This window comes from Ammospiza caudacuta, chromosome 4, assembly GCF_027887145.1.
Source record: "Ammospiza caudacuta isolate bAmmCau1 chromosome 4, bAmmCau1.pri, whole genome shotgun sequence".
Lineage (NCBI taxonomy): Eukaryota > Metazoa > Chordata > Aves > Passeriformes > Passerellidae > Ammospiza > Ammospiza caudacuta.
Genome location: NC_080596.1, coordinates 3,792,784 through 4,081,141, shown reverse-complemented (window position 1 = coordinate 4,081,141; position 288,358 = coordinate 3,792,784). Strand labels below are relative to the sequence as shown.

Below are 288,358 nucleotides of genomic sequence, written 5' to 3'. Positions count from 1 at the left end.
GTAGTGGGGGATGGTCTGGGGTTTTTTTTACATTATATTACTAAGAGCATTATTTCCTAACCTTTACTATCTGAATGTTAGTTAATACATTCATGAATCTAAAAATTTAAGACTTTGGATTTACCATTTGAGTACTCTAACCAATAGGAATTTACATTAAATTTAGTTTCATTAAGTAAAACAGAAAAAGTAGGAATTTTTAGATCAAAATCTCAACTTCTCTTTAAACCCTGACAACCCATCAGTTTGCTACTTCCCATATCAGTCTATGAACTATTTGCCCCGAAACCATCATCAATAAAGGATTCATGTTACTCAGCCTGCAACGAACCTCTTGCTGCTTTCAGTTCAAAGGGCTTTGTGGATGTGTGGGTACCTTTAGGTAACAAAAGATTTGTGAGGAAACCATCAAAGTCATTATGGTACATAACAAGGAACAGGAATTGTAACCTTAAAAGAAAAGCAATGGCTATTTTACTTAGATTTTTTTTTTTTTACACTGTGTCATTCTCTCATAACTGATGCAAATATTCATTTGGTGGGTTTTGATTCAGAAAAGTTCCTGGTGGTCATCATCAGATCAATAATTTATTTTCAAATTTAAAAATTTAGTCTCTAAATATTGGCCACTTGAATTCTGCACTGATGAGCAGAGAAATAAATTTTCCCTAAATGGGGCCAATGGGCTTGTGACAAATCATTTTCACCACGCTCAGCAACCAGCTTCCCTGTTACCTAATGGCATCTTGTCAGTGTAATGAGAACAGTAGTTCAGTGGAAAAAAAAGGAAAATATCACCTGTGGGTCCACAAATAAAGGAGATAAGAGGGAAGAAGGCAGTAGGTTGGACATGCAGATATTACTGTCCTTACTGACGCACTGCACACACAGTAGCCAGGGAAACAAAGGAGATGAAGGACAGGTTACATTTATTTATTTTAGTAACTGACAGTCGTGATTCTATAAATAATCACTTAAGTCTAAGCAGAAAGTAATACCATAAAAATATGCACTTTCCTCAATTTAACTAAATTATACATTCTTTATAGCTGTTCTTTTTGAGTGCTGATTATAGCATTACTGTGGCATCTAAATGCCTTCCAGCAGCTCACTGTCAATGTGGTTACTAATTGCTATGTTATATTTTATTAGAGCTTGATCTTGCAAAATTTTGTAAGAGTTGCATTTGGAACAAAGACAAATCACCATTTGTCAGCATCAAAATTTCAGGAATGGACTGAAAAGTCCATATTTTCTTCAGTCTGTTACATTTCATTCCACACACGTATACATATTCAGCATAGTCTGGTTCTCTCTCTCCATTAAAAAAATTAAGGAAGAGCTTCTAGTATAGTAAAATTGAGGATTTATGTCACCTGTTGGAATGAGCCACAATGTTCATAATGCTTAATCTAGGGGCTTTCTTTTCAGCTGACATACAGAAATTAAATTGTTAGTAATACAAAAGGAATTTGTTATCTCCCAGCTACTTTTGATTACCTCTAGCGCTTTTGACTAAACTGTTCAATTTGTAGCAGCCACAGAAATTTGTTCCTACAAAATCAACAGGAGGGCTCACATGTACAACAAAGAACAACTCTGCTGTGGCAGAGGGCTTGAATGGCATCTCAGGTAGTCTCTTCTAGTATTGTATGTCCCCAAAAGAGCCAAAAGGAAAGCACAACAGCTTGGGAAGCTGCATTTTTAGCAATCTTATACTGCAGTTTTTTTCAGTGTTTAACAAATATAAATGCTAGCAATAGGTATGGTCAAATTTAAATGACATGCAGTAAGCTAGCTTTGGATCTGAAGTGCATTTAGTTTCCTAAAAGAATAAGTGATAAGGAATTGTTATGGTTCAAAAATCAATCTTGGGAAATTTTTACAGTGGCAGTGTAATCAATCAGAGAGCATCTGTATACAGCATTGCTTTACAGGGTTATGCATGGTTATGCATTCATAGTTATCAATGTAAAAGAAAACAAGAAAAATTCTCCTATAACATTGTGTGTGTGTGTATCTGTCTATATCTCTATCTGATCTCTGCCTAAATCCACACATTCATACATATGCATATATGGAGATACATAAAATCACAATCACCTTTATTTTTCTGACGACTGATTGATACTCTTGTCCCACTACAAATTCATTATCACTATAGCTCAGGTTTAAAGACAGAACATGCATGTTTTGTATACATCCTGTCAGCTGCTTTCATCCAACTGAATACTTTATTAAATAGCTGAAGGCTTACCAGTAGTCCTATGAAGAGCCCAAACAGACTGTCCCAGCTTTCAGTAGATGAGTTATGACACTCAGTCATATGCCTGAAACTAAGCCATGAGTAGAAAAGTGCATTTAATTTCTGCAAAGTGAAGTCAGTTGTTAAGTATCTGCTGAAAAAATTTAATTTAAAGCTTATACAAAGATAAAAGTAGTATTGTCAGGAAAGGCTGATAAAGTATTATGAATTTATTCTCTCATTCCTTCCTCTCATTTTTTTCTCTTGCCCTTCTGTTTCAGTTTTTCTTCATTTTCCAGCACCCCAGGATCTGTGCATGGAGCTTGATGTAGTTAGAACAATTGGACTGTAAATCAACAGTCACTTGTTCCTTCATTGTTTGTATGTTACATCTGATAAAAAATGGGGAAAAACAGAAAAACTGAATTTTAAAACCTTACATTGGTACATGGTGATTTAAGTTCATTGCCATAGTGACTACTGCTTATTTCTCAAGCTTAGTCTTTCTACAATAACAAAGCTATCACCCACACATCTCTCTGCTTATTCTTCCTCAAATAAACACTCTAATACACATAGTACCAGAGAATAAGTATAGTAGATACTGTACTTTGGTGGTTTTGTGAAAAATTTCAGGAAAGAATGTGACCTCTCTGTGTGTGGTGAGAACTAATGTGGAAAAACGTACAAAGACAGGAGTTAACTTACTGAAAAGAGAAATATCAGTTGCAAGGGATGAATTAATTTCTCTAGTATTCATCTTATGTTTTTAAAAAGTAAAGATATACGACTTCTTTTCTGTTTTTTCCGAAGTCATACAGATCTTAGGCAATTTGCAAACTTACTTTTTAAAGCAAGAAGCATTATTACAGTTTCTAAAATGAATCTGGTCTACAAGTTATGTTCCCAAGCTTCCCTACTATTTTTCCTTTGCAGTGCCTCCAGTTATGCAGTTTTTCACTTGTGTTACTACCTCTTTAGGAAGAGAAGGTAAAAAGTTGTTATATACACTCCATATCCTTTTCTAATCCTCCAGTCCCATTCTCTATAGAATTATTGTAAAGAGACCTTAGAAAGTTATGGAAGAAGACAAATGGTTTTCAATTACATTAAAAGGGTTGTAATTTATTGTGAAGTCACATGTAACATCTAGGATGTTATGAGAGGGTGTAAGAACTGGAGTTTTTCTATCAGTGGTACTTTACCAAGTAACAAAAACCCCAAAAATGTCATTTATTTGGAATCATGTAGTTAAAGAAATTTGGCTTCTTTCCGCCAACATGGGTTTTTTTCCAGAGAGGAGGAGAGGATTTTAGATGCCTCTTAGTGCTTAATTTCATAGTCTTATCAAAATGTTACATTTTATTAGAAGAAAAAGCTGAATCAAATAATTTTGAACATTTAATGGCAGTATGTAATTTTCTTATCTCACAATAGAATTTCACAGCTAATTTTATCAAGATTATGAGAAGAAATATTTTAAAACTTTTTATAAATTTGAACAGTATACTTTTTTTTTGCGAAGTCCAAAACTGGCATTCACATATAACACAAACCATGTATTTCCTTGAATTAACTTTTTTATCTTAAAAAAAAAAGAAAAAATGCTATTACTTCAGCTCCAATTTCAGTGTTCAGTGAAGCTATTACACATTTTCCTGATCCATTCACCAGACTGGAACTTTACCAAAGCATTTGCAAGCTTTGTTGCCTCTCTTAGCAATCTGGTGCCTGGAAGGGAGATAGCTGCAAATGTTGTTTCTCTCTCTAACCCATAGTCAAAAAGAACATTGGCACTAAATCAGTAACTTTGTTGCCAAAGATACTTTTTTTATCCCCAGTTCTCTACCAGCTTCTTACTGTTTTTCACCTTTACTGACTTTTGATTTTCTTTTGCCTTCTTTTGGACAGAACTGTTGTAATGTGACTTCATTACAAGCACTTGCCCTAGCAGATTGACGTTACTTGCATATAGAAGTATTTGTTTCAGGTTCATGAAGAAAGATTTTCATGTTCATGAAGAAAGATTTTCTTTCAAAGGCAGGCTGTCTGTGTAGATACCCTGTCCCTTGGAGAACAGTCCACAACATTCTGTCCATTACATCACACACACACACATATATATATATAAGATTCTTCAAGTTAGTAAGACCTATAAGTCTCTTAAGCAGCTTTTTAATCAGCTGGAATATCTCTTGTATTTCTCAGCAGATTAATCCCTCCCAGCTTCCCACTTCTGTCTAGGGGAAGGCAGCTGAAGATTTTTTCCAAAACCCTGAATCCAGGAATCTGCAGAGCTGTGTGCTAATTGTCATTGAAAAGGGGTAGCAAAAATCTGAGCAAACTTTCTGAAATAATCAGGACACAAGAAAATGCATAGCTCATATGCAGCAACTCCATGAATGTTCAATGCAGTAAAGAATGCACATATTATATTGCAATGAAAGTTTTTTCCTATGGATTTCTGTAGGCTTCACAGCAGGGCCCTGATATTTAATACTGAGTCGATCAAATGTAACCTTGTATTACATTTAAAACTCCCAGCATCACAAATTACAAAATCAAAGCAATTCTAAGAAGTTGCTAAAGGAGATCAGCAGGGAAAAACCTAAGACTGTGATATGAATGGCTAGTGATGACAATCAATTTCTACTGTTAAAAAGTTATGTTATGTTATAGTATGTTGGGTTTATTTCATCAAATTCTTTTCATGTTTTAAGTGAGAGAGCTAATAAGATCATCTGAAAGGCTGGGCAGAAAGAGTAATATATTTTTTTTAAAGGAACAGAGCAGAAGGAAAATCATGAAACAAAACTCCACAGAATAAAATGAGAACACCCAGGAGTATGCCAGTGTTAGCAAAATACCAACAGGCCTGGAACACAGAGGAAAATCAGCACCTCCTACTACCCTTTCCTCTGGCAAACTTCATAGTGAACCCAGAGAGGAACTCCATCCTTATCTCCCAGATTTTATATCCATATTATGAAAGCAAACTTACTGAGGAAAAGGCTGAGTTGTCAGGTCACATGTGGGTGGAGAGGCAGAGGAAACACAAACCACTCATCCCAAAGTCTGTATGGCTCAGAGAGCTTTTCCTTCCCCAGCCCTCCCTTATATAGGGCATTTGAAAGACCCGGTCTGGATGCTTTCATTGGCTTGAACCCCACAGCCCTCCAGGTCCTGGCCAGTGAGGTGGCTGCAGCTTTGGGAGATATTTGGTTGGCCAACACCCTTGTCAATCACTGTAACAATTAGTGAAAATACCAGGCTGTGGCCGTTTCTTTTTAGAAATGTGACAGAATACACTATATCAAAGTCCAGTTATATTTAACTGTGGAAGTTTGGAAAACTCAAGAAGTTACTGTATTCTAAAAACCTCTAGATTTTTAATTCAGTCACTTAATTCAAAGTAATCTTTCCGGTATGTCTAACAATAGGTTTATATGCTTTTATGTCACATTTATATGCAAATGTTGTAATGTGGAAACCAGATATATGTTTGCTAATACATTCAGTTAAAAGATCTCCAGACTGGATATTAATATAAAGTGCACATCAATACCTTAGGGAGTCAGTTAAAACCTTAGTTAAAACAATTTCACATTTCAGATCTTAGTTATTATTTCTTTCTTTCAAAAAACGGTGCTATTCAAATTTAAATATTTGATGCAAATGAGCTTCGGTGAACACAGTAAATAAGCTCTCTCATTTTATGAGTATCAAATATCAGCCTCTGAGCTCTTTACAGGGAGCATGCAGGCTGTCATATATGATTTCGTAAGTCAAGCTTAGCTGAATGAAGGCAATTCCTTCTAAGTTCTGACTTTGAAAGTGAGTTGAAAATTAAAGTTCACAGTGATTCAACACAGTAATTGCTGGTAAAAGTGATTGATTTTAGCAAGACAGGTAGAACCTACTGGCATGCCAGAATATGCTTGGAGAAAGCTCATATATAAGGGCTACCGACATTGCTTAGCCTAGTTATAGAAACATAGAATCAATGGAATCTTGACCACAGCAGTTTCTTGAATTCAGTTTTCACTCAATTACACAAACCTTTCTTTTCTCATTGGATGTAGCCCTGCAACAATCTGTCTCTTCCACACAGTTTCCAGGTGAAGAAAACCAAAAAAGGAATCCCACAGAAATACCAGGTTTTGGAATCCAGACTCTCGTGCCACAAATCACTGCACTTGGTTCTAGAGTTTACTAGAAAATGCATACTTCCATGATTATTATATTTCTTGCAAAAGAGCTAACAGCTTCTACAGCACAGTGTGCATTAAAGGTGTTTCTATATGGAAAAGCAAAAATGGTTGTCAGAATGCAAAGCTTAAATCCTAAGACAAGAGAAGGCTCCTTTAAACAGCAAGTACTCAGGATCTAGACAAAGTCCAACCAAGCATTTTTGTTTGGCAGGACCAGCAGCTCACACAATGGGGGCCACCCAAAATAGTTGACCTCATGGCAAGTCAGAGCTAACACTGATGGATTAAGAAGTATTTTCCTTATTAAAAAGTTAGGATGCAGTTTGAATATATTTACATGGCCATGCCAGCCCAAGCACTGTGCATTCCCATCTTTAGACATTCACTCATTCCTCCCACCAACCTCTGCCTTCACACCAGAACAAGTGTTTGTGTAACCAGCTGACAAATGGGACCGCTTCCCCCATTCAAATCCCTTCTTTATTGTTAGGTTTATTGTTCTTAAGCTGGATCTATGCCACAGCTCAGTTTACCTTTTAGTCTGACAAGTGCTGGTGATGCGTAGGTGTGGAAGAGAGAAAGGTGTGGAGAGGGATTGCCTAATGCTGTACCATACCTACAGGAGGTCAGTGTCATTGCCACTCCAGTGGTCCCAGCAGTGGCTCCTTGCAATGAGAATACAGAGGGTCAGTGTGAAGAGCTGCAAACAGAGCACTTAAAGGAGGCAGAGATTGAGCTTCTCAAACCCAGGCTCGCTTGGAACTTGTCTTCCTGTTGTTCTGGAAACAGCACTGTATAAAAGGTGTTTTTAAATAGCATTGCATAAAGAATATGTTTATCTCAGCTTCTGTATAATCAAAGCAGCTTCATATGATCTTGAATTCTGGCTAACTGTAGGGCACAGTAGCAGAATACTCTGAAGTATAATTAAATACTCCTCTTAGCAGGGATGTGCTTCCAGAGAGCACTGAAAAATCAGCATAGCTTTCAGATTGGGTCAGTAATGGCAGAAGTCTTCAGTGAGATTTTTAAGGCATCAAAACTCTCTCTGTGCTACCCTGAACTAAAAATACCGGTTGGAGTGGTGTTTGAAGGAGAGAGGATATGGTTTAAGAAATCATATAAAAATGCATGTTCTGAGCAGAGAGGTTTTGTTTGGTTCTTTTTTTTTTTTTTTTTGCCTAACTGTAATCATGGTCATTGTACAAACAGCACTGCATTTCTAAGAAAGCCATCCAAGAAATCAAAGGGTAATATCCTGTGTGCCAGGGCTAGCACCAATTTTTAATTAAAATGTATGATTAACACTTGTGTCTTTAATTTAAAACTAGTAACATGGCATAAATCATCATCAAAATCATTGCTTCATCTGTAGCTTTTTTAAAAAAATGTATCATACCCATATTTTGTAAGCAAAATATTTTAGAGCAATCAGAACTCTTTCAGATTCATCCAGCTCTAGAATAAAAAAAAATAATTTGTACTATCAGCACTTTCAATAACAAGTTGTCTGTCTAATACAGGAACCATGCTAAACTGGATTTTACTATTTGAAAAATATAAAAAATATATTTTTTATTTAAAAAATATAAATGCCCCAAACACAAACTTTGACAAACACATGTACTAAAGCTTAGTCTAGGACCTGATAATTGCCCTACATTTCCTACTACAGGTTATTCAAAATACCAAAATTATTAACATTCAGTTTCCATGTCTCCATGGCCTGTTCTTGGCCACCAACTTTGCCTCAACTCTCCCCTCATATTTCCATAGAGACTAAAAGTGCATTACCACAACTCTTGGTTGTGCTCCATGCCTGTTGAGCCATGCTGCGCTGCCTAGCTCAGACATAAGAGCACACTTGATGCCCTGTCTGTTCATAACGTGGCTGGGTGGCTGCTGCCAAAGGTAGCAGGCAAGTGTGGCTCTTTCATTATTTTCCCTACTTGAGTAGTGGTAAAAATGCTTTTACCTGCATAGATCCCAATCACCCCCGAACTTGTAAGAGTACAACTGCACCAAGCTACTGCTACATTCAGTGCTTTTCTAACAGTATAACTCAAATACAGATTAAAAGGTCTGTCTAAAAGCTTAGTACACCAAATTTGGGTAATAGAGTGAAGGCCATTGAAGCTCTTTATTGAGGTTGTGTTTGCCTTCACTCACACCATCTAGGCCCTCTGCTAGACAGCTCTGTCCCTCACTCCCTCTCAGGGTGCTGGCAATGGTCTTCATTTCACATCCCTCCCTTAGGAAGTCAGAGACCCTGCTGGCAAATTTACTTTTGCCTCACTTAGTGGGTTATATCCCATGTCTCCCATGCAGGTGCTGATCCGCAGGCAGGGTCCCAGGGGCAGAGAAACCAAAACCCTCTTGCCAAAACAAATTCCACAGTCAGCACTGCTTAGTTTGTTTATTCTACCAACATGGTCTAAACATAAGAACTGCTAAAGGTTAAAGGTTTTATGTAAAATGATAAAATTCACTTGAAGTCAGAATTTTAATGTGCTTCTATAAATTATATTAAACATATATATCTATATTCTACTGTGTAGAATTTAAGACTTCAGATACTGACACCTATAATGTGTATGTCCTGCTTAAAAGAACAACCTTATTTAAATAACAGGTACTCAGCTTATCCAATACCATTTCACTCTCAGAAAGCTTCAGCAAATCTGTCAGGACTGAGTGAAAATCATTAAGGAATTCAAAAGCCAAGTTATTTCATTTCCTTATGTTTCCCTAAACCTAGGCAAGATAAAATCTATGAGTTTAAAAAACAATCTGTAGCTTCAGAGACTGATCTCATCTATCTGCCTCATCTATACCATAAACTTCTGAACAATATCAGCGATATTTCTGCAATATTTGACTAATATGAATGAAACCAGGCTCAGTCTTTATAATTTCATGAAGTCACTTGGTTATCTGAATGTATGAATTCCACTACAAAAATAATTAATATTTGAATTCAAGTTTCTGTGTGTTGACTTAAATGTGCCCTTGTCTAATTCTGAAGATATTTGTTTATAAGCAATGTCTTGCAGTGGTTTTATTCATGACTGCTTATGTTCCTGCTTAAGGTGCACCTCTACCAGGTAAATTCACAGCCTGTGCTGCAGGCTGAAATTCCTTACTGCCTGAAGTGAATTCCAAATTTAAAATAACCTATGCTGTCTGGCTGTCAGTGATTTTTTTGGTTTCTTTTTTTTTTATATTAAGTGAAAAAATAGTAAAAAAACCAGCAGTAGTAGTAATCATCATCATCATCATCATCATCATAATCATCATCATCATTGAAAAAAAAGCCCACACTTTTGCTAGTGATGAATTGCTAGTACCCTCTTCAATTTTCTGTGAAGCAAATTGGTTTAAATCAGTAAGCCAGGCAGCCCAGTGGACACATTTAACTTGTAATTGTGTCAAGAAAATACATCAGAGTAAAACTCACAGAAGAACTTAAGAGGATAACAATACTGTCAGAAGCAGCTGAAGACGACTTTATAATTTGTCCCTTGGAAAAATGCAGATGTTCAGACATGCATTGCACCTTAGTATCACTTAAAAGTACTTCACCCAGAGCTGATTTAAGTCAATGGGAGGCTTTTCATTAACCCTCCAGTCAATGGGAGGCTTTTCATTAACCCTCCATTTTAAGGCTTTTACTTCAGCACCTGCCTAACCGCAGGCATATCAGCATGGTGACTGACATCCAGGTGACAACCACTGTGCCCAAACTGATAATAAGTCAAAGCTTAATTGAAGAGCCTTGAACTTTACAGTCATAATAATAATGGAAATAAAAATCAGAGAAGGTAATCCAGTCCCGTCTCTTAAATCTCTTAATTATACAACTTCTATTAGTCTTCAAGGGAAAGAAGTGAAGACTTTGCCATATATATCTTGCAGTGTAGTACAAATAATGAGAAGCTTATAGGCAAGTGAGAGGCTGTAAGGCTAAGTAAGGATACAAAGTGTGTTACCCAGTGTCTCCTCTTGCTGAATGTCTGTGGTGGCTGATCACCAAGAGAAAGTTTCCTCTAGATGCGTAAGCTAAGCTGACATTTAGATTGCATGAATTAAAATTATAAAAACAGCTTTAAATGAAAAATAACAGTATGTAACAACTATATTTTCAACTTCTCTATTGCCTGAAACATCTTCACGTTGCCAGTCACACTTCTACAAGCTCTGTATGGCCTCTCACCCATATGTTCAAGCACACATTGAGTAGGATCTTTCAAGGACATGTTTACACAGACAGCTTTTATTAAGAAACAACATAAACAGCATAATAAAAACTTGGGAGAGTTTCATAGCTTGGGAGAGGCTGGGGCAGGGGGGAAGATTACAAAGGGAAAAGCAGCAGCACAGTATCAGTTTGAATATGAGCCAAGAGAGACAAGGAGGGCTTTGTTGATCAGGTTACTCCTCCTGCCATAAACAAACCTTCTCCATCTTGTGCAGAAGAAGAAGCAAATGGATTCATGTGCAGTAGGTGGGTACAATGAAAAGCTGATATTTTTCAATTGAAATTTCATTTAATTTCCTTTTTTTCAAAAAGCTATTTAGATTAATCCAAGCTAAAGAGTATTAAAAAATATATTTTCAGAGTCATTTATAAAGGTCCATATTCTTTTTCTGGAAGTGGGAGCAGAGAACCTGTTTGTTCTATAACAGAGAACCTGTTATACTTCTTTGACCACCACTTTGCTCAAAAAACCACATTTACCTGTCAGTCTGTTGGCCCCCCAAAATAAATAAATATTTTATTCTCCCTTTGTGTCTTTTTGTGCTTGACAGAAGGCATCAAGACTTCATCTAGATGTTCTGCTTTTTGTCTCTCTTCCAAACTCTATTTCCATGTATATCTGAAATGTTGCATAATTTGTAGCAAGCCAGTTAACCATGCAGAGCATCTCCTGTGCAGCACTTTCAAACCTCCTTTCACCTGGGGCAAATTCTTGCAACTAAGCCTGACCTATGATAAATAACCAGATCATCAATTCAGCTGCTTGGAAAACACAAGACAGTGTCTGCTGGCAGTTTTGCTTCAATGAGCTGGATGTTCTGTATGGACATACTTCCTACACAGGCTTTGTAAATTATACACTTCTAAATTTTGAGAAACTTGCCTATGAAACACTTGCCGGAAGATAATTTTAATGAAAGAAACTATTTAAAGCCCCGTACTGAATAGAACTGAATTTTATCACATACTCAGGCGCTTTACAAAATCAGAGTACAAATTTCTACTTCCTCAGAAAGCAGCTAGCAAGGGGATGAAGCACAAAGTGAGAGCAGAAGCTCCATGGAAGGTGGAGGAAGGGAGGCAGCAGTCACCAGGCCCAGTGCTGCCCTGGAAGATGGCAGTCCTGCCACTCAGCAGCTGTGTGGACAGCTGAGGGAAACACAGTTTGGTAATGCATAGCACCAGAGTAGTGTAGGTGTGATCGCCTCAGGGACTAGGAAATAAAGCTGAAGTTAGTCCTGGTGAATGCACTCCCGAATATTTGAAATATCGACTTCAATCAGACCATTAACACTGTTTGCTATGCATGGGCAGAAATACTGAATAGAAGTGATTTCTGACCACAGGTCAATTAAAGTGTAAGAGCCAAAGCTGATCACATTTTTTCATCTTGTATGTTGTATTCAAGCATTTGAAATTCTGCAAAACCTGTGGAGAAGAATTTTCTTTCACATCAACTTTAGTAATGATTCAGCTAATTAGTAATAACTCAGGGAAGCAGATACCACATATTAAAGAACACAAAAATGAAGAGGGCATGGTAGATCTTGGAGCTGTATATATCCTTCAACTGATAAATGACTGTCAACAAAAAATTATCATTTGGTTATAATTACTATTCCTCTTCCCTTTCCACTCAACTGAATTAATTTAATCTGTTGCAGACAGAGATGTTATTTAAGCTCATGTTTCCTAATGTTTTGTATGCTTTAAAGAAGAGGAGATAGAAAATCTCCTTATTGTCTTCATTCTCTATGTACTGCTTTGGTAAGTTCTTTGATACAAAGAAGTAGGAAGGAAAGCATTAAACTGAAGCATTATGAGGCCCAGAAAAAAGAAAAAGGAGAAGGATACAGAAAAAAAAAAAACAAACAAGCAAACAAACAAACAACTATATGTCATTCCCTTATTTCTGTAAGAAGCTAATATCCAAAAATCCTATTTTTAGGAAAGAGTGCAAGCTTCCAGCCAGCAATGCAGTATTATTTAGTAGTTACCATTTAGGCAAATGGTTAACTTTTAAGTTCTCAATTTCATTGATCTGAAAATATTACTCTGACGTCAAAATGAGAATTTGATATGCAGGCCTGAATGGAAACATGTACTGATTTACAGTCTGAATATGAATCAGCATAAAATTTTCCCTTAAGGATCCATTAATAATAGCTGGTACTGTAGTGCAAGACCACAGAGTCAGAATATATGAGCCCTTAGCCATTCACACCTTCATCAGTGATGAGATGCAGTCAGCATCAGCTCAAGTCCCTTGGGGGTTCTGTCATGTTGATTTCTTTTCCTAGTTTAAATCTTTTCTCTTTATGCGGTCATAATGACAGGGTAGATTATATACATATAGATTTTTAACTTTCCAGTCCTCTCTTAGCCTAGCAAAGGCAGGTTTTATTGTCAACTAATCACTTCCTTTATTATCCTTTTTTAATGTTGATGTGAAAGTCGTGAATTACTGTACATAGTAACAATGACAACCATTTTTTTGGGAAAAAAGCAAATTGGGAGCACAGACATATTTATTATCATGGTATACAAATATGCTGGTTTATTTAGATTATGCAGAAATGTTTGTGGTCGATCAAAGTGACGTTTAAGATGCTAAAATAACTGACAAGTGAAGCAAATACTGATGCTTATTAAATAGTTACATTTGTCATTTAAGGCTGGAAATTTGACATGAAATGTATGACACATAAATAATAAGATACATTATAGATCACTCACTGTTCTGTTTTTCTGTCAGTAAAACTTTTCTACAAGTCTGAAAGAATAAAAGGGATCTTCAGGCTTTTGAGACAGGAATCAACACGTGCTGAAGTGTGGGACGTTTGACAAAACAGCACAGAGAAGAAATAAATACCAATCCAGAATGATTGAAAAATTATAGTGAAACATAAAACCTGTCACCTTATCCTGTAAAGAAATTCAGCATATAGAGGAGAAGCCATGCTGGAGCTCTGAAACTGAAAAAGAGGATCAGTATTGTAGCTGGCTGTTGGCAGGGGAAAGCTGTGGAGAACTCTAGCATCAAGTCATGAAACCAAAGACAAAAATACTGCTCTCAGTAGATCTGAGCTACACCCTGCAGATGTTAGGTCAGCACCTCAGAGAGGTACTTTCATCTCTGTCCTCATAACAAATTCTTCAGAAGAGCCATGATTTTGCCTCTGAAATTCTCCAACTGCATTTTCCTGCAGAACAGTCCTCACATTGTGTTCATTTCCACTGTCATTACAGGCAGTGTGCCCTGTGCTATTTGTGTGACAAAGCACTAACCTGTGTGTTCAGAAGAGGCTCAGAAAGGCTTCTTGCAGGGAAGTCAGGAAACATAAGAAGCCTGATCCCAGGACAGAGGTGCACAGGGAAAATGACTCCTGAGCTCAGCAAGGATGAGCAGGAAGAATGCTCCCATTTACAGTTCACCCTGTTGATCAGGTGCTGGGGCAAAAAACACCTGACATGCATTCTCAGGAGATGGTATGGCACACTGCCAGATGGGCTGCATGATTTAAGGCTGTACCTCAAGCAGGACAAATGTTGACATAGGAAGAATTAGGTTGCTATCCCAGTGGAGACCTCCAAATCTTAGGACACACACACCTGGTTCAAAGCAGGTGAAGCAGAGAGCGCCAGCAGGCTCCTCTGAAGTTCCTCTACACCTACTCTGTATAAGCACCTAATTCAGCTTGGTCAAAAATTTGCAGCAAAGTAACTGAAAAGTTTCTCAACTGAGTGAATTTTCTTTTTGCACTACATTGAAGGAAAGGGCTTTAAAAAAAAAAAAAAAAAAAGGAGGAAAAAAGCCATAAAATTCACAGGGAGTTTTTGTGATGGGAAAAACGCACTGTGACAATCTTAATAAAAAAAAAAAACCCCATGGCTGTTGTTGTACATTGTATCTCATTGTAAAATACACACCCTTTGAAATATGAAAATTGTTGCAACGTGAAAGAGAAATAATTTCGGGAAACCCCTGTCAAGTTATTAACAACACATTCCATGGAGAAGCACAAAAAAAAAAAAAAAGGAAATCTCATAAAATACAAAAGGCCAAAGCTCTGAAAGAACCTTCTGTCTTATAATTAATTTTCTACATTCTGCCTCTGTTCTCAAGCACAGAAAACTCCTTCTAAATTAAATTATCTTCCAGTAGACAAATACATGGAATTATAATGCACAAGAACACATTGCTACTTTAATATTCTACACTATTTATAAGACAGCACAAGGCACAGTGTTTCACTTTTAAATACTGGCAACCCAAATAATTTTAATTTCTTAGGCATTTATCTATGTCAAATTTAGAACATATGAAATTCACCATAACATCCTGAGATATTTTTGCTTAGAAATGTATCACATCAGATTTCCATTTATGTTGCATTTACATTTATATCCATTTTAAAGACCCTCTTGTCCACCAGAATGATTTAAATTGACCTTGCTGAAGGAAAGTAGGGTCTATATTGTATTTTTAAAAGCCAATTATTCAAAAAGACATTGATAACATAGCGAAGTACACTGTATGACACAGAACCTCAGCTGGCTGATATTGTTGTAATTTCATTTACAGCAGTCCAGTTATATGGTTTCCCTCAACTGGGATCTAGCCATGAATATTTAGTTTAATTAGAGGATATATATTTTAAGCAGTAACAGAGGTCTATTGTGTATATTTGGCAAATGTTTCCACACTCCAACCAACTGTGAGTTTGGAAGCTAAACATACCAATTATACCCAACCTATATTCATACCCTTCTTTTAAATTTTGCAGGTCTTGATTAAACCATCCTTTGTCTTTGGAGATTGTCCAGGTTTATGTAATTGCACCTGAACACAAAGTATTATGAGGCTGTAAATAATTTATAGAGATCAACACTAATTACTATGAAAATATTCAGGTGGCTCAATCTTACTTTTTTAATACCAGACCTGAATTTTTCTGTCACCTGTGAGGATGGAATTGCACCTTGCCCAGACAGCAAGCAGTGCTATCTCCCTCTAGATTCTGGACATAGGTCTCAAGGAGGATTTACATGGTTCACAGGCTCGGAACAGATGGTGCATTTCATCCCAGTAACAGTAACTCCTCTCACTGATGCCAGATAAAAATGGGTTTTGGATTTTTTAAATTAAAAAGCCTGCATTATTAAAACCAGCTGTAATCATTTGGGACTGAAGCCCCATTTATGTTTTCATTTGCTGTGCTGAAGCATCAGTTATCCCGTTGTGCTCTGTGGAATTACTGTAGGGTTTGATTCTTGTAAATGAGAGCAGAATTTCTTTCTTAATCCTGTTTTTGAAACTAAGTGATTACAGCCCAAATTGCCTCTTTGAATGAGATAACTATATGCCCCATTTAAACATACTCTATAGGTTTCACACTATTCTTTTTTTGCAAACCTACACTGATTTTACAGGATTTTAATGTTAATCAAAGATGCACTTAAAAAAAAAAAAAAGTCCTCTTCAAATCAGAATTTCCTAATTTTATTCTTTGGTGGATATTGTCTGTAATGACTGTGCCCCTGTGGTTCATATTGTTTCTAATGGTCTTAAATGGACACTCCTCAAAACTACTTCTTTGGAAAAAAATCAATAAGTAAACCTTTGTGCTGAAGCACAGAACTGTACAAAGGAAACAGAACAAAAACAGCTGATGAAAACCATAGGTAGTAGCAGGTCTGACTATGTCTTAAAATAAAATTCAGATATAACTTTTGTGAACATTAAAGCTGTAAAGGGGGCAAAATTCACAGCTCATAATTTCAAAGTGACAACAATCAAAGTTCCTTGGAAAAGAAAGAAAAACATTACTCTTTTTGTTCTTGTTATGTAATTGTGCTTGTCCTTGGACACACTTCACCTGCAATGGCACTTCTAGCGGTTTGGTGTAGAATTTCTATTACTTCTTCATATTTTTTCATCGTCATCACTATTTATTTTCTTAAATGTGATGGGGCTTGCCTGCCTTAAAGAGGTTTTTGAAACATCAGTGTGCATGGTGGACATGGCTATAGTCTCATAGTCCTCCTCACGGGAGTGGAAGTGACACAAATGAAAAAAAAACTGCAGGTCCCTTTGGAAGTTCTTATTGAGAAACCCGTAGAAGATGGGATTCACACAGGTGGAGATCATGGCAGTGAGGTGGCAAATCAGGAACAACAGGTTGTGGCTGCAGGTAGCAACAGGCAGAATTTCATGATTCCAATCAAACACGATATTGAAGATGGTGAGAGGCAGCCAGCAAACTGCAAATGCGACCACTATTGATATCAGCATGATGTTGATCCTTTTGGTTTCAGAGGATCTGTATTTACTGTCTCTCATCTTGTCCATCATGTTGTTCCTTTTTTTTAACCGTATGTATATCTGCAGGAAATTCAACAAAGAGAAACACATGGGGTAAATTAACCTACCACTGTCATCTTTGCAAGAATAAACAAACATCAGGTAGAATGAAGTACATATTGCAAGAGCATTCTATCTTACCTTCAGGTAGCAAATAAATATAAAACAAAGCGGTCCAAAGTACTGAATCACCAAAAGCGTTGTGGTATAAGAAAGCCTGGCAGTGTCCCAGGGGAACAAGTCCAAGCACACATATTTGTCCTTATATTCATCAAATGTTACATTTCTGAAGGGCTCATCTGTCAATACGTGGTAGATCAGGAAAGGCAAGGAGGAAGCTGTGGCTAAAATCCATATGGCAGCAATCCCCATGTAGGCATGTCTGTTGTTGGGCCTCCAGCCGCGGGGATTGATGATCAGCTGATGGCGCTCAACGGCAATGAGGACTAAAGAAAAGACTGAGACTGTGATGGAGGCGCATTGCACAAAAGGGTTCAGCTTGCACATGGCCTCCCCAAAAATCCAGTGGTCCATTAAAGTGTACACGAAGGTAAAGGGAAGACACATGATGGTCACTAGGAGATCAGAAAACGACAGGTTGACAATGAGGATGTTGGTAACATTGCGCATCTCCTTTTGCTTTAAAATAATGACAATCAAGGCCAGATTCCCAGAGACCCCCAGAATTATCACCGTCCCATAAGCCAAGGCCAAAGTGAAGACCATGGCCAAAGGCACATGGCAATCTTCGTCCTCAAACTGCAAGATCTGCGAGTTCATCTCCGAAAAATTCAGGTGACCGGAAATATTTCCCAGTGGGGCGAGAACCGAGGTATTCATGTTGTTCCCAACTCGCCGCCGACCTTCGCCTCCGCCGCGTTCATCCAGAGCGTTCCGAGCTCAGGACGCGCCCGCCGGCCCCGCAGCGGAGCCCGGGCCGAGCCCGCTCCTCAGTCTCAGCGCCGCATCTCCCTCGCCGCACCTGGGGACAAGGGAAGCAGCGGGGCCGGTCACGGCCGGGCGCAGCGCCTGCCCCGGGCGGGGAGCGGCGCGCCCGTGTCCCGCGGCAGCCGAGCCGCCCGCGCCCGCCGCTCCCCGCCGGGCTCCCGCCGCTCCGCTCCCCGCCGGGCTCCCGCCGCTCCGCTCCCTCCGCTCCGCTCCCCGCCGGGCTCCCTCCGCTCCGCTCCCTCCGCTCCGCTCCCCACCGGGCTCCCGCCGCTCCGCTCCCTCCGTTTCGCTCCCTCCGCTCCGCTCCCCACCGGGCTCCCGCCGCTCCGCTCCCCCCGTTTCGCTCCCTCCGCTCCGCTCCCCACCGCGCTCCCGCCGCTCCGCTCCCCACCGGGCTCCCGCCGCTCCGCTCCACGGGGCCGCGCAGAGGCAGCGGGCAGGACCCAGGCGCAGGACGGCAGCGGGGACACGCGTCCTGCCCGGCCCGTTCCCGCCGGCACAAGTCGCACGGAATAGCGAGACGGGAAGCGATTTCAGCCTTCCCACCAGCGCAGCCTCCACTTAATGTTTTACATCTCCTTTTCACAAATTTGATCTGCAAACGTCTGCTTTCTTAAACTGCTCTACATGAAATTATATCCAGGCGTCACATGAGGAGGAGGGGAAAGCCCATCTGACTAATGTGACGGGTGGGAAAATTACTCAATTGCTGCTTTTCTTTTTTTTCCAAAACGCATACACTTGATGTTGAGCGGCCAAGTGCCCTCAGCAGCGCTGGCACTAAATCAAAGGTAAATCAGGAACTCTGAACATCTTAATCTTAGCTAGCAGGGCTGTGCAGCAAAGAAAGAAGAATACAGGACAAAAGACAAAACTCGGCAAATTTTAAACACCCCAGAAAATTTCTTTAGCCATGCAAAGGAAATTGGCATGCTTAAATAACCACCCCTTTGCAAGGCCTTGGTTTTTAAAAATCTGAAAATCAAGCATATGTGTTCAGAAGGCAAATAAAAAATAAAATCAAATTAATTGATACCCAATTAAAAATCAATTAATTGATAACCTGACACACCTTTACTTCAACTTGCTATTAGTGCCACTGAATCTGGGCATCATTAGTGGCTCTGCATTCCACACTGAGTCTGGAACTTTCTCTCTGCCCACTCCTGTGAGCTAAATTTATTGCTCACTTAACCTTATGGTAATGGAAGTAATGCCACTTAAAATTCACACAAGTGGGTTTCAAATGCGACTTCGTATGGCATTTATCAGAAAAGCTGTAAAAACATTGCCCACTAAAACGTACTTCAATAGAAGTTACCCTGAATAGGTGAGCTCTTGTTCTTAAATGATACTCGATATAAATCTCTGTGCTATGTAAATCTCTGGAGAAGAATTGTCTTTGTCTCTTAGTGGTGGCAGACACCCTTTTAGCAGCCTCACGCTGGGCACCCAGAGCTGGGGCAGTGTGTGAGGGCTGGGCTTGCAGCTGCAGCTCCTCCCGAGGGTCAGCCAAAGGGTGACCGAGCCAATGCCGTGCCTGTCGCTGCTGTCAGCAGCTGGCCCCTGCTGGCTCTTCTGGCTCTTTCAGTCAGCACAAGGCTACATGAAACTGCGACAGGCAGTGGAGCTCGCCTCTGAGTGGCATTTTACTCTGAGAGTTAACAGCAGCGATTTCAGACAAAAGGCTTCTCTGTCTGTGTGATTACTCTGATTTTCAAGCTATCTAGGTATGCCCCTGAGTATTACCTCTCAGACCTTCTGCTAACTTAATTTATCAGATCTCCTAGTCCAACAAATCTGTTTTAAGGTCTAATAAAGAAATTTCTACCCTAAGATTCCTTGAAGCATTACTTCTGTCACAGTCAGAAGTGCTTTACCCAAATGTAAAGTGTGTGGCTGATGTGGAGGGCCAGGGCTCCTCAATTCCCACAGTGTAACTTTATCAGAGTCTGAAAATCAACACCTGGATTTAATCATGAACCCCACCACCACTTGTGTGGCACAAGGTGGGCACTCCAGCCCTGTGACTTGATAGAAAGATGGCAAGAGCAGGCAAGGAGCTGTGTCCTGCAAGGAGGGAACCGGGCAGGTTCCTTCACCAGCCGGGACAAAACTGCCCACAGCGATAAGATGTCTTGGTTTTTCTACTCCCTTAGCCAAGCTGTGCTCTTGCTTATTTATTAAATATCAAACTCAAAACCAGAATATGCTACTGCTCCTTCACCCCCCCCCCCTCCCCGTCTTTCCCTTAGCAGAGATGCAACCTTTCTGATGTGTGCAAGAGTGTATCCAGCAGCCAGCCCACCACTGCCAAGTGAAGGGGAGTCCTTCTCTCCTTCCTTCTGCAAAATGGACCAGACAACAGAGGGACATAAAGTTCAGTCTCCTAGACAGCTGCACTGCTCCTTGTCTCCTAAGTCAGGAAGGAGATCCCTCCCCACTCTGAGTGATGGCTTGATGTGGGGAAAACCCATAGCCCTTCAAATCCCTCTGGGTGATTGCAGTGACACACAAGCACACCGTCCTGACTCTCCATGAGAGATTTTGGGCAAAAGTTTAGCACCAGCAGACAAAAAGGGTGAAATAATGCTCTGCGAGGTGAATGGAAATGTACAGTTAAACTATCGGAGCCGTTCAAAAGCAAAATGCAAAAAGAGCAAAATGCTGTCAGCCCAAGGTGAAGGTTCACCAGGCTGCTCAGAAGTTCTACCTGGAACCTAATCCTCCCTTGGATTTTGTCACTTGCACCTAAGACAGCAAGCAAACACCAGCCTCACTGGCACACAAGCACCCAGAGTCATGGAAAAGCAACCACGGGGGAAACTCACCTTGCAACTGCTCTGCCCGTCTTTGGTCTGCTCAGGGGCTGGCCCAGGAGGCTGGATGGAGAAGGAGCTGGGAAAGGAGAAGGATCCTTTGGTATTTCTCCAGTCAGATCCTAAAGATTGGTGAGGAAGGCTGGAGACTCCCCCTTAAAGCTGAACTCCACCTTACCCCGGTATCACATGATGGTGCTCTACGGAGCAGATCCTGAAAACCACATTGCAAGCGCATCACCTTTAAACTGCACATCTGGGGGTGGGTTGCCTAGTAATTCCGAAAGAAATGCAATTAAATATTGAAACAAAAGAGGGGGGCTGGGGGCAGAGCGCTGGGAAAAGCTCAGGAAGGGAGACAGTTTCAAATCGGTCTGCCTGTTTCGTTTTGTCTGCAAGTTATTGCCATCTTGTGGCCAATCTAAAGATGGAAATAGAAACTCCTATTAGAAGTCCTGTTAGAAAAGGACACGAGGAAGAGATTTTCAGCATAAGGAGCAAGTTGCAAAGTTTAGGTTTGGTTTTTTAAACCAGTACAGCTAGCTTCTGCTCTTCATTTATCATGAATAGCGATGACTGGACCAATAAGAAATGTCAAGTTCCTGAAACATCTTGCTGTCTCACTCAGAAAAAGCACTGCCCCGATCCTCTTCAATGGGCATAAAAGACACAGTAAATTGGGAAGTCTGTGAGAAGTTACCCAGACAAATGTTAGAAACACTTTGAAAATGCCTTGACAAAAGCTGCAGATTGTAATAGCAGTTTTTATTTATTGGAAAACAGAAGTTCCCTAATTTGTCCAAGGTCCCAGATTGAACTTTCCTGTGTAAGGAGTTGCATGATCTCACATTCTTACCCACAGCCATGCACCTATTATATGACACCACTGTTGTGGAATGAATAACTCTCAACTGAGAAACCAGCCTAATTATAGCAAAACAAAATTAGTTGCACAGAATCAATGATCGTGACATTTTTTTGTAGAAGAAGCCACACGGGAAGATTTCAGAACCCAGCATAAGGCTGATGTTTGCACTGTATTTACAGGCACTCGGCTCAACTGCATTGTAATTGCAGTCCTTGATGTAAGAAAGACAACTGCAGGCATGCTGCAAGGCTGCTGTAAGCCAGTAGCCGTGGTGCTGCTGACATTTTAAGAGCAGCAGCCAGAAGGAAAGTGCAGGCTGTATACAATGCCTCTCAAGAACTCCAGTCCTATGTAGGTCATTAGCATGTGTGCCTTTGAGTGAGCAAAAGTGATCCCGCTCAGGCAGGGATCCGAGCTGAAGGTCTCATAAAAAGCACATTTCTGTCTGAAGCAGTGACACTCTTGAACATGTACAGCTGAGACTTCTCATTGCTTTGGATGTGGAATGATATATCCACACTGTCCCTATTTTTAAGGGCAATAGATGTATTGCTAGGCAGAGTAAAATCTTTGTTGGTTTTTTGTTGTTTTTTTTTAATGCCAGAATGTTCCCACTACTTCCTTGTTATGTTCTTACCCATATGGTCAAGACGGCTATTTAAAAATTAAAATAAGCATTCTGTGATACAAAATTGTTATACTCTGCTAACAGGTATCCAAGGCAGAGATACGTTTTTAAGATCAGTTCAGAATAAGAGACCTGAGTTTACGTGGCAAACTGGGGAGCTGCAGGGGTGGCTTTTATAAGAGTACACCCACATTGACCAGAACCATTTTCATCTGACTCCAAAATGCACCCACAGCTGGCCAGAGCAGAGATTCCTCCCCCTACAGCCTGTGGTGAGAATCATGGTGACAAAATCTCCCCGGCAGCTCATGCAAGACCATGACAGGAGCAGATATCCGTGCTGTGGTCCACAGAGAACAGTCTGTTCCTGAAGGACTGAAATCCGTGGGAAGGACCTGTGCTGGAGCAGGGGAACACCATGAGGAGGGAGGAGCAGCAGAGAAAAAGGCTGATGAACTGACCAGAACTCTCATTCCCTGTCCCTCTGCGCCACTCAGAGGGATGGGAATGTAGAGCAGGTGGGAGACAAGTGTGATGTTGAGCCTGGGAAGACAGGGATGTAGGGAGTTGTGAATTTTGCCTGTTTCTCACCATCCTATTCTAGGTATAGATTTAAATGACGTACCACGAGTTATTCATTTACAAAATATCAATTTTTCAGAAATGTCTGAATTTTCAGATACATATGATCTGCTTTCTCCTCCATTTCGTCATTAGTCATGAGGAACTCCATTTCAGCAGCAAATTAAGTGATACATAATACTTCACTTTTTAATGGTTAATAAATTCAGGAATTTCAAACATTGCATAAACATGGGCAAAGCAAACTTCAAAATGCCCCTGTTATACCATGCAAATATAATAATTACCTATGAAAGATCAAAAATAGAGCCAACATGTCACTCAGTGTCCTGAACTCACAGTGATAACTACAAATATCCATGGGATTATTGACACTGCAGACAGATGCAAGGCCAGGCATCGAACAGTGTGTGTGTAGAGCAATGGAAAGCACTGCTTGGTCCCTGACATGTTCTACATATAAGTGTATGTACATAAGTACACACATACACATATACATACACATATTTATATATGTATTTATATGTACACACATGAGCCCAGCCTTGCTAAAAGCTTTCTGTTTCACCATGGTGTTGTGTGTCCACCTCAGATGACTAAATCAGTCTTCTCTGAAGCATTTCACATACATGTGAGCACTAATACATGTGAGCACTAAAAAATAATCACTCTAAATTAATAAACAGATGCTGATTCTTTTCAAACTTTCCATTATAGCTGTATAAAATACATTTTGTGCATCGGATATGCTCCGTAGGAAAATCTGGCATGAGCAGATCCTGGCTATCCTGTGCATCTCCAGTCTCAACACCAAGCTGATGGTCTCCATCTGGAGCTCCAAGCTCACAAAGATGTCAAATAATTCCTCATAACTCTTATTTTATTGATGAAGACTGTCAGGACATGAGAACACTGGAGTAGCAAGATAACCATTGTGTTAAAGATTATCCTCTTCCAGGGAATACATTTTTCAGTACATCAAAGGCACCCTGGATTGGATGACTTTGTTTGTACACGTGTTTGTTTGTGTGAAGGCATGACATTGCAAAAAGAGAGTAAGTACAATAAACAGAACACAAGAATTTCAATTAAGGAAATAGAACAACTTGAGTAAAAGAATACAGAAATTCTTTGAAGCAAAACCTTTGAGAAGGGAATGAGATGTGTTTTAAAAAACATATAGAAAAAATAGACTAAGATTTAAATCCATTAATTTTTTTCTCACTGCAAAACTCAGAAAACATTTCATAAAATGAGGCTGTTGTTTTTTATTGTAATGTATCTTCGTGTGTTCAGGCAATGCAATCCCTCCCTAAAATTTAAAATCCAGTAAGTGAAAGAACACCAGGAGGGTCACTTGTCTCTTCTGTTCTGTATAAAACAAAGTGAAGTCACCACTACGGATATAAATGGAAACACTCTCTGAAGGGGTTTTTAAACTTTATTTTTTATTGGTTTTATATTTTAGTAATGAAGATCAGTGCCATTGAAATAATTGCATTTCACACTACTCTGTTCAAAGATAAGGGAACTCATAGTCCTTGGGGCAAAAGTCTGTCATCAGTAGACTAAATAGGCCTTTTGCTATTGAGTGTAATTTGAATTGCAGCAAATTCTCTTTGGCTAAGAACATGTTTATTCTGACATAACTGCATCTGACACCAAACATAACAATACTTCATTTGACTGCTAATGTCACAAACCCAAAAAAGCTGCATGAATGATTATGTGGTTCATCTCTGCTGTCATTCTTGCTGCTACAGTTCAATTTTCAACAAAACAGCCAAGCTGACTAATGAAAATCTATCTTGATCACATGAAGTATTGCTTAAAGGCTGCTTGAGCTATAACCTAAATTATGTCCACCTGACTAAGAAACTAAGCCATGTTTTCTGCTATGGGCACCCCACTGTCTATTTAGAATTCAAACTCCTATACACTCATACAAAAGCTCTCATCTGGCTTCAGATGAAGCAGAAATAGGCCCCACACATGAACATTCAGACAGGTCAATGTGTATAACACCAGCCAAAAAATGAGATGGCACGTTAGGAAGCAAAACTTATTAATTACAGGCTCAGTCTTGGAAGTATTTTATTAGCTAGCCCTCAGGTGTGCTGCCTTTCCTTCTCAGAAGTCCAAGGCTTGCTGCTTTATGCAAGCTAAGAATCTGTGGAAGGGATGGACCACACAGAAGCCAGACATTGGTGGTATTTTTCATAGTGTTTTATTAGAATTTTTCTGGGCATGAAGTGGTTGGGTGAAGAATTTTAACCAACACAAATGCTTTATATGTATCTCACAAAATCTCTCAAATTCTGTAGCAGCTATGTCCTACCGCTTAAACTGTTTTGCCCATGGATTGGTAGCAGACTTTACAATAACACTAGACTTTGTCTCATGACAAAGTCTGACTTTGATGATTGACTGCATGCTGAGGAACTGGATATTAGGTGCTTTAGACCTTTGGTTTTGTGGCATTTATCAGTTCTCACAGATTTCCATTAGGGATTTTAGTCTTCATATCTTCCACAGTTTGCCTTTAGAGGCAAAATTTTCTAGGATATTGGAATGATTCTCCCAAAAGAAAGATACATTTGGGACTGCAGTAAGAAACATGACAAAACTAATTTGAATTCATATAGACACAGAGTTTTCTCTTGTATTTTCTGTTGTATGCTTCTGACTCAGGAATCCCAGCCTTCTCTCTCTGATGCACCATTTTTCCCCAGCTCCCCCAGAGGAGGTGCCTTTCATCATCACCGTCTCTTACTTCCTCGAGGACTCCTTTGTGGTCTCAACAATCATACGGTAGCTGGTCTCTAGGGAACCTGTGCTGTGATCTGCTGTCACTCCTGACATTTGGTATCTCTAATGGCCATACCTTTTCTATCTCTAGATTATTGATTTCATTATTCAGTAGTGTTACTGGCAAGACAGAGGTACACAAACAGTGGAAAGGAAAAAATTATAGTGGTCTGAATAGCAGTTGTCTCTGATGTGTGCAAGTATCAGGGATGAAATGTACAGACACAGTTGAGGAAAATGTGGTGTTATTTACAGGTCTGTGGGGAATAAAACAAAAAATCTCACACCTGCCAATACATTACTGGCTGATGAACCCTTTTAAAATATGACAACAACAACAACAACAAAGTAGAATATTTTACTCTTAGAGAGAATTGCTTTGAGGAAGGATTACTTGTCTTACTGGCTACTCCTGCTAAGAACACATATTTTCTGGAGGCTCCTTGGGAAGCTATACTTGGTGACCTTAGAAATGGCTTAACATGATGTTAGGCTGTTTGTACTTTCATGAAGGTACAATGGCATCCCACATAAATCACACTTGTGCAATATAAGAAAGTTTAATTTCCCACTGGGCTCTGCCAGCAAATTTAGACTACTTGTAAAACACACTACCAGTCTGCTGTAGCCAGCAGTTTCCATAGAAAGATGTAGTGTCTTTAAAACTACACTTTTTCCAGAAGAGACCTTCCACTTCAAGCAGTGGGGCCAGCAATGTGGGAAGCTCTCCTGGAACAAGAGAAGTAGGGAAAGTGTTCATCGTGCCCATCATGTGTTAGAGCCATAGTGGGTTTCTATCTATAGGTCAAAAATTTGCGTGAAAGGCTTCAAAGCCATCAGTGTTAGGTGGGAAGATGGTCAAAAATGCTAAGAACAGCTACTCAGGCCTAAAAAGGATTAATTCTGTTCTCCGTTGTGACTAACAGGAGAGCTGTGTTAATACCATGAGATGGATTGGCACGTCACTTCCACCTGGCAGCTCCCTGTGCTCCACTTGCACATGCAGTGATTCACCAGCAGTGGGTGGTGAATTATGCAGAAGCAGGCAAAAGAAGATGGGATGAAATCTTCAAAAGAAGATAGGATGAAATCTTTACCATCCTGAGCTCATCTGCTGAAGATGAAGATGATTTGTTCCTGGATGGCTCAATGAGTATTTTCACAATACCCAAGTTAAATAAGGAACCTACCTGGACTTTTCAAAGGTTATTTTACAATATGATTGATCCAGTTGTTTTGTCTTTGTGTGGTACAGTCTTTCACAGGCTAATTATAGGGACGGCTTTTCTGCAGTGCTGTGTTAATATCAACTGTCAAAGTAGCACCTTAGCAAATGGGAAAGTCATTACATTTCTGTGTCAGATTCTGCCCCTTGCGCTCCCAGGGACCCGCATGTCACTGAGTTCTGCTGTAGCTCTGTAATAGGACTATGATCAATGATTCTTCTTGTGCTAGAAGATAACAGCTGCTGAGAGTAGCAGAGTTTGTCTTTTCATGCTTTGTACTATGACATACCCAACAGCTTTTAGCTTTTAAAATATTGCTCATATAAGAAAATGCCCTGCTTTCTCACTGATTGTTCAGATAAAATTAAAACCACCCTTCAGATATTTTGCTCTGTAAGAACCGAACTCAGCTCAGCGAGGAAAACTGTTTGGGGGGAAAACCATTGCCTTCCACCTTTCTAAAATAAACATTAAAGGGTATTTGAGCAGGAGGGATAAAAACCTGCGGAGCCCTGCTCCAGCCGAAGAGAGGGGAGCTCTGCCCAGCGTTCTGTGATTGCCTGTCTGTGTTCGCGCCTCGCTGCGTCCCGAGACTCGCGGCGCGTTTCACCCTGGCAAAACGCCGCGCCCCGAGTGCCGGGTGAGGCGCTGAGAGCATCCCCTCGGCCCCGGCGAGCGCGAGGTGTATTTACCGTCTCGCTGTATTTCCATGGAAACTCTGATTGTCACACCGCGCGGCGCTGAAGTACCGGGCTCCAGGGCTGCCTGGAGCGGCCTCCCGAAGTGCCCCCCCGCTGCAGCCCCAGCCCCAACCCCAGCTCTGCCGAGCGGGCGGCGGGCGCGGCCGCGGGCGAGCCCCGGCGCCGCCGCAGCACCCCCGTAAGATGCCACCAGCCCTGGGAGCTGCGCGCCTCCCTCCGCTTCCTCGGAGCCGCGCTCCACCCGCCCGGGCCGGAGCCCTGAGTGCGGATCAGAGCCGTGAGCGCAAACCGGAGCCGTGAGTGCGGATCAGAGCCGTGAGCGCAAACCGGAGCCGTGAGTGCGGATCAGAGCCGTGAGCGCAAACCGGAGCCGTGAGTGCGGATCAGAGCCGTGAGCGCAAACCGGAGCCCTGAGCGCGGACCGGAGCCGCCGCCTCGCCCTGCCCGCGCCGCCCCCGCTGCCCCTCCCCGCCGCGGGGCGCCCGCAGCGGGACACGCGCGCAGGTAACGCGGAGCTCGGCTCGGCTCAGGTCGGTTCAGCTCAGCTCGGCGCAGCTCAGCTCCCCTCCCCTCGCGGGGCGGCCGCGCAAGTTTGCGCGGGGCCCCGCCCTGGCACCAAGTGCGCGGGGATGAGGGAGCGCAGCAGCCCCGCCGCGGGTGGCGGTGTCGCGGGGATGGGATGAGGGACCCACCAGCCCCGCCGCGGGTGGCGGTGTCGCGGGGATGGGATGAGGGACCCACCAGCCCCGCCGCGGGTGGCGGTGTCGCGGGGATGGGATGGGATGAGGGACCCACCAGCCCTGCCGCGGGTGGCGGTGTCGCGGGGATGGGATGGGATGAGGGACCCACCAGCCCCGCCGCGGGTGGCGGTGTCGCGGGGATGGGATGGGATGAGGGAGCGCAGCAGCCCTGCTGAGGGTGGCGGTGTCGCGGGGATGGGATGAGGGACCCACCAGCCCCGCCGCGGGTGGCGGTGTCGCGGCAGCCGCGGGGCGCCCGGGGCTCCGGCTGAGAACGGGAGCGCGGTTTCGGACGCGGAGCGGCGCAGAGTGGCTCCCAAGGGAGGCGTGGAAGGGCACAAATATCACTCGTTCCCGTTTTGGGGTGGTTTGGTGCTTTTGCGAGCCAGGAGTTGCTGTGCTCCCTGGAAAAAAAAATGTAGCCAGGCGTTTCAAGTTTTCTGTTCTGGCCAGCGAATAGCCCATTATGTTCCATAGCATTTCCTTGGAGCTGGACATACAATCTTATTCTTTGGGTTCGGCATAATTTGGGAAGTTGTCTTCTTATTTTCTCGGATAATGTTGTAGCTCTTTTGGTGATTCAGAGAAATAGGCAGACCATTAATGTGTACCAAAATCGGGCTTTTTTTTGACTTCTGAAGTAATTTCAATCTGTTGAATTCTTCCAGATTTTTACACTAGTTTTTGCTGTTGCACATTAGGAACAAGAACATGACAATCAGCAGCTTTTTATCCTTAGCTTGTGTAGTGAATGCAACACTTGAGTGGTTTCAGATTTTGTCTCGCATGTTATCTCAGTCGGTATTGATGTGAGGGTATTATTTCTTAGGTTGTAACAACACAGCTCAGTGCTATCCTAAAGCCTTGCTGGTCGTGCAGTAACGGCTACTCATATTAACTATTTACATCTGTGTGGATGCTTAAAAACCTTCACTGACTTACTCTGTGCAGTCTTGATATTTCTCCAGTCTTATGAGGGCAGGAAGGTTGTACTTATAAATTTACACAATGTGCTTTCTCCCTGTATGTTTTCATCATGGGGTTCAGGGGGGTTTTGTTTCTGAGATTTTTTTTTGTGGGTTTTTTGGTTGTTTTTTTTCTTCTTTTAACATAGAGAAAGGTCATCCAAGACTGTAAATTGTTCACAGCTATAAAGGTTAATTGCCCTGTTGCAAGGATTAAACTGACTGGACTGTACAAGGACCAGCCAGTCAGAGATAACTTAATAGGTATTAATATTGTGGGATATAATCTCTTATCCATGAATAAACCTTAATATAAGTATCTCATCTAATTGAAGGAACATTTCCGGAGAAAACAATTGCCTTTAGAGGATGATGGTTGCCTGCCTAACTTTTGTGCTCTTGAAAATTTCCATTTAAATATATGGAGAAATAGAAATATCCAGCCTATTAACTTTCCTAAATTATGATTTAGGGAATTTGTAATTTAAGCAACAGCTTTAAGTGAAAAAATGATGTTAAGTATAAGATGTTAAGCACGTTAAATTAGCACAGGTTTTCTGGTGCCTCTAACTCAGCTAAATGCTAACTGCAATCATTTGACTCTTACAGTAAATATTCGAATCTACCTTGGATCCTGCCACAAAACTGCAGTTTCTATTGCCTTGAGCAGCCTAGCCTCCAGCCTCAAGCATTCCAGTGAAACTACAGGAGACCTGGGCAAGGCCACACAGAGCTCCCACAGGTGTAGCTGAGCACAGTCAGGAATGTGCCATGTCCAGACCAGCATTACAGAACGGGCACCTCGTTTGCTTGACTGGTAGATGCAGGAGGTGAAAGTGATCCAACGTTTGGAGCTGACAGCTAGAAAACCTCCAGCAGGTACCTTCAGATTAACTAAATTTCAGCTTTGAAAACAGGTGGAAGCCACCCTGGCGCCATCGCGCATTTAGTTTAGAAATACACTTCAAATATGAGGTGAAGATTTTGAAAAGGGCTGTATTACTTAATTCTGTTTTCCACAATGGGATTTCGAGGAATTTCCATTTCCCTGAAAGTTACAGCCACGTGCTGCACTGGGATTGACCAACCAACATAAGGGAGGGTGAGCCAATCTCTGAGAACAGGAACAGCTGTTAAAACAAAGCAGGAAGATAAATGCCAATAAGTGCACACAGCCCTGTGAAATCAGTGGCATGCTAAGATGAGTTTGGGGACTAGAGATCAACGATATGGGAGGAAAACTTCTGTTTGCATCTTTACTGCTGCTGGCACTCAGACTGACAACAACTGGTTTCTTTTTGAGCAGGAGAAAAACCCCAGAGAGCAAGAGATCTACTTAGCATATTTTGAAATTAGGGGGAAAGCCTGATTTCTTTTTACACATCCAAAATTAAAATTCTCTTTGGGCATTTTGCAAAGGGAACCTGTGTCAGCACAGCAGTTGTCTGTTGAAATCAGTAGATTATACTGTTATTCCTTCCCTCTCTGTCTTGCTGTCACTCTGAAACTGTGACTACAGGAAGATGGTGTATAAGGGTTTTCTATGCTCCACAGACATTTTTGGTGCCCTAGGTGTCCAGCCAGGGTTTGAAGAGATCATGTTGTGACTTCTTCCAGTGCTCCTTCCTCATGGAAACGAGGACACGTGGTAGGGAAGAGTTTGCCTGTCACCTGAGTTAGAGGGCAGCCGTAGCACAGAAGGAACAGAGCTGGTAAGCCCATGCTGGACTTCAGAGGCACTCCTGCTAAACTTCCTCAGTACTGATGCATCCCAACAAAATATGTCTGCTTCAGAAAACCAGCATGTTTTCTTTTTGTTTTTAAAGACACAATTTGAATTAAAAACACAATGAACCCTTCTGCTAAATCCACACTGCAAGAGCTTTATGGGGAGGTGTAAAAATCCACAGAAACTGGCAACAATCTTTCACTTAAACCTTCAAGAAGAATTTAGTAAACATTAATTTATTAAACATGTTACAACATAACACTACATAAAATTTTGTTCCTCGGTCTTATTCATAGCATTATTTTACCTTATCCAGGGCAGAAAAAGTTATGTAGTAGAAATTTCAGCAGATTTGGAAAGTCACTGTGGTGCACATACCAATTTCAGTTGGTTACTAGCAACTCAGAAATTAGCTCAGAAAAATTAAATAAAAAACTATTTACTTCATGAGCTCAGAGTTGTATAAAGAGAAATCAAAATGAAAACTTCTGATTGTATCAATGTAGAGACAGAGATTAGATCACTTACCAAATCTCTAGTCTGCTCCTTTCAAGTTGGTCTAGAGGCAAATGTAGACTCAGATATCATTACTTGTCTGTTATATGGTTTTCCACCATTTCATTAAAGACTAGAAGAAACTGAACAGAAATAATATGCATTAATGCCTCTCTGCTCATATACACACAATTGTAATATTTCGGTTATCTAATTTCGTGTATTCAGTTTATAATTCAGTTTTAGCTGTTAAAAAGCACTTTAATGTTGAGGCAAATTGGGAAGGCTGACTTTTTTTCACCTCTTTCCAACATTTTACCTGCAAGATCTTTTCATATATATATTTCTACTCTTACTTGGAGGATCTTCACATCACAATACAGTGAGTGAACATTCTCAGGTTGTTTTATGGTTTGAGCTTCCCTTTGGCTCAAATCATAATCATAGGAACACACATGATGTGAAGGAAGGAGCACATCTGCATGTGTGAAGGGAGCCAAATAATATTATTGCACTTTGAAAATGTCAGCATGGTACAGCTCACTGAGGATCGCTACAGTCTCAAAGAGCCCTGCCTTTTTAGGTGACAGATATAGCCTTCTGCTGTGTTGACATAAGCTTTGGGTTTGTAGATCTTTTTTGTTTTCTCTTATGCAAGATTTCTAAACACTAAGCAGTTTTGTACAGGACGTTGGCACTCTGGGGAATTTTGACTTTGAAATTCTAGTACATGCAAGTGTTTAAGATAAATGGAGGTTTGAACTGAAGTTTCATGTCTTTCTGTTTGTTCTAAAATGAAGACTAATATATGAAGATTCAGTAGGCAGAATAACTTTGTGCTGAGCTAGGTTTAACACTAGATGATTCTGTGCTGAATAAGTAGCAGTTCACTGAATTTTCTAATGGCTGTGTGGAGTTTGCCTCCAGTTAACACTGTCCTCTCTATATTACATCCAATTACTTTAGATGTTTTTTAGTTTTCCTTTCTGCTTGAGCACAGTTAAACTATATTCAGCACTCAGTGGAAGATGTTTTCTATGCACACATCAGGAATTCCATCTTGGATTACTGACAATGGATTTCCTGATCCTTTTTGAAAGCTCTCACCTGTTTTTTGTTAGTTGTCTACTGGCAAGGTAAGAAACATTACTGCAGTTGTTAGCATATGCATTTTCAGGTGCCTTCTTTATAATTTGCAATGATATAATGATTAGCCATCTGCCCAGATGGTGACTGTCATTTCCTTACTCATATCAATGGGCTGTTATTCACATGAGTAATCTCACCAACTCGAGGTGTATTGCTTTTGTAGCTAACTGTTCCCTCATGGAAAGCCTGACAATATGTTCTGCAGCAGAACACAGTTAAAAGGCAGCATCATAATGGAGACCTGTAAATTGCCATTCTCCCATGTGAGCATCTAGGTAGGAGTCCTAGGACGGCTGAACACTAAATGATAAAATCTACTTAGCTAATTCACATTGACCTGAAGTTATCTGCCTCACAGTAGAGTAACATCAATAGTAATTTATTTGCATTGAGGTAAAAGGTAAATTTAGGTATTTTTACATTCTGATTAACAGCAATATCATAATTTTTTCAGATGCTAATTAACGACTTTCTCGTTCTAAGCAGGACTGTAAAATGGATTTAGAATTTAAAGACCGTACCAACAGCACACATACCAAGAACACCTCTGCTGCAACAAAGAATTTTTCTGCCTGGGAAGACTATAAGAGTAGTGTTGATGACATGCAGTACTTTCTCATTGGGCTGTACACACTTATAAGTCTGGCTGGCTTTGTGGGAAATCTACTTATACTAATGGCCCTACTAAAGTGCAAGCAGAAGACAGTAATAAACATTCTCATTGGAAACTTGGCCTTTTCTGACATCTTGGTTGTGCTGTTTTGTTCACCTTTCACGCTGACATCCGTCCTGCTTGACCAATGGATGTTTGGCACCGTCATGTGCCATGTAATGCCCTTCCTCCAGTGCGCCTCAGTCCTAGTTTCAACTTTGATGTTAATATCTATTGCTGCAGTCAGGTACCGTATGATAAAGTATCCCCTCTCCAGCAATCTCACAGCAAAGCAAGGCTATTTCTTAATAGTGAGCGTTTGGGCCTTTGGCTTCACAATTTGCTCCCCTCTGCCAGTTTTCCATAAAACCGTGGACCTCAGCAAAACTCTGAATTTGGAGGGACTGGAGAACAGGCTGCTGTGCATCGAGTCCTGGCCCTCTGATTCCTACAGGATCGCCTTCACGATAGCCTTGCTGTTCATGCAGTACATCCTGCCGCTGGCGTGCCTCACCGCCAGCCACACCAGCGTCTGCAGGAGCATAGGTGCTAGGCTGTCAAACAAGGAAAACAAGTTTGAAGAAAAGGAGATGATAAACCTAACTCTTCATCCCTCTAAGAGCGCTGGCACACAGGTTCAACCCTCCAGATATTCCAGGTGGAGCTGTGCCTTTGGCAGAAGGCACCACAGAAGATACAGTAGAAAGACTTCAAGTGTGATGCCAGCTATTTCAAGGCATCATCAGGATACTCATTCCAGAGATCTCCCAGAAACCTCTGACACAGAAAAAAGCCAGCTCTTTTCCTCCAGTAAATTCATCCCTGGGATCCCTATCTGTTTTGAAATGAAACCAGAAGAAAACACAGAGATCCAGAATATGATTACAGTATCCCAGTCCATCATAAGAATTAAGACAAGATCAAGGAGGGTTTTTTGCAGACTGACAGTGCTAATACTAGTTTTTGGCTTCAGTTGGATGCCTCTTCACCTTTTCCACATTGTCACAGATTTTAATGCCACTCTCATTTCCAACAGGCACTTTAAATTAGTATATTGCATATGCCATTTGTTGGGTATGATGTCCTGCTGCTTGAATCCCATCCTCTATGGGTTTCTTAACAACAGCATAAAAGCTGATTTAATGTCCCTTATTCCATGCTGCCAAATACCATGATTTTATGTGCCCCAAGATAAAGTAAAACAAACAAGTATGGCTTTCAAGCCTAGTGGTGTGTATAGCTGTAAAAGCTCAATTAGTTTAGTTTAGTTAGTGTGAGTTGGTTGTGTTTGGTAGCATTTTTTTGTGGATGGATAGTTCTATTGTTGCATGTATTTCTTGCATTGGGCAGAAATATATGCATATGTTATAATATTCTTTTATCTGTTACATGCAGGAAATCATGCTCAGTGTACAAAACCACAACACCATTTTCATTACCCAAATTGTTGGCAACCTGTACTTTGGAATTATACAGAATATATAATGAGTAATAAATGTGAGACAGACTGCTTAGACATGTCAGTATTAATTGTCATAAAACTACAATAAAATACATATAATTTACTAAATAATTATTGTTGAGATTATTTCAGTGCCAGCTTTGACTGTTTTCTAATATAATTAAATCTCTCTGGATGTTATTAGGAAAATATTTTTCCTTAGTTCTTTGACTCATAGTTTGCAATATCTTTGCAAGATACTTTGCTGCTTATTCCTTGGTTGCCTTATTCCCTGAAAGGGGTTTGAGGGTCATTGTTCTTGCCTTGATTGTTTCCATCCCACTGTACTTATCCAATACAACCTACCTCTGATTTCCTCAGACAATTTTCACTCTGGCTTGTCATTTTATGTCATTTTCGTCCAGCCTGAATTTATCTATAGTTATGTCTTTATTCTCACAGTGATGACACCCCTGAACCCACAACACATTTCTGATCAGAGTAAGCCTTCATTATCTAAGCAAATGATAATGGAAAGAAAATGGAAAGACATCAGGAATTTTTCTCTTCCTTTACCAAAATGTAAAAACTCACTTCACTTCATTATAACTGACCGACTTGCTTTGCAAAGTTATAACAGCTTTCAAATAAACATGTGCATGTGTGCCTTGGCAGATGGACGGGGAGGGGCAGAGTGGATTACTTTTAAATTCAACAAAGGCACAGGGTCCTGCCCCTGGGGAGGAATAACCTGTCCCTGCACCAGGACAGGCTGGGGGTGACCTGCTGAAAGATGCCCTGCAGAGAAGGGCCTGGGGGTCCTGGTGGACACCCAGCTGTCCATGAGCCAGCAGGGGCCATGTGGCCAAGAGGCCAATGGTGTCCTGGGGTGCATTAGGAAGAACATTCCAGCTGCCCCTCTGCTCAGCTCTGGTGAGGGCACATCTGGAGTGCTGTGTCCAGTTCTGGGCTCCTCAGGACAAAAGAGAGACGGAGCTTGTGAAATGGATCTAGTGGAGCACAACAAAATTGATGACCAGACTGGAGCATCTTTGTTACAATGACAGGCTGAGGGAGCTGGGCCTGTTCAGACTCAAAAAGAGACAGCTGAGATAGGAGCTCATCAATGTCTGTCAGTGCCTAAAAGGAGGGTGCTGCAGGGATGTTTCCAGGCTCTGCTTGGTGGTCCAGAACAATAGCACAGGAGCAATGGGCAGAAAGTGATGCACAGAAAGTTCTACCTGAACATGAGGAAGAACTTTACTGTGTGGGTGAGCACACCCTGGAACAGATTGCCCAGAGTGAGTGTGGAGTCTCCCTCACTAGAGATACTCAAGAACTGTCTAGATGCAATCCTGTTCCTTGTGCTCTGGGATAACCCAGCTTGAGCAGGGAGGTTGGATCAGATGTGACCCACTGTGGTCCCTTCCAACCTGACCCATACCCATTCTGTCATTCCATGTGTACAAACACACAAATACACACATACACACACACATTTTCTGCATTTCCTCTCTCCCCTTGTCTCCTTTTAACCAGACTAGTATGCTTGCTTCCAAATTTGAATCACAGGTATCTTCCTTAAGTCATATTATATTTCACAGCACAAATGCAAAGTGTATATTTATATATACTTACCTGCCCCAGATTAATTTAATAATCCATCTCTGCCCTGAGGATTCAGTAAATATACAAAGCCTTTGCTTTGAGTTTTAAACTGTAAAATTATAGCTGGTGATTATTTTCTTTTCTCCACTAAGATTTTTTATCCAATAGGCTTTTGTATATTTCTTCTACAGACTGAGAAACAAAGTTATTATTTTTATAAATGGGTGGTTGGAAACAGTCATTGTGCAATTTTTTCCCTCAAGATATGTCCTTTCCAGACAGTCTTTAAAGTGAAAGCAGTCCTTCTGTTTTGAAGAATCATCAGCTTATTTTTTATCACAGTGTTATAACTCTGAGACCTTTCCTCCCCAAGCCATTGTCTGCTAAGGAGTTTATTACATGCCAGTGGGTAATAGCTTCTCTCCTTAAAGAATTTTTCTAACCTCTAGTTCCCATTAACCCATTGTTCTTTGTTTTCAGTAGTGATATACTTTAATAGTTTTTTCCTTGACTATTGCATTTTGCAGATTATTATCTTCTAAAACCCTATAATATGTCACTTAATAGAGTACAAAATGGTACAGAATAGATACTGCTGGAACAATAGATTATTAAAATAGCTTTTTAAATTTTTAAAATACTTTAAAAATATAGAAAAAAGTTAAATCTACAGTCAACACAATTATGTCATCCTAAAGAAGTTACTGCAGCTTTTGCCCTCTTTCTGTCCACAAATTTTTGCATCATAGTAATATTTAATTTTATTTATATGTGATATAGCCAAATAGTATAAAAGGAAAAGAGAGAAGTCACATTGTTTCAGTTTGAAATATTCCTTCTGACTTAATTTTTTTTCAATTTATTGTTATCTTCTTTCCTACTTGCTGTTTATTTTCTATTCCTTCCATTCTTTCAGAATTTTAACTATAACTCCTACATTGCCAATTGTTGTTTATATATAAATTAAATGTTTATTCAGTAATTATTCTTTCCAGAGCAAATTGTACTCACTCGGTATGGCAAACAGAATCATGCTAGGACTGTAACAAGGCCTAGTTTCTGAGTTGCACAAAGATTAGTCTGTACACTGGAGATTTTAGATTTATATCTATTTGCCTGGATGAAGTCAATAATTGTGCTCCCTGCTCTTTACACTGATCAAGCACAACAAATTGTAATTTGGCAATAGCGAATTAAATCAAGACAGCTATTGAACTTCTTTAGTCCTGTGCCATATAAGTCTGTCATTTTTTACAAAGCAATAGTGGGAGAATGCGTGTTTTCTTTTTATTTATAAAGCAATCGTTAGCATTCTATTTGGAGATTTCCAAAATATTCCTGTCTTTCCTCTGAAATGCTAAATAAAAATAAAACAACTTTTCTACCTTCTACTTTACTTCAGCAGCCAGTGTAGCTGGATCCCCTAGCAGCAAGGAATACCTACGAAGCAGACAGGAGCAGCAGCAAGTGAAACCAGGCATTAGGCAACTCCCAAAGGAGTGACTTCTATGAAAGGGATAAGAAACAACTGAACCATCCATTTAATATTTTCCCAGTCTTGAACATTAAAAAAAAAATATTCTAAACACAAGGATATTTCCCCCTTGCTTCTTTACTAGGCCTCACCTGGTCTGAGCTGCAGTCAATGCTCCTGTAGCTTCACACCCAGCAGTGACTGGCAGTGTGCTGTTGTTTCCAATAAGTGCTGGGAAAATGTTATCTCATCACAATATCCAATGACATTTTATCATTCTTATACGTAGACAGGTACATGTGCAGGTACAGATGTAGATAATGCACACTTCCTAGAAAACAAAGCACATTAAAATGGATTTTCAAGTAGCACATATAACCAAGTCCTTTGGTTAGCTAAAGTCTACCCCTTCTGCAACTAAAAAATCTAAATAAATGGGAAGATAGAACTTCTGTTTTGATAGCATCCACTAAATGCAATCAGGAAACAGCAGCTGCAGAGCCATGTATCCATTGGAGTTAGAAGAATGGATTGTAATGGTAGAGTAATTCCTCTCTATTAATTAAAAAAAAAAAAAGGCCTTCAGGCAGATGGTCTTTGTGTATGATGAATGTTAAAATTCTTAGGAAGACTCACATAACATAAATTAGTTTTTCTATTTCTACAAAATATCATTTACAAAGTTGACTTTTTGCAAAAGTCAAAGGTTAAAACAACTCACCGTTACCCCTTCTCTTTCAGTGGAGAAGAACCAGATGCCCTGGCATGTCCAGGTCAGCCCTGAGCCAGCCAGGGCAGTGGCCAGGGCTGAGAGGAGGTCTGCCCGGGCTGGTACTGAGTGTATTTAGTGAGGCTGTGGTGAAGGGGTTGGGGCCCCTGTGGTTGCCCACAGGGCCATGGCAGCAGAGTCTGGGGAGCTGGGCACGGCTGCCAAGGGCCCAGAGCAGCTGCAGCCCCAGCAGGCAGCACAGAATCCTTCTGGGGGCAACTCTGTCCCAGGCAGGTCAGTGGCACAGGAAAACCACGGCAGCTGGTTGTCCTGTTCCTGGAAGCTCTCATGACCAAATGTTTCCTTCTCTGAAATATGAACACCTGGGAAAAGGGGAAAAATAATCCATTGATCTGCAGATGTGTAAGAACCAAGGAGAAGAGCATAGTCAGGAAGCAAAGTGCACACTTCCAATCATGCTGAGTTAGGATCCAGTTCTGCTGTGCAAAAGTAATAACAAATTAAAAAAACCTTCTGCTATCCACTATCCATAGGAGTCTGTCAGCTACTATTGCACTTTTGGAAAAAAGCATATATATCAATAGATTTTCACAGTAGTCCCAATATCCCTCTGCAGCATACACGACAAACAGTATTTAACATCACAGTCTCCAGAAAGTTGGCTTTCATAAATACTGTTGGGTTCAGGAATTTAACCTTTTATTCTGCTGAAAGCTAAATTATATATATATATATATATATACTATTTGCATTTATAAGTCCTTGCCAGAAAATACATTAGTACAGACTGGAACTGCCTTACAGCAGCGGCAGGACTCTTGTCCTAGACATGTCACTTCCTTTTTTTCCCCCTACATGCCTGGAATAAAAGTGTAAAATCACAAACCTCATGATTTTAAAGACAATTAAGTAAACTTTTGAACCGTTTTTGACCATATGTAGTCTCTGAGGTCAGGTTCCTTGTTCTTTTATTTCATATACAGTTAAATACAAACCTCTCATATTCTTTTTTTCCTAGAGCCTTTTACATGCAACATGTTATGAAGACTCCTGCAGTTGTTCTGTTTTGATCCAAAAATATATACACCTTTTTGAAGGTATATTGCTTGAAGTTTGCCCTTACGCTGTGAGTAGGTAGAGCTGTTGCTAATGTTCATATTCAATTGAAGTAACTTTTCCAGGAAGAGAAAGAAAAGAGAGAAAGAGAACAAAAAGCAGATCCACACTAACACTACTTACCCACATTCTGCCAATACCAAAGGAATGCATCAAAGCCAGACCCTTCTCAAGCACCTACCATGAACAGTTAGTGTGTGGCAGTAGCACTGAACATTCCTAATCCCACAGGTGCCCAGAAGCCTATTGAAAATTTTTGAGTCTCAGGAAGTAACACCTAATAAGTGAGTATGGGTTTAAATGCCTTCAAAATTACCCCTCTTAAAATTTTCCTTTAACACAAAAAGCATTTTCTTCCCAACCATTTGATAAAGGTAGGTTTGCTGAGATCACTCAGAGTGCATCATGCTGTGCCATTAAGACAATCTGTGTCATCATACTAGAGCGTACACTTGGGCCAGTGAATCTCACCACAGCATCTATTTTTAAATCTCTCAAGCCCAGGGATACTAGAAATATGTGCTCTACCAGGTTATCATGATTTCCTGTCCCCTTAATAAACTCCATCCCAGTTAAAAGAAAAAAAAAAAAAAAAAAAAGAAAAAAAAAAAGCCTGATAGCCTGATACAGCTTGTTCTTGGTAAAAAATCCCAAATCCTGATTTCCTCAGAAAGACTATAACTGCAGGCATGAAGATGTGGTCACATTGTGTTTTTAAGAGCTGAGCAATGAATTAAGATCACAAGTGGCACCATTGTGATGAAACTAATAGAATTATAAAAGTCAGACTTTTATTAATATTGTTTCCTTTTGAAGAGAAAATATTGTAAACATTTTTAAAGTAATTAAATTACTTCATTACATGCTAATCTTAGGATATATTGTAAAACAAAATATTGCTACAATCCAAATTCAGCTCATTTGAACAAGTATGAATGCTTCATTTTGCCCTTGTAGTCACATTAAGATGATCATTTTAATAATAAGACTTGAAAATAATCCTCTGGGAAGTTTTTAGAATAGAGATTTGACATTTGAGACTAAAGTAGGTTGGCCCTGCTCTTACATCCAGTTCATCAAATACTTCCTTTGTCTTAGCAGGAAAAGGATCATATCTGTATCACTTGGAGATTAATTGGACATTTTTTTGAGCAGGAAACATTTATTACTGTCCCCGTGAGCAAAATTATTTTAAAGACAATTCTGGGGAAAAATTTCTCCAGAAAAGTAACTTTGTGATACTCAAGCAGTTGTTCATCTCTTCAGACTCAGCTGGAACAACAAAGACACAAAACCCATTTTATGACAGGCCACAAGACATTAATTATAAGTTTAACTATACATCTATTTGTTTTTGTTTTTTTTTTGAGAGAAAAATGTATAAACTAGGCGATAAATAAAACCATCCCTACTACAAGTAATTTTAGTGCCTCTTTCTACCAGAGTTTCATCTGATTTTCATCCAGATTTTCTTATGTTGAAGAAGGTGGTAATCATACTCTATTTTAACTCCTAGTAATTTCCTTGGATGTATGAGGATTTCCACCAAATGGGGGTTCATAAGGATTTTGACTTCTTGGCCAAAGGATTAAGAAGCTGCACAAGAGGTCAGAATATAAGCTAAACTTTTACTTTCTGCTGGTTTTGTGTTGTTTTTTCTTTTGTTTTTCCTTTTCTTTTTTGTGATGTTAGCACAACTGGGAGAAGAGCAAGTTGTTTACTGCAGGAAAATTAAACTTATTTTTATGTAACTACTGGGACCAAAACCAGGCAAAACAATTATGTATTTTTTAAGACTCCATCAGTTCCAAGGCACATCTCATAAAGGTAATTGTCTGAAGCCTCGATGATACATTCTCTCAATTAATATCTTGGAGTATGAGAACACATTTCAGACAGCATAGCCTCATCTGATCTGCTCTGCACATCACAATGGGTGAAATTCAGAACCTCATTCCTTCTGCAATATGCTCTGAGATTGCTCCTTAAGACCATTCAGGGACCGAAGCTTATTCAGGGCACAGCTTGTATCTTGCTGGTTTTGTGGGGTTCTGTTCTCCAGAAACGCTGCTGCAAGGCCCTTTATGTCAGAAAAATTAGTTATTTCCCAGGAGCTCTCAGGAGCACGTAACACCAATCTCCCCCTCGCACACCATCACACCTGCAGTCAGCAGGGGCCCTCAAATGTTGTTCCTTTCACAGGAGAGATGGATGAAAAAAGCAGTGAATGAGACTGAAAACTCTGCGGTACTTGTTTTTCCTCTTGATCTGAAATAGTCTAAAATTGGAGACCTTCCAGAAAGTTGTGGAAGACACCTGTGTGAGACTGCTAGAAAGGGAACAAGGAAGGAATGACTTCACAGAGATGAAGTAGAATAAAGAAATCTGTATGCAGGACTAGATAATTACTTCAGCACATCCAGGATCCTAGAGTCTTACTAATTGCATGGGAAAATAATAATAAAAAGTAGATATTTGAATATGCAGTTTTGATTATTTTAAGACAAATTTATAAGTCCTTGGAGTCTTATATATCATACATACCTGATATGTGCTCTGACCAAAGAAACTTCACCTTGTAACACAGCTCCAGCACCAAAACACCCTTTGCTTTTAAACTATTCACCCCATTTTTATTGTTCCCTGTAGAGGAAGGGCAACTTATTGGCACTTGTTCAAATACCTGAAAGGTAAAGGTTTGTTTTCCATACTTTGGTGGTTGGTTTTGCTGAAATACAACTTCCAGCCTGTGCCCTTATGTAGGAACAGTGACAAAAGACAAGGTTATACTAAGAACTTAATGACCAACCAGAACAAGACACAAAACCCCCCAAAACCCAGAAAAAAAAGCATCAAACAAGCAACAACAAAAGAAACAAGAAAAACCCCAAACAACCCAGAATGGAAAAGGTTTTCATGTAAAGAACACAAAATAAATTGATAATGGTTTATTTTCTTTCGTTATAGTACTCACTTCAAGCAATATAGCAAACCGATTTCTCCTTTCCATGCCTGGATTTCATGAAATAATGTTTACAGTAAATCCATAATTTATGATGGTAAACAAGAACTAAATAGCAGAGTTCATTCAACTATTGCTAGAAATGCAAATAACCTTGCTGTTGATTGTTTACAACAGAAATAAAGATAGCATCTGTGTTACTCTGTTTATGCAATAGCATTCAAATAAAGATTTTATACATTCATTTTTTTAAAATAAGAGGTATAGTAAGAGGAGAGACAGCCAGACTGATTCTATGTTTGTATCACTATAAATTTACTCTTCATGATAAATAATGTTATTTGAAGGATGGCAAAAAAGTAACAAGCAATATGAAAAAAAAAAAAAATCCTTTTTCCTCTCTGAAACATTAACTTCTATTTTCATAACAGCATTTAAACCACACAGGAGGGGCATTCACACATCTGTGGGATTTCCTTGGCAAAGCCAACAGTAGTGTTAGCTGCATGTTGGTGGTGCTGTACAAAAAATTGATTTCTAGAATATTTTAGTGCTGTTTAACAACAGCCATATTAAGGAAAAAATAGAGCTTAGCTGCAACAGTATTGTTATTTTTCTTTTTTTAAGCATGAGTAAAATTTGCCTTATTCATTTAAAATTAACATTTATAGTATCTACAGCACACTGGTGGACATAACCTGATTTAGGCAGGTCTTGCATGACTTTTTCTGAAGCTTCACCTTCCGGTCTTTCTGCTCCCAAGTTCAATAATAACAGAAGACTGTGAGAGCCCTCTCCTGGTGAACAAAGTTCATCTCTAGCTGCTGCTTGCCAACCAGAGATTCTGAGACAGATACTCCAGCTGTAAAAGAAGATAACACTTATAATGTACTCTTAAGGTTTTTATTTATTAATAGTTTTCCTAAATTAAAAAAGTCACAAAACAAAGGCTTTATTTTCCAAACACCTCCTTATAAAGTTAAGCAGAAAGTCAAGGAAAATACTTCTCAAAACACTTCTATCTGCAAAGAAATACTACCTTCAATATACTTTCACACCAGTACAAATTTTGCATGGCTAAGGCTGACACCTATCTGGAATGTTTTAAATAAAACTTTAAAGATTTGTTTGTTAGTGGTAGGTTTTGAGAAGGTTGCGTGCACAGAGTCACTCCCCAGACCGGGAATGAACGAGTGAGCAAAGTCTGAGGACCCTGAGGCAGCTAATGGGAGCCCTGGGATGCTCTGAGATGGGAGTGGAGAGGAAGGCTCTAGGCAAGAGCACATTCCTTTTCTCCTGTGTAATCAACCAGAGACAGCCCCTGCTGGGTGCACAAGTTATTCTTTCATGCTACCAAAACTGAATATTTCCCTAGGCACTCCCCTTCACTCCTAGCACATATATGAGGTAGCCTGCCCACATTATTCAGAAAAGGGAGGAACATATATTAAACACAATATCTTTTCCATGTCTGTAGTTGCTGGTATTAAATTTTGCACTTTCCTTGATACCTATACTTGTAACATGAATTTGGCTTATTTGCCTGCTGTGCCCTCCCCTTTCCCTGTAGCAAGAGCTCAATTTAGGTTTAAATACTGTCTCTTTCACTTGCACTTCTGCTTATCATCTTAGTCTGATTTACTGTATCAATTTTAAGGACATTGTATCTCTATTCCCATGACTTTTGAGGCCTGAGAAGAATTTTAAGATCAAAATATTATAAATTCAATCAGACTAAGTCGAGGAACTACCAGACCATGCTTGGGTCCAGCTTACTGTCTAGAGATCATCTCAGTAGGCTGCAAAAGCAGTTGAAGTAATGTTGACACAATAAGAATGCATACATACTTAAAGCAAAGCTTAGTAGCTTTGAGACCTTTGAGCTTTAGAACACACAGAGGCAACAAACACCCTTCCATTGCTGTGGGAGCGAAGCATGTGAGCTGTGATCACACCCCTGTGCCTTGGGGAGCAGAGGACTCCACACAGCAGTTTCACAAGGGGTTTTCTGGGGAGCAATGATGGCCCAGGCAGCCTAAAATGAACTCAATGATCATTTGCATCAAAGTCATCTCAGCTGAAAGCCGAGCTTTATCCAGATTGAAAGCAACCCAGAGAGGTTTATGGACCTGTTTTTCAGTGCACTAGTATAAATTGTGTTGCCTTATCTGAAGAGTTTGCATGGAGATGGCAGAGGCTGGCTGTGTAGCAACTGCTAGTGGAAGGAATGTTCAGAAAACAAGGAGTTTAATACATGTACTTTGCTCTTAATGTTGACACATGGCTGGTTAAGGTGTGGTGTGTAGTCAGTGTAGCGAGTCAGAAAAGCTGTATACACTGAAACTGTTACACACCGGATAACTTTTATGAGAGGCAATTTTCAATCAGTTATAAAAACAAGTGTTTCACAACGTAAATTTTTCTGCTCAAAAAGGGAAGTTCTAATTTTTAGCTAGCACACAGTTGTTTTCCTCAGCAAGAAGGAAAACATGGGCAGTGAGTTATTATGTGGAAGAGCCTTCCACGATTTCAGAGACAAACACTACCAGTTCAGCATGCACTAGAACTGATATCTCTTGTAGATGTCAAGGAGCTGAAATACAGTAAAGCCTCCTTATTAAAAGGACATACTTTATATAAATATGTAGCTAGGATTCCCATTTCAGATGATCTAATACAAGATCTCATCTCCTCTGTTTCTTTTAGAGCAACAAAGCACATTAACCCTGCTATTTCTAGCTTCAGCTATAAGCTAGAATCCACTGTAGCAAAATGACATAAGTGTCAACTGGGAGAAGTAATGTTTGGAGGCAGAGTAGTGCTGGCCAATTTGATTCCTAGGCTGCTATGGCTGAAATGTGCTGTAAAGATTCAAACTGACAGCTAGGAAATCACTTTTGTATGAAATGACTTCAAGATGACTTTTTTTGTTTCCTTTTTCAATGTCCTTTTTTCTTTTTTTTTTTTTCTACCCTAGTCTTCTCCTTAAATAAATAAATATATTTTGGTCTCTGAAATTCTGTGTTAAGGGTAAGCTCAAATGACAACAGTAGGTAGAGGGCTCATTGCTTGTCTGGAACTGACTAATTACAGTGAAATGCTGTACAAAGCAAACCACCTCAGAGCATTTGTACTCTAAAATGGAAACTGGGACATGTACTTTGCAAATCTAAAAAGATCAGTCTGAGGACTTACATCACTAAGTGAGAGAACTCAAGAACTTGCTCTCAGCCATTGACCAACCTCGCTGTATCAAAAAAGTAACAGATCACTGATAACACTGAATAATTCCCAGATTATCACAGCAGCCCTGAGGACCCTAAATAAATACACCTAAGTTGGGGCAAGTTTTCAGAAGTGCTAAATGCTCTGCAGACACCCCTGTAATCAGGGGCAAAAGAAACCACAGCAAAACCTCAAAGAGTGAACCTGTTTCTTGCTGGCCTCCATTCAGGAGTTGAGAAGAAAGAGGAGGGCTCTGCTGGCTGCCACTTGCTTTTTTGGAGCTGCTCTTACACTCTTGACTCACATGCTTCACAAGCAGGTAAAGCATATGTTAACTTCCATTTTTCCACTTTTTTGAGGCCCTGGAGAAGTTTTGCCCCTCTTTCTCTCTGTTGCTGTACCACATCCAAGCAGAAATAGCGGGGAGCACTTCCCAGGTATGAGCTCACCTCCTTGTCATGTCCCACACCAGACCACAAGAGCAAGGCACGGAATGTGATACAGGGTAACAGGAGAACAAGACACAAGATATGACTCCTCAGATACCTAATGTAAAATTTCTAAGTACAGCCAAGAAACCTAGTTCCATTCCAGTTTATTTAATCTAGTAAAATCATTTTGGGTAAGCCAGTGGAAGTACCAAGACAGCAATAAAAACAAAAAAAAAGAAAAAGTGTCTTCGTTCCTTCTCTAATTCAGTAAACTCATAACTGTCTCATTCAGTAAACTAATGAGGTGTGCTATTTTAGAAGGGATTATTTGAGATGATTATTTTTAATCAATTAAGGTGTGGCAAATATTGTGCCAAATGGTCCTTTAAATTAATGTACGCTTTCATCTACAGTCACACGGATCATGCTGATCATCTGTATTTACACACAGCAGAAAAGAAGACCATCTCTAATAAATACATTTCTAGCAAAAAAAAAGGTAAGTTAGTGAACTGCATAAAAAGAGTGTTAATGAAAAGTTAGTAGAAACCCCTAGTTATCCCTTTGAATGTTACCTACAGAAAATGGGCTCTTACAGAAACTGCAGACTGTAAAGGGACACTATTAATACAATGCATAATTAATCTGTAAATTTATTGTCAAAAGCATTGCAAAGGTCAAAACCTTTGTGAACTGCATCACTTAATGACAACACAAAAACACTTTTACACAAACCCCTTTTTATACCTGCTAAGTGATAAAAGTACTTAATCATGAGATCACAGGTTCAGTTGTAAATTAGTTGAAAAAAAAACAATGCATGAATAAAATATTTTCTGACTGCCACTTGGAGGTTCTATGCTACACCAGTCCCTTGTCTGATCCATTTATAAATGATTACAAAATTCCACCTGAAACAGCTGAAGTTTTAAGACAACACATGTTACAAAAATCCCCCACCAAGTCTAATACTTTTTGATACAATGTTTACAGAAAGCTAATGACAAATGATCAAAACAAAATCTGTAGTGGTGATAAAGAATTATATCTGTGTGCATTTACCAGTTCAGTTCCTCTGAACCAATTAACTGAAGATAACAATTAGGCAGATACTATCATAAACAAACAGCTATGCTGCTTGTGGTACTTGCCTAACAAGGTCTCCCCCAGGATTTAAAATTTAACTCACTAAATTCTTGTTCTAGAGTAAAAATACGGCACAAAAGCATATCATTAAGTGCATCTTTTTCTTGTAGAAACCAGAAAAACTGGATAACCAGATGCCAATGCAAGAACTGGCTAAAGGAATTTATTAAAAATTCTCATTTCTATCATCAATCTATTTCTGGATTAGATTGAGGTATTGCCCTTCTAATATAAAACATTTGAAGTTTGATGTCCAGTAATTCTATTTTAGGAAGCATTAGGCACTGTAACCCAGACTTTCAAATAGGGATAACATGAATATATCCCTTGGATATCTTCAAAGAAGTTTAAGATTTTTAATGGTTAGTGACAGATCTAAAACAACTTAAAGCTACATGGAAGCAGAGAGAAAAAAAATCCTTATCAAAGATCCTGCTAAAACATAGTTTTGAAAGTTCACACAAAAGCAATCAAGTGTGTATGAGACAAGACAGCTCAATGTTTCTACAAAATTGCTTCATTATAGAAGAAAAATAGCACAAACAGTTTTTCAGAGTGAGCCTCTTGCAGGAGATGAGGTTTTTCTTTATACCAAGACCTTCACTTCTCAGTGGACAGGCATTTCAAACTGATTCTTCCAATTACTGTACCCCAGTGAAAAGCATCAAGTAACATCAGAGAGAGCTTCAGCTTGTCTTCCCATTCCCCTCAGTGAAATGCATCTACCTGGTTAGCAATGCATTAATTGCTCAACAGAGCATCAAGAACCAAGCTGAGGCATGTCATAGTGGGCATGGAAATGCCTTTTCATTTAAAATTTATTGTGACAGGTATTCATTAGTGATTTAAGGAAGCCATAAACCTCTCCTGCCTCCTTGCACTCACCTGTATGTGGCAATGCCAACCTTGGCCCAAATGCCCATTCAGGCTACATATGGCAATGCTACCCCCCTCTCATGTTCCTAGATAGGCCAGTACTCATTTTAAAAACCCACTTTATTATGGACTTGCAGACTTCTCCTCTACCACCTCTGATTTTTGCCATATTCTAATTGCTCAAAATCTGTTTGCCATTAGTTCACAAAAATTGCAACCGTAAAATGCGGCTCATAGCATGCTTTAAAGCTTTTCTTTTAAAGTGTCTACTTTTGCCCCATCCTTAGGTAACCCTTCTTAAATTTTTCTTTTGCAATAGCAGACGGTAATAGCTGTGGATAAATGGGTTATTATTTGAAGTGTCAGATGAATGGGAAGAAAAATTTCTAAGTGAAAGCAGCAAATGCCCACAAAGTAGAAAACTTCTTTTCAAAACATCAGACTTTTCCAAATTAAACCAGTTCTTCTTGATAGAAATTGTCACATTTAGGAAGAGACTTTCTTTGTGGAGTCTGAAAATAAAAACATTGTGATCTATCAAAGATGATAAAACCAACATCTTCCCAAATATCCTTATTTTTGCACTGTAGATTTTTGAAAGAAGACAGAACATGAAAAACCAAAAAACTATTAGGCAATTATTGAACTTGCATAACATTGTGTGAAACATTATAGAAATTCTTTTCTAAGATGGTAAAGTTATGTTTTCTCTCTATTTAGAGTAAAACACCTGCAATACTTTTATGCTCATTATTATCAGCAGAAACTCCTGAAATTATGTTGATAAGTTGTTTCAGCAGGATTTTATTTAACAAATAAACAAAATATGACCAGCTTCCCCTGCCAAATAGGGTAAAACTTCGCTTTTGTCCATCTCCTTCTAACAGCTCTTCCTGCAGAGATGTCACCTCCCTGTTTTCTAAGAAACATGGTTCTCATGATGTAAGAAAATGCTTCTCCTGACCACCTGCTAGAGAAATGTACACGTAAATACCTTTTCAGTAATATAAATGCAAAATCTAATGATCACTATGACCATGGGAGCTAAATGCAGAGAAAAGCCTCTCTGAGCACTTGCTATTGGCTGTTGTGACTCTTCAAAAGCCAGGAGCCACACAAAGTCACAAAGCTCACAAGACAAGTGTACAACAAACAGTTATGTCCATGCACTTCACCGTGAGTCCTCTCTATTGACTATTTTTACTCAGCAGCTGCTAAGTTAGGAGTAGCTGAAGGTGACAGCAGAATCAAGTGAAAGCCTCACAAAGAGAACGAATCCCTTGGTGAAGCCATGCTGGATGCCTCCAATCACCTCCCTGTCTTCCATGGGCATAAGCAGAGCTTCTAGAAGGATCTGTTCCATGACCTTCTCAGGCACAGAAAAGTAAAATGCATGCAATAGGATTTAACACTGAAGCCTCAAAAAGCAAAGAAATGCTCCTCTTGAAGTCACTCAAATTCTATTGTGTTGCAATGTTTTAAAAAATCTTTAGAAACAAGAATAGCAAGTTAATTTAGCTCCTAAATTTCACATGATGCCATGCAATAAAACTGTATCTTCCTGCTCTGGCATTGTTTCACTATAAACTAATTGAGACTGCAGAATGGCACATGTCATTTTGAAACTCTTCCAATTATCTCTGGGGGAAAAAAAATTGAAAAAAAAAAAATCAGATTAACTGTTTTTTTCTTCTTGTTTTTTGTGATACCAAATGTACAGTCTGACTAATTTATCTGGTTTGCTTTTCGGCCTATACAAATGAAATAATTTCCAGAAGCTCATTAGGAGTAATAGCTCCTAATGCAATAGTAAAAGGAGGGAAGGGTCAGCCAAGGTAACTGGCCATACTAATCAGGGCAAAAAAAAAAAAAAAAAAAAAAGTGAAATTCAAATTAATCTATGTATGTCTATACTTGCCCACACAATTCATTATTTAACAACAATATTTAATAATTAGTGTGACTTGAGTAGATTGTGCACTTCATATACCTAAGTAGACACGGAACACTGAGTCAAACTATCAGATCTGGTTGTTTTATTGAAAAATCACCAAGAATTATACAATTAATATGGTTCAAAACAAACTTCTTTTTGGGAGACATTCAGACACACAAGGCAGATTTCACAATAAATGCTTCTATTTCTCAGGAGCTCTGAATTTTATTCTGAACTTGGTGTAAACTGATGCTGTGAATAATTAATTGAAGACTACTGCCTCTCTTCATTTGCCAGTAAAGCAAATAAAATTATGATGCCCAGCATGATGAAGTACTTCAGGATTTCTTTGGGACAAGAGTATAGCTAAGAGACTATACACCTCAGTCATTCAATGGAGGGCACTCCAAGATGGGTATGTTGCTCACAACCTTGGGATGAATTTCAAAGCTGACAAAGTTTCAAGCCAGACTTGTGCTAGAGCTTTAACTTACATAATTGTTATGCATAACAGCCCAGCTAAATTTATGAGAGTCAAGGTTATATTTCTTCCCTATATGTGAAAAATAGAAAGCAAATATAGCTTGAAGATATGTGGTCTTCTGTTTTCTTGACACCCCAGGAAAGAAGTAGACAATGTAGTTTCAAATAAGTGACTGTTGTAAACAAATAACAAATTTCAGCTACAAGTTTCTAGGCATGAATTTAATTGCAAGACTCAAACATCATTTTCAGAGAGGTACAAGATTATTTGCAAAACTGCTGGCAAATTTACTGTAGGGCCTTTCTGTGGATTGTTTGTGGTCCCTTTCCTATGGTTTATATCTCAACCTCATGAAGACACACGGCCACATCTAAAATAGATTACAGGTTATCTATCACCATGGGGGGCATTAAGATCTCTGAATGGGATAAACACATCTCTTTCAGTTCCCCATAGCCCTCTATTTGCTGCCATCTTATTGCAAAAGTTCCATACCTTCTTGGTGATTTATCATGGGCAGCTCTTCACAGCACTGACTCTTTCTTCCTCACAACACAACCAACAAACTCCAGCCCTCTTCTCCACCAGCTACCCCACTCTTTTGTAGCACTCGTCTTCTTATTGGGCACAGCTGTGGCCTGTTAAGGGCAGGGCTGTTCCTAATCTTTGGTGATTGGTACAGCTGCAACTCCTCAGGTGTGAGACTGCCTTCTGCACTATTCTCTAGAGAGATACATTCTATCTCTCCACAATCTATTTCCATATATGTTGTTACTGGACAGCATTCTGTCAGCCATACAAACCAACTCTCTGTGATCCAAACACTAGGAAACACCTACGCATGAATGGGTTTTAAATATCTTGGGGGCAGGATGTTTTGTATGGGGAGGAGTAAGAGTTTTGTCAAAGGTGGTTCCAGATTCAGCTCTACATAATCGCTTGTAACTTCCACTTGTATCACACCATGATACAATGCAGCAATTGTCAGTAACATTTTTGCACAGCTCCAAAAGACATCATTCAATTGCCAAAATTCACGTCACAGTGACCCAGAAGAAAAATGAATTTTGGTGCAACTGCACAAGCATAGCAAGGTTGGAACCAGAACTGGCTTCAGCATGCAACAATCCACCACCACACACCAGCTTTTCTGCCCGGAGATACTGTAATGGAGGATTGAATTCAAAGTTATGGACTGAACAAAGTCAATAAACTTTTATAGGGATGCTCCATAGACTAAGGGCATGATATCTGTATATATTTATATATATGTAGAGATAGAGAGATAGATAGAGAGATAGAGATAGATAGATAGATAGATAGATAGATAGATAGATAGATAGATAGATAGATGATAGATAGATAGATAGATAGATAGATAGATAGATAGATAGATAGATAGATAATCTCAAATGACCAGAAAGATGATGGTGGTTAACTGGGATGTATTGGGAAGTGTGGGATATAGGCATGATGTAAATGGTTTGGAATAAGGAGTAGATACTGTCCTGGATTTGTCAAGGATAGAATTCACTTTCTTCCTAGTTGCTAGTATAGTCTGTGTTTTATATTTCATATGAGAAGAATATTGAGGACACACTGGTGTTTTAGCTGCTGCTAAGTAGTGCTTACTTTAGGTCAAGGACTTTTCAGTTTCCTGTGCTCTACCAGTGACTATGACATGCAAAAATGGTTCTGTACTCTAGACATATATAAGTGCCTATCATACTATTTCAGTTTTGGTCACTGCAGTTAATGTTGTTTTAGTTGTTTCTTAACCCCAGTTTTCATTATTTTCCCCCCTCCTCTCATTCAAAAGCAAAAGCCAAGGTAGAGAAACTAGCATCTTGAAACCATAATTATATTTCCTCAGGAAATACTGTCACCAGTAGCTGCCTTTAGTTTGTTTAAAACTCAAGACATTTTGGATTACTAGAAAATGCAGAAATTATTTAGTTATTTCTGTACAGTTTTATGCAGAGGTACTTAATTTTTAAAATAATGGTGCTTTTCATTTTGCTTTAGCCCAAGCAGCAGAATTATGTTTCCCATGGATGCCATATTAGGTGACAAATAATAAAGACCTGAATCCTCAAGAGCTGTAACTTGAAATACTGGCTTGAATGAATGCTGTCCCTCAGGAAAAGTAATGTTAAATCTTATTTCAAACAGGGAAGTGCCAGCTTATAAAAGCTGAAAGTCTGGCTGGAGAGCTTTTTGGAATAGACTTTTTGTAGCAATGTTTTGCCTTTCTGCCACCAGTGACAAACCAAGAGCTTCTGGATTCCTGGCCTGGCCATACAGATTACAATTGGTATACTGAGGAATTCAATATCGATGCGAATGCATTCCAGAAACTTTTTGTTTTGGTTTGAGATTCATAATTTCACAGGGAAGGGAACTAATGATTAATAACAACATCAAAGATCAGAGCCACAGCCTATTAGGCATATCATTTAGTACAGCTGTCTTGTAATAATTTGAAAGTTTATACTCAAATATAATTTCTTCTTATCCTGTTTTAAATACCAGAATACACAACAATTTTAAGTCCACTGAGGGGTTTTTTCCAAAGTAATTCTTAATATCCAAAGAGTACAGTACCCACCTTGCAAGAGACGTCATTACATTTGCTGTGTCAGGTCATAGCCAGTGGGAAAATTGCCCTTGGTGGATGGGTGCAGTTATACCACTTCAGAACTACTCAGGAACAGCTCTGAACACGGAAGCAGAGTTTTACAGGACTTCATCACCATGATTCTGTGCCATTAAATTACACAGAGGTCACTGAAGGTCTTTGCCTTGAGACAATTTCAGTTTCACACAACAGAATTTCATTACACAGCAGTCACTATAGCACACAGTGATGGCTTTTACACTAATAACATTCAGTAATGATTTATATCACACTAATTGTTAAGTCTGTGCTCCCAGTGTTTCTTACAATATAATCAATCATAATATGATATTTTTTATTTTCTAAATATTATTAATAAGAAGCTACTAATCCCCCATTTACATAATTGAGGCTCCTCTGCCAAAAGAAATGTTACTATTCAGTAGGGTATGATTTTTTTAAGGAACAAACACACTATTGAATATGGGTTGAGGTACTTCTCAGTCTAAGTGGTTTTAGAGATTTTTTACAGATTGCAGGGGATGAAATGATCCAAACTCTAGCAATTACATACACCAAAAGCTGAAAACAATCCAAGCTCATCTTTATTTTCGTCTTTTTCCTAAAGGTTAATTCCTTTAAATAGGCACTAATGAAATCATGGGAAGAAAAATAGAAAACATTAAAGAGACTAAGGAGATAATCAGAATTATTAGGATTGTAAAAGGTTTACAACGAGAAGTTATATTTATTTAATGAGGAAAGCTAGGCAATCGGCCAAAAAAGTCAAACCAAATCTAAAATAATGTAGTTTCAGATACAGGTATATAGCAGTAAGCTTGAACATGTTTATCTAGACTATGCCCAGATCACTCTTGCAGACTTGGTTTGAAACTCAGAAGTATGCAGAATATCTACAGAAAAAAGACCAAAAACATTGTAGGAGAGGCAAAATGTGCTATGCTGCTGCAGAATTTATGGCGATTGCATGCTTTTAAACTGAATATATCAGAGAGTTGAATTCACGTACATTTAAAGTTTGCATAACACTGCGACATGTTTTGCCAACAGTAATGAGAGAGTCTATTCCGAGTTTGAAATAAACAGGAATTAAAAATTAGTATGAACAACATAAGCAGAAATTATTTGTAGCCTCGCCTGATTATTTGCAGGCACCTGACAACACAATATGCCTGCTAGAGGAGCTGAGGAAAACCTCCTGAGACCTGATGAAATCCCAGACAAGATTGAATTTCTGGAGTCAGCTCATCTAAAATATTACACAACATGTTCATGTAATAGCCTCAACTGCTGCAGCCACAGGGCCTGAAGATTGAAAAGGACAAGAAGGAAAGAGACCACTCAAATGAGACAGATAGATTAAAAAATTATATGCTGTCACTCAAATTTTAATGAAAGCACTGAGATTTCAATCTTTTCATGTTTTTCTGTTACACACAGTACCAGGATTTTTTTTCAGGCTAACTCAGTAACCATCTTTGTATTGTCAGACAATTTCATCCTTATTTTTCCATTCTTAGTGTATGCATAATGAAAATATCCTGATATATCAAGGACGGGTCTGATGAATTTACCAGAGATTACATTCAATTCACTATCGAAGAAAAAAGTTGCAATAAAGTCTCACAAGAATAAAATTGTGAATTTTGGTTACAACTTCACAAATGGGTATATTTGAATGGTTATAAGGAGGAATTCTTCAAATGGATGTCCAGAGAGGATAAACAAAAGTCTAGGCAGGGACAGAAAAGTTTATTCTCTAAGCTTCAGGCATGTTGCCCAGACAGAGCCACCCCACACTGAACTTTTGATCATTTTATCTGAGCATTAACCACTGGGCAAACCACGGGCTCAAGAAAACTGTGGGTTCCAGAGAATCTGTTGAAAATTTTTGTGTATTGACACACTTGCATGCACCCTGACTGGAATAATTTGGTCCAGAAAGGTGTCTGCAAAACCGAGCATTTAATGGATCTAGTACAAAAGATTTTCTTTTCTTTGCTGAAGCTGCCATGCTATACAGTGACAGCATGTTACACTGCTACTCTGTAGGCCCATTTCTGGTTCTTTTCTCCAGAAATTTTTAAAGGTAGATACTTCTACAGTTGATATCTTGAAGCTGGAAACTTGCAGAGTATGCTACACAGCTCCCGTGTTACCATGGACTTGCAAAAGGTGAAGCATTGTAAGAGAGCCCCTGCAAAATCTAAACAAATGAAGCAGCCAGAGCTGTCATTTTAAAAGGTTAAAAAGATGGATAAAAGAGGCTCTGTCAAAAATACTAAGTGGTCTTCTGATGTTCTGATTAGCAGCAGGAATCCATTAGGAAGAGCTTAAGTGTAATTAGAATGGAGGGATTAAAAGAAATACAATAATAGAAGCATTTAGAAAAAAAAGAAAGTGCAGAAATGGGCGACCTGCGACATAAGCAGAGGAGTACATAGTAGGTGTTTTTAGTAGTTTCTTGTGCAATATAGATTAGAAATTATTGTAAACCATGTAGGAAAGAGTGAGTTATATAAATAGGTACTTCTATCACACCTTTTCTTAGTTTGTCAGCAGAAAAATTAAGATATCAGTGCAAAAGGCATCAGTATCAATGGCATAAGTAAACCCAAATCTACTGAATATAAGAAATGTAAAGAAGATTTCAGACAAATGCTAGAATGTCTGGAGCACAGGTTTTAAAACTTGACTTTATTTAAAGCTTTCTTGAGTAATTTGAGTTTGTAGAAATATTACCTCAGCCACTCCTGTTCACAGTCTGTAAACTGTGGGCATCAACAATGGCATTGAATTGACAAGAATTTAATGTCAGAGCATAAGCCTGACTAAATTAAAAGCAAATGGCATTCTACTTATGAACTCAGGATACAGAAAATATTAAGGTCTGTCTTTAAACCAATGAATGCATTCCCAGATTTGCTGAAGCTCAGGCAGTCACCTAATTGTGACAACTATGAGCTCAATTACCAGCTTTATTCTTCCAAAGGCTGATTTAAAAATAACACAGGTCATGTACAATTTTCAGTACTTTATAATTCTTATCAAATTTATTTATATTTAAACAATACCGTTTCCTTCATGCCACCACTACTTGAGAAGATCTGACCTCTGAATATGTAGAAAGAGACTAGAATTCCTAGGAATATATAATTAATGAGGAAGTTTGCAATAAATATACATTAGGTGAACCAGGGAGCTATATCCTTTATTCATTAAGATAATAGCACATGCAAAAGTCACCTATTTAAGAGATATTAGCTTAAAAAATACACTAAACAACTGCAAGCATAACTGCAATTTTCTATTTCTACTCTACTGCTAGGTCTTATTGCTAACATGTAGTATACTCAAGAAACTCTACATATGTCTCTCCACTAAAGCCCTACTGCAAATGCATTCAGACTTTGGCAGATTGTGAGACTGACTGCCCACTGTTCCCTCACTGATACAGTTTTCCTTGCTCATTACTTGTTTTTTCTTGTTTCTAAATGCAGCTGTTAATTGCTTTAACCTTTAGCTGATTCCCTTGAACTCAGGAAATTTGTATTTTATTACAACCAAGCTAAACACAATTTTAAATTCCATTCTTATTAATGCAGTTATAGCAGTGTAAATGAGATTTTTAAGAATATTCAGAAATCAGTCTAAGTCCTATGCCAATTGGTCCAATTCACGCCATGAAAATGTCAGAATTTCTGAAAAACTGACACATGCTATTGTCATTATGATGGAGCCTCCTTCTTAGAATTGTGTCTGCTGTATCCTAAGTACCATACTCTAGTCACTGCTTTATATTGTTTAACATAACATTTAGTAGTAACTAGAATTTAATAGCAAATCAGTTCAAGGGTGAAAGAATTAAACTGTATTTGATAAACCCACTTTATTTTGCTACTTTATTGTTTATTACTGAACACTGTAAGAAAGATTGTCACAGCCAGATATCCCTTTATTTTAATTAATGCATTTGTAATAGCATGAGTAAACTTAACGCAAAAAATGCAAATTAAGATCCAGCTATTAACATGCCAAATTTGGATTCTTGTGTCTGTATCTACTGCCTCCCCCACAGGATAAATACATGAGTTAGGAGAACTTACACAGTAATTACTCCACAGAGCTGTCAAGACATTTTGCAAAAGATCCTTTGTAGATGGATTCAGTGAAGTACAAAAAAGCAAGGAGAAGAGTTTCCAGATTATTTAAAGAACAAGACCAGACTAGAAAGCAATGCACATTTATATGGAACACTTTTTGGTTTGTAGCTAGGTGATCAGATTAAATGCATCATCACCCTGAGGTCTCATTACAGTCAGTGGCAGAAGACCAGCTGAAAGGCACTGCGGAGCTGCCCATTAAATTTAAGTGTCTACAGAGCCTGTGTGTCTTCCTTACAGCTCCTGTGGGAACTCAGCACATCACTCCTGATGTCCAGAGTTGCCGAGGTAACCCTTGGGGGCTCAGAAATCCTGGAATGTTGCCAGAAGTGCTTGGTGGTTGGATTTTGACCCTGCACGGGATGTGCCACCTGTATGAGGACGAGAGGATCACTTGGGGATAAATGGTGAAGGAATTGATTATTCACAGGGTGAAAACACAGGTTTTGGGATCTTGGTACAGGGGGGTTATGGAGACAAGATGGAGGTATTAGGGCGTGCCTTGTTCTTCTCTTCTTCTTCTTGTTATCCATCTTTGATGGTGATGCTGGCACTTTGGGATTGGTTCACACTAAATCTGCACTTGTTAATAAGGGTAAAAGGTATTGGAAGGTAAGGGTAAATATCTTATACGTAGTTTTTAGTATAAAAATAGACGACTGCCCAGTGGGAGGTCAGTGTGCCCACGGCTGTCTTGCTGGGCAGACCTCTGTCAGGCTGGGAGACAACTTTGTAGATAAGAATTAATAAACAATACTGAAGACTGAAAAATCTGAAGAGTGCTTTCGTCCTTTGGATCGCGGGCTGCCTCAAGGCCATCCTACGCCTAACCAGGCAGAGACAACAGGCCGAGATCAGAGAAGTTCCCATTAAAAACTTACTGTGGGTGTCTTTCAGCTCTAACTTCTGCCCCAACCATGTCCTGCAGCTCAGAAGTGAAGCCAGTTGTACATCTGCTTCCCGCCCAGCATTTCTCTGTAAAATGAAAACTAGATGGAGACCACAGCAGTTTCTCTGTGGGATTTTGATGGGAAGGCCATACCTATTGACATTCCCTGGCATGCATGCTCCAAAGCCTCCAAGCTGTTCATCCAAATGAAGAAAGAATCTACAAGTTACTTTTTTAATCTTCCATTTGTATTCATGATCCCATAGTCAAATTGTTTTCACAGCCATTTTACCTTATTGCCTGACTTCCTTTGGCACCCCTCAGTTAAATGTGAGCTGCTGGTCCCCAGCAGATTTGAACAGTATTAAAACAGAGCTATTCCCAAGTTTGCTGCTATGGTTCCTGTGCTGTTTGACAGCATAACTCTAAACCTATTTACTTGAATGGACTATTTAAAATTCCATGCTCAGTTTCCTGTCTGTGACTGCTACATCCTAAATTATTAGATTAAAATCCAAAATTGCTAATCTCACTGCCATCTGTAGCACTCCTGTAAATCTGTGAAACAGTTTTAATGCAAGTGCACAAATAGCCAACGTTCCAATGCAAGCTGAATGAAGACTTTGCTTTAGATAATCCCACTTTCCTTATATATATTTTAGTAAAATATTTGTTGGCTTGCTGTTTAGGATGATCTTTAAAATTAATATGTTTCTTTATATGGTATAAGATTTATCAGCATCTGAAGAGCAAGAAGTACGAAGACCTAAAGATGGTGTCTCCTTTGAGCCTGGGATGCTGGAGCTGAACAGTCACAAGAGCTTTTCCACAGGCCCTGGTGCAGGTGCTGATCTGCTTGGAGGTGCCACAGGAGCATTGCTGACAGAGATGAGGGGTTTTTCTGTTTTGGTGATGTCTGTGAGTTACACTGTCTGGTAACTTTAAGTTTTGATTTTGGACATTCCAGAGGTTGTTTCTTTCCCTTACCAAGGGAAAGCCTGGTTTCCTCACATGGGACGTTCACTTTGTTCCGTCTTCTTCAGCTCAGCAAGGCTCCTTCTTTGCATTGGCAAAGTTGTGGAATTCCAGTTCTGGAATTTCTCCATCATAATGATCACCAGGTTCTTGGACTGCTTCTACTTTTCCTTTTATCTCAACCTCACGGATAGCACCAGCAGCCCCATTGATTTCAGCCACCGAGCAGCCGCGGAACGCCCGCCGCGCCGGCCGCGCGCCCGCCCGGAGCGCTGAGGCCGCTGCACCGCGGCGCCGGAAGAAGGCTCGCTCGCCATGGTGCGTGTGCCGGGCAGGGGTTGGCGATGGGGATGGGGTCGGGAACGGGGACAGTGATAGGAATAGGGGTAGGGGTGCGGCTCCCGCAGCCTGCGCTTATGGGGACGCGGGGTTCCTGGCCCCTTCACTGCCTCCGGGAGCGGCCCCACCGCGTCTCTGGGGAAGCGAGCCCGCTGGTGTGCTGGCCCTGTGGGCCGGTACCGGCGGTGAGCCCCCTCTGCACATAAAAACCGCTGCATTGCCTCCGGGGGTGGGGTTCGCGTCCTTGTGGGCCGGCACCGGCGGTGAGCCCCCTCTGCACATAAAAACCGCTGCATTGCCGCCAGGGGAGTTCGCGTCTTTCTGGGCCCCTGGCAGGCCGGGGCCAGGCGCGGTCCGCCTGTGGAGCAGGTGGGAGGTGCCGCGGCCTGAGAATTCCCGAGGTGTTCAAAGTGTGTCTTTAGCCATGTTTTTGACACCATCTCTTTCTTTTTTTTTTTCGCAGCCCTAAGCACTGATGTTATCATAGAGAATTGGATGTACTGCTATTGGAGACTACTAGTCTCCGTTTACTGATGGCCATTTATTGTGATGCAAGAAAAAGCCCCCTTGCTTTAAGGTGTTTCTTTTGGGTGCAGTTAACTAGCACGTTATTTATAAAGCCATTGGGTTCTGTTCAAACATTTTCTTACCAGAAAGTAGCATAACTTAGAGCATGGTAATACTCTGGAAAGTATTAGAGTATGGTAATACTCAGGAAATTTGTGAGCTGTATTCCCTCTGTGCAGTATGAAGGGGTACAGAAGGGAAGCCTCCGGCTGCTTCCTGGTGTGAAGCATTCCAATGATCTCTGGGGAGGAACAAGAAAATAGCTTTTATTACATTGTACAAATTACACGAGGCTCTTGTCAGAAACTCAGATAAGAGCTTGAATGGGGACATTTTTCTGCAAGAGTACAGAGAGCTAATATTGGTTTCCTAGCTGCAGAGTTCTACAAAGTAGGTATTGTGACAGTAGTCACTAGGTAAGATTTCTTACAGCATTTCCTGTGCTCCAGTGGTTTTGTTACAGCATGTACTGGCTTCAAGTAATTTTGTTATTAAAGTAGGTGAAATTGATAACATGTTACTGAAAGTTAAGGGCCTTCTTAGATATCAGTGCATGACCTTTTCAGTCTTTACCATGGTGTATACTTCTTCCCTTTGATGTTTTACTCAGCTTTGTTAGTGGATAGTATCTTTGATGTCTTTTCAGCCAAAGTTAAGAAAACCTCAAGGAGGGAAGCAAGAGAAAAAAGTTATCCATCCCTACAGCAGAAAAGCTGCACAGCTTGCAAGGGAAGTACACAAGCAGGAAAAGAAAGAAAAGTAAGTTTACTGCAAAACCTCTGTACAGATCAAAGAATAACATCACCAATTATACTTTTAATTGTGGTAGTGGACACGGACTGTTAGGCTGATATAACCACAAGAAAACAGAAAGGCCTGTATAACTTGACACTGCTGCTGGGCCTTGTGAAGTGACAGGTTTACATGCATTGAATCAGGTTATACAAAGTGTGTAGTTGTGCTGCTTTACTTTGGGTGTTGTCCTTACAAGTTAGATTTCTTGCCTTTGATAATCTGAATAGCATGATGCTGGTGATTTCAGATGAAGTTGAGTCCCCTAGTTTGGCTTTACTTCAAGTTCAGTGAGGATCCTTAGGGTCTTGCTGCTTGCTTAGGGTCTTGCTGCTTCTGCTAAAATGCTGAGTTAATAGAAAAGAGAACCCAGAAACCTTCCTGCAGAAGACAGACTTCTGAATAAAACTGTATAGTTAACTCCTCTTTGGTGGTTTTGTGCTGTTTCATGGCAAGTTTGTTTTTCTGCTTTCAAGCTTTACCTCCCCCTCCCACAGAGAGAAAAGACAGCTGGTGAAGGCTGGCCTTTAAATTACATTGTCTCAGCTTGCTTGTTGTTAAGCATAAATGTGTTTATTTAGGAAGTCACTAAAGCTAGCTTAAAGCATTTTCAGTCTAAGTATAGTATAGCAGTACATAAACTAGATAATGCTGTATAAATTTTAGTGTCTGGATGGACTATGTGAGCTGAGCCCAAACACTCATTTGTCTGAAGCTGTTAAATGGGAAACTCCTGGCCCAGAGACTATGCAGTTTTATTGTTGGGATTGATGCACAACCTTATCCACAGCAGTTGCACTGTTGCTTTCCCTAGAAGGGGGACCTTTGCTGCCACAGTGGGGTCATGTAGCCTCCAGCAGGGCTGCTGCAAGCATTCACAAGCAGCAGATGTTGATTGGGCAGATTCTTAATGTGAGAGAGGTTTTCCCTGCTGTTTTGTATTTTTTTCTGTGCTCTCTGACTATTGAGAGTAATTTTTTATTGCAGATTATTTTCCTACTGCTAAATTGACCACTTTGTCCCTTAGCTCTCTCACCTTGTGTCATAAAAATCGCTCACAGTTCTTAGTCACAAAAGATGACTTCATCTTACTTGATTCTTAGTGCTTGCATTTGTGACTTCACCATACAGAAAAACATGCACAAGAAAACTTAGTGAGGGAGCAATACTTACTGGTTATTCATTGTGGCATGGCACACTCAAAGCTTTTAGTGACAGTCTGGTGTGGTTACCCTGATATGGACAACAATGCTGATGTTTCTTCTTGGAGTGCTACTTTTTCTTCCTCCTTCCTGTTGCAATAGCAAAATGTTCAAAGGCCCTGCTGAAATTGAGATAGACAATACCCACTGCTTTCCCCTCATCCATCCAGGCAGTTGTTTCATCACAGAAGGCTATCAGGTTAGTCAAACATGACTTACCTTTAGTAAATCCATGCTGACTACTCCTGATCACCTCCCTGTCGTGCATGTGGATAGAGATGGCCTCCAGAATGAGTTGCTCTGTTGCCTTTGCAGTGGTTTGGGTGGGGCTGACTGGCCAGTAGTTCCCTGGGTTCTCTTCTTGCCATCTTGGAAGACATTTGGGTGACATTTGTTTTCTTCCAGTCCTCAGGCTCCTCTCCTCATCTCCACAACCTTTCAAAGATAATTGGGAGTGGTTTAGCCGTGGTGTCTGCCGGCTTCCTTGGCACTCACGGATGCATCCCTCAGGGCCCATGGCTTTGTGGATGTCAAGCTTGCCTGGATGTTCTCTAGCCCAGTCCTCCTTGGCCAAGGGAAAGTCTTCCCCTCTGACATTCCTTAGCCCTGGTCAGAGATTCCTGAGGGCTGCTCTTGGCAGTGAAGGCCCGTGCAAAGAAGGCGTTTGGTATTTCTGCCTCATCTCTCCTCTGTTGCCAGGTGCCTCTCAATTCAGTAAGAGCCCTACATTAGCCTTAGTTTTCCTTCGGTCACTGATGTGTTTGAAGAAGCCCTATCCTTGCTATTTCAATCTAGGCTGATTGTAAAAAATGTAACTTTTCACTTTGCATAGGGAAACCATTCCACCAAGAATAGTGTGTCAGTTTTCACCATCCACAGCATATTGTGATAGCAAAATGATCTTATATTTTGTGTCTTTCTATCTTATTTATAAGATTTCTACATCTTACACTTCTGGGGTCTGAACAGTTAACTAACATTCTGTACTTTGTAGATAGATCACTTTTGTTGTGGTGTTCTACAAATCAGTTGCACTAAAAACATCCTCCAATTCTCTATGTTCTATTTTCTGTGTTGTCTTGGCTTAAAGAGCAATTTAATTTGAAAGACATGAAAATTATTTTTTTCCCCCTTAGTGTTTTTAAAAGACTTATTAAGGCTTCCAATTTCTTTTGAATCTCTATTTTTCTATCAGCTTGGTAAGTTCTCAGGATATTTTTCTAAATATTGGGAATTAAACATGTGTTGAACTTTTTTGTTGTAATTTCTTAGCTTTCAGTTTCTGCAATATAATGTTGAGGCTTGGATTCATTTTGCATAGCTCTGAAAAAGACAAGATAAATTTCTGATGTTGTGAATGGCAGAAAGCTTTCCACTCCTACACTCTTGGGAAAAAGAAATAGCTCACACCAGTTTTCTTCTTCTGCATTGCTTCTGCAGGTCTATTAAATGTCTTTAAACAATTTTCCAAATTGCTTCTATTGAATGACAGCCCTGTTCTCTGGTGGAAGGTTAGTACATCATTTGGTGGTAAATAGAAGCTGCCTTGTAATCTCTACAGAATTTTCTTCCTTAATCCCGTCTACAAATCTGGCATTTTTTTGACCATGCTTGTTATTGTGTAGAAGTTGTCTGAAGTATGAATAGGACACAAAACTAGAAATGGAATTCTCAATGGGATCTCACTAGGTCTGAGTAAAGAGGATAATTGCTCTGTACAGGCTGGTGCACTTCTGCAGAATGGAAAAACTGGATTAGAGTACTCAGTGAATGTAGGAAATCCATAGAGGTCATCTGTACTATTTTATTAAGCTGTAGATTTCCTTGCCAGAGGATGCTTTAATTGTGGCTGGCTAAATTTGTGCAGTAAGATCTTTTTGAACATACATACATTTTATCTGTTAATTACTATTTAACACAAAGGTGTAGGGTGTAGGAATGTAGGAAACCTTTGAATGGTATGTTACTGGAGGGTGAGAATATCTTTTATAGAAGCCAATGTTTTTGGGTTTGTGTTTTGGGTTTGTTTCTTTTGTTTTGCTTGTTTTGCTCAGGTTTTGTTGGTTTTTTTTTCCCTTTGGTGCTTGTCTGGAGACAGAATTTAGGACTGGAGACAGTTTAGGCTTCTATTTCCTTATTAACTTTCCTATAGGATGGAGGGAAGGAAGTAACTACTGTGACTGTTCCTGTTTATGTTATACAGAAAGGAAAATTGCATTAAATTGTGGGATGCATATTGCAGTATCTTTTGCCCAAATGAGATAGTAAAAAAGGGTAGACATTATCCACAAGGAATTTGAATATTTAAAAGGCAGCACTGGGAAAAATGAGGGAGAAATTCTGCATTAAGTTGCAGAAGTCTTTTGTGGGCTCAATTGTCCACTCTTCACTGCAAGCATTTGAAACAAGATATGACAGCAGTTATAAGTTTACTGTCCAGAAGCTGTGACTGCACTACAAAAGACCAGTCTTAACCATGATAAGAGGAGACAAACCAATTGCTTTTAGAAAATTGGCTACAATCTTATATCATCTTGTTCACTTCAATTACACTTTTTTCTTGCCTGCGTCCGTCTCGTCTCAATTCTCTTCAAGGTCTAATGAGCAGCAACAACTTCCAGTGTACTACTGCCAGTTTATTCTCTTAATCTACATGTGAATTCTTATTCCTTTAGGCAGCTTGTTTGCTCTGTTAAATAATTACATGGATGTTTTTATGAGACAGCAATAGCTGCTTCACTGGCAGTAGTAGAACACTGACTTTTCTACACTTTAGGAAACCTGACCATAGTGAGAAGTTAATGAAACTTCTGTAGTAGTGATGTACTAACACCAGTCATGTTTTCCTGCAACTGCAGAAATACCTATCTGGTTTTGGTAGCTACAGCTAATGTAGCTGTGCTTTTTTTTTCCCTGTTGTTTTCCCTCCTGAGTCAAAATAGACCCTTTCTATTGTGCATGCACAATAAATTTCTTAGTAGTCAGTGCATTTTCATTACAGATAAGCCAGTCTGACATGCTCTGAAATATGACATTTAAGGAGTTTTTACAGTACTGGGGTGTGAAGCAACCCTTTGGGAGTAAGCAATCTTAAAATGTTTCCTGGTAGAACTCTGGGTGTGTTTTTCTGAGGTTTTCCCCTGTCTAACCTCTTATCTCTCTTGACCCACCGTGCTTCTACTTGCATTGCTTATGGCAGTGATGCTTTGTGACATACTGTTGCAGATTCTTCATGAGGATCTGACAGACTCTTAGGCTTTTAAAATTATTTATTTTGAAAAGCCTGTCTTTTTTTTTCAGAGCCATAGATGGCATTTGTATTTGCGGATGTTATCAGGCAAAAATACTGAGTTCGTAATCTGATTTGGAAAATACTTATTCATTGTTAGTATTTAGAGAAGAACAGTTGAATACAATATTTGAGATAAAGAGCTGCTAAAGGAACATGTAGAATTTACTTTTAAAGTACTTAGTAAACATCAAGAAAACTACTAATCATTCTTACTAATAATCATTGCCTAAGTAGAGGATTTCTGGAAGGCGGGTGAAGATGAAAATCATCAAGAAACAACAGCCTGCCACAAGACTGTGTCCCTGGCCTTACCTCTCCTTCCTAAGCAAAAGTCATTAGTCATTGTGTGGAGGGAGAGGAGAGGAAATTTCTTTGACTCACCTGATTTGATTAGCCTCCCTGCTAATGCTATTGTCTTCTAGCAGTCACTGAGGTGAGGTTTTTATAAAAAGTACAATAAGGCAACATCCAAGCTGATCATTCATTATTTCTCATACTGAAATTACTTGCGTGCACCAGGAGACTGAAGGTTTTTCATCCAGAAGAAAATGCTGGTTCTGTACTTCGCTGCTTTGATAAATAAATGATTTAGTGGCACTTAGCAGGTGCAGATGGCAGTTTGAAGTGTTTTAGAATGTAGATGTGTAAAATGATCCTGTTTAGGCAGCTTTCCTAGATGCCATCATCATCATTTTCTCCATTTTCTCTGGCAAAGCTCAGCAGACAGGCTCATCTGGCAGCATTGCCTTGCAGGGCTCCCAGCAGGGATTGTTGGTGTGGAGTTCCACTAAGGGAAGTGTGTGTCCTTTTCTTGGATGCTGTTACCATCCAAAGCTCCCTGCTGTAAGTCCTCTGAGGATAAAAGCCTGGCCAGCTTTTATTAATGGCTTCTTCTACATATGCTGGGGGTATCCATAGAAGTAAAAACTTCTTTAATGCATTAGCATGCTGTCTCCCTATCATAAAAGTTTCATACCTTCTTGGTGTTCTCATGGGCTGTTCCTCAGAGCACTGACTCTTTCCTCTTCACAAAGCAACCAACTGAATCCAGTTCCCTTCTCAACCAGCCACCCCACTCTTTTAAATCACTCTTCTTCTCACTGGTTACAGCTGTGGCCTGTTAAAGTTAGGCCTGATCCTAATCTTTGATAATTGGCCCAGCTGCAACTCCTTAGGGGTAAAACTTTCTACACTATCTTTATTTTCTTATATTCTATCCCACTACATTAGTGGAATTCTTAGCAGTTCAAGCATGCTGTGCATTTGCTTGTACATGGCTTTTAGGGAATCTTCAGAGGATGAAATACTTCTTGAAAAATCAAATAGTTATTTAATAATGTAGGTTTGTGGACAAGTGACACAAGTATGTTTGTCTCTGGAAAAGTAAGGGTTTATCTTTTGATCCCAGTTTTTGTGGTAGATGATAGACTTCTGTTAGCTCTTACTTCAGTTAGCTCTAAAATGCTCATTTAATTTTACAGAATAAAAGAAATTTAATAAAAGAGCACAATAGCTTTGAACTATGATGAATTTTAGCATTATTCGTTATTTGTCAATTATAGCCTTTATGATTTACTTAATCCATTACCAATTTTTCTATTTAATAATAATAAGAAGAAAAAGTCAATTTTATCAGATGTCCTTGAATATACACTGAATATTCATGGCTAGGATATATTTTCCAGTGAAAAATTTCATACTTACCCCAATAATGTCTTGTTTTCCTTTCTGGATACAATAGAACATTACAGCATCCTTTGATGCAGATTGAATCTGACACCTTCAGGACAAAAGAGTATGAGGCTTGAGATTTCCTGCTAGAGAACTTCTCTTTTATGGGAAGTCCTAATTAGGATGGAAATTAATCCCAAATAGCACTGTATACCCACATCTCATAGAGCACAGAAGGCTTTTGAGTATCCTGCCAGAGATTCAAGTGGACTTAAAAGTACTGTGAGACAGAGTTGGGGAGTTCTTTAATAAAGTTGTTAATTTTGGTTTCTTAACATGTTAACTTACTGTTCACTAAGCACAAACTTTAATTATTACAAGCTTTAAGGTAACAGAATGATATATTTCACACTGCATGCTGGATTTGCGAGAATGCAGTGCAGTGAAATCTCCCAACTCATTAAACATACCACAAGAATATCAGAAATACTTCAGGAAATTGTGACAGTGCAGCTCTTTGGTGTAATTCCTTTTGTTGTGCTCTGAGAAAAATGATGCATCTTTTTTTCTTCCAAGAAACTTTTAAGCTTAACAGGTAAACTGGACAAATTTCAGCTAGTAGTTTTACCAGAAAGTAGATCTTTTGGATGAAACAGAAAAAGTTTTACATTATTTGGAATTTGTCTAATATTTCTATTTGAATTTATACCTTGACTTTCATTGTGACTGAAAAAAACCTCAACTTTTTGAGACTAAAATTAAAGTCATTGTTTATGGTGCACATTCCTGGCTAACACATCTGTTTTTTCTCTGCTAGGTTGAAGACTGACAAAGCTTTGCGTTTAAGTATTATTGGTAAGCAGAAACTTCTATTACTGAGTACAGTTTTCAGTTTCTTAGTACAGATTCTAAGTTTTACCAGCTTTTTAGATGTACACTTAGAGCTTCTTTTTCTATAATCTGATTCTGCAATCTTCAAATAGACTTGGTTGAAAAACTGAAATACCTGACATGTCCACTTAATATATACAGGATTGAATTTGGGGCTGAGCATAGCTAATCTTTAGTCAGTGTACACAACAGCAGGGCAGTATAGACCAAATGAGTGTTTTGTCCATCTGTACACATATTTATTGTATTTGGTCTCCAAGCTGTTTATAATTGCTTGTAAAAGAAGATGATATATGTAGCTTAAAAGACACATTGTGTTAGCAAGTAAATTCAAAACTTTGAGACACATCCTGGAATATTTTTCTCTTTCATATGATTGATCCTGCAGCTTTTCAGTTTAATCTGTTTAAAAACAGATATGACAACCAGAACTCTTAGCCACTGTGTTGGTTTTTTCCCCCTTTCTAAGTTTCTTTCCTAAGTAATTGATATAGTGATATTTTAGGTAATTTCCAGTAAAACAAAGCCTAACTTTTTTTTTCATGTAAGGAAGGTATAAAATAATTCTGAAATTATGTGGAAATTTCTATTACAGCTGCCTTCATACTTGGTACCCACAATATAAGAGTCTGTGATACCATTCAAAATCTTGAAAAATGGGGAGGGGGCCTTTAAAAACTTTGAGAAACTTTAATGTGTGTTGATGCTATAGTGGTGATATAACCATTAATATTCAGTTTATTCTTGTAGGAGAAAAACTTCAATGGTTTCAAAGTCACCTTGATCCCAGTAAAATCGAGTACACAAAGAAGGAAGCTGGTGAACTAATTGAAAAGTAAGACTGGTGTTTAAAACAAGATTAGAAAGCTTGACTTGTCTTTAAAAATAATGTGATGATGACTCAGAGGAGGACTTTTATATATTTTTAATTAAAATATCAAGTAGTTATTTTGTTGCCAGTGACAAATATTGAGAGATGTATATAGTCATACTAGAATTATTGAAATAAGTAGTTTTGTAGTTTCTTTTTTTAAAATTATTGAAGTATATGCCTAGTTTTTTAGTGTGTAGAGGACTTTAAATTATTTGGACAGTAGTAATCGCATGCATTTGCTTGTTGGGTGATTCTGTGACAGCTGAACACACAAATTTCATACTACTTAGTCCTTGAGTCTCCAATAAGTAAAATAAATCAGAAAATAAATACAATTAGTAAAATAATTTATCAGACTAATTCTGTTTTGCAATTTTTTTTGTATGACTGCACCTAGCTTTTATGCATTTTATTTCTTTCAGTTATATGTGTCGATTCAATGCTGAATTGGAGCAGATTGAATTACAAAACAGTATTAAAGGCAGACAAGGAAGACAGCATGGTTCACGGGAAACTGTCATCAAGCAGACAATAGAACGTGAAAGACAACTCTATGAGGGCTATGGAATGGGTATGTAAAAGTATCAGAAAGAATTCAGTCCTCACACCGGCTCACAAGGCCAGAATCTAAGCAAACTTTATAGGCATTGTCCTTATTTTTCTCTTTAAAGAAATTACCTAAGTGCTAGGTGCTTGTGCCTTGCAGAGTTATTTGGGAGGATGGCCACAGTGAAGAAAAGGAGAAAAAAAGATGGTGGAGATCTGACTCATACATTCTGCTTTTGCCTTTCTTTGTGCATCTCTGCTAGTACTGTCTTTTCAGTGCAGGCATATATAACCTATTTTTTAAACTTTTAATGCACCTGCCTTGAATTCTGTACAGCAGCTGATTGGACCTTCATTAGATGGCTGGAACTAGGCTGAAGGGAAGCAGCAGTAGTTTGGTGAAATAAGAAAGAAAAAGAGATCATGAAAGTCCAAAAAGCAAAGAGTTGTTTGGGGATAGTCAAGATAAGCAGTGAAGTGTTTGTATTTTGCCAATAATGTACAGGTTGAAGCTGAGTGGTAAACTTGGCTTTAATGCTAAATTATTATCCAGACATAATTGATCCTTCTAATAGTAAAATATGTTGTGGAAAACATGAGAAATCTACCTTATTCTGTAGTTAGGATTCAAAGCACGGCAAGGTTTGGGTTGTGTGTCATATTCCCTGGTCAGCTGTCCCAGCTGTGCTCCCTCCCAGCTCCTTGTGCACCCTCAGCCTCCTCACTGGTGGGCTGGGGTGAGGAGCAGAAAGAGTCTTATCTGTGCAAGCCCAGCTCAGGAATAATGAAAACATCCTGTTTTCATCAACACCATTTCCAGCTAATCTAAAATGCCCTGTGCTAACTACTGTGAAAAAAAATAACTCTACCCCAGCCAAAATCAGCACACCCTGGTATGTATTCTACAAATAATGAAAATTAATGACTTTAAAATTTTGCCAGTGCAGCTGGCAGAGGAATTTAAGAATATCTGTATGACTTCATGCATCATCTTTGATGTCTAAGAAGGACAGGGAAAAAGTAATAGGAAAATAGATTTTGTGGTTGTCATCAAAGAGCTTAATTGTAGAATGTGTTATTTTTGTTTTTTGCTTTTAAATTTTAGTTCTTTTTGTCCTTACTGCTTTGTGGAAAGCTGACAGAAAAAAGCAGTAAGGCTAGAGAAAAAGATGTCAAATACACAAGCACAACATAAAAATCATGAAGAAGCTAGAAATATTGTAGGCAAAATTTGAGGTTATTAGAGAATTAGTAAGTAAAGCATTCACAGAGCACAGTGCAACTTCACATATTAAATACACTTTCAATTCATTCATTATTTGTTATCACAGCTGCTGCAGGTTTTGCTCTCTGTCTAGGACAGTGTTCATTCAGAGAAAATAGTTGCTGCTAAGTACTATAGCAACTAAATACTGTAATTAGAGATTGGGCATAAATGGAAATCAGCTGGAAACAGTGCTTTTATTCCTCTAGCTCATTATTAATCCTAGAGGCTTTAGTGAGTGGAGCTTTATAACTGACTTAGATTTGTTGGGTTTTTTCCCCCGCCCCGTTCTTGAACTCTGTGATTTCTTGTATGCATGTGCATTTGCTATGAAGAGACTGCATAGTATATTTTCTTTTCATTTAGGGAAGTCTGCTAAACTTTGATGCAGTCTATTTATATCATAGAATCAATTAAGTTGGAAAAGACTTCCAAGATCGTTAAATCCAACCTTTGACCAAACACTACCATGTCAACCAGACCATAGCACTAAATGTCACATCCAGTCATTTCTTGAACACTTCCCGGGCTGCTGATTCCTCCATCACTTCCTTGGGCAGCTCATTCCAATGCCTGACCACCCTTTAAGTGAAAAAACATCTGTCCTGACATCCAACATGAATCTTTCCTGGGTGTAGCTTGAAAGGTTCATCCAACATGAACCTTTCCTCTTGTCCTGTCAACGATATGTGTAAACGAAAAACTAGCCCTTTACAAATGTAAGAATTTGTTTTAAAAAGTGGTAGACATCCCAAAATATAGTAAATTTTAGTATTTTTTAAACAAACAGTAGCTATACAGGGAACATTATCAGTGATGTTGTTGAGGTTTAGTAGCTCCTTGTTACTTACTTCTTAAATACATCTACAGTAGTTTTACTGCAGTTTTCTTCCTCTTGTTTTCATTTTTGTGTATTTGGATTTTTGTTTAATCTGGTATTACATGTTTATAGCAAAGCTATTGAAAGGCAATGCTAGATACTCATTTATTTATTTGTAACCCAGAGTTAGTATGCTTCCAGTGGAAAAGCATCATAATTATTTCGTTCTAACACCATCCATTTTTGATAATTTGCTTCTAATTACCTTACATGTTCTCTCAGATGCATAATACTAATCTTGGGGGAAAGTGGCTTTTAAAACTAAATACACTAGTTTTATTAATTAGTTCTGCAGGCTTCAGATTACAGGGAAATCAATTTAATTCAGATGAAGGCTGTATCATTTCCATTTATCTGCTAATGTAACTTCTGTACTATTTGTTAGCTGCTGTTTTCTGTAGTGATTATTATTGTATAACTGAATTAACTTTTTGCCTAAAGAGCATCTACAGTTTCCTTCTTTTTAACAGGCTGTTTGTTCATCCTCAAAAAAAGAAAAGTAAAACTATCTGAAAGGGTCAGAAACATTAAAAAATGTTTGCTTACCATCTTTCACTATTGTTTTGCTAAATGCATAAATTGTTGAATACTTTGTCTTAGAAATGCCAGACAATCATATACTCCCTAAAATACTGTCTTCATTTCTTTCCCACTAACTCTCGTTCTATATTTCTTTCTTACATTTTTTCTGTCTTTAGTTCAGAAAAACATGCTCCTATGACTTAACATTCCAAAGCAAATTAAGGAGTTCACAAGCAGCAGCAAAAACCATGACATTGGTGCATGCTAAGGAGATGCAGCTGAGTTAGACAAGTGTTACTAATCCAGCATAATTTAGAAAATCAGTTACTGTGCAGTATATAATTATTTATACACACAGCTCTATTCTTAATCTTGCAGCTCAGTAGTTTTTATTGTGTAACATACTGTAAACACACATGTAACCATGGCTTAAAAATTTTGCCACTGCCAAAGCACTAAAGATGAATTCAGTGCCAAATCTTGGTTTGTCACAGAATTTCCTCTCAGAGTGCCTGCTTTCTCATGATGTTGGTGAGCCCTGAATGATAGGCTAGATAAAACTGTTAGAATATTCTCTTTGGAAAAGGTCTGCATAACTTAAACCACTTCTTAAAAAAAAAAAAAAAAGGAAAACAAATGAAAGGACTTAAGTTGAAAGTCTTATCATGTAGTCTTGGTTTATCTGACAAGAACACTGAAATGTATGTTGAATCGGTGTTTTTAGCAAAGGAAAAAATACAAATCTCAGCATGGTGCCACTTCTACCAGACTCACTGTTTACATCAATACATGCCCTACTAGGGGCAAATGGAGTAGCACTGATTGCTCCTTGTAAAATACCTGGGAGAAGGGAAGAACTTCTTGCCCTTGTAGGAGCTGGGATGTTCCAGCGTTTGGCACTGTGCTACCATGAGTGCAGTTCAAAAAAGCACTAGGTAAATGTTTCTTTGTCTTGGCTTGCTCAGCTGTGAGCAGTATCACCTCATCTGTTTACTGAGGAGCAGTCTGCAGAGATCAGTGTAATTGTTATTAAAACATTTCACATATATTATTGTTCTTCAGTTGGTAACTTCATAACCAAGTGTGAAAGGAAGGAAAAGTTTTCTGAATAGTAAGGACTGTCTGGCCACAAAGATAAATGGCACAGGTATAATCATCCTATGTTTTGTAGTAGCAAAACCATCCATAGTGCTGCATTGATAGAATGATTTTATTTATTACTCTAAAACTTGAGGAAATTGATTGATGAACAAAAGTAAAACTGTTTGCTCAAGGACAATATAAAATGTGCTTATATGTCACAATTTTAAGAGCTAAAATAAAGTGGATTTAATGTTAGAAAAGTAGAAAACATCTGTCTTGTTGAGAAGCCCTGCTGGCAGTGAAATCTGTACAATTCATAGACAGTAATGAGGTGTTTTATACTGTGGGAAGATGTCAAGGCTCCTAAGGTATAAATCTCCATAAATTAGTGGTGATGTTAAACACAGGCTGCTTGTAACACTGCAGGACTGACCAAGAAAAGAATGACACAGAAGGGGAGGCAAAACAGCTTTGGCATCCTATGTAAAAATCTGTCTAAATTTATAAATTACACTTTATTAGGAAGATTTTGGCTATTCCAGAAGGAAAAAAGCAAAATGGTCAGTTCCACGTGTCTCAATACAAAATATTTCCCTTCCTTTTTACTAGAAAAAGTAATACAGATATGTATTATTGTTTTAATTATTTGTCTTATTATTTTGATTGGGTTTTTTATTTGTATACATGTATGGCAGGTTTCTTTTAGAACAGTTTGGTTGCAGTGGAGTAGCCATTTTGGTTAGAGGCCATTTAGCTCACATTTCTTCCTTTGCAATGAGACTCACTTGAATAATGTAACACATCTAACAGAATTTAATTTCTTTCCTATTAGAAATCCCAGACATTATGAACAGAAAGCATCTTAAATTTTTCAGGTAGGTTTTTTATTATCACTAATAATCCGTTTATGCAAAATACTGTTTCTGAAGTTCACCTGTTGTACGTCTTTTTTCATAAAAAAAGGAACTTACACAAAACTGTCAAGGAATTTTTCATTTGAAAGAGCAGAGTAAGTATGGCACTGCTATTTTGGCATTTCTTAGTTGTTACAAGCTGAACATCTGTGCCAGTTATTAATTAGAATATTGGAAGATTTAGACTTGACAGTTAGAATGCCATTTCTCTAAATTAAGTAACTTTTTTTCTCAATGTTATTAGATAATATTTGACCTAAAATTCTGACTTCAGCTGTTCACAGTAGTGTTGGTATGTGTGTATATACTAGTTGAAAATCTTAAATGAATTTACAATTTGCATCCAGTTAAAAGATCTGGGAGCTGTGAAACTTGCTGCTGGCTCATCTGGGCCAGCATGTTGGTATGTCCTGGTAGTAGATTGAGTGAGCATTTTTGCTGACAGCTCTATCAAGTGAAATACCTTAAAGGAATCAAAAAAAAAACAACTTAGGAATGCTTATGTTACAAGGACTACTATATCACTGACTTGCAGGGATGTTATGTAGTCAGAAGTCATATTTAGAGGATGTTGGAATAAAGCCAGAAATTTCAAAGAGAGACTGCTGTATTTATAAATATGCAATTGGCTTCTTAAACGGGGACATCAGGTAGAAGTATTGTTGTATTGCCTTGGTAAAGGAAAAACATATCTTATAATTGGCATATACTGTCTTTGCCCTTGAGAAAAATTATCCTTGAAGTGCACTTACTGTAATCAAGAAAGCATTCTATTAAGTGAGTACTGGGTTTGACTTATATCTAAAACAACCCTTTCTCCTTCATGCAGCCTTTTGCAATAATACACCCACCATGTGATTTAATGTTTACTAACCTTTTGTGTTCTCTTGAAGTCAGACATACAACAAGTTAACATTTACCATAAATCACCAGGGATTTATGTACATGTGAGGTCACATATGCAAATCAAGCCTCCAGATGAAGAATCTCTTCTGACCTGTTTTTCTGTTGCTTACCAGACTGCAAATTGAATGAGACAAACCTAAAAGCAGGTGGCCAAAAGTGACCGAGGGTAGAATTAATCTGTGGGAATAAAGTGAATTGTATATTTTTGTTTCAGAGTATCACATCTGAAAGTACTTATTTCTTCACAGAGAAATTACAGCTTCTGTAGTGTACAAAATCAGGTGAAATCTTTGTTGCTCATTCATATCACAGTGGGACAGAGGATAACTTAGAAAAGCAGCCTCACTTGAGTTAGCATCTTCTGAGGAAATGTGAATTAACTCTGCCATTCCTTCCTTTCTGTTGGTAACTAGTTTTCATTACTTATTTTTTCTCTTTAAGAGAATGGGATGGTGATCTGAGGAAACTGCCAAACATCAAAATGAAAAAGCTCTCTGCTAGGGATGCTACCTGCAGTCTCCCTGAGGTGACAGATGCAGAAGCAAAAGAAGACTTGAATGAAGAAGAAGAGGTGGGCCCTGATGAGCACCAGCTGATCCAAGAGCAGAAATAGTGAAGGGAATTGTAAGAAATCTATTTTAATTTTCACTGGAAACAAAAATAAATTTTAACTATATTTCTAAAGGCTTTTTAGTTGCTTTTTTATTATCTGTTTTCCTGCAGTGAAGAGTAAACAATGTTACTGGGCAAAGCTTTATATTACTGGATAAAATTTTTTGACTATAAATAAATACTTATAACCTTAATCATGCAAGTTTATGTCTTGAAATTCCCCAACTAGCCAAGTACCTCTTCTGTCTAGGTTCAGACTGGAATACTTGGTGGTCAGAAATTGTTACCTTTTTGTGGTAATTGCAGTAATCTGTTAAACGTGAGGAACCTCTTCTCTTTGTACCTTTTCTTTGAGAATCTCTGTCAGGATCATAGAGATCTGGAAATGCTTCAATAAGATATTGAGTATTTTATGTTTTGTCAAGAGAATTTTAAAGAGTCACTGTCCTCAGCAATCTGTATTGCAGAATTCAGATAAAAAGCCAAAGTCCCTGCAGTCTGTATTTAAATATATCTTAATCCATATTTTTTTCTCTAACCCTTTTGTTGAGAGTTGAATTGAAGCTGCTCAGGACTTTTCAACAGTCGGCTTGCTTTATGAAGCAACTCTTTAGATGCTTTTAAATGTGTCTTTCAGGAAAGTTCTTAGCAGATTATCACTTTAAAAGCTGTAAAATGAATAAAAGAAGGAAAAAGGGCCAGGGCAGAACTAGGGATAATTTCACAGCAGGCATTAAGTAGGACATCTCAGTGCATGTTAGGTTGTCTGGGCACAGAAGTCACAGTTCAGCTGAACTGTTTGCACACATGGTAGTAGGCACAGCTTAAAAGCCTGTTAATTATGTGGAAATAATTATTCCTGGTGGATGATCTTTCTAGTACATGATCCCTAGTACTCTTCTGTGTGCTAAACAATCAAGTGTTTGTCATAGTAAATAGTTATATGGGTTTCCTGTAGTTCTTTTACAGACATCCAGGTGTGTATTTTCATAGCTATGCAGCAAGAGTTACTGATGAGTGTTAAATCTGTTAATGTGTATATGAAGTTCTTCCCTCTTTACAAATAGTCTTGTGCTATCCTTTCATGTTATAGGAAACCAATCTGTTTATGTTATATAGAACTAACAGCTGTCCTCCTTAAATGATTCTAAAGAAGAAACCCAAATAACTTTTAACAGACCTGGAGCACGGGTGGGTAATGTAATTCATCTTCAGGTGAACTGCAAGTCTTAAACCTGCCTAGAGGTCTTGGCCTCTGACACCAGCCACATCTCAAGGCTATCACATCACTGCTTTGTGTTTGAGAGATCAGTGTGCTGAAGTTCATGGCAGGCCTTTGGTATTTTTTATATCTTTGTTAAATTGAGCTGTGGAATTTATCTTGTTTTGATTTATAAAACTTGAGGTGGTAAACTGTGGTAGAAGCTGAGTCAGAGTAATTAAACTAAACTTGTGTATATAGCTGTTTCAGTACTTGGACAGATTTTGCCTTTTGGAAATTCATTTTGAATTTTTGCTTGTATACAAAGTCTGAGGTTTGAAATTGCAAGTAGAAACATTGAGTCACTTTCCCATGACACTGTAAAATATGGAAGGAAAATGAGCAGATAACTTGATTACTGGGAGGTGTCATAGTAATTACAGTATATTAGGCTGCCATCCTGGTGAGTGCTTCAAAAAGACTGTCATGCAGTTATGAAGAACGAGATGTTCTACATTTCTTGAAACAATTCAGTAATAAGATATTATAAAAATCTGGTTAATGTGTGAAATTAAGTCTTTTTTAAACATTTTTCATTTAGACTAGAATATGATTATAGTTCAGATTTTATTGACTTTCTTAATTTTCTTCCTTGAACTCCATGTAGTCATTGCTTGTTTAGCTGGCTTTTAAACTGTCTTGTTAAACTACTGCACAAGAAGTGAAAAAAGAACAGTGTCTGCATGTGAACTTTTACATTGAATTATCAGAAAAAATCATATGCAGCTGTCAGGTATTCATATTTGAATTTAAAATAATCTAGGCCTAAGCTGATGATGTGCAAGACCAATTTATCACATGAGTTGTCGCTGAATATTAACTGGGCAGTGGGACAAACAACAACAAAAACCCCCAAAGCCATGTATTTATTTATTTATAATTTTTGTGCTGAGTTTTTTACCTCACATGTGTTACTGAGATAAGCTGCTGGAATCTCTTCAGGTAATTTCATAATCCAATCATGCTTTATAACCAGCTATTAGAGTGTTGTATGTTAATGAGTTTCTTTCCTACGGGTGAAAAAAAGACTAATTCTCTCAGGAGTTCTGAATTGTTATTCTTTTTCTTTAAAATTTAGAAAGCAGATCCTGGTTACACTGATATTCTCTGTTCTTACAAACTTACTGTGGAGAAATTGTTCTTTTGTAACCAAGGATTTCAGATTTTAATACTAAATCCTCTGTTAATTCTCTGTAATTTACTGGGCGTTTCTCTGGTAAAGGATTAATTTTAGGGAAGATTTCTTTCATTCTAATTTGTCGAGTAGTTTTGCAATGTTCCTGTGTTTTTTTTAGTTTTCAACTCAAAGCTGTAATAGTTAAAATTATTATTTCATTAATTATCATGGCTTAAAGATACAACGTTTCAAACAAAAAAGTAATATTTTTATACATAAAGCCACTTTCATATAAGAACTTTGGGGTTTTTTAGTGTACTTTCCAGTTTGTTGCAATGTTCTTACTACGTTATACTTTTACTTCATCCAGCATTGGGGAGCTGTGGCTTCTCTGAGGAAGTGGCTGAATTACATTCAGACTGTGAGTAGCAGCTGACTTGTTAGTTGTGAAACATACCTTATTGATGGTCTCAGCTGGGAAGAACCAGCTGACTTTAACCAGCTGACTATTTCTACTTAAATAGTAGAAATAATGATTTTTTTTTTCTTTCATGTTAACAAAGCAAATGTGATTTTAAAAAAACCAAAACTAAACAGAAAATAGTGACATTCTCAAAGCGGCTTGTATACAGTAAATGTAAATTAATTTACAATTCCTTACTATTGGAAACAAATTAAGCCATTTGTAAGGGGATATACTTATAGAGTGTAACGATTGTTTGTTAGTCTGTCTTTTAATGCAGTAACATATTTACTCATCTCTGTGATGACCTCTGCCACATGTGAGGACAAAGTCTAGGACCAAAAATGTGTATATTGGATTAAAACTGGAGTTTGCTACACACCTGGCAGATATGAAAGGGTAGTACAAAAATCTCTTTCTTTTTCTCAGCAAAAAAAGTTCTGTGCTTAAGGGACCTTCCAGGTTAGTTTTCCAATGAAGGGCAATAAAATGCTTGCAGTGCAGAATTATATCAAATTGGCTTGTTTGGTCAGTCTCAGCATGATGCAATGCATAAATTATCTTTCTATCTTCTAGCTCTTTCAAGAGCAATAATTCATTATAGCTGATTTCCAGACTTCCCCAAAAGAAGTAAGTTTCATGAAGGTCAGAGACTTTGCTAATGAGGTGTTGTGATTTATGCTCTGCAGCTTAAGCTGATGTCTTAAAATCACCTGCCAAGGTCCTGTGCAGAGTTCCTCTAATGAAACTGAAAATAAGCTGATGGTGAGACACTTACCATAATGGTGCTATAATCAAGTTCCCTAAGCCTTGACTGTCCACTTTTATTAAAATGGAGGGTTTAATATGTAACTAGTTACCTGTTGCAAAGGAAAAATAAAATGAATCATGTTATTAGACTAAAATGACAGCATTACTTTAAAAACAGAATTGCTAAATAATAAATTTAGCAATAACAATATTGCTAAAAAAAAAATTGAAGCATCCTACTAATATCAGCTCTTATTCATGTTAACACAACTAACCAAGAGAGTACCATGCTGATTTGGGAACTGATAAAGGGATGATGTCCATTGCTAAGATACAAAGTGCTCAAAAAAATCTCCTCTACACTTTTTAATGAAATATTCTTTTTCCCCAGCTCTCAAAATTTGGTAGCAAACCTAGAGGTAAGTGGCACTTGAAGATTCATTAAAGCCTTTGCCTGAACTTCCAGACTGATTTGTTCTTTTGACTGTATCTTCTGGGTTCCTGTAAGTAGCAGTCTTTCTTCTGTGAGCCATTAACACTTGGGTTTGTCCTTATCTGATTTATGACCTCATCTTAATCCTGCTATTTCACTTTTCACTTCTATGCTGTTTGTGAGCCATTTTTAAAATCTGTTGACTGTGTTGTTCACCACGTTCCCAGGCATGTGCATACACATAGATGTAATGGTCCATGTTTCATTATAGAAGTATCTCCTCAAAATATTAGTGATTTACTTAGGTCACAGTAATTTTTAAGTGTGTTATCTTCTTTATTTGGAATACTGCTGATTACTTTATTTTCATATATATTATCTTCTATGTGTTAAAAAAAGTCCTGTAATTCAGTTAATATCAATTACTGGTATTTGTAACTAGCAAAAGTGCAAGTTTGTCCCAGGGTCCACATTCTCCAGCAGTTTGGCATCATTCTCCTTATCAGTCAAGGTTGTTTTCTGAGCTCTGTGTCATAGGCAGTGGAAATGTGTATACCAGTGTTTTTGGCAAGTTCTTTAACAATTTCTTTTACTTTTAGGAATGCTCATGCAGAACAGCCTTAATATTTTATTGGCTGGGAGGTGTGTATACGGACATCAAACTAAACAGAACCCTGCTTCATGTTCTAACAGTGCCCTCATCAAGGGATTCAAACTCTTGTGCAAAGCAAAAAGGCTTGGGGACCCACACCTCTGGTCTCTTAATTATGATACTAAAATTGGTTCCACTTTTCTGTATGCTAATAAATGGAAATTAATATAGCTTTACTACAGTAACTTCTTTTTTATGCTGTTTCTTCTGTATCTTGCAGGGATTTGTGAATCCATTTGCATTTACATAGTGAGCCTAGTTAGGGCAGCTTTAAGAAAATGCAAAAGTGGCTAGCCTTGAATGTACAGAATGAAATTTGTTAGAACATTACTTCTGTGTTTTGAACATATATGCTTACCAATCATCAGCCATATGATTCCAGCTAGAATTGTGGTATTTTGAAACTTAGCTCACTCCCCAGCTGACCATCTACGAGAAAGATATGGAGTAGGTGGAGCTGTAGAAAACTAAATTTGGACCTTGGTTGGAACATTCTGTTTTAATGAAGGTAAGATTTTTTTTTTGTTTTGTTTTACACTTCACAAAATGCACAGGCTTTTTTTTATAAAGCAAACATGCAATAATCCTTTTCATTAAGAAATGTCTTTAGGATTTTCAAAAAGGAGAAAACCTCACCAAATCAAAGTATAAAATAGTACAAAAAAGGAACGGGATCCATGCTGACAATCTGAGCTGGGATTAGCTTTAAAGTATTTAACTTTCCAGTCCATATTTAACGTTTTTATGTGTTGGACATTACAAAATCATTGTAGCAGTTTGTACCAAGGCATTGCTTTCCTTAGGTAGCTTTCATCCTCTTACCTCCCTGGAGTTGAAACCCAGTACTAGTCATCCATTATTCTATGGATGCAAAACCAGTTGCTTTCTAGGCTTCTTTATAGAGTTGAAGCCTGCAAGTTCAGCAACTATAAGTATTTTCAAGTGTTTTTGTACTATGAAGTATTTTCCTGAGCATTCTGCCAAGGCAGGGTACCCAGAAGTAGCCCCTTGCATCTTAGCAGGTTTATCAGTATTAAGTAAGCAACTGAGTTATATCGTTCATCTTTCTTGCAAGAGGGTGGTCTTGCCAATCCACGTTCAGCATGTGATGCTCTAGGTAACAAGGTGACAAATGTAGAATATTGCAGTACTTAGAGTAATTTGTTTAATACAAATACATTTTTTCACAACATTAAGCAGATACATTACTTTTGTTTCCCTTACCTTCTGTCTTCCAGTACACATTCACCCACAAAAACATACACTTTTTCTTTTGCAAAAGAGAGGGATTTAAACAAATAACACAAACTTGTAGTTTTGAATATTATACACAGTAAAATACTTTCATCAGAGTAAGTTTCATTGCATTATTGGACATTATAAACTGTTTGTTCTGGAGATGGGAAATTATTTTTTCTACACAACAAAAATAAACACTACCTTCAGACAGAGCAGTGTGTGAATGGCACAGTTGGACAAGTCAAGAATCATTGTAATGCTACTGATAGTCAAAAGTGGTATGTTTATGCCAGTTTGAAATAAACATTATAATGCTTGTAACTTAAACACAGGAAAAGAAATGTGCATGTTCACAGGAGTGAATACAGGAGTATCTTGATCAAACTTCCAGATCTGACCTGACACCAAATTATTTCTACCTACCCTTATTAAAACTTAGGTTGAACAAGCTGTTCTTGCTAATGGCAGCTCAGAGCCAGGTTCTGCCCTTGTGGGTTTAGCCAGGCCAAATTCTGTTGTCAGCATATTTGCCAGAGCTGCACTGTGGTTACACAGGAGTTTGATATGGTTCGTTATTTGAGATGGTATCTTCATTAAAAAGTCTTTAGACTTCATCTTAAAACCTTCAGTATACTGTTCTGTTTAGTTGTGTGGTTTTGGTGGGTTTTTTTTCCAGGACAGAATACTGTGGTCAATAAATTAATACAGAAAATTGTACTTTAGGAATGAAAAAGTATTGGTTGATAAGGATCTGTCTAGTTTCTCTATCCATGTACTTTCCTTATTACTGAAGACCAGAATCCAAGGCATGGTGGTGTGAATAGCTCCTTGCCCTCTTGAAGAGGTTGCACCCTGCTTCAGAAACTAATTCCAATCCTCCATGAAATTCCTAAAAGCTCTAGAAAATCCAGTGCATCTAAGAAGAGAAAGGGATGCACAGGTTAACACTGTAATGCTTTAAAAGGTTAAAGGCTGCTTCAAGCCAGCTGAAATCTCTCTTGCTGGTGACTTGTCTCAGTGTCCCATTTTACTCCTTTTGCTGCTGTCCCCATTCAGTATTTCCAAGGGAGAGGAGGAATTTCAACTGAAGTCTTTCTGCTTTCTTTTATTTAATTAACTGTAAACTCAGTTGCATATATGGTTGAGTGCCAGAACAGTGTTGAAGTTGAAGGCATTAGTATAAAAGTTTTCACATTGTCTTTTCTGTTGCTGACTCTTCAGTGTGTTTTTAAAAAATGTAAAATCTTGTTGGATGCTACAGTTCTGCTTTCAGAATCTTCAGGTATTTTCTTCTTCTAGGTGAATTTTATAGTTCTTCAAGGAAAAAACCCCAATGCAAATTACTCTCCAGTAAGCTGACAAAATAGGGGATAAAGTACTTTCAATGGGTCATGATGCTACTGCAGTGAAAGAACAAGCTGGCTAAAGAAGCAGGGTTACTTTCACTTAATAAGAAACTATTATTTCAGAAAGCTCTTAGTTATCTTTCATAATAATGTTCCTTGTCAGTAAATTTTGCCGAGGTTTATTGTAAACATCCTTCCAAACATTCAGATGCAGTTGGTAATTTTATGTGTCTGACATCAGATATCATGAGAGTTACCTTTTAACGAGTAGCTTTTGAAAACCATGCCATTGCAGACTATCTTAAGCATGTGCAGTTACTAGACATTCCTTAGTCATGTCATCATGCTCTGAAGACCTTCTGAAATCTCCTTTACAATTTCAAATGGAGAAATGATTTGGTTCTCTTGTATGTAGTTTCAAATAAGAAGCTGCTACAATTGGAAGTTGCAGTTGTATAGTTGGGAAATTATTTTATATAAAAAGTGTGTGCCATTACATGAAAAAACTTCAACATTAATCCAACTCACCTGGAGTAACTGACAGCAAATATTGACATATATTAAGGACCCATTAAAGCACCAAGATTTTGTGTCCTGTCTAGCCAGATAACCATCACTTAGTCACAGCCAAATTACAAGAGCAATTCCAGTACAAAAGAATATAATGATCTGATTAAAGACACATTTCTTGCTAACACTGCTAGTATTCCCTGAGCCTTAAGCCAGTAAACATTCACAAAGGAATACCTAGTATATAAATTCCAATACATCTTAGCCCCTAAAGCCTGCGTATTTGCAAGGATGGGATGAACCTGTTATTTCACGGTAAATATTTGAGTGTATAAAGAGAAAATTTACCAGTAGAAACTTCAAGGCTTCTGTAGAACTCCAGTTCTCTTATAATTGTGGCAGATACCCCTCCTTTAAGTGAATCTCTACTCTCCTGTCCTCATTACTCTGGTTCTTTATATACTTTTTTGCTTTTCCTCCTTTATTAAATACAAGATTAAAAAAAGAACTTCCAACTTCTTTTTAAAATACACATTATGTTCAGGCCCCAGACTTGTGCACACCAGTACATAACTACTCCGAGTCAATACTTGCTCTTCTGTCCTTATAGTAAACACCACAGTTTTGCAAAGTGAATCACAAAATTGGTTCCTTATACATAATTCACCCTGTTGGACACAGGATTATATCTACATTCATTTATCTATTGCACCTTTTAATGCTATTCACACTTCATTTTTATATGCCAGTGCTCAAAACACGAAATTAACAACTGAACTGTCGAATTTCTAACACCTTAAGTTTACATGTACAGAAGGAAACCATTGATCTGTTTTTTTCAGTCAGGAAGAGAAAAACGAGCTTTTTAGAACAAGGAGATAAAAACTAATGTTTTCTTAAGATATGTAGGTAGGTATGTTCTATTACATCTACCTTTCTGTATCATGAATCTTAAAAAATAAAACCAAAAGTTGCTTCCATCTTCAGTATGTCATCCTTTTCCAGACTTTTGATAACAGACAATTTACTTCTGTGTAATTCTGCAGTAAACTGCTTTTTTTTTTCATTTAAAATTCTGCCTCAATACCTTGTGGATCCAATTTATGCCTAATTCACTCCTATAAAGTAAAATAAACAGCGGAGCTGCTCTTCTAAATGCATATCTATATATTGTCTCCTTCCTTACTTCCCTGACATTTATAAAAAACTATCTGCAGCTTATGGAAATGTGAGTTTATACTGGTTGGAACTGCTTACTTTTCAAAAATCCAGCCATAGTTAAAAACAACTGGTTCAAATATCCATAGCTGACACAGCTGCCCAGACATTCAGGCTCCTCTACAGTCACATGAAGGCGTTACCATACGAGGCATAGAGAGGAAGTGCTGCAGTACAGCTCTCTGTACTTTGATTCTGTTAATGCATATTACTTGGATTGGTACCCTTTGAAGTGTATCTCTGAAAAGGTAAATAGCAAATACAACTTCTAGTAGTAAACAGATGAAAGGTTTTGAGTCTTCTGTAAACAAAATCATTGTGTCACTTCTGTTTTCTACTTTCCCAGCCAGCCCAGTTAGGAAAAAAAAAAGTACATTGTTACATAGGTTTGGCATTGTCTGTTAAACCTGTTCTCTATTGCACTTTCTACACTTCCACTTTCACTACACTTGCTGACTAGTTGCGAAATTACATCACGAACGGTCACATTCCTTACAGTAACAAATTGCTTTGCTGGATCCATTTTCCTTGTACTGTTTTGGTTTTTGTATGGGGTATTTTTTTTTTTGTCGTTTAGTTGGGGTCTTCTTAAACTGAAAAAAAGCACAGTCATTTCTACTTTCTTGTAGCATTTGTAGTGTAGCAGACACTACGGCTTACTCTGCGAGGGAGAAGCAGCGCTGTCCGTGTCAAACTGGCATGACCTCCGACGTCGCCTCTTCCGCCGCCGGCTGAGAGTTTGTACCTGTCTGTGCTACTGGCACCACCACCGCGTCCTTCAGCTCCGAGGGCTGAGTGCACGGAGAGCTTTTCTCCTCCAGTTTTTTGATGGTGTCTGGGCAGTTCTGAACAAAGATCACTCTGTTGTAGGCTTTCAACCTGCGCCACAGCTGGACGTAAACCTTACACTGCACGTACATGAAGACCAGGCCTCCTGTGAATCCAATGGCCACCACAACGAGCTTTGTCCAGAACGGCCATTCGAGGACACCTTTGAAATAGAAAGTTTATGTTATACATTGAATATCAAGCACTGTTTCAGTAATGTATACTGAAAAAAAGCCACTGGCTAAGAATGCCTGGGTATGTGCACGCTATTGGGGCACTTGTGGCTATGGAAAATTGATGGGGTTTCCTATTCCACAGGCTGGCCAAGAAACCGCCCATGGAATAGGAAACTGCTTCCTACTTTTAACTGATTGGACCACCATATGGTCAAATAAATCAATCAAAAAATCAATGCCACTCTCAAAGTGTTTCTTTCAGGATTTCTTCCACTTTTTAACATTAAAGATAGGCTGCTGCTGCTGCTTCTGCAGTAATACAGGGAGCATCTTTTTACATTAACTGCTATGGGACAGAGAGCATATCATCTTGTATATCTTTTTTTCCAGGATTGCCATGTTTTCAGACTTGAGCTTTACTAGTAGAAAGGTCAGCTGAACCTAGACCTGTTTATTCAAGCAGAGTAAATTTTCAGAGTAAATTTATGTGAATTATTCAGAGTAAATTTATGTGAAACTTGATTCCCTACCACTGGTACTATATAAATTCTAGAATATTTAAAATATATTTTAAATCTGCTTTTCTATAAACCAGTGTCAGGTTGGCAATTAAAGTGTTTGCATCATACTTCCCTAAAGAGAAAAAAAACCTGCAACCCCTAAATAATTTGAGATATCCATTTAAAATGGGATTTTTAAACTAGAACATTAACAAACAATAATAGTATTATTCAGGGTTTCAATTTTTCTCCTTCTCAAGATATGTTTATAAAGTGTTTTTCCTCCAGTGCTTTTTTATCTTTATCTTGGCAATTCCCATTTAAAGCGTGAAAATGGGGAAGAAAGCAAACTACATATATGTCCTTATTCCCCACAAATACGTGTTCACTTTTGTAAAAGTACTCTACCCTGCAACAAGCAAATTTTGGACCAAAAGTATGCTTCTCACACTTCTGCATATTTCAAGTAGCTCCAGGGCATATCTTTGTCCATTTTTTAGTGCAAAGAATCAACCATTACATTTGGCAAATACTGAATGCTATACAAATCATAAATACTTTTTGAGCCTACCAGGAATAATTAACATGATTCTTATGCATTGTGTGTAACAACAAAAATCCCTGTTAACTGTTTTGATATGTAAATTCAGCTAGTCTACAGAAATAGCTTCCCCCTTGTAATGAGTAGGGTGATGGAGTTGTACTCATAAATAGAAATTCAAAGCCATCCCTAGTCCTGTCCTCTGGGCCAGGTTTTTTGAGATAAAAAGCAAGGTTACCCATTTCAATAGAATGCAAAACAAGACTTTGTAGTGTGTATTCATCTGTGACTTACTGAGGCTTGTTGCTTATTTTCCTCTCTAAGGCAAGAAAGGCAAGCATCAGGAGTATCATCAAATATTTATCTAACTAGCAAGGCACAAAGCTCCACCTGTTTTGTTTTCCGTGTTAACTTTGGAATATAACACAAACCTAAAGACCTTTGTTCCTCTAGGGTGCTTAAATTCAATTCAGATCAAAACTAAAAAGCTTTTTATCATTTAAGACTGAATTTAAGAGCAAACTTAGATTTGAAATGGAAAACAGTAGTTAAATTTAGGATATATTTTCCACATATGCTAAGTATTGCTCCTACTGACATTAAGCATGCGTTTTGTTACACATGTCCAGTTGTATTTTCAGTATCTCTGCAGATGAGACTCCATGACTTCTCTGTTCCAGTGCATAACCAATAAATAGAGCTGGAACATGGACATTAACAGTGAAATTCTATTTGAAAGGACACAAGAATGGTTTTCCATGCTGCTCAAATCCCACATGAAGGACTAACACAACTGGAAATCAGTCTCTTGGAAGTTCGTATTAGGGAAGGTTGTTAATGAAGAGGCTCTATCGTACTTCCTATCAAGGTTCAGGGGATTAATATATATAAATTGCAATTTAAGGACCTGAACTTGCACTGAGCTGTTTGAACTTGACTCATCTTTTTGCCTGAGCTTTAGAATTACCTAGATAATGGGAGATTAACCCAGAAGAACCGGCAGGCTGGTTAAGCTGTTGTCATGATTACACAAAGTAGAGTTCTCTCTGCTGGGACATAAGGTAAGATTTTCATACTGATGCATTCAGAACTTCTGCATTAAAGCCTCTGGTGTAGGCATGTGAGCTGTTATTTAAGAACAGAATGTGACGGGTTACAGAGCTGCCTTTCAAAGGCAGGCACTGCATTATCAGCAGCACTGAAGAAGATAAAAGATACTTACCATTATCATTGCCTTGTTTAATTTCTTCAGCAGTTCTGTCAATTAAAACATACAATGACCAAACAACACAGGTAATTGCAATTATATGGAATGTGACTGAGCACACAATTTTTCGCCTCTCACTTGTTGTCATCTGCAATTTCTCCCACTAAAAATAAAAAAAAAAAAAGTAATTAAAAAAATCTGACTTGTAAAATTTTACATCAAACTGATTAGGCCATTGTGGCTCTTTCTACCAAAACCACAAGCAGTAATAAAATGAACAAATCCTTTAGTTTTGGTAATATGCATTACAGGAGTGTGTGCATTGTCCCTGTTAAATTCACAATGATCTCATTTTCATAGATTCAGAAAAATGAAGAATACTGTTCTGTTTCTGCCTGCTTGTGAATGATATCTTAAGTCATTTCATTACAGTACAGCCATAACATGTTAACAGACAGATAAAAAGATTAATATTTACTTTAAATTTGCATTTCTGGTGGTGAGAGAAGAAAAAGCCCAAACATCTGTTTGTAATATGTATTAAAATTATAGGAAGGCAGCTATGTAACAGTCTTTCCATAAAATAAAAGCACAGGATATACAACTTCATTGAGGATTAAATTCAATAAACTTGAAAAGATGATTACGTGGAGATGACCATATACGATAGCAGCCAAACAACCTCAGTAATGCAAGGAGGATCTTCCAGGCACATGTTTCTGAATTATGGTGCTAAATCCTGGCTTAAGTTAAGGCTATTTTAAGATGAAATAGGCTATTCTCTGCAACTGAACAATGCCGCTCTTGAGGCGATTTTTTTTAATCTCACTTGTGACATGGGTTTTTTTCACAGCACTTCTTCAAAACAAAACCTTCTCTCCTAAAACATTTGCCTTTGAAAAGAGATGAAAGAACAGAGCACTTGAAAGCAAAATGCCTCAATTCTGATGGATAATCTTGGAGCCAGTACAGGCAGCTGGGGAAGGAAAGCAGTACAAAGCATGAGATGCGAGTGCCACCTCCCTGTGGCTCTGTGAACACCACACTGAGCTGCACTCAGCTCGGTGCCACAGCGCTGCTGCCACCTGCTACAGCTAGGACAGCAACCACAGCCTCTGCAGAGCACTGCCATGCTACACATTTACTGCCAAGCTGTGAGTTTGTCTTGGTTTTCCTCATTTAGGTTTTTGGATTGTTTTGGTTTTTTAGCTGTTTTCACTATTTGGGATTTTTTAAAATTTTGTTTCCAGGCAATTACAAATTTTTCTAAATTCCTTAAGGCTAGAGCTGGAGATGCCATCCAAGCTAGATGTTTAGCCTTTAACTTGAACCAACATTGCCGTTCTACTGTGAACACTCTCTGCAGTCACATTATGTTTTGAAGGAGCACAACTGCAGTAAAACCTGATGAGGGTAAGTGCTGTGGCACCAAGGGGAATAACTCTCAAAAATACTTCTTCCTGCTTGTAAAGCAGAACATACCAGGCCAAACAAACCTCAGTCTTTAATGGCAGTTAAATCTTGCATGTTTCAGAGCTGCTGCCTCAAAACACAATCTCTGGAACATTTTCTAGCCCTCGTCACCATTCTATGAATCACAGAATGCTTTGGGTTGGAAGGGACCTTAAGGCTCATCCTGTCCTGTTCAACCCCCCTGCAAGGAGCAGGCACATCTGCAATTAGACCAGCCTGCTCAGAGCCCCATCCAACCCGACCATATGGTTTCCCAGGACGGGGCACCTACCACTTCCCTAGGCAACCTGTTCCACTGTTTCACCATTCTCATCATAAGAAGTTTCATCTAAATGTAGTCCAGATACTGCTTTTTTTTTTGTTGTTTTGCTTAAAATCCTTTTCCCTTGTACTACTGTAACAAGCCCTGCTAAAAAGTTTGCTCCATCTTTCTTACAGGCTCCATTTAGGTACTGGAAGGCCACAGTAAGGTCTCAAAGCCTTTTCTCCAGGCTGAACAACCTCAACTGTTAGCTATTCCTCATAGGAGAGGTGCTCCAGCTCTCTGATAATTTTTTGTGGCCTCTTCTGGACTCTCTCCAACATGACCTCAGTGGGCACCCTCTAGGAATCCATCCTAGAGCTGGATGCAGCAGTCCTGCTGGGGTCTCTCAAGAATCACTTCTCCCGCACTTCATGAACACAAAGCATAAATAATTATTTAGAAAAATGTAAATATTTCCTGAGTAATATACAAAGAGTCAGAGCCATCAGCTTATTTATTAGCTGAGACCTCATTTCAGTTTCTGATATATCTACTTTTAAGTGAAAACTAAGCTTGCTGGGTTTTGTATGGCAGTTTGGAAAAATGGGAGGATTTAAAAAAGGCTTGTTTTAATTTTCTTTTAAGTAACAACCCCCAAACTTTATATTCATTATAGTTCGTGTAGCTAATATTCAGTGGTCAGACCAGAGAGTATGTGGCATTATCACAGTCTTATTTCCTTAGAGCCACTAGGTTACACAGCCTTTGACCAGGAGGTTTTAATTTTTTTGCAGTGAAAATTCAAGTCTTGTAACAGACTTTCTTTCCAAAGAAAGAAACCTTGTCTTTGTCCAGATGGAAGAAAGGGTTTCAGCTTAACACTTCACTTACCTGGGGGCGCTTTGTGAGAGATAACAAAGAACATAACGAAGAATGATTTGTTCTTAAACAGATTTTGTCTGTTATCTCAACTTTGATGCTACACCATTTGGTCTGTTGGAGAGAAGACTCTGCAAAATTTTCAGTGCCATGTATACGTGCAGTCTCTTTATAGCCATTTAACTCTCTAATATACTTAAAATGCTTTGTGTTCATCTGAACGCCCAGTCAAAGACAAATGCTGGTCCCCTTAGTCTAAATGTAAACATTTTGTAGGTGGGAAAAACCCAGACAAAATCAACCAACCAACAGGCAGGATATGTAAATAAAGGTTCCAGCTCACAGAATTCTGCTGAGATTTACAAGAAAGGTATCTCAGGAGAGGAAGCCAGCAGAAATTGGCTGAAGCAGGCCTTTTTGGTAACATCTCATCAAATCCAGCCAGAAGGCAAGCCAAGGTCTACTGGACTCTGCTTCCTCCAGCTGCCCCCTTTTCTTCTCCCACAAGGCAGCCTGCCTTGCCTGCCCTGTCTGTCCATTCTATCCACACACGTTACCACACCAGACAGAAGGTGGCTGCCAAGACACTGGGAGAGGTCACCAGGGCATGGGTGATTATGTGACTGGGACACTGCAGAATATCTCATACTCCCAGTTTGGGATACAGGAAAGGAATAAGGTCCAAGGAGAGACTCTGTCTGTCACAGACAGCTACCTGGTTTACAGTTCTTAGTGTGCTCCAAAGCTGCTATTTTGTTTTGCCCTGCCCTTGCTGCAGTCATAATTCTCCCAACTATGGTGATGATGAGCTGAACTCAGAAGAAAAAAAGCAATTAAACTTTGTGCTGTACTTCTGGTGATCCCAGTGGCAGCTGATGTAACTTCCCCATCCTACTCACATATTTTAGGTTGGCTGAACAGAGAGTACTTTGTGACTAGATGAGTCATGCTCTACTAGATGAGTGATGTTAGTAGATGAGCCAGCAATTTATGTCGTCCTGGAGCAGAAAAGTGCAATTCCCTATTTTAGGATTTTTGCAATAGGCTTGTATCAAAAAATTAACTGTTAGTTTTAGCACAGAGTTGCTTGGACAAAAGCACAGTTATGCGATATAAAAATTGCTTGAAAATCCATAACAAAGGATGAGACAACAATGTAATGAGCAATAAAAAGCATTAGCCCCCTTTACTTCTGCTTTATAGTCCGGGACTTGATACAGCCTAAAGTCGTGTGGGGAATTTTGGCAGGCGTTACCTTTCATGTCACACAGAGCATTAATGTCTCCTTAACCTCTGATAAATTCATCCCTGCTGTGTTTTGAAGCTCCTGCAGTTTTCATGGCTTTCCACATTCATAATAGAAAGATAAAAATAAATTGTGTCATATTTTATTATCTTCATCAGTGATCTCCAAGAAAATACAGCAATCAGGTTGATGACACTGTGACATGCCATGGATAGAAGATCAGATGCTACCAAGAACAGGAAAACAGCACAAAATTAAGTACACAGATGCAGTTTTCTTTGGAAATTTAGATCTTAATGCTCCTCAGGTGCTTTAGATGATATAATGACAGAAATAAATGGTAGCAGCCAGAGGAGACATTTATAATGACTTGCAAATTATTGAGTCACTAAATTAATAGAAAAAACTGTAGCTTCTGCCCAGCCCCACACAAAACAACCCTTCACTGTTATACAGCCAATTGTCACATTCACAGATTCTGTAATCCTGGCAGCAATACAAACACAGACTGGAAACCATCACAAATGCAGATGGTTTAATGTCCTGCAAATGCAAGCAATACCATAATGCTTCACAGAACAGGTGTGCTAGAACACTTTGTAACATCTAACCGGAACCAAAAGCTCTTTTAAACAAGTCACCAAATAAATCCAAAGTGTAACAAAAATCCAAATGCGTCCCCAGCAGAAAGCTTGGAATATCCCCAGCCCCCTTTTTATTTTCTGAATAAGCTTTCCGAGCGTGTCGCTTGCAGTGTGCTCTGAAAGCCACTGGAGGGTGGTAGGACACTGCCTGACTCAAGGTTCCCACCAAGAACGGAAAGAAGCCGGATTGTGAATGTGATCAGAAACATTCGTCCCACCCCAGCTACTACTTACAGCTGCCTCGAAGTCACAACGTGCATCTCAGTTGGAATTCCTGTGCTTTACTGCCTGAGAAGTTCGGAATAATCTTTAAAGTGGCAGCTGTAAAACTGTACCCTGTTCTAGGTTTCTACCTCATATTTTGCTTTTGTTTCCTAAAGAAAATTTCACTCAGAAACTTCAAGAAAGTGGTTACTGATTTCAAATCCCACTCTTGTAACTACAAAATGTAGTCATGAGTCTTCCGGGGAAATAAAAAAAAAAAAAAAAATTAAAACCCCACCAAACCCTAAAACACACAGGGAACTTTAAATCATGTGTAGCCAACCACTTCCCTTTCCTGTAAAGCAGTTTGAGAAAATCTCTCACATTTATTTTAAAGTGCAAAAAATCTGCCTCCCTGCATGCCACTTCTAATACAAGCTTGATTAATCAATATGCAACAAGGAATTACAGATATTTTCTTTAGTATCTTCTGAAAACACTCCTTGTGAGTGTGGGGATGCTGCTTCATGTCCTACGCACCAACAGAGCCTCTCTGCTTAAGAGAAGCAAATCTGCAATGTTAATTCCCTCCCGTACATTTCGCTTTCTGCAAAGTGGTTTCACGATGGCCAATGCAGAACCGAAAGCTCCAGGCTGCCCACACAAAAGCTGCCTCCACCTCCCAATGGCACTGAGCAAACTCTGCAGCCTGGCTTTCCTTCCCCCACCTCTGCATTGTGGATTTGCTGCCTGCCTGCTCCCACCCACCACTCCGTGCCCACGTGTTGCCTCCTGTCCAGGGCAATATTCTGTCACACTGGCTACGGAGTTTTGTCTGCACCGATGTCCTGAGGCAGCTGCAGCTCTACTGCAGGTCTGCAGACTCACACCTCTACAGCTGAAGGTCTCTCTGCTGCAGGGGCTCAGACTAAGGATGCCAAATATTGAAGGTGAAGTTAATGGGCTGCTTTGCAACATATAATGAATGCCTGGACTTTTTAACCCCTGGGTATTTTCAAGAACCCTGTTTTAAAAATTGCATGTAAGAAGGTCTGACAGGGGAAGCTGGTATGGGGGGAATTCTGCTAATATTAAACATTTTTTTGTGACATTTTTCTCCCTATCCATTATTTAGCAGGAAAAAATGTCTATGTATAATGTAAACAACAACCACAGCTGGAAGGATTTCTGCTCTCACCTAGAGCTAAAGTAATGATGCAATATTTTCTGAATTCTTTCTACAGTCTGAAGAAATACTTCCAGCCAACCTTTATCTTAAAGTAATTATGCCTGCAAAACAGAGGCTAAAATTACTTACTAGAGCTGTTGTAGAAACTGCACTCTGCACACAGACTAAAAAACATACAGAAAGAGGTCTTTCCTATCTGAAACTCAACCCAAAGGATTTAGCCAGCACTTTTGGAAAAGAACTGGTGTGGTGTATGCTGAAGTGAGCTGAGCAGTGAAGATATGTCAACAGTGTGAACATGTAGCTCCAAGTTATTTATGTTAGGGAGGGTTTTCTGGTCACTTGCTGCAGTACTAATTGGCTCAGGCTCCACAGTGAGCTGTTCACTGCTATCAACCTACCAGCTGGAGGAAAGCAGCTGCCATGGCAGTTTGTGGAATGGAATCTGTGCAGTGGGTGGAAGAGGAAGAAATAATAGTAATAAAGGACAACAGGGCTCCACTCACGTTGGGAGAACAAAATAGCCCCAGAGAAATTGGAAGTGTTCGTAAGAGATGAGACTTCAAACCTTGTTATTTGAATAAAAGCATTCTGGGCCTCTCTGTGCCACCTAAACAAAATGTGGTTACAGCCTGTACCGTGGGGATGGTGTCTTAAAGGACAAGGCATGTGTCCCCACATCCTGCTCCAACATGCGAAGTGCCCCTCAGACAGTCCAAGAGAATGAGCCAGGTCTGACAGCTGACAGGAGAAGGGTTTGGGCCATGAAAACACCTACACTGTGTTCTTTTCCCCAAACACATCCAGAGAGTAGGAAGAACTGAGCAGGATCACAGAAAATACAGAAAACATATTTGTCATTGCCTTTTTTCAAAAGCTGTATCCAGAGAAGAAACTCTAGTAAGGATAAAGACTAGAAGACCATAATTAGACCCCTGCTATGTTAATTGCTGAACAGGGAAATGAATTTTTAAAATCCCATGTCACCTGGTGGATCATATGCCCCTGTCTATGCACAACTTTACCTCCATCTAGTTATCTCATTAAATGTTCCAGCAGAGATCATTGTCTGGCAAATCTGTCTGAATTTTGCTCAAAATCTATTTCTGTCCCTAAGAGATACTAAACAAACCTGTCTGGAATTCAAAAGAATGTCTGTAGTGTATATAGAACACCTATTAAAAATTTTAAACTGAACCAGAAATGGGTACATTTCTAAAAACAAACATACTTACTTCACTCTTGTATGATATGCATAACTAGAGTAATAAAAGAAATACCTAATGAAAAACCTCACTTTGATGAACACCTTAAGATTATCATCTGCAAAGAACTATTAATTCAGTTTTATCATAACCAAGATGGCACCTTATTTCTTTTTTGTGACAATTAGAACAGACTTAAGTGATATAATCAGTATGCACTCTTCACAAGCTTATGCAATGTTTTGCTGTGTACGACATCAATTAGCAAACCCTTAAAAAATGTAAAAAAAAAGTATAGAAGTTAAGTAATTTGAGAATATAGTTTCTAAAATGAAGTAGCTGTTTTTGCAATATGAAAGTGGTATTGAGAATGCTTGTCATTAACCTGCTAAAAGAACTTCAGTACCTGCATCCTAAACATCCCAACACAGACTAACAATAAAAAAAAAAAAAACCAATAAAAACCCCAACAAAAAAAAAAAAAAAAAAACCAAAAACACAACACAACACCTATGCTTTGGAAATACAGGACCTCATGTCCCTCTCATCCAGTGCTCTGTTTCAGATAGAGGCCAACACCAGATGCTTTGGAGAGATGTGCAAGGAATCCCGTGGGAAGTAATTACAGAATAATCTCTCCATACTGGGAGCCCCTTTCTAGCTCCCATCTGCTGGAATTTACTTTACATCAATATATAGAATGCAGAAGCATGTGACCAAGTGTTTATTCTCCAAGCACCTTCTTCAAATTCTGAAAAGACATTAACCCATCTTTTGTTCAACAGAGCCTTCAGTGCTATCATGAACTCCTCATTCACAATTACTTTTTCTTTTCTTGCTTTGTAAGGTCTTTAATAAAAAGATCACTATCTCCAAGCACAGTACACTTCAGCTACCTTATCTAAAAAATAATCCTGGCAGAGAAACTGCAGGTAAAACATTAACCCACTGATCAGGAGTGAACTATCACTCTAGTGTAAAACTATGAGGAGTTTCTGGTACTACAAACAAGAGGCACACATCTACAACTCTAGAAAATATTTACTTCAGGTATCTGGGCTTTAACATACTCAAAAAACAAAAAAGAAGCTACATGTTGGTAACCCATAAAGAAACAGGGATAAAAGGGGTAGAGTCTATGTCTCCGTTAACTTTTATCACGGTTAGTCAAGAACAGAAACAGATGCTACTGTTGTGTGCTCTCCCCACAGTATTTCCATGATCATTCCATCAAAGGATCTAGTCTGTCACTTTTGCTCTCTCTGCAGTTGTTGACTCCTGCCTCTGCCTACTCTGTATTTCCAAAAGAGCAGCATATCTAATTGAAGGCATAACATTTGCCCCAGCCACTAAGTAGCAAATACCTTTAAATCACAGTCCTGCCCTCAAACAACTTAGACACATACACATACAAAGAAAACCATAAAAAAATCAGTGAAACTGCCACACTACAAGAGCACAGACCATAATTTTCCTGCAACACCAGTTATGCTGAAATTTCCCTTTCTGACCAAAGCTGGTAGGGCTGCTGCATTTTGTGGTATGTTGTAAGTTTTCTGTGCTGTTTAGGTGGCCTGGAAAGGCCCAGGGATGGCCTTGAAGAGCCCGGCGCTTCAAAGGACGAGGAGAGACTTCTGATCTTGTCTCGGTCTTGGTGTTTATTAATTGTTTATCTAAAAGATTTTCTTTCAGCCCGACAGAGGTCTGCACAGCAGTCAGCCATGGGCACACTGCGAGCCCCCGGGGCGGTCACTTATCTTTATACCCTAAGTTACGTGTACAATATTTATCATTTTTCCCCAATACCTTCTACCCTTATTAACCGGTGCACTTTTAGTAATAACCAATCCCAAAGTGCCACCACCACCACAGAAGATGGAGGCCAAGAAGAAGAAGAAGAAGGACAGGACACGCCCCAATTCCTCCATCTTACTTCTTTAGACCCCCCTGTACAGAAATCCTAAACCCTGTGTCTTACACTCTAATTAACTTATCCCTTCACCATTCACCCAGTGAAACCTTCCCAGTCCTCATACAGGCGTCGTCTCCTGTGTCGGATCAAAGTGCAGCCACCAGACACTTCTGGCAACATTCCAGGACTCCCGAGCCCCCCAAGGGTGTTCTCGGCCACTCTGCACCTCCATCCTGAGGTGCTGAGATCCCACAGTATGTATTTTAGAGGCAATATAAAAGCATGACATAGGCTCAGTGGTGGATTTGAGATGTATTCTGCTGGGGTCAAAGCAGCCACAAGTCCTTTCTCCACTATAGGAGCCACAACAAACCATCTCCCAGCAGTCTGTGCCTGAGTCTCTGTCTTTGAATATCAAGTAGGATTTCCCTTTGCACATTTGAGTGCTTATAGTGGGATGGACATGGACAGAAGGCTCTAATAGCATGGTAGAAATTGGAAAAGGAGAGAAATTAGAAAAACTTATATAGCAACATGGTGAGACCAGGATCCTATTACATGGTTTTGTAACCCTCTCCACTTCCTTCAGTTCTTCAGTCATGTCCAGTTGCAGAAAATTTCTCTAAAAATTTGTTGCTTTAGGGACCTAAAACAAATTGTAGAATACAATTACAGTTTTGCTGGTCTTTACTTCAATTGCCTTCTCTCCAGTAGTCATCACAGTGCCTTATTTCCTCTATTTCAAATTGTCCAGAATCAGTACAAGTTGTTACCAAGGTGTAGTTTGGTTTAAATGTCTTTGTTTGCCAAAACCCTGGTATTTTTAAATACATTGTTGTTTAAACATACCTGGACATATCCTTTTTTTGGAGGTATCTACACACATGTCTGAATTTCCACCTAACAAAGATTAAAAAAAGGAGGTCATGCTTTTAAATATCTATAAACATGGCTTTAGGAAGAATACTGACTTTCCAATTAATAACTACAGTTGTCTTCTCTGTCCTTTATTTCCCACAAGAGAGATTCTTTTGATCCAATTAAATAAAAATAAAATGGAGGAAAGTAGTGCTGGGGAAAGATATAGTAATTAAAATAAAACTACAGCCTACTGCTCTAGTAAAGAGCTGAGGGGAGCTATTCATTCTGGAAAAAACAGGAAATTCTAATTTTTTCCCCAATAATTTTAATAAAATGCTACAGGAATAAAATTTAATTAACAAAAACCACCAAACCTGAGTAAAGTAAAAGTTATCCCATTTGGTCATAATTTAGATCCACTACTGAAATTTCTGTGTTCAAAAGAACATCATATCATAATTTTTCAAAAGAAAATCCATTTTTAGCACGCATTCCACCATGCAAGCATCAACCTGTGAACAGATCATTCTCACATCAATAGGTCCCAGGCAAAATAAATTTGAGGCAGGTAACAACTGTAAAATTGTACGTGTTAATTACGCGACAGATAATTACCTGCATTAATCAGATCACGAATAGCAGCCCTCTCCCATGGGAGCTGGTAAAGTTCCTAACTTCAAAATTAAACAGCAAAAATGGCATTTTTAAAGAACTCCATGAATCACAATGACTGGTTTAGGTGAATGCTTGGGTTGATTATGCTCTTTAATTTCATATTACTAGCTATACATTTTGTGTTAGCATTCCATTTACACTTTATTTCTAGAGCCAGAGACTCTCTTAATTATTTTCAGTGCTTCAGCCTCCCAGTCCTTCCTTGGTTATAACTATTGATGAGGTCAAGCTGCAAAACAAAACAAAACACTGAAAGGCCTGAAATAAAAAAATGAAAGGGAGACCCCAAGTTCTTAAAAAATAAGAGAGAGGCTGATGAACTGCAGGATTGAGTAGGGCTCTCTAACTAAAATGGGAATTGAATCTTTTGATGCAAGTTGCATCTGTAAAACAACTCAGATCAAACTGCCTCAGAAAGCACAGAAGATTTGTACCCCCCAGAGCTCACGCTCATGCAATAGTGGATAACACCACTAACACCCAGAGCTGAACAATCTCCCAAATTCCCTTTGCTTTTGCAAATGCTGCTGAGCAGCAAAGCAGCCAATTTGGTTACAGGCATTTAATTAGCAGAGGACACTGTTTTCATTTAATTTTTTAGTGCAATATTTTTCATTTGCTTCTTAAAAGAATGCAAGTTCAAAGAACAAACTGTACAAACATCTTGCTCTACCTCCACATGGGGGTGTCTCAGCAAAGTATCACAGAAAGATGGCTTTCAGCAAGCCTAGGGGTATGTTATGATGGTTTCAAGGCAAGAGGCACAAGAATCTTTTGTCAGAAGTCTGTGGGAACTGGGATAGCTCTGTGAATAAAGCTGTGTTCTGAATGGAAGAGAAAGACATATGGAAATGGCAGGCTAGCACAAATTCTACCATCATAAGAAAGCTCAGCTCTAGTTTGTTCTTGTGGCAGAAAATGCAAGACAGCATTATTCTGTGAACTGCAGCATGCTGTCTATATACAGATAAATTAGCAGTAATGCTCTATTATCCTCAAAAATTAGGAATACAACTGTCTGAACAAAGTAGTCCCTTGCATCCCCAAGGCATCACAATAGGATATAAGTGCTATAGAATAATTTTTACTTTACAAGCTTTAATATACACATTGTCCCTTGAGCCCAAAGTTATTTGCTATAATGACATGATAGCCAACAAGAAAGTAATAGCTTTGTGCCTTTGTGCATACTGGTGAAGTGTCTGACCCCACATATTGCAGGCAATTATTTGAGGCTGCTGATGTTTTGAGACAGTTCACTGGAAGAAAGATAACAGAGGAGCAGGTTGCCTTGGTGACACTATGTAGCTGCACCAGAAATCAAAGCAAAATGCAGGAGCTCCTTCTGTGTTGAGGACTGCAAAATACTCATCCAATTGGGTGAAAAGGGAACTAACTAGTCCCACAGCAAGTCCCGTGCAATATTTGATACCACTTCTTATCACGGGCATTATTAGAAAGCCACGGGCAAAGGCAGGTGGTTCACACCTCACAGCCCAGGGCAGTAGGAATTGAACAGCAAGCAGTGGGGTAATGACTGCCCAACAGTTCGGGGCTTTTTCTTGTGAGACTCTTCTGGTCACACCTGGATCTGAGAGTTTACTCTGGCTAAAGCAGTTTCTAATGGCCAGCACTTTTGATTTCAGAGCAGAACACCACAGAAATTTCACTGCAGGTCCTATGACTTTTGGCAGTTATCACCATACTCTTAATAAAGAAATGTAAATATGAATTCCCAAGCTACTATTGAATCAAAAGTAAAAAACATCCTTAACATATTTTGCCATCAGTGAATGTTTTAGGCATACTATGAGGATTTTTTATATGAGCATATAACCAAATACAGCATACAAGAGGCATAAACACTTAGAAGATAAATATACACATTCAAATTAAATAAGACTTCGTTTATTTCATGATCAGCATTCTCTTTGCTTCTGTTTAATTTAATAGAAACATATCACGCTATACTAAAAGAACATTCTCAGTCCTCTATTTTTAAAAAAAGGCATAAATTCAGATACTCTTTCTATCAGAAAGAAAATTAACCTCAAGTGCTACATAATGCTTCTGTAAACAAACAAAGTGACTTGCACTTCCTTAATGACCAAGAGCAACCACATGGTAACAATGAGCAATATTGCTCATGCCTCACATAAATAAGACTTTATTTGTAAATCATTTCAAAAATAGAGCTGGGAGAGAAAACAGACATCTCTGACACCACACAATAATCTGTTTGGATGATGCATCAAAGTAAGACATCTCATCAGATACTAGACGTCTTAAATAGATAGCAAAATTTAAATATGAAAAGTATTTTGAAGTATAGCAAGGCACTGCTGAGAATCTCCATTTAAAGACTTTTTTTGTTGAGCTTTCTTTTAATTTGACACTTTAATCCATTTCATTATAACTGTATTTTCATTCAATTCCTGTTTCGACTAGTCTTCAAACACAAAATTCAAGAGATATGAAATGCAGGTGTTACTATCTAGGAGTGCATCTTTTTTAAAGAAGAAGTGTTTTTCTCAGGTTTAAGCTATTTCCTGATAGAGCTCAATAAGGAACTCACACAAGCTTCCTACCACTTCCTAATTCCTTCTGTGATAAAGTCACCTTTTAAATTCTGCATCATGGATTGCAGATGCTGAGAGGCAAAGCTACAAATGTAACTGTATTATTTATAATGACAGACAGATGTAACAGAGACCATGAGAAATAAATCAAAAACACTAAGCAATGCTTAATATTTAATCTCTGTATTTATCTTGAGCTGAAGTAATTAGACCTGTCCAAATATACGAAATGCTTGCAATGTCTGTTGATCAATGCTTAAAAGGATTACCTCAATGCAAAGACTCACTAAAATGATTAAACTCAGTTTTATTTGATGTCTGGTGCTTTCAGGGATTCTCTAATTAAATAACTGTCACACATTGGCACAAACCTATTGATTTAATACTGATTATCTTAATTTATGTTAGCTTTCTATGTTCTACATTGTCACTTATGGGTGTTAACAGATATGGCAAGATATTCCAAAATGATTGTGGTATAAAACCTTAGACTTTGACAAAAAAATCTGTTATGAAACATTGAAGGTGCATGAAGGGCTGAGGTATAAATAAAGATGGTAATTCATTTTTGAATAAATAATTTATTTTATATTTAAATCATGCTTTTGTGATTCTGCAAAATGCAAAACTATAGATTGCTGTAATTAAGTTTGATAGTCTGTAATTTTTTTCCCTTCAGGAGGCCAGCAGTAGGAATTTTACAAAGACATAATGACAAAATTAATCGTAATGAAACAATGCACAGATAGGAACCAAATTTTAGAATGTTGTATAATAAGTGATGAGAGAGATTAAAAACAAAAAATCAGAACTGGTAAAGAGATGTGACCCTTCCACTTGTAGAATGTCACTTCAAATCCAGGTCTAATGGCCACGGAAATTGCATCATCTGAAGCTGGACAGAAACTCACTTTAGGGAAAATAATTTCCTTTGTTTTTTTAAATAAATTAGTCTCTTATGGAATTGAATAGGCACTCCTTTCTTGAAACAAAACATATGGTCTTCAGTTTAGGATGCATGGAAAAGTAATCTGTTTTCAGAATTCCTCGAAGCTTATTAGCAAAATTAATAACTTTTTTGGGGTCAATTTTGCTGTTCCAATTGGCATCCAACAAAGCTGACAAGAACTGTGTTGTCTTCAGATACATAATGTCCCTGACATCATGCCAAGGGGATTCCAGAAGTTCAGAAATTTTGACTGACTGCTGACAGCCCAGACTTAGGGGACTGAAGGCTCCTGAGGTCTAGTACAGAACCAAGCTTTAGCAAAACCCAAAGCTTTCAAGGTCTGGAAATTCCAGAGCCAATAGTGTTTTTCAGATCCTGCATCAAGGAGACAGGATTGTGGGGAGCTGGTGTTAGGAGCTGCCTGTCCCACAGTATTTTGGCCACCACGCTTTGTGCCAGTCTTTTGAAAACATGCGCTCCCAAGGAACACCCCAAAACTGAGATTCTGGGCTTCATAAAAGCTGCCAAGAAATTTGACAGTGTTTCATTGGCACTTTCCACTTCTGCAAAATATATAAGTTCTGACAAAAAAATCCTAAACAAAACAGTTTCAGTGATTTTTATAACGGATGTTTGGGTGGAAATTTGCAAGTCAGCTCTACTCATATGTCAGGTCTCATGATCACTTTTTCCTCCCTTACCTTGGCTTTGCTACAGCTGTCAAAATACTTGGTTTGCAAAACAGCTTCTCATAAACTGTTAAGTGTTTCATAAATTTGTGAACAATGGTGATGATAGTGCTCACACTTAGTAAGGAACACGTTTAATTAAATGTAACACATGAAGCGTGTCACAGCTGAATGCTGTAAATGCCAAAAGACAACTAATTTTAACTTTGAAATATTTGGGAGCTTTGGTTTCTGAAATGGGTGTGACTTATAAGAAAGGATTTATAGTTAGTGCTGGGTCCATTCTACACAAACAAATATTTGTTAGCATTGCATTTAAAGGGAGGAATGTTGCCAGCACAGACTGCCAGGCAGATAAACTTCTTTTGAGTAGTGCTTCGAGCAGAAACAAAAATATCCTGCCTGAAAGAAGAGGTGAATCTTTTTATATGCAGAAATCTAAACCATACCTGAGAACCAATGATAAGCTGAATAAGGTGGCAATCATTCAATTAAGAAATTGCAGACTTGTAGGAATTACACTACCACTCTAAAAGGGGGAGGAGATGTGACACTGACTACACACAGTTAAAAGTGCCTACTTCTGATATCAAATGATGCACATTTTTCACTCCTTTTCTCCTTGGTTGCTATAAATTTTGTTTCCCTTTTATAAAAGATGCTATATTATCTAACGAAACCAGCAAAAAGCTTTTGTTAAAAATACCAATATCTGTATATTCTCTTGAGAAAAGTAACTGTTGTGAGAGTACTTGTTAGATGTTAAAGCAATTTGGTTTGAAAATAGAAACATATAAACTAAAAAAAAAAATCCCAAAGAGATGCAACAGGCAGGGGTTTTTATACAATAATCTCATCCTGTCACATTAGCTAAAGTCTATATGCAATTACCAAAACTGAAATCAATATAATTGAGTTTTTAGCCATCTTTTTTTTTTTTTCAATTTCTAGCGTATATGGCCAGATCTACGTGGCATTTGAGAACTTTGTCTTTCCCTGTAACAAGCTTTGCTTTCCAAATTAGTCCGAATTCTCTCTTCAGAAGTGGTTTATCACCATGGACTTAACAGAAAATTCCTCTGAATGGGAAGTGTGAAGAAATTCCATTGATTCCCCTTTCTCTGAACTACTGCTACCTGTGTAAGGCCAACAAAAACAAAATGTCTTTTGCCTTTAGAACACTATATAAAGGCATATGTTGGTCCAAAGCAATAGCTTTGGTATATGTTTTTCATGTAGAAATTTATTTTAAATCAAAACTTGCCCAGCTCCAGATTGACTCAAACTTCAAAGATTCAGCAAGACTCCAGAAGGATAAGAGCATTTTAAAATAAAAATTCAAAGAGAAGCTATCCACTCCAAAGAAAACAGGACCCACACGTGTTTAATAAACTCTTCACCTTCCCTATACTGACAATCTGTGTAGCGTTTTATTGATTTATCGTAGAAAACAGATGAGGGCAGATAACACACATTTGACATTCAGGATGCAAAGTCACCCTGTCTTTTCAATTCCATTAACTAATTTTAAAGCAGAAGTGATTAATTTGCCCATGAGTGTCACAGCTACAACAGATGCAGCTAAATTGACTGTGTTACTTTATAACTGCTGTGTCCACATGAGTACAAGCATCATTCTCAACCAGAAGTTATGGGCTTCGTGTAAAAATTGCTGGGTGAACTGGACTGTGTCACTCAGGAGCAAAACATGAAAAGATTTCTTTCTGGCTTAAAAATATGCAGATGAACTTGTAACAAAAAGCTGAAGATAGAAAGTCTAAACCAAAAGACTATTATTTGTGCATTTATATTGCATGTGTGAAGAAAGTGAGTCTTCAGTCAAATCCTCTGCTGCTGAAAATTAACCAGCTTATATGTAAGAATAAAATCACCGTGACCGATTACCAACAGCAAACACAAAGCCATTCTGGACAGATGTTTCTTTAACTGTGCTGGCAATTTGCACAGCCATCCTGGAGCGCTGAGCCCTGAGGATAATCAAACTCCAGAGCAGCCTACCTTGCGGAGGGGCTTGAGCTTGGTCTCCATGATGAAGTCGTACTTGCAGAGCTCGCAGCAGCGCGTGTCCGAGCTCTTGATCCACTGGTGCAGGCAGGCCTGGTGCACAAAGCGCAGGGTGCCTGTGCAGCGGCACGGCGTGATGAGGGGGCTCTCATCATCTCCCTCACAGTGACAGATCCTGACAGGAAGGACAGCAAGAGCGAGTCAGCCAACCTGCCAACCAGCAGTGCACAGGCACTGGCTTATTTACACTGCTTTCTCATCTTCTGGCTTGACATTCAAAAGGTGCCAGGTATATGACCTTTCAGATGGAGGCCCAGGAACACACTCCTTGCTCCTTTCTGCCATTTAGCAGCCTCTCTTCATTTAGTTATTATTTCTCTTTGAATTTGCTACGTGGTCTGAGGGTGAATCAATAGAAATAACAGCTTTTCCCTTTTATGCATGGCAAAACCTTTAAGACAAATACCAGAGCAGAATAGTCCTTGGTCTGTAAGTAATGCCAATAAATCCCTCAAAGGTAGAGAAATCTAACCCAAGCTGAAAATATCCAGCATGTGAAGTACAAAAAGTTTCTAGGATATTTCTCTGGAGGTACACAGTTAAAGAATCAGAGAACTGTTTTGAGTACTCTGGAGTCATGCATATGGCACAGCGCGTACATACATGCACACTTTTTAGGAGGCAGGTATTGAAAATTTATTCCTCACTGTCCCTTTTAGGCAGACAGCTGCATTATTTGAGAAAACAAAAACTACTCTGTAAGCAGGCCCTAAGACAGAGGCTGGTCCTAGAACTGTTTTACCTTACAATGGGATACAGAGCTTTTCATGTTTTGGTTTTGCATAAAGTGATCTGTGCTCTAATATCATCATCTAAAGGGCTTCTTCTGTGACACATGGCCAAGTGTCCTGCTGATTTTCCCCTCTTCTAAACAATCTCATGATCATATCAGGAAAATATTCACCCATCAAAAACAATGTCAGATTTATTGGCAACCATTTCTTTGAAGGCAGAGAAAGCTTTACAGAGAGCAGAAGGCTTAACCAAACACCTGAGGCTAAGGAGGTTCACCTCAATGAAGACTAATTCCCTCCCATCCCCAGCCTAGAAAAACATAACAAAGCACCCAAGGTCTAATGAGTGCATTAAGTGTCAAGCTGGCACGCAAGTGAAAAAAACAAAAAAGAAGAAAAAAGAAGTAAAAAATAAAAATCTGAAGCCTGAGAAATGCTATTTCAAAATAAAGAAGTAGCAGTAACAGCACAGATCCTGTTGGCACACAAATAAAGCTTAATACTTAGGAATGGCACCCTCAGATGGTGCAGATGCAGAAGTGTCTGAACACATCTGAGGAATAACTCACACTTTTACAGAGAAAACAGTGACTGCACCACCTCTGGGGTAGCAGAGCTTCAGGATAAGGTTGTCTTCCTACTGGGAAGATGGGTGACCTTTCTAAAGCAGGAGGTCCTGAGGCATGTCAGGAGGCAACCTGACAAAGATATCCCAGGAAAGACTGGCTGCTGCACAGCTCTGAGGCTGCCAAGCCTATAGGAGGGGAGCAGGAAATCCAATGTCTCTACATGAAAGATCTACAGATCAAATCTGGCAGCTCCACTATTCTTCTGCAGTGTAGCCCAGAGCCCTGAGAAAAATCGATGATAATGGGAAATCATAACAAAGCTGCTTTGCTGGACATACAAAAATAAAGAGACCAAAAATTCCAACAGATAAATGAAGCTCTGAATACCTGTCCACAAAAGCCAGGTTTCAATTTCTGCAGTGGCACTTGCATAGGATTTCATGCCTCACAGCAGTGAAGAGGAGAACAAATCACCCACAACTTCCTTCTTGCACATGTTGATTTTTTGAGACACATTTTACAGAAACTCAATTTACAGTCTTGTCTTTACTAATCCAGCTGAGTTAGGTGCATCAGTATCTTAGTTCTTAGATGGGAATTGCCTTTATGGTGATTTCTTACTGAGCCTCTAGCTTAAACAGAACTATATTTTCAAATAGTTATTTTTCTAACAAATGCATTCCCAACTGAGAGTTACATAAAAAACATAATTCTCTTTTTAAATTAAAACTATTCCCAAAAGGAAGACCAACATTCTTTGTTCATTTAAATTCAAGCCATACATAATTTATTTTACAGCCTTAGCATTTAAACTATTTAGAAATTAGACAACTATGCTATGGACCCAATAGCTTTTTTTCTACTACTGCCAAGATTGTTTAAAATTATTTTCAGAGCTAAAATACAAACCTAAAATTCCACTGAGATCTTCAAATAAAGTGACATTGCAAATTTGAAATGAATACAAATAATCCTTAGTGGAAATACTTCTATAGAAAAACTCTATATGCATTATACATTCTATTTGGGCTTTCCTTGTACATAAGTCACAAGCCAATTGTATACACAACAGGGTGACACTAAGAACTTACAGTATGAATAAGCTCAAACTAAATATTCTAATGGCCTCTTCTAGCTTTATAACCATGAAATATGTAATGAGAATTAAAACAAACTTCACTAGGAATTAAAGTCCAGAGAAAATGACCAAAGGCATGGCTTTCATTAGCTTGCATGCTCTTTGGTGCAATTTAACTCTTTGTTATTTGCTTACCCAGAAGAAATTGGCTTAAAAGATGATTGTGTACCTAAACTCATAGTGACAGTCTAAAAATTTTTGATGCCCAACACCTGTGGTAACAGACTGTTGGCTAAATGCTGAAACATCTTTTAAAGACTTGGAGCAGGCAACTTGCTCTGTCTTCCTCAGCCATTAGAATTAAACCACATTTTTGTGTGTCTTTGCTCTTTGATGTGTTCATCCATAATGTACATAATAATTGTCACAAATCAGACAAAGCAAATTGTTAATGATGGTTTTGAGAAGTTTGTTGTGCAAACAGAATGGAGGTAGGGATATAAAGCACAGACATACCTGAACCATGTCTGAACCAAGCTGGAGGTGGAGAACTTTCATTCTAGTTTCCTGTTGTCAATGATCACAACTGTTTGAAACATTCATGCATTAAATTGATTATTTAGCTCACTGAACTTGTTCTGAGAATAAAATTTGTTCACATACTTTAGAAATTAACTGAATGGAAAAAACCCAAAACCACTCTCTATGATAAAGATAAATATATATAATTTGCTAAATCTATACTGATTTATTTACATTTTGTTGCACAGCACTGATCATTGTTAATAGCTTCAGTTTTAGCTGCTCAGACACACCTACAGAATTTACATACTCAACTTTTCTCAAAATTTTAGTCCTTTAGTAGATAAATGGCCTTTATTATAGAGAAATACCTTTGACTGTTTTTTTTTTCTGACAGCTTAGAGCTTTAAGGATTCCTGTCTATGAACAGGACCTTTCTTTTCCAGGGGAAAAACGAGCACAAGAGTCCAAAGGAGCTTTTGCTCTATGAATCATGTGTATACCAGAGATATATAAGCCATTAGATGATCTTCTGATTGTGATACACAAAATTTTGTGTGTGTATTTGTATGCACCTACAAACATATCTCTACACACTGAGATCACAGAATATCTGTATTTCTTTCAATAAAACTCACCGTGAATCCTTATGAAACAATACTCTGACAGTGCTGTCATCCTTATGCATAAGTTTTTGGTTTATATGTCATTATTTTCATTATCCAGCATATATTTTTCTAGCACAAAATTGTTTCTATTAGCTTCAGCAAACAGATGTACTAAACACAGAAATTAATGCTAACACTGTGCATACATGAGATGAAAAACAAAAAGCAAGAAAAATCTCTGAAGGATGTTCTTAAACAGCAGGTTCACATATATAATGCAACAAATTAGGAAAAATATTTTTCAGGGGAAAAAACCCCCATAATGTTAAAACTGAAAACATCAGTATTTGTGATTTTTCATAATTCATATAAAAACTGTTGCAGAGCTCTTCTATGTTCCTTACAAAACATATTGCCACTACATATATATATATAAACAAAAGGAATTTCTTATCAAATCAAAATGATGAGATGCAGCTAAAGAAAGCACTCCAAAGTGAGGCATCTTCAGAATATAGTGTTGTCATACTGTCTTAAATTCCATGACTATTCATTTCTTTCCCATGTTTTCCATGGCCCTGTTCCTTGCAAAAGATAAAATGCAGAAAGGTAAGTATGAAACCAGTCTACAACTTGCAGGCATTCCTAAAATCATTGGATTTTGGCTGATTTTCAGAAAATCAGCTAGAGTTATCTTGGATGCCCAACCATCACTTCTCACCAAATTAAGACTTGTTGTCTTCCATACAGAAAAACATTTCCATTTTCCCTACAGACAAACATAATCTCAGTTTGAAAAGTCTAAAATCAGTATGGAACAAGGAGATCACTTGGAAAGCTTTCATGTTTTCCCAACAGTTATTTATTCTGGCAAAATCATGGCAATTGAAATTGCAATCTAGATGGTTAGCATCTAAGCAGCTTATTGCAGGAGATACAGGCAGATTCTGACAGATTTGCAGCTTTTTCTTCACGTGCAGTTAACAGTTTTACTCTCATCAAAGAGAATAGCTGCTAATCTCCATCGTCACTGGAAACCCAGCCGTTTCCCTAACCTGTCATCCAGTAATCCACCTGAGCCTTTGGAAATTAAGCAAATAGGCTGATCCCTGTGCCTCTGTAGTGAAGTGGAAAGCACACTTATTCTGCAGGAGTCCTGTGGGATTTAGTGCTCCACCGCTTCCCTGCCAGCAAGTGCTCCTCTGGGACAGCATCTACCCAGCTGATTCCCATGGATGACGACTGCCAAAGGAAAGGGATGAAGAATAACAACCATCAAGCAGGTCCTTGCTTCTGCTGCAAGCCACATTGAGCACCCTGTCACCAGGAGCAGTGCTGGAGGGAAAGTGTTTGCAGTAATTCTGCATCACCAGAACTCTCTGTGGATCCCTCACTTGCAATTGCCCTCCCTATCTCAGTACCTGGTAAAACTGTTGAGGGTTTTTTGGCCATTACACATAGACCAAAGGTTTAGTACAGAAGCTTTTATAGACTTCCTTGAAAATACACAAAGTCAAATTTTACCCTCATTAACAAATGAAAAATGTAGGGGAATGCCTCTGAGACTTTAAAAAATAGAAATGCATATGGGGGCATGGGCATACTGATAATGATGTGCAATAATGTTTAAGGGCTAAAAATTATGTAATTATGTAAAACCTGTATTGTTCCATAATTTTCTGGGAGCTGTACAGCTATATCCATGCTAACAAGCATTACAGTGAAATTGTAACAAATCTCTTGAAAAAAACCAGCTAGTGCTGAAACCTGGGGTATCTACACCAGACCCATTCTGGTGGTGTTTATTTGATTTGAAACTGATTTTAGACTGGACCAGGAATACACTCTGAGATAAATTCCCAGTGTGGTCTAAGCCATGGCAAAAGTAAGGTTGATCAGATGTGCCTCAAAAGCAGGCTCCTTATCTGAACTAATGGAGGCCCCCTCACTCACCAAATTAGGAGGAGCTACAGCCTTGTGACTGTGGCATGTTTACACCAACTGTGATGCAATTTATAGGCAAACTGAACTAAATTAACACAGATGCCTAATAACCACACTGTCATTTTCTTGAAGATGGAAGAACACCAGTACAAAAGAAATACTTTGGAACTTTTAACAGATTTCCTTAATAAAAGAGATAAATATTTTCTCCATATAAATATGCTCAAGAAAGATAATACCATACCTATTCCAGAAATATTTTTTGGTGAGATATTATTGAAAATCTTGCCCTTCACTGGAAAGCACATATGAACTCATAATGGTTAGGCAAAGAAAAATTTTTACTGTTTGATGGCTACATCTCATCACTGTATCTCATTGTTGCTAAAGGGAGCTTAGTCAGGAAGAAACAGCAGAGCTGAAAAATGTTGGAGCAAGTGAATCCCTGGATTTGATTTTTGGCTGTGGGGATTATTAGCTGCCAGCATGAAATGCCATGAGCTTCTAGGTTATCTTAATTGGACCAAAAGGATCCAATTTCCCAGAATTGCAAAAGGATGCACAAAATTGCTGTCACTACTGTTCAATTTTTTCTTAGGAAAACTATTCTGTCCAAAAAAGGTCATTTTCTCCTTTGCCAATTTATAAATTCCTTACAGTACTTTTAGATAGTTAGAATCTTAAATAAAACAGCTTTATGAAGAATTCACAGCAAGTAATCGTCATTCACAAAAAGAATTCACAAAAATATGGAACTCTGCTCATGCATGGTTCATCACTTGGGAAAAAAAAAGGTTAAATTCACGGAATATGTTCACCTTGCAATAGCCTATAGAGTGCCATGTTTCTCTTACTTTCATTCTACAGGCTTTTCTTTTTTTAAATCTAATTTCCATTCCTTCCACTTTTAAATCACAAAGTAATCTAAATGACAAATTGGTCTTCCTCTCCATTTAAACATGGTGCGAATGAGGCACATTAATTCTCCACACCAAATGTAATCCATTTATATCTCTTCCCTGTCACTCCTGCCCTTCCATTATGCTATACAGTCAGCTGTCTTTACCTGACTAGAGGAAAAAACATTTTTAAAATGTTGCACCACACCAGTGGAATTTCATAAGAGCCTAGCTCATAAAGCTTTCTCTTCATTTCTGCAAAAGTGATGAGAATTTGTGAGAGCCCCAAGAGCAAACAACATTAGCGAAAGCACACAAATATTTTATTTTGTCGACATTTCTTGTCTTTCTATTAATCTTTCTTTGTAGGTGATAAACAGGATATCTAAAGTTACAAGTAATTGCTGCCTCAGATGCATGGTTAGCACAAGAAACGTGTCTGACAAGATTTACTGCACTGAACAAGTTCAAAGAACTAGGGACTGCATCTCAAAACAGGATATCGATTTCCTCCCACCCACCTAGTGAAAATCAAAGCTTTAAGGAACTGAACTCCATACACAAAATATGCAAACTTCAAGTATTTAATAATGGGACCTTTAAAACCAAGGGTAACTTTCTAACAGGAGGCCGTGCCATTTCACTTATTTCCATTAAAAATAATAATAAGTTCTGAAAGAAACAAGCAGAAAGAAGAACTCAGTTCTCCCCCAGACAAGTGAGCCTAATCACAACAAAGACATACTTGCCTTACTTTGGCTCTCCTTGCATCCTTGTGAAGCATGGAAAGCTTCCAAAAGAGACTGCAGAACCAGATGGCTGAAGAGGTGACAGATGGGGATTTGAACCATCAGGCAGATAATAGAATTAACCAGAATTTCATATTGCTGCAAAGACTGATGAACCACCAGACCATCAAGCAGAAGAGGAGATTCCTCAAAAAGCAGGAGATCCCTATCAAAAAGTCACTTTGCAAAAAATAAAGCTCTGAACAGGAAAGTAAGCAGCAGTCATAGGTTTGGTTTTCTTTGAGAAAGGGGTGAGGAATCTACATGCAGGACAAGATTCAGAGACGTAGCTCCTAACATGCTGAGATCACAAGGTACACTCTAACATCCAGGGAGAAACAGGTTAAAAACTCTCCAGTCAACCACTACAGTCTGGAAGTAGAGCACATTCCATTTTATGGTGATTTTAGAAGGCTCTGGGATGGTACTTCAAGTCTACATGTTCTGCATTACAGTTTCTTAACTGGATCCAACATCAAGGTTTCAGCATAAGTATTTAGAATGAGTGTTAAAATTCAGCAGTAGAATTTGAACCCATATATCTATCTTCTATATATCTATCTTCAACTTTCTGTTTTTTCTTGCTCAAGGACTTATTTCCTACCAACCACCTTTCTGTCTTCTCATCTCATGAGCACTCTTCTACCTGAATATTTCAGAATGTAAGTAATTTAATGAAAAACACATTTTCTTGCATGTCCTACTAAATAATATTAAGAAAAACCCTGCTGAAACACTTGATTTCACAAGAGAAAACTACATAATCATATTGCCTCTTGTCAGGTGCAGTATATAGTATTTCTTCCCATCTATAATTGTGCTAACACAGAAAAATGCCCATATTAGTATTTTCCTACATTTTTAATGGCCTTTTAGTTAACACATCAGATTTTGAAAACTGTTTTTTAAAAATTATGCTTGAAATATACTCTGCAGATCTCATGAGTCAACCTCATAATCTTCTTTACTTCTCCCCTTCCTTACTGTTGTGCCCTACTCCTCAAATGAGAGCCTGCCATTATACCTGACTGCAGAAAGTCATTCAGAGTTCATTCAACAAAATCAAAATTTGACTTCCAGTAAGCCTCTTTTTTTTCAAAGTGAGAAACTCCACTTTATTTAAGTGCATGTGTTTTTGCTGAAATGACTGAATCAGCAGTACAAAAAGACTGTACACCAAACCCTAACTAGTTAAACAGAAAATATCTTTCAACTACATCATCAATAATAAAAATACCACAAGATATATTCAGAATCAATACACAAAGCACTTATGATACACTATGGTAATATCAACTACTCAATTTTCTTTTCTTAGTGATTTCCATGTGAAAATCCATGGGACTAACTTCTCACAATCCATTCACTTTGTCATATCCAATACACAGCTGTTTCGTTTGGGGAGATTATCCACACACAGACCAAAGAAAGCTGTTTCTGAGGCTGTGCCTCAAGCCATGGCAAATTCCCGGATAAGGTAAAGAAAATGAAGAAAATCTCAGGCACAGAGCAACTTAGGAAAAGGAGCATCTAACTTCATGATTTCAAAAGCCTAACCTGTGAATCTTTAAATAAAGAAAAAATTAAATTAGGTGCCAAAACAACTCAGCACAGCCAGAACTTGTGGTATCTCAGAAGAAGAAATCTTGGCTCCTAATGGACTTCAGGAGAAAGTAGTTGTCCAGGGAAGAGACGGTAAAGGTCAGGATTGATGCCATGACATTTTTTCAGCAGTTTGGAAAGAATCAGTGACACTAGAAGGGCAAATAATTCCCTGAAGTGACCAAGAGGTTCCCCTTAGACTAGCTGAAGAACATACTGCACAATGGTACTGTACTTTATCTGACTAAAATGTGCTTATACTGGAATTGAGTGTGCACTGTCACATTCCAGCTCATGCTGATAAATGCAGAGTGAAGAAATTGTCAGCAATTTCAGGAAAAAAGTTGCCTACCCAGAAACTGAAAGACAAAATAACTGTTGCCAAGAGAAGTTTATGATCCCTGTTCCTTTGCTATTTCCACACAATACTATTTAGGTGAGGGCCAGTCCTCTCAGCCAGTGCTGTCATATCCACTAAAAGACATGAATAGCTAGGATGAAAAACTTGAAGAAACCCCCCAGGAAAAAAAATTTCCACATCACAACCAGTGACTATGCTAACCTAGTCTTAGCATAAACAAAACCACCCTCTTTGTTCTATACCTCATGCAGAAAAATGGGGAGTATATGTGCACATCTACATTGACAGACAATTACTTATTCAGGTTTTGTTTCAGATTGGAGGCTGCGAATTTTAAAAAGAAAACATACCACAGATCACAAATCAATGAAGTGCATGGACATGTCCCAAGAAACAGAAACTGCAGTGTGTTCTGAATTTGTGGTAAAAACAGGTCTTCCTTTTTCTTCAGCTGTCTACAAACTGATTAAGTAAGACAACTTATCAGCTATAAAAAATTAACAGGCTTTTGATTTTGCTATGTTTTTCCTAGATATATTACAGTCATTACGATACATCTGATAATGACAACAACAAAAAAATGGTATTATCCCTGACACAGAAAAATGTGTTTCTGACTGGCTTGAGAAATTTTGCAGAACAGGTCTCATCATCAATCATATTAAGTTTAATGCTGGTTGTTCAAAGAACATCTTCACTGATACTGAGCCTAAGGGCACAACCTATCAAAATTTTTCAACTTTCCTCAACTAAATAAGAGCCTGGCTGAAAAGTCTGCATGCATATCCAAAACGTCCATCCTTGAACCAAGCTCCAAGTCTTGCAAAAAGTGCCTGAAAAATTATAATGAAATTCAGTGGTTTGAGAAGACAAATAAAAGACTGGGATTCACTTTTCATCTGAAAGCAAATTCTAAGTTTGGTGACTTGGGGAACAGCTAAGACTAATCTACATAATGCATTTACAGAACATGTATATGTATATATGTATATACATATACATATATAGAGATATACACACACACACATATATATATAGTATGTGTGTGTATATCTGTATACTCACACACACGTTCATTTATTTATTTATTTGTGTAATTTTTACTACAGTATAATGAAGTCCATTATGAAGACCCATGCTGAAGTGGATTTTCTCAGATTTTGGGTAGCTCATTTACCAAATGACCTGTTATGTATGTACTGCATGTACCACACTGGATCTTCAATCTGGGTAGTTCAGAAATAGAAAACAATACTGAGGCTGTTGTAGTTACCTGTGTGCATCTCTGCATCATACCCTGTAAAAAAATTTCAATAACATGGTTTACCACTGTTGCTGTTTCTTTGCATTTCCATAAGGCAGAGAGAACCCAAGCCTGGTCCAAATACATAAACTCATGCACAAACACAGCTGTACTTTGAAGAGCTTTAAATTATTAAGACAGACAATGGACAAACAGTGGAAAAGTGTGGCTGTGCTTGATAAGTATAAAAAGGAGTGCATAGCCCTAGCTGGGTTAGTAATGGCTTATATCTTCTGCTGCAAAAAACCCCACAAAATACCTGCATATTACCTTTTCTCTTTTCAGAAATAAGATCTTTGCAGTGTTTCACTAAGTTAAAGCATACTGTAAGACTGCATGATGAGGCATCATGAACTTCCTCATCCTCTGTTTACATTTCCACACAAATTCTTCCCAGCAAAGAAAAGTGAGAAGTTTTGGGTGACCATATGAAGAAACTAAGCCAGATTGTCACTTTGTAGATGAGAGCCAATGCTGGCTCACAAGCTTGGTGAGGGAGAAAAAAGGAAATACTTGTTTCAGTTCTGTTAGACTTACGGGATGGTGCATTTTTATTTACCACTGAAGTAAGTAACTCAAGTGTTCCCAGCTGTGTACTCCAAATTTGGATGTTAGCCCAGAAGCGGCGAGCTTCATCTCATTTCCAGGGTAAAATGCTCACCTTCTGGTTGCATGCTTCACACCAGGCCATCAGACTGTCAGAGGCCTGCAATTCTAAACTAAAGAGAACTCTTGGTGTTGCTTATTCTTTCCCAAAACTTATTTTACTGCTTATTCTGCACAATCACCCTTTGTACCATTCCAATCCTTGAGAGGGGTGACTGAACTAACAGCCCATACACATTCACAGTGTGGAGGTGTTTGGCAGTGCAAAATCACAGACAAATTATGCCCTGCTAGAGACAATGTTCTCCAGGCACCATCCACTGGCTTCCTGAAATAATGGCAACTCTAAGACCATAAATTAATTTCATATAAGTCATAGAAATATTACATAGGGGGACCAAAGCTGGATTTGAGCTGATCACTTAAGGAAGAAAAGCTCCATATCCCATTGTATTGAGCTATCTGGCATCCTGCTCCATTCTCTGCCTCCGGCTGGAGATTTAAAAAAAACCCAATAATCTGCCAGAGGACAGAGTGGGTCCATCTTCATGGAGCAAAGACAAACATTTGATTCCTTTTTAAGATTATTCTTTTTAAATAAGGGAAGTATCTCTTCACATTGAGATATGCTAACTTCTCTGTAGCATAGGTTCTTTGCTATTTCCTGTGGCCGGCCCAGCCTAGTTTATTACTGAGAAATAGTGACAGAAAGCAGTCAAGGGAAAGGCACTCAGACCGTGGCAGGGAGAAACTCCTCCTAAGAATGTTAAATCCTTCTTATTAGGGACTAACCTGCATACTTCTAAATCATCAGACCAGTCATCATACAACACTGGAGGCTTCTGAGCAGCATGAGGCACCGTGGGCCCTGCCCCAGCAGGTGCTCCATGATCTGGGGCAGCCAGAGCATCACTGCCAGAGCCTGCCTCTGCAAAGGAGTCCTTGGTGTGCCTAAGGAAAGGCACAGGCTGCCGGTCTCTGTGGGAGCTTTTCCCTTTGCTTTTCCCACATTTTCTTGAGGAAATCCTTGCATCCTGAGATGATGCTGAAGACTGTGATTCCTTAAGCCTCGAAATCCTTCGGCGGTGATTTAAAGTAGGATTCTCAGGGTCAGACACCTCTTGTTTCTCTTTTCCCATTGTCCCCAAGGTGACAAGTTCAACAGCATTACCGTTTGAAGACCCATCTTGGTTACTGCATGATCTATTATTTCTTCTCCCTCTCCTGGCCATCCTGGCCTTTTCTCTTGCTCTCCTCCTAGCCTGAGCCCACTGACTCTCATCCGAAGATGATGATGAATCAGATGCGTTCCAGCTGGATCTCGGAGGCTCAGGATGCAATTTACAGTGTCTCCCCTTTCCTTGCTTTTCTGTGTGCTCACCATTGTCTCCAGTCTCTTTTTTCCGCCTAAACCTTCGTTTTATGAGCTTCTTACCACCCAGCTCCCTATTAGAAGGGGCCAGCACCATGACAGGGGTTGCATGCTCAAGCTCATCTTCTGACAAATCATGCAAGGTAGTAGATCTAGACAAAGCAGTAAGCAAAGGAAAGGGATGGAAATGGGAAGGGTGGTGGAAAGAGAAATCACACAGAGAAAAAAAAGAATGAGAATGAGAACATGAATTTTAATAAAAAAACATGAGACTAAAACACAAAAACAAAACCAAAACAAAGAGAGATCAAAAGAAAACTAAAGTCTATGTCAATTATGAATAGGTTAAGTAGAAGCAAGAGCTACATAGCTACATAATATTTAATAAAAGCAACTAACAAGTATCAGCCAGATGAGAGTATATTTTTCTCAGCACATACCTACAAATGTCCTGAGTGGAGGGGCAGACAGATAACCGAGACTGACTCCTGGGAGCTGTTCCTGTTGTAGGACTGCTTGCCTGTTGAAATAAGTTAGACAGTTTGGAATCTTTGTCCATGAAATACATTGCAGATATTTTACTGCTTTGCCACATGATCACAAAATTAAAACAACTGTTTGTGCTGTTCATAGCGCGCTGTTGAACACATAGAAGCTGGCAAAATACAGGAAGCTTGAACAAAAGTGAAACCAATTTGTGGAACTAAGTACGACTGAAGTGTTTGAGCTCTTATTCGCTCATGACTACTTTTTGTCACTGTTTGAGGAAGCAGCTTTCAGCATTTGAATTTTCATTTGGCTCTACTGTAAATGTCTGAAGGGAAAATGTCTGATTTTCTTTTGTGCAGTCAACCAACCATGATGATGCCTTTCCAAATCACGTGAAGTGCATCTGAGATACATTTAGTGATGAAGAACCCAAAGTTAACTTAGGTTGAGTGGACTGATGAAACAGCAGGAAGAATAGAGTGTGTTTTAAAACATTTTCAAGGCAATCAGATCTTCTAGAAAAGCTGAAAATGTTAAGCTGAGATGAGCCAGAAAAATTCAAAGTGCAGGCTGCATCTCTACAGAGCTGATCACGTTCTCAAACAGCAGAAGAGATATAAAAATGTTTAGTATGTGACATTTTGCTCATAAGGTTGTTGCTACAAACTGCAGATTCAGTTACCCAATACTTTCACTGAAAACATATTTTGATGGTGTTAGCTGCAAACCATTTCAATCTGCCTTGCTATCAACTGACAGCAGAATTGTATGGAATCCAAATGTAAATCCACGGCATTGTGATTCTTCAGGATTCCTCACAAGACACAGTATTGTGGGAAGTGGGTTCAATACAAATCACTAAGGCTGTGACCTTCCGGCAGCTGATCAGGGGTATTGGCTTTTACTATGCAACCCCATCCAGCCCATTGTGATCACCACTTCCAAATGCAGACAAAATACTACAAGCCTCACAATTCCACAAGATCGAGCACCAGATGCAAGGGAAGGATGACTATTAAGAAAGAGTGCAAAGCAAAAATCAAACAAAGATGTAAAGCCTGTTATCCAAATCTTTTGTACTAGCAAACCAAATTCAGTCAGATAATTGAAATTATTTCTAGCTCAACTTCCACAGATATTTTTGTGGTGTTAAAAAGGTGTTGGAAAATTAGTAGTAAAAGCAAAATAATTATAAACAGCAAGTACCTGCCAACACTTCACTTTTAGCCGAGGTTGTCAATATCCATTCTATTTAATGCATACATCTTTTGGAAACATCAGTCACCCCTATGTGGATTTTTGCTTTTATATGGGTACCAGCTGAGACTTAAGAATAGTGCTTTTGCATGAAAACAATCTTCTAGCTCCTGGAATTCAAGTAACCATTTTTACCTATTGATTAATATCACAAAAGTACACCAAAACCACCAACAATATTACTAATTCTTTACTTCTAGTTCCATAAATGAAAATCAGATATACAACAACTAAGCCAAATGAGCAATTAAATTGATAAATTGACACAATCCTTGTGTTGTAGGTTTTTGCCATGTCTGGATTCACCATCAAAGGAGGAACATTAGTGTGTATACATGCAGTGTCATGCTGGAAGAAAAGGACAAGTATCTGTGAGAGAAATTGTATTCCATATCTCCTCTTCTACAAAAGCAGTATTTCAATTATAAGCATGGGGACAGAGTAGGAGTGTTTCTTACATACATATTGGAAACATATATAGATGTTCCATAGATGCATGGTTGGGTATATAATCTCCTTCCATCTCAGCCTCTGAGATTAGCATTGGGTAATTAGGCATGTCTTAAGCTACTTAATGAGGAAAGATGCAGACATCAGCACCAATAACTAATGCTACTGGGTTACATGCTGCTGCTGCATGAAGAAACATCCCTCCAGACTAAGCCCCAGCGGAAAGACTGGTGAAGAAACCCAGCCCCAGAGCTGAGTGAGGAATCCTGGATTCATGCCTCATGATGTGCTCATTTCTTTTTTCCCCTCACAGCTCCAGGACTGTTACCATTGCTTCTTTTGGGATCTCTGTACTACAGGGGTTTGGCCTAGTCTTAAATGGTGGTCAGGTCAACTCCACACGGTAAAGGGAATTTTTACATCACCTTGCCACAGGCAATACCCTTTGAAGGAATATGGTTAAGCTGGCCCAGCAGCCGTACAGTAGGTCTGCACAAGTTCAAGAAGCTTTCAGCAGCTATTAAAGCAGGAAGCCAGCTAGACAGTTCTTAAGAGAGCTGAAATAAAGCCAAAAACCAAACAAGCTCCTTGAAAAGCTTTTACACTTACGATTTGGAACTGCAGACCAGCAGAAATCTAATTATTTTAAAATAAAAATTACATTATCAGCTTGACTACTTAAATCTTACATTTCACTTTCAACTGTCAAGAGGTCTGGACTGTTTCAGTCCTGCTCAGTCAAATTTACTTTCTAGTTCCCCTGTGCAGGCATGATGCTACATTTAGTTGTACATAACTCATAGGAAAGTTTATTTCCTTCAAAACCAATTTACATAAATATCTTTTACAAAATGAATGCTTTTTGCTTATTTATCTAAGTCCTATTGGAGCAAACATGACAAGTGGCAGGCAAAAAGCCAATGCACCATTTAAGTCTTCACAAACAAAGCATGACAAGTTATATACAAGATAATTCAGATTCTTACTTGTGATCAAATATAATTAATTCAATTTCTACAACTTTGTAACACAATTTTTAATCTACATTATCTAAATTTATATGCATTTATCTACATTAAATTAGCTTTTCATGGTAAAATCATAGATTCATAGAATTCCAGGTTGGATGGGACCTCAAAGATCATCCATTCTAACCTTTCTTGGCAAAAGCACAGTGTGGACAACATGTCCCATCACCCCGTCCAGCTGAGTCTTAAAAATGTTTTCATGGAAAAAAAAAAATGAACTGATGGAGTGAATTCTAAAACCAAAAAGGTTGATGCTCTGATATTAATTTTCTGATGTTGATTTGTGTCCCTCACAGGAAACGGAGGCCCTTATTTTGTAAATAGGGCCTTTGTAAATGAAATAGAAGTGGAAGGACCTGCTAATGTCAGGTCTCTCCTTGCTAACACATGTCAAATGAATTTAATAATTCACATCTAGATGAGCTGTTTTTAAGAACCTGTAAATTTCAACTCAGTTGACTGCCTAGTCCCTTTACTTTTTCATCCTACCCTGTTCTGACAGCAGTAACTGTATCTGCTTTCTGCTACCAGCACTGCCTCTAGGTTTACCCCAATTCTTTTGGCAATACTCCCTCTTTGCCATTTCTTTTACAAACCTTACATCCCAAACTAATTTTAAAAATTTAAATAATAATATCTCTTAAAGTCAGTCTGAGAGCAAAGATATCTAGAGGGGCATAAAGGGTAGTGTGTTTACAGAGGAAATTGTGTATTTTCAAGACATATCTGACAAACCAGAACATGATAATTTGAATATATTCTGCTCACATCTTATCAGTCCCACTCTTTTGGGAATGCATATGCAGCAGATGTTGGAAACAGTCTCAAGCAGACAGATCTTATTGCTGTAATTGCCATCCCATTGCTATTTTGCTATACAGCACACTGAATATTTTGAGATACTGTATTTAGTCAATAGAGGGATCAGACTGATGATGAGGACTCCAATTCCACCTGGGAGGCTGAATAACAGTTATTTTTTTTAATAGTATTCCTTGAATGAATGTCTTCTTCAGACAGGTATATTGTACAGCTCACTGGAATGGGAAAACTAAACAAGCACTGTACTAATTTTATCATAACAAATTACATCAGTAGCAGAATTAAATGTGGTAATTCAAAATAAAGCTGTCTCTCAATTAATTTATAAGCAAGGCAGCTCATTTCTCTATGCCATCAACACAAGGAAGAGGTCTAAGGGAAAATGCCAACTCCAGCTGATCAGGTCTGGCATTTCAAAAAGATTTTTAGGAGAGAGAGATTTCCCAGTCACCACCTTCTGCTGCCTCGGCCAGTTTAGATGAACTCTCTTGTCAAGGATTTGCAATTCAATTAACAGACATGACAGGGCACTCATCCATAATTATTTTTGGTATGTTGGCAGTGTGCTTTTCAAGCAGAATACTGGTAAATACAGAGTTTTCAGGATAAGTGAGATGATAATCACTTACCCAACAAAAAGGGACTTCAGTGTCACACACATGTGTCTGTGTTAGAAAACCAGCAAAGACAGAAACGGGGTACAGAAATAAGTACAACTGGTGAACACAGTAATAATTTCAAATCAAGGCTACCTTTACTTAAGTGTTCAGGATCTGGTAGAAGTTTCCAGAAAATAAATTAAGTTAAAACTAAAATTAAGGATAAAATAAAATAAAATAAAATAAAATAAAATAAAATAAAATAAAATAAAATAAAATAAAATAAAATAAAATAAGGGAAAAAAGGTCATTAGAGGCCACCTATTGCTTAACCTGCATGTTGAAACTAGTGCAAGAACATGAGTCAAGTTGTGGTCTTCCTAAGAGCACAGAAGGGATCTGCTTCAGCTTAACAGAAAAGCTGAGTAAAAGCAGATTCTAGAAGTGCAAAGAATCACATAGTAAGGGAGTGAAACTTTAAATTGAAAAAGCAGATGATGTAATGGACAGCTTATATAAAATGGCCTCACAGCTATCACCAGAAAGGGCAATGAATCCTCTTGTGTCTCTCTTCTGAACAGAAGCATTTCCAAAAGCTGGTCAACCTACAACACTGCTGAAGAAGAAAGCTGCAGGCAATTGATGGGTGATAGGGCAGACAGGGAACATGTCTAATGCTTTTATTCCCCTGCTGAGTTTGCTCTAGTAGCAGTGATGCATCACAGAGTGCTCCATATCCCATCAGCCGTTATAGTTAAAAAGCTGAAACTCTATTGTATTTGAAAAACAGCACACAAAGGAATGGATCCTTTAGAAGATCAGAGCAGTTTGTCTGGCTTTAAGCTCAGCAGGAGACCCAGTCTGTGTATTTTGATCTGAAAATTTCTGCTTTGTAAACAACGTAACATTCTGCAGAAAACATCCACCTTTATGAACTTTAATGTGGACATCTCCTCAGGTCTAAAAAGTTCCAAAACATGATGAAGGTGACCTAACGTGGGTGTTATTTTACAAGCTCGGTCTTGATGGCAACTGAAATTTGTGTGCAGGGGTTTGGGAGAGGGGATTTCTGCGTTTTGGCTTGTTTGGCTGTTATGTTTATCTTTTCTTTATTTGTTTCTTCATGATAGAGTTCTTGCTTTGTGCTCAGATTTCAAAGTTGTTTTTAATCTGATTGATGTCTTTACAGCAACTGTTACATTAATTACTAATTGAATTTCTGTTAAATTATCTTTCATAGATTTTCTTTTTCAGTAACTTATTCCTTGCACAATTCTTCCCTAAACCTTTTCTTTCTCTCCTTTCCCTCCTTTCACCTGCCTCTGAAGAGAAGGAATTAAGGGAAAAGTAACACAGAAGGAAGGAGCAGAAAAATCGTTTGGATTCTGACAAACAACACCATTCAGCACCTTTAAAAGTCAGTATGATTATGTTATAAAGTAGTTTGAAATCTAAAATCAAAATTGCAAATGGCAAATCCATACTATCATTTAAAAAATGAAGCAAACGAGTAATTACAGCTTTAACTTGTAAATTCAATCAGCTTGTTTAAGTTGTTTTCTCCTGCTTTACTAATCTATGTTCATCTTTAGTTTCAAGGTACAGGTTCAACTAAAAACCCCACTTTTTCTATAGGCATAGAAGCACAGCTAGCTAAGCTTTGAATTATCAGATGGATTATAGTATGTAAAAGTCTTTGTATCACAGCCACACAGTATTTTTCATTCATGAGTCTCTTCAAGGATGCATCTTTCTAGTCACTAACACTTTCTTAATAAAAATGTTTCATATTTCTTAAAAAAATATAGGTAATTGGAAGAAAGGATGTGCCAGGTTTTATACAAAAGGTGCAGAGCCATGAGATCAGCAGCTTTTGACTGTCTGGAAGGAGCTAAATGGAAATTTAGCCTATAGGAAAGGTGAAGCACAAAACCTGCATTTTCTTTGTTACTGGATTTTGCAGCACTTTATGTCTAAAGGTAGGCAGTACTCAGAGAACCATTTAGAATGTCTGTTCCAAAGAGGGCATCTGCTTTCACACATCCCTCTATCTGCAAGACTGAAACCCTCAAAACATTCCTATAATCTAAACAGCTTTCACTCAGATGACATTCCTGCCATGCTCTCACAAGTGAATGGGAGTGCACACACCCACCATGTTCCTCCTTGGGTCTGGTGGACTGTGCAGGAGACAGACTGGATGAAATCCCATCTGTGAGGATACCATTCTTATGCTTGAACAACCTCATTCTGCTGTGTATTTGATGTCTATTTATTCCAGCCCTAAGGGAGGAGGGAAGCCTAAATGTGCCCAAGCAAAAGAGTTGTAGTAAGATTATTGAGATTACTAAACTGAAAGAAGTGAAACCCCAAGAATGCATCATTGTGAAAAACAAGATATTGATTTTTATGAAGTACAATAAACATAAAACTGCATGACTCCCCTAATTTTTACCACTGTAGAAACAAAGTTTGCTTAACTGAATTTGTTTTGAGGACAAATATGCAAAATGTGCTTCTGAGTGCCATGGTGAAAAAACAAATACCATGCAAAGATTTCCAGAGTATATATGTAACAGGTATGTTACAGATCATAATTGCTATTTATAATTATGGAAGTAATTAATTATATATAATAAGCATATGCAGTGACTTGCATACTCCATTTACTAAAAACAAATCAAAGCTGCATCTGTACGATATTGGCTAGCACAGGATAGGACTGAATTCTCTGATAACAGAAATTAAGTGAGCGTGTATAAAAACATAAAAACTGTGGCACAACACATTCCACACATATTTGCAGTTTTATCTGGATGTGTCAAGATGTGAACTATTATCTGTTGGTTGTCCCCATGTATTTAATACCATCACATAGGCATGCAATTTCATTCAGTTCAATTTTCAGGCAGACTCAGGTAAATTCTGCTGCCATGCCTTTTGTTAAGCTTATTGTAAACAAAGAATAAATTGTATGGACAAACCATAAAGCATTCTCTATACATGGAAATCAAACATTCATATCTAGGAGTTTTAAAAAACACAGCTACTATGCAATGGATCTACTTCTAGTCTTTGGTTTTCTGCCTTTTTTTTGTGTTCAAAATGAATTCTGTTCTAATGAAGAAAATCTTTTCACTAACTTGTTTACTTTGCACTGTTGTTTTCAATAAATGAGAGCTAAGTGCTAGGTTAGTCTTCAGCTTTCATAAAAATGATTCTGTTTATGAGCAAGAAGAATGACTTGATGACTAATGTGACATTTATACTCACATTTTAATGCCAGTTTTGTATACATCATATTATCTACTGTAAAAGCACTTATGAAGGCTGACATTTTATGCCTTACAAGAGCAAGGACTTTTTTCTTGATTTGTTTTCTTTTTTGAAAGCCCTAAGTTTTCCCTCATCTACTCACTACAGTAATCTAGAACATACACTAACATACACTTGGAAAGGATGGAGCTTTGTGGTTCCTTGAAATAAAGCAGCCACCAATCTGGAAGAGAATTTTCACTTGTGATTAGCATGAAATTGGCAAAGAACAGTAAGAACTATGGATCAACTTGGAGCATTGCAGCTGCCTGCAGCAAAACATAAGGGGGTCACACAACTGGTCTTTAGGATTCAGTCATGAAACAGATTATCTTGGAAATGCTGCAATCCTGGTACTGGCAAACAAAGTCCATGGTAAAAACTTCTTTCAAAAGAACACTGAAGTTCCTTTATGTCTTTGTCACCATGAAACCTACCAGGAGATATTATGTGCTCTCTGTTGGTGTCACTGCCTTAGACATGGTGATGTTTGGCCACTACAAACACTTACAGTGTGTAATAGTGAGTTTTGCCTCAAGCTGGGTAAACCATCCAAATTGCAACATAGGTCTCTTCATACAATCACCTCATACACAGAGAGGATGAAATAGCTGAGAATATCAAAACCCATTTAAAAGATTATTCAATTTTAATGGAAGAGATTAAATGGTAATTTATAACTATTATAAATATTGTATTACTTACTACTATTATACTATCACTGTTATTATTATAAGTATTATAAATAATACAGAATTTGATGCCCAGTTTGTGAATTTTCTTTCAAAGTCACAAACTGAGTGATTCAAATCAACAATCAATACATTAGAAACAATAAATTTTTCATCTAGATTAGCATCCTGGTGCCTTTTGGTTTTCATTTGTATCTTATTGAGAGGAACCTCACCCGACAAAAGAAATCAGAAATTGCTAACATAGAGTAAAAACTATTATTTCCTTCTTTCTTTCCCCTATTGCTACTCATATTCTAAATTACTCATGTGAATATTATCACACAGAATATTCCAAAACAAGCACCTCACTTCCTGATGTAACTCGACAGAGTTTTATTAGATGGAAGCTTCAGAGACTTGTAAATAAAAAGTGTTCTAACACCTGCTCCAGGCTTTTGAGAAGTAATTGAGGCAAATCAAAATTCAGGCAATTTGCTCCAAGCCTGATTTTCTCCGTACTGAAAAATAAGCCCAAGGTTCCCATCAGAGAATTTTAGATCTTGCTGCTGAGATACTATCCTTCTCTAATGAGCTCTTGAATCATAATTAACATACAGAAAGATAATTACAGTGTTTTAGAAACATTTCTTCCATAAAGCATTTTAACATAACCAGGCAGCCTCAGAAATACATATAGAGCATAAAGGCTACAGACTGTAACTCAGACACAAAATTTGTTCCACTGGCTAACCACACCAGAAAACAATGAATCCACCAGATCCTTCTCTGACTACCCTTCCTCTTAAATTATACATCTATTTAGGAAGACATAAGAATTTTAATGAAAGAAGTTACAGTGCACAGAAAACTAAGCAATGGCAAATAGGTAATGATCAAGGTCAAGTTTTTAATTTACCTAAATTTTAAACACATGCAGATAGGTTAACAGCAACTCTGAAATCCAGAACATTGAACAATACTATTTCTTACAAAGAATAATTAAGTTCCTTCTCTGCCAGCAACAGAAGAAATAGGTAGGAAAAAAGTCTAATGCTTAAAAATATAGTAAGAATTTAAAATTATGACAGCTGGTTCATAACTCACTTTTCCAAGTGTTTCATATTTTTCTTTATGTGCATAGTTTTCTTTATGTAGACAGGTTTTGAAAGCCATAACTACTAACTTGGGCTACACTTTGTCAATACAAGATAATGTGAAATACAGAAAATTCAAAATATGAGTTAATAATCTAGTTATTAAATTATTAATCATATCTAATTAAGTGCTAGCAGGGCAGAACGCAAAAAGATTGTTTATTTATTGATTGATTGCACAGGAAATATCTAGGTTATTACCAGAAGTGCAGCAAAAATTAGGCACTGATACATTTTCCTAATTGTCTCTGATAGGGAAACTATCAGAAGCGGTTGCTTTTGGAGCTTCAAGGCAGTATTTTTGACATAAATAAATAAAAATTTGAGGTGAATGAACAAATTCTTAGGTTGCTGTTCACTGAAGAGAGCCACAGATGTCAGACAAATATTTTAAGTTTTTTTCTTTCATTTGCCTTAAATAGTCTGTCACTGAAATCCTTCCCAGAAAATGACATGCAATAAGAAAAGTCCTCGCAACATGCTAAACTTCTACACTCTCAACAGACTGCAAAAGTCAATGGTAAAATTGAGGTGTTGATCTCCACACACACACACATCCACCCGTCTTGGGAATGTTTGATTGTAAAATCTCTTGACTGAATAGATTATACTAACCAGTATGTGTAAAATACCAAATCAAAACCATTCCTTCTCATTATAACTAGATAAGACATCTTCAGTGTTCAACAATTCAGTTTAATCTGTAATACCACAAAATTCAGACTTAAAATTCATGTACCTAGCATGCAAAATTGTCCAAGCATACACGGCAAACCTCAGGTGTCCTCTCTAAATAAACAAGAGCATTATGAAACATGAATCTGCATTTACAGAATCTATGCTGTATTTCATTTCACAAATAGCTAAGTACAAAATCCAGTGGTATCTGCTCTGGGGGAGGAGCTCTACATCCAGCTAAGGGTGGAATACGCAAATTAAAATATAATTCCATTTGATCCTTTTTAACTTACACATACAGGCAAATGAAAACAGTCAAAGACAGTGTTTTGATGACACTAATTCATAGCTTTACATAAAGACTATCTAATTTTTCTGCCCATTGAAAGTTTTGTTGTGTCCAAGATCTGACATTGCACAGAACTCAGATCTTGCCTTTGGCATGTAGTTTATCTGGCCTAGAAGCTTTCATCCTTGTTTTGAGGTGGAGTATTTTTTACTATCACTTTCTGCCATGCAATATTAACATGCAAAGTCAGGCGTTTGCTTTTCTATGTATACACATACATATGAAAACCTGTTTTAGAAAAAAAGCATTTTAAGTCAGACAACAAACAAAACTGGAATTCCAATCAAATGGCATTCAGCATTGGAAAAACTTTACTGGCAGGTAGCTTCAGAAAAAAAATTGATTCAAAACAATGCATGATGCTATACTTCAGAAAAAGATCAAGTGCATGACTGAAAAATTGTGAGTTTAACTTGCAACTAAAACCAGAGCAAATATCACTTTCTAATAAGCAACTATACTGATTTCTGCAGAAATCCCTTCAAAATACATGTTAGTCGCTGGCAAGTTTCTCATGTCAGTGAATATATTTATGCTTTGTCACAGCGCAACCCATGCACCTGTCTTCAAAAAAAGCAGAGAAAGTAATATCAATTCATAATAGATTTACAGTAACTATTGCTAAATATAGGCTTTTAAAAATAGTAATTAAAATAATTAATACAATTCCCGGTGATAGAGTTTGTAAGTATATATCTATATGATTTCTAAGGATAGGCAGTTAACCCAGAAGAGTTTCAGCTGTATCTACAGCAGGCTGGATATATTCTACTTCTTTTCCCTTCTAAATGTAAGAGAGCAGAACCTCGCATGGAACTAGCATTTTAACTTAAAATCACAGTTGGCGTTTGCTGTCATTTTTTTTGTTTTATGCTCTGAGAAGAAAAAAGTTTTACAGTGGGTACCCCAAAGACAAAAATATTTTGTGAAGAGGTTTAAGGATACAGTGCTTGCCCTAAATGCAACATATTTAAAACCAAACATAATACATGGCAGATGTTTAGGCCTGGATTAAAAAAAAAAAAAAAAATTTATCTTTTGCCTCCTGTACATCCCGGCTTTTTGGCATAAATTTCAGCCACATCTGAACCAAAAATACAGAGAAAAGGGGGTTAAAACCAAAGAACTTCAGTAAAAATCACATTTTGCCTTTTCTAAAGTTTCCCTTCTCTTTCCTAAAAAGCAAAAAATATCTAGATGTAAAGTCCTGGCTTCAGTGAACCATATATCCCTGTGAAAGGAATTCAGAATTCAGCCTGAAATGAACACAGATTTATAGCTTTGCATATTACACCTGTTATTATTTGGGTAGGGCAGGAGGAGAAAAAGAAAATAGTAATTTTATCTTAAGCTGAAGTGCTAAGGTAACATTAAACACTTGGGGAAAAGAGGTGAAAAAAGTGTATTAATTTATTTGCTTAGTATTGTTATTACATATTTTACAGTAATGACCAATAGTATGATGGAGTTTACAGGGTAACCATAATGTTCAGCAGCAAAACTTAAAATCTGGTTCTTATGAATAAATAAAATACTGCATAATGAATATAATGCATTAAAGTACTGTTTTATATTTAATTACCTAGTTTTCTTTAAATTCCAGAAAAAGAAAATAGAATTCCCATACCTTTGAAATATTACTTGATCGACTTGTGGAACGCCCTGGGGATTTTTCATTCTGGAAAACAAAATTAAAAGATGAAAAAATTTTATGTAATTTTAATTTTATTTAATCTTTTCTGTGATTGTGACTGCACAGAGGTTCTCTTCCTCTATTTTTCTTCAGTTTGGCGACTGACTGCACAATGGAAGACAGTTCAAGAAATAAACCAGCACAATAGTCTTGCAAATTACATGAATAGAAGTGTTTAAAAAGTTCTGTAAGAATTTATTGCTAGCATATAATTATTGTTGGTTTATTTTGCAGTTTTTCAGAAAAAACATTTTGAGTCAAAGCTTAAGGAATCATCAGAGCTTCTCATGAAAACTGGTACTTCTGTATGAAAACAAATGTTCAATCACAAAAATTTCCCAGTTACACTGAACATACACCTGCTTGAAAAAAAAGTAGAATTTATTCTTTAGGCAAATTAGCAGTACTAGATGATTTCCTGGACAGATATGTTCTGAGAAAAACAAATTGTGATCATGCAGAGATGCAGTTCAGTTCAACATCTACTCCTCCATCCCCTCTCACTCCTGCAAACAACACACACACAAACCAACACCACAGGCTGAAGTGTATGAATAAAGTGTATAGCAAAAGCTACATTTCCACAGCACATGGTTGTTGTGGGTTTTTTTTTAGCAACCCAAAGGAGGGAGTGGAGAAGGGGTTAAAAAATTTCTTCAGTATTTACACTTCCCTGGCAATTGATTCAGCTTCATTTACACTGAAAAGTTAAGACATTTCAGAAACAGGGCTCGTCCTCTTAGTAAATCCATGCATCTTAAGAGAATCATGAAAATATTTTTCTCAGCACTTGGGGATGTAGGTTCAAACACTCAAATGAAACATTCACATCACTCATCAAGCCTGATTTTTACCCAGAAGGAGCTGAACTAGGTATCATGTGCATAAGTCTGTCAGATAACCTGCTTGGAGGAACAGGGTGACAAAACCCAAAGCAGAGCTTTTGCTTCTGCAGCTTTATTTGCAATTCATGCATCATGCAAACACATACATGCACACATGTCCACAAGAGGCTTTCAACATGACTATGACCCATCTCTCCTCAACATGTATTCAATTAAACGACACAAAAATACTGAAGGTGCCAGCTACCAAAGACTCAATTTCCTCCTCAATTAATGCGTGTCTAGTCTACAAATTAGTATTTCCCCAAGACTTTGTGGCACAGAACAGTTTTGTATTGGCAAAAATGACCAAAAAAAACCATCAGGCAACTCATCAGCAAGCATCTAGAACAAAAACCTCCACTTTTATTTGTCATTTTTGTAGTAAAAAAGCCACTTTGCTCTTAACCCCAGTAAGCACATCCATATGAAAAAATAGTTTTAAAACTATGTGCTTCATATACTTATGTATCTTTCTTCCTCCAGACTTTAGGTGGCTTATGTTTTTATTCCATTCCTCAGTGCCATCACATTTTTCTGGACTGCAAACATAAATATCCTGAATTATTTCTCTTTCTACTTTATCTTCACTAGCACTAAGTAGCACAATGGCCACTTGTCATCAAAACCAATGCTGAGTTCCCTGACCACAGAGCACTCTACATTTTATTCTATAATAGAAACTAAATCGCAGGACTTAACAACCTTCAGGTTTGTTTGTCACTCTTTTTTTTTTTTTTGAAGAACAATTTAGAAAAAATAAATTCTTCAAGGTATGCATCCATTTCTCACATTTTGTCCTTGATGCTGGGCCCACTTTGAACAAGGATGTGGAGTAGATGATCCTTCCTGACCTGAAGTATCCTGTGATTCAAATATTACTTCTGTGGTATATTATCCACTGTAGCTCTGGTAATAAATTCATAATTGCTTATCCTTTCTCAATGACATTAAATGTATACAGTTCTGAATGTCTGCATTTATATCCATAGAAAATACACTTTGGATATTCTGGGTACATCATTTAGAGTAGCTCTGCTTTGACCTCAAAAAAATAGAAGTTATGGACCCATGAAATTAGTTCCCATTTTGTGGTTAGAAATTATGAACATGGATCACAGCTGAGAAACTCTCTACTAAAAGCATGCAGCCTTTATTGTCCATCTCTTGGACTAAAAAACACATTGTATTCTCTGACAGCATAGTGAACCCTGGAACTCCAACTTCTTTTCTTTCAACAATCCATCATTCAAGATTCATTTTCAAAATCTGTTCCTTGACTACAGCTCTCTCTCCAGGCTTTTTACATGATTCATTCTTCTTTCTGGCACATTATCTCCTTCGCTTGGGATACAACAAGATTCTGACTCTCCAACTGCAAATTCACAGCATCCACAGTCTGCAAAGTACTGCTCATACACTGAATCGTCTAAACTGAGACAAAGAGTGCTGTCTCAACAGTTTTTTGGAAAAAAAAAAAAGAAATAAATTTAATCATCATTACTAGGTTCAGGCATTTCAAGGTGATTTATCATGAAACCCACAATATAAATAGAACAAAAAGTGTTGCACTAAATTACAGTACATAAATCAAATACAGAATTCCTCATTGAAGTTCCTATTCAACTTGCACATCTATTCATACAACAAAAGAACAGAATAGGAAAGTTATGGCAAAATCACTTTTGAAATGTGTCATTAAAGTGTGTCTGTGTGCTTCTGTTTTAATGATTTATGTTTATAAAGAACTCACATTGTTAAGAATAATTGATTTTTGTTATAACTTGGTGAAGAAGAAATGCAGAATCCTTTCCCTACAAGCTTGTTAAACTGTAAGATTTTTTTTTTGTTTTTGCAAAGATTCCATATTAATTTACATTTTAAAAAGCTAACAACGAAACATAGAATATGCTGAGTTGGAAGGGACCCACAAGGATCATCAAGCCCACCTCCTGGACCAGCACAGGACGTCCCAAGAGTCACACCATGAACCTGACAGCACTGTCTAAACGCTTCTTGAGCTCTGTCAGGCTGGTGCTGTGACCACTTCCCTGGGGAGCTGTTGCAGCGTCTGATCACCCTCTGGGTGAGGAACCTTCTCCTGAACCTGAACCCAAATATCTCCTGACACAGCATCAGACCATTCCCTCAGGTCCTGCCACTGTCACCACAGAGCAGAGATCAGTGCCTGCCCCTCCTGTGCCCCTCACAAGGAAGTTGTAACTGCAGTGAGGTCTCCCCTCAGTCTCCTCCAGGCTGTTCAGCCCAAGTGACCTCAGCCCCTCCTCATATGGCTTCTCCTCAAGGCCCTTCACCATCCTTGACGCTCTCCTTTGGACACTCTCTAATGCCTTAGTATCTTTTTCACATTGCAGTCCCCAAAACTGCACACAGGACTCAAGGTGAGGCCACAGCACTGCACAGTAGAGGAAAGACAACCAAAGGTTTCAACCAAAGACATATATATTCAAATATTTATACATATTTTTGTGCATCAAGGAAATCAGATTCAATTTCCTTCATCTTTGAATCAGATTATTTCAAAGAAAATAGCATTCAGCTTTTTAGAATTACACATCTCAGCAGGAATTATTTACTGTCTGTAGAGAGCATTTTTCATTTCTGGGACTGAGTTTTCTAAATTCACATACACACATAGTCCTGGCTCTTGAGCAAAGTGAAAACAAGATATTCAGAGATATCTCTCAATAAAATTCTGAAACTGTGCTTTCATCCAGTCAACAAAATAGCAAACCAGCTCCTCCCAAGACCTCTCCTGGACAGGCACCAGCTTTTTGGGTTGTCTGATATATGAAGACCACACTGAAATGCCTCTCCTTATTACCAGATCTCCTGTACCACCAATAACTCATCTCTTCTATCCTAGGCTACAGCCTGCAAACACTTATCAGGTATCTTTTCTAAAATGTTTTGGCATAAAAATAAATTCCTCCAACTATTCTACTTGGATATCAAGAAAAATCAGTTTGTGTTTGTAAATTTCCTAAGAACTAGGTTATTACCGCGACCTGTGCGGGTCGCTGCTGGTGAGAGAGAGACGGTGAATCTTGTATCTTGATCAGAAGGCTTGATTTATTAAGATATTATATAATACATTATAGTTATACTAAATAGAATATAGAGAGAGGTTTGCAGAGCAGCTAGCTAAGCTAAGAATAGATAGAAAAGAACCCACAACAAAGTTGTGGCCAAGGACTCAGTCCCCTGGCTTGAACTGGTGATTGGCTCTTAATTATAAACATAGAAAATGAGCCAATCAAGGTGAATCCTATTGCATTCCACAGCAGCTGATAATAATTGTTTACCTTCTCTTCGGGGGCCTCTGGCTCCCGAAGACACAGAAATATGAAAGGAAGGATTTCTGTGGAGAAATGTCTGCGACACTAGGTTTTACCAAGATCACTTCTAAGGAAATAATTAAAAATGTAATTCAGCTTTCAACGTAAATTCTGGCAGGAAGACAAAGGAGAAATAATACCACAAAATTTCAGATTATGACATGTTAATGAAAGTGCTTTGGGAGGAATTTTCCATATACCTGTCCCACCATATAAAAACAAAAAAATCTGTATGCAAATAGTAATTAAAATAATTAAAAAGAAGTGCAAAATCTGTTTTTTTACAATAGTAAACTATCTCCCAAAACTTCATCTCAGCCTAAAACTGGGTTTTTGAAGTGACGTTATTTTCAGGGACCTTCTTAAATCTAAACCAATTAAACTTTATAATACTTAGATACAGCTTCTTCTTCTTTTTTTTATTTGCAAATGTGACTTGCACTGCTTACAAACACATTTTTGTTTTTAAAGTCAGAGAATAAAACCCTGACTGGGCAGAGGAAGAGGTTAGTAATAACAAATCTCTAAAATACTGCCGTGAACAGTTCAGGCTCTCATTATAAAGAGGAAAGTAGGAAATTAGCTCGTTGCTTTCTGGCTCATATATAAATATTCATACGCACGGCTAATGATTTTAAGTCTTGCTGGGCAGCACAGCACATTTAAAACTAATCCATTTGTCTGCTTTCTTTCCTTAGCTGCCCCTTGTTTTGCTCTGGCTATGAGGATCACTGGGGCTGACCCAAGCACCTTGCTAATGAATTGCACTTCATCTCCCTGAAGTGAGCACGAAAGCATCAAGAATTAATCAGAATATCTCAGTTCACAGGAGAATCTTAAGCAACCGCTTTTGTCACACAAATAAAACCATACCACCTCCCAAAAAACTCCTTTTACAAAATATTTTGTCTTAGTTTTATTTTTGTGAACTCTAATCTTTGCATCCCGGCGGTGCCAAGTGCTGCTTCACATATCTGTACTCAGCCCTCAGCCTTGGAGTTCACACATGACTGCAATGACAGATATCCATCAAGCCACAACACGTTACAAAAATAAATGCCTCCTAAATGTAAGTACAACACAGGGCAAACAAACAGTTTTGCCTGCCTGAAGTGCCTTTCCACATGGTAGCCCCTCACTGGATCTGCACAAGAGCCTCCTCAGCACCTTTTCACTTCTAGAATTCTGAGTAGAAATTGCTTTCCCTTTATGACCTGAGCCATCACATATGTAGATGATCTTAAGAAGGAACATCAGTTGCTGAAAGAGCAGAAGCTGACATTATTAAAACTGATGTATGGACTGGATACAATTATTTCAGTATCTCAACATGAAAATGAAAAGAAAAAAATCACAAACCAGGCAACATTTGCTTTAACTGCTAAACAAAAACACCAATGGCCATAATTATCTAAGACATAAACACACTGCAATTACTGGGCATCATGCATAATTTTACTGGAACCCAGAATTTTTTCAATATGACAGAACTGCTACATTCAAAGTGCCAAGTAACAGGAAAAAAAGCTCACTGTGAATATTAAAGACTGTGCCACAGATGCAACCTTGAATTAAAATAACAAAGTACAAACACAACAGTAACTATTAATTAAAATAAAATATCAACAAAACACACAGAATATTACCATTTGTATTATTCATATATACTGTATCACATATATATAAATAAAACATCTAAAAAGAAATAACTATCTCTTGATATATTTGTATGAATTGATGTGTAAATGTAGTTACTGTCTACTAGTTCTCTGCTACTGCAAACAGCCAGAGCCAGGATAACACTGTCTCCCATGGTGCGGCTATTGCTACATTACTAAAAAAACTACTTCAGTTTCTCCTGTTGGGGGTCCATGTTTTTAAACCAAATACAAGCATAATACTGTTCCTTTAAAATTATTTATGCCAAGCAGGTAATGGCAATATTACTACTGACAGAGCATATACCCTGCCTCTTTGTCATCTTGGACTTGGACAGTCTTTCTCCATAGGAAGGAAGAGAAGGAGAAATCAGCGGCTGGTGATAACATCCTAACAATTTCAGAGTAACTGACAATTCCTAAACAGGTTTGATGTGGGGAATTTATGTTCTGAAAGGAAGTCAAAGCCAATGTTAGCTCTAAAATAATACTGAGAAAAAAGCCTATCATCAGCTGACAGTTACCTTTTATTTTTAATGCAATTATTCTCTGTGCTACTACATATTTTATCTATATTTTCATATATTCAACAGTCAGACATATAATTCTTCTTATAAGTGAATCATACCACTAAATCACCAAGTATAAAATTATTGGTAGTCAAATCTATATTTGAAAATGTAAGAAAATCTATCTCCCTTATTTGTAAAAAAAATACTAGCTTATTCTAAGACATTTCAACTTCACTAAGAAGTTCAACATTAATGTCAAATCACCTACAAAGTCACTAGGGGAAAGGCAGGAGAAGATGAAGCTAAACAGGCTGAAGGTCTCTGTTGTAAAGCACAACTGTGCAAAACCAGATAATTATCACAAAAAGTGTTCTGAGGATGCTGAAGCATTTCAAAATGCCACTCTGTCTGTCATCTGTGCAAAGTGACTACATATTCCAGTGTGACATAAAAAAATTAGAGTAATTACCTTAGAAGTTGTATATTTGCCACATTTATATATGGGTAGGAGAGTACATAGCAATGATCAAGGAACCTATCTCTTCATGGCTTACTGGGTAACTTTACTTCAGAATAATGTACAGGTGCTTTACTTCTCTTAGGCCCTGTGCAACTAAGAAATCCCTGTTGTCAGATTTGCAGCACATAAGACCATAAAAATTTTATATTGGTACTTCCACTGTAATAAGGTTTGGAGTTAAAGCTTTTAGGAAGTTATCCTCTTTTTCAACATTTTATCCTCTAAACAAAAATCTACAATGCCACCAACTACATGGCACAGACATATTGCTGTGCTACTTATGGCTGCTTCTTGCCCTGGTATCTCTAGTGCGCTAGCTTCCTATCTCCGTATCAGTCTCAGTGTGTCGGGGTTTTTTTCAGGAAAAGCTGCTAATGAGCATGATAAATACATCAGAATCTGATCCACCATCTTTTCGAGTTGAAAATGCTAATCACACTTTAATGAGGCTCAGGGCACTTTCCATCACAGGCCAAGAGGAGTCAATAGCATGCTTCCTGTTAAGGCTTTCACAGTGATGCTTTTACCTGCAATTACACACATATCTTCCATGTTTCAGCATTCAGTTACTTCCTCTATGTTGTACAGATAGCCAAGGTCAAAGCTGTTTTCAAATGGGAACAAATGCACCATTACAAAAAAAAAGAAAAAAGAAAAAAGAAAAATGCAGCAATGAATCAGCCTAGAAACAAAGCACAGGCATGTACAGAATGCTGTCAGAAAACGCTCTGCTAAACACTCACCTGATGTCAGTGAAATCCCTTTCTCAGATCACAAAAAGGGCCAGATTTTAATTTGTTCTGCCACATGTAGCAAAAATGAAAAGTTCCTAGAAATCCTAGCCAAAATTAGAAATTAAATAACCATGAAGCTGGGAATTTGTTCAACACAAATCAGTTAACAGACAATGTGTGCCACATAGCTGCCCTTGACTGATCATGAGGTAACAATCTAGTCAGAGGCTTTTATTGGAAAATCATTTTTGGCAGGTCCTACTACAAATGAGAATGAGGTTAGTGCTCATTTTGGCTGGGATAATTCTCTTCACAGTAGCTGGTATAGGACTGTGGTTTGGACTGTGTTGGAAACAGTGTTGATAACTCAAGTACGTTTTGGCTGTTCATAGAAACAAGTGCCAACAAGAAGTACCAGTATTTGCATTATTTAATACAGTGCATCCCAATCTGACAAATGTTTCCACTTAGCTCTACCAGGAGGTGAAACCCTGAGTTGCTGAGGATAGACTTGGGCAATAAGAAGTACACTGCTGAGTGGCAACAGCTGGGCACAGTGGATCTTTCTGCTTCCTTGGCCCAGGGCAATACATCAGAATGAACCCACTGACAGAGAATTTTGTGGCACTCACACATTCCAAAACAACCCCATCTCATCCCACCCAGCTCACTTCCAAATGGCACAATCTATCAGAGACTAGGGACAACAATGTCCTAACTGCTTTCTAGGCTAACATACTCTAAAGCCCCCCTAGTTCCACATGATTGTTTTAATTCTTTAAATAGATATTCACTCACTGAATCCATCACTGACTGACAATACTTTAACCTTAGGAAAAATCACAAGTATCTAACCCAAGGTTGTTCTCTATGATAAGGCATTCTAAAATACTTAGTATGCAAAAAGACACATCTAAAATAGTACCTGCCCTTGTTGGCTCAGGAACTGTGTGGTGAACACCATGCATTAAGCATAGCACTGCAAGAAAAATCTAGTAAAATTAGCTGCCTGTGCTCTTCAGATTATACCCTAGCTGCCTGTTTTATCCAAAGTTGACCACATAGCTAAAAATTAAAATCTGCAAAGACAGATACCAGGTAAGTGAAGATTGCCCTTTTTTTTTATTAACATGTCACAGAGAAAAAGCAAGGAAGACTAAAAAAAAAAAATCAATAAACTGCTAGTCAGCACTCTAATGATGTACCCTGGCATTATCGAGATGTATGGAATACTATTCATAAAGGGTACTAAATAAAAAATGCAGAGGGATAATATTAATTACAACTGAAGAAAATATGAAAATAAATAAATTTAGGGGGAAAAAAAGGCGAATATAAGGGAAAAGAGATGGAATGAAAAAATAAACATGGAAAAATGTTTCCCCTGTTTTGTCAAAATATGGAACCCCAGTGGAGTTTTCTCTACTTCTCTTATAAATGTTTTATCTATGCATATAGGTATTTTAAAAAGATTGCTCCTTAACACAAAAGAGGGAGGGTGAGCAATTGCATGAATTCATTACTGTGAAGTTTTTCACCAGAGAACTGTGCACTTACTGACACTCAATACAAGGCTCTAACTTCTCTGACACATAGCGTGTGTAGATTTACTCATCACATTTAGAAACACAGCTTGGCCTCCAAACATCTTATGAATGTTTTTCTTTTCCCCTGCTATTTGCCAAGTTACTTCTCTTCAGAAAAAGCACAGCACTTTTAATTATTATTGTGTCAATGTCTAACTACATCCTGTTGAATTTCCATCATCTCACTATGTTAATCAGAGCACTTTAGCCGAAACAGGTAAGCCATAGAATTTGAGACAGATTTCCACATGTCAAAACCACCTTCTGCTACTTGTTTGCTCATTTTTAAATTACCTGGCAATAACCCGCATGATTGCAGAAACACTTGATTTACATTTATTTAATACTGGAAACATGCTATGGGGGTTTCATGGTTGAGTGTGGTTGATAAAGATACCTTACCTTGAAAAACTGAAAATCTTTTATACTTTTTTTCTTGACATTTCTCAGCTATAGAAAATGAAGAAAAACACTACGCCCCTTTTTTTTCCCTCCCCTCTAAAACACAAATGCAAAGCCAACAGGCTTTAATTTGTCAATCTGTTTTTCTAATGCAAGACTAGCAGTCCAGCTTAAGTTTCATTACTTCTGGACAGGTGTGAAGGGTCACTGTATGTCAAACAAGATATGCCACTGCACGTATCTTGGTTTCAGACATGAAATAAATCAACTCCTAATTTACTTAATTATCACTTATTTTCACACCGTATTACCCTTTTCCAATGGGTTTGACATATAGAACAAGAAAGTGAAATAGAATCCTCCTCACTTTGACATCATGCTGTCATTTTGTCTCTCCCTGGGATGAACAGAAACGCAACACAAATTTCACTGTAGCACTCTTAAATCAAATGGGTCTATTATTTACACATTACTATCATTTACAGATGATGTATTTAGGCATTTCCATCTCCTTAATCAAGAAAGACCTGTCTTTTCATACAACATGACAGTGTTTCAGTACACTGTGATCCCCAATCTGCTCAGTGCATTTGGTGGGAAGTGGTTGGATTTACTGCGGGAATTTTGCAGGAAAAACAACAGCATTCTCAGGAGGTTCAAAACAACTTTTTCTTGTAAACTTTAGACCACTCTGAGGAATAAGGCACTTCCCACCTGGTTGCTTTGAGCCAATCAACTGTTCCTCTGCTTTCCTTCAATACACTAGGCGCTGTATTTATTTTCCTAACCTCCCAGTACAAGATGCAACTTTGCTTCTCTATAAGATGAGCGAATCTGAAGAGAAGGCTTTTCATTGCCATGCTGAACTGATAATATTTGTTCCATTAGCAGTGTGAATGCTCCCAAACATCTGGTCTCTGCAGTTCTCTACTGTAAGAACACTCCTGGTGGTCAGTATAAATTTCAGCCAAGAGTTTGTAAGTTCTTTACAAGAAAGTAGATGTGGTGCATGGACCATGTAATTTGATTTTATTTCATAGGATTGCATGCATTCCAATTTATCTTTGTTAAGCATGAAAATATGCTGATTTTTAAACTGAAAAGCCCAACTAACACATTTCAGAAGCTGGAATTCAGGGATCACTTTGCAGTCTGTGTTTTTGTGACCTCCTAGATTCCAATCAATTAGAACCAGAGATGAAAGCCTCTGGGTGGTCAAGTAGTTTTCTAACAGCCAAGTGTTTATCAAAGGACAAAAGTTTAATTAAATACACAAAGTCAAAGTGCCTCAATTATGATAGAGTTATAAAACATTACTTGATTATGTTCTGTGTGTTCAATATCACCCCTTTCATATCTGCTGTCTAATTAAAGTTTTATGTCTTTATGTTGCACATTGGTGGCCAGGACTTCCACTTCTGAATGTGGACAAAAAAATCATAAATGTCACCAGCTGAGTAATTCATTTTGTACCAGCAGTCCATGTAAATCTTGGTACTATGGACTTAGCATGTCTGAAACCTTACAATCACAACCTGAAAATAAAAAAATGTAAGAAAACTGAGGAAATTTTATGCCCGTTAAATCCAAGATGTACATAGATTCCATAGATATACTCATTAGCAACCTTCCTATTTCTTCTGGAAATCCCTAAATTCATCTTAATGTGAGATCATGTTAATAAATAATTAAGCAGATTTTGGCTTATAATTTAATATAATCAAATTAGTTATATTGTAGTTTGCAATTTTCAACATAAATGCGAACACTGCAATTCATGTCTCTTTAACCATCAAAGCAAAATATCAACTTTAGGGCCTGAATGACAAAATTTCTATACAATTATTTTCAACACAGCTCTACATGAAAGCTCCTGGAGTGATATATATATATATATATATATATATATATATATATATATATATTTTCACAGTAAAAGGTGTAGAAAATTGGAAGAAAGACAGCTTCAAGTTAAAATGTGTCTCTACAGCCACTTCTCTGTTTTAGAACTAACACTGAAGTTAACTCAAATCTTCTATGTACTTCAACCCATCCTTCATAAAACACAGAATCATAGAATTGTTTGAAAAGACATCTAAATTCACCAAGTTAACCCAGCACTGCCAGATCTACCACTAAATCACATACACAAGCATCACACCCACTTACCTTTTAAATAACTCCAGAGATGGTGACTCAAACACTTCCCTGGACAGCCTGTCCCAATGCTTGATCCTTGTTTCAGTTACCTCTAGAATATTTTAGGACGGCATTTTTTTTGCCCCTCTGCTTTCTGAAATATTTATTATATTCGTCAATGAAAGGATGCTGTGGAAACTACAACTAAATTTGGTTTATTTTTAGAACTCACAAGCCCTAACTAATACCATATATTCATTTATTCAGCCAGGGGATGGAAGGAAACTTATACAAAAGATTTTTTGGCTCTTTTCCTTTATAGCTACCTTAATGTTTAATTAAAAGGCTGAAAGTTGGTTCTATTTTCCACATAAAATAGTGCAAGTAAAAAAAAGCGAGGAACACAGAATACACCTGTTGTTAGCAAACTTGCCAAGCAAGTTACACATATTCATGAGAGAGGGTTCCTACAGACAGACATGACCTACATTGAGACTCACAGATGTGTTGAGGGATGGGCACGTACAGCATAGCATTTACTGACTGCTCCTTCTTAGCAGATTTTGTGCTATAAACAGAAATCTCTTACACGTAAAGAGGAACACCAAGGGGATAAGGAGGAGGAAGGTGGGGAAAACCGGTAATAATGACACTGTCCTGGTGTAGACAAAATGTTACACTAGCAAAAGATTTTACTGTTGAGAGCACAGTTTCTGATTTTAGATGGGACAAATGAACTGACAGAAAAATAACACCAAAATATAAGAATCAGCTCTGTTTCTAAGATACCTGATTAACTGTAATGCTGAGACTTTGCAGGCAGTTATTAATTCCTCCCAGTCAGACCTTCATGCTTAATAAAAAAGTCCCTGGCACAATTAGGACAGACAATAATTCAAACTTTCCCAGGGTGGCTATAAATAACTACTTACCAGAATATGGAATAGACTACATTTATTTTATTAATATCTGTTAATTACCACACAGAATTTAGACTAATGTGTTGGGAGTAACATCCTGACACTGTAATTGACTTGAGTATTTGCCCACAATATTATATGCATTTATGTGTGTTTGTCTTCAGGGCTGGAGCTGCTAAAAACGCCACTGAAATTACCCAGTCTCTTATTCATGAAACATTTTAATTACTACCTTATGCTCTTCATTTTTTCCATTACTGCAGGCAATAATGAAACATGTGTGATTTCATTCTATTCTCTTCTGTGCTTTCTCACCAAAGAATCCTGCCTTGTTTAGTCACTACTAAATGAAATAACATTACAGCCAAATCTCTAGTGTCTTTTTCTAAATATAATAATAATAATAAATACCATATTTCCTCACATTTCAATAGATCTCACTGTAAAAAATGCTCTAAATTTTCAATCTTCAGTACATTTCCAGATTTCCAGCAGTCTATGTTCAAGCACAGTTATACCATTTTAAGAAAATACACAATATTCTGCCACTTTTATATGAAGCAGGAATTTAACTGCTGACTTACTCAGGGTCAAGTGGAGACTTCTCCACTGAAGATTTGGCTCATTCATCTCAGGTAGTAGTCCACAATTTGCAATCTGAGGCTCATACAACAACCCCAGCACCATGTAACCCTTCAGATTTTTGGAAACCTCACCTCCCAAGGCTGGCAAACATCGGCTTATACAATTATAAAAATGTAGATGGTATTCCGATAATTCTCTCTTTGGTCTAAAAAACCATCTTTAGCCCCAAATAAACTTTTTCTTCTCGTACAGAAAGAGTAATCTTGCCAATTATTACTACAAACAAGCAAAACAAGGCTTTCACAATGTGAGATTCTAGAGAAGAAAGTGTAATAGAGAAGAGCCTCAGAGGAAGGATTAAGGATTCAGTTTTAGGTCCTGATATTTTTATTAAGCACTTAACTGATTAGAAATGATCAACCAGAAAACAAAGTAAAGGGATTAAATCTATGACTTTTTTTTTTTACTTGTTTCCAGAGTTCAGTTTCTTTAAAAATAGCAACAAAACCTAATTCCAAAAAACATGTTTGTGCTTTAACTTGGGAGGGTCATGGAAAACTAGAATAATGAGCTGGAAAAGAGGACAGGTTACAGAAAATATCAATAGACAATCAGTTTCAGTATCTTCTTTGCTGTTCCTATTTCACAGTAAAGACAAAGTATGAAAATGTACTTTCAATATTCTGTTTTCAGTTTACCTTAGTTCTTTCCAAGCTCAGCTGTGTGCTCAACCACTTCAGTAATAAACCTCTCCTTCTATCTAATTCAGGACAGTGATAATGTTTCTGGATACCAATGATCCACTACACCAATGTAACTCCCAGTAGTATTTAAAACATGCAGCTTCTTGAGTATGCTTCAAATATGTGTCCTAGTTGGAAGGTTAATTAAAGTACAATTCTATCTGTTTTTCCAGTTGTAAAGGTCAGTACCCAGATTGAACCTACACTGAAATGAAATTAACCTTTTACATTCAAAGAAAATAGATGTGCTGAAACCACTGAACTGTGATACATGCAAGCACTACAGCACATAACTCAGCCTACCCATCCATATTAGAGACAAACTAAGGAGGAAAGATAAGGACAAACTGACAGAACTTCTGAAAACGGTGCCAATTAGCAGGATGATGACTATAACCTATAACTGTGATTACATGGAGAAACTTCACTAGTGATAAAAGATGAAAATATAATCACTAAAACCAGCTCTGATATAATTTCTCTTTTTAAAGTAATGCACACATGATTTAGTTGGACAGGACAGTGGAGGCCCCTCCCCATTATTTGCAAAAAGAGAGTCACAAGGACAGTCCCTGTGAATGTGAGCATCTCAGCCATTAAATTCTCTCAGCCTGCACTATTCACAGCGAGCATGAAGTGAGATCATTTCCTCCGCTGCATTATGCTTCAGGGAAATTGGATTAAAATGTGCTCAGAAGGCTCAGATAAAAGCAGAAGATTAAGTGCTACACAGGTAAAATATGTTAAGCCTCTGTGATGTAAAGGATCTATAAGGCAAAGAAGAACAGCTCTGTGTAAGGAGATCCATGTGGGAGAGAAGTTGTGTAAATGTCCCAGCTCTTCTCATACAACAGATAACACCATCCCCCTGGGGTCACTCTCTCACTGTGATATATTCACATGGTTCAACTGCCTCTGCAAGTAACTGGAAAGAAGAAATAGCACAGCTAGATCTTCTTCCCTTCTCAAGTCTGTATTTGAGCTGCTCAGTAAGAATCTCCACAGTGTAAGGAGAGAGCAAGTGAGCTTGGTTCCTACCTGCAGAAATGTTAGGGAATACTTCCAGTAAAAAAAACCACTTAATGTAGCCCTGCTGTCAGTCCCTCAGTGGTGTCATGGCAAAAATTAGCACCAGGAGCCTGAATCAGCTACAGGATGGGACAGATCCGAGGAAGAAATCCCCATCCTGCCTCTGAGATGCTCAGTCAGTACCAAGAATCTACTGTTCCACTTTAAGCATAAAATGAACAGATACTTTTATACCAGTCCAGATCACTTCTGTAATGCACTCCTGCCCTTTGAGTGCCCTCTTGGATGCAGCTTTGAGTTCATATTCACATCAGCTTCTCAGTTCAGTTTTGACTGTGCACTTCTCCAAGGGCTACAGCTGGTACAAGTTCTTTTGTGGTGCTAAGAATCTGTGTCATGGAATTGGAGCAGTGAATGCAAAGCTGTGTTTTTACAAGGGCTTACTGGAATTTGAGAATAGATAGTGGGATATTAGTAACTTCACCTGCATCCTAAAATAAATGTGTTCCAATACCTGTAAGTTATTTACCTATTTAACAGAGCCAAACATTTACCTGATAATCCACTGAGGCGCTCCCTTTACTGGCACTGAATCAGGCATCCGAGCTGTGCACTGATCTCCATGACAACAAGCTTGTATATTTGGCAACTAAAAAAACTCAGGTAAATTAAGGGCAATTCACCCTCCTCTCTTACTCCTAGGTACTTTAAAAAGCATAAAGAGTAAATAGTGACAAATACAAGAAATGGCTCATGATATTTTCAGCGATGAAAATAACACAAAACAGAACCACCATTAAAATGTTTTTCAGTTATTTCAATTAATTAATTATAACAAGATTCATATTTATTAAATATACACTTAAAATGAACTGTAGTCTGTCAGCTCCGCTGTAACAACTGCTGTACAGAAATTCCACAATACAACATATTTTTTACTTAGACAAAAATAGAAAAAAAGCAAAACAGGTGCTTTCCTCTCAAAGATTCTTTGCCTTTCCCTTAATCTTACCTTTGCAAATTCACCTTGGCCACCATGAAAAACTATTTTCCTGCTTACCATTAACCACCCATTGCCTTTTCCTCTATTATGCTCTAAGCTTCCTGTGAAATAGTTTGTCAATTAAGCTAATCAAGAAAATCTTGGTTTCATCCTATTCTGAACAGATTTGTTGTTGTTGTTGTTGGAGGCGAGAGAGTTTTTTTTCATCGTGGTATGCTTTGAAAAACTTTGCTGAGCACCCCAACATAGTTCTGAACTAACCTGAATTTAGAGATCACTTCTACATGAGATTAAGGAGAATCATCATCAGAAACTATATCCACTCAGTAAGTACCTTGCTAATGGGCAGGATAATCAAGAATAGTAGTTTTCCTTCTCATTCTAATTTAATAGGCCATAGAGAAAACTATAGTGTAGCAGACTAGTAACTCCTTCCTTTTTTAATGTCCTTAACTCATCTAACAAAAGTTTCAGAAAAGTTTATTTAAATACTTCAGTTTCTTTTTTAAAAACATCTTTGGTGAATTTAGTAAAGATTCCAGATACACTTTGATAAATGAAGCCAGATGCTAAATAGCAAAGTGAGAATAAAACTTCATATGATGCCAGCAAAGAGGGATGGAGGGGAAAGGAAGAAGAGTTATGCTATCCATGCCTCATGTTGTGACTCTGGAGAATAATTATACTGAAAACCCTGCTGAGTAGATTAGTGCTATAAAACTTCATTAGACACTGCACTCAGTATTGTACAGAAAACTGGGAGGAACTGAATGAAAAAGCAGGAAAAAATAACAAGATAAAATACAAATAAAAGAAAAGGCTGATCTTTACTAGTCCTTAATACCTCTAATGGTCCTAGAAACTTAATTCATAACCCCGCAAGCCCTTAAGATGAAAAGAGACTTCAGAGGAAACATTTAAGGAAGGACATAGTCTCAGGAGCTTTAGGAAAAGAAAGGGAACTATCAACAACATGGACAAATATTAATTGTCTTGGCAGCCTCTTGCCCCCAAGTTTAACTTTGTTTGTGGGAAAGAAAGAGAAGATTAACTCCACATAAAGCAAGGAAAGACCTTCACATTTTGGTACTGACAAAATGATAATTCAGCCCAACCATTAAATTAAATCACGCACTCCATACAGTACCTCACAACTTGTTCTTCTGGGAACTGAATTATAGCTCATTAGTCAACTTTCCCTTTCTGGAACCCTAAGTTTTTCCATCCTTACCCCAGATGAGTAGCAACTTGACATTGTTAATCAGATCACAACAAAAAAAATAAAATCCTGCATTATGAGAAAGTTATAATACTTCCAAACCAGTTTGCTATGACATCCAGTATATGCATGGTCTTTCCTTACTGCTCAGCAGTCTATCCTTATCTTTCCTTGAGCTGAATGCTATTTCCAATTTTGCTACTTTTTCTTTCTTTTTTTTCCTCCCAGGCCTTGAAGATTAGGCTCAAACCTCAAAATATAAACCAAATCTTTTTGAGTTGAAATTTCTGAAATCTAAACAAATGTATAGTGTTCCAGAATTTTTGTCCAGGCCTTAATATTGATTTACATGGTCTCATTCCTGTGATTTAGTATCATATTTATCAGTTCTCACACTTGTAGTTTCAAAGAATATAGATTTTATTCCTGCAGAAGATTCTCCTGAGGAATGCATAACAGCACACTGACCAACTTTCTGAAAGTGTTTGTTTTGGATGCTATAAAACCTATTTTAAATTGCCATCTCTAACTTTCAGTATTTGCAGTGGTAAAACAAAATAAAGAAACAAACAAAAACCTAACCAGATTTGTACTAATTTTTTTTACTTATTGTATCATGTAAAGTTTTTTATGTCATGTAAAGCTCATGGAAACTCCTTCCTGAACTTTCAGCTTCAGTATCTTCAAAAGCAACTAATTTCTACCTGAAAACTTAAGTTCTTTACTTGCCTGAACAATTCCTTATTTTCCAAATTAAAATTGTAATTGCTATTCTTATTACATGACACATTTGGTTTAGCACAGTATTTCATATATAACCATTTTTAATCCAAATTCTTCAATAACAGGTTTCTTTATAAGCCCTTTATTAACCAACACTAAAAGAAATATGCATCCTTTCTGAAAACTATCAGGGAATTGTTATCGTTGTGCTAGGCATTGATGAGACCACATCTACAATAGCATGTGCAAGGACATAAACATAAGAAAGATTAATTGAAACTGAACTGGGGGTACAAAGGCAGCATAATGACTAGAGAAAGCCAACACTCCTAGAAAGGCTTAAAGAGTTTGACTGGTTTAGATTACCAAAATTATGGCCAAAATGAGACAGCTGGTGTGTATAAAGGTATAGCTGCAGTAGGTAACTAGGGGTGGGACAATTTAAGATAAGCCACAGTTTGCACAAAATAAATGGTTTTAAAATATCCACAGAGTAAATTTAGGTAGGACACAGTATACACTTAATTGCTAGAAGCACAATTTTCCAGTAAAAGGATAAAAAATATAACTGTTAATAATAAATCAAAGAATAACACGAAAATTATAACAGCACGTGACTGGAATCCATGATGGAGTACACCACCTCTAAACATATATTTTATTTTGGAAATAATGTTTGGTAGCTTTCATTAGAGAGAGTGATTAATTTTCCCCAAAATTGTTGCTTAGTAGGAAATTTTTCTTTCTAACAATATGCTTTCCACTAGAAATACAATTTTTTTAAAACTTCAAAACTTTAAAAATTTTTTAAAACTTCAAATTATTAACATCAATAAAACAAATTTTTGTTTCAAACTTGGCCAATATGTAGAATAATAAATAGACTGAGCAATGCTACCAATGCACAAATTACCCAGGTTTTGGGTTTGAAATTCATATGAAGCACAAAATGGCACAAGCACTTTACTGCCTTCTGCTCTCAAGCAACTGTGTAAGTACAACTTCTCAGAGGTCAAACTACATCTTTTAGAAAGACAGCTTCTTAAAGATTTTGTGGCTATAATATGCAAAATACAGTATGAGCAAGGCAGTTGTGGTAACTAAAACGAGTATCAAAAATCTGGCTCTACATTCCCGTTTCAAACAGAAACTCAATTTTCGACTGAAAGCTTAGATATACATTTTTTTTAACTGGGCAGAAGAACTCAATTTACAGCAAGAAACACACATTTTTTAACCCTAGGTATTTTGCTAAGAGCATTCTTCAGGAACATGATCAAAATCACATACTATATTCAAGATGGAAATCTAGTACTAAATCAAACCTGAGATGAATAGTTATTTCGTTTATAATTTATGATTTCCTATCCACTGAATAATCCTTTAGGATCAACAGAACTTACCCCTTTTTTTAGCTAGCCAGTTTCAAAATAATTAACAAACACATAATCCTTGACTCTGTGTCTCCTCAGTGTTTTCAAAACTGCTCAAGAACCTTATTAGCCACAGAAAGGATTTAGGTTTCTCTAATCTAGCATTTCCCTTTGTTCATCCAAAGGTTATTTCCATTCATTGTTACCTTTCTTCTCAAACACATTTCTGACTTTTCATTCTGCCTTTCACACACTAAACACTCCAACAAAACTGTATTTGTGAATATCCACTCAAATGAACATTGAAAATTTAGCTACTTTTTAGCTAAATATTTGTTGCCTTGTACAGCAATTGCCTGTTAAATTTTAAAAGCAATCACTAGTATTTGTAATAAATACACATTTTGTCAATTTTTCTTTAGAAAAATTGCCAAGAAAACTATTCTTATACAGATAAACTTTTTATTCCAAATATTCTCTATGCCAACCAACCATTATCCCCAGCTATGACACAACCTTGCAAGATGTTTCCATTAAAATTTTATAACTCTATGAATCCTTGATTCCCTTGTCTTTTGAAAGTGACAGTTAATTCCATTATTTAAATCCTACTCTCAGAAGCTATTATTAAAAGGTATAAAAATAAACTAAAGTCTGGACTGCCCTTTTTTAAATATCACTATTTGAGTAAATATAGCCAACCAGACTGACTCCCAATGTTTTGTAATGAATTTTGCATCTTGCTATTCCTTTAATACTTTGAAGGAGCACAATTTTCAATTCAACCCATAGGAGACATTAGGCAGAAAAACTGTAAAGGAGACTTCACTAGAGCACATTCATTCATTAATAAAAAAGATTTATTTTATTTATGGGGAAAAGTTTCTTCTTCCCCTGCAGCATTTCCGTACTTCACAGATGAATCCTCAACTGTCAGCTCAGCTGACGTAAAATTATAAACACAAACTGTTCCAAAGTCTGTACCACTTCACATACAAATTTAATAAACAATGCAAACACCAAAGTACATCAGCTTTGATTTTGTAACACCATGTGTTTCACCAGTATATTGATACAAAACATACTAAGTTGCATGCTATACCATAAACCCTGTACCTTAGGATACTGGTGAACATCTAAACTCTCACCTCTGTTTATTCTATTCAGCTCTGGTAATAGGATATAACATTGGATTTCCTCATTTGATTTGGGTTCAATGTTGAGCACTCAATTAAAAAAATTGAAATCTGCCATGCTGTTAGAACTCTGATTGCCCACAACCTAAACCAGAAATGAAACGAGAAACTCGCTTGTGACACCGGCGCAATGTTATAAGCATCAAAGTTAATTTTACTGTCAAAATCAAACCATGTTTCACAGCACTCCTTTAACCCAGCAGAATTCCAAAATTACAGTCTCTGACAAATAAACGAGTTCACTTAATGACATGTGTTTCAATACTCGCAGCTGATGTGAGATTGCAATGACTCTGCAGTACATGATGAGGTAAGAAATTTAAAAGAAAAACTCAACCATTTTATTCTTCCCAAAATGAAGGGGATCCAGAAAGGCTGATATTTTTTCCTTTTTTGAAAGAATCTTGGTTACACATCTGCAGCTCTGGAACTGACTGCTGATACACACTGCCTTGCTAGGGTGCAGATTGCAATGCAGGACACGTGAGATTCGTCCATTAGTGCATTATCTCCTCTGTATGCTCAGCATTCTGCTTATCTTATCAACCAAATGCAATGGTGCCACCAGTGATTCTTTCAGGCTTGATTTATAATACAGAAAATAACATCTAAAATGTCCGTTCAATTTGGTAACAACATCAAAGGCTTTAATGCAAATCTACATATGGAGTGTAAAGCTTCAGCTTGAATGATATGAATTGCTTATTGTTGGTTTCTTTTATTTCACTAGTCAACTGAACCCTGCAACGTGGGCATGGCTAGACAGCCACAAAATTGCGATGAAGCCATTGGAATCTGGAAAGACACAACAGAATAATAGAAAGTGCCTGATGATAGACTCATGCTCCTGGTGAATGCTGCTATCAGTGCTCATAGTGAGTCCTGTGCCAGCCCACTGTCAGAAGGCTGGATCACAACCTGAAAACTCTGAGATATATATTTTTAAGTCAATTTCTGTTTAAGAAAAAAAAAAATATTACTGACCCTGAACGTACCCTAATCCCTACCCTAACAGTCTAAGCATGCTTAGAGCTATTAAAGTAAAAATATTAATTTTAAAAGTTAATTTTTATTTCCCTAGTAAATTAAATCTTTATATTTTCCTAGCTTTCTTTTCTTTTGTAAAAGGTTTTGTTTACCTTCATGCAAAACCATAAGTTTTCTTTTTCAAAACTTCCTTTTTTCAAAAATGTACTTAAATCACTCTGTACTTGAATTTCCGTGCTGACTGAACTTTAAAAAGCATGATATAATATAGCAAAATTATTTCTTATTCTCATGGATAAATTTGGGAATTTGGGATAGATAATCTTGCTGGCGCCATGGGAGAACTGCAAATTTTGCACTACATGTAAGTGATGTAAAATTTGTATCTTAGCTTGTTTTCAACTATTGAGTAGTGGAAAAGAGAAGCAAAGTATACCCAAGTAGTTTATTTAGGGTGTTATTTTTAAACCATTGAAGTATTACATTAACTTCAAGTATTTGATCATATGGCTGGATGCAGCACTACTTGTAATTCAGTGCTGACATTTTAACATACACAAACAACCCAGCATATGTTCATATTTAGCAATCTATCAGGAACTTAGTGTCTTTTTTTTTTAGCTCACTAAATTACTGGAATTAATAGGTTTTTGATAATCTCTTAGTGCATACCTGAAAGAAGTAGTATTATGGTTAACAAGAACCTTGACATCTTAACATGGAAGTTATGAAACCTAGCACACTTTGGCATAGTAAACATACAACAAAACAAGAATTTATCACAGAAGTATAAAATTATTGAAAAATAGCTTTTTTAAATTAAGTACTTGTACTTATAATCCTAGTGCCTGTGGGACAGAGAAGAGCAGACAGCACATTTAATAATCCTCCTAACCTATCAAGACCCAAGCTATTCCGAAAACAAGTTGAACATTTCAAAAGTGCTTTAACACAAAACCCAAGCATCTCATTGCTATTATAGCACTTAAAACCCTTAGTTTTAAAATATTCTGAGGCTGCTGTTAAAAAACAAAAAAATAATATTCACATAATTTATGGAAGGCATTAATAAAAATATGCTTTTAAGCGCAAGTACTAATTAATGGACTCCACAAGTAAGAAGAGGCAGAAAAAATCAACATATGCAAGTTTACCAAACAAGAAAAAAAAATTGTGCCTCTAAGTAGGGAATAATTTAGTTTAGAAAGTACATAAACTAAAGAGGTCACCTGCAGCCCGGGATTCAGAAGTAGTCTGACAATCCTCTGCTGCTTTCACATAGAGCCTGCATTCAGTCCTTTCTCCCTGCACAGCTGCACATCATGATCACCACCCTTTCAGCTTTCATCACATTAAAATCACATCAAAAATGTTAATTATTGTTTTCCAGTGAGAGCTTTCAATGACAACATGTGACTCCAGTCAAGCTGTTGAATATAAAGCCTTTTCCATGTTTGCGTGGCAAATCACCTGTTTGCTTAAATCATTAAGAAAATTGAAAGACTAGTTTCCATATAAATATATAAGGTAGAAAAATAACTACTTTGAAATCAAACTAAGATTTAGGTCAGACACTGGAAAGTTAAATTCCCAGCAATTGTTAGAGTGCACAGGTATTGCAGAGAGTCTGCATAAATTATTCCGTCCCACACCAAAATAAAAATTTGACCCCTAGCTAAGTGTTCCGGGCAATGCCAAAGAATCTAGTACTCTGTAAGCAATATACAATGCTGAGGCATCTCAAAATCAGGTTATGTGAGACACATCAATTACTTTTGAAACACATAAGACTATTCTGACCTGCTGAGTTTACAGATACAAGATGACAGGATGAGTCTTTTAGTGATGCTTTTTGTGCACACATATCACAGAAGACCTGTCTTCAAATAGAATCATGATCCTTTTAGTTTCACCTTTGATTTTGCCTGATGTGAGAGACTCTACTGCCCAAGTACCAAGAACTAGCCTGGGAACGAAATTATTAATTTAACTTTTTCCTGCATGTGTTCAGAGAAAGGTTTACAAGAAGTGATAATCAAGGACAAAGACTCCTCCAGAGATTCTAGCTCCAAGAACCTTTCTGCCTAAGCATTTTCAAAAACCAAAAATTCTTGGTTAATTTTTAATCTAAAATCATCCCCCAAACTCATTCAATACTTTGATACTAAAAAAATTAAAGGGGGGGGGGGGAAGTCATCAGTTTTTATTTACACTGAACTTCCACCTCCTTCCTCAAATCCCTCAACCATCAAGTCAGCAGCCCAGGAAAAGCTGCTGTTCTCTTCCCCCTTGCAAAGAATGGTGAAAGTGACACAAGCACAACCTCTGTGAAGGCCAAACACACACATCTGGGTGGGAATCCCAGATGAGCAATCTGACTATTCATCTTGTCCTGGCCTCTCATTCCTGAGGTGGCCAGGCACAGCACCAAGGCTGCAGCCAGCAGTGGGATCAGCTGAAATGGAGCAGTTTATGTCACCTGCTACTCTGCCATTCAACTGCAATTTCAGCACCCATGAATTTGCTGACAGATTTCATCCTGCTCTGGTTATTTGGGAATCCACTGCAGGGAAACATGAAATTAGAAGCAGCACTCTGCTTGAAATTGTTTTGAGGGTATTTCACATTCTTTCAAAAAAGAAAAAACAAACAAACAAACAGGTGTTTCAAAGACTCTAAGTTTAATTTCTTTAATTTTGACTGTCAAAGGGGTAGAATGCATAATTTTGGAGATAGTATCAGTAAGGGACAATGATTTTTTCCTTTGAAAAAATTACACAGCAGTCTTAAAATTGTACAGAAACAGCAAAGACATGCCAAGCCTCAGGGACTCTTCCAATTTTTTAATATGGCCTATGAAAGAGGCATAAAGGGCACTCTTTCTAAATCCATGAAAGAGTTGACAATTTATTTCAATATGCATCTCAGTAGGAGCCCAGGGATTTCATTAACAATAACAAGGAGTAGTTCTTCACACAATCCAGTAATTAAATCTGGAATTCTGCCAGAGAAATTGGTAAATTTTAAAATTTAATGTTCAATAGATATTAAAAACAATGCAACTGATGAAATTATTGAAAGTAAATACTTTTATCATGGGCTGTTAAATTCCCTGTGTTATCCCCTCTTCAGTTTTGGTAAGCACGTCACAGAAATGTTGAGATTTGTATTCTTCTAAAGACCTCAGTTGCTTTGGAAGGAGACACGACTATTTTTATGTCCATCTTTTTTAGATGGAGCAAGATGGAAAGCGCTCACAGTTGAATTTCATTATTGCTTTCTCACTGTTCAACACTTGGACAAAACAGAGCAATACACAACAATTTCAGTGGCAGCACAATATTTCACTTTTAGGAGCACAGTGAATAATATCAACTTCTGCCATATCGAAGCATCTTTTAATACCAAAATGCAATGTATGCCTTATTTTGTATCATACTCAGCCTCACATGAAAATATTATGCTTGTAGCTATAGCAAGAAGTAAACTTAATATGAATTACAAACATATTTGTATGCTACTTCATATCTTATACTCTGATGTGTTTATTTGAAAGCTCCATTAACTACTCAGTACAACAAGAGGTAATGTCATTGCTGCCCAGGAATTGAGTGAAAAATGGTGAAATCTCATGATTTGCATTTTCAAAACAAGGCACCTGGAAAAGATAAATTAAAAACTACACAAGAATAAAATTTCCTGGGAAAAAAGAAAATAAATTTGAACAACCGAGGAGAAATCTGTTTTGCAGACCTACATTTTTGCTCCTTGCAGATCTCTAAAATACTGATTAGGCCCAGGTTGGCTTATCCCACAAGAGCTGACAAGATCACAGCTCATGGCAGTATGAAAAGTTAATTTCCTTTGTTAATATGCTCATTGCTACTGCATGGAGTGAGACAAATGGAATAGGGAAAAGGAATTTTTAAAAAAATTAAGATTAAAGTACTTCCAGCAAGTCAAAGTATATTTAGCTTTTCTCATCCCTCAGTTCATTTGCACATATATATTTAAGAGACACTTTAAACAACACATGGCTAAGGAGTATTGCTATGAAGATGTTTACATACCTTATCCATTGAAAAAGGTGCCCTTCTACAGCAATAAAATGAACAGTTGGCTAAATTTCTCATCTCAGCTCACCAAGTATTAATATGATTACCATCTTGCAACCAAGAGGACTACTCAGGTAGAAAGAGTTGGGTGCTCTATCAAAATCAGTCATGTATCTTTAATTACTGAACCTTCTACAGCAGATTTTCAGGCATGAAACTGGTTTTGCCCAAATCTATTCAAATCTGAAAATCAGACAAGATTTTTTAAATCAGAACAAAAATATTTCTAATGTTTAGTATTTAGGCTTTGACTTTAAATTTATTGAAAAATTATACACAGTCGATAAAATGAAAGGTAAAATAGTAGAAAAATGGTGTTCAAAACCTTTCCCTCTTCCCTCTCCCCACAAAGATATCTGTGCTGTCCATTGCTGAGGCTTTGAAATTTGAAAAGCAAATCCTACAATAATTCCCTCCTAATAGAAAAGACCTTTAGATCTGGGGAAGACAGATGTGCACAGCAGAGACTGGGTGGGAAATGATGGGATGGGGAATGATGGGAAATCAGGAAGGGCAATGTACAATATTCTAAATGTGATTTTCAAGTTTGAAGTGTTTGAAAGATTTTTTTTTACTATTTCAAAGAAGAGCTTAGAACACAATTCTGAAAACTTAAACCTCAACTTCAACTAAATTTTTTTAAAACTTTTCTAAGCAAAGGAACTCAACTTCTATTAACAATAAATTTCCTTCTTACAACACAAAGCAGAAGTCATGGTTTTGTTCAAAAGGTGAGATTTATAGAACTCAATACAAAAATATATGTTTCCAAGAGAAAAGTATTTGCGTGAACATCAAAAACAGCTTCATGATTGTGGCAACTTTCATCACAGATATCTCTTGATGGCATAGGTTTTAGTGAGGATTATAAAGCCATTTCAACTACACTGTTTCCATTAAAATAAATTCAGGACATCCAAATCCAGAGGCAGTGACTGGAAGGCTATTAGAGAAAACTAATAAGCTTTCTTGAGCAGACATGTTATTCACAGACATCCTGCTGAATCTAATTTTTTAATATTGTTTTAAAGATAACCTACAGGTCAAGTGCATGGGAATACATTAAATTTTCACTCTCAGCTTTCTAAATAATGTATGTAAAAAGCTGTCGTTTCTTAGCCTTGAGCTTCATTTAATACTGTGTCTGAAGGAGAAAGGAGTGAACATGTAAACCCCCTGGTTTTCAGTATCATATATATAATTCTCCTCACACACTCCATTTAGAAAAAAACCCAGTAAAATGTCTTTTCTCTCCTCGTTTTTTCTAATGGCACAGAAAACTTAGCAGCAATTTAATTCTCATGTCTGATATGGAAATATTCATCCTTTCCCAAAGTCTTTATAAATTTCATATTATTGAAAAAATAATGTAAATGTTCTGATTTCTTGTTTCATGTAAATAACTATAATAGCAATAACAACAGCAATACTAGCAGTAGCAATGTCTGCTAGTAAAATTGAAGCAGTCTGAGGTGGCTAATGGAATAATGTAAAGACTCAGCCAATAAATCTTGAAGCAGTTACATTTCTTGGTGTCTGCAATCTGTTCAAGGAAAATGGAAGGTTTAGGAAATAACTAAAAGAGAAATTGCAAAACTTTACATCATTCATGTGTGCCAAAAGTTACTGATTCTTGATTTTCTTATATCATGTTTTTGTTTATTTGATTTTTCAGATTTCAAGGGGTCTAAACACTAAACCTGAGATTGTGGTAGTGTGCAGAAAGCCCTAAAGAAGTGCTCAACTTGTCTGGACAGAGATGTCTACACCACCACTGACAATTCTGTGGTAACACAGATGTTATTTTGTAGGTAATGTGTTTGAGTTATTTGGAAAAAAAATAAAAGACTGTGGATCAAAGTAGACATTCTACTACCTGCAGTGAAAACCAGACGCTACTAAGCTGCACTGGAGAACTGTCTTGCTTTGTTTTTAGCAATAATGAATTAAAAAAAATATATTTTGCTTATTATTATACACAAAGCCACAGTAGAGTTTATCCCATGGAGTCTACTCCATTTATCTTTGCCTTTAAACTGTATCTAATGCAATAACGTATAAAAATACTCAAAAGTGCATTACCTCATTTAATTCAAGTAAATACATTAGGTTTTTAAGAGACATTCTAACAGTTTAAGTTAAAAATTATATTTACTTTACCACAGAGTTATTGCTGCAAGTCTGCAAGCATTTCAGAATGTTTTTTAGCTTATTTCTCTGCAGGAGGCAATCTGTATTAAAGCAAAATGAAAACTTGCAATCAGAAAAATTCAACCTCTCAATATAGAACAAAGAACACACAGGTCAGGTCTCATCCAACCCACTACACCATTTCAAATGTGAAAAAGTCACGAGTGAACTTGGTCTGATCCCCTAACAGAAAACAATTCTCAAATATTCTTCCACCTTTATACATATTTTGATAAAGGAAGAGTTTACCTGAACCATGCAATTAAAAAAATGAAAAATAGAACAAAAAACCTCCAGACAATGGCCCCTAGAAACAAAATTCCTAATGTTATCATCTCTAAATGACAAAAAATAAAAGATTTAAAAAATGAAAGAAGTTCTTTCCTTGAAGTGAATTTTTTTTTGATTGCTGTTTAATTAAAGTACATGCTGGACTCCAAACCATATTTTAATGCCGACAATTTGTTGGTCACTCTGGAATGCAAGAATGCACAGGTATGCACAGACCCCATTCTGACTGGCCTGTATGTGGTTAATTGCCCTCCAAAAATAAACACATAGGTAGCCAAACCTTGAAGAATTTTCTCATGTAACAAAACTAAGTTGCTTTCAGTTATTTCTTTTTACCTGCAAGAAAGCAATTGCTTTACCAACCACTTTGAATTGAATATAAATATGCAAAATTGCTACAGAAATTGCACACTTTATGCATCTGATGAGCTGGTGAGCAGTGCATTTCCCATGTCAAGCACTGACTGACCAAAGCATTAACTTGTGTTACTGTAACCCACACTGTCAAAAGCCTATCTCTTTGCAAATGGTTCTTCAAACTCTGAACACTGAGTTGAAAAATCTTTCATACTTGACCTCACTAAGAAAACTCATGTAAAAAGATGATTTTTTTTCTTTTATAGAAGAACAGACCATGTTTTCATGGATGATACTGCAGTTAAAATTTCTTGATTCAACCCTATAAATGAAGATGCATTACTTGAAAACTTGTTGTCTATGTCAAACAAAAAACTTTTAGGCCACTTACAGCATTTAAAGAAAGTTTTTATGTTCCACTTTGCAGAATTCTTTTCTTTATTAGTATTTTAATCACTTTTTGCATTCATGGGAAAAAGATTTCCAAAATGCACATTTACTTTAATTATGCCATCCTGTACGTTCTCTAAGTCTCTTTTGAGAAAGAAACATGATCAACATACAAGATTCAAGCAGGAAAAATGAATGTTCCAATGACTAAAGTAGAGCAAGATGACTGTTTGTGATTCCTGTCAATGATGGTGCATATAAAAACCTTAGTTTGCTTAGAACAGACCTTCAAAAACAACAGATTAGTGATAAATATCTCAAAAAAAATTTTACACTGTATTTTAAACATACTTGCATGCCAAAAGTGTAGGCACCCATAGAACATGAAAACTGCATTTAGCTAGAAGTGTCAACACAGTGAATATTCAGCTAATTGATATTGCTTACTACAGGAGCCAAGGTGAACTATGAATAGGGTGAGATAAAGCATTTGGAAGAAAACAAACTTTCTTAAGGGAACAAATGAAGTCAGAATTGTACAAGATACTTGTCAAAGTGGAGTTGACATCTGTCAGTATTTACAATACAGTATTCACTTTTTTCCTCTATTATCTTCCTCATTCCATTTTCTCTCTCTGTTTTACATAATAACATTTTTTTTAATCCTATCTGACTCACCCTCCCATTATTTAAAAAAATGTCACTGTAGGACCTTGATATCAGTAACATCAACTCTGAGATGCATCACTTCACACATTCTAAACGTATAACTTCTACCAGTTCCCTGAAAGGATGACCATTTTTACTGGAATCCCAAAATAATGACTTAAACCCAAAATTTATCTTCACCCATTTGAAAACATCCCTCTTGATTAGAGACCAGGATTTTCAGATAGGGAGCACCATTAGGCATTTATGATACTGGGACATTACAATTTCTTTAAAAATTACATGAGTGTCTTGAACTAGCTATTCACAAGATGAGAATTTTATAATCTCAGTTCTAAGCAAAATGGCTTTAACCCACAATAGCAACAAAACTGAAGGGAAATCATGCTAAGTCTACATAAAATACTCAACCTATCCCATACTACTGTAGTTCAACACACATAATTATTGATGTTTTGACAATTTAGTAATTATTCATGCAATTATAATTTAAATTGATTAATTGAATAGCTCATTTTTCTGCATTTTGTTTTTATCAGTTGTTATTAACATTTCAGAAGCATTAATATTTATAGATTACAAAGATTACATGAAGCAATTAACACATTTTGGAATATTATTACCGAGCGAAAACAAACATCAAACACAATTCAATAAACACGAGTTTCCATAATACAAAAATGAATTCAATTCTTTCAGCATCAGATAGGTAAAACATAATATATATAATATAGATACAGTTTTGATGCACCCCACTACTGACAGAGCACCGTGGGAGCTCTCAGAGGCACCTGCACTGCTGTTGCTGTCTTCCTCTGCTGGGAGTTTGTAATTAGATGGAGCAGCATCAATGCACCTCTGCTCAATGACCTTATTACCATAAATTTCACTACACCTAAGTTTATTCTGCCTGCCTTCAAATTTACTCAAGTCAGAGCCTGTACTCAAGAGCTGCTCTGCGAACTACAAAGGGTAACAAGCCTGCAGATATCTTGGTTTTGGGGGGTTTCCTTTTCCTTGTTTGTTTGGGAGGTTCTTTGTCTAAGGAGAAAACAAGTTCAAATGAACGGTCTCTACAGCAAATGAGCTTTATGTACAACAGCTTTTTATCCCACAGTACACCTTTCCCCTTTATTTACATATTTGTCTCACATAATTATTCCAATGGCTAGTGAAAATGCCAATGATGGACTGACTGAGAGTAGAAATAGTCCTACAACAGACTCTTCTCTAGGACTTAGGACAATGTGAGGAGCCAAATAATATCCAGGAAGAGTAAAATAGGATTGCAGGGAATTAATACAATCTTCTATGTTCTTCAATTTTATTTTTTTCTCTTAGCATTTGTTCCTTCACATTTTTGATCTTTTTTTTTTTCCTTTTTAAAACTTTTTTTCTTTTTTTAACTTTTTTTCTTTTCCCCTTTTAGGGAAAGAAAGGGAGGCAAAATTTCTACAAGCTACCAAATTAATTTCTGTGGAAGGAATAAAAGTTCATAGAAAAAGGACAGAATCTGTCATTTTCAATTCAAATATTTTATAGCCAACTACCTTTTCAAAAAAAGACATTTTAATGTGATTTCTACATACACAGTTTAGAATCCTAATCTTAAAACCAAAGTCTTTCTAGGACTACTGTTTAGTATCCTAGCAAATATTTCCTTTAGAAAGAGGGAAAAAACCTACATGGACAGAAAATCAGAGACAGAAAAAAGCTAACACAAGCGTCATAGCAAATATTTCTATTTCCATTCCAAATTTCAAGTACCACAGACATGGGATTTATGTAACCCCCAACATAAAATCACACAGCAGCCTAAGTCATGTTATTGCCTTCACCTTCAGTTTAAATTTCCCCTTCTTAACCTTATCCTGTTACTCCCATCTCATACTTTACGCAAGGGCCAGGGGGAGGGAATAACAGATTAACCCCAGAGGTAATCAGCCTAACAAGGTCACAAGCAGTTTTTTCTCAGTCAGCAGAGTCAACACAAGTGATTATGGTCAGCATCCACATACAGCCATCTCTGACCACACAGACATGTTAATGAAATTGATAGGACTGGCATTTCTAAGACAAATATTTGAACACCTCTGAAATAGCAGCAGGGTGCCTGGTTCATCCAGCTATCTCTATCTCCTGTGGATCAAACACTAAACTGAAGCTTGTCTGTTGATTCATCTTTAGAAAAAAAAAATAGGTCTTTGCTATATTTTCTCCTCCTTCCTTGTGTTAATTATCCAAAGTTATTAAATCCTTCCACTATCAACCAGGATAAGTCTAACACCTTTGTCTCTAGTGGATTGAAGCACCTTACTATTTTAAGTGAAATTTCATCTCAAGCGTTCATTAGTTCATATTAATGACGATGAAATAATATAGCAGAAATTGCTTTCACAAAGTTACATGGAAGTTACACACAACAGAAGTCAGTGCTTTAACCTACACAATAATTATGACTCCTTTCCTCTCCTGCACTCTCTGTTGCCGTTTTTTGTTTAAAAGGAACACCACAATTCCAGATGCAATGGCAAGTGTTCAGTGACGCTGACAATACAAAACAGGGACATTCGATTCCAGAGATTTTCCAGACCATACTTTTGGAAGAATCTGCTCATAAAGGTTATATTTTATTTGAAGGTATGATATCTCCCCAGACCCTATTCCACCTCAGTTCTCCATCAAAATCACAAAGAAAGGAAATCCCACAAGTTGCAGATTACAAGAGCCCTACTTAATCTTCTGTGCTACAGGCGCCTCTATGCGATAAAAGGAAGAAGGACGGAGAGCTGCCATGAGGACTCAGGCTGTCCCCAGCCAGGCTAGGTGCTCACGTGAGAGCCCTGACATGTGCAGGCCCATTACCTGCAGGAAAGCACGGAGCTGGAGCACAGAGCTGCTGAATGTGTGCTGAAATGGACCCACGAGGCTCTGGCACAGCAGTGGGAGCGCAGCTGCAGAGCCGTGCTGCACTGTGCAGCCTCTAGGACACAAAACCAACACCAACCAATTCAGCGTTGGGAAGACTTTTACTGAGGAGGGCAAAGCAGAGGAATACATCAGGGATGCATCTAGGGAGATACACAGCTCCCTATAGCTGTGCAACTTCTTTCACCCTTGCCTGTAACAAAACTTCTGTACTGATATGAATGCAGGAAATGGCTTCTAGGTGTGCACGTACAACCCTATTTTCCTCTTAATAATATATTTTGCAGCAATCATTACTTTGCAAACCACTTCAGAGTGAGAATGAATCCTGTTGCAGAAACTTAAATGATTAGGTAAAATTTAAACTAGCAGGTTTGAAATACACACACATATATATACACACTACACAAACTTAGATGCACATATTCACATTTGCATATTTTCAAGCCTGCAAATGGTATCAGTATAGACTATTTAAACAAATTATGCATACGTATTTCTGTTTACAGCATTGAGTTACACAAACTGCAGTAGTCAGCACAGTAGAGAGCTTATCCTTAAGCTGTTGCTGGATCTTGTTATTCAAGTGGTATGGGACAGCAAAATTTCATAAAAATACTAGGGAACCTGAGGAATGAGAGTATAAATAAACTTGCACTTTAATTTAATTGTTACCTTGAGATTTTTAACAAGATAAAGTGCCTTATCATCTTCCACCACCACCTTTTTTCCTTTTTTTTCCTAACATGGCATGCTTTCATAGCTTTCCTTGCTGGTATTACTCTGGCAATAATGGCAATAACTCTGATGCTTCCTATCATCTTGACTTCCCCACTATGGTGTGTGTGCTCACTTAATGATGGAACTGAAGGCTTCACTGAGCTAGAATGAGAATAACTCAATTTCACCTTATAAAAAACTTAGGTTAATTACTTGGCCCTGTCTGATTTTCTCATTTTCAAGAACTCATTTACTAGATAGAAACTAAATGGTCATCTGGCAATTCCCTCTTGTTTCAGCACCTGTAACGCACATAACCTGAAGTTTTACATACTTTAAATATAAGATTTTTATGAACATATGAAAAATTTCTAGATAAATAATTTATTGAACTTTCAGTCAAAAATTATGGGAAACAGTCTAATGTAGTCAGATATAGCTCTCATCCTCAAAGCTAAAAAATTAATAGGTGTTAAATTCTACATTGAAATGAATGCTCCTTTTCCCCAGGTGAAAGATTAATTACAGCTTCAATTATACAAAAAGGAAACAAATTATGAATAATTTATATGAAATAGATTTGAAGCAATTTTGTGGGCACATGCTGCTGTGAGACACTAGATGCATGAAATATTCTGGGGAAAATAAAGAGTTGAATACAACCTATTCAAACAGTGACACAGGCATTTAACACATTTTATGTCAATGTCTTTTTATAGTAATTTTATCTAGAGAAAAACATTCTGTTGCAAATTTCACTGATAATAAATGCAGAAACCTAACAGCTAAAAAACCTAAAATATAATTTGAGTTATAAAACCAAATAAAACATAGCAGTATAATAACAATAAGATTAATAATGATAGTGGTAATATTTCAACTTTACTGCATTATTGAATCCAGCATTCAAATAAGCTTTTCTTTTTTCCTCCAATATTAAAGTTATTTTTGTGCATACAAATTCAAAATACCATTAATTTTCTATGTTGCCTCTGTTTTTGGTTAAAAAAGGCAAAATGAAAATTCTTTAAGTGCAGATTGTAATTTTAAGCCTGCCATAGGGGAAGTCTAACTGAAATCACCGTTCAAATACGTAAAACCTTGACCATATCTTTGTCACTCATAAATAATGAAGTGACACTGGTGGAGACTTACCCAAAAGCTTTTGCCTACATCTACCCTGCTCTAATTGTTTATGTATGCAGAGAAAAGGAACCCAAATGAGCTCTTAACAACTTTACATCCTCGCTATGTATCACATTCACGGTGAGAACGTAGAAGGTGACGGTAACCAAGGCTACAACTGCTAATTGGTTTAAATATAAGGAAAATCAACAAGATTGGCCTGGGGTGCCATGGCTCCTGAGGCCTCTGCCAGCTTAGGCTGATCCTGTAAATTGTAAAGCAATACTTTGTTAAAACAATTGCCCTGCTGGGCAGCATGCTGCACTGTGCAGAAGGATGTGGAACACCTACAGTACAAGGAGCAGCTTTCGTAACTTTCCCATGAACAGATTCTTAGGGAAATCATATCATTTATTATACTGGTGAACAGTTCCACACCTTTTAAAATTACATTTCTCTGCATAATCTCTCTTCCATAGTTTTACTCACATGTACACATTGTTTGGCTATTATATTAATGTTACTACTATATTTTTTAAATCAGTTTATAGAGACCTTTGTAGGTATGGTATTGTGGATTTCCTAGCTGGTTCTGCAGCCTTATTCATAAAATCTACTTAATAGTTATAGAAATAAGATGATAATTCGGAAGAAAACTCCACATTCTTAGATAATTACTCTTTTCTCACATCTAGTTTTTGAGTTTTAAATTACATGGTTTTCTTATAACAAATTAAAATACAGATCTTAAACATCTCATCACTCCCTGTCAGATTAACAGTTCAAGGCTTGCAATATAAAAGGAAACTTAGATGTACCCTATTTCACAAGATTTTCAAGGAATTACATTATCTTGACGAAAATCAGGCAGCTAAACACTTCAAACTCAGATGAAGAACTCCTTCTTATTCTGAAATTAAGTTTGGGTGTTTAGATAAAGATCCCAGATATAAGGAATGGTTAGGGCTAGATGGGACCTTTAAAGATCATCTAGTGCTAAATCATTCTTACACTATTAGAATCTCACATAGCTAGAAAAAACTTACAGTTAAATCCCAGATACTCACTTTATCATCATTGGAGGAGAACCTCTACCGGTTTTGGCTGGAATAAAGTTAAATTTCATCATCGCAGCTCACATGGGGCTACACTTTCAGTTTTTGCGGGAAACAGTGTTAGTAACTCAGGGCTGTTTCAGTTTTTGCTAAGCAAGGCTTACAACCAAGAACATTTCTGCTCCTCACCCCACCCTACCAGCGAGGACACTGGGGTTGCACAAGGAGTTGGGAGGGGACATAGCCAGGAGGGTTGATCCCAACTGGCCAAAGGGTTACATCATGTTCTGTGGTGTCATGCTCAGCATATAAATCTGAAAGGAGGAGGAGGAGGAAGCAGAAACATTCAGAGTGGCATTTTTCTTCCCAAATAACTGTTACACATGATGGAGCCCAGCTTTCCTGGAGATGGCTGAACACGTGACTGCCCATGGGAAGCAGGGGATAAATTCCTTACTTTGCTTTCATGTGTGGCTTTTGCCTTGCCTATTAAACTGTCTTTACCTCAACCCTCTTATCTTTCCCATCTTTCCTCTCTGCTTCTCTTCCCCATCCCACTGATCAAGTGAGAAAGCAGCTGTAGGGTGCTGAGCTGTCAGGGCAAACAGCAAAAACCTCCCAAAACCCTCACTTTTCCTTGTTTGTTTAATTATATTTCAGAATGACTGTTGTCTACTATTAGCTTGCTTAGTCAAAATCAGATGTGGCAACATGGGATCTACCTATGTCAAACAGATCATTCATAATAACATTTTACTTTGTGTTGGAGAAGCACATGGCATCATTTCCTCGCATAAAAAGAAATTCTTCCTTAGAGTTAAATCAGATGCTTGATCCTTTGTCATAACTTCTAAATTTCATTTGCATACAGAAACACAAATTACCTAGTTACTCACCTGACTATAGGACTATAGTTCCACATATATGCACCTAAAATTCTGGTTAGGAATACAACAAGGAGAAGTGGTTCATACTAATGGCTACAATTCAGCACTAAGTACATGCTCTTGTGCCATTAGCTCCGTGTGTTTCACGTGATGTAATGAATTAAGGACTAGCCCATGCCCTGTGCAGAAGAGGCTGCAAATAACAATTGGGAACATAGATTATAATAACGCTCAGATTTTGAACTAGGACACAGAGAAACACTAGGCATTCTGCAAAAAAAGTTGGACACAGAACTGCTTCTAGGCAAATTGCTTAATCAATGTTAATACATATTTACATATTCCCATCAAAATCATTTGAACCCACCACATATACATATGCTTACAGAATCACAGTATAAATAGATACTGTCAGCACAGAGTGATTAATGAAGAAATAATTTTAAATTTCTTATTTTCAATTATATCCATTATCTTTTCAGAAGACAAAAACCTGGCAAATACTACTGCATAAAATTATGAGTATTCAAGATCTAGATTCTTTTCAAATAAAGGAAAAAACATTACTATTCTTTCCCCAATTTTAGAAACATCAGAGAAAGGGAAAAATGGAAAAGAGATGAGTTTGCATATTGCCTGGTGAATAGAAAGAAGAACATTAATAATTTGAATTTATACAGTTTTCATGTATTCTAATTCAACATAGTCTAGAGGTTTGATCTCAAAACTAAAATAGTAGCTACAAAAAAGTATCAATAAAGTGATGCTAAATCTATGCAGTATGATAAATGTGCTACTGACAGGCAATAATGTTACAATTGTTAGGAACAGAAAGCTTGATCTGGAATACTGTGCATAACTGGTCATTCCTGTTCAAACTGGAGCAGGAATAAACAAGACATTTTAAGATACACATAGGAATATGGAAACTATGACAAAAAGGGAATATTGTATTACAGGTCTCTCAAAATATGATGAACATTACAAAGGATGGCTCTTCAAAGTTTAGAAACAATGTATACAGAAACAAATGAATAATAAATTCAGCTTGATAAAGAGATGATCTCTAGCTATCAGAGAAGCAAAGTCAATTCCAGGTTTATGTTCTACTACAGCAAATTAAACAACTATTTGAAATTGTTTTAAATATAAAAAAAATATTTACTCACTGCGAATCTGAAACTATCAATACAACCCCCCAAATCCACAACCTACACTATTAAACAGTATTTTTTCAGAACTTATACCTCCTTTGATGACAGAATGATTCAAAATTTTCAAGGTGTGCTCAGAATCAAGAAGCTAGAGTGCCATCTAAAACTGAATGCAAGGTTTCAAACTTCAAATGAAGTAGACTAAGGTGATAAAGCTTGGAAGTATTATTATAATTAAGTTGACAACAGTAACAGAAAAATGTTTCCAAGATGCCTTAGTTGAATTCTGCTAAAATATTTCAGAATTTATTTGATTTGGATGAAGCTAGAACATCTTAAAATCAAATAAAATGAAATGGGGCAACTCCTTTTATTAAACTCTTTAAATACATTCCAGTGTTTTCATAAGCTTAATTCTTCTCTATTTTTTCTCCAGTGCTATTCAGTGTTCCATTTACTTGGTTAATGAAAAAAGCATTTGCTTAATGATCATAACCTGCTTCCCGCTCCGCAAGCTCTCTTCTGTTTTTCACAGAGAGAAAAATATTTCTTTCCATAAAAGTGGACTGGGAATGGAATTCCTGCCACACGAGTAAAGGCTGAGAGAACTGGGTTTGTTCAGCCTTGAGAAAGGAAAGCTTAGGAGAGATATACATTATCATCACATTCCAGGATTTCAAGGGTGGCTACAAAGGAAATGGAGACTCCCTTTTACAAGGAGCTAGAAGCAAAATACAAGTAATGGGTACAAGTTGGGCACACTCTGATTAGACACAAGAGGAAAATGTTCTGCAATGAGAATAATAAGCCATTGAAATAATCCCCAAAGGTAAGGTGCTGGATTCCCCAACACCGGATATTTCTAAGACTGAGCAGGACATGGTACTGTGCCATCTTGTCTGTATGGTGCTTATGCCAAGAAAGGTTGGACCAGATGATACTTGAGATTGCTTCCATCCTGGTATTCTAGGATTCTGTGAAAAAATTAATGAGAATTGCCTGCCATTTCCAGATCATTTTCCTTCGGAAAAGCGGCATTGTGAAATGCCCACTTTGGGGTTTAGTTTTAAATGGAAAGTATTTTTCAACGCCTTAGCTGAAATTCAGAAATAAAGAAGACATTCTGCTGCATTAGAAGTGTACACAAAAGCATATGGCAGAGGTCAAAAAAAGATGCAGTCTACATTCCACTTTGCTTCCTTCCAAACCCAGACTTGTCACCTACAGAATAAGGAAGCAAAAAGCTGTGTCTTCATGACACAGACCCACATGGGCACAAGACTCACAAAAAAAACCCATACTGAGGGAATCAGGTCCACAGAGGAGCTGCAATGCAATGAAAAATGCAGTTTAATTGGAAAGAAGGGGCTTGAATAGCTCATTGGAAGTGGCTTGGTACACTTAGAACAATTTGCTATATTCTTTATTTTCTGCTGTTTCACTATTTTTCAGTTTCCAGCACTAAACTCTGTATCTTCACTCAAGACCAGCCAGAAAATTTTTCAATATTGAAAAGGTAATGACTACTAAGCAAAATCAAAATTGATTTCAAACAAAATTTCAGATTAAAAATGTTCACAAGTGAAAAAAGGATTTTCAGTCAACATCCTGCAAGTTGGAAAGATATTGCCAGCAAAAGCTTATACTGAATATAATTTTCTTCAGATGTGAGGGATAGAAAAAGTCATGGTTATGAGAGTGGGAAGCAAAGAAAATGAAAAGGAAAGCTTGGCAGGCCTCGAGAGACATTACTGTTTTATTTCCTGTTGTGAGGATTATTGTTCTACAGCCAATCACGATATTAAATGACACACAGTATTGTCCCCAGTATTGTAGTTTATTTTTCTGGCTTTCTCACACACTTCAATCTACATGCAAGCTTATTTTTGAACAAGTTTTAATATTATTAGGGTTAAAAGATGCTAAGTCTATGGATGCACCAGTTCTGAACTGTATTTCCATTTTATCAGTTCTAAATCCCATCCGGTAGATTGGAATGCTTATCTCATGAATATCAAAACAAATTAAATGTTGACTAGCAGTCAAGCAGAAATCAAAATATGCAAATTTCCACATATCCCAATTCTGTAATAGCTACCTCCTGTTACTATTAATAGCTAAATAGTAAAAGCAATTAAATAAAATTTAAAAATAAAATAGCAGTAGTAATTAAATGTGGAGATAATATACTTGGCATCTTTTCTAATGGAATCATTGATTTTTAATTTCCTTTATTTCTCTGAAAGTAAAGTATTCTAGAGGAAAGTGAGCTATAACAATATTCTACAATATATATATAAAACTATAAACTTTGCAGCTTTTACTGCTGTCTTTTTGTGTTCTCTTTTATAGCAGAAACTTACATTCTATACAATTTACTACTGAACACGATAATTTTGCCACATTAATTAGGGGCTTTATTTCACCAAAACTTCAACAGCATTCAAGCAGACTATGGTCTCTTCATTTGGACTAGCACATTTCTTCAGTGGAGAGGAACAATTATTCACCTTTTAGCTTAGCTGTCACCCTGTCCATGTTTCAAGAACTGCAGGGCAGTATTTCCTGATCACTCCTGTTTTTAAAGATAGGGAAATACAGTGCCTATCTAACACTCATTAATGAAATTGGAGCAGGCATATCGAACTGAATATATTTCAAATATTCAGTCTTGCTGTAGCCTGAAAATGTCAGTTGAATCAAAACAAGCAGACAAGTAGACAATTTTTCCTCTTAGAGACAGGGCAGTTGGATGCCTTTACATACAAGTACCAGTTCTTACTCACCTGGCCAGGTCTACTGATGTAAGTGGCTTTATTTCAATGAACAAAAACTGCAGGATTAAAATTCTTATCAATAAGTCACTTTATTCAGTTTCAAATGATACATTTTAACTCCACCACGTACACTGTCAACTTTACATTGCCTGTACATCTACTATCAAGAGCTTTGCATGCAGAAACTCAACCATCTCTTGCAACAGCATGTTTAATATATGAAGATAATTTTAAAATCCAGCTGTCTGCCACAAGTTTAGGCACATGACACTTTGTTCCTGTTACAGGCAGGAACAAAGAGTAAATGAGGTGCCTTCAGATTATGTCCAGTTGTATTCATCAGAGACCAAATGCCATTGCACTGATTAGGATCACAAAGAATGTAAGTGACCCATACTCAGTCATCTCCTGCTTAAACACTTCACCATTGACAAAACATCAATACTGGTTTATAGACACAGCATGCAAGTCAGAATGAACCATGCATTACATAAGAGACCAAAAAAAGCAAACTGAAAGAGCAAACAGATGTTATATCAAAGGGTTTCACACATGGAGGAAATGCAAGCAATGGCAAACAGTACAATTTTAAAAATAAATTTAACACCTCTCCAGTTCTGAGCATGCCACTGTCACAAAATGCAACTTTTCACTCACCAAAGTAGAGTTATGTGAAGCATCACCTGAGACCTCGGGTGTTCTTGTGCTGTTTGGAAGTCTGTGAGGGTTACGAGCTATCGCTTGGCACCAGCCCAACATTTTCTCCTTCCACTTATCCCTTCTCAATTTCTGAAATTCTGAAAATAATTTAGATTCCCTGAAACATTGACACTTTGAATTCATTGTGTGCATGTCTCTGGATGCATGCCTTTTAAAACAGCTTTTTAAGTTATATCTGAACAAGCTAGTAAAACATATTTTTAAAAGAACATATTTTCCTAAATTATTCCAAAGTGCTAAACCATAAAGGTTAGAAAAGAGTCATGCATTTTCAGAGCACCTTACATGCATTAATACTATTTTTGTGTCAGCAAATACAGTGCCTTCTCTCCATGTTAAATCTTCCTCATGTTGTAACTTAAATTTTGATGAGTGTTATTTTAAAGGGGCTTTATTACAGAACACCTCTGAGACTAGCACCATCCCAAAAACTATATAGCATTTGGATACAAACCCCCACATTCACTGAAATAAGGAGAAACAGCCCTAAATCAGCAGCAGATACTAGATAGAAATAAACAGTGCGAAAACACACAAACCTGTATGTTACCCATGCCCAGACACTCCAGAATACCTGGCTCATCTTGAAGTGCTATGCTAGGATATGTTGTAAATAGCAAAACCTAATGCAGGCACACCCGAAATAAATGCTCTGTGCCAATTACAAATTGCCTCTGAATTTACTTCTAGTTTGAAACAATAACAAAATACCTTGTAAATAACACTATCACATTCTGGAAATGCAGCACTAGTAGAGGATACTATTAAGTGTAAGAAATCCTCATAAGTATGTTTAAATCTCGCAATCTGTTTCTTCCCAAGTGAAGTTGGCAACGGAGGAATTCAGTGCAAAACTTTGCTAATTAATTACAAAAAACAACTTAGAACAATTTTATTCTCAACATCTGAAGCAATTTCTAATCTGGTTGTTTATAACATAATGTAATTCAAAATGTGTTATTCTGTTATTTCTGAATCATGAAACATAATAAACAGGAAGATTAACCTTCCAGACTAAGTGCCTAGTACTCCAAATAAGGGTAGCACTAGACTGAATAAAACTGGAAAATAATGGAAAAAAAAATACAATAATGCTGAAGACCTCCCATGGCAGTATGCAGCATCATTGAATACTATGCACTTGTAACTTAAGTTTATTGTTTCTGCAATACATCTCCATGCAGGACACAAATTATGCATACATTTACAGCAGATTTTATCTTTCCAGGTTCTGAGTCTGACAAACTACAACCCCTTCCTGAATAAGCTCTACCATTTCCACACTTAACCATTAATATATAGTTTTCCAAGTATGAAATGCACAAAGCTGTATTCCCCACAAAACCTCACGGAAGTGAAAGGAATAAGTGGAAATTAGCATTAGCTTTATTGCACTGGAGATTGATTAAGTGAGTGAGACAGCAGATTAAGTGATTTTTTTTTTTTTTCAATTTTTTGGTCCCTTTGAATCTCAATGTGAGATAAAAAAGCATGCTCAGTAAGAGATCAATCAATCCTTTCTATACTGCCTGTGCTCATGAAGACAAGAAATCATTTGAATATAGGTACACTCTTATTCTGGTCTCTTTGGTGTGCAGAACCCTTTGGAAGATTTGCAATTCATTTTTTGCCCTGAGCAATCAAAATGACTGCCACTGTCCAGATCATAACTGAAAGAAAGATTTTGCTCTTGCTCATACACCTGAAGAACCACCACAAATAAGTTTCCTGAAAACAATCTTAATTCATCATCTAGATTTCTGAAAAAAATTTAAAAATTACTTTATTCATATTTTTAAGGTGAGAAATTTTTTACTTTTAAGTTAGCCAAGCAAAGGGACACACAATTATTGTCCATCTTGTACAATATCAATGCTAAAAAAAAAGAGAGGTTAAGGATGATATATTAAAAATTAGCCACTTGTTTGAAATAAAAGCATAATATTGCTAAAAAAAATCACAAATCTAGCAAGAGAAGAGAAATTACACGATTACACGCTTAATTCAGGAGCATAGTCAGATTCAGGTAACAAAAGTTACGATTTTCAATCCTTACCAGAATCTAACCGCTATCACAGAACAGCAGGAAATTGAACACAAAACACACTGTTCTTTAGCTAAGCTAAGTTTTGTTCTCTGTGTTCAAAGATTCCCAACAGTAATCAAAGTGACGGTATTTGTCCAGCTGCATGGTTTGGCACACCATCAAAATATTCCAGGAGCAGAGCTGCAGGAATACTGAAATACAAATAGCCTTGACTACTGAGCTCTGCTAAGATAAATACAGCCACTGTTATTCATTATCTATCTCTTCTCTGAGTCTTGCCAAGCTGTGACTTCTAATCAATTATGCTAATTTGGATAAAACCATTAATTGAAGGGCTGGATGCAAGAGAAATCTCTGACAGTTTCTGCTATTTCTGTGTCACCAGTAAGCCACTGGCTTTTCTTAACCAGCCAGTTATTATCCTACGACTGCTGTGTTTCACAGGGACAATCCAGTGTAGCTATAGCATAACAACATAATGACACTAAAACCTTCTGCCAATAAGAAGCTCAACCTCAGGTTTTAAAATTACTTCTATATTAAAAAAATAAATAAATTCATATTAGAATATATGTGATTGTGTCAACAGTTGTACAGGTACTGGTTTTTATTTTCAGTGTTTTGGTGTAATATCTCAGTGCTATGGTGATTCACCAGTGGTTTTTTTTAATTCGGGGGGAAAAAATTACTTTCCACATACAAATGGCAATTACCTGTAAAAATTTCCATAATTTAAAGGCAAAATATATAATCCTCAGAAGAGCTGAGGACCTTCTGCCCCTCCAAACAGAGGACTAATTTTTTGAGTCCAGCATCAAATTAAAATAGCATGAAAGGCCATCAGACTAGAGAAGTCTTATCTTCTTGATTGATACCTGCAGCAACCCTAAAGTACCTGTATAATACCTAATAAAATACCTAATGTTTTAGCCTCATTAAAAACAATGCAGAGACCAACAGAAAACAAGCACACACGCACAAGAATCATTAAGGTGACACCTAGACTGATGGCACCAAGCAAGACTATAATGGTACCAGCTTTCTTGTATAGTTACTGGATATACACAGACACCTCTGCATTAAGTGTAGGCAAGATTCTGAATTCAAACATGTCATGTTTATTAATGACTGTTTTCAGAAGTGCTTCTAGGGCACTACTGGAAGAGTAAACCCAATTATGCACATCTAAATGCCTTTCCCTATCTGTAAAGACAAAATAGAGCTGTCATTTAACTTAGCTATGCAGCTCTTTCAAAACCGCTGCAGAATCAGAGCCCCTCTCTAGACTATCAGACATTACATTATAACCAAGTTTTCCAGAACTTATAGTTTAAGTTTGCAAACTGCCAAATACAGCATATTATTAAAGAATACCTATATTATCTAATCCATTTTCTTTAAAGAAATTACTTTGATGGTCCTGCACCATAATTAACCATAGAATTATTTCTAACTAAATCCAGCCTTTGTTGATTTGTTCTTTTCTCTTATACTGCTAGTATGTATTTTAAGTTGTCCTTAGTCCTTTAAGACTTTGATTCTTTTTTGTCACAACTATGGATGCATATTTCATTTATCGATTCCAACAATTCAATCACTGAAAATAAATAAATTTAAGATGACTGCTACAAAAATTATTGCAGCTAATATTGCTTTGTTTAACCACTCCATAACTACTACGTCCAAAGCATGACAAGAAAGCTCTAAATGTTTTCAAAGAAAATAGTCTTTTGGGCTACTAACAATTTAAAATTTGTGGGTATGTTTGCCTTCATAGTCCTACTCCTTTTTTTCCCCCACAAGGAAGTGTACCTCTTTTGTAAAGCAGAAAGCAATTTTAAATCATTCAAGGCTCTTTAGAAAAACACCAATATGTTTGTTCCCCATGGTAAATTTTTTTGCATTGTAATTATGCCATTTTGCATTTGTGAAGACTTCAAGAAGTAAGTGTTGAGAAATGTATATTTATGGCAACTGATTTAATGTTTAAGAAACCCCCATCTTTTATACATTTAGATACTGCATAAACATCTGTATTTCCTGACGCAGTTTTTGAACTACTTTCATAAGCAACCTCTATTCCATCCTCAAGTATGAATTTGCTGCCTAAAAGGCTCTTGCTGTTAATATCACAGCTACTCTTCAAGGGAATGCCTTGTTCATTCAAGGTTAAACATCTCTGTTGAATTTTCCTCAGACCTTCAAAAAGCAATGGAATTGTATTTGCCACTGCTACAGGTGAGCAGTGAAAGGGTGCCTAAGCCCTCCCACACGATCCTTCAGGACTTCGTGGAAATTTCAGATGCATCAGATTCCCAAGTAGGAAGGACAACAGCCTTGACACAAACATGGAGTTGAGAACAAGAGCAAAGTAGATGTTTTTGCTTTGTGAGTTTGCATATATTTAGCCATACATGACTGACAAGTAGCTTAAATCAAAGCTTCAATCAACAATAAAGATATGACTGGTAAATACACCTGATAAACCATATCCAGCACTTGTCAAATGAAAACTCTTCAGGGAAGATACAGAAATAGCAAAATATGTTAAAATGCAGAAAATCCAAATGAAGCTAAAGCATTAACCACCTCATGAAGTTATGAATGCAATTATCCAAATGAACAGGGCATAATAAGTTACAGTAAGTCTTTAATGGACTTTATTCGGCTTATGAAAAATTAAGTTATTTCTTAAGGTTTCTTCCCATTGTTATGTGATTTATTTACAGAAGAAGGAGGGTATATTTATGCTGTAAAATCAAATCCACCTTGCTTCAAGCAGAGCTCACTAATGAAGTGCAATAAGACAGAGAAGTAACTTTTTTGTAAAAAGCCCAATAAAGGCTAAATACCTGAAAGACATAATTTAACCATGAAACACCACTGTATCAAAGGACAGATCATTAATACTGAATTTAAATTAACTTTAAAGAAAAAAGAGAAAATCAGATTTCATTTTAATACCAGGTGTGTACACACCAAAATGCGCTTAAGACCATGCTTGGTCCAACAGAAGTACCTCCCCTTTGTCAGGGTAGCATTTTTAACAGATTTTTTTTTCTGTCAAATACAAAGTTCTGGGCAGCTATAAACAATCTTCTTAAACATAGAAAGCTCTTGCTTGTGAGCAGTCCAGAGAGTGCTCCTGTTGAGAGGTCAGTCACACATAACCCACACTAGACAGTGGCAATCACTGCTGGAAAGAAGGGCTTATCCTCTTGCTTAGGTATCATGGCTCTTTGTAACACAATCTGTAACAACTCCAGGGCAGGACAGGCCACTGCTACTTTATCTTTGCTGGTCTCCTCCATTTTTCTTACCTCACTTCAGATTGTTTTCAGCATCTCTTTTAGGGTAACTTCAGCCCATCATTAGCATTAGTCATTTGCTCTCATATTCTACTATATAATTTTATAAAACATAACTGTTAAATTGGTTTCTGGTTGCCATTGTTAATAATCAGTGTTTTCAAGAAATTTACTCCTGGTAAGGGTGACAGCCTTCCAGTACCTGAAGGGAGACAGGAAAAATGGAGAGGGCAGGACAAGGGGGAATAGCTTCAAACTCTGGGAGAGTAGGTTTAAATTGGATATTAAGAGGAACTCTTCATTGCGAGGGTGGTGAGGCACTGGAACAGATTTCCCAGATAAGCTGCAGATATCCCATCCCTGGAAGTGCTGAAGGCCAGGTTGGATGGGGCTCTGAACAACCTAGTCTAGTGAAGGTGTCCCTGCCGATGGGAGATGGGTTGGATCTTTAAGGGCCCTTCCAACACAAACCATTCTGTGATTAGTGAGAATTGCAGTCATATCCACTAATATGAATCTGGAGGTATTCTCTGACTGATCAATATCATGAAATAGTTAATCTGAGTGCTAGTTGGTAGAAAATTCAGGGTCACCTCCGGAAACTGAAGTGCAGCTATTTTCTTCTAAAAACTAAAGACCTGAATTGTAATTAGTTAGAAGGCAAAAATTGATAATTCTGTCGGAAGGTATTTAGAACACTTACTGAAGTTAAGTTGCATGCATTATAATCAAGAATATTCTGCTAAATATTTTGAAGACTTTTGTTGCCATCGAGGGTATACCACCTAACGAGCTGACAGAAGAGCCAAATGTGTCAGGAAAATTTGTGACAGATTTACCAAAGGAGAAGATTTGGAATCCTTTTTAATAAAGATTAAATAAGCCCAATTAAATAGCTGTTCACCTAAATCTAACTGAAATATACTGAAATATGTTACTCCCTTCTAGTGGATATTGTGATCATGACTTATGACCTGACTTAGGATCTGACCTCTGCTAGTAGAAAGCCATGACAGATGGCCTATTCAGGGTTTCTTCAGGATAAACGGATTTAAGTTATAAATAATTACTGGCCTACTGGCCTAATACTGCAGTTACTGGTAACAGCTTAAATAACTAGTCCCTTACGTAAGTAAAGTTACATTAACCTAAAAGCTAATAATTATGTGAATAATCATTTGAATAATATTACTTTGATAATTTTTGACCAAAATTTCCAGAAAACAAATTACAAAAGAAGGACTTAGAGATGAATGCATGGGAACAAAAGTATGACTCAAATAGCTGATTTTTTTTTAAATGGGGTTCTCATTAGACAATAATAATGCATAATTATTGCAAGCAATTATTCTTGTTGCTCTGGTTGCTGTCAAAAAACAACCTTGAGAAATTGAGAAAGGAAAAAAAAAAGTTGAAATATTATCAAGTCCTTCTAGTTTTTTTATGTTTGTAGTTGGGAAATACACAGAAAAGTTTTCCTGAATAGATAATAAATCTGGAAAGGTGCAAGAAGATTCTATGAATACCAGTATGGCCCTCTAAACTTATATTAGTGGGACTCTTAAAAGTGCCTTCCAATAGTTTCAAATTAAGCCTGAACCTAATTTATTACAATGCCAGACCATAATGGTTTACTCATTATTTTCCACAGAGAAAACTGGGGGGAGCTTCTTTGTGAGATGAAAGCAATGCAGTACATGCAGTTAAAACCACAACTCACACAGCTGTCAGTGAGCTAAGATTCACACAGCCCATATGCATGTCACAGTTATAATATACCATTCCTCACAAACAATTTTTAAAAAACTAAAGATGTGGTATTTGTTGTGCTTGCTAATTAAAGTGTAAAACTAGAAACAGCATTGGTTTCTCTAAGCACACTGTAAGTATCCACCCTCTCACAAGTCTTTCCAAAGAACCTTGAAGGAAGATGACATTGGCAAGATTACTGACAAAATATAAACTTATAAAACAGAAATCTTGAGTGTACAGCAGAAAAAAACCACAGCATTGCTCCCTGGCTCCCTTTAGTGACTGGGTAAACACAAAGATTTCTAACTCTGGGTGGCTGTGGTGCAGCAGCTCAGGCAGCTGAGTCTCATCCCAAAGGTTTGATCTCTACCTCTGACAGCCCTTTCCTGACTTTGCTACCACTCACACTGCTTTCCACTAGGCTACACTGAGCCCTGGTGCTGACACTGGGACAGGAGTATGCAGCACAGCACGGCACAGAGACGCCCATGCAGGTGTGCAGTGTGGCCTGGCACAGCTGTGCAGTAGCTGTCCATGCAGTCCCATGCAAAGGCCCTGCTCCAAAACCTGGTCAGCTGCTGCACTGAAGAGCAGCTCCATGGCTAAGCCATGAGCCCTGCCCTCAAGAGAGATTCCAATTATTTGTCCTTCTACAGCAGGGGAAGAACAGAGACAGTGTCTTAGCTTTCCTAAGACACCTTACAGCACTGATGACAATGCAATTGCAGCACACAGCCCAGACATGCACACTGGGATTGGGGGCAACCTCAGCAAGTTTGCCAACACCATCAAGGTGTGTAGTTGCGTCAACACACTGGAGGGAAGGGACGCCATCCAGAGGAACCTTGTCCAGCTTGAGGCGGGCCTGTGAGAACCTCACGTTCAAGAAGGCCAGGTGCAAGGTCCTGCACCTGTGTGGGGACAATCCCAAGCAAAAACACAGGCTGGGCAGAGAATGGATTGAGAGAAGCCCTAGAGAAAAGGGCTTGGGGATGCTGGTGGACAAAAAGCTCAACATGACCTGGTAAAATGCACTGGCAGCCCAGAAAGCAACCACATCCTGGGCTGTATCTGGATCAGAATCCCCTCCCCAGCAGGCCAAGGGAGGGGATTCTGCCCCTCTGCTCTGCCCTTGTGAGACCCACCTGGAAGGCTGCACCCAGCTTGGGAGCCTCCAACACAGGAAAGATGTGAGCCTGTTAGAACAGGCTCAGGTGATCCTATGGCTGGAGCACCTCTCCCATGCAGACAGGCTCAGAGAGTTGGGGCAGCTCAGCCTGGAGAGGCCTCAAAGGACATCTTGGGGCAACCTTCCAGTACCTAATGGGAGCCTATAAGAGAGCTGAAAAGGAACTTTTTAAAAGAGTGTGTAGTGATACAATAAACAGTAATGGCCTTAAGCTGAAGGAGGTTTAGATTAGATATTGGAAAAAAATTCACTGCTGTGGGGATGGTGAGGCACTGGAACCAGACGTCCAGAGAGGTTGTGATGTCCTGTCCCTAGGAGTGTTGAAGTCAGCCTGGATGAGGCTGAGCAATCTGGTCCAGAGGAAGATTTCCTGCCTGTGGCAGGGAGGCTGGAAGTAGGTGATCTTTAAGGTCCCTTCCAACCCAAAGCATTCTGGGATTCTCTGACCTGTACTAAATGCCTCCTCAAGGATAACCATGTTTGTGAATCAACAAGATCTGGAATCAGAGCCTTCCACGGCCTTGATGTAATTCACTGACAGAATTTCCTTGCACATAAGTATTTGCCCTGGCTGGCTGTTTTTTCAGCTTCCTCCTCCCCATCAGTACACGATTATTCTCCCTATTTTCTGAAAATTTCTGTCTTTTCATTTACCAACTCTGGCTTCTTCTGCCTTTGGCACTAATCAACGTGTACTGTTTGTTTAAATCACTTGAAAATATAGCATTTGTCCAATATAAAATAGCTGGTACACAGGCTATACCTTCTTTCTTTGGCTTCTCAATTCTTTGAATTCAAATTTTATTCATTTAGAAATTTAGATGTTTTACAGTGAATTCTTATTCAATGACATTTTTATTTGTTTAAGGTTCTATTAAGGTTTGCATTATTTTGACACTCAGCTCTCTGTTATACTATTCATTTTCATATATATGTGTGTCTCTAATCACAGTGTTTTTACAAAATACATTAATTCCCTGCACAAGCATTTACTTAAGTCTTTATTGGCAACCCATGGGAGTCCAGTTTGCATAGAGAATTATCAGTTGTTGTTAATACAAACATTGTTTTTAATGCCTTAAGTTTCCTGCACTATAACAAAAAGTATATTTTCACAAAAAATATACCTCCAGCTGATGTCTAAGATGATAATATCAAGTAAAACATATAGTTTCAATTTTTTGCTTCTCTTTAAAAATGACATTTAAACATAAGTTCTATCATAAGACAGAAAGAAACACATCGTTCTGTTATCATCTATGTAAAATTTCATCCCAAAAAGTCCTTTTTCCCAGCAAGTAAAAGCCCATGACTGCAATATAGAATGAAGGTGCCAGATCAAAATTGGTTTTCAGCAGAGTAGAAGTTCTACTACAGAAGGATTTCCATACAGTTTTACAGAAACAACCCTACAGTCCTTAAATTTATAACACTAACAAAGAAGTCCTGGAACAGAAACAATGCTGGGAATTAAAATACATTTTGCTTCATGTAAGCTCAGTACAGCTATGAAGAGGCATCAAAAGTGTGAAAATTACACTCTTTTTTCATTTGCCACTGAAGTGCTCCCATGCTGGAGTACCAGAATGCACACTTTTCACATTTAGAGATTGGTAAAACCAAACCAAGATTGCCTGCTAGGTGACAAGCAAGATACTGGACCCTTATTCCCAGCAACTGTGCCCCACTGACTTTTTTTGCCATTTCTCCATTCTTCTAGTTTGTGACTGCTTAGCTAAAAATAGTAGTTCTTGGAGAGAAGTCAATTAGGATCTTCTAGACATTTCTGAGTTACTTACAGCAGTAATACACTGTTATCACTAAAAACATGTCCAGTAGATATTGCACTGATCATATCACAGAATCACAGATTATGCTGAGGTGGAAGGGACCCACAAGGATCACTGAGTTCAACTCCAGCCCTGCACAGGAACAACCCCAACTCACACCATGTGCCTGAGAGTTTTGTCCAAACCCTTCTGACACTTCATATCAAGAATTGCTGTTGGAACATAATTCCAACTAAATAATTATGATAAAAATGTTGCATAATGAGTCAACACAGACCTATTGCTGTCACAGATCTATATTTCAGACATATCTGAAGATACAGTATATCTAAATATTTATGTTGCAAAATCTAATTTTTCACAGGTTTATTGATATTAAGGTACCAATAAACTCTGCTTACTGTCTGTTTTATAATGAAGAATCTCAGATTAATAGGAGATTGGTTTCACTTTGAACATTTGAAATAGTTTTGCTTGACAGTACTGATTACTAATAGCGAGGCATAACTATATTCACAATGAACAGAAGCTACATGTAAATTTTAATTTATTCTGGCCTATTGCATCATAGGGTTTTGATCAGTTAGAACTCACACAGAGATGAAACCAGGCCTTGACTCTTTGGCTTCACACAAGAAGTGAAGGTTGTCTAAGCAATTCATGCTGTCACTACCTTTAGAAAAAACAGCGTTAATGGTCTTCAGAATAATTAAGCCAGGCACCTTCTGAATGAGCTAATCTAAAATGAAACAGATAACCATAAGGTAATAAGAAAGTATGGGCAGAATACTAATAAGGTAAATCCTGCTTCTTTGATCCCTTCCAGTTCTTGGTAGAAAGTCAACAGTATAATGAACAAGGAATAGAAATTACTATTTACCTGGACTCTCAAAGAACTTTAGGTCATACCTTCCTGAGAAAGATATTTAAGTAAGTAATCACAGGCATTATGCAAAGTTCTGTGTCAGACAAAAACGTGTCTGTTGAGCAACAATAGGCTCAAACAGGAATATATGAGCTATTTCGGCAGTGAAGAGGTGTTCAAGGTTTTACAGTAGGGTTTTCCTGTTTTAAGCATTAGGAATTCTTGCTTGAGGAAAGTTGCTGAGGCAGACAAAGCAAATAATAAGTAGAGAAAAAGATCAAAATTATTACAGATTATCATACATGCACCATAACTTCATTATCATATACTGCTTTTCCTTGCATTACTTCATACTCAAAGTGGAAAATAATCCCAGAGAGCAGAAGAAAACCCCATTACATGAAACCATGTTTACTGCATTGTCCAGGTCCTTCTTCAAAAGATGAATTTTGATTTCCTCACAGGTTTTAGTATGGCATCAATTAACACTCAGAAGAAAGTCTCCTTTACCCACATGTCCCTCACCATACAGGTTACAAATTACTTGTGCCTCTGACACAGTCACAGACAGAGACAGCCTGGCTCCAAACATCTACTTTGCTGATGTGTGATAGGACTGCAGACATGGGTTCAAGGCCTGGAAGCAGTTCAGGTGAGAAGTGGTTATTAACTAACACCACCCACAAGGCTGGCTTCTGAAAAGCCACGGGAGCACTGCCCTTCTCAGGAGTCACCACATGTGAAGGCTTGTTAGCAAAACCACAGCAAGAACATGTCAAGACAGCTGGGGCCACACTGCACCTGAGCAATACATACCTGAAATTTGAGGCACCAGAAAGGATGCCCAAGCATCCTTGTGAAAGGATGCCCAAGCATTTCTGTATCTGTGTTTTTATTCCAATGAAAAACTGATTGCTTCCTGTCCAAGTTAACATACCTTAGTTCTAAAACTTCACAGAAATCATTTAGGTGACAGCTCAGAATTAAGCCTCTCTTATTGTTCTGATTCTCATGAAATACAGGTGCCTACCTGTACACCTTTTAAGGGAAAACGCTCCTAATAATTACTTCATCAGGATTTATGCTATGAGCAACCTTTACTGGGACTGGATGGAATGAGAATTAGGAAGGAAAATTTCCTCCCTGAAGTATTCCCCCTCTTTGGCTCTTTTACTGGAAAAAAATATACTGACAATTATTCTTTTATGACTTTTTCATTAATGTTAAGCACTCACTTTAAACTTGTGACATCCATAAACTTAATTTGTGAGGTCTTTCATAGATATGTGGCTTTGTTTTTCACCTCTGCAACACATGGTATTTTATATTACAAGGAAGGAGAATAAAACCTGCCTCACAATAACATTCATATCTTTCCAATACTACCACAACCAGAGGCTAAGGCAGTGCTATACATAATTTACAGATCTTAAGAGTGCTGATGGACCTGGAGTTTAATGTGCCAACAGCTTTGCCCTTGCCAATGTACAATGTGCCATTAGAAGATGTGACCCAAGTTGTCAGGAATCCTTCATTCACCAGTAAAAATCTAATGTTTTGTGGCTTTCAAATCCTGTTAACCCCTCATTCTAGGTGTAAAACTTGGTGACAACCCTTAACATTATGTACCCTCCTCAGCTATCTAGTTGCACTAGATCCCTGAATTTTTAACAGGCTTTGTTCTATCTTAACAGTTTTGCCCAGAGTAAGGAACATATGGGCTTAATTATTTAAGGATTTCTAAGAGTTTGGAAAAAACAGACATGTCATATTTTACAATTATATTTCACCTAATTAAGCAAAAATAAATTATTTGTTTCAAGAACTGACTCAGTGAAATCTGTCATTCCCTAAATTTCAAGGGTTGCATGAGTAGGGCAATTGACTGATAAACCCATGGGAACACAGCTGGTGATTTTACAGCAACTTTTGAAGGAAATGAAAAGTGTAAACTTCATCACCTTTACCACATCCTACAATTTATGTCTCACATAGAAGACAAACATCTGCTCCACAAATTAAAAAAGAAAGAAAGGAAAAATCCCCCCACAGTAAAGTTTATCAAGGTTTTTCTGAGTTTAGCAGGAGAAATGAAGACAGTAACAAATCTGAATAATCTTTAGCATCAATAATTTTTTAAGACAAGCAATATCCAGTAATTTTTAAGAAAGTTTACTGTTCTATACTGAAATAAAAAAAAAAAATCCCACAGAAGACTTGAAGAGACACTAGTTTCCAAGACAATATATCCATGGTTTAATTTTTTTTTGTAGTGATCAAATAATAGCATATATTATAATCTTCTGAGAGCATCACTTTCTCACAAGCAGACTAATACACCCATATAAATGCACCTTCTCCTGTCATAACACTCAATTTCAGCTCATTTTAAAAAATTATTTTCAATGACAATCTTTTTAGGGAGAAAGGATTGCGTTCATAATTTTGTGTGATTTGGCATTTCTACTAGTGTTTTAGCCATTAATGGGTCAGCTTGATAGCCTCTCATTGGCACACCTTCTTTACTTCAAACATCAAAAATAGGTAATGTTGATTTTTAAAAGTCACTTGGCCTCCCTACCATAATGGCAACTGAGAGTTCCCTGCCTCATTTCAATGAGATTTGAAGAACCACAAATTTTAACAAAATAAATAATTGCATTTATATAATGTATGTTAAAGAATTTGAAGGAACTTGTATCACAAGGGGTCACTAAACTTCTTGCCTGATCACAGCTTTGAGCAAGCAATTTGATGTTCTATCTGCTATAACCACAGGACTCAGCAAGTCCAGTTTGCCTGATGCATGGAAAACCTCTCTTTATAAAAGGACTGGAAGCAAACACGCAGTAGAAGGCATAGCATTCTAAATATTAGAAGAATCATCTTTCTTACGAGTTGTGATGTCGCTTGACAGACACAGAATCATAAAATCATTTAGGTTGGAAAATCCTCAGAGATCATAAAATCCAACCATTAACCCAGCAGTGCCAAGTTAGCCACTAAATCAGATCCCCAAGCACTGCATCTACATGTCCCCTCCTTTAAATAGCTCCAGTGACTCGTCCCTTTGTTGGGCAGCCTCTTCCAGTGTTTGATCAGCCTTTCAGTGAAGAAGTTTTTTCCTAATATCCAATCTAAACCTCCCCTGGTGCAACCTGAGGCAATTTCCACTGGTTCTGTCAGGTGTTACTTGGGAGCACAGACCAACCTTCACCTCATTGCAGCTTCTTCCTGGGCTCTCCCCAAGCCTTCTTTTCTCCAGACTACACACCCCCTGCTCCTCCCAAAATTTGTGCTCAAACCCTTCACCAGCCCTGTCACCCTTCTCTGGACATGCTCCAGCCCCTCAGTGTCCTTCCTGCAGTGAGGGGCACAGAACTGGACACAGGATTTGAGGCGTGGCCTCACCAGTGCTGAGTACAGGGGACAATCCCTGCCCTGGTCCTGCTGGCCACACCATTGCTGACACAAAGTCTCTGGAACTTGAAAGATCAGAAATCAACAAACAACAACAAACAACAAAATATAACACTTGTTCTGGGATAATTCAGACAATATAATAACAAAATTATTAGCTAAAGCTGTGATTAAGAGAGCATTTAACAAATTGGCTCTCTTTTTTAAGGTAGTGTTGGTTTTTTGAAATACAAAGCTTTTGAGCTGATACTCAATGCCTACCCATCATTCTCTTGAAATCCTTTAACTTAAGTTTTAAACCCCTAATGTAATGAAATACAGCTCCTTGAGGTGTATTTTTTTTATAAATTCAAAACCAGTGGAGGGAGGATGAGATTCTGCAAGAAAGTTGAAAGTTGAAATCTGGCCTGTAAAATAAATACTTAGCCAACAGGCCTAGCTGTAAAATAATGAGGAATGGTCAGGAATAATATATATGTAATCAGACCTATTTCCCCCTTTTGCATAAGCTATGTCCTTCCTTACAGTCATGACTATGTCCACAGATATGTTAGGAAGGAAGAAACCAAGTCTTCAGGGTGGGCACAGCACAATGACAAAGGGAAAAAAATTTAACATTTCTGTTGGTGCACAGTGACAGGTAAGAGTTTGAAGTAAGAAAAAAATAACTGAGGCTAAAGAGAACCCTGTTTCCTGGGCACATTTAGCAATAGGATACTCACTTCAGGGAGGCAAATTTTTATAAATACTTAAATTACAAATCCACTTTAGTACTTCAGTGATTTTCAGATGGATAAAATGTTACCAAACATTTTGTAAGGAATGAAGTAATGTTAAACTGAGGAGGGAAGCGACAAAACTTGTCCAAAAATGTAGAGGTGTGTGCTTTTCCACTTAGTGGTCAATTTAGTGGATGCCTTCCATGGTGCTCCTCGATCCCTCTCTATACAGGATTTATTTCATATTTTCTCAGCACTAGAGGAAGATTGCTGAAAATAGGATCTGTAACACACTCACAACTTTCAATCTGGTTTCAAATTTGGCATGCTGACAGCAGCAAGCCAATCCCATAGCAAAAGTGACTTTTCAAAATTCTCATACTTGAGATAGCTCACTATTGAATCCTCCCCTTGAGATAGTTCACTACTGAAAGCATTCAGATGGCAAGTTTCTAGCTACATATCACTAAATAAACACAGTAAAAAGTTCAGTTATACTGCAATTTGTTTCTGATTAGAGGAAATAAAAATGGTGCTGCAGGTTCAGCACTTCTTTTTCAGTGTTTGCTATGAAGTGTTGAATACTACATAAATTTTCCAAATGCAGATGTTAACAAATCAGCCTAGGCTTTGAAGAGAAATTCCTATCACTTCATGTCTAATCCAAAAATACACAGCATATTACAGAATGCCTTCTCTTCATATCTTTGCAATTCCACTCTTCTCCCCATAGATAAAAGTGTTTGGAATTTAATAAAGAAATATTAATTGCACACTAAAACCAGAATCCAGCCTACTCATTTGTACCATATCCTGTTTTTTACTGTGCAATTGAAAGTAATTAGACATGAATAAAAATTAAGTAACTTGGGTCTAAATGCAAAACTCAGTCCAATTAAAGAACACTTGGGGCTGAAATGAGAGGTGTGTGAAATAACAATAAATGATCGTGTGATAGATGATTGCATCATGGGTAATAGGTAGGGGTGAAGTCAAGTACAGACTGGAAAACCTACCCATGCAGTCATCCCTGTCCAGGTAGGAACAACTGTAGGTGAGCTCTGCAGCTGACCTGTGCACCTGTAGAGCTGTTCCTATCCATACTGGCCTCATAGGAAAAGCCAAGCAATTGGCTGAGAGGCACAGCAAGTACTGTAAACTGTGTACTTTAATAAAAGTACCATAGTACTTTAACTATTTAGAGTAAAATTTTCATATATTTCTGTAGGTTGTTTTGTATGTTCTCTATTTGCAACAAGATAATTCTACATTGCTTCCACACAGTGATGAATGTCAATGGGGGGAATTAAAGATGACAAATATATAAAGATAAAATTATCACCATCACAACTGCTATATAGCTTATTCATCCAAACAAAAAGCAAAACTTATAGTTGCAAATAAATTCTTCAAAAAGTAATTCAAAAATTTTTTGGATCATATTAGCCTTTCACATAATATTTTCCCCCTCTCCTGAAAATCTAGCCCATCAGAAATTGAATGGTAAAAGTCTAGGAGATTTGGGATTGTTCAGCCTGGCAAAAAGAAGGCTTCAGGGTGACCTAATTGCAGCCTTCCAGTACCTGAAGGGGTCCACTGAAGAGATGGAGAGACATTATTTACTATGACAGAAGAAAGGGGAGTGAAAAAGAGTGGGTTTAGATTAGGTATTAGGAAGAAATTCTTTCCTGTGAGGAGGGTGAAGCACTGGCACAGGTAACCCAGAGAAGTTGTGGACTCCTCATCCCTGGGGATGTTCAAGCCCAGGCTGGATGGGTCTCCGAACAACCTGGTCTAGTGGAAGGTGTCCCTGCCCATGGCAGGGGGGTGGAACAAGATGACCTCTACAGTCCCTTCTAACCCAGGCCATTCTGTGCTTCTATGCTTATTCTTATTATTTTACCATTATTGAAAATTACCAAAAGTACTACTTAAATTGCCTAACATATTTTTTAACTCCATCCTGCCTTTTATAAAACTCCAAACCTTTAAAAATAGATGCACTGGTGAATGATTTATTTCCTTAAGATCACATCCTATACTGTTTCTGATTTTTTTTAACATGTTTTAAAAACAAAGCAAATACTGAAACCAAGGGAAGCAATGCTCACATAAAACCTTAGGAGCAGTGCACCAAATGTTTCATTTGGAAGGTCCTCTGAGAGCTGCAACTATACACACAGAAACACAATTGTATTCTGAAGCATTGAATGCAATAGCTCCAAACACAGAACACTTGATCCACTAATACCTGGATATCTGGTTTGAAAAAAGGAAGTGTTATTTTATAAAGCCACGACTTGCAATTCAATGCAAAATCCAGGGGTTTGTCAAACAAAAGGTCCCACAGACCTTAGACTGAGAAAAAAATTAGACAGAGAAAATATGCAATCCCCTCTGAGGATTATTTTTGTTGACTCACATCAATTTTAGTTAACTCTGATACAGTTCTGTGTACCTAAAGAGGACAGACCTTTTTGGCAAAGTTAGTGATGTGAAACAATTCTCCTGTAATTTCCAGTACCACCAACAGCTGTTGCGATCACTAGGATATGTCATTACCATGACCTACCAGAGAAGTTCAAAAAGCAAGATGGTTTTAGAAGTTCAGTCCAACTCTGCAAGACTTTGCCTACTTCCTAAATAAGCACACACAATCTGTAACGAATGCAAAGCTCAAGATTACCATGGTAAAATCAAGATCTTGGATTTCAGCACTGCTCCCCGGAAGGATCCATGAAGTTGTAAATGCAAAAGTTGCAAAGGCATTAATATTAATGATTTACCTTGTGCCAATCCAGACTGCTCAAAATAACTTCAGCTCACACAGAGTTCAGTAGGGGACAAAACCTTCTCTAAGATGAGTAAGTACCTACTGGAAGTACCCAACACAGAAGGCTGCATGTCCAATAATTGCTTTTCAAATAGATGCCCAAAGCTGGAGTGGAAATAGTGCAAAATGTGTCAACAGAAATTTAGTGCAAATTTAGTGCAAAATGTGTCAACAGAAAACATAGGGTTTTTTTGTTAATAATTGTTTATTTTTGTTGTTGAGGATTTTGTTGTTGCTGCTTTTTAAATCAGAACTGATTTTATTAGTCAGCCCTCATCAGATCAACACGATTCATCCTAAGAGCCTCTTTATCACTGCTTTGGCCATTGGCCATATCAGTAAGTGTCTACCTTACAGGAAAATATTCAATCTCAAAAGCATACAAGAAAGAAAGACATTCTAAACCTGAAGGCCAATGTTGGGTATTGGGATTTTATACAAGAAATTTATTCATTATTCGAACATAAAAATAAACCAACACCCAAGGGAAAAAACAAACGAACAACAAAAAAAAACAAAAAAAAAAACCCCTGAAACAGAAGCTTCTAAATAGGTTATATCCTAGCAAGAAAGCTGAAACAAAGGGAGACAGCACTTGCAAAGCCCTCATGTTTGTCAGATCACTAAAACTGACAGTGTTGAACCACAGAGAAATAAAAATAGAAGAAAAATCTTCCACTGAGCCACTGAAAGATATTTCAAGAGGTTCACACATTTCTGACAGTGTTTCTCCATGCACAGGGGCATGGAGAAAATGTTTTCCTTTTTAAAACAACTAGTAAGAGCTGCACTCATAGGATTTAAGGAGGGGTTTCTTGAATCCTAAAACTTAATGGGCTCTTTTACTAATATGTTTACATCAATAACAATATTTATGCTGTTACAATGGTAAGATCATACAGAAATTTTGCAATTAGCATGGAACTTGACACATTCAGTACCACTCACAGGTATATCAGGTTTTGCACAGCAGTTCCCCTTCCTTCAGAAGGGGAAAAAAAGCATAGAAAATCAGGAATTTTCTCCTCCTACTGCTGATTTCTACCATCAAATCAACCAGGTATCATCAACGGCACAACCCCCTTCCAAGGAAGGGAGAAACACTCAGCTGTTCACCATCACCTTTTTCTTTCCCTTAGAACAAACACACACCCAAAGGCCAAGCTTGCTGGAAAATGAAAAATGCCGATAATGAGCTATATCCAAAAGAGAAAAAGAAAGAAAACCATGTCTCCAGGAACAGTGATATCTCTTAAGTGCCTTAGAGAAAGAGAAGCAAATCTGCATATCTCCTATGGTTTACCAGTAGCTTTACTGTGAGATGGTATTAAAACATATATTATGTAAGTACACTAATGGGGATAAGAGGGTTGCCTAACCTCCCAAGATAATTATATCTAATCTAGTTTCTTGGAAATATACTACCACAGACCAATTAGAGTAGATTTTTGCTGTTTTTCCTGCTTATAAAAAAATCCCTTCAATATACAATCCACATTCTTAACTACTTCTTCAACAAAGAGACAAATGTATTTCAGAGTAACATAGAAATGGAGAACTTAATATCCATTTAAGCATTACTCTTTCCTTAATTATTCATTCTGTTAACACTTTCTGGTTGTTAAATTTTAGCAAATATGAAGAGAAGTATATCTTGTGCTCTGTTAGGCTTGAAGAACTTATCTGCTGAATTCACTTCATTATTTTCTAAAAAGGGAAAGAAAACAAAACTACAAGTCATGCTTTCACATAATAATAGAAGTCTCTCCAAATAATTATCACTATGCCAAAACCACAGATTTAGAAAGGGATTTAGTACCTAAATGCCTATCATAGAACTTAAAGGTGTTTTGGCACCACATTAAAATATTTGGCTCATTTGAGCTTAACCCTCATCAGTTCCTGAAAATTAGGTGCAGTGACCTAACTGAGCAATGCACATTCAAATTACACCCTTTCATCTTCACTGCTGCAAGTCCTATTTACTCCTCTTATTTTAGTTTTATTACATTACCTTAACCTGGTTCTAGATTTTGGGATCACAGCACATCCTGGATATACGGTGGGAAAATAACTGTCACAACTCTGGCCCAAACTTCAGATTTTCCAAGTCTGGACTTTGGTGATTCTGGTGAGGCCAAAGAAATTGCATTCTGTACAGGCTGGGCAAGCATTTTTCTTCTCTGTTACTTCATTCCATGTGGACTCCATGTTCACACCACCATAAACAGCCATACACTTCATTCTGAGCAGAAAAAATGAGCTGCTTTCACGGGTACATTAGAAGCAACAATGAATAATGAGTACATCCCATGAAGGATGAAACATGGGTAAAAGTGCACTTTATAAGCAGGAATGCTCAAGGCACAATAGCAAAGCTGTTAAAAATCTGTCATACTTGCTATATTTAATGTAACAGTAACATAGCAATTGCTATGTTTTAATCAGTATTTACTAAAGATGAGATATTAATGAGAAAAGAAATTACTGTGTATTAAAACTACCAACTCAAAATGAAAACGAACTAAACCCAAACAGCAGCAGCAAAAAAAATTAAGAATTTTTTTTTTCCTCATTTCTGCTGATTGCTTACACTGATACTTCAGGAATTACTAAAGATTCCATTCATCTGCTTCACTAAAATCAAATTCCCCTGCTGATCAACAGGGGAATGAAGGCATTCCTGCTGCCACTGATTCCCGAAGATATTGATCAATAAACATAATCATTTATGCGTAGGGGAAAAGAAAGAAATCTTGTAAATTGTTTTAGGATTTGCCACTTTTCAAAAAAGCTAATTATGACACCGCTTTTTTAACAATTACTTCATAACAGGACTTTAACCTTTTGTGAAGAAACATAATATTCTTGAAGTTGCAACCATTGCTTTTCTCAGCTGAAACATTATTTTAACAAACAGTGAACTTGTATGGTTTTAATCCTTTTAATTAATACAGTAAGTAAGTAACAATGTTTTAGTAGCAACATGGCTTGACTTAGACCTTGATGCATAAGAGCATTTGAATTTTTGACAGAAAATAAAACTCCTTATAAAGAACAGGTACAAGAAACAAACTCACTAAGCCTCTACTTTGTAGAAAGACTTTGGATTGTCTTCATATAAATACACATTTACATGTAAGAAGAAATAACAGATCTTTCTAAAATGAAGATATATAAAATTGCAAAATTGTCCTGTAGTAATGAATCCCTAAATTACTTTTTTATTGTTGTTGCATTGCTTTCTCCCTAATTCTTCATTAATTTCCTCTACGTTTCTCAGCAAGATCCGTTTATATTTATCTTTGTGTCACGGTAGTTATGAAAAGTGATTATGAAAAAAGGAATGCAGTGGAAATGTTTGTAGGATCAGCATTATCATAGGTGTTACTTGAAAAGGACTCAAGGGATCTCAGAAATCACACTCTTTGTGCAGATGAACAGAAAGTTTATTACTGTCTAGTTTGAAGACTTAAAGCTTTCTAGAGAACTATCAGTTTTGTGTTTTTTCAAATAATATTCAAAGGCACTCAAAACTACCCAAACTGTATTCTGTCTTCATTTATCGCAATTCTGATTCATGGTAAGGAACTGCTGTAAGGATTACAGTATTACATTCCTAGTGCATGACAACAAAAATCTCTATCAGCCTCTCAAATGTGTTGCGGTTTATTAGGGCTGTAAATTTTGCTGGTTTACCTGTCCAACTATACTTTTATTGTTCACTCTTAAATGGCATCATGGTCTTTTGCATTTTGGAAGCAGATGATGTTGAAAGTCTTCAAATAAAAAACTGTTGAGAGCAAGACAGGAGTCTTGCTCAAATTTAAACTCACACAGTATTTCCAAATGACTACCCAAGAATTTAAAATACTGTACACTTTTGTGTAAAACAACAGGGTGTCTGCTGAAGCAAAAACAAAACCTGTGCAATGATCTGCACACTTGGAATTTTAATGGGCTGGATTTACTACATCTTCATCTGATTTTACTAAGGAAAAAAAAAGAAACAAAATGTGTATAACACCAAATGTTAGCAGGCTTTTTGCCTTCTGCTACAGCCTCTTCTAAAAGGAGAAAGGAGACAAAGGATAGGGGAATTAGATACAATTTATGCTAGTTCAATATCTTTTATATCTCCCAGATGATGGAAGTTTGAAGTACCAGCCCTCAAAACTCAATTAAACTAATGCTCTTGTGTTATTTGGTCAGACAAATTCTAAAACTACTCTGTGTTAGAAACCAGCATTAAACAAAACAGAAAATGAAGGGCCTCACTGCAGAAACAAAAGCTGTGAAACTACAGTCGGCTATAAGAGCACTTCAAATGAAAGACCTATGCCAGGAAACTTACACAAATAATCTCTCTCCATAAACCAATTACAGATAGATGGGTGTTGCCTTATTAACCACTAATGTATACTTCACACAGTAAATATCAACATTTTGACCAAGCAGCACTACCTGCACTATCAGAACAGCCAGAACAATGCACTGAAATTATACCAGAAATTGAAGAGATGAACTCTTAGAGAACCAAATTTTGGTACATGACTTACTGAAATTAAATGGGAGGGAAGTAAAGGGATAGCACATAAATCCCTCAACAGTTTGCAGCTCGTGCAACAATTTAAACAACAGTATTATCTTAACAGCTGTCAGTCACTACATGTCAAACACAACTCATTTCAGTGTTACATTATAGCAAAAAGACAACTCCCCGATTTGAATGCTTGACAAAAGAATCAAAAAGACAAATCATGTCAGAGGTTGCAGGAATCATACTGGGAAAAAATAAAATTAACTAAAATACACCTTGAGGTGTTTACTATGTAAATTCATCTTGCCTATTTTCTATTCAGGAAACTTCAAACCGCAAGAAAAATCACATTATAATTAATTTCAGAATTAAATTTTTTTGCTACTCTATGATCAAACTAAAAAAAAAATTAAAATTTAAGCCATTCTTAGAGTGTATTCTTAATGTATTCTGAAAAGTGGGTTTTCTTTCAATTAATACTTTCAGAAGGGAAAACAGTAACTTTTTTTAATTAAAGTAATTTTTTGTAGTTGTTTTAGCAGGTTTACTTAGCAAATAATACCAACAAAATGTAAGCAAAGACTATGAACTTCATTTATGCTTTCATTTTCAATTTTTAACATGACCAAAGCAAGTAATTTTCCTAGTTTTATTCATGGACATACCTGTTCCATCTCTTCTGAACCTTTTCAACCAAGAGACAGCACAGACCATTTGGGCCTAAGAGTTAAAGTTCAGCAAGACATTTAGCACCCAAAAACACCTCCACAATGAAAAGTGTTGAACAACATGAACTGAATACTGCCAAATTGTTACCTTAGCAAGCTTCCTGAAAAAACACTTGTAGATACACACATATATGAGTGTGCCATGGGGTGAAGCTTACTTGAAGGAGTCATTCAGATAAAAAGGGTCTGAACAATAGGTCTGCCTGGTAATTACATTAAAATTCGAAAAAATAAATATAGTTATCCCTGATGACACATGTAAATGGCATGGGGAAGGGTGACCCAAATATCTTCCAAATGACAGGGCCTATCTTGTTTCCCAGCTATGTAACGAAAGAAAATAAGGCAGACATACAACTTTATGTTGGTTTAATGTCTTTATGGTGAGAGGACAGAGAGTCACAGAAACCCAGGAAACAACCAAGAATTGCCCTCAGATGCACAGGAAAAACTCAAAGAGATTATCTGGGGCCATACAACATTAAAGCAATTGGCATCTTAATGTGAGCACCCACATCAGGAGCGAATAAAAAATAGGGAAAGGCGCCTGTCAATGAGATGCCCTGTATGGGTGCCACAAACCATGCAGAAGGCTGAGTCTGATGTGGAACAGCTGGCCACTCAAAAAAGCCAGCTGCAAGCTAGGACTGAGCACATGGGCCCCTCGGAGCAACTGCCCTCTGCCCCCAACCTCTGGTGCCACTCAGCTGGGCCAGAGGAGCAGGAGACTTGGTCAGGTCTTACAGCACCTGCCAATTTCATAGAAAACAAATCTTAAACAGAAATTGCTGTCAACCCACTCCACCATTCTGGTTTGCAATTTAGTCTATATTTTTTTACCAAATACTTATATGCTATGCTACACTCTTGTTCTTGCAGGTACCAACCTATATTCCCCTGGGAAAACTCTTTTTTTCCCTTCTAGAAGCTTCTGTTTTATGTGCAGAACTTTCTTACTTTAAATCCACAATAATGCCACTAAGAAATAACAATTGAATTTGCACTCTGGGGGACCTCAAAATGCAATAACATGTACTTCAAAAATTACTCAGGTTAAATACATTTTGCCATCACCATATTTTAAATATATTACCGAGAGGTGGGAAATACTGGATCATCAAATAATGTGTTTTAATTTATTAAATTAAAATAATATCTTTTGTATTTAAAGTTGTGCAAATTAAAACATATCTGACACTGATCAGGTGGTATTTAGTATTAACTGAAAATTCTGCAAACACCTCATGCTGTAATACCGCTCTGCATTTAACAACTACTCCAAAATTTGAAAGCTAAGAAAACAATATGCATCACTAGGCTTCATTTCTAAATGTCATATAGGAAGAGAGGTATTGACTTTATGCAGTCTCAAACAATACTTAAGGAGAATGCACAAAGATTAATTATTGATGTTCAGAAATATTTGAAAACAATTTCCCACTCATCAATTCCACATACACTAGGTGAAAATAATACAGATATTATAAATGCTTGATCATGAACTTCAATATTTTTTTCGGTTTGAAATGGGAGTCTTCAATCTATCTTTAATTATTTAATGAGTTATCGCTTCTTCTTTTATGCATAATTTCAGTCTTTCTTCAATAAAGTTCCCTATTAAAACAAACAATACCCCAAAAAAGTTCAAATGTAATTACAGAAATAGCTTCAGATGCCCTTTACACCAGGGAAAAGTAATTATGTTAGAGAACTACTAAATCCTCTGAGGCATGCCAGACTCCTGCACACAGAAGTCAGACTACAGACTTGCAGGCACACACACCTGGCATCTTCCAGTTGCTGACTGCTGCTCTCCAACAGTCATGAAAATTGCACAAATTCATAGTAGTAACAGGATCAGCGTGGCTAGCTTTGTCAAGAGGCACCTTCTGCCAGCTGCTCAGCTCTGAGAAGTGGGGATTTTTTGACAGCTTTTTTTCCTTTAAACCTGTAGTTCTTACACAGAAAAAAAAATCCACAAAATTACAGTTGGTATTTGGGCTGCACAGGTCTTTACAGCCCATGTATTTATTTCCTTTTGTGTAGATAAATTTTATGGAGCATCTACTCGGTGCACAAAGTGTTTAGAACTGATTTTCCTAGTAACACGCTCTGCTGTTTTTATATCCACAATTTTACATGCATGACAAATAATTGCTATTCAGACACGTATTTTTGGGTGCAGAAGTGAAGGCCAATGTTTTATAACTTGGTTTTTGGTGGCCCTAACATCATACCAAATGCAACCAACTTTATGAGGACATCTGCTGAAGGTTCCCTGTTGCTTTGTGCATAAAATAGATGTGTTCTTTACCCTGAAACTGCCACACTTCCTCCACCTTTTTTAAAAGGAGCCCTTTTCATCAAAAAAGGAGTAAATTTGGGCAAGTCTTTGCCCAAGGCTCAAGTTTTTCAAAACTTGATTCTCTATCAATCACAAGTAAATACTTTTCATTATTATCTTAACAGTGCTTTCAGCCCACATCTGATGGCTTCAATTTATTACAATTTTAGAAAAATTATATCATGGGTAGGTGCATGAGGCATAAAAGCCCTCTTTGGAACTGCCATGAAAAACAACACCTACAAATTGCTGGAAGAGACAGGAAAACAATCCATACACTGGCATTGAACAGATTTACCATTCCTTACAGAACCAATTTTTAAACCAAAATGACTCCTACAGACAGTACTCAATAAGTAGAAATAAACAAGTCCATTAGATAAAGCAAAGCTACCAATGATGCAAAACAGCCAAAGCCCATCATGTGAAAAAGAAAAAAAACTAAAACCAAACCAACCAAAACATACAAACAAAATCCTCCAAACACCACACAACCCCAAAAAAACTTTGTTTAAAAATGGCTAATTATTGAGATAATATATTCAACATAGCTTCAGCAGCCAACTTAGACCATAAAAGACAGCACAATTAACAACTGAGAAGACCCCAGCACATAGACCAACATGTAAAGCAAATAATGAAAGAAAACATACAGATGAATAGTGATAAAAGTTGGTTTCTTCTCCTTCATCATGGGAAGGAGAGTAAGTGAATCTGCTTCTACAATTACATCTGAAGTGGTAGTTCACCATTAAATATTTTAGCAGCAATTCAGGCAGAGTAAAGACCAAAGAAATATAATTTAGTTTTTCTCTCAATAAACTGAAGTAGCATAAAATTAGGAACAGTTATTTGCACTGCAGATGTGAGATGTCAGACATGCTATTATGGCTTAGAATGCCACTTAAACTTATGTGACACATAATATTACATTATTATTTTCAGTAAAATTTTCATTATCAGTAATGTAAGAAGACATAAAACCTATTTTGCAGTCAAAATTTTTGATTTCAAGGCTTAGTCTACTTTGACTATCACTTGATAGTATTTATTACTATCAAGTATATTATTTTTTGTTCTATTTTGAACAGAGTAATAGTCCACTAGTAGCAGAGGTACAGCATTTGTACCTTTAACATTCTACCCTTCTGATTCCACTCAGTGCCAAACACTATTCTGCCAGAAAGTGAATGGCAAACAGAACATGCTTCTGCACACCAGAGAGTATCAAGTCTTAATGTAGGGTTTCCAAAGGGAAAAAACAATAACAAAGCAGATATCACATTGAAGAGCATCGTTTACCATCAGTTAGACACACTTCACCTGCACTCCTCCTATCTGTATATTATGTTACCACTCAGAGACATCTATATTAACTGGGGCAATCATTTCAGCAATAAACATTATATGAATCAACAACCCAATCATCAGATGTTTAAATTTTTCCCTAATTCACGATAAATTGTGTTTAGCAGAATGCTGCAGGTTTACCATTTTTCAGAACAGACACAAAAGTGACACCTCAAAGTTTTACAGAGCAAGTCGGTCACTTGTGTACAGCAGTGTCATGAAGTGTGGCAGCAGCGTAGCTGTTCCCAGTCATGCCATAATGTATTTGTTTAAGTTTAGCTGTTTGACAATAAAGGTTACATTAGCTTCAGAGAGAAAACTGATTCTGTCATATTTCTCCTAAAACAGCTGGACAGCAGCAATTCAAAAGTAGAGAGTTCTATATTAAGATCTTAAATGAACTCAAAATCTTCTGTCCAGGTTAGCTGGTGGCAGATGCAGAAACCGTGAAACCTCTGGAAGTAAAAAAAGAGTTGTATTATACAACATTCTTAGAGTTGTATTATTAAGTAAGAATGCCAAATCTCTCTTACAAACCATTGCCTTGTATTTAAGATTGCAGAGAAAAAGTTTGATACCACAATCTGTGAAAATATGCAAAATGTATTCTGAATGGTTTGGCTTTTCCATGCATTTGAAATGTTTTGAAGATGGCAATTCCGAATGATGATGTTTTAGCCCACCATCTTCTTAAAAAGGTGTTTCTTTTAACTCCTTGCACATTTGGTATCACCCTTTAACCTTCTCTTAACTTTACTATTAGTCTTCTGATTTTTTATAATTTATTATTTTGTTCTTATGTGTTATTATTCAGAAATTTTAAATGGACAGTGAAACAAGTAGTCCAAATTCTCAACCACACTCAACACATGCACAAGAGACAAGTGACTAACATTTGTGTTTTAAGCAAAGCTCAAAATGGCAAAAAGCATGGAGTCTCCACATAAGAAACAGGTTGATCCAAACTGTACCATATGCACAGAACTTCTATGATTATGTGGGAATAGTAAAAGTGTAAGGGCTTATTGTTTCCATGGAAACTTTTTACCTGCAGGATCCACCCACAGGAAACAACACAACACATCCACATCCCTGAGAAAATGGACTTCACTGGGGGATTTCATAATGTTCTGTGAAAGCAGAAGGAGCAGTGCCACACTTACTTAGAGGAGAAAAATGAAAGCACAGAAAATTACATCTGGAATTAGAACCGAAGTCAGAGCACTGCAAGGTGTCCATCAAATATAGTCCATCAAATTGTCAAAGAACAGCATTCATAGATAATAAAGGGAGCAGGAAGAAATACAGCAGAAAAACTTCCATCAAAAATAACACCATTTTCATGCATTAAGTGGTTGCCCATGGATCCTGTGAAGAGGACCGTCAGCAAACCAGCATTCAGTGGCTCAGGAGGGCCAAACCTGCTCACTACCTGCAGACAGGGGCTACGTCAGCCATTCCTCACTAATGAGACTTGGAACAGATTTCAGGCACAGCATGTGGATAGGCTGAGCTCGCAGCAGCACTGCCCTGTGCACGCTGTGACCTCCTTTCCTCACTGGAGGAGACTGCAGCAGCATTAGAGGGTCTTAACAGGCATTCCTGTCACTGCCCATCTGTAACAGTGAGACAGCACTGTCAGACGGTTCAGGAAAACCAATTCACATTCCCACCTGTGTCTGAGCTCTTGTATTCAGAGCAGAAGTCTGGAAGTGCACAGAAAACTGCAGATTCAGTGTCATTCCATGCACACAGTGTTCACAGTTACCAAATGGATCCTCTCTGGGCCATGTACACTGCCAAACCACAGCACTCTAGCTGCACCCAGCATGTGATACAGCATTCTCAGACATCCTGGTGCCTACTCACCAGCACTGCAGGGTTCACTGCCAAAAAGCAAACATGCTTTTCACCAACACAGGTGAAATTTCACCTATTTTCACAAGGTTTGACCAATTAAGCATTAGCCGTGTGGCAATGCCTTGCCTACCACTAGTGATCAGAAGAATTTTTTTTTCCTCTCAAAGAAAGTGTCTGACGTAAAGGCAAGGAATAGCTAAAACTTAAAAATACTAACATGGCATTGCTGTCTGACTCTTACCCTCACTTCATTTTGTTCTTGTGCTGAATACTTGACATTTGTGTCCTATACTGAAATTAAGATTCCTGATTTCTTGCCCAGAAGCACAGGGAGTACTAAGAGGGGGAAGTGTTTGCTGCATCTTTATCCCTCTCAAGACAACAAAGTCATTGCAACAGGCTACTGAAATAATAGTAGAATACAGGATGGAAAAGTCTTCCTTTAAGCATTTGCAAGCATGATTATTTTAAGAGAAATGACAGTGTGGGGGTTTTCTGTTTGGGCTGCCACAAGACAACAAATCTCTCTAATAAAACAAGCATTTCCTTAAAATCAATAAGACATCTCTGTAACTACTTGAACTTTTTCAGCATGACGGTACTGTAAAATACAGCTGTAATCTCAAATATATCTAGTGAGTAAACCAAAAGGGTTTCCTTAGAATCACATGTCGGGGGGTTAAGACATACACCTAATCACTCCAGGAGACAGTTTTCTTATTATTGACACTAAAATACTTCAACCTTTTATATTTACATAATCTTATGACTGCATAGCTGGACACACTCAGCAAATAACTGAGATAAATGAAGGTATAGACATGCTAACTACTGAAAAATTTCATTCCGCAACATGGATAATCCTAAGAAACACGTTCGGAACAAGGAAATGCTTCCACTACCTACACATACTATTCTTGCTGCCACAATTTTAAAAGGCAGCACTGATATGGAAATGCAGTCCTGAATCTCACATATCAAAGTCCAGGAGAAGAGCTGAAAGATCTACTGATACTTCAAAATAGGCTGAGAGCCATTCTCCACCTTCTTATTAAAGTCAAATTATTCCACCCTGAAATGTAAAACAGCTGATGTTTGTATTCCCATTAAAAGCAAGGTTACACTGTCAAATTACACTCTCCAATACAAAATCTTGCCTTTTTATTGAAAACAAAACCAAAACAGGAAAAAAAGGACAAAGAAGAAAACCTCAAAAATAGTAAAGTTACAAATATACATATAAATAGGAGCTAGGAGAAGTGTGTATTTTATGAAGATTGTTTGTAGACACAAGAAAAGCCTTTGCAGCGAGGGAAGGCATGGGGTTGTGGCAGACCCTGGGTGATCTCTGCTGTGGTGGAACGATGCCTTCATCTCTGAGTACAGAATTCAGCAGATCTGCAATAACCACCTCATTTTAAAGGACAAGAATCAACAACCCTCATGCAATTTCAGTGGTTTACACATGTGCACGCTGCAGAAACTAGAATTGTATTTCTAATATGCTTAGGACATTTCTCTGAAGCCAGGAAGCTTCCAGAGCTGGTGATATGAGCTGAAAATGCCTCCACTAGACAGAAAATAATCTTTCCCTTTCTTGGCAACATTGCGGAACATTCCCAGTGTCTTTGAGAAAGACCCTCAAGTTGGGCAAGTGTTCTCAGCTTTAGGAAAAAAAAAAAAAACATACCAAACTCAGCATTATTTTGTTCATGGTTATGAAGAACTAAATATTACTGTCAATAACGATTTCACTATTAATAATTTTAATAATTACAGAATTCTAGATGCCTGAATACACAGGATTTTAAAATTTCTTGTTCAGATAGCTAGATTCAGACAAAACTGGAGAAAACTATCAGGCTAGCATCAGTTTTACAATGCTGGCAGTATATTCAAGCAATTTGAGCTTCTATTGTAATGTTTCTTAACAAATAAAATAGTTGCCAACAACCAGATTTCAATGCCTGACAGTCATCTGTGAACAGAACAAAAATGCTGGGGTATATGTGACCATGGAAGCTATTTTTAAAAACGCTGACTAGATTCAAAAATACTTCTCTAAAATGAGTCTTGGGACACAGACTCTGCTGACAACTAAGTTCTGCCCACGATAACTTGTACTTGAACTTTATTTGTAACATGCCAATCCTCCATAAGAAAAGCATCTCCACCAGGGCAACAGCTCACAGAACTGTTCATAGTGTGAAAGGTATCTAGAGAAAATAATCTGGTTTTCAGCTTCCTGAACTGTATCCAGTTCCTGGTACCCTCTTCAGCCACCAGGTTTAGACAGCACAACACATTCTGCAAACTGTCTCAACTACAGACATTGTTTTGATATAAATGAGGACACAATAAAGTCATTAAAATAAAGTATAGAAGCCTATAGCTGAAGACAAAACAACCATCAATTAAAGATGGAAAACTTTTGTGTTCATGGTTTTGGATTGTTGGGGTTTTGCATTTATTTTTAAAAAACACTATTTAGCAGGAAAGTCCTACAATTCATTTTAATATGGAAACTCTTCCTCTGTAAAACCTCAGATTAACTTTAGAGAGAAATCCAAATTAAATGAAATCTGAAGCCTAATATTTTAAACTCAGAGGCATCTTAGACTAGGGGTGGGGGGAACTACACACACAAGCCCAATTCAATTTATTTGAACTGGGAATTCAAGAGATACAAGGAATTATAAAAGCTTTCTTCATGAGACTTGTAGTCAGACTTCAGCAGCAACAAAAGACATGTGCCAGCAGATTGTAAACACTGGCCACAAACAAAGAGGCAGAAGGCTACTCAGATACAGAATCCTGAGCTTCAAATCCTTTATCAGTGAAAAGATCAATTTTTAAATCAATACTAGTATTGGATGCTTAGTCAATACATAGCAAATTAGAGAAATATGCTTTTACAGACTTTTCATAACAAGCCTGACCAAAAAAAAAAAATTACCATGCAGCCAGTAGCCTTTGCATAATCTTATCAGGAAAAGCAGCCTATAAAGAATTGCATTATCCCAAAGCATGCTAATAAAAGCACAGCAAGGAATCTCTTATTTTCTTACTGGTAGCACAGTAATGTTTTTTATTCACAGAAATAAAAAAGAAACAATGTTTCAAAATTATTATAACAAACCCAGCATGTTAACATTTCCCATTTCTTTCACTGTCATGAAATTGCTTGTCATCAGCATCACATGGCAGACCAAAAGAGTAACAGTTCCCAAACAGGGACCAGAAGACTTACTGATAAAGAACTTAATTTTCTAAAGCATCCTAAAGATAACTAAGCATGCCACAGACTGATTTATGGGTGTATTTTGGGAGCACTTCAACCATTGATCAGGAGCAATCTATCACCACAAAAATACAGAAGAATTTCACTAGGGAGTGTCTTCAACTGCAGATGCAGTTTAATTTCCATGCAAACATAGCACTGAAATCCAAACAATGGTCGTGTCAAGAAAAGAAGAAATACCATATAATATTGATGGTAAACAGTATTAGCAATTTTGTCATAAATTGTGTATGACATCATGTTCAACATGAGCTTTACATTAAGAAAAACTATGAAAGGAAAGCAATACATGTCAGAACACATCAGTAATCTGATTCATATGCTAGAGCTTCCCCTCCCTATTCTCCAACCCCCACATCTCTTGCAGAGTAGAAAATCATACCTCCTAACAAGACTGTAATTACATGACTCTTCCCAGGCAGCTGTCATTGAAAAGAAAGATCCTACCCTTCCCATAGGAAAAAAATATGGTGTATTTTAGGTAATGAATGACCATCTCTATTTATCTGTTAAGTTACACCTAAGAAATTTTTAAAATGTGAGATGATCATACACAAAACCAAACCCATCTATCTGGCTTATGAATTATTTCACCAATATCCTGCAATTCTAAGACTTTTATTCCTTGCATTACATGCCCTAAGCTATTTTATTATCACTGGTGTAAGTGAAATTGTCACATATTAGGAGTTGCACTATTCTCAACCTTTGATAAAGTGACCAAAGCCACCAACAAATTTAACTACACTAAACATTATGCCTCCCTATGTAAAAGCAAAAACCAAACCAAACCCAAACAAAATACAGACACAATCCCAAAAACAAAACAACCAGAGAAAAAAACCCATAACAAAACCCAATACATCGTTTGACTTAAGGTTGTAAGGCCATAAAACAACATCAATATGTAAAGCCTTTACCCTTTCTCCTTAATTACAGATGTGTTTCAAGTATCAAATATCTCTGTATGTACTTCACAGCTGCCATGAAAATCATTTAACAGAAAGGTAAAAGCACGTTCTTTGTAGCATGTAAGGAAGCCTGAAGCCTTTCAAAATATTTTATCTATCATTACATCTATTTAAAATTAAGTAGGTAATAAGCAAGGTAACACAGATAAATGTAAAACAACTAATTCCCATCAATAACATTTAGCTACTCCTTCCTCCTTTAAAAAACATGTCAATTTCTTCTAAACTACTTACAAGCTTTAAGGCAAACATTAGCAGTTACTCTAGTCTGGTGCTTAAAATAAACATTAGCAGTTATTCAGAAGTGCCAATCACAAGACCCCTTAGGTTTCAGTCTCAATTCTGACTTGAAGATCTCCTTACCAAAAAATGATGCTCTACACAATAAATGAGCGTACAGAATTTCGAGCAACATATTCTTTCTTTTTTTTCCTTTAAGGTACAAACTGCACAGAAAAATCAAGTTCAAATTCAATTTACTATACTCCTTCATAAATGCCAAGTATTTCCCAGGTAGCATTTAAAGCTTCCAAAGTACGAGGTCTCGTTCTGTCTTATTGCTTCTGAGAAGGCAGAACATGAAAACTCTGCTGACAAACAGAGAGGTCCCAAGTTTCCTTCCCAGCACAGAACTGTGCAGGGTGCAGAACTGTATTTCATGCCAAAGTACAATACACAGTGGAGTGAGGATTCCTCCCTGCAATTTATTGCATTCTGTGAACTTCTGTGAAGGAAACTAATAGTCATTGTCACCTCTACCAGAATATTAAGATCAGAGACACACAGTAGGCATAAGAAGAAAACCATTTACCAGTTATGAGCAAAGAATCAAAACTAAAAATAAATCAATAGCATGGCTAATTTGTTACTTGTTAACTACAGACTATCAGATTTTGTAACATCTTTAGGACATTGGGTTACGTTTTGGGGCAACAGAGTAAGACTCATGTCTACAACAAGCAAGTTGTACTAGCATATGAATGTGACATAAACCATATTACAAAAGTTATTTGGTTGGGGTTCTTTTCTTTAAATCAAAGTCTTGCAAAGTAACCAAATCAAGATTGACTAATATCTGCCACTGCTTTCTTCATTAAGGTTATTTTCTACTCTGAAATTTTTACTTTTGGTAACATGTAAATTTTCCAGTACCATGCATTGAAAACTGCTCAGGCTGAATAGGTGCACTATCTACACATTTAGTTTGGCATCAAGGAGTGTCTTCTCTACCATACCATGACAATTTTTGACTCTTACAAACCTGCTCCTACCACTCTAAGTGTACAACATTCAAGTCTGACTTTCCACAGTAGTCATGGCAGTTTATCCAACGACCCTTGCAAATTCTTCGTTAGTATTTTCACTCATTTAGCCTATCCAATTTTCTCACTGGATGAAATTTTCTTTCTGTACTTAACTTACTTTAGAATAATAATTAATGCCTTTACAAAAGCCAATGTAAACTGAAGCTACTTTATGAACTTCACAGTGTATGTTCACAACTAAAAAATAAAATGAGCCAGAGTAGGCATTTCCTCAACCACGCTCTACAAGAATCATATACATTTCTTTTATCTTTTTATTACAGCAGAGAAAATCAAATCAGAAGTACAAAATAACTGTTGAAATGTTATATACATATAAAATGGGGGTCATATGTTAGCATGACATTGGTCCCAAGGCACTGCAGTCTATGTATTAAAAAAAAACTAACTAAATTTGGAGTCCGGATGACATAATTTGATCTTTAGGTTACTGACTAATTCACTTTGAACAACAGTTCTATTAGTAAACTCTTCTGAAAACAGACACCCAAGGGTTTTTCTCTGTCACAGAAACCCAATTCCACACTTCACTATAAACTTAAGATATTTCTCAAATATTGAAGAAAGCTGAATTAACTATTTAATAAAAAAAAAAAAAAAAAAAAAAAAAAAAAACAAAAAAAAAGCCCACATTATATTGTAAATGCACTTTACACTTTAGTCTTCATTTCTGCAACAAACTTTTCCAACTGCATTACTAAAAGAGTAAGAAAGACAGTTTGTACACTTAAATGTTTGGGGCAAAGCCAGTGGTAATAATGACTGGCGAGCTTTCCTAAAATCAGAGAAACAAACTAGCAAAAGATTATACTTGTGTATGGAAATGTAGTGCACAGCTGCTGCAACAGGTTATGCTTCATTAATAATAATCTATGCTTCATTATTAATAATCTATGCTTCATTATGGAAAAAACCTACTTCATCTTCAGGCTACATTTAAAGAAGCTCTACGGCTAAATTTGATGCAAATTCCATTGTTAGCTACAACTTCTGCTAATTATTATTGAGGCAAATCACTGAAGGATTGCAGGAATGGCCTGCACTAAGTTTTTACTCCCACAAAGGACACTGCAGAGAAAAACTGCCTGCAAACACTCCCTGTAGGCATTGCTATCACACCTCTACTCCCAATATTGGCCAGAGGTCCACTATGGGCACTTGGGGCTCTGAAGAGACATTGCACTCAACATCCCTAATGACAGGTCAGTGTTAGGCAATCATCTGTGTGTGCAGACACATATTAAAACCTTCAGATAAAGCATGTGTATGAGCATCTAAAAATCACAGAAAAGCATTATAGAATGAGTTTCAACATTAAGAACCTCAGTTGTGCATGACTAAGGCAGGTTTACAAATTCACCGTGAACTTGGAAACAGTCCACTGCATCCAGCTCTGCAATTAGACAGAAGATGAATTCATCATAAATTTTAATGCTGTGGTATGAACATAACAAAGTTCTTCAGCAATAACAGGATCTGGTGTACAATCCTAGCAGTAGTTAACCCTAGCAACTGGAAGACCTTTTGGACATTGCTTTTTTCTATGTCTTCCTGAACCAGCTTGATGCTCTCAGCTAGAAGCCCATTTAACTGCTTTACTTAACTTCCACCTCCAAAAGCCTGCTAATGGAAAGGCAGAGGAAGCAGGTACTTGCAGAAACAATATCAGAATACCATGAACCCAGAAGACCCTCGCCAACACAAACACTGAGGACCAGCTAGGGGAGCTTCCCTTTGTGAGAACCATACCATGCAGGGGTAGAACACCATCTACATAAGCCTGAGCAATCTTTGTCAAGACAATAAAAAAAGCTGGTTTACTACTCCCAAATTACATCCACAAAACAAACCTGAACCCCATCATAATTTACATAAGTACATATTATGGGGAAAGCAGTCTTCAGGGCTTGGGCTACTCTCCATCAATAGCACTAGGGAGTTTTTAAACTGTATGAATTCCACCCATAAGCCTTATAGGATAAGCAGAAGTTTGAGCAGAATGATTAGGCTCTGACCAGCAGAGAGCAGTTTAGCAAATACATTTCAGTGAGTACCATGTACTTTAAGTTTGGTTTGGAGTTTTGTAGGGTTGCTGTTGGTACTTTTTATATTAAGTTTAGAAGAGAACTTTACTGAACTTAGTTATACACGTCATTTTGCTCTTTTCTGATACATAACTTAAAACAATACTCAAGAAGAAACTGCTTCCTGAGACACTGGAGTCTTTCTGAAATGACCCAGCCCAGCCCTCACAGGGAACAAAAACCAAAACAGAAAAGTGCATGAGATGATTCTCACAACTCAGAATCCCCACAATTCCCCCTCCCCTCTAAGTTAAGTCTCATATTTATCTGACTCCTGTGTGAATATTGCACAGGAGTTATTCAGTTAACTCAAATGATCAAATTAAAACAAGAATGTCAAGGACAATTTAAGCCGGGGTAACATGATATATTTTTGCTTTTCACACCTTGAGCCTTAATATAAAAATAGGTTTTCACCTGAACCTTCATCTTTAACCAATTAAGAGAAGAATAAAACCAAACAAAAATTTTCCATTGCAGGACAGAAATCCCAAAATATTATAACTCTTATGAATGTGCTACCAGTTAACGACTGGAGACTACTTCCAGGGAAGGATGCCACTTAGACCAAAGTGCTCAAACAAAAAAACAGAATAATCATTTTCAGTGAACTTGTCATAGCTAAATATTGAGCACAAATATTATCTTAAATTTAAAAATTTAATAAAACCTCCAAACAATACTTTTCCACAGTCACACAGACCTCTTACGAATATCAACCATCTGTTGAACTTAACAATTTCTGGAAAACTATGTGACACAATCCACCAGGAGGAAGACTTCTTTCAGGGATACAGTTTCTCACAGTCTCTCAGACAATATTTAAAAGACATTGTGTTTGTTTTCCCAGTAGTTCCTTGGTTTCCATACAGCAAGAGGAAAATAAAGAGACAAGAAACATGTCTGTAAAAAGCAGATATCTATGTTACATACATTTACTGCTATATCTATCAACAAACTACTTATGTTTTTGGGTTTGTAAGGAATGCTTTGGGGTTTTTTTTGGTCTTGCACAATACAAATTTAATCTATACATTGCAAAAGAGATTCCTACAGGTAAAAACATCGTTAAAATTGCACAGAGTTTCTGTATTTCTTTTTGTACTAACCAATGATGTAACATGAACCTACAATTTCTTCTTAACTGGGAGACAGTAGGATACAGTTTTTACTGATGAAACAACACTTATGTATGTTTATGAATCAAAGAAAATCAAGAGATAAAAAACAAAAAAACACTGATGCCTTTGGTGAAAAGACTAAGCTTATGCCTATAGGACACTTACTTTAGAAAGACAGGCTTTGGTACAGTATTTTTGTTGGTTTTAAACAAAGACAGGAATTTTCCTGAAACTACTTTTCCACCCAACCTATTGTAAAGAAACTGCTACTTGACAGCTTACAGGGAACAAATACTGCCAGTATGAGCAGGCTGCACTCATTTAAATGAAAACCTTAAAACCCCCTGACACAGTTTGTAACTTCCTTCAGTTATTTATCTGACTTTTGAAGCAGGCTCCCTGTCAGGCTGAGGTGCTGCTCTCACAGCATCCCTGCAGTGTGCTACAGCTGCACCCTGAGTGCTCTGCAGCACTCCAGCCACGCCACATCCTGCATCCCACATCCAAACCCACTGCCTACCACAGGCACATCACCCTGTCCCAGTAAACTGAAACCTTCCTCTTACCTCCACCTCCTTGCTCTTCTCTTTGTTTGTGCCCATTGAACTTCTCCCATTGCTGGCAGTCTCCCGCGCTGGCACTACAGAAATCTGCTGGAGTGGCATTCTTACAGAGCTGCAGGTTGCCAGTACCTGTTTGGATGCCTTATATCTTCACTCCCCCCGAGTAGCCCACCTGTATAATTGTTCATATCCTCTCTTTGCCAAGCTCAGCTCTAAATAAAAAGGGGAAAATATTATTTGAGAAACGGTGAAGGCAGGGTCTTCCATCAAAAGAAAAAAGAAAAAAATCAACAAAGCAGAGCAAATTGCAAACACAAGCGAGACACAGCAAACAAAGAAGTAAGGCACAACAATCCAGGGGGTTTCACATGCTCAGAGTGATGAGTTGCTGCAAGTCTGTGTCTCTGGAGCACCCCGCCATAGCACTAGCCCCCAAGAGCACTGTGGGAGACAATTCAATTTCTGTGTTACCTAATAACTGTCATGGAAACCAAGGAAACCCAGGTCTCACAGGCCCTGATCAGCGATCGCTTCCCGCTAACGGCACCGGCTCCCACATTTGCAGCAGCTGCCACTTCTGCTTTTGTCTCCCCTCCGATCCCACAGGAGCCCACTGAGCACCCCAGACACTGCCTCGTGCCTGCTAGGTGCAGCAGCAGAAGGCTGAAAAGCTTAGTGTCCTATTTTGGAGGCGAAATCTCCTCCTTTAAAAGCACAGGAGAGCTTGCTGTGTCCTTCATGCGTCTACAATAATCTGCTTAGGTCAAGGGATCTGCCTTGAAGTGAGGAGTAGCGGTGAGCAAGCGAGGTGTAAAAAGGAAGACAAGACTGGGAGGGATTGCAAATGTGCCTTTCTGAGGTTGATAGTAAAAAGTTAACCCTTTGCTGCGCTCCTCTTTTGCCGAGACTTGCCCAGAAGCCAGCTCAGCAGGATGGGCAGAGGCAGACACACACGTGCCTTTACAGTAGTCACACACACCCCGAGGATGTCACTGATGTCAGCTTCTCCCTCCCAACAGCTTCACTGCTCTCAGTCACTCTGGAGCAAAACACTCAGGAAAACTGTTTCAGCATTTCCCCTCCCCTTAAAATGCAAAATAATAGAAGAAAGTGCCAGGTGTTGTATTACAAAAATGGGTATGAAGAAAGGAAACTCCTGTTGTTTCTACTTCTCTAAAAAAATTATCATTCTTCATAAGTATTAGGAATGCCAGCAAAACTGGTTTTGATTAAAAATAGTAAAGAAATTATTAGATCAGAAGCCAAGTTCTTAGCTGCATAAATTATTCTGTATAAATAATGCAGGAATAAAAGAAAAAAAATCCCCCACTAGGCACCAACATTTTAATATGTTGTCAATTAAAGAAAAAAAATATTACCCAAGCCCTGAAATACATCATCTTTATTTCCAACTGTACAGAACAGCACTTAGAATTCTGACAAGAAATAATAGCATTATAAACAGCCTGGATTCTCTTACAAAGCCAGTGGGGAGGATTTAAAATACTGTTGATTCACTACTCCACTACTTTAGTTACTATTTCTCAGTCTGAATTAATCGAGCTTACAAGGGACTAGCCTGAGATAAATTGAGATCTGGTTCAGGCTGCCATCCTGTTTTTACATCACTGATTTAAACTAAGGTATATTGACTGGCGGTAAGAGAAGAGTTTATCAATGCATAAACAAAGAAACATAATCTGTGCTAGGAGTTCAGAGATGCTGCAAGAATTGAGTATATGTGCACATCTTTATAACATATATATATTCTATATATCTATAGTCATGGAATAGATTTACAAAGAATAAAATTAAGTCTATTGCCATTTACACAGCTCCTTATACACATTTTTAGCTATATTTTACATGATAATTCCATTTTTAATTTCCAATATTCCAAAATCAGTTTGAATGTAAGTTTAAACAACTTCCAATGTGTACAGGGAGATTTGGAATATAAATAAAGGGAAAAAAGACAACTTCCAGCTCTACCAAGACACTGGTAAATCAAAAATTTATTCCAGAAATATTCAATGACAAGAAATGTTATATATTAAGCTAGTAAAGTTTAACTTTAATCTTAAACTTGATGATAATGTAAAGGAAATTCCTTTTTAGTTCAATAGAATGTTTTAAAGCCACAGAAAAACTCTTCTCCTTCCTCTGAGGCACAACCAGATTAAGAACTCCCAAACCTGACTCTGCTTTGTCATGATAATCACTCATGTCTTTGATAAAAATATCGATAGAAAAGTAGAAGATTTGTGGTATTAAAATGGAACCTTCCTGTAAATGTGCTTTCATGTGTAGTAAAGCTTAAAAAAGTCAACCTACCTTTTGATACTGCGCCAATAATTCTGCACTTGAGATCATATGAACTTGAGATTTAAATCAGAGATTTCTGGGTTAACCAGTAATCTCAGTAATCTCTTTAATCCCATCTGTTTTAGCCAGAATAAATACCTTACAGGGCGTGATGTACTTAGTTCTTTCTAAAATGATGCATGGCCCCTTTCTTCCCCCACAGTGAACCCATGACATCAATATGTATATAACAAAACCCCCTAGTTCCAAACAAGGGCTGAATTTTAACATTAGGTAGCTCCATGCTTGCATTCTGCTTCACTATTTCACTAATTATTAATTCCTTCATCACATGGAGACTTCAAATTCTCGTGCAATTGCCTTCCCTGTACATACATGGCTCTTCTCAGCCTAAGTGCTACAACAAGTGGCAGAACAACCAAGCCTCATGCTGCTATATCCAGAAATACAGAGATCACCACTGCTCCATGGTAAGGAAGCTGTTAAAAAATACAAGACATATCCAGATGCATATTGTAAAAGTCAGTGGCAGAGGTGTGGTCAGGATCATTTTTCATTAGAATAAAGTTTAGTTTTCTGTCTTTGCTTTTTCAAGTTTACTATGACAGAATTATAAAACATAAAACTTTTGCACAGGTGTTAATACACCTATGATCTCAGAACACCAGAGCACATCTTAAACAAAACTATTGATTCCAATTGACAATGTGTTTTTAGCTCCCAGACTCCCTAAGTTATAAACAAAGTAATTTTATATATACACACACAACCCTTCTTGTTAGAAAATCTATTTACTCCCACTCATCCTCCACAGCGAACAGGCTGTGGTGTCCTATTTAAAGAACGCTAATTTTGGCAAATGTACCACCCAAAGATTCGTAATTTCAGAGCCATGCCTCACCTGAAGGACAGTGTGACAGCTGCTCAGTGAAGTATGAAGCTGCTGTGCAAAGCAGCATTATAGGGTTTCAATCTCAGGAGGGCAACAATAACAAAAGAGAACTGCTCACCTGGAGCAGGTGAAAATGACATTGGCAGAGAAAAGGAGTATGTGTTGGCTGTGCATTAGTAATTGATTTGCATTAATATGATTCACAGGTCTTGAAGCAAGTAACTGCAGAAAAGAGAAGTACCACCCCTCCCTCCTCTTGTTTATTGCTCAAAACCATACTAATCTCAACTCAGATAAGCCAAGGAATCCAACTTTATTTTCAGTCGCCCAACACATTCCCCTTGGTACATACTTTATGAAGAGTACCAGTCAGATCTTGGTGACCATTAAGGAAACTAAAAGGAATCATTTCCTGGTGTCTCACCATGTGGGTCTGTTCCCTAGCTGTGGACTACCCCTTGCTCTCACCTGCAACACATGAAATCCTTTCACCTATTCCCTCCACACATGGGTCTGAGAGTACGGTGTCCTCTCTCACACTCAGGACACATAATTCCAAAAACATCCCTAGAGGTACTTCCATGAGGATCTGGGAGCAAAAAGGGATCAAAATTATAACCTGACATACACACATACTGTGTTTTTAGTTTAATTCAATAAGGAGCTCATCATCTTCTCAGTACACCCATTTACACAAGACTACTGCTTTGAACTATCAAGACAATCTGATCAGCTATGGTTAATGGTTCAACCACGGTGATGCAAGTGCCAATGAGATAATGAAAGACAGCAATACAATTCTTTTGTAACACAATTGCAAGGAAACAATGTACTAGTGTACCAGCAGCTCACTGGCTGCTTATGTATAATAGCTCTGCTTATATATAATAGCCCTGCCATCACTTACAGAAAAATTTGTACAAGATTCTTGAATTGAAAAAAAAAACATAATAAGTTTACCTGCATAAATAACACTATCAGAAACAGGCAATTCTAGCTCTTTTTCACTCACACAAAATCATCTTTAGATAAGATGTACTGCAGCTTTCATATCATCTTTCAGCAAATAGCTATATTGATGTGTTAAAAAAAATCACTGCGGACATAAAACACAAGTTGGTTGTTTGGACTCCACATTATTTGTCAAAAAGACACATCGGCTACAAATACACAATATACAAAAAGGTACAGACATATAGTCTATACTCCTGAGATTTAGGAATGACTTTCACCTTCCCCAAAAATTAAAGAGAAGAGTTACTAACACTGTGCATGGTATTCTCCCTTTACCAACAAGGATTGCTTCTCTTGCAATCACAACTTAGGTACAGAGACAAAATTCAGAACTCTACAGCAGCTGTGGAAGCAGATGGATACTAGAGGGTAATCAATTGGCATGACTACAGTCACTTTATCTAGCAGAAGCTTCTAACACCTAAATTAAAAGTGCAACTAGCAGTAGTCTAATGCAGACCAAACAGACTGCTGTAAACCAATTCCTTGGGCTTCCACAGCATCCTGAAGCTGACACTAGAACCAAATAAAGTTTTCAGACAAAAATGAAAAATTCCTTTAGATTTTCTCCCAACTCTTAAGCCTACAGGAGTACAAAGTTAGTCATGGAATTAGGGCAAACACAAAAGACATCTTTGGCCAGGCACAAAAATTCCAAAGCAGCAGATTCCAGATGGGAATGGCTTTTCCTATCTGGAACAAGAGGAAAACCTCTTGTTCTCTGCTATCTGAATGAGTATGTCCTAAATACTGTACTGTGGACTGGCTTTACATGGAGGAGCATCAGGAATCCAAGTTTTCAGCAGAACTCATGTTCAAGTAAGTCCTTAGCAGAAGCAAACTTTAAAAGTTATTTTAAAAACTTGAATAGAATTTGCATTCTCCACAAATAAGACTGAATGTCTGTGAGATACCACATTAGAAGTTGCCTTTTAAATGCCCCATGAAGTTGGTACAGACTGGAATGCAGCCATCATGCTACTAGATCCTTAGGGAGGTTTTGGCAGCTTTTTTCCTTGCCTCCTTCAGCTTTGCAATTGACTGAACTGCTGAGAAGTACCACGTACTGTAATGTGGTGCATTAGAGCAATAGAGGTGTATTAAAGGTATTAAGGAGGCAATCAACTGAAAATTTCAAACTAATGTCTTTGGATATTTTTCCTATGTTGCCATTCACAGGATATTGTACATTATTACACATCATTTCATCACCAGCATCACTAAGCACAGGTAATCTTCCCCTCCACTGAGAGACTAACAGAAGTCCGTGCAAATACAGAGGAATCTATTTGCCACTTGTATATTCTGTGCAGATATATTACCTATGTAGAACATCTTAGAACATTTCTAGGAAATCCAAGGTCATGGAATGGTACAAGTCAAAAAGCAAGTTAAAAATCAAAGAGTAATAGCTGAGACTGACTTAAAATATGACTGGTACTCAAATAAAAGTTTACCCAGCCAAAACTTAGATTGATGAAAGTGAGATATGGAATGACAGAATGTTGATAAATCAGATAAAATGTTGCCCCTGGCTATTAAAGCCAATTATCTTTGTTATCTCCAAGCAAAGAGAATTAAAACCAACTGATTTTCACTGCCAAACACCAAGACCTTCACGGATACCTTCAGCGTAGTGTTTGCATTAAGCTTACTTTATTTAAATTAAACCAAGCATACTATTCCCTCATCACACTAGAGTGTCCCCATGAAATAGGGAACAAAGGAGGACTTGTAAAGTTCTAAAAACTGCCAGTAACTCGAACAGCTCATTTACAATTTAGAATTTTTGTTTAAATGTAACTAAAGCTTATAAAAACAACCAGAAAAAGTAAATTACCAAATTTTAGGCAGACTATGTATTTAACCAATTTACACAAAAAGGAACTGAAATTATGTTGTTAAAATGTCCACTGAAGAAATTATTTATACTACAGTGACACTTAGCTACTCACTACACAGACAGGACTTCTATTATGTTTATTCTAATTTGCAATACCCAATTTGTGTAAATGCCCACATGTACTAGGAGGTCCTACTACCTCTGTAGCTCAGGTGTGAGGAACATCTACCTTCACAATGAACTTTCAGGCACCGCTCTGCTTACAAATGTTGCTAACCTTTGGCAATGTAAAGGCAGTATCATTTCATACAATATATATTGATATACATATATATGTATAATACATAAAATTATGCTCCTGCATTTGTAGTAGTGGAAGTAATCTGCATGCCATGCTGCGTAGCTGCTCATTTCCACCAGCACACAAAATTTAAATGGCGTTGTCCATGTGCCTCTTCAGAGTAAAAGGTAAAGAAAGACACTGACACACAAACTATTATTTCCCGCTTCTAAAGGACATACACAAAAAAGGTATTTAAAATGCTCTCTAACATAAAGTGGTTCACAGTCTTTATGACAGAAGCATCAAAATTTAGCAAGCAGTGTTCTGTTTTGGGTTAAATGCTGCAAACCTGAATCCATTAATCTTAAAGAGTTCCAGCACTGCTTAGTAAGAACGGACTCAAGGTCTTGGCCAGCTTTCAAAGCTGTCAGTCAACACAGGAGGATGGGGGCACAGTCCTGAAGACTTGGACAACCTTCTAGATGAGAGCATGAGAAACAGGATGAAGTTCAACAGTACAAGTAACCCAGTCACAGCACTGGTAGAACAGGAAAAATAAATTGGGCAGCAGCCAGGAGCACAGACTGATTTAAGGATCAGTCTGGATCAGCATATTCCTTTATGAAAGGATGACTGGAAAATGCTAGTTATCTCCAGCAATAACATAAACATTGTCCCAGGGTGCACCAACTAAGTTATTTCCAATTCTTCTTAGTCCTGTACAAAATACACCAGTAATTTCCTCAAACACTAGACTTTTTTTTTTCATAGTCTGATTACCAACATCAAAGAGATCCTGAACTTGAACGCAGTGGGAAATTGTTTTGAAAAACCTGCATAAAAGAAAATTATTTCCTAACCCACCTGCTTGTGTTACTAGTCACATATAATTATACTGGAAGATCAGGATTGTTATTTTTAATGCAGATATTCAGGTACGCAGTATTATGCTATAAACTGTGTTCTCAACTGTTATTTGATGAAGAAAAAAAGACAGATGAACAATGTGCGATCAAAAAATAAAAAGTCCATTTGCGTGAATATTGAAAGTGTACAGACTTTCAATTTAGAGATTTGCCATGCTTGATAAGTCATGCTTGATTATTTCTTTCGTGAATCTCAGTTGCTAGAATGTTTAATGAATATTAAAAAAATGTAAGACATAATTTAAACATGCAAATAAATATTCATTCAAACCACTTTGTTAAAGATATTTCTCCTCAACTTCCTACAGGTGTCTATTGTTGATTATACTCTATTTTTCCCTTTATTTCACATGGCTATCTGATCTTCTTATAAACACTGCTATTTCTCTCCTAATCTCATCTGCTGTGACCCCTTTCTCCTTCTCCAAGCAAAATTTTATCTTTGTCTAAATACTCACATTTCAAAAACTACAATTTCTCTGATTTTTGAGTATTTTATTCTGTAACCTGCATTACTGACAATATCTTAATTTTAAACAACTTCTATATTGAACAAATATTAAACCTTATGTCCAATTTGCACCTTGTCTGGCTTCAAAACTTCTCTCACTGCTTCAGAGAGAGGAGGTCTCAATGCCAGTATGATAAGGATGTCATTAAATTACAACAGCATGAAATTAGAAAGTATCTAGAGAAACTAACATTACAAAGGTGGAAAACTCATTTTAAATTTGCTCATGGTCTTGACCCAGAAATTCCCCTGGCTTCTTAATTTTAAAAAGACTATAAAAAGTGAGATTATGCTTTTCTATATGCTGTGAAATAGCTTGAATGCATTCTGATACCAAGATTCATTTTAATTTGTAGTTCATCTACAGGATTAACCGACTTCAAAACCACATATTTCACATTTTTGGATCATTTTCTTCACAGTATCACAGAATGGGAAGGTTGGATCATCTGGTCCAATCTCTCTGCTTAAGCAGGCTCATCAACATGAGCCCAGACAGTTCTTGAGTATCTTCAGTGAGGGAGACTCTGCACCTTCTCTGGGCAACCTGTTCTGGTCACTCAGACAGTAAAGAAATTCCTCTCTGTGTTCAGATGGAACTTTCTGTGTATCAGTTCCTGCCCATTGCCTCTTGTCCTGTGGCTCAGCACCACCGAGCAGAGCCTGGCTCCACTCTCTTGGCAACCTCCCTTCAGGTACTGACAGACACTGATGCCCTCTCAGTTGTCTCTTTTTGAGGCTGAACAGGCCCAGCTCCCTCAGCTTTTTTTTATAAGAGATGCTCCGGTCCCTTAACCATCTTTGTTGATTTACCTCCAGTGAATCCACATTGACTACTCCCGACCACCTCCTTGTCCCCCATGGCGGTGGAGATGGCCCCCAGGATTTGTTCCATCAGGGTTGTCAGGATCTGAGGTGGGGCTGACTGGCCAGCAGTTCCTTGGATGCTCCTTCTTGCCCTCTTGGGAGACTGGGGTGACATTTGCTTTTTTCTAGTCCTCAGGCTCCTCTCCTCATAACCAAGACCTTTCAAAGACGATCAAGAGCAGTCTAGCTATGCTGTGCAGCTCTCTCAGCACTCTCCAATGCAACCACCAGGGCCCATAGACTTGTGGGTGTCAAGTCCTCACCACTAGGTGTTCTCTATCCCAATCCTCATTGACTAAGGGAAAATCCTTCTTACAACATGCCTTTATCCTGGTCTCCTGAGTCAGACATTCCAGAGGGCTGGTCTTGCTAGTGAAGGAAACGTGGCATTCTGTAACTCAGCCTTCTCTGTGTCCTCTGTTACCAGGATCCCCCATCCATTTAGTAACAGGCCCACATTACCCTTATTTTTTCCTTTTATTATTGATGTATTTGAAGAAGCCCCTTTTGCTTTCCCTGACATCCTTGGCCAGATTTAATTTCAGATGGGCCTTGACCTTCCTTGTCTCATTTCTACTTCAATAACCTCTCTATATTCATTCAAGCAGCCTGACCCTGCTTCCATGGCTTGTGCGTTCCCTGCTTATGTCGAGCCCAAGCTCAAGGAGTTGAATAACAGGAGTTATTCATCCATACAGATCTCTTGCTGCCTACACCCAAGTTTGCTCATTGGGATGCATCATTCTTGAGCCTAGAGGAAGCAATCTTTGAATATCAACCAACTCTGTTGGACTCTTCTCTCCTGCAGGGCCTGTTCCCATGGGGCTCTTCCAAGAATATCACCTAAGAGGCCAAAATTTGCTCTCCTGAAGCCCATGTTTGTGATCTTACTTTCTACCTTACTTCCTCCTTGCTCATACTAAACTCCACAATTTCATGGTCAAGATCCAAATATTTTGTTTTAATGTCCAAATATTTCCTAAGTTTAATAATAAGCACTATTCTAAGTGGAAGACACTGCTAAATCACTGCCATCCACCTATTGTGTGATTTTCACTTAGAAGGAAGTAATTTGGTTGTATTTGCACACTTTGTTACCCAGTAGCTCTTTATTTATTTTGCTAACAAATTGAACCCCCTGTGCATTTAAATGCTTTTGTTTCATTCTGTAAGGAAATTATCAATGTTTTTCAATTAAAGTGTGAGCCCAGAAGGAACTGATGCCTGACTGATACCTGGGGTCAGCAGCCTTGTTTTCCTAAGTTAACAGCTATGAAGAACAGAATCTCAATGTAAATGAGCCGCCAGAGGGAGCTCATCCAGACTGCTGAGTATAATAGCACTATATTGACACTGGCAAAAGTTAATTAAACATTTTTACAGGGGTCACTGAGTTCAAAACAAAGCACATTCCCTGGCTGCAACTCTACATGCCTGAGAAGTTAATGAAATCAGAAAAATTTATTTCTTTAACAAACACGGCAAGTATTTCAGATTGAATAAAGATAATTAAGTTTAGAAATCTGTGATACAGCATTCTTCTAAACAAGCACAAGACTTTTATTTATCCATCTTTGTTTTATCCAGATAAGAACTTCAAAATCTAATTAAACTAAAGACCCAAAAAAAAAAAAAAAAAAGGATTAACTTTGCAATTGAATCTTATAATTGTGGAAGTATACCAAAAGCAGAGTCACATAACTAGTTCAAAGATATTAATTTCCAATCAAATACAGTTTGGCATTATAATGCTTACCTACTTCTGGAATCAGTTATTATACTTAGATGGACATTGCCATACTAACTTAGAGTTTATTATCACAATACAGCTTTCTCATTTTAAATTGTAGCAGTTCAGAAAACAAATCTCTCAAGCTCCTGTTCTGAAGGATCCAATGGTTACTTTCAAACTTGAGAACATAGAACATTTTTTTGAAAAGCAATACTGAAATAAACTTATTCAGATTTTTGCTTATTGACCAAGGAATCAAGAGTCTAGCAGGAGCTTATTTTGCCTGTTTCTTTTCCTTGGAGCTCAGCATCTAACAGTGGTAACTGAGCAGGGCACATGCAGGAGAAAAAAGTCAATAAAATTATTTCCTAAAGGAAAAGCACCCTCCAACATAAACTCCCAGGCTTATCACTGCAACTCTCCCTATGTACTTCTGAAGATTATTATAATAATATTCCTTACAAATTAACACACCTCTTCCACAGATTTAATTCCATATTTGTGTTACCCCCATTACCAGCTTTCTAAACACTGCAAGATAAACTTGATCATACTTTTATCTTACCTCTGCCTGCATGCCTTGCTTTGGAAGATAAGATTAAATGTAATGTGCTATTTCATTTATCTGTTCTTTCAGGCTTCAATAAAAACCTGAATTTTTACCAATACCACATAGAAGTAGTACTTTTTGGAGTTAACTCCCAAGCAGTGTGAGGATACCACGAAAAGCACTTGCTCTGTAATCACACTCCTACTTAACCACTGGAAGAAAATCCAGCCTAAGAAGATCCAATACCGGTTACAGTTCTTTTAAGTTCCACGAAGCACTTGAGAGTGCCCACCTCCTCCACACAGCTATATCACCTTTGGTGAGCGTGATTTTTCATCATTTGCCCAGAGCAATCAAAAACAATCGGGAAAAAAGTTACAATTGCTCTCTAGTACACTTTCTGAAGTCATCTTTTCCAGGAATATTTTCAGCTACAAATAAGTTTTTCCTTGTTTTTCTCACTGAAAAACTGCATTTTTTAAAAGAGGCAGAAGTAGTTATTAAGAGCCTAAATTAACAAAGGGTCAGATTTGTCAATCTCCTGATTAAAAACAGCTAATAAATTCATTTTCAGGATTGAAATAAGATTTGCTACCCATACCCCTTGTGCTGCAAACATATGCAGTTTCTTCACATCACATACTGATTACAAGTTTACTTTGTACTGCTGACTGTCTTACTGATTACCATTACATTATCAATTCCACCCATGTTTTTATAGCACAAGAGTTTAAGATTCTCTAGGAATTACTTCCAAACACTAGCAGCAGTTCCCATGCCATTTATACTCTGCAAAGGAAAACACAATTTCATAAAGTTCAGCTTCATCTCCTATTCTCTAAGCAAAAATATCCCAGATCTGAAAGTCAGGATTACACTGTAACACCTCCAAGATGTGAAACCACTCCCATTTTACTGCTTCTGGGATTTAAAAGCAACCATTAAACACAGGAGCAAAATCACCACCAGAAAATCTACTATGATCATATTAAAAAACTATCCTTTTCACTCTAGTGATGAATTTAATCTACACTGAATATCTTTGAAAATTTTCTTGATTTGTCCTTTGTTTTCTTCAGAGAGAATTACCAGAAAAAAGACACACTGGATATCAAACATGCTTCATTACATTAACGAACGGGTTCAGATTAAAATAAGAGAAATCTAGAAACAGAAAATATTTTTGAAGCAGAAACTGAGTATTTTCTGAAGTTAGCAAAATCTCTATTTCAGCCAAACCTTTTTTGGGGGAGGTTTTAAAAATTCCTTTAGGGAAGCTTGCAAAGATAACATTTCCATGGTTCCCAGAAGCATGAGTCTCAAAGCACCTTGAACAAAGTCTGCAGCTTAAAATATTCACAAAAATTACTGAGGCATTTTTTCTAACATCATGTATTGATAAACACTTTGTAGATACTAGTATTTTAATAATAATTTACCTTATAATAATATTCTACCTCATAAACAGATTGTAGAATTTCCACCTACTTGGCTTTTGCTCCCTCCCTCCAATATTCTTCAGCTGTCTGACAAGGTATTTTATCACCTAAATCTCATCCCACTGGACTTTTCCAGCTTAAGCAGTAAACTTAAATCAGCTTAATCAAAAACCCAGAGCTTTCTTATCTCAGTGAAATTCTCATTTCAGATAGAAAACACAGTTAAAAATGACCCCTTGCTAGATGATTTCCCCTCGCTGGCAGTAAGGAAAACTGAAGTGACACAAAACAGAATTAGACCTATAATTACAATACTGTAACGTGCATTTACCAGAAGGACTAAAAAGCTGCTGTCTGTAAGACACAAAGCAATGAATGAAAAAGTTTTGTTCTCTCCTATTACTCAGCTAAGAATGAAATACTTCCCACAGCCCTGAGCTGTTGCAGTCCCACTAGCTTAAAAAAGCTACAAGATTGTGTCAACTAAGCCACAGCTATTAGTGGCACTGGGTCAAGAGTTTCATTGCATTTGTGACGCAAAGGAAAAATTTCCCCTTACTGCTGCACACTGTGCAACCCACCCTGAATCCAATTAATAGCAGGTACAAATCCCTTTTTAGATCAAGTGCCCTACAGTTGCAATTTTTGGAACTGTTAGCTTCAGAAAAGCGTTGAAATTTCCCACTGTTGCCTGAGCACGAGTCCCTGGTAGCACATGGGTAACACAAAGCTGAGAGCTGCCCTTCTCTGAATTGCAGAGCCCAGTTTGCTCAAGGCAGAGGATGACTACGGGCATGACGCACACAGGAGCATCTGCCTTCCATGCTGTCTGCTCAGCTATGGGTGCAATGTCTCCATTTCACCAACACTCCTCTTTTGTTTGTTTTTGTTTGTTTGCTTTAAGTCACTTTCCTTGTCAGCTTCTTGACAAGCAACTTTCTCTCAACCAGAAAATAGGGGATAAAGGACAGAACTACTCAGCTATGTTTAAAGAAAAAAGCTACTACTGTAAAACTCTGTTTTCAACCCACGTGTTCTTTGTATATTTAGATGTCAGGCACTCCTACAGGAAAAATATTTCATTATATGTGTGCCATGTCTAGAAAATTAGAAACCCAGGCTAAATAAAATTAGAACTTTCAGGCTATATTAACATCAAATTACATTTGTTAAAAAAACCAGTAAAAATTCTCTGATTTCAAAGAATGATTGAAACCCTTCCCACCTCAAACTCCTTGCAAAAATAACAGTGCTCAACCTAGGTCTGTTAATACCACCTCTTCTTCCATTCAGGGATCACAATTCTGAGAACACCTAAGCATGGGTATTGGGGTACTCTTCTTGCAACAAACAAAGGAGACTATTGCTATGACTTATTCTAACATCAAGTAAGGTTTTATATATATATATATATATTTATACACACATCCATACATACACATGGCTGCAAGGTCATAAACAGTCACTGAGACACTCCCACCCCATCAGGTTCACTTAAACAGTATAAAATCTACAAAACTTCCACCTGCAGAAATATTGATGAAAAGGACAGATCACCCAGCTGGAGGAGATGAAGGATGAAGAGCAAAAGTGAATGAAGTAATGAAAGATGCACAGAAGAAGTAGGTCAGAAACAGGAAGCAAGAGCCTCTTAAATGAAATTGTAAGGAATGAATTTCATAAAATGTAAAAGCTGCCATTCTCATAGCCTAAAATCAACCTAAATAATTCAGTTACAGGCTTTAGTTAAAGTCATAATTACACTAAGAATCAGAATATGTTTAGACACTTTGTTGATGGAGTTATCGTACATATTGGCAAAATCCAAAGTTAGGTCTCAGATGAGACTTTTAAGAGCTAATAAGATAATTTTTATTCATTTGTTTACAGTAAAAAATATTTATTTGTTACTGGTTAAGAATGCATCTCTCCACATGAGTGCACAACTGTCTGCTTCAAAATGTTTAATATGCCATCACTCCACTTAATAATAACAATAATAGTAGTAGCAGCATAGCTGTACTTAAATGCATTTCTCAAGTAAAAAAAAATTCTTATTCATGGTGACATCTTTGAAAATTTATTTATGTGCACTATTAAAAACATTGCAATTCAGAGAAATCTTCCAGGAAAGAAATAATAATAGCTTCCTTTTATATCTTTTTGTCTCGTAATTCTGCTTATGCATAGGCCTTCTCCATTTTGTATATTTAGCTCCATTAAAATACAGTGTGATTTACTTAGGGGAACAAAGAAAAAAAAAAGCAACGTCATTTAAAAGACACCCAATCTCTTCCAAAACAAAAACCTCAGTCTATGGTCAGAAAAGAATTGCTGTGATTTTTGCTTTCCTAAGAGCTGAACATCAGCTTTCAATCTCCCTTTGTGAGCAATGCAGTTAGATTTTGTCAGCTCTCAGGAAATGTGTTCATTATATCACCTCACACAAAGGCAGCTCCGGTCTGACGCACCAGCACTGCCGCTGCCGAGTGAGCACACGTGAGGCAGAGCCCTCCTGAGCCCCAGCCTTCCAGTGCCACAGCTGGGCTCCTCCACCACAGGAGAAGGCCCAGCTGTTGCTGTGTGAGTAGATGGAAGCCAGCCTGTTACTGAGCTGGGGGAACCAGGAGACACTCCTGATGGGAGCACCTAGGGAACCCACGCTGTAAGGGTCACTCCAGGATCTTCCTGCCTGCTGTCAACTGAGCCAAAGTGAGTCATTATAGATAATTAATCTCCTTCTTTAACATGTACACTGCTCTCACCTCTTCAAGGGATCATTTCAACATGAAAGCCAAGTTTATTTCAAAATGGAAGTTGTTGCTATCCTGTTTCTTTGATGGATATACACTGGGGAAATAGTGTATATACAAAATCTAACCCTTAGCCACATAAAATGTGTACAGTCTACCTTCCAAAGCAACAACTTTCCTCTGCAAAGCCAGATGTCTAGACAAATTTCATGCTCTGAAATCAACAGAGAAAATTAGTGCTGTCAGTGCTAACAGCCTCAGGAATTAACTTGCTGGACACTTAACACAAATGAGTTTATCAAAGGAAGTTTTCACTTTAGCAGGAATTCTTAAATGACTTCTGCAAAACATTCCAGGAACGGTATCTTCCACATGAATACAATATTAATACTCATCATTCTTCTCTGACCTGTGCAGTGCCAGATGGCTCAGCAGGAAACCCCCACACACAAGAAATCACACACACCTCTAGTCCAGCCACGTCTCCAACCTCTAACAAGATGGCCAAGACATGTCGCAGAGTGTATCCGCTAAGAAATTCTAGCTTTAACTAGAGTTGAAACTGTGAGTTTTAGCTATTCACACACAAAAAATACCACCTATCAGGACTATTTTTCCAGTTGTATCACTAATAACAAGACAATTGAACATGGAAAGGTCAAGGATTGCAGCAACACCTATGCAATAGTAATGAGAGGTAGCAATAGTGCACAAACCCTTGCTTTCTCAAGATCTTCTATCCAGCTCTGTATGATGCAAATTACGTATGCTCCTGGGCTATTCAACCAAAAAAACCCACAAGCTGCTGATACCCCCCAGCTCCTAGACAATTGAAAGCTGCAGATAGCAGCACAAGCTGACAAGTTTTGCTTGTTTATTTACTTTTAGAATATAGACTTTTTCACTGATTGATCACAAAAGCAGAAACACACCAGTATTCCTACTGCCTTCCTGTCTGTTTGACAGTAATTTCTAATGTCACTCTTCAGGCTGCCTTCTGTTAAATAAACCTTCTGCTAACAGTCACAGCCACAAACCAAGAGCTGTTCAAAGAGGGTATCTTGAACAGTGGGGGGGGGTACAAAAGTCATATAAAATCTAAAAAATACAAACAAGCTATCAGAGATTACTGCACAGCTGAAAGTCAATGCTCACACAATGCACATATGTTTTAAAAAAGGAAATAAAAACAACTCAATCTTGCAGCTACACAGACCTGACACTAATGCTAAACTAGTTAATTGAGGACCAAAAGCACCTCTTGACATTTTAACTATTTTCTAGCTAGCAATTTCTTATGATTCATGCAGTGTAGGTTTACCTGAAATAGACTACAACAAGAAACTGCAATCAAAGTAATTACAGAAGTATGAATTTGCCTCTCCCATTCAAGTTTAGAGGCAAGAGCTTAAACATTTTTTTTCCAGGAAACAGTGAATCCTTAAACCATTCTCAGCCCATAAAAAACAGAGCTGTCTTTGGTTCATTACAGAAATCAATAATTATCCTCTAGCTCTGTGGAAGGCACACGTAGGCCGCAATCATGACAGTCCTTCCAACTCTATCAGTAGTCTAAAACAAGAGTAATCCTGCAGAATGACATTTCCTGAGACAGTCACCTAAAACCTGCCTTCAGAGGAGGGAAACACAACACTCAGTGTTGTTGTCATCAATTTTTAGCCATCATGAAGGAAATAAATGGAAGTTGCTTCTCTACCAATGTGAGGTTTCTCAGGAGTGCTGTGCTTTCAGTGGGCCCAAAGGAGCTCCCCAAAGAGAAGTGTGCTTCTGTGGGCACTCTGGAGGTCCTGATGCCCCCCTTGCACCTCTATGACAACACAATCCTTCCACACTGTAAATTACTGATACTGGAGTTGAACCTTTTGTCTGCTGGGAAGCTGAAACAAAGTTTTCTGCTTGAAGCCAGATAATATGAGATGTAGACATACAACATAATACCACATCTCACCCAAAAACTAGTGTAATTGTTAAATTACACCATAAAGAATTTTCTTTGTACTTTTTCTGGTATCATTAAGAATCTCGTTATAAAAGTGCATTATTCTTGGCAGGACAATTATTTGCAAACACACTCAGAAAAAAAAATTCACAGGCTCCCAATCCCAGGTAACCTTTCCTGTCAAAGGACTAAGTGTGGAGTAATAGTCAATGAGTGTAACAAGCAGGCTAAAATTGACAGGCTACACACCAAAGCTCATTCCTTCCCTCCCAAGCTACTTCTGCAGCATGGTGAAGACAATAAAGAGGAATAGATGCAAATTCAGTCCTGAGAGAGGCTGAGAAGCCAAATCTTGTTGCACTACTTGGAAGCATATACTGTACCCACACTGCGCCAAATGAGGGAATCAAAACATTTATAACTTTACCCATACATTCTCCAAACCTACACATAATTACCCAGAAGCTTACTAATGATAAAATATATAGAATTAATGTATATTTGCACAACACTGAAAATAAACTAATAAGTTTCTTCTACTGAATTTGAAAAACTTTAAACCAATCAAAAATAACAACTATTGTTCAGAGGTACTCACATCTTGTATCATTTTCCTTTCTTCCCTCCCCCTGGACCTCAATTTTTTTTATTCATTGAAACACACTATCTTATCTTCCCTTCCTGAGAATACTTTCCAATATTTTTTTTTTGTTTGTGTTTTCTTCCCCATCAGCTCTTTTTCAACTTTAGCACTGCTTAGATCACGAGGAGCCATCAAACTCTTAATTTTTAAGGCATCTCAGAGAACTCTCCAGCTTACCACCCTTAGTTCAGCAGCTAATGAAGCCATGCCTGGTGGACTATGAATGCTGTGCACCTGCTGATATCTACAGCACCATCTTGATATCTACACATGCATTGTGACCTGAGATTCAGGAAGTTTATGCCTACAGAAAATATTAACTGTATACTGACTGTAAAGAATAAAATATTTTGGTTTAGTTTAATCAATGCTCTTTACTTTATCAACATATTTAACTTACAGGACACTTTTCCCTGACCACTACTTTCAGTGAATATTAGGTACCACATACTTTTTAAAACAAAGACTTCATGGAGCCTGTCCCCTTATTTCACCTTCAGCAAATCATAGTTAATAGGTCTGATTTTAACAAAGCATGAAATTACACCTCAGCACAGCAAATTAACAAGCAACAACAGGGACAGCTGTTGTATTTCTTGTTGTCCTCATTTCAGATATATCTATTTATATTCCTCAGTATACCCCTTATAAAAAAAATCTACATAATAAGTAATGAAGCAAAACATGAAAGACCTTTGCAATAATTCTATTCTCCTTACTCTGCAATTTAGGTTTGTACAAACTTATGATCAGGAAGATGCCTATAGTATGCAGAAATGCTACAAGTAAAACTTGTATTTCCCTGAATATAGTGACAGAAGCTGACATGAAAACATATGCCAGGTAACACCTGATATTAAATTTCAAATCTAAGTTCAGTTCAGAAAGACAAGAGGCAGGCATAGGGAGAGCAGGGAAGATTCACTCCCTGGTGATCAGTGAAACTTTAATTAGAGCTGTGCACGACACTCCTTAAAAATTAATGTGCTCTTAGGGTATTGGAATTTTCTACAGCAAAAAAGCCTGTGTTAGTGTTCACCAGTTTCCATAGACAGTACTTCAATTCTCACTACTGATTTTGGTTGTGTCTTTTTGGGTTTTTTTAGTCTTTCCTTTTGCTGCACTTTCACTGGACTCTCACCAGGATCTCCATATAATTGACCCAACCCTGTAGCTGTGAATGACGAGAGGGTATTCCAAACGTATTTTTTTCCCCCAGAGGGCACGAGAGGAATAGGAGAAAAAGCTACGTTCTCAAAGATTCCCTTCTCAAAGGCAATTACTCAAAGAAAATGAGGAACACTTGATGCTGTGCATCAACAAAAATGCCTTTCCTAAATGGGAATAATTTATTGTGCAAACAGAATATTTCTACTCTTACATTTCTGCCAAGGTCAATGGCTATCATATTAAGAACTTGTGGTTCATATTTAGAGATTCCAGTTCTTCTATAAACATGTAGCAGTAGACTATGTGCTACTCCTTATTTTACACAGAACATATGATGTGTATAATTTTGATCTTTTTAAGCACAGGACTGAAATATTATTTTGATAATGACTAGCTGAACATAGAAGAATCCAATTGCAGGGGAGAAGGTAGAAAAAGATTCTTATTTACTTACTTGTGGCTTTTCAGTACTTAAAGGGAGCTTATAAAAGAGAGGAAAAGTAACTTTTTACACAAGTGGAAAATGGTAAGACAAGTGGGAAGAGTTTTAAACTAAAAGAGGGGAGATTTAGATTGGATGTTAGGAAGAAATTCTTTATTCAGAGCTAGGAAGGCACTGGAACAGGCTGCACAGAGAAGCTGTGGCTGCCACATCCCTGGAGGTGTTCAAGCCCAGGTTGGATGGGGCTCTGAGAAACCTGGTCCAGTGGAAGCTGTCCCTGGCAGGGAAGCTGGAATGAGATGATCTTTATGGTCTCTTTCAATCCAAACCATTTTATGTTGCTGTTTGATGCTATATGATTTGTTAGTCAGCTAATATTAATAGAAATAATACATGGAAAGTCCTTTTGAAAGAAAAATGTAACAACTACAAAACTGATCATAATTAATTGCTGTCACAATCTACAAATCTCAGTGAGTTATGTTGTTGCTTGTCTTTGTATCATGACAGCCAATCTTACAATACTTATTAATTAATTCAGAATATTGGCAGGTTCATTAAATGTATAACAGAAAAGCTTCTAATCCATATAAAAATCAGCAGTATGGAATTATTTCTAGCAAAAAGACAAATAAGTTAGAACTATGTAATAGTTAAAAATGCTAGATTCCTCTGTCTTGTAGCAACCTGTACTCATAAAATAATTATAATAACAACAACATCCCTTTCCTCCCTATGTTGTTTTTTTCTGTTTACACCAATACCATGGCTGAGTATGTGAATTACAAAATCAGTTGCAGTCTACAGTAAGAAATAATATTGGATATTGCCAGCTCTTTAACCAGACTTCAGAATTGTCTATATACAGTAATAGACTATGCTTCAAATATTTTAGATCAGGAAAAAATACATTTTTCTGCTATTTTGTCCTCAAGTGCAGTCACACTATTAAAATCAGCATGTTTACAGGATTCCAAACAATGCATTTTTTGTCTGGGAAGCTGTAGATGTACTTCATTGCACAGTGTGCAATACAACACTCAGCCTTTGCATCCTGTCAGGGACTTTTCTCCATGTTCTCACCTACGATTTTTCCAAGTCACTTCCAAGCACTTTTGTCCCAACTGTTGTCTCATCTTCACTGAACATAAATATCTCTAATGGACACACACCCACCCACATGCATACATACACATGTGCACACAAAATACTAAGATTTCTCAGGGAGATATGAAGAAAATAACAAGGGTAATTAACTGAAAGAAGACAAAACTGAAATAATTTAGCCTATTCTACCTCAATCTTATCTCTTATCATTTGTGTTCTTTTAAGGCTACTGTTATGATATGGGAAATCCACTTGACAACTGCTAAGTAATTAAACCTCAAATGATACTGAAAATCTGACTAATTCAGTTACTAAGACAGCATTATCAGAGGAGCACTTTTTCTTTTCTCTTCCTTGACTAATTGTAAAGTCTCCTTCAATTATCCTGAAATAGCCCATTTGGATTCTTTGACAAAACCTAAAGAAATGTTCCAATGTTGGAGTAATTTCAATGCACTTCGGATAACACAGGACAATTGCTGAAGTTGCATCAGTACTTTGTAAATATTTATATAATAAAGACAATAACATTCCGTTTCTACTTCACAACTGCAGAATTAAGATTTTAATTTCTAACAGATTTGCTTGTATTGGTACTTACTTTATGGTTGTCTCTAATTATATCAGAGCAGTAAAGAAATACTGAGACAAGAAGCACATTTTGAAGAAAGTCAAATAAATATTAGCAGGTTTTTTGAAACTTCATAAGGAGCTTGAAATGTGGAGGGCTACTGTTTGCAAGTTTTTGTTTGGTTGAAGATTTTACGTCAAACTAAATTATCTTTGCTGCCCTTGTAGAGGCGTTGTTGCTACTTTAAAATAGAGTGCTAGGTAACAAAAAAATTCTGAAATTATTATTTTTAAAGGATTAAACACCTACTATCAGTTTTGAAACATTTTTTAGTAATGCTTTCTCCGTTATAATTTTCAAGAACTTGCTATCTAGGTGATGCATAGTTCAACTATGATAATTACATACAAAAGGGGAAAAAAAATCAACATATTGCTAAAATTGCAGCTTGCAAACTCTCAATCTCCTTCAGGGTATACTTTTTTGGCATATTTACATATTTTCAAATTATACCTTTTGACAGGGACTAAGAACTTCCGTATTCTAAGCTCTGACGCCACCCACGTGAATCTGCCAAAACCAAGCCTAATGTTTTTGGTTCCTTGTGTAAAATGGATCTTTTAATATTTTTCTTGCCATTTTGCTAAGAGAGCAAGTTCATATCTCCCAATTCAAATATTTTGATGTAGACAATTAGACTTAGGATGAAAGCCACAGTTTAAATTTGTAGGTGGAGTTTCTTGTGAGATATATACAAAATTAAATGAGTTCATTTTAGCTTGAAGAAAATTCTTTGCCACAAGTGACACAATTGTAAAGAGCACTATCATATAATTTAATAACTCTGAATCCCGAAGATGTCTTAGTCACAGCAGGCACCTTCACATGAAATCTTTGCAAAGAGCTTTCAGTGGTAGTTTCACACTCTCATACAAGTTTGAATAATTTTTACCCTTTGCTTTTAAAATAGTTCCTGAAAAACAAGTAATTGCAGTTTAGAATGCATCACAGTGGATGCAAAATCTGTAATGAAACAGGATGAAAATCTTGCTCATTGGATTCTAAACCTTAACAGGTTTTATGGAAAATGTGAGGTTTAGTTATTTACTTAGAGGAAAAAATGTTTGTTTGGGCTTTACTAAAATACAGAAAGTGAATAATAGCACATGTTACCACATAATGCACTTGGAAAGGTTTTCTTCACAATTAAGCTGCAAGTCAAAATACCAAAATAAAGTTGTCTTTTCCCACCACAGTATGATATAACTTAACATTTAACATCAGAAAAGAAGAACTTACAGGTAAAGCAATCTTTTAGAAAATTTCTGCTGTGACAGAGCTTCACATGACCTTTCACATTACTTCCTGGGTTCATTTCCTAGAAGAAACAGAAACAAGACCCACATGAAACCAGTTGCAATGTTAAGATAGCATCTATTTCATTGCCTTAAAACAGGTTACAAAGCAAGGTTTGGGAAAACTTTGTAGGCTCGTGTCTTCCAAAAGGCATAACCTAAAGTACAAATTCTGGACTTGAAAGGTAATCTTAAATAATTTTCATCAAATCCTGTACCATACACTGATATCCATTATCTTTTTGTAGACTTTCTGACTGATTTGAGATTACTCCTTGACCTTCCTGAGCACAGGGAAACCACACATGATCTTTCTTCTATTCATCACACTGGTACAAAAAGCCTTTGCATACATAGCCAGCTAACCCATATGGCATTGGCAGGATAACGTTCAAAAATAAACACGGCCTAATAAAACAAACCCCAAAAAAGCCAAAATGTGTGATCAGTTCTCCAGCAATATTTTTATACATATTTGTTCACAAAGCAAAGAGTAAAATACATAAAACACCTAACTGAAATAGTTATCTCATAAGAACAGCAAATAGAAGCTCTGTCCTGCAAGGGACTCAAGCCAGCCCAAGAATGGAGGTGCAGAGGCACCTCTGGTGGGCACTGGCAGCAGGAAGCTCCCTGCTGGGGGGAGGTGAGTCCCACAAGCTGCTGCCTGGGGAGGTTTGCAGCCTGCTGGAAACTCAGGTCAGGACACTGCAGAAGGCTGATGCAGACTATGACCCTCTGCTGCTCTTCCATACAAGCACCGAAGGTGACCCCAGAGGCAATGAAGAAAGCACTGAGCATTGATTATGCTGCTAATTGTATGGGGGGTTGGGGTCAAGTCCATGGAGACTCCAGGCAGTTTTCCCCTCAATCCTTCCAGAAAGACAGAAGGATGAAAAAGGAATTAACAGATCCCGTAAGAATTTGTTGCGCGGTCAGTGTGGGCTACAGGGTTTTAGATTTTTAACAAACACGGGATATTCTACAAGGACAGAGGATGGCTTAGCAGAGATGCTGTCCACATAAGTGGAGAAAAACATTTTGACAACAGGCTGGCCAACCCAGTAATGAGAATTCAAACTAGAAACAATCAAGAGAAAAAGTAAAGGACCAGGCTGGCAAGCAAAGAGTATGGGGTAATGTCAACAGGAAGAAATTTGTAAGCAAAAAACCAGGGCTGTAGGGGTCCCACCCCAACTGTGTACATGCAGATAGGGAAATGCCTTCCAGGCAGAATTATGGTAAAGGTATTCTATCTTTTTCAGGAAAAAAACATACTTCTTTGTCTCTTCAAATAGCCTGTTTGCTAATGCACACAGCAGAGCAAACAGGACAAACTAAGAGGTCTGCATGTAGTTGGAGAATTACAACTTTACTGGGATCACAGACATGGGTAGACAGCTCACATAAACTTGAAAAGTAAACGTTTCAGCTGCTGCTGTGCATCATAAGGAAGGCTATGGGCAATGGTCTCCCCATCACAAGATATAAGGAAAAGATAGCTCCTGATAGCTACTGTCACAAAAGTTATAAAGAAGGCCAATACACTGAATGCCCTGTTCATCTCACTCTTCACTGATAAAACCATCCCTCAGCTATCTCAGGTCCCTGAAAACCATAGGAAAGCCTAAAGGAAGGCAGATTTCCTCTCAGTGGAGGAGAGACAGGTTAGGAAGCATTTAAACCAACTGGACACACACAGATCCACAGGCCATAATGAGATGGACCACACATATTGAGGGTTGGCTGATGTCATTGTGAGAGCACTCAAACACTGAAAGATCAAAAAGGATAACAGAGATCAAGGTGAGGGGAGGAAACTCTGAGGACTTGAAGAGAATAAATATCACCTCTGCTTTCAAGAATTCAGTCTCAGCCTCACCTCAACTCCTAGCAAAGGAATGGAAAAAATAAACCTAAAAGCTATTACCATACAAAGGAGGAATAAGAATGTATCTGGACATGGTAGACATGAATACATGGAGGGGAAATTGTACCTGACCAACCTGATAGCCTTTCACAATGAGCAGGCTGACCCAGTGGACAAGGACAGAACACTGAACATTGCTTATCTTGGCTTTAATAATGTTTCTGTCACAGCCTGGCATTGTCTTCCTCCTGAAAAACTGATGAAACACAAAACAGATGAATGGAGAGTAAGGCAAACAGAAAAGTGACTGAACTGCTGGCCAAAAAAGGTTGTGGATCAGCAGCACCACATTCACTAGAGGCCAGTCAAAGGCACGCGCCAAGTGTCAATACAAAAGCCAATACTGCTCAGCAACTCATCAATAACTCACAAGTTGAGACAGTGGCATGGATACTACAAAACTAAGAATGGCTGATACGTGCCAGGTTGTCCTGGCATTCAGAAAAACCTTGACAGGCTGAGAAATGGGCCATCAGCGACCTCATGAAGTTCAATACAGGGAAAAGGTGAAGTGCTGCACTTGGCAGGAATAATCCCAGGCATGTTGGCAGAAAAGAACCCGAGGGACAACAAGCTGGCTATGAGGCAGCAGTGTGTCCTTGCTGCAAAGAAGCTCCACAGCAACCCTCGGTGCACAAGGAAGAGCATCACCAGCACACTGAGGGAGGACATCCCTCCTCTCTGCTCAGCACTGCTGAGCCATCCTGAATGCTGCAGTGGGCTGCCCAGAACTGGGCCCAAGAGAGACAAAGAGTTACTGCAGCAAGGTCAGCTAAAGTTTATGGAGGTAAGTAAAGGATTGCAGCACTTTTTGTATGAGGAGAGGCTGTGAGAGGTGGGGGCCTTGAGAAGAAAAGGCTCAATGGGATCTGTCCTATGCTTATAGACACCTGATCAGTGGCAGAATAAAGAGGGCAGAACTTTTCTCAGTGGTAGCAAGAGAAAGGACAAGAGGCAACAGGCACAAATTAAACACAAGATATCCCATTTAAACATAATGATTTTTTTTTTTCCATGGGGGTGGTCAACCAATGGCACAGGAGGGCCAAGATGCATCTCCATCCTTGCAGATATTCCAAATCCCACTGGGCACAGTCCTGGGCAGTGTGTGCTAGGTGACCCCATGACCCTGATCTGACCAAAGGGCTAGACAGTCTCCAGAGGTCTCTTCCAACCACAACAATTCTATGATTCTGGAAAGCGATTTATTTAACTGGTCTCTGCTTAAAATAAATTGAAAAGAGGTTAAATTAATCACCCATGAAATCTCTTCTCCACAATGCAAGGGGGAAAAAAAATGTACAATTAGCTAGTGTAAATAGACTAGCTGCAGTACAATACTAGTACAATACAGCCAGTGTAAAAGGCTTAAAAAGGTTATAGCTGAAAGCTAGAAATATACAGGAACCCTGACGCTAATGAATGTCAACATGTCTTTTGGACTCCTGGATATCGATGGCAGGATTTTAAAACCATAGATTAAAAGCAACAGGAGAAATTCAGATACTCTGATCCAATTAATTGTCTCTCTGTCTGCAGATATTCAAAGCCCAGCTGGATGTGTGCCTGTGTAAGCTGCTCTAGCTGACTCTGCCTTGGCACAGGGGTTGGACCAGATCATCTCCAGAGGTTGCTTTCAACCCTAAAAATTCTGTGAGTCTGTCATTGTTAAAGATAAAAAAATTTCCCCAATAATTTCTGCTGCTAGTACTTCTAGTTTCCCATGAGAAAGCAGAACATAAATAAACATAGAACTTCAGATAGGTATTCACATCCAATATTTAAAATTTACTAATAACAAATGCATCAAATGTATTTCCTTTCCTAATGGAAAAATATACTGAAAAGCAAACCAACCTTGCTCTGACCACTCAAAATAGTTGGCTAACATGCACTCTAAAAATGTGGACCACCTGCATGGTGTTCAGTGGAATAGAATTTCATGGCATTTTATACTAAATGCAAACATCAACACCTATGTAAACAATAACAGGTTGACGACAGCATCTCCCAAAGAATTGTTCCACTCAGGTGGAGACATCAACCTGTGGAATAAGTTTTGTAAGTCATGAAGAACAGAAGCACAATTAGACTAGAAAATCCAAAGAAATATCTAATAATCAACAAATTACTTAGAGGAAAAAAAACCCCTTAGCAATTGAAATCACACATCTTCAAGGGATCAGACAAAGCTTTTATTTTTCCATAAGCTTTTTCTTTATGCAAGTTTGAATTTGAGTTGTTGAAAAGATATTATTTCAAATTATATTTTAAATTTTCTAATGACCTGTCTCCTTAGAGAAAAAGATAAACAGCATGTGCCTACTTTATTTGTCGCCAGGCAAAACAAAGAATACAAGTTAAACAGAAATACAGTGTATTTCTGCACACAGGTACTCATAAAAAGGCATGTTATATGTAGATAGTCATATGGGCATCTTTTGTGTTCATGTTGCTATGGAAACAAACTTGTGTGTAACCAAACATGTTTACAAAGACATTCTAGCTCTTAAACAGAGTATGAGTCTTATCTTTTTTTATTTCTGAAATCAAGGATAAAAGCTGGTTTATAAGGTTATAGAAGAGCTGCCAGTAGCCAAGAGCATGTGAAGCTAACAAAATTATAACATCTTAAATACAAAGATTTTTCATTTCATAGTGTTTGTGTACTTAAATATAACTTCAGAGACTAGCCCCAAACAGCAGTAGATTATGGCATAAAGTAAGGACAACACAGATTTTGCATTACACAGATGAGGCAGATAAACCTGGCATTTTCTTTGATTTCTTGGAAACAAAATTTATAGGAAACTTTCACTGTGGTACTACTTCTATCAAACAGCACACCCATTAAAAAAGAGCAAATCAAAGAACTATGTTATATAGATTTAAGTTCCTGTTTTCCTATTTTTTTACAGAGCATTAAACAATCTCTATTCAATACCTGTATCTGTTTTATCTTGGTCCATCTGCTCTGCAAATGTTCTTGCAAAGCAGTTTCCCATGGCAACACCAAATTTCACACAGTCTCAGTCTTCTGTCAAAGCCCTTCTAACTGATCCACTCCTGAATTTCAAACAGCATACTTTTCTGCAGTATTTAAGTAAACAATAAATGAAGTATTTCTTCAAGCAAAAAAAAAATCCACATGAATGAAATAAAGACCCATGAATAAGCTCCTCTCTTCAGGCATTTATTTTTTATTTTATTGTTTTAATAATTTAATTTTTCAAGAGCATTACATTTAAATGATCTAAAGCAAGGTGGGAGAGAGAGGTTACTTTAAAACCCTGTCAGTATGATGGTAGTCTTTATATAATTAAAATTTCAAAATCATTATGTTGCATGTAGCAAAACAAATCCTGCAAAAGTTTTAAGAATAAGGAAATAATATGTTGAAATGTAAGTTTTGGAATAAAAAGACCACAATGGCTGCTTACTGTGGGACAACTTCTGATAGATATCATCACCTAGAAAATATTACTAGCCAGCCCCTCTAATTTTTACATCCTCATATTTATAATGACCAAAGAAATGTAAATAAGAGGAAAATTTATCCACACATTTTCATTCAAGATAAACCAATAACACAGATTTCATGAAAGTAACTCCTACTTTACCTGAGATTCTGTCTTGAGAACCCATTCTCCCTGAATTAAGACATGCAAGAAACATACATTTTTAAGTGAAGTTCTTCTGGAAAACTCTCTTGAAGTAAGCATCAAAAAATTCCAAACTCTTCAGTAAATATCACCCAAGTCCTAAGCACACTCATTCTGGATGAAATGCAACAGAGGCATTGTTCAAGCTGCACATTAAAGAAGAAATGTCCAGACTTAGGAAAACTGGCTTACTGAAATTCTAAGTCTTATATCTTTTATTTTAGATTTGTCTGACCAAAACCAAGATCAGCTAGGAACATATCCTGTGGAGGTCTGAAAAATAATCAGACCTTCTGGGCCATTCCTACACAACACAACACAACACTTTAGTTTAGAGCCTAGAGCTACTTCAAGAACTACTACAATTGAGCAGTCTCAGATCCACAGCAAACAACAGGATTAAATTCCCACAATAATTTTCCATCAGCATCCCCTCCTGTCCTGGTTATTATGGCTGGGATAAAGTTAACAGTGTCCTTAGCAGCTGGCACAGTGCTGTGCTCTGGATTCAATGCAGGGATAATGTTCCTGTCACACTCCTGGTTTTGGTTGCTGCCCAGCAGTGCTTACCCCAAATTCGGGACTTCTCACGGCCTCAGGCTCTGCCAGTGAGGAGGTGGCACGTGAAGCCATGGGAGCACAGCTGGGACAGCTGACCCCAAATGGCCAAAGGGAAATTCCATATCCCACAATGTCACACCCAGTATATAAACTGGGGGAAGCTGGCTGGAAGGGGCTGATCACTACTTTCAGAAGGGCTGGGCATCCATGAGCCCGGGGTGAGAAGTTGTATTGTGCATTTCTTGTTTCTCTTGGGTTTTCATCATAGAATCAGTCCTCCCCCTCCTTTTCATTTCTAATAGTATAATTAGGATTATTTATATTTTATTTTGTTTCAATTATTAAACTCACAAACCCTTAATCCATAAACCCTACTTTTTTTACCTGATTCTCCTCCCCACTGGAGGGTAGAGGCAGGGAGTGGGTGAGTGGCTGCCTGACACTCAGTTGCCAGCTGGGATGAAATCACCCTACCTTTCCCTATAATTTCCTTGGGTTATTCTTGGGTTTTCCAAGCACACTCATCTGCTCACCTTGGAATTTGGCCCAAACATGTTTTGCAGATTAGTCTACATTTCTGGTCTCTATGGTGAAATTCTGTACAATGATTCTGCTATTTTTAGTTTGAAAGGCTTCTCTACATGTTTTAGACATAAATAACACCATGGACTAAGGAAGCAAAATATGGCATTTCTACAGAGCACAGGGCAGATCTACAAAAGGAGTAGAACTCAGCAGTCTGTTGTGCATGCACCAAGTCAGTCCACTTTATGAATATATGCAAATAATGCTGGAGGGATAAACCAAAATACAAATACAAGAGCCCTCTGCCTGCAAATAAGAGCAGATCAATATGCCTCTACAAAACCACCTGTATGCTCAGCTGCTACCTTTCCTGTGGTTTACGACCCAGAGCCAAAGTACAAGGCCTAAAATTATCTATGTACAGACATGAACAATAGATGCATTTTATCATTCCACTCTAAAAACTTTTATTCTGCATTTTTAACTGGCCATTGAAATAAGCCTGTGGATTAATGAGTCACATGCTTATGATTCTAATGCATTTTATTTTCCAAGCAAAGACAGGTCATAGAACTGATTCCATCAGTCACTAGGGTCATCCTAAAAACTGCTAATTCAATCCCTAATTGTATAAGCCTAACCATGAATGTGTTTTATTATTCTTCACTGTATTCAAAGTGTTTCTCTTGAATACGTAGGTTGGTTTTCTTGGTTTGTAGGAAAATCAAAGTTAAAAATGTTTCAGCCAAAATTACAGTGAAAGCTATAAAAAGAACATTAAGTTTTCATCAAACCACACATACTTTGTGTTTACCTGTCCATAGGAGGATTCAATTTTGACTAATTTTAAAATACCATGGTAAAAAGATCAGTGATGACATGACCTGTAATAGTAAATTGCATCACATGCTACAGCCTGTGATACATGTGAGATGAACTGGCTACAAACAGAGCATATTTTCAAAATTTTTTTTCAAATATGCTACTTCAAAAGTTATGATTTAATCTAAAAATAAAATAGAAATTCTTAGAGGACTAACATCCTGCTTTTTCTGAAAATCTGAAAAGCTATAATAAAGACTTTAAGTTATTACAATCTATTCTGCAAATGGCTAAGCAGCCAGGACCATGTTCATTTATGCTTTGTCCTTTTAAGCTTTCAGGGTGCTGTGTAGCCATAGTAACTACGCTTTTTCTCTGCAAAATCCATTAGCTGGTTTCAATCTGGGATTCAATACTACCATAATCAAAGCCAAAGATGAAAAACAATTGTGATTAAGAAAAAGATTGTTGGTGACAAGCATTTCTTTTAAAAGCAATTTCTGCATATCTATGCTTTATACACAACAGCAAAAGAAACCAAAATATTAAAAGGACATCAAAAGATAAATTCAAAATTAATTTTAAAACTAGGTTACCACCAGGAATTACAAACTACTTCCTCAAATTAGATAGTTCAGAGGACTAGGATAAGCTCTATCCTGCATTCTATTTGTATATTGTTTCTAGTCACAACAGCACTAAACAACTTCAAATGCCAGCTCAGTCCTGACACTGGTTACAGATAAACTAAACTAATGACACTGTCACTGTTTGCTTGAATCCGGATTACAAGAAGGTACACTTGGTAACCAGGAGGAGGCACATTTTTTGCAAGCAATTGGTATATACTCCACAGCTGGATTTTGAAAGTGTAGGAATCTATTCCACTAACCATTAATTTAAAAATAAATTCCTTGAGTCTTTGTACTGAATACCATGTTCCTTAACTGAAAATTTTCATTGCCTCCTCAGCTATTTTACTGTTAGTTCATCCTCTGCTGATTGTTCAAATTCCACCTGCTTCTGCATTATATTAGAATCAAACATGATTCAAAGCTAGGATATCTGCCATGGCAAGAGTGTGCATATTTGGGTTGGGGAAGGGGAGCATATCCCCTAATAAGAGAAAATTATCCATAATGGCATTTTATTTCTGCATTCTAGCTTCATATCCTGCCATAGCCCTTCTTGTAACAAGCAACAAGAAAGAATGGCAAGGCTGTGGCTGTATAGCGTAAAGAAAGACTGCAGTACTACTTTTAAGAGACCACAAAAATTGCAAAATGGACTCATACTTGCATTCAATAGAACTTGAAAAAATAAACTTCATGAGTTACCTGAATGTAAACCTTCTCTTTTTCCCTATAATACACAACTTGTAAAGCCCTGACTTCACTGAAGTTAACAGCAAAACTGCCATAACCTTCACTAGAGCAAAGATTTCACCCCATGTATATTTAATGACAAGGATGACACAAGAGAGGATTAAAGGTCATGCTTTCCCTGTCACTACAGCAGAGGACAGAGTCACATCATCATGGCTCCTACACCCAGCTTTCCAAGGATTCTGTGATCACCAGCCTGCCCTGGTCTACATCAGAATGACAGCACTTTCTGGAAGTCACGGTGTAAACAACACTAACAATTTCCAGGAGTTCAGCTCTCAAAGAAAGATGCATAAAATGCTTCTTTCCAAGTACTCTTGGTTCTGCCTTTCAAAGAAGAACTGCCAGAGGCTCACCTTTACCTCAAAACACTATGAGCATACTGAGGAAGGCAGGGATGTCCTTAACAGAACATTTTGACAAGAGACTCTCGGTAATTAGCAGTGACTGCAGAATTTCATCCAATCAGCTACAGAACAAAGTACTTCTGTATATATTGACAGAATACTCCATGAACTGAAATATTAGGAGAAGATAGGTCCTTTGCTTTTTCCACCCAGTCTTTCGGATGCAAAACCTCATAACAGGAAGCAGCAGCGATGGTAAAAATCACAGAAATCAAATCCAGCACTGAATAGTATTTGGAAAAATAGAATTACAAAAAAAAACCCACCAAAACAAAACAAAAACCCAACCAAACAAAAACTGCAACCACAACAAATCAAAAAAGCTGGAGATTTCATAAAGTGGTGTGGGTGCTCCCAGCAGACTTGCAAGTGTTGCAGAATCCAATGAGAGCTTTTGCAAGTAACACAGCTTAGAATGCCTTGAAAAACACCAAAAATTTTCTGTTCCCACAGGCTTTAAATCAAAATACTGCACAGCATTGTCTATGTACATGCCTTTTTAGGTAACTTTAACATTCACCCACAATTACTCCATAAAATTTTTTTTCAAAATTCAAAAGCCATTTTCCCTTCTTTTTCTCATTAAGCCAAGAGAGACACCAACATTTTAGGGCGCTTATTTTCATACCCTTGGTTTTTCCTGGATTTAATTAACATGTTAATGCCTTTCAAGACCTAAGAATAAGCCACAAGTTTTAAGTTATGAGGAAATACAAGCTAAACTTATCTTTAAAACCTGAAGTACCTATTAAAATAAACTTGGAAGAGAACTGGTCATTGGAAGTTTTATTTTGTTTGGCATTAGAAAACAAAGGAACTTCACACCATAAAAATACCCATTTGTCATCTTCATCTGAGAAAGCTCTCTAAAGATGTTTTCTATGTCCAAGGATATCACTTCTTTCACATAAACCTCCCTGCTTACTCTCCATTCCAGTATCTGCAGTTGCCACAGTTACCATTTTGCACGACCACACTGTGAGTGGTGACCTCACTTTCAATAAATCCCCAAAGGCTCAAAGTTTGCAAAATATTTCAAGGTTTGTGCAGAAATTTTGCCATGAATTTTCACTAAAACACTGGCAGGTGCCAAGGCACTTTCAAACAATGTCTCTTTTTGAAGACTGTATATTGTATTTGCAAACTTTCAGCCACAATGAGAATACAGGAAGTGAATGAAGGTATAGGAACCAGAATCACAGCAAAAGTCATTAAACATATTCTGAGAATTTCAACATGCAATTTTCATTATGATTCAAAAAGTTTTAAATAAGGAAGGTGATCCAAGTAGAATCAGGTTTCCTCTTTCCAAATTCCAAAAACGACAAAGAAAAATCCTTAAAAATTCCTAAACCACAAGTTAGTAAACAGGACCCAAGTTACAGCATTAATGGATTCACCTTCCATAGATGCTTTCTATGCTACCATGAACACAAAAAACACAATCAGAAATCTTTCTCTTGAGCTTGACAGATGGCAAAAACAAACCATGTCATGACTGTAACAGATAAGTCACTTAGATAGAGTCTCCTAATAAACAAAAGCAGATATATTGGATTTCTGCATGAGGTTCCACAGCTGAGCCCTTAAGGACGAAGAATATAAAGAACGCTGCTTAGAGGAATTCAGTGTTGTGTTTGAAATCTTTAACGTGATACAGATTACTATTGACTGATATATAAAATTCAGGTACACATTACATCTCTCCAAGAAGCAGAATTTCTAGAAATTAATCTATATTTACTAAATGCAGTGCTGGACTTTAGACCCTGCTAGAAGCTTCCAAAGAAAAACTCTTCTCCCTACTTTTCCTGCAGATGAAAAGCACACACATGATTATGGAAACTGTCCTACCTTCCAAATAAGTGATTATCACAATAAATATAAAGTAGAGATTGAATAACTTCCAATACTTTCTTTTAATAAATTAGAATAAACTACATTCTATTCAGTTTTTTCTATTCTGTTAGATCAGAGGCCTTACATGCCACTCAACTTTTGTGTTTCCTACACCCCAAATCAAAAGAGAACATGATGAGATGAAAAGAACCCATCTGGATTACATGAATATGATGCTAACAGGGAAAGGGACCTAATGGAATTATGAAAACATCATACCCATCCACTTATTAGCATACATAAAACTTTTAAATCAGAATTTTTTTGTCACAGAGCATCTCTAGCTCAACAGTTAACACTAAGGATCAAATGTGAGAGAAGGTTATTTTCATATTCATTCTGTGATCTTTCATATGCAAAGCAGCATCACCCTGTTCCTTATCTCTCAAAACTCCACTCTTCTATGAACACACTTGAAGATTCTGCATTGGCTTTAACCTTAGAATAACAATGACTAAAAGCCATCTGTGACAGCCCAGCACCTTGCCATAGATGCATTTATTTCCCTGCTTGGTATATTTGGCATCTTTCTCACTTATAATGTCACTAGATTTTTTAAAGTTACTCTTCTGCTGACACTAACCCTGCTGGTCTCCCCATGCAGACAGAGCAAGCAGAAGGGTTCTTGTCTTTCCACCCTGTCCTGACATGAAAACAAGAGGACACTGGAAGATCAGTGGATTATCTACAGCTGGATGAAGCAGATGTTAATGCTTCCCATACACCTCAGAAATCAGGAAAACAGATTTCTGTACTTGTTGACTGGCTTTTTAGATTAATTACTGGTGTCTAGCACAGACTACTGCATTTCCATGTGTATTTAAAAATCCTTGCCCACACCAGCAGTTAGTATTAATCAAGTTTTCCATCTAAAATCAAGAGTGATCAACAATGAAAACTGTCCACAGTGTTGAGCTCAGAGCACTGTGGATCAGAAGCACCAAGTGCAGCTGTAGGCCAGTCATCAAAGACACAACCCAGGAGTCAATAGGAGAGCCAATACTGTTCAATATCTCCATCAATAACTTGCAAGGTGAGACAGAGTCTCACTCTGTGAACTTCAGCAAGTTCACAGACAGGACAAAACCAGACATAGTGGATACATCAGAGGGTTGTGCTGCTATGAAGAGGAATCCTGACAGGCTGAGGAGAGAGCAAAATACCTGAAATGCCAAGAGGAAGTGCAAAGTCCTGTTCCTGTGGAGGAACACCAGGCACCAATATGGGCTGGGGGCCAAATTGCAGGAAGCAGCTTTGCTAAGTGGGACTGCTACAGTCCTGGTAGACAAGCTGACCATGAGCCAGCAGTGTGCCCTCACATCAGAGATGGCTCAGAGCACTTGACCCCTCCAGGAAGTCAAAACTGGTGCTTCTTCCCCTCTGCTCAGTACTAGTGAGAAACATCTGAAAGGCTCACTCCAGCCTCAAGCTCCCCAGTACAAGAGAGCACAGTGAAGAAGTTCAGTGAAGGGCAACAAAGATGATTAAGGGACAAAATCATCTTTTTCTATGAGAAGCTGAGAGAGATAAAGGCACTCAGCATGGTGAAGAGAAGCCTCAGGGATGGGACACAAAAGAAAGAGAGAGACTGGAGTTTGCCAGTGGTGACCAGTCACAGGACAGAGGGAACAGGACACAAACTGAAATGCAGGAAATGGCAGTAAAACATCAGGAAAGCCTTCTTATTGTCACATTCGGCAAACACTGGAAAATGTCACCAAGGAGGATTGTGGAATCTTCATTCTTCTACAAGATCAAAATATTACTTGATGCAGCCCTGCAGTCCCTTCCAAACTCAACTATTCTGTGAGTCTCTTAGGAATGAATATGTCTGATTTTAAAATAGGGAACCCAGGTGAGGTTGCTCACCCACACTGAGAGTTATGAATGTCTACACAGTGTTTTGTTATGATCCACACTATGTTCTTGCATAGAGTCAACTTCATGATGAACTGAACTACTACATTCTCATTATGTGTGCCCGTTGCTTTGAAAGTAATTATTCTCATATTGATCAGCAATGTTAGTGCTCAATTATTTATGAAAAAAAATCTTAAATAAACTAGGAAAAAGTACTTACAACAATGAGTATTCTGTGATTTTTTTTTCAATTGCCTTACACTATAATTTTTTCATAATGTGAACACTTGGATTTCATTGTGTAGATTTTTCAAAGTACCATCTGTTTTTCAAGTCCTCATAGATTTTGCCATTAATAAATCTAAATCCCTGCCATCCTCATTCACTGTACAAAACAGGCATTGCATATCACTCAAAATATGAACAAAAATTCTCCAAGTTTGAAATTCTCTATGAAGTGAGCTGTATCTCTCATTTTGCATTTCCTACTTATCAGACAACTGTTTTACAATTTAAATGTTATGTCAACTCATCCATAACCTTCTTTTATGTTCTATTTCAACACTTTGTGAATAGAATAGAATATTAATCTATCATTTAAATTAGTATTTAATTGAAGAAAACTCAGTTCTCTCAGTTCATGAATTTGAGAATTTATAGTACCTAGCTGTCAAGTGATATCCAGCAAGCTGTCATGAGGAAGAAGTACTACACATACCTTCCTGTCCCCAGATGCTGGCTCCTATTACAGACCTTCATTCCTAACACAGCAACAGGGAGTCATTCTACTTCTCCCTGAAACAATTTTTCCCACCTACATATCCAGCTGGAATTTTTTCCTCAATTAAAATCATCACTACCTATTTTTCTTTAAGCTGAGTACATTTAAACCTAGGTGTCTTCCAAGCTTATTTAAAAGGAGGCTGCTAAGATGACCCTTTTCCTAAAATCAAGGAAGGAAGTAAAGCAGAAGAAAGAAAAAAAAAAAAATGAAAGATTTTTGAGGTATTACTGAGTTGCAATTGTTTATGAATCTACATCTGCAGAAACCAAGAGAAAGTCCAACACAGGTTGAAGGATACATAACCAGTGACAGGGTGTATAAACTTCACTAGGTCACAGAGAATCTGGTACTTGCTTCCTCATGACAATAAAATACACTGGGGGTGACTTAGAAGCAAGAGAGGTGTCATGACATAGCTTTTTGCTTCTGTACTATGATTTCTTTAAGAGGAAATAAGATTTGCTATCCCTGATGGTGCCACCCAGAAGCAGCATTTAGGTGACTGCCTCTCCTGGTGTGCCGCTTTGCTAAATTAACAAAGTCTTACTTAACAAGCTAGAGGAAGTACAACCACAGCTCCTGCATACCTAAGATGCAATGTAATGAAAATGCTGCCCTGAAGTTAGAGCAAAACGTCCAAGTTCATGCCTCAGGCAACCCAATTTCTGGAACAGGAGAAACACTCAAGGCACTGTCTGACCAGTACCAGCCTCACTCACTTAACATTTTCTGTCCCCAGTTCTGGATACTATATTCACCAAATTTCTACTGCATTACTTCTTTTCTCTGGGAGAGTGCAGTATTATATCTTGAGATTAATTAAACCAAACCACAATACTATAATTGGTCTAGAAAAATTGTGCAACATACTTTTCCAGAACACATGCATACCCTAAATTCCTACAGTGAATGGCTAGTGTTAAGGAAAATCTTAATTAAAAAATTGCCACAGGACCACAAGCATTTTTAGCTGAAACTTTTCACCTTTCTCAGGAAAAAAACAAAACCAAAACCAAACCAACAAACCAAACCCAGCTCCATTTTACTTATGCGCAAGCAAGGTACATCATCTCTGACTTTTTTCCTAGTAAATTCTCAAGGAATACCAGCATTTCAACCATTGCTACATTGAGGTACTCTACCCTTCATAAACTCAAGATACTATTTAGCTACAGAAAACATGAAAATGCCATCATCAGTTTGTTCCTAATTTTTTCCAGTAGCTGACTTTTGAAGATCAAGGGAGCTTCACTAGAATTGAAAAAGGGTGTTAAGATCTTAAGGGGGGAGGATAAAAAAAGAGAAGAAAGGTAAGATCTGTAATTTAAACAATGGCTAGCATTTGCTTCTGCTTCTTCTGTGAGTTGCTGCACCCTGCAATGGTCACTCAAATTTACCACAATCCAAAATCCATTCAGTGGACTTACCTGCACTACTACTTTAGTCAACGATTGAAGTCATCAATTACAGTAAATTTTGATAAATTGATGCAGCACCTTTGTCTTGCAAATAAGTTTGGATGAAAAATGAAATCTTGGAGTAAGGAATTCGGTTCTAAAGGGTAACCAGAATGAAGTTTTGCACACAGTCATTTTCCCCATCCCTGCACTACAAATTTCTGGGTACTGGTCTCAGATCAAGCCTGAAAGTCCAGCAAGAGTCTGGTTTGTAACAAACTCCAGGCAGCTCTTTTTCAGTCTTCCAGAATCTTTCTAACCATCTCTAAAAACTGAACTCACAGAAGCCAGACTGCTTCTCCAAAGCCCATCTTATGGCCTTTCTTTAGCCTTTCTAGCAGCTGAGTGAGTTCCTGACTCCCGGCTCCACCCAGCCTAACAAAGCCACTCTCCAGGCAAAAATGGGGAGCTACTTCCTGGCAAGGAGCAGTCACCCCTTCATCGCCAAGATTTCACCCAAAAAATGTTTCTCAGCATCTGAAGGATGGCCGCCCTCTTCTACCATGCTGTAGCTATGTTCCTTTCAGGAGAAGCAGATACAGAGCAGGTAATAAACTGCAAGCCAACTGCACAGAGCAACCATCACACAGCTATGCAGATTCTTAAGTGATCAGGTAGGTAACATCTCTACAGATGTGCAAATTTGGAATGATTTGAGGTAAAGTTCATATGAGAAACACATTTATGTAGATTCCTTTTTGCCATCAAAACAGCATTTGCTCTCTGCTGCTTACGCATGTTTTTCCAATACACTCTGCCTCATTGAAGCACTACATGCTGGTTAAAATACACTTAAGGATCCCATTTCTTTGTCATTAATTACTTCAGACATCAAGTTCTGCAACTCAAAGCTCATCATCTCAAAACTCAATCACTGTACTGCACTTAGGTAAATATCCCCAAGATACATCATCAAGCACATTTTCCACGTCATCTGTAGAGGCTGAAAATGGTCCTTCTATTACAGTTCACTTAAAATGGAACAAAATTGAGAAAGAAAACTATCATCATCTTCCAAGTCCCTGCTGAGATGTAAAACCTCTGAGAAAAATCAAATTAGATCCTTCAGAAAAGGAAAACAAAACCAACAACCAAACCCAGCAAACAAAAAAAAAAAAACCAAAAAAAAAAAAAAAACCAAACTAAAAAACCCACCCTACCCACTAACACAGCTAGCACTAAAGCAAAGCTACCCAGAGTGCCAATCAGAAAGGCCTCTGCAGTCTGTACAAAAACATGCTTCTGCCCTCCAAGACAGTCCAATCAACAAGAGTAAGCAGGCATTCATGTCCTTATGGAGGCAGTTTTCATCCTGTGGTTGCATCTTGCATAACATCATATATTGGTAGATCTTGTCAAATTAAGAAAATATCTCTAATTCTCAGAGCTGCCATCAGATGTCTTTTAGTTAACACTAAACACTTTTGCTCACAGTAATCAACTCTGAAGTCTCTCTCCAACTATTAGGAGGAAAATCCTTATTTTACCCAAATTCTTTTCATGTAATCCAGAAAAAGAATGACAGTATGTAACTATTAAACTGCTTTGGATATGGCAAAGAGTTTAATATAACCACAACTGATGTTCTGGTGGGCCCTTCCCAAAACTACCAATAGCTCCTCACAAAAATCACTGCTAAATTGGGAAAGCAAAACCAGAAGATGTAAACTAGGGAAAAAGGTAATAAATACCTTCACATTTGAAAGCCCCAGGTGGCCTTCTGACATAAGTTCCTACTGCTCTGCTTTCTGCTGATTTATTAGTAATTAATATATACATATATAGAATAGAAAACCACTCATAGGCAAGATTCATAGGTGGATTATGGCTATTTACAATAAGGCAAATGATGTCTATAAGGATGTACATTTCTCTCTTCTGCTCTGCCAGAATAGTGCTGAGTGCCAGGTTTCAGGCCACAGCTTTAGGCAACCAGTGAGTGGTCTAGCTTAAAGAGAGCTACAAGGCTGTAAAAGAGGCTGGAATAAAAGAACAGAACTACTCCATTCCATAAGTGAAGTAGAACTGCCTCCCCCATGGGATTCATTTACTTGTGCAAAACCAAAGTTTTCTAGTTGTAAAAGCATCTGGCTCCTGACCTACCTAGGCTCATCAGAACTCTCTCAAAGGCATTTAAAGAACTTAAACCTTTCCACATAACTGTAGTGCAAAACCAAAACCCAAGTATTTTCTATCAAGGACAAGAAAAAAATCCATACACAAACCTCTTCCTGAAGGAAAGAAAAGGCAATAATTAAACTCCAGACAGATGCTATCCACCAGGCAGTCTACCATCCCCAACTACGACAGTGAGGTGCTCACAGAATACAACACACCATCCAATTGCCAGCACAGCTGAAAGGGCAAGCACAGGGCTCAATATGTTGGGAGTCTCAAAGGGATAGTGAATGAACAATTAACTTATTGAAAAAACAAATGGAAGAAATAACAAGTCTGGGTAATGTTGAATCTAACTACTGTTTCTAGGTATTTTCACTACAAATCACTTAATGCACAAAAGGAACACTAAATTCATAACACATCTGTCAGTAAGAAACAAGACAAATCCAAGGACATTAATTGATATAGACAATACTTATCTTCCTCTTTTAATCTAGACAACAGACTGACTGACCTGCCACAACAAAACCAAAACCTCTGATATTTCACCTGTTGTACCTTGAAAAATCCCTCCCCCAGCAAAAAATTAAATTTGATGCACACTAGTCCAGCAGGTAGCTTGGATTTTATGGCACAGTCCAAGAGTTTATGTCCTTCTACTGCTTCTATTTGCTCCCAAGGACCTCCCTTTGTGATGAATAGACTTCTTCACAGCAGTATTTTATTCTATTCATTTTTTTATTTCTATTCATTCAGATCCATGTTTTAATTATCACAGGAGCAAGAGCTCCAGTATTCTTGCTCCTTTGTCAGTAAAAAAATAAAGACAGTATCTATAATTGTTTTTTTTTTTTTCACTGCCTGGTTGATTAGATTCATAAACATACTGTATGGGGAGCCAAATTCTCCCAGGACTAGTCTAATTAACAAGCCATCAGCCATGCTGATTACAGACACTCTCAGAGAACTTTAAAATCAACAGCTCTCAAAGTAACTGCAAATCTCATGTGCTGTTTCAGGGAAGAGTTTTGCTTTTTCATTTTAATAGAATATTTCAATGTTCACAGAAGAGTAAAATACTTACAGAGAGATTTTTTTTAAATTGCTTTCTAAAAGCATGGTGGCCTATTACTTTACTCACATATTTACCACTGCACGTATCAACTAAAGAAAAAAAAATTATGCTATGAAATATTCTCAGTTTGGGGATGTAGATTGTGACTTTACATTTCAGAACAAAAGAAAGTGAGGCTATGTGATTAGGTGATTCTATGATTTTGTGACAATCATGTCAAATTGGTTGGAGAGCAACCTGCTGAGGGAGCTTGTTGCTCAGGTTATTAAAATGCTGAGGGTTGTTTAAAACAAAGGTTTATGGTAAAGGGCTAATTCAGAAAAAAAAAATCTGCTTTCTTGCAAGAAATAGTTCATGATCCAAAGTTCCTTTGGCCCTACCATTCAGACTGGTAAAAAGCACCTAGGCTAGAGGAGACCTCAGCAGTTTTTCAAGTCATGAAAAAAATTCCCAGAAGAGACATACAATTATGAAAAAATTCAAGTTTTGCCAATGAAAAATCCTGCTCTTCCACGAATGCTACTGCACCAGCATCCAAAACCATTGCATGCATGATCAGCCCAATGATTCAGGGACAGATTATTACTAATGGCAGTCCACAATCTCCTTTTTTTTTTTTTTTAACTGCATTGTATTCACAAAGAGAAAATCTTCCTTAAATAGGATACACCTTCCAAAAGCTTTCTATTTCACAACCACAACTTGAAATGCAAGGAGGGTGAATGCAGCACCAAATAACCAACACATCCAATGTGAACCCCCAAAAGACTCCATCAGTAACGATGGTATTTCACCACTGGACCCATACAGTATATATCTTTTGCTTCTCAGAGTTTCACTAATTAATAAATGAAGCAAGAACTTAGCTCTTTAGTCATCAGAAAACTATAAAAGTTTCAGGAAGTAGCCCAAAAACACAACCCTATCTTAAAGAAGAAAGGGAAATGATTATAGAAAAAAACTATTATTTTCTTCTATACAAAGAAACATGGTGTGTTATTCAGGACATAATTATTAGAAATAATAGTCTGAGGTTAGAGCAAAGAATAAATGGGATGCCAAAGAAAGCTTTTGTATGTTGATATTTATTAGGCTATAAAAAAAACTGCTAAAAAGTATGTAGCTGAAACAGCGAGGAATTTACAGTGTAACAAAGCAGATAAATATACAAGGTACTTTTATGCCATACTCATGAAAGTGCAAATTACAGCCTAAGAAGTTGATTTTATACCTTTGATATCTATTATTCATTCCATCATTTTTGCTGAAGTAAATATTTGAAAAGAAAATAACCAAAATATTTCCTTGTTCCAATAAACAATAAATCAGTATTTAACTCCTCAGTATTGAAAAAGTTATGAATAACACCTCTGCCCTGGGAAAATGCAGGAACACTTAACATACTCTAATGCATTCTACTCAGGCAGAATTTTAGCATTTGAAACAGTCCAATAACAGAATGTGATATCCTTTTGAAAATAAAACTATGTAATTATTGTAAAAGTAACTATAAAGATTTTAAATACAAAAAATAGAAGTTGCAGCTTTAGTTTTAGCTCTAGAAATTTTTCATTTGACTGTACAAGTTTCAGGTGCATCAAACAGACATTCCATAATAGCAGCAGCACATAACTATACCAGCAGCTAAACATAACTATAATAGGAGGAATCAGTCATTCATCATTCTATGACAAGTTTAACCTGTACAAGTTTCACCACATACCCTTACATCTTTAACAATTTTTCTCACTCCATAATTATTTGTAACGCCAGTCAGTATTTTATAATGCTTTAGCGTTTTATGATGCTTTTGTAAAAACAAGCCAGACTCGCAAGAAATGTCAGTGTTCCACACAGAACTTACTGTTGCTTTGTTGCATTCCTTATTCCTAGAATTCTCTTAATCTGCTGGGAATAATATACTTTAGAGCTGTGAGGTCAAAATTCAGCCATGCAACTGCATGGAATAAAAATGTAAATAAAGAAATATATTTAATATTACATAGACTGCTGACAGTCTGAAATCCTGAAATTTCCCCTCCTCCCTCTGTCCCACCCGGTTCTTCTCACTCTAACAAGGCTATTTCCATCTGTGGTTATGCCTACACTAGGATTATGTTATTATAATGACTTAATAGCTAAATCTCCTTGTTATCAAAACCACTGATAAAGTTAAGGAGCACACAAAAGTATTACTGTTTTCATTTATCATATAACAAAGACTCAAAGATCTTATACGTAAAATCAGCGTTTCCCTGTCTTATTTTAAGGTTACTTTTCCCCCATGGAAGACAGCAAAACAATTCTGCCATTCAATGTGACAACTTATCAGTGCAATAAGTAGAATTAGCTCGCTAATTCCAAGTAGAATTAATTCAACAGACTTCTTCCTGAATTATTTATTTACTAACCAGCACTTCATAAAACTCCTCTACAAATCTAGATGGGAAACACATTTTTATGATTAAACCTTACAAATTCCACCAGGGGAAAAAAATATGCCAAAGAGCTGATTTTGATTATAGGAAAAATTCTACCTACATATGAATAGTGGAAGTTTCTTAGCAAAATAGATTATTTGAAATGTTTCTGCTGTTACTATAAATACTATCACTTTAAACTGAGGCTAAACAACAAAAGATATGAAAAGTACCAGGCTTCAAAAACAAGTGTTCTATTCCATCACAAAAACCCTATATTGAGAGCCAGTAGCCGACAGCACAATAATAGCATCATATTCTTAGAACTGTGCAATTTTTTTAAATTTAAACAGCTACAATGTAGTACATATAATCCAGGAGAGAGGTGGAGAAAAATCACCATTGATTCTCTATCTGCTCCACAATAATCAATTGGACTCAAGAGCTGAATAGTGCAGATTAGCATTAGAATACCAGTCAATTATTACTAGCTGTACTACAGCAATCTGAATGGACAGTACTCTGAACAAATACATGCAGAGTTAACCAGAGCATGGAGGCCAACAGATGGCTGAATAAAAAGAGCCAGGGATTCCTGTTAATTTTAATTAGTGATGCAATTCACTCTTACCTTGTACACCCTTTGGATGTCTGTACTATTCCAGCATGATGATCAAAACCAACAAACACATGATTATAGTAGAGAAGAGCTCTGGAGATGCCCACAGCATGTACATTTTTCCCCACCAAAGTATGAGTTCATATTCAAAAAAAGGGACAACCAATAAGGAATAACGACAGACTTGAAGTATTCTGCAATTATGTCCTGTTCCTGTGAAATGCCAGATCTTGTGGACCAGTTATAAGGGGCTTGGAGCTTGATACATTTCTCTCTCAATGGAAGGACAAAAGGGTATTAAGTAGAATGAAGTATTCTAAGTCTCAGCTGTCCTCAGTAAGAGTCCAAGGGAGTAGTCTGCCTTTGACCAAATTTTTGTAAGAAGGAACATTTCAGTGCTCCTGGATCCAAATACAAGAGCTCAAGGCAGCTTTGTATAAGTAATTGCCTTCATGGACTGACAGCACTGACCACCAATGATGCACTAAGGTAAATCAGAGAGGCAATGAGGGAAGGAAATACAATTGTAATGGCAGATACCCAGGAGTATCAGGCAAGCATCACACTGGGACACAAAGCAGAGGTGAAACTTTCAGCACTACAATAATCATTTCATGGAGAGCTGGTTAGGGAAACCATTAGAGACACAGTCCCAGAGTGTGTGCAGGATCTTGTTCATTTTTCTTTTTCTATTGAAAGGCACACTAATAATGAATTCAGACTCAATACCACTACAGGAGTTACAAAAGCCAAAAAATCCACCAGCTGTACGTGACTTCCAAAAGGAAAAGGACACAGAAATGAGGTAGCCTATTAAAAAGAAGATAGAACCGCTAAAAGAATTGAATCCCAGAGACAATCATGTCCCTCACTGAAAGAGAGCACACTGAAAACAGTGCCAGCAGACATCACTCCTTAAGAAAGAATTTATTAAAAGGTAAAAGGAAACTGAGGTAGAGAAACAGGCTAAGAGCAGCTTTCAGAAACAACAAAACAACAAAAACTTCATTCATTGAAAAGCTACAGTTAATCCCAGATTAAGGTAAAAAGAATCATACACCTTGGTAGATTAAAAAATAAAAACAGATAAAGAAAAAAGTCTGAGTAATAAGTCAGAAATGAAAGGTACACACTAAATACAATCCCATCCAGGGCCAGGCAGAGCTTTTTCTGTTAGAAACATATTGCTTCCTATTTTATCACATTCCTAAATGTTACCTATCAAGACATACAGAACTTCTGGGGGTTCTACTCTTGAAAACATTTGCCAGCTAAAATTTAGACAGTACCTTGTTTTGCTGAAACACAATGTGGAAAAAAAAGAATGGCTGGCAAAGATCTTGGTTCTAAAATCTAATTAAGAAATATGGCTAGCTGTAAAACTGCATTTATGCAGAAGGTAGAAACAGTGACAAACTGTCTCCATAAAATATCTGTTTGTTTCAAGGAAAAGCAAACATGGAACTGCTTGCATTGGTGTATTCCTTCAAAGACTATTCCTTGACAAATGAACACTTATGTCAGCCTCATGTGGTTGCCAGCTTTCTAGTAATTTCGTCATGGCCTTCTATTCCTGTTGCAACAAAAATGGGTAAAAATTTGACATCAAAGGGCCTAAATTAAATCACACACCTATCTCACCCTTACAGTCATGTGATATATATACTGTCAGATAACAATGTCTCCTGTAGTCAGCTACAGCTTTATTATTTTCTTAGTTACATTTTTCTAATTTGCATTTTTATATAAAAATAACAGTGTTGACCTACACAAAACTGAGGGTTTACTGAATAAATGCTGAAAATGAATTGGTTATGAAAACATAAATTGGTTATGAAAACAATACTATGATGTCATCAACTGTGTTCTATTTATCAATGGCTACATCTGAACTCCCTCTCTCCTATCAGACCTGAGACATGCCAGCAAAGACAATATCACAAGAAACCCTGACATAGATGCAATCCTGGTGTTCATAACACGTCTGTCACAAACAAGTTGCTGATTTCTAAGTGTACAATAAAGTATGTTTTTTGTGCACTTCCTTTATTTGGTTCAGGTTTCCCCCAGCGACAGAGCCTAAAAGGGTGAAAAAATAATGAAGAGACAAATAAAAGGTTACTACCACATGTACACATAGAACTATCTCTCATTGCTATACTGGTTTTTTTTGTCTGGAGATGAGTAACAAAAAGAAATAACTATCAGAGGAAAAAAAACCCAAGCACAAGAAATAAACAAAAATGACCAACCAAAACGCTGAAAATGAGCACTTCATATAAACAAACAAATTACTTGAGATCCCAGAAGGAAACAAAACCAAAACAAAGTGAATCAACCAACAAAAAACACTCAAAAAACCTAAAAAACACTTCACCAATATCAACAGCAGTACTAACACTCAAATCTGTGTATTGGGATATTTAAAAAATGTCACAGGTTTTTACCTTCATGCAGGCATTAGGGCCCAGACAACATATTCTGTGCTCATTCTTCCCTAGAAATAGAAACATGGGGAGGATTCTTCCAGCTTCACAGATTCAGCTTGTGCAGGACAAGCTCACTACAAAAATCTCAACAAAGATTTTCAGGCAGTTTTTTAAGTAAAGCCTAGCATTACTTTCACTCTCCAGAAGAGCTGTTTCTCTGCCAGCACTGCTCTTTACCAGTCCTTGTGCTCAGCTCCCACAGCAACTCAAAAGAAATACTGTGCATTTACAGGCAATTTGTTTTGTTTTGCTCTAAGATCTACTAAAAGAGTTTTTCCAATTATCTCAAACCTTAAATTCATTATATACTCTACCACAATTTCTGATCAAAAAACTAAAAAAAAACCAATCAGTACACATGGAAGAGATGACAAAAATATTTGGATCACAGCAAAAAAGCCAGCTGATCCAACACAAGAGCCTAAGGCATGAGAGACAGGTCTCATGAGCACTGGTCCTTCAGTGCTCCCTCCAAAGAAGTGGAGAGAGAAGATGGGCAGAGGCTGGTTACAGTGAAGAGACAGTTTAGCATGTAGCTCCTTAACTATATTTTAATCCATTAGTCGTCAAATTTCCATTTGTGTTTAGTGTTCACAAAAACATAAAGCCAGGTGTAACCACACACGAGCTTAATGATGCTGACAGAGTATGTGTGCAAGAAAACTTGGAATTTCAAGGAATGAGTTCAAGGTTAAAAGCTTGCTACATACCCTTTTGTCTCTCTCATTTATCCATCAATAAAGTAAAATATTACACAGTGTGTACTCACAGAAGAAAACCCACATTCCCAAAAGCTATGCTACAGCTTGAAAGAGGACATTAAGATAAACACCCCACAACACTCTCTGGGGAAGATGGGAAGATGTGTGTTGTGTGAGAACAAGCTTATAAATCAATTCTTTCAGAGTAAAACTAGTCTTCACATGGGTAATTTTCAGGTCAGGACTTAAGGGAAAGAAGGTAAGAAGAACAGGTCCTACACACAGTAGGGTTTTTTGGTTTTAAATAAAGTGCATTAAGTAGGAAAAATGATGCCATTATTGTAACTGAACAGCTTCAGTACCAAGTTCACAAAAGAAGGGTTTGGGAACAAAAAGGAACAGCAACAACAGAAGTTTATTGATCTCTATGAAACAACTTGGTCAAACATAGGAAATACGTTTCAGTATTATACTTTAGTGGAAGGGTTTACTCTAACTTAAGGTGGATGTGGTAGAACACTTACTATATTTATTTCAACCCAAGTCATGTGCCAAGTAGCACTGGCAGCATAAATCATAGTAGAGCAGCATGGTTAGCTACACATGTAATATCAATTTATTCCCTGTGCTTAAAAGGGCTCTTAAAACCAGTCACTCCATAAACATGTAGCATCCTAAGCTTGGAAAAAATTTCAGAAAAACACAGACAGCTTTGCACAAATAAGCTCATAATGACTTGACTTACATCACTTCATGAAAGTCAGTGGAATTCAGAAACACAAACTTCTAACAGCTAATGAAAAGCTTCTCAGCAAAGAGCTGAAATAAAACATAATTAAATGCAAAATAGAAAATAAATTTTAAAGTCTAATTACTAGGTGTCTGTCAAAATACATTTCATCTAATTAAGTGCACACACTCAAAACTTTCATCTGCTCACTGTCTGCTGTGGCACTACAACAATTTATTCTATAATGCCACTGAATCACTATCATAGAAAAGCAAGTAAAATGCTTTATAAAGACGAAAAGTTTGAAGAGACCATTTTTGTTAAGCCAGCTGATAGCAAATGAGCCTGCAGAGAAACTTCTGGCCCTGCATCAGAAAAAGAGAACAAATGACAGTGCCTCACTAGAAGAAAAGTGCAGTTAATTTGCAAACATTTAAGGCTACATAGGAACAGAAAATAATAATTCAAGTTTCTGAGGAAGGTAATAATCTGGGTAGTTTACACTAGAATTTCAATCTTTTATAACAAAAACACTCCAGCTGGCATCTTCTCTGAAGGCATCGCCTTTGTCCAGAAAAGATGTCAAACAGGCTCATTTCACAAGTACTCTGGCAACCAAAAGTTGTACCTCTGGTACACAACTAGCTACTAATTCCCCCCCACTGAGAGCTAAATGCTTCAGTGATACCCAACAGAAAAAGTTCTTTCATTTCGACAACTACAGTGCAAATACATATTGGTTACTTAATTATACAATTCTGACCACCATAGAACAATCTCCACTCAGAAAGAGGGCTGAAATGTTGAAAAGTTGTATAGATAACTCCTTCTTTTCTTGAGTTTTCACAGGTTTAAAATTTAAGCTTGAAAACAAGATTCTTACCTGCATGGTAACTGCTAAATTACCATTACATTGTCAGCTGTGAGTTTTAACACATTTTAATGGAAGAGAACATGAGAACATAATGCTAACTCAAGGGCAGCTGACCAAGTTTGAAAAGATTCAACAGACTTCCTATTTCTGAAATGATAAAATAACTTCAACATAATTTTAATTCATTTACCTCACTCTATTTAAAATATCAAGAGGGGCAGGAGTGCAGTTTTAAATCTTAACATCTACAAGTTTAGGCACATTCCTCAAGAGTGCAGCCAGTTGCTTTATGCACCCATGAATCCATACTGTTGAATAGGGGCAACCGCTCCCATTTTTAAAACTACTAGAAGACTGAAGACATTCACTTCATACAACAACTTGGCAGCACTATTTGTCTGGCTTGCAAGAAAACATTGAACTGCCTCCTGAACTTGAGAAGACCAAGCCCATGTTAATCACATCCTTCATGTCCTAGTGGACTGTGTTACTCATCATGCTTCTGGAAATGGAAAGAGTTAAAAAAAAAAATAGGGAAATTGAGGCAGAATTGCAAGAACATGGCTATCTAAGTTGATCAGAGCATAAATCAGAGAAAACAGGACTCAGGGGTGGCTCTGAAGATTAGTGAACTCTTTGAGACAGACCTCACCAAGGAATACTTTCCCAAGACTGTTTGTTTTTCTCTGAAACACAATAAACCATATCAGAACCTATTAATAGGAATCAAGATCTTTAGCTTCTTCCCTACAATAAACACCGTATTAAGCAGACCCAGGGTAATTTTTGAAAAGTTCAGTGTCAGAAAAAAAGCAGCAGCAACCATTTTCCTGTACACGCCGAAGGTGATCTCAATAGGTCTCATCAAAGTCACACTGATGACACTAATGCTGAAATTATCATCCTTCTGCTCTTGCTGGTCTCTTACATCCTCTACAATCATTGTGTAACACTTTACAGATCTGTAAAGGATCTGTAAGACTGTATCCTTAGCAAACCTGCAGATGACCCTGAAGCAGAAGAAATGGCTGACATAAGCAACAGAACTCCAACTGAGAGAAACCTCAGCAAACGTGAGGACTGGGCATCATGTACCTCATGAAGTTTAACACAGACTAGTGCTCAGTTTTACACCTTCAGCACTCTAACTGCCGTGCAGACCAGCAGCCAAGGCCTCAGCACTTACAGAGGGGACAGAGATGAACAGCAGCCAGCAGCACCTCTTGTCATAAATGAGGCAAACTGCACCCTAAGCATCATTAAACAGGGCCCAAGGAACAATTTATTGCCATCTCACGCTTTGCAGCGATGAGACTGGCATCCTACAGAGCCGGTTTATGTAGCTTCACAAGAGCAGTGTGGAGAGGGCCAGCAGAGGACTGTCACAATGGTCAGGGGACCATGACACATGAGGAGAGGTTGAGGATGCTGACCTTATTCAGTGTGGTGATTGGCCGGCTAGAGGGGCAAGCTGATGGGAAGGGGAACCATAAAGACAAGGAAGCCAAATTCTCAGCAGTGGCAGACAGCTAAGCAAGGGGAAACAGCCACAAACTGACATTTGAGAGCTTCAGGCTGAACATTACTGAGTCAACATTTCCCTAGAAAAGTAATGCTGCTCTTGATTTGTTGTTCGTGGAGGCTATGCAATCTCCACATCCTTGAAAGTGTCCGAGACCAGAGTCCTGAGAGATCTGACCCAGGGATGGCCACAGCCCCACTCTGCCCAAAGTTTAGGTTCCATAACCCTGAAACCCTTTGCAATAGACTTTGATTTCCTGTGATTCAGTAAATACTCAGCTGAGAACCACCTTCACGGATGCCTCACTCTTAGTTCAGGCTTCTTCCTCCTCATTGTCACAGTCTGTATGATCACACTGATGTCTTTTTGCCTTGATCCATATTCTCCAACAAACAGGTGAAGTTAAGGAGGCATTAGAATGATTTGAGCACAAGCTAACCATGAATGATATGACCTTAGGAGGAAAACCAAAAGGTTTGAAGACACAGTCCTTCCCCTGAGAGAGATTTTTTTCCTGTAAGCACCAGATCTCTTCTTGTGTAAATTCAAAACAGATTTCATTTAATGGCACATGCTTTACTGAGTAAATAAAACCACACTAAGAATAAGAGAATGTAAAAGGTTGCAACAAATACCTGAACCAATTCTGACCCCTCTTTATATCAATATTTTCATCCTTTGTTCATTCGTACTTGTCTTTATTTATCAATTCATCTTTCATTTAGTTTGCAAAGTTTAAAGACTGAAAACTTTCTCTGTTCCTGCTTTATTTTTGTTGTTGCTACTACTGCTCTGGGTTGGTTTCCTATACCTTTTTTTTAAGGTCTTGGCATCACGAAGGCAGATAAACCTCCAAAGAAATTCAATTCAAAACCACAAAATGAAATGCCTATGACAAAAAAAATTCATATTTGGGTTATAAAGGCAGGATATAGACAAAGAAAAATCCTCATTGAATTGGCTTGCCATTTATGCAGTCTTTAGCCCTTTATTCCAGACCAAAAGCTGCTCCCTAATATTGAGAATTTATCAAGAAATATGCTTATAGCAAGGCAGTCACATGATAAAGCTGTAGAGACACATAAAAGCTTGTCTATTCTGCAGGAAGAACTGTCATTAGATATGCAATGAAAAATAGCACAAAGAATTATAACTTTGCTTGTACCAATTTCTTCAGAATCTTTTATAATCCATTACACTGAAAGACATTATTAAGGCTGTAGTTACATCTCCTTGTTTGGGAAAAATGCTTACAGCAGGAAAAACTTGCAAAGCAATGAAGCGATAAATAATTGGACTTACAAAAAAGGCAGAGTATCTGAACAGAACAACCTGTATAAATTTAATTATTGCAAGCTAATAAACAAAAGATTGGCAAAAAAACATGTGAATTTCCTTTTGGCAAAGAAAATCAGAGTTTCACTTTGTTAAAGAAGAAGAGACTTGATAATTAAGTAAATTACTGAGCAAGAAAATGGTTCCAACATCATACTGCCCAAATGCTTCACTGCAGTACAAAAAGCATGCATTGCACCGCATTATATGGCTCACCTCTGCTACTCTAAAATTAAATTTAGCTATCTCAGCGTCCATTTACTTTGCTATCTCGTAGAAGTAACATTTATTATAGCAAAGAACAGAATGAAGCATTTTTGAGAGAATAAACATTCTATAAGCAGAAAAAGACCAGTAATGTTAATTGTGAGATAAGCTGAAAATCGCAGACATACTTGTGGATTGTAAAGGGAAGGACAACAACAATACTGAATCCCTACCAAAAGTATTCTCTGAGACTGTATTCCGAAAAGCATGTAATAAGAAAGATTTAAAAACAATCAGGAAAGCGATTAAACCCAAATTTACAGTTTAGTCTTCAGAAAGAAGAAAACAAAAACTTCTCTGAGAAACATTTTAGCAGTAGCTTCCCCTTTTGCCTGTCAAATAATTCATAAAATGCTAACATACAAAAGAACTCAAACTTGACAACTGTTCTCCCCTACTGATGATACCCCCATCTATAATGTTACCATCAGCCTGTACATTTCTCAAGTGTCCTGTCTGATCTCTCACCTTCACAAGGTCATGACAAAGCAGGGTGACAAAGCAGCATTGTCCTCCAGGATGAGCAGAGCTCACATGCAAATCTGCTTGAACTACTCCACATCATGAAAAAAATAATATTATATAAATGAATAGCTCCAAATAAATGAATAGCTTTATCAACAACATCACAGATTTTGCTCTATGAAGATTAAAGACCACAACACTTCACATAATTTAGTCATTCACCCACCAACTTTAGGACAATGCACAGAACTGCAACTACTCTGAGAGTGCCAGAGAACCAACAACTACAGAAAATAATTAACATATAATTTTAAGAACGAATTTGCATAAATCAGATTTAAGCTTTGTCCATACATAACTCCTAAAGTTCCCCCTGCTCCTCATATATAGAAGAAAAAGTAAATTTGTCAGTGGCTCAAATAATTACTGTTTCAACCTCAGTTACTTTTATTTTTCTTAATAATTTGAAATTCCCTGATTATCTTCTAGTAACAGTATTGAGAACAAAGCACTTAGAAATCACACTAAAAATTAAGTTTTGAGATTTGAAAGATATCTAGTCTGGACTGTATCCCATTGTAACAAAACAAAAACATGGGGTGTCTCTGAATGTATGTGCTTGACCTACACAGACATACTTCTTCATAGCTGTCTATCAGGACATTTTTGCATTTCCAAAAACACAATATTGTTTTTCTTCTATCAGGAAAGTAATGCATACTGTTCCTTTCCTCTTAAAAAGAAAAAAACCCTAAGCTACATGCAATTTTGAATATGTGAATATCTCTTGTGCTATAATCATAGAATAGATTGGGCATATAATTTAAAATTGATAATTACAAATAGCAGAGAGATCTCCTAGGATTGCTATCCCTTATCAAGCACATTTCTGGATAGAAAGAAGCTGTCCATTTTGCAAGGGAACTGTCAGTTGACCAAGAGCCACAAGAGATTCAGACCTTACACTTTTGGAACAGAATAATTTGCTGACCAGCACAAGTCCTCCCATTTCAAGAAAGAGGAGAAAATCCAAAATGACAGAATGCAGCCTCCCAGAGATTACATGAACTTGGCCAGTAGGTTCAATTAGAAGTTTTTATGAAATTGGAATTGCTGTTACAGCTCAGTATTTGCAAAAGTGTTATGAAGTTCCTCCCAGGAAAGGAAGGTTGTTTGATTTAACTACTGTGTATTCACAACTTCAGCACTTAATCTGCTCAGAGACAAGCTATCACCCAAGTGCATGAGGCAAAATACAAGATTATGGTAAATAAAACCAGCTGGAACTCCGTAACTTAATTAAAAGATCTTCATTTCACTCTTGAATAAACACCTTTGCCATCTTTCTATAAATGTTCTATCCCTTATGTACTTGGTCTCATAGTACCAAATACCTTTTGAAAATTCCTTATAACCTTATCCATGAAAGTCAGGCTGATGTATGCCTCCCTAAAGTTAAAAAAAAAAAGAGAAAATAAACCACATAAGAGTAATGTTATAATGTTCATACTCCAAAGCATTTTTAAAGGAGTCAAAACATTACAATCTGCTGCATGATAATAAGAGCAATGAATTACATGCATTACCATAAAAACATAATCCTATCACAATTGTGTTTTATAATGGAGTCCAATTTTCTCCAAATTGAGATGCTCTGCTGACTAAATTGAAGTTTAAATCAGATGACAGATGATTTCTGATACACATGCACAATAAGAGAGAGTATGCCACCCACTAGCAATTTTCATGTTTGAAACATAACAAACCGCTGGGTGAATATGAATCAAGAAACATTCTTCACCAAAAAAAATTAGAAAATGTTATTAGAGAGATGATAATGTGCTATTCCTGCTGGCCGTGGATTGCCACCTTCTCAGAACTGAGGGCTGAAATAATTATATTACATAGAACTTATCAGAAACACTACAAGCACCAAGACTTCTCAACATCTTAGAAATTGAAGTGGAAGATGAACAATCTACTGATCTTCCAGCATACATTTTTATAGGGAAAGATGAAACTTGATGTTTTCCTCCTCCTTCCAAAATACAAAATTATGTCAGAAAACTGCAAGTCACAGGACCAAAGAATGGGTCCCATGAATGCTGGAAGCAAGCAGAGGGCATCACTTGGTCCAACCTCCCTGCTCAAGCAGGGTCACCCCACAGCACAAGGCACAGGACTGCATCCAGACAGTTCCTGAATATCTCCAGTGAGGGAGACTCCACAGCCTCTCTGGGCAATCTGTGCCAGTGCTCACTCACCCATACAGAAGTTCCTCCTCATGTTCAGGAGGAATTTCCTGGGCATCAGTTTCTGCCCATTGCCTCTTGTCCTATTGCTCAGTTCCACTGATCATAGCCTGGAAACATCCTCTTGTCAGCCTCCCTTCAGATACTGACCAACATATGGCTATAAAATACTGAAAAATCTTTTAAGGGTAATATTCCTATTGTTGTATATACTCTAAGCAGGAACATCAATTAAAAAAAAACCTAACAAGACGCACACTTAAAAATACAAAACATTACAAAACACAATGTTCTGAGTCAGAGTTGCTAAAAAGTTAGTTTAAATAACCTCAAGTTATTTTTTTTAATATCAGTTTCATATGGAAAGGAAATTTAACATTTTAACAAGATTTTTAAACACATCTCCATTGTTTTTAAACACATTTCTTGTTGGATACTGAATGTCATATTTACAGGTAAATCAAACTGGAATGCTTGAGTAATGGTCAGTATTTCAATTTTTATCCAGCTTCCTAGCTTTTACAGCATTCCATAAACTGGTACAGCTATGAGGCTCTTTAGGAAAGTCCTCTCTTACATAAAGACTGAATGGCCCAAACGTCTTCTTTTGTTCTTTGTTCAGGTCCTGTTTCATCATGCACACAGCCTGAGAACCACACAGAGATAAAAATTACGGAGAGCGGGTGGTCAGAAGCTTTAATTCACAGCCCTGCAGTGACTGCTATGGCTGTCAGTTCTCCTGGGACCAAATGACAAATGGAAGCAGTGTCACTAAGGCACACGCTCCAGCAAAAGGACAGCATGGATGTTTCCTCTGCTTTCACACTCTTTGGAGACAGTTGCTCTAAACCTATGCATTGGAAGAGCAGAAATTTCTGTTTCATGGGTTGGAATATTAATTACAGTAGAAAAGTTTAATTCCCTTTATGTGATTATACTCAACACTTTTGCCTTCAGCCATCTCAAATAAAAGTACCTCACTAATCCTTACAGAAACTCTACAAAACATCTACTTGCTACTGCAAGAAGCTAAACCTCTACTACACATCTCTGTATATGAAGGTAGTAGGGCAGATGCAATTCAATTCCAGATGTGTTAATTCACCTAACATCTAATCTTTTGGGAAGACATATTTTACAAACTGGAAGATGCCTCTATAATCGAGAAGTTTTATATTATTGTACCAATAAAGCCAGCACACAGGCTTCATATACAGTGTACTTCAATCCAAAATTCAGAACTGCAATAAAGGATGAAGAAAACATGATTTTGTAAGAAAATAACAAAATCAGAGGACCTAAATCAGTAACACACCAGTATTCATAATGTCTCCTACTTTCAGCTCCTTGGCAAGAATTTAAAATCTGTCCACTCTTGCTGGTTGAGCAACACAAGCTATGAACATGTGGAGAATATGCCTACAATACCACCATGAAAATCAGCTGCTTTCACAAAGTACCCAAATGAGCCATTAATGGAGACTCACTTCATGAGCACATTATGATTCAGGGGAATGAAGTCAAGCAATACCTTAAGTAGACTACTGTTGCTGCTAAAATAGATTGTTTCTTGGGCAGAGTAAGTTTTTGATTCATCCTTTTTGTTTCTTTCTCAATTTCCAATCTAACAGCTTGACAAAACTTAATTCTACACTGATGAAAACCTTTGACAGTTGGATAAAACACTCAACATTTAACATTAGCATGCATAAACTAATCTTCTGCTACCTAGTTTTTCCCATTTTCTTCCTCCAAGTTATCCTTTGCTTCAAATATCAGGCCACAGATTTTTACATATCTTAACTGCACTTAAAACAATTCATTAGGTATGTGATACTATGAATATTAAAACATGATTTGTCATAGCATTATGTGTATTCCATTTAAAATATACATACTTGCCCATGTTTGAAAGAGCCACAATATCCCAGTTTGCCATGACTTTTTCATCACATGCCAGAGACAGAAACCCTTTCCCTGGTAGTATTCCCTCACACCTGTCAGCCATACCTACAATACAATAGGTATGTAGTCATCCTACTTTGAAGGTACATCATCAATTCCACAAACGAAATTATCATGAGGAATAAATAGTCAAAGCCCTTCACAATTCATTCACAGCACCCCAACCATCCTGAAACCACACTATATATGTTCCATGTCCTGAATTTTCAAAATCATTTTTCTTCAAAGCTTTTGTGTTACAGGAACACAAATCATAAGGCAGAAATAATTCCCATCCTAAGCCCAGATCAGAGGTCCACTCAACCAACAACATTTGGCAAAATTTACTGAGGTTTGAATTGTGCCAGCAACATTGCCACCAAACCCAGCACTACCAGGGTATGTTCCACCGTGCTATGCCCTCATTTCTTAATAGCAAAGATTTGAACTGCGTCCTTTGAGTTTAAAAAAAAAAGTGAGCACATACTCATTTTGCTTTGTTTTGCCCCTACAACAGATCTTTAGTTATGCTTCTTGAAAAACACTACAGACTTCTGTTTGTATCAGTATCTGCTTTTACCATCACTCCTCTTATCAAAAAGTCTCTATCACTTGAATCCTTTAGATGAAAATGGCTTGTAAATATCCAGGTTGTTTCCTTACAGAATAGAATCATAGAATATGCTGGGTTGGAAGGGACCCATCAGGATGATCAAGTCCAGCTCCTAGCCCTATAGAGGACACCCCAAGAATCACATCATGAGCCTGAGGGTGTTATCAAGATTGACTAGCTAGAACAAAAGCAAGATTTTGATTCCTGTCTTTAAGAGGCACTCATAAATATTTCACAAAGCAGAAACTTTAAGAATGTAAGTTGTCTAATTTGTAAAGAAACAGCCTCAATTTCGAGTGATCTCTGCTCTTAGGATAGACTTACAAATACATTTTTTCAATACATACTTAATGTTCACCCCAGGAACTAGACAATCAGTAATTAACAGCCCACACTTCCAATTTGCAACTCCAGTCATTCCCTTGGCATTTTTACTTGATGCAACATTGAATAATATTAATCTACTCTATTTGAATTAGACTGATACTACAACTGAACTTAGATCAGTTTGAATTACATATGTCATGGAAATTAAAAATCACTATTATGCACATTCCTACTTTCCTAATCTTTATTAGATCTTCCAACTTTGCAATGTTTTAAATACAATCATCATTTTATGAGGTTATATAGAAAATATACAAATGGAATTTATCAGGTACCAAAAATTCAAAAAGCACATTTTGCAGAATTTGAAAATGGCAGATGCCGCCAGTTGCAGAACCTTAAAAAGACAACAAAATTCACGACTGGGATGCAGGCTCACTTCTTCCCTCTGTTTTTATTGATGAAAATAACTGATTAACTTGCAGTATGCACACTCAGATTCAGTTGCTATTAATTAAGCATATTTTCAAAGGACATCTATCAAAAACTTTTGCATAACAGTGCAGAGATTTTCAAAAATCAAAATATCTGAAACAAATTGCAAGCTACTGCCCTAAAAAAATATTGTGTGCATTATAAATTTTACACATCAGTTCATCACATTCAACTATCTGTTTAAAAACTATCATACTTAGTTTTCAGAAAAAAATTTATAGCCTTCTAAATTTATCATTTTTCATTTCATAACCAAAAAAACCCCGCTTTTCCTGATTAATTTTTTGTAGCTTCATTTGCTTGTCATTTTTCTTCCATAGAACATCCAGACAGGTATGCAAATTGCTCAGTTGTCCATAGCTGTTTTTTAAAGAGATGACCAAGTCTAGTCTTGGAATTTTAAAGCTTGTGGTGAGAAAGTATCTAGTTTATAAATACTAATAAAACTTACAAGTGCTAACTGGGTTTCATGTATAGTTTCAATAATAGAGAGAACAAAATTGACTTTGTGCAAGGTGATAAACACATATTGGTTTCTTACTGTACACCTCCAATGAATTCTATACAGAATAACATAGAGCTAAAAGAGTCAGGCACAACAGTCAAGTGAAACCAGACACAAAGAAAGATTATTTACAAGGAGGAGGAATACCTGTGGATGTAAGGAACTGTCACACAAAATAGGAACAGACAGCCTGGCAACTTCAAGTCACTCTACTGCTTCCAGTGGTATAAACAAACCATATTTATCTTGGATCTGATGTCATTACTGTTTTGATTCTAGCTACTGAACTGTATAGCAATAGAGGTTAATATTTTTAGCACATGCAGTTAAAATGGCAGAAGAATCATTTCCCCCACTGACTGAATGCTCTGAAAAATAGGTTCAGAAGAGCATCTGTGCTCAGTTATAGGTCAGAAGCTTGAAAGTTTACCAGCATCTTTCTGCACCACAGTTCATCTAGAGAATGCTCAGCATGAACTTTTTAGCCATTCTCCCCAGAGGCAGTAGTGCCAAAAATAAAAGTCAGTGATTTCTCTCAGCAGCCTAAGCATGTAATATTTATTTGAGATCTTAAATATTTCCATCTACACATTCTCTGGAGGCAACTCCGCCATCTTCCATGTCAGCACTACCCAATTCCTCAGGCTGTCTCATCTTTCATCACCTTTCTTCCTCTGCAAACACTGTCACCAAACTCTATTCCTTCTAAGTCTATCCTCCTTTGTCATTCTTTCTGCTAAAATACTCTTCCCTCTGTCAGCCTATCCTGAAAAAGATATTTTCCACCTGGTTTGCTTTCTGTGTTTCATCCAAAACTCCTCCCTTCAGCTGCTTTCCCTAGCTATATTTTTTAGAATTTTTTCATTAGCTTGCCTTGCCTGCCATCCACTTTCTACACTCAGTACAAGGAGATAACAAATGCATTTCTGTGGTATAATCCTGTCACATTTTTCTCTCTGCAAACATCCCTTAAGTGTACTTTAAAATGAAGCTCCAAAGGCTTCTAGTTGCTCCTACCTCCATAGAGAAGACCAGGGTGTCAGCCAACTTACTGATTTGATTTGGATGTGTCAAAATCAATGTCTCTAAAGCCATATTCCTCAGAATCTTCTTCTCACGTGATTAAAAAATAAAATCACATTAATTTGGAATAAAGTACTACTAAATTACTGGAACATTTTCAGTCCAAAAATAGTCCTTCCAGTTTTCAATTCATTGTAGATACTGTTTTTTTTTTTTTCTTTTAACACCTTTTAAACACCCCAATTTTAATGGCAAACTGGATTATTATAACAAACATATTACAACAACTACATTATGGTTACTTTGGGCTGTTTCCAAGTAACAAAATAATTCTAAACAAAATGTCATTACGCTGAAGAATTTGTGGCTTACAGCTGTAAGTCTTCTCAATGAGTCTTTGCATGTCCTAACACTGCTCTGTGGCACTCACAAATTGCAGTACATACAGCTGAAATGCTGCTAGATTAATACTAGTGCTACCTGTCCCTGCCTGCCAAGAACAAACAAACAGAAAGGATGCCATTTACAGTCCCTAGGAATATTGTCTAAAACTGACTATAAATCTGAAGTCTCTGAAAAGTCACAGGAATTCTCCACAAATACTTTATTTTTCCCTAGAGACTGCAATAGGAGATTTGTGACATTCTGAGGCATCAACAGTGCCCATGAAGAACAGCAGGAGACAGGACAGGAAAGGGTTTCAGCAGCTGAATATGGAGCTAACTACAGAATCCATCTCAACATGTCCAGAGATGAATAACAGGGCTGATGGACTAATCAAGGCTACAAGGACCTATTCTACAGGACCTTTGTTGGCTCAGAAAGAACCAATTCTTTGAATAAAGTTTATCAGTAGAAAAGAAAGGAAATTGAATCCTAAGACATGTTTGATACTACTGAAAAGAGAGACAGACCCCTAGCATTTGTTTTTTCTATTAAAAAAAAAAGAATCCAAACCTTTCCATTGTTAATGGCTGCCCAAATAGGAAGATGGAGAAATGGAATTTTTTCATTTACCAGCATCTTACACATAACCCTCCAGAAAGTAAAACTGCCAAGTGTCTTCCCAATCCTTCCCCACAATATTTTTATTCTTAAGAGAATATCTGCTTACCTATAAAGGGATACCTAGAGGACTGCAACTTCTAAGTCTGCATATATTTGTTTAATAGCTAAACCAGACAGTTCCTACCAGTAAGTAAGCTAAAACAGGCCAGCCAATCCCTGTGAACACTTTAGCCAGCTGATTACAGTGCTCCAATAAACCACTTTATTAATTCAAACCACTCCACAAATAGGCTGTGAGAATTCCATTGAGAGCTGACTCTCACAAATGACAAATTCCAAGAAACCAGAAAAAAAAAACCCAATCCAAAAAATCCTGTAGTACATAGATAGATATTGATATGTAAATAATATAGATATCTATATGTGTAGATATATATAGAATTCCTGATGTCTATATATCTAGATGTGTAAATATATATAGATCAGGAATCCTAACAATTTTTGCTGCTGTTACCATTAAGCAGCAACCTGAAACACTTGGCATTTTCTTTTCCAGACAATTTACTGCCTTTCAAGTACAGTTTCAACAGGAGGCAGACACTGATGTTTCTCAAATAGGCATAAAAACTGGGCAACTCAGCTTAAAAGATGTGAATTGAAATAAGCATCATGCTGGTTTATCAAAGTCACTAACCCATGTAGATTTATTGAGCCCTTGAAGCGCTCCATTATGGGCTGACACGTTGTTGTACCAAGTTTTATCTATGTTCACAACTGTGCTGCAGCTGATTTGTGCAGTCACATGTGCCTGACTTTCGCTGCTTTATTACCAAACACAGCAAGAACACTCTTCTACCAGTACACACAACAGCTGTGAAGTGCTCTATAACTTTATTTAGACAAACATTTCACACTGGTCACGTAACAGAGGCTCCTGACAGCAAGTTCTAACCTATGTTATATATCACGCCAAGAAATCAGGAGTAACCCATGCCTAGTTGACTGAATTTCACACCTGAGTGTATGTGAAATGTGTAAAGCAGAATAAGGCAAATGTATGGAGACTGGAATCTTACCAGTCATCCCTAACTACTGGAAATAACTTGGAATAGGACAAGCATCGCCAGTCTAGGCTAGGCATGGCAACCAAAAAGCACAGAAGACTAGAAACATAACAAAAGCAAAGCAACAGAACAGCTACTTTACTGTATCATGGGGAACATCTATGATAAAGTTACTCTTCCATGTAATTATGTGGTCTTGTTCTAGGAAATGCAACAGTTAACAGAATGAAGACACAACTTCTCCTTCTAAACAGCTCTTCAAGGCTAAACACAGCGGAGCAAATCACACTGTTCTTTGTTTTTGTTGCAAATCTGATGATAAGTACAGTTAACCTCCTCCTTGCCAGACAGCTGAGAGTTCACAGAACTTTCTCAGGGAAGCTTCATAACTCTATCCAAAGAGGACACAAAACTCACCTGGAAGAGCACCTTCTCTGGCCTTTCATGCTGGACATGAGGCTGCCCTTGGGGCCCCCAGAAGCACCTGCCCCTCTCGGTGTGTCTGTGATTGATCAGCTCTGAGCGCTGCCCCAGGCAGTTTCTGCTGCCCACCTAATTACCAATACCCACAGTGAGGGAATCAAACACTAGATTTTCCTCCCAGTGATGCAGAAGAGACTCAGAAACAACCCATCTACATGTCAAGAGTTGAAAGGCGGGCTCTTCCCAAACCTTAGGTTTAAAGATAAGTGCCTGCTCTGAACTAATTTTTGAATGAGACTGCCCATTAACATAAAAACTCTGCAGAAAGACAAATTCTAAATTAAATACCAAAGCTAGATATATGGTTTCTCCTAATCCACTAATACTTAAAAGTTCTGAAAAATATTACTGCTTTATCTCCTGAAAACTATACACCAGCTTGAAACCAACTTGAAATCTAATTTATAAATACACCAGAAAGCCTCTAATTTTAGTATTTAAAAATGTTTAGAAATCAATTGGTAAGAATTTCTTTCGCCTCCAACAGCATTTCAAAAATACAAAGCCACGGACATTACAAGAAAAAAGCGAATCAAACTGAGATGTATCAAACACTTGGATACTGAAAAACTGCTTGGCTACATAGGGTGTGAGGATTTTTTAACTCACGCAGTAGGTTTTTTCAGCAGCTTCTGGAGCTTCGGATATTCTCTATAAACTATTCCTTTTTTCAACAAGGAAACAACTTCTTTGTGGAAAGCAGTGTGGCCAAACAAAATAAATTGGAACAGGATTGAATAGAATAAAAAATTGCTGAACATAGACTTGGTGGCAAACAATAACTAGTCAACACAATCATACCCTTACAAAGTGTATTTTCCCTGACAGTTCATTGACCTCTAAAAATTTCCCATTTTGAATTAACCAGTGGATAACAATAAGTCATCATACCAAGAGAATTTTCCTCTGTTCTGAACTATCACGTACTGGTAACAAGTACAGCAGGTTTTCCATCCAAAAACACAAGGTAAATTAGAAGAATAACCTCTTCATGTCTCTGTGTTCTCCTTCTGTAGCATTAGGTAATCAGACAGCAATTTATTCTTCCACAGCTCCATGCACTGATTATATGAACGCAATATATTGCCTGCAGAGAGCTTCTTGTTAGATTATATTAAAGGGCAAGGGTGCATTATTTCATCTCCATGGTTTGCTCTATCCACAGAACAGTTTTAAAGAGTCCCTCTAAACTCTAAGGAATCACTGTCTGGAATAGAAAACCTAAAATTACTCTTTGGCAGAAAGCACTGCCATCTTCCTCAACTCTAAGCCTCCTTTCAGTAGCAAAGCACCAAAGAGAGTAGTGGGGGTTTTTGGTTAAACACGACCAACAATCAGGCAAGGTACCTCCATGCACACGATGCACAGAACTATTCCCACATATTAGTGGAGTCTTGAGACTATGAAAGTGTATTTTTCAAGGCAGTTGAAACAGACAACCACACCTCAGGTCATGTTTCCAGTAAACTTTGGGCAAGCACAGACAGCTTGCTACTATTGATGCACCCTTGAGCAGGATCTTACTCTCCACTCCATCACTCACCCAAATTTTACCAACTTTATGTTCTTCATGTTTCAACACTGACAGGGAAGATGTGAGGGGGAGGGAAAAGAAAGGAAAAAGGCAAATAAAAGAAATTTGAAATGTTCACAAAATTAATAAATTGATTTATTGCAGCATAAAAAGAAAGAATATTAAAGAGATTTTGACCTTTTCCTTGGACAGCATACAGAGGATCAACTATAACTGCATTATTTTACAACAGATTGTGTTTCAGAAGAGATGTTCATATGGGACGGGGCTCAAGCACTCTACAGCCATTCATGCACTTCATTCCCAAAAGGTAAAATCAATATACTATTTACCAGAAAGCTTTACAGAAACAGAGGTAAAAGAGGGACTTTCATGCAGCATGGTATAGTGTCAAATAAAACTTGATCTTTCCCAGAATGCAACTTTTGGTGTTTTTTTTGGTCTGCTTACAACACACCATTAAGTGCACAAAGGCAGAGGACTTCCATTTGATTCTCACTGTATTAGCATTGCCAAGAAGCTTGAATGCCTTACAGTATAAAAAAGATCAGTTTTCCAATGGTATTTTGGAATTGAATGAAGAAGTCAAACCTCATGAATACTGTGACCAAAAAGAAACCCTAAAGAAGTCATTGAATAAGGATGGGAATTGGATACAGCCTAGTTTGCCTGTTACATACTTTACAAGTGGTCATTCCAAGTTGGAATTTTAAGCAACTTTCAGCCAAAGCCAAAAAGCAGACTGTTATCTAACCAGAAACTACATTACAACATTAAAAATACAAGCCACTCATAGAACAAACAAATACACAATGGAGAAAAAAAAATGCTTGAAATAAGAACATAGACAATTTAAAGAACAAAAAAAGCTGGATGGACCAATTTTTATTCTTCTTTTTCCCTCTTTGAAGTAAATAAACTAGCTCCACAAATACCAGATTATTCTTTTTTTTCACTTCACCCAGCTTCAACTGTAACTTAACAAAAAGCGCAATCCTTTTGCTTAAATTCTTACTTGAATTTATTAATATACCAGAGATCTCAAGCACACTCCAGGCTGAACTGTAGAAAATTCAGTGCATACAGTAGCAGAGCATCTTCCCAAAAGTCCTACCTGTGTTTACACATTACACCTTCAAATCCTCCCATCACCCAAATTAAGCGTCATATCCTCTTTCCTCTGTAACTCTGAGTCACTTACTGTAGAGTTTGTTCAAGATTATCTTAAGACCTGGCAGGACAGGTTTAAAGTCTACTCATTTTGGGAGAGGCTGAAAGAGCTGTTATAGTTCAGCATGGGGAAAAGAAGGCTCGGGGGATTCAATCCATCCACAAACGTGATGCTGGGAACTAAAGATAACAGAGGCAGGCTCTTGTCAGTAGTGCCCAGTCACAAGTTCAACAGACAGAAACTAAAATACAGCAAAATCCAGGCTGGTTGTGGAGTCTCCATCCTTGGGGATGCTCAAAACATAATGGGACACATGGTTTATAAAAGTTTTCTACTTGAGCCTGCACCCTAGAGGTAATCTATGATTAAAAACAAATTCAAAATTACCCCAAAGTGTACTTTTAATTGCGAGAAAAGTATTCATATTTCATTTTACTCAGGAAGGTATTCCCAAATTCACATGAACTAAACCCTGATTTTTTTTCTGGTTATATCATAAATCATTGTGAATGCTATGCTACTAATCAGAACAACAACATAACTTCCCCCCAGATACATCTTGGAGACAAAAATCCCATCCCCTCCTGGCAGAGTTCCCTGCCTCTAGATAATCCACCTAAAATATACCTTGTCACCCCTAAAGCAGCAGTGAATCTTCATCTTCAGATGGGCAGGACAGCTACTAAATATCCAGAGAAATTAATGAAGTGTTTTTGAGGGAAAGGACTATGATTTCTCAACTGATAAAAATGCATTTCCGTTTTCTAATAAAGCAAATGGCTTACATAATTATGTGAAACTCAGGTATTATATCAGCATTTTCTAGCAGTATATATGAATAAGTTCAGGAACTTGCAGTTGGGAAGGTAAATTAGCATCTTCGATTGACATTACCTTCTTTTGCAATCCCAAAGACAGACAACTTTCTTCAAAGCCCTGCCCTTTTCCCACATCTGGTGGAATCATTCTGGTGAATACTGGAATATATTTATTTCATTTTGCTTTGCATGATTTTATGTTTTACACTGCCTAACGCTGTGAAAAACACACGCAAAACATGTCCACGTATTCAAACTACAACATCGAAATTTTGGGAAACTGTACTTGACAAAGTTACCTGGGAGGCAGAGGCAAAAAAAAAATAAAACAATACAAGTCAGACAACGGTGTTATGAGTTTTACAAACAGGAAATCCAAACTATTCCAAAATCAAGGTTGCTGCAAATTAACAATACTGCAGAGTTGGATATACAGTGTTAAATGCATACAAAAATGAAGTCTGTCTGAATGCCAAGACACAACAGAAATGTTGCAAGCAAAGATTAGTCATATGTTTGACAACTTTCTATATTCAAATAGTGCTCTTCACAGAAAATTACAGCAGGCCTTGGCACAAGTGCTCGGAAAGCTAGGAAGTGTGAAGGGAGTCATTGAAATGTTTCCCAACAGACAAAGAACAAACAAGAAAGAATTTTCTTTGCAGAAAATCCTACAATATATTAAGCATAAAGAAAAAAAAATAATTTCCACACAGGAAAAACATTTGATACATTTACCAAACAAAAGATGTATGGTTTCCAAACAAAAGATGTATGGTTTCATAACTAAAGGCACCAAATAACTTTCAATAAATAAAAGAAAATAACTCCATTCTGAGGAAAAAACACAGAAGAAAGTGAAATAAAGCCTAATACTACCAGTGAAAAGCCAATAAAATGTTGGGGAAAGGAAATTACACAGTGAGGAAACAAGCTTGTACTCTACACAGACTGCAAGAGAGAGGCTCAAGACAGACGAGAAAGAAAAATATAAAGTGCAATAGTTTTCACTTCTAAAAGGATGTAAGAAAAGAAGTAAGTACAGAACAAAGACAAGGAAAAATTCTAACTAGACCTGGAAAGGTTCTTTGCAGGTTTTCTTTGTCATGAGGTTGTGGGGGTTTTTCCATTTCCATCCCAATTAAGGTGCTTAATGAAAAGATAGTGGCAATACAAGGAAACACCTGAAGATTGTGACAAGCTTTCAGAAAATAAAGTTTACATCCAATTTACAAGATTTTGGAAAAGCTGGTAGTTTTTTGAGTCAAAAATTGGTAGCTGGTAGTTTTTTGAGTCAAAAATTTTATACATACATAAACAAAAATGCATGATATCATTATTTGTTACGTGCACTTCTGCTAAATTCTGAATTCTCAGATTCAGCAGTCATTTAGCAAACAGATGGACCAGAAAGAGATTTACTCAATAATTTAGGATGCATATGCAAGGGAGGCATGAAAGTTTCTGATCATTCACCAAGCATTTGAAGCATGATTACAGTATTCACTGACCAACCATTCAAAAACCAAATTATATCAAAAATGAATTGCATACAGCAACTTAATGCTATTGCTACAATGTGATAATTTGTAGCTTTAAGAAGACATTTCTAGTTTAAAAATAAGGTGGGGAGAAAAAAGTTCTCAATCTTTCAATGAAGTGTCACAGCAATCAACAGCCTTAACAGCAGATGTTCCCCAAGCTTGTGCTCAAGCGGGGTGACGTCAAAGCCAACGTGTGCTCTTCCCACCCATTTGTTCCATGACAGCAATGAAAGAACACATCAGGCCAATCATGACTTAGTGTTGAGATTCTAAACCATTTCTAAGGAAAGCAAAATATCCCCAGGAACAGTAAACCTTACATATCACAGCTATGTAACTCAAAATTAAAATGAGTGTTTTATCTCAGAGTGCAAAATATCCTCAAGTTAACTAAAAATAGCAACACTGTATTCAACAGATTCCCATGAAGGTATTTAACAGCAAGTAATGAAATATTGAGACATTTACAGATAACATTTTGGCTGAAAAATCTTTCCACTACTTCCCACTTAGTTAAGCTTCTCCTACAAATATCTTGTAGGAGATATATAGATATCTATAAAATATCTACCAGTATTAATTCTCCTCATGAATGCCTCTCATTATATAGCACTTATGCTAACCAAGTCTTTGTGGAATTTTCAACCATATATTAGAAACAGAAGTCAAGCAAGCATCAAAATTACCTCGATTTAGGAAAATGCCCATCGACTTTAAACTGCCTCTGTGTCACAGTTGAGAGGACCACAATACACAGATTATCACCTTACAATTTCAGAAGGCTTTAAACATTCACCCAAACGGAGTAATGCCACACCTGATCTGAAGGCTTCAGGCATCTGCCCATACAGCATAACACCACTCCACTCCAAAAGGCTGTGTCTGTCTTGTTCTTCAGCCCAGCCTTTTATACCCTCTCATTGATGCATTGCACCTGTGTGTCCCTTTGGAGGCTGGTCAGTGCCCTGGGCCCTGCAGGGCTCATTGCTGTCAGTGCTGCTCACCTGCTGCTCACAGCTGCACCCACTGGGGATGAGGCTCGGCCACAGCCCCACTCCCAACGACCACAAGCTGCTTTTACTCAGCTTTGGTACCTCCGAAAACAATCTCTCTCTTGATGCCTTCAGTAAGGTTCTCCAAGAGGCTGAGAGAAGAGAAAATCTACTGGAAAACTGCTTGAACTACTAACAGAAAAAGCCAGTCTGCTTTAGGAACCAAAATTACAAAAAGGGAATGAGATGAATAAACACAAACTATAAATCACAAAGTGTTGAAATATACAATAACCAATTTTCTGAATAAAGAAATACCAGCTCTCTACTGATCAATTTTTTTGTTATGCTTGTTATTTCAAAGACCAGCTAAGTCATTAAATACATCCAATATTACTGCTTAAATGACAGAACTTACAGAAGAAAAAATACTTATATGTAACTTAATAAAAACAATGAAGAAATTTCAAACAATATTTTCTGTACTGGTATATAAAGGTAAGCAAAAAGGAAAAAAAAAACCAGCATGAAAAACAGAAAGTAGCACTTAAAAGAGCATCCCTAAAGCTTAGTTGATTTTGCCATTAATTAGCTCAAAATGAATGTAATATTTAGGAAATTAAATCTTGCAAGTATTTTACTGTAGCTGTCTTATCTATTGTTTTATCCTATTTGGAATCAGAAAAACAAGTGCTATCTCTCATTATCTTATCCAGGTATACATTGAATCCATTCAGATAAAGCCTAGGTATTTTGCAGAAATTATTTTACCTCTATGGAAGCTGGAAAAAATGAATAAAAGAAATGCAACAGAATTATTCTAAACGCTGAGATTTGCCAATGCTTGGGTAACAAATGAGAAATACATCCAAAAATCTAAAATATTCCCTTGTCCCAGGGAAATGTTACATTGTTGTCAGGTATTCACAGCCCCCTTTTTCCTCCTACTAGTATTAGTAAATTTCCTCCACATTACTGTCATTGAGCCCTTTCCCCATTGTTCAATATCTACCAAAAGAACAAGTACTGACAGCTCAGGAATTCTAACCATAGGATTACAAATGAAACCCAAGTGATATTTGAAACTTTAAGTCACCATTTGCTTTGTAACAGACTACATTCTAGCAGCAACACAAATTACAGTCTGCAGGCCTCAACCATCAACTTCCCCACAGTCTCTTAAATTTGTTGACCCTATGAGCACAAGATGAAAACCATCCTTAAAACCATCTCCTCTCAGGTGAGCGGTGACAGGACACGAAGAAATGGAATGAGGCAGCATCAGGGTAACTTCAGACTGGACATTAGGAAAAGGGTCTTCACTGAGAGGGTGATCAATCACTGTAACAGGCTCTCCAGGGAACCAAGCCTGGCACAGCTCAAGAAGCATATAAGGATGTCACAGTCATATGGTTTAGTTTTAGACAGTCCTGTGAGGAGCTGGGAGTTAAACATGATGGTTTTTATGACTCTCTTCTGATTTGAGACATTCTATGATTACATAATTCTCTATTTAACACCTTCATAATGGGTGATGATGGGATAGATGATGGGATGAATGCATCTCATCAAGTTCACTGGTGATTGAGGGGAGGGGCTCACACACCAGGGTAAATGGCTGTGCTTCAGGGAGATCGCAACTGACCTGAGAAATGGGCTGCTAAACCTCGAGAAAAAACAGCAAAAAACAATGCACAATACTGTAACTGTGATAGAAAAGCCCCACACAACAGTCCAGCATGGGAGCTAACAGCAGAAACCAGCTCTGCACAAGGGGACATGCGGGGTCTGATGGACAATTTGAATGTAAGTCAAAAACGCACCCTTGCAGAAACTGAATGCTAAGGGTACACTAGACTGCACTCACTACAGCAGAACCAGCAAGTAAAGGGAAATTATTATTATTCTAATCCACACCTGCCTGCCAGCCTACATCTTGAGTACTGTATTTCACTTTATGCTCCCTGGTATATGACATACTGGTTCATATCTTTTATGGAAAGCCAACAAGATGGTTTGGGGCTGGAGTATGAGCTGTACAAGGAGCACCTGAGAAAACTGTGTCTCTTCAACCTCTATAGGAAAATCTAAGGGGAGATCATAGCACTATACTCAACTATTTAAAAACAGAGCCAGAGTTGCTGGAAATTGCACAGCAAAAAGATAAGAGACAATGAATGTAAACTGAAGCAAGAGAAATTCAGATTAGATAAAAGGAAAAAAAAAAAAAAAAACACATTCATAGTAAAGATGATCAAAACCTGAAACAGGTTGCCCAGAAAGACTGAGGAATATTCACTCCTGAAAACATCCAGAACAAGCAGGCAAGGCCCAGAGTAACCCACATACCTTCAAAGCCATCCCTATTCCAAGCAGGCAGGAAGACAGATCAGTTCCAGATGATACAGAAATGGTATGGAATAAGGGATTGCATTGGGTCTGGCTGAGATGGAATGAGTTTTTTTCAAGGCAGCCCTTAGGGTGTTCTGGTTTTTATTTGTGGTGGAAACGGTGTTGGTAACACGCCAGTGTTCCCCCTATTGCTGAGCTGAGCCAGCACAGTCAGTCAGCCAGGGGTAAGCTAGAGGCTGAGAGAGGACACGAGCAGGACAGCTGTCACACGCAGACCACACCGTATGGAGTCATGCTCAGACATAAAAGCTCGGGGGAAGCAGGAAAGAGGGGGAACAGTCATGGTTATGGCACTCACAAAGCATGCAGAGACCCTGCTTCCCAGGAAGCAGTTGGACACCTGCCTGCCTACACAAATTAGTCAATTATTGTTCTTATTTTGCTTTGCTTAAGCATCATGCTTTTGCTTTTCCTGTTAAACTGTCATTATCTCAACCCATCTATTTCCTCCCACAGAAGATGGGAGAGAGCAAGATGCTGGGGTGGAGTTTGGCTGTTGGATGCCCTTCCACTTCTATGATATTTCTTCATATATGTTTCTCAAATATACTACAGGTGTCAAAAAGCACTTCATAATGCTGTGAGAAAAAAGTTGTTAAAATTTTGGACTGTCCCAAATTTTCTCAAGATTTGTTTGGGTTCTTTTGTGTTTTTTATGTGAAAACTATGATAAATTCAGTATTGGCTAATATCCCAGGAGAGCCACAGATCAACTGCTACAAGTCAAGAATCTATACATTTATCTTCCTATCTCTCCCATCAATATTCACTCAAAAGGGAAAGGAGACAGAAAAAATCCTTAGGAAGATGGAGCAAAACTGAGAAGAATGATTAGATGACACACCATACTCCAAGTGTCTACGTGGGTATGTGTGAATTCTGACATATTTTAAAAATTTAAAGCATTTTTACTGTTGTGGGAGTTCATGGAAGATATCTGAGCAACTGTTGTAAAATAAAAACTGAAGTAAAAAAAGTTGTCAGATGCACTGGATTTGCTATCCTCCCAAGGAAGGAAAAACCTCAAAGCAAGTAATTGAAGAATAAGCCATTAAGATAAATCACAAGGTTTGATGGTTAAGATTAAGGGGGTTGGGGGTTTTTTTTGTTTAGATTGGGAGAATTGTGGAGACTCTTTTCCCCTGTTAGTTATTTATAGCTAACAACCTATTTTATCTCATGCAGGGGTGAAAACAAGGGTGTACAATGTCTCGTTGGTTCTGAAAAGCCTAATGAGCTGCTACAAATGCCTCAGACTGTTTTCTCAGACCTAGAATAGGATGTGTGAAAACTAAAAAAAACTTTAACAAGCATGTTTGTTTTACAGAGTTTGACAGACATGCTGCGTTCACATTTGTGTGCTGCAGAAGGTTTGAAAGTAGAGGCAGCAATGGACTACACAGGTACATTTACTTAATTTAAAACATTCTCCAGACAGGCTTTTGGGGGCTCTTGGATTATAAAACTTCTTTCCAACAGACCACCATATGCTAACAACATTATGATCTAATTTTATAGCAGGAAAATGCTGCTTATCAATACCTGACAGCCTTGCTCACAGACATCTGCAGAAAATCAAATGCTTGCAGATTGACATTGCCACATGTGGCTTTTAAGACAGAAATACAAATTCAGAAAAAGAAATTTACCTGCATCAATAAAGTGGGCCCTTTTTTCATTATTGTTGATATTACTATTATTAGATTTGCTCTTCTGGACAAAACCAACCTAAGCTTTGTCTGCTTGATACAGAAAAATGAAACACTAATTAAGAATCCTAAATTCCATTAACAATGATATCTACCAGGACCCCATTAAGAGATGCCAAGGTATGTTAGTCAGAGTGGATGTGACAAATGAGTTACATTACAATGGACCACATATGGTATTCAGCTTTTCAAATTAAAAAGTCAACTGTGACACCATCAGACTATTTTTATAGAGGGCAGTGGGAGTAGGTTATATTCCTGACTATGAAATCTAAAATAAGCAAAGTAAGAATGGGTCAGCTTAGGAATTAACATGTTTAAAGAGAAATATAATGCATGAAAAGAAAAATACTGTGCTCTAGATACTAGTGTGCTCTAGATTGTGATAGCAATCCATGTTCTCCCTTACTTTAGCATTTTGATCTGGTTTTTATGAGTTTATGCATTGATATAAACGTAATGCAATAGCTTTCTCATAATTGTGAATTTGTCATAATGCCAAAGGGCAAAACTTCTAATAAGCTCTTAAGATTTATTTTCTTTTGTTACAGGGAGCTGTACTTGGTTGAGTTGTGTTCTGTTTGAGGGGTGGGGGTTGTGGGGCTTTTTAGGTTTTTTTGTTTGCTTGTTGATGGGCTTTTCTGGTTGGTTTTTTTTTTTTTTTATTGACCCAGCAAGACCAGGAAAAGGTGGAACAGGAAAGGAAAAGGAGGAACTAAAATACAGTGAACCGACAGGTGAGAGCCTGTACATCACTTGTCACAGTGAAATGGTGATCTCATGCCAACGAAAGACTTGTGCCTCAGAAAAAGACACACAAGTAGAGATGGATGCAAGAGTAAGCAGTAACCTGTGTTGGACAGATTTAGTGATGTGACTTTGTCCTCCTACATAGCTCAGAACTTGAGTTCACTCACACCTTTTGTCAAGTCTTTCAAAACAGATCAAATGTGCTGCCTTACTTAAAACTTAGAAACAAAACCAAACCCAAACCCTACCACACCTGTCCTGGCAACAAATCATTTTTGAAAAAGACAATTATAGACTTTATTTCATTAGTAGGTGGTTCTACCAATGCTCACAGAGATCAAATTAAATTCTCAACTAATATGTGACTTGAGTCTCTCAAAATTCTTAACCCCTTCAGCAACTATTGAGATTTCGTTAAACAATATGGAGGTCAACTAATGAACATCACAGATGAGCAGGCATTCTCTGCCATTTCTACTATCCAGATGTGCTTAAATAGTACACAACAAAACATTCATAAACAGCTTTAACTAACGGGGGAAAAAAGCAACAGGGGATGCTTTTTTCCTGAAAAAAAAAAAAAAAAAAAGAAAAAATAGGGGACACCTTTTTCCTAAAAAAAAACCTTTAAGTTTTACTTTTTCAGTGCTTTCAATTTCACATGTGTGCTTTGTGACAATACTCCATTAAGACTGAAGAGTTGTTCCTTCCTAGACTGATCTTCCTAGTTGTACAAAGACCAGAATATACCAACCATTTGTTGATGAAGAGCTGAAATTCCTGCATAAGTCAGATATAATAACAGAGTCTAGAAATTCACTACCTTTTCTCTCACTAATGAGCAAACGCTCAGAAAGCCAAAACCACAGAAAAGCAAGATAACGTAATAGGCATTTCACTTATTCAGGCAGCTACACAGGGTCATTTTCCATAAAAGATTTCAAGGACCATTACTTATTTTTAACATTAGATTAGGTACATATTAAAAGTCATGCTCTCTTTTTCTATCATTCCTTTTGAAAAATAATGGGAAATACGACAGAAAGAAGAAAAACGTGAAAACAAAATATTTCCAACTTTCACTTTGTCTTGCCTTCTTTCGTGCTTTTTTGGGAGACTCCCCACAGCCATCAACCATTTTTCAAAACACACCTCTTTCTTCTCTGGACTGAGCATGCCATCCAGATGTATGACTTAGAACAGACTCACTACTTGGAAGGATTCACTGGGATGCACAAACATTCCTAAGCAAACAGTTTTGATGTTTTCAGAGAGCAAGCCTGTTTTAGTCCTCAAATTAGTTTTTATGTCAAATCTGGGAGTAAGGGAGTGGATTGGGGGGGGTCAATGTGTCAAAACATAAACCTCCAGATTTCAGCCCATTCAGCCCAACCAATTAATTAAAATACCAATAAAAGAGGCACAACAAAATGGAAGAGCTGCTCTCTGAAGGTGAAAAAGAGGCAGTTAATTTCCACACTTCAGTTTCATTTCTAAATACTTCATGTGAAAATGTGAGCAGTCAGAAAAACTTTACTTAAGTGAAACTAAACAAAGATGACATCACTTTCTCTCGCAACAAGGAGAAGGTGCAAGCAGAAGTATTTCTAGGCTAACTCTTAAAATAAGGAAGCACACCAGGGTCCTAGTGGCAGCCCCAATCAGTGGGAGGGGGCATGGCCAAGACACTGGGCTGTTCAATGCCATCTTATGGCCGGGGCAAGGCAAAGGGAAGAAAGGTTTCCAGCCAGGAGCAAGCACAGAGTGTGGTGCCACTGGCTGTGGATACAGAACATCCTGTCAGGCTTTGGTGAGCATTTCTGCATATAAATCTCCCTCTCTTTGTACACTTTTGCTAACTGTATTGTTGCTGCTATTTATTTTCCTAACTTGCTATTTTCAGTAAATTGTGCGTATTTCAACCCGTAATCTTTACCTTTTTGTGTCTTCAATTCTCAGCTCCAACTCTAGAGCTGCAAGATGGCCCAAAAGGTTTCAGCTGCCAGTCAGGTGAGCCTCTGGTCACATGCAAACATTTCACCAAAACCTGACCTGACATGGCAGAACCCCACCCCAACCACTCCACCTACCACACTCGCTCCCAACCACAATCCATGCCTTTCCTTCCCTTTCCCCACCCCTCACCACAATGTAGGATGGTATCAAATAACACAGTGTCTTGGCCATGCCCCCCTCCCAGTGATCTGGATGACAACTACAACAAAAACATACAAATATCACAACAGGGGCAAAAGATGGCAAGGGTTTCCATGATGGGAGAACCTCATATCCCACTTTGCAGCTAAAAGCTCTCTCCCTTCTAACTGGAATTTGCATATCAAAAATGTCTCAATGAGAAACCAAAATCACAGAAAATCAGACACCTTCATTGTCAGGTATTTATGAGCATCATTACAGGATGATTCTTAAGACAGCAACTAAGCAATGTAGGGAAGGTAGTTTTATTTGCATGAGATCTTCTGGAACAAGAAAGGAAAATAACTACACAGCACTTTGGGAAAGAATTAGAAGAGGAAAGGTCTTGTTACCGATCCTTTACAGGTGGCTATAATAAAGGCCTCATAGTCAAGGTTTCTATGCTAATTTTAAATTAATGTAGAAAATATTTAGATCGTCCAATCTCCTACAAGCATTCAACCTGCTTCATTCAACCTGCTTCTTTGGAAGTAAGGAATTTGACACCAAAGAAAAACCAACCAGATTATTTCTTGATCAGGCCCTTAATAGCCCCAACACAGTGCTTGAAAGCTACAGATTCATTATATTTATGTGAACACTAAGTCATATAGAAGTAACCTTTCAAAAAAGACTCTTTACATTGAAGTATAAAGAACCTTTGGAGTCTATCAAAAAGGAGAAAGGAAGCCAATTCACATGATAGATTTTAAGAGTGAGAGAGTAGGCAAGTGCCAGCGAACAAAATCTCATTGTAGGTAGTGCTTTCTTCATTCATTCAAGTACAATTCAACACTTACAGGAACACAATTATAGGAATTTTCTCACTTTGTATTAGAAATGCACAGATGTAAGAGCAAACATTTTATGCATGATGCTTTCCTGCATCCAAAAAAAGAGAAACCTGTAGGATCTGAAGACTCCTTTATTCTTTGATCCTAAAAGAAGGTTTTTTGAAACCATCAAAGAAATACTATGTAATTAGAAGTTCAGGACAATAAAATGAGAAAAAAAAGAATCCATAGATATTCCCTATCTTGATTGTAACAAATAACATTTCCTTAGACCATCTATTCCTCTTTAGGTATAAAAGCTTCTAAAACAGATTAGGATATTAAACAACCATCCTGCAGAAAAGTTTCCTGTTGCTAAGAAACAGAAAGTAAAATCATACAGCCAAGGTCAGCTATTACTGAATTGATTCAGGCTGATAACATTTTTGACCCAAACTGACATATTTCCTAAGGAATCAAATATACCGTTTGTTTAGGGTGGACTGTTTTCATATTCTGCTTAGATTTTTATATTTGCATGGAGATGAGTAAAAGTATAATGGTGTTCGGTGAACAGTGACAGCAGTGCTGCTTTGGCTAGGCAAATCAGCAGGGAATTAGACTACATGTTCTTGAGGAGTTAAAAAATTCATCACAGTTTGTATAACCTTTCATTTCTGACAGCTTTGTCATTACACAGACTTTAGTTCTAGGTTCAAGTCGAAGGTCAAGGCTTCTAACACACCACTTCTTTCAACAGGCAAATTAAAGACAAGAGTTTCACTTCTACCACCATGAAATAAGGCATTATTCTCTTGCTACTCCCAGCTCATTGATTCAGTTGCACTAACCCTTAGAAATTAAGAAATCCAAACCATCTCTATACCAATTAAATCCAAAAATGTATCATTACAGTGAAATTACTGCACAGGCTCCAGTTGTGCAACTTCAACAAGAGCAGACAGAGCAAGCCACAGGTTTGCTACATCAACATGTAGGAAAAGACATCTTTAAAAAAACACTGAGAAACCGAGTACCATTATCCATGAAGTTTAATGAATTATGGTTTTTTTTTTCCAAAAAATAAAACGTCATCATTACTTTAAAGACTTCCAAGAGAACAAGATAAGGGAAGTTTGGAGGTTTGTTTTAATAGTATTGTTCTTCCCTAGCAAAGCAGTAGGGACACATGGAAGCAATCAGGTACTTTGCTGTTTCCCCTTCTGCTCTCCCTACAGGTGTGCATAGCTCTTACCAAGTAGCACATCCAAGAATTTCCCTCCCCACCTTCAGTCTCAGAGTTAATTACACTACAGACAAGGCCCTGGAAAACAACATGGTTCCAGGCACAAAAAGTACCATGTTACAGTCTACTGAACATTAAAAAAAGATCCAAACAGAACATGTAAACTGCACTAGATCCCACAAACAACCCAAACAGAACTGCTAGGCAGTGAAGCCTGTCTGTCCCCTATGCAGTGTTTCCCACTGGTGTGCTGCGCTCACTCCGACACACACCGAATGTAACACGTGCTCAAGCACAAATGTTTATCTTGATGCCTACATTTCTCAGTCTGAAAAGGCAGTTCCCAAAATTACAGCACATACCACACAGATAATCTTCTGGCTCTTGCAAAATACCTCTTGCTTACCAAGCTTGTACCTGACATAACTGCCTGAACTCTATAAAAATAGTTTCCTCTTGCTGCCTCCTATTTGTTCTCTGCATTTTCTACTTATTATCTCCCCTGAAGGTAACAGCAGTGATAACACACCTTTTAAGAAAAAAGGGAACCCGACAGTGATAATGCCACACATCAGTGCTGAAATAGCCAAGGATAAAAAAGGTCAAACTGCCTCCTGCACTGCCCAGGTTTCTTAATGACATCAAAAGATGCTGGTACCTTTAAAGATCCTGTACACCCATTCAAAAATGCTTGTATTAAAATTAATTTTTATTAATTTACTATTATTGATAATGTTGAGATATATGTACGTGAAAAAATAAAAATATTTATATTAAAAAGAAATTGTCTAAGTAATATGTGAAGTTTAGTAATAAACACTGTCCAGTCTTTTTCCTTCCCCTCTGACCCATTCTTCATTTATGGTTTAAATTTTAGCACTCTGGTGATACAGAAGATTTTTCTAAACTGTAAATTAGTTCAAGATGTTTCTTCCTTTGACACCTTCTAACGCTACCAACAGTTCTCACATTGACAATGAAATTGAAGGCTGTTCCAGTCTATAACTGGACAGTGGTTTCATGTCAGCATGAAACTGGTAATAGGGGAAGTTACTGCAGCAAAAATCAACATCAGATTTTATAAAAATCTATATCAGATCTTGAAAATATCCCACTCATGCTCATCCTTCCAGAAATTTCATTCAATCCCAAACTGACCTACACACAAGTGACACATCTGTCCAAGTGGTCTTGTCAGGATCACCTGCACATGACAAAAAGGACAAGAGGCACTAGCTACCAAGTCCTCACTATTGGAGGACTGCCTTTCTTCTGTTGGGAGTTTCTAGGTTTCTTCTCAAATGGCAACAATAAACTACAGACTTACATAGCTTCCAGGAGCCATTGTGGGGTGATCTTCACACCAGAACCTTGCTTATCTCAGTCTCCATAAACCTCCATCAACCATAAACCAAGGTTAGGCTGTTTTTCGTAATTTGTTGGGCAGGCAGGAGAAGTATTAGCACACATAATAAGTTTTTACTGACAAATTATCAGCTCTTTCAGACAGCAGGCATCCTGTTCTTGACATAAGCACTCCTCAATCTTACTCCTGACAGTGGTGTCCCCTGAGCTGCATTCTTGAAGAGCTGATCTTCATTATCATAAGCCTTTCTTTTAACCCTTCTGCTGTCTCTGGTGATTAAAGACACCATTTCTACTTCATTCATACCAACATTAATACTTCTATTACAGCTCTCCAGAAAAGATTAACAAAGTTAACCCAAGTCATCACAAACAGCTGCAGTTGTCATTCCTGGAAATCAAAGCAAAGAAGCCAAAAGGTGATGAGTATCAAAGTATCTGGACAATGCTCTCAGGTGTGTGGTGTGATTCCTGGGGGTGTCCTGTGCAGGTTTGTTTAAATTCTGTTTTCTAAATGTCCATCTGCAAAGACCATTCCCCATTATCCAGTAAATCATAGGTTTTAGTCTTTCATAATGACAAGGTACCATCTGGGAAGGTTTCCAAGGGATAATTAAATACCAACATACAGTATCTTTATGGATAACAGCTTACATTTTTCTTCATAAAGGAAAATTTTTCCTCATAATACTTTTACTTCCTGCTTTTACAGCATTTGTCTCCTCTGTCTTGATTTTGGCCATGGACCAGGGAGCACACAATCTGCCAGAACTTTCCACAATACCAAGACAGATATGCAGGTAATGAATCCTCTTCAGTAAAGAAAATGGTTCTGGCATCTGTGCAACAACTGTTTATCAACTGCACATACTTGCTACAGCTAAGAGGCTTCATGCTTAATGCTTTCCACTGAGAACTCAAGTTCTCAACAAATACAATTCTCTACTATACAGTACATAACTAACAAAATTAGGA

The 288,358-nt window shown here is 37.6% G+C and overlaps 4 protein-coding genes and 2 long non-coding RNA genes across 7 annotated transcripts in view; 2 read left to right on the top strand and 4 right to left on the bottom strand.

Annotated features, from left to right (window-relative positions):
* LOC131557202 (uncharacterized) overlaps positions 1 to 5,325 on the bottom strand; it is a 6,362-nt gene extending 1,037 nt beyond the window's left edge. Inside the window, exons 1-3 of the long non-coding RNA XR_009274706.1 lie at positions 5,247 to 5,325; positions 2,258 to 2,336; positions 332 to 376 (exon numbers count right to left, since the gene is read on the bottom strand). This is a non-coding gene — a long non-coding RNA (uncharacterized LOC131557202). The remainder of the gene's footprint in view (positions 1 to 331; positions 377 to 2,257; positions 2,337 to 5,246) is intronic.
* Positions 5,326 to 16,640: 11,315 nt separating this feature from the next.
* NPY1R (neuropeptide Y receptor Y1) lies at positions 16,641 to 17,918 on the bottom strand. The gene is made up of 2 exons (XM_058804086.1): positions 17,220 to 17,918; positions 16,641 to 17,099 (listed from the first exon to the last, which is right to left on the bottom strand). Exons 1-2 carry the CDS (start codon positions 17,916 to 17,918, stop codon positions 16,641 to 16,643), a joined length of 1,158 nt encoding a protein of 385 aa, XP_058660069.1.
* Positions 17,919 to 31,022: 13,104 nt separating this feature from the next.
* Positions 31,023 to 34,563, top strand: NPY5R (neuropeptide Y receptor Y5). The gene is made up of 2 exons (XM_058804271.1): positions 31,023 to 31,075; positions 33,223 to 34,563. The coding sequence occupies exon 2, from the start codon at positions 33,232 to 33,234 to the stop codon at positions 34,561 to 34,563; it is 1,332 nt and encodes a 443-aa protein (XP_058660254.1). The 5' UTR covers positions 31,023 to 31,075; positions 33,223 to 33,231.
* A 25,197-nt stretch (positions 34,564 to 59,760) lies between these two features.
* Positions 59,761 to 76,068, top strand: TMA16 (translation machinery associated 16 homolog). The gene is made up of 7 exons (XM_058803547.1): positions 59,761 to 59,800; positions 61,035 to 61,147; positions 68,163 to 68,200; positions 68,987 to 69,071; positions 69,533 to 69,681; positions 74,238 to 74,280; positions 75,667 to 76,068. The coding sequence occupies exons 1-7, from the start codon at positions 59,798 to 59,800 to the stop codon at positions 75,836 to 75,838; spliced, it is 603 nt and encodes a 200-aa protein (XP_058659530.1). The 5' UTR covers positions 59,761 to 59,797; the 3' UTR covers positions 75,839 to 76,068.
* Positions 60,388 to 62,709, bottom strand: LOC131556725 (uncharacterized). The gene is made up of 3 exons (XR_009274654.1): positions 62,602 to 62,709; positions 62,354 to 62,504; positions 60,388 to 60,629 (listed from the first exon to the last, which is right to left on the bottom strand). It is a non-coding gene; the product is annotated as an uncharacterized LOC131556725 (long non-coding RNA).
* A 7,193-nt stretch (positions 76,069 to 83,261) lies between the features above and the next one.
* Positions 83,262 to 209,080, bottom strand: MARCHF1 (membrane associated ring-CH-type finger 1). Of its 2 annotated transcripts, XM_058803545.1 has the most exons (8): positions 208,870 to 209,080; positions 170,694 to 170,833; positions 129,741 to 129,791; positions 117,739 to 117,818; positions 116,719 to 117,450; positions 104,847 to 105,027; positions 88,094 to 88,241; positions 83,262 to 85,817 (listed from the first exon to the last, which is right to left on the bottom strand). In XM_058803545.1, the coding sequence occupies exons 2-8, from the start codon at positions 170,793 to 170,795 to the stop codon at positions 85,516 to 85,518; spliced, it is 1,596 nt and encodes a 531-aa protein (XP_058659528.1). In that variant the 5' UTR covers positions 170,796 to 170,833; positions 208,870 to 209,080; the 3' UTR covers positions 83,262 to 85,515. The 2 variants fall into 2 exon arrangements, with proteins under 2 accessions (XP_058659528.1, XP_058659529.1); XM_058803546.1 differs by lacking the exon at positions 116,719 to 117,450.
* Between the last annotated feature and the right edge of the window lie 79,278 nt (positions 209,081 to 288,358).

What these genes read in the sequence shown, in the direction of transcription:
- MARCHF1 (XM_058803545.1), bottom strand. Translation starts at nt 170,795, where the DNA reads ATGTTGGGCTGGTGCCAAGCGATAGCTCGTAACCCTCACAGACTTCCA. An exon ending in CTTCACATAACTCTACTTTG is followed by an intron (nt 129,792 to 170,693) that starts GTGAGTGAAAAG and finishes TTTGTTTTCCAG; the next exon opens with AATGAAAAATCCCCAGGGCG. An exon ending in GATGATTTAGAAGTATGCAG is followed by an intron (nt 105,028 to 116,718) that starts GTTAGTCCCTAA and finishes CCTTCCTGTCAG; the next exon opens with GATCTGTCACTGTGAGGGAG.
- TMA16 (XM_058803547.1), top strand. An exon ending in AAGCAGGAAAAGAAAGAAAA is followed by an intron (nt 61,148 to 68,162) that starts GTAAGTTTACTG and finishes TTTCTCTGCTAG; the next exon opens with GTTGAAGACTGACAAAGCTT. An exon ending in CTATGAGGGCTATGGAATGG is followed by an intron (nt 69,682 to 74,237) that starts GTATGTAAAAGT and finishes CTTTCCTATTAG; the next exon opens with AAATCCCAGACATTATGAAC.
- NPY1R (XM_058804086.1), bottom strand. Translation starts at nt 17,918, where the DNA reads ATGAATACCTCGGTTCTCGCCCCACTGGGAAATATTTCCGGTCACCTG. An exon ending in TATTTATTTGCTACCTGAAG is followed by an intron (nt 17,100 to 17,219) that starts GTAAGATAGAAT and finishes AATTTCCTGCAG; the next exon opens with ATATACATACGGTTAAAAAA.
- NPY5R (XM_058804271.1), top strand. Translation starts at nt 33,232, where the DNA reads ATGGATTTAGAATTTAAAGACCGTACCAACAGCACACATACCAAGAAC.